Source organism: Micropterus salmoides, unplaced genomic scaffold, assembly GCF_014851395.1.
Source record: "Micropterus salmoides isolate LMB-PRFRI ecotype aquatic unplaced genomic scaffold, ASM1485139v1 Ms_hic_scaffold_10, whole genome shotgun sequence".
NCBI lineage: Eukaryota > Metazoa > Chordata > Actinopteri > Centrarchiformes > Centrarchidae > Micropterus > Micropterus salmoides.
The window spans coordinates 13,675,583-13,940,118 of NW_024040041.1; the positions used below are offsets into that span (position 1 = coordinate 13,675,583).

Below are 264,536 nucleotides of genomic sequence, written 5' to 3' on the forward strand. Positions count from 1 at the left end.
GGGACCTGACACAGGAAATGGTGGAGTACAAAATGGTTGTCCACCTGTTTGGTGCCACCTCATCCCCAAGCTGCGCCAACATTGCTCTACTGACAACAGCGGAAGTTAACAGAACAGGATCTTCACCTGAAGCTGTGGACACAGTTCTCAGGAATTTTTATGTAAATGACTGCTTAAAGGCAGTCAGTAATGAGTCTGAAGCCATCACCCTGAGTAGAGACCTCATGGCCTTGTGCGCCTCAGGTGGATTTCATCTGACTAAGTGGACAAGCAACAGCCGAGCTTTCTTAATGGCTGTTCCAGAAAGTGAGAGAGCTATGGAATTTAAGGTTTCGGACCTGGATTAAGATGCTCTTCCTGTTGAAAGAGCCCTTGGTGTGCTCTGGGACATAGAGTCTGACTGCTTCAAATTCAGAGTCAACGTCAGCAAGAAAGCAGCAACAAGAAGAGGAGTTTTGTCAGTCGTAAGCTCCATATACGACCCCCTTGGACTTCTCGCTCCAGTTGTGCTGCCAGCTAAGATCTTTTTGCAGCAACTATGCAAGGACAAGCTTACATGGGATGAGGTAATGCCTGACAAACTCGCACAATACTGGAATGCTTGGATAAGTCAGCTGCCTCAACTTTCAGACTTCCAAGTGAGAAGATGTATCAAGCCTGAAAGATTTGGATCTGTCGTGTCTACACAGTTACACCATTTTTTTAATGCCAGTAAGAAGGGCTATGGAACGGTGTCTTTCCTGAAGCTCACAAACAGTGACGGCCATGTGCATTGTGCTTTCATGATGGGAAAGGCACGGGTGGCTCCTCTAAAGCAAACCACTATTCCACGTTTGGAGCTAACGGCTGCTGTGGTATCCGTCAAAATAGACACACTTTTAAGGAAGGAGCTGCAGCTGGAGCTAAACGACTCTGTGTTCTGGACTGACAGTACTGCTGTATTGAAATACATTGGAAATAAGGCTCTACTTCTCAAAACCTTTGTTGCTAACAGAATTGCAATCATCACAGCATCAACGCAGATGGAACAATGGCGGCACATCAAAACAACAGAAAATCCAGCTGACTGTGCATCTTGTGGGCTCTCTGCAGAGCAGTTCACGGCCACTCACAACTGGATTAACGGACCTTCAGTGTTGAAAGATCCTGCCTATCAACAGCCCAGAGAAGCAGTAAGTGTGAAACTTTCTGAGGATGATGACGAGGCGAGAAAGGCTGTCATTGTGCACTACACAGACCTCACTGAAAGTACTGACATGATAGACAAATTAATGGGCTATTATTCCAACTGGCATCGCCAGGGTAGTGGACACTATATTGTACACTAAAGGACTGGTTCGTTGAGTGCTGGTTAAAACAAAATCCAGTACTTTGGAAAGGCCTGTTGCTAAACTTTGTCTCATATGTGAAACAGACACTTAATGTGTTGTGCTGAGATATAAGATGCTGGTGACATCTAAGTAAGTGGATCGCTGCTCCTCAGGAAAGTGTTGGGTCAGATGTACGACCAGGCTGGGCCAGTTAAGCCTGGTCCCCACCTTCACCAACTTAATAAACTTTGTCAAAAAATACTCCATTAGCTTTCTATTATAGTCAATAAATTTGCAAGCAAAAACTTCTTTGGAGACGGTCAAGAGTCGGTGCAAAAGAGTTTATTCCAAAATAGGACACATAAACCCGTACAACATCCCAGCAGGTCGGAGGATGAAGTCCATCCTATGGTCTGCAGACAGTCTTATATATATCTCTTCTGGGCTGGTTTGCCCCCTCCTTTCCTCATGATGAACTTCTTTTCCTCTGTTATTGTGTTGTTTTTACCAATTAACACTGTTCCCCAGCTGTCATTTATTACTGTATTGTAGACTTTCTACATCTTTATACTACTGTATAAGAAGTTCATCATTTACATTTCAACTTCAGTCTCACTGTGTTTTTTAAAGGTTACGCATGCTTAATTTGACACATAATTGTATTTTTTAACCAATTAATATAAGAATAACATAAGTAAAGTTGCATTTTTCATTAATGCTTGGTTTCTTACAGCATTCTTGATGTTATCCTGGCTGCTTTCTGCTTTCTGCTTATCATCTGTCTGTCGTGTTTTTGCCAAGCATCTGTCGGTTTTTTGGTCATCCTCTGTCGTGTTTTTGCAAAGCATGAATTCCTTCAGCAAGTTCACTCAAAGTTCACACAGGTCATAAGCAAATTCACTCAAAGCTCATACTGGCTATAATAACCAGAGGTTGGAAGTTGACAATCAAATCCCCTTAATCAGTAATTAAGCATATAGTCTTAATGTTAGCAGATTAACACCTCAGCAGTTCCTTGTGTAATCACAACAACAGTAGATAACAGTAGACCAAAGCATGCACTGTCACAGTGTCGGCAGATCTTGCACACCTGCAGCCTCTCCTGTGGTCATAATCTACAGTAGATAACAGTTGGACAAGGCAAACCACCTGCAGCCACTTCCTGCAGTCATTCCTCCCACTCAAGGATCTGTTTCTGTGTTCATGACTACAGTTCACTACTTATAAGTAAAAACTAAAGCATATCTATGTAAAAAGAAAATGATTAAGAATGATTATTGATTAATACTAGTAAAATGATTAAAAATGATGATATAAGAATGATTACTTAAAGTAACTGATTAAAGACAATAAAACTGATTAAAATGATTAACAATGATTAATATTGATCAATGATAATCAGTGATGACTGTTTCTTGACTGATGTCTAACTTTTTGTCTGCAATGCTCCCCCTCTCTGTGTCCTAGGCATGCCCTCTGCCGATCATGCTATTTTAACCAAAAACCTGACTTTGTGGAATAAGCTGGTGTCTCTTGTACTTTTTGCTATAGACAGGACCTTCTTACTGTATTGATGTATGTTTTGTAACAAAATTTTCACTAATTCTGCTTCTACATTTTCGTTTGCTGGTGTTTTTGATGATGCCTTGCTGTGCTCATTCTGCTCCCAGAGTGCACGTGCCTGCTTACACACACATGTGCTACTGTTACTGCCTCCGAGCAGCTAGACACAGAGAGGACCACACACTCTCAGAGCTATGGAGTTTCAGCATTGTGATCTTAACTTTACACTATAAAATAGCACTCTAAATGATGACAATAGCTATAGAGTTTTGACACTGTAATCTTAACTTTACACTCTAAAATAATACTTTAAATGATGCCAATGCAGACCACCTTCGCTCTAGTAATTAATGATAACAATTTAGGCTGTAATGTTCTAAAATAATTCTCAACAAAAGGACACTGTTAAGCTGTGTTTATCCTTTGGACATAGTAAAGGGGGAAATGTATGTGAACGCGTTAGTGACTTTGGTACTCTGTTACAGTTTTAAATGGCTCATTTTTTAAGTTGGAGTAATCATAAGTCATCTTGCCTTATAATTAGAAGCCGAAGTACACAAACAAACCACACAGTGCAAAGAATAGGGCAATAACACCTGCATGCCTAAGTGTGCTAATTGCATAAGGTGAAAAACTGAAAACCTGCCAAAGTCTTCTAAATGAAGCTACCCACTTTAATATTGTGAATATCCATCTATTGCACAAACTACTACTATTTACACATGAAAAAGGCACTCTTGGAGGAATGACTCCACAACATGACAGACAACCTTCAACAAACAGTAACTGAGATCCAAGTCAAATCCAGTTCCTCCCTGTGAGGAGGAGTCAATGCAAAACTCAGATTTCTTCCACCTCTACTTATCTGACTGCAGAGAGGATGACAGAGAACAGTGGACACACAGTTTAACATGATGGACTATAGGACAGGACTGCTGCTTTTAACTGTCTGCTGGGCAGGTGAAGATCTTCAGTGATCTTGAGTTGAGTTGTCTTTAAAACATTACCAACTCAATGAAAATTATTATTTTCTTGTCCTAACAGGTGTTGATGGTCAGACTCTGAAAGAATCTGAACCAGTGGTTAAAAGGCCTGGAGAATCCCACAGATTGACCTGTACAACTTCTGGGTTCGCACTCAGCAGCTGGGGCATGCACTGGATCAGACAGGCTCCTGGAAAAGGCCTGGAGTGGGTTGCTTATATCAGTAGCGGTGGTAGCACTTACTATTCTCAGTCAGTTCAAGGCCAGTTTACCATCTCCAAAGACAACAACAGACAGCAGGTGTATCTGCAGATGAACAGTCTGAAGACTGAAGATTCTGCTGTTTATTATTGTGCTCGAGAGCCACAGTGACTGGAGTTGGTTGAGCAGCTGTACAAAAACCTACAGGACTCATCTTTACCACAATCAACTCACATGACTAATGTCATTAATGTTAAAAGATACAATACACTTCATCAAAATGACTCCTCAGAGAAGACAGTGGCTGAACAATAAATTGTTTTTGCTAACTGTCTAACTTGTGATTTACAAGTGTTTTTACTCTTACTAGAGTCCAGCAGAGACTGTGGATTGAGAGAATAAATGGAGAATCAAACTGTTTTCAGCTCTACACTCACTTAACTACTCAAATTGTCTTGTGTTTTGTTTACTCTTCTTAATTGTGATTTAAAATTTGCACTTTCATGTACATTAATCTGACAGATAAACCGGCAGCCTTTTTCCTGTGCACTGCAGTTGTAAATTCTTTGCATATCGTCCCACAGGTTTCACTTCCTAAATAATTCATGTCCTTTTGAGGCTCCAGGTTTCTCTGTATGTCTGTGGCTTCAAACTGCCACAATTTATATTGTGAAACCTTTAAAAGTAAAAAAAGAAAGAACAATCCAGGCCCTCCACCAGCTGCAACAAACTCAAATATTCAAAGATTATCATTTTCAAAGAAAAGGACTGGAGTGGATTGCTCTTGTACACACATTTAGTTCTCCAATCTCTTACTCCCAGTCAGTCCAGGGTAGATTCACCATCTCCAGAGATGACTCCAGCAGTAAAATCTATCTACAGATGAACAATCTGAAGACCGAGGACACAGCAGTGTATTACTGTGCCAGAAGAGACATAGTGAGAGACAATAACAGGAGAGTCATACAAAAACTACTTCCTCTATTTACCACCACCACTGGGAACATTACATTCAGTCTGTATAACATTTGTTGGACTGCTGTTTTTTGTTAATGTGTTTTTATTCATCTACTTATAAAGGACATTAAAATCAATCAACTAGCACTCATCATATTGATCTTTAAACTGGTTTGCTTTTTTTTATTGCAGGACACGAGAGCGTTGATGACCGTCACACATCAACTTTTCAAATATAAATTTAAGTATTACTGTAACACACATTATACTAACTATATGATGTTGAACGCTAAAGTTCTTTTACAATACAAGTTCTTAAATACAATCACATTTATCAACTTCAGTCTGGCAGAAAGTCCTACAGTGCATGGGAGTTGGTTGAGCAGCTGTAGTCATCTTTCAGGCTGTTGTTGCCCAATCATGACTTTCCACCTTAGTATTCATATTACATACTTTATTCTATAAATGTTTTTTTTTTTTTATTTCATGTTTCTCTCTCCTCTGTATCTAAAAGGAGACACTTAGATCAGCTGTTCTCATTGATCTTAACTGACTGACACTTGAACCCTGGACTGAACTAAAGCTTAACACTCCTGCTGCTCATGTACACTGGATACTGTGATAGTTGATACTTTTCTACCCTAAACTAAACTCATGTGTTAACTTGACTTTAGTGTCTTTAGTGTTTGACTATAAGGTGTTTACCATCAGTGACTGCAGCTCCATCTGTCAGTATCAGTTCATCTCAGCAGACATCTTGATCTTGAGATGAACAGCAGGAAGCCTGAAGGAGCTGCTCCACTAGAGTCTGTAAACACTGAAACCATTAAATGTATTTTATGCAAAACTGCAGAAAACTTACATTTCTGTTGTAGTTACATGATCGGTGATGCTGTCACTGTATTTCTCTTATTGTTATTGCAATGCTGATTTTGTTTTCCATTATCCCTGACTCATTTTAATATTTAAATGAAGAATAGCAATAATAATCGATTCATTATTACAATTGCACAAAAATTTACATTAGTTGTTTCAATACAACATATTTAGGAGTTAATAGTTTACAGTAAAAGCAAAATTAACAGTTGTTTCATATCTGTAAATGCAGGGACATTGTCAAAATAGAGTGTGAGATGAAATTTAAACATCATATGCAAAGCAGAGGTGATTTCCAGGCATGTTTTCACTCTTCAGATATAATAACAGTCAACAGACTCTTCTATTGGCTCCAGTTAGACCAACATTGATGCTTCATATGTTTGATTCTATGCAAACTCAGTGACCTTCCTTGTTACTCAGCTATAAAAACTTCCCGTCAGGCTGTCAGTGGAGTTCACAGCACGTCACTTTCAACATAAACCATGTTTTCTGTAGCTCTGCTGCTGCTGTTGGCAGCTGGATGTAAGTCTGTCTGGATTTGTCAAAGTCAGCATTTCATCTTTTGCAGTATAACTTGATCATTTGTTACTAAACATTTTCTTTTTTAACAGGTGTGAAGTGTGAACAGTTGACACAGCCAGCCTCTGTGGCTGTGCAGCCAGGTCAACGTCTGACCATCACCTGTCAGGTCTCTTATTCTCTTAGCAGCTACTAGACAGCTTGGATCAGACAGCCTGCAGGGAAAGGACTGGAGTGGATTGGAAGCGGACCTGGATCCAGCACATCCTACAAAGATTCCCTAAAGAACAAGTTCAGTATCTCCTTAGACTCTTCCAGCAAAACAGTGACTCTAAGCGGACAGAATGTGCAGCCTGAAGACACTGCTGTGTATTACTGTGCCAGAGATCCACAGTGAGAGACAATAATGTGAGAGTCATACAAAAAGTACTTCCTCTTTTTACCACCACCACAATCAACATTTACTTGCCGTCTCAGTATTACTTGTTTTGTTTTCTTCACAATGCTGATTGAATAGTAAAGTTGCAACGTAAGAAAAAACTACAGTGTTATTTGCCCTTTGAAGCAATGTTTCAAACAATATTTATTATTATTATAACGGTTTCCATGTATCTTTATAATGACATTGACTGATATCACGCATGTGCTGAAAAAATGTACATTCTTTCGTTTAATTTAGAGATAAACTCCATATTTTTAAGAAAACAATTTTCCCACACAAACCAATGCACAATTAATTGTCTGGTCCCTTATATAATAATAATAATAATAATAATAATAATAATAATAATCCTTATTTGTAGAGCACTTTTCAAAAACAAGTTACAAAGTGATTTAACAAGTGTAAAGACGATAATACAAAAAACAATACAAGATAAAAGCATGAAAACATTGAAAAGACTAAAATACAGATAAATATAAAATTAGTAAAATACAATAAAATAAAAGGGATAAAATAAAGTCAAATAAGATCGGGAAAGGCTCTCCTATAAAATATGTTTTAAGAAGGGACTTAAAAGAGTTCACTGACTCAGCTGACCTGATTTCCTCGGGCAGGCTGTTCCAGAGCCTCGGGGCCCTGACAGCAAACGCTCTGTCTGCTTTAGTTTTCAGTCGAGACTCTGGAACAGACAACAGACCTCTGCCCGAGGATCTCAAGGTGCGTGCTGGTGCGTATGGGACTAAAAGGTCAGAAATATATAATATATAATATAACAAGGCGAGAGGCCATGAAGAGCTTTAAAAGTGATCAATAGAATTTTAAAGTCAATTCTAAAACATACTGGGAGCCAGTGTAATGAAGCTAAAATAGGAGTAATGTGGTCATATTTCTTTGTTCTTGTTAAAAGCCTGGCAGCTGAGTTCTGGACAGTCTGGAGTCGATCAATAGATTATTGGGTTAAACAGGTGAAAAGGCTGTTGCAATAATCCAGGCGTGATGAAATGAAGGCGTGTAAAATGGTCTCGGTGTCCTTAAAAGTTAACATAGATCGAATTTTTGCTATATTTCTAAGTTGATAAAAACATGATTGAACAAGCTTTGTGGTGTGCTGCTCAAAATTTTAATTACTATCAAACCAAACACCAAGGTTCTTTGCCACAGGCTTAATGTGATTTACTAGGGAACCAGCAGATGGCAGTATTTGATTTGCCATCTGCTGAGACCCGATGACCAGGAATTCTGTTTTGTCTGAGTTCAGCTGGAGGAAATTATTTGACATCCATTTTTTAACTTCACAAAGGCAGTTGTTAAGTGAACTCAGCATTCCAGGGTCTGTGGATCTGACGGGCAAGTATATTTGTGTGTCATGAGCATGAATATGAAAAGAAATGCCATGTTTATGGATAATATGTCCAAGGGGAAGCAGATACAAGGAAAACAAAATGGGTCCTTAGACCGACCCCTGAGGCACACCATATTTAACTGGACAGAACGACGAGACATAGTTGTTTACAGACACGCAAAACTTCCTATTTGACAGGTAGGATGAAAACCATTCTAGAGCAGTACCAGAGATCCCCCCCAGTGCCTCAGTCTGTCTAACATGATGTTGTGATCAATGGTGTCAAAAGCAGCGCTAAGGTCCAGGAGTACCAGGACTGAGCACATACCTTCATCAGCAGACATTAAAAGGTCATTGGTGACTTTAAGCAGGGCAGTCTCAGTGCTGTGGTACTTCCTAAAACCAGACTGAAACTTTTCAAATATTTTGTTATTTTCCAGTGAGCAGCTGTTTGGACACAATTCTTTCTAGAATCTTTGCAATAAAAGGCAGTTTTGAAATTGGTCTAAAATTTTGTGGGAGGGAGGGATCTAAACCAGGTTTCTTTAAAAGTGGGTTCACGCAAGCCGTTTTAAAATAATCAGGGACACAACCAGTAGATAGGGAGCTGTTGAAAACAGAAATCAAATGGGGCCCAATAGAATCTATTACTTTCAGTAAAAATTTTGTAGGTATTACATCAAGTGGGCTGGAGGACACTCTCATTTGTGTTACTGTTTTCAAAAGCTCAGACAAGTCGATGGGATAAAACTGGTTAAAACTCTCTTGTTGCTGGTGAGGAACCTCTGAGTAAGAGGCCACGGGGGTAATAGAGGCTCTGATTGACACCACCTTATTGGTAAAATAAGATAAAAACAATTCACAGTCATCATTACTTCCATCTGAGGCACAAGGAGGGCTTGGGTTTACCAGCTGATCCACAGTCTTAAACAGAAACCTGGGATTGTGTTTATGTGTAGTAATGAGTTCAGAAAAATAGTGTGTTCTCGCATCCTTAACCATGTTATTGTATTTAATTGATAAATCCTTCAGACTGAGGTAATGGACTTGGAGACTGGATTTTTTCCATCTGCGCTCTGCTTTCCTGCATTCCCTTTTTAGGCTGCGAATGCTGTCATTTATCCAGGGTTGCTTACTAGCTTTAGACGTAGGCCTAACCTTTAGAGGAGCAGTAATATTTAGTGACGACAAGCAGATATGATTGAAGTGATCGACCAGATTGTTGGTGTTGGAATCAGACAGGTGTTGGCTTTGGCTCTGAAAGAATGCGCAAAACTTTGAAACACTTTGTTCATTAAAGAAGCGAGAACACACGGAGCTTGGTGAGGCAGCATGAGTAACAGGCGAATCACAGCTAAAAACAATACATCTGTGGTCAGATATGGTCATGTCCACTAATTCCACAGAGGAAATGCTGACACCCAGGGTAAAAACCAAGTCCAGTGTATGACCACGGTTATGTGTTTGCCCTTTGACATGTTGTTTGAAGTTAAAAGAAGTGGCCATATTTAAAAAGTTAGTTGCATTAACATTGTTGGGGTCATCAACATGAATATTAAAATCGCCACAAAGAACAATTTTGTCATAATTTAAAACCAGAGTAGATAAAAATTCAGGAAGTTCTGATAAAAATCCTCCAGGTGGTTTTGGGGGGCGATAAATTATAACAAATATGACAGGTTGCAGCCCTCCAAGTTAAGAGTGAGAACTTCAAAGGAGTTAAATTCATCACAGCGTACTTGATGACATTTTAAATTTTTCCTATACACGCTCACTAACCCACCACCACGACCACTGACCCTTGGTTGACTAAAACAATCAAATTGAGGCGGACATAGTTCAGCTAGCTGGCTATAGTCATTCATTTGCAACCAGGATTCAGTTAAAAACATAAAATCTAGATTTGCAGACAAGATAAAATCATTTTAGATAAAAGTCTTACTTGAAAGTGATCTCACATGAGTTTGTTCTGGGTGCTGGAGTTGGTGCAGTTGTCCTAATCCTTAAGAGATTACTATTATTTCTGTGTGGGATGTGCACATTTCGGTTTACTGGTCTATGCGTGATGATGACAGGAATAGAAGTCTGTGGAACAGCGCTGGAGACCTTAACAAAAACCCCTCAGTGCCTGAACACTTGTAACATGAAGCCACCAGAGGAGGAACCCTCAGACCACTAATGACTTAAACACCAGTTCACTGTTAAAGAGGGAAACAGTCTAGAGTTTTATTATGCAATAAAAAATCTAATTATCCTAATTTAAATTGAATGCAACAGTTTTTTCATTCTAAATTCTGACATTGCAATCATTGATAAGAATTTTTTCCCACAATGAAGAATAAATGAATATTAAATCTTTCAATTAATGAAATAAAGTCAGCTGACAACCTAGCTTTAAATCCTCATCATCTAACAAGAAACAGATTTCCAGACAGTCAGTACAGTAGAATCAATACCGCATCAGTAACTGAAACAATAGTCTTTACCAATTATGGTGATGTTCAATACAGAAACAAATAAAACCAAATATTAATATATGATTTTTAAATTTGTTTCACTTTATGTAGTATAAAATTCAACTCGGGCTTAGTTTGAGATGAGAGAAGCAAATAACATAAGATTTCTCTCAAAGGTTTTCTTTTTAGTCCACTGTTATGTTTTATGTCATAATAATAATAATAAAAACGGAAAGTGGGTAGAACTTTGACATCCGACAATTTTAATGTGGCTGCAAAACCTATTATTAAAGGTTTGCTTTTCAGATGTGCATTTTTGCTTGTAGTTTGTTCTGTTCGGGATATTACTCATGAATAACATGAAGTCTAATTTCAAACAATAAAAATCAAAGCACAAAATTTAACTTCTCAGAACAATTCGGATTCAAATTCAGACGTATAAACAAAATTAATTTGGCTCAAGTCACAACAGTGAGAACAGGTGATGTCCAAGTCCAATCCAGCAGTATCTTCCCTGTGAGGAGGAGTCAATGGAATTATATCCAACTCTATTATTTTCAGTATCACCTTTTTTACAATACTGATTGTGATTAACTCTCGCTATTGAAAATTCTATAGACATAAATTCGATAGACATAAAAATGAAACAAATGCACAACAACCAAATACAAAAGCTACAGAACGGCTTATATGATGCAGGAGGGGGGTATACAGCACAGTGCGTATAATAAATTATTTATTCATGATCTTAGTGTGAACTTTATCTGTAAAGGGGGAGCTAAGGTTTCAAAATATACCCACATTGGGCTGCTCAGTAATCGTCTGTTTTATGTTTTATAATATGAAACTCTGAAACACATTTCCAAACGTGTTCCCAATTCATTCCAGAACTGTAACCTTATTCAGTCAACAGGACAAGAACACAGATTTACATTTATAATTGAAATCGAATGAAACACATTGTGTGTTTTTTAAGCCACATGCAACACTTTAAAAAAGAGCCAGCCAGTATGTCTGCAATGAAACAAAATAAGTCAAGTCAAGTCAATTCAAATTTATTTATAAAGCACATTTAAAATAAAATAAAGATAATCTTGACCTGGGTAAGCTATCAAATGTATGACAATCATTATCAACTGAGCTGCATCAGTCAACTAGCAGGCAGAGTGGAGAGAGAGAGTCTGATTCGGAGAGTCTGTGGCCGTCACCTTTGGCTTATTGGAACTCCAGCAATTGACCCTTTCATGACTTGGGGAAACCTGCATCACACTACCCATAAATTATTTCTTCACATCTACAATTCACATCTACTGAATTTATAAATCTTATATAAAAAATAAAAATACCAATGTTTTTATGCACTTGATTTTGGGGTTTTCTGTCACAATGTCCTTAAATTCTGAACCGTTAATCAACACTATTATAACATATAGAAATATTTGTTAAGGTTTTATTTGATTGTTTTTTCCCTAATAAAATGTAATTTTAATTACTAATTTGGGGGTATTGTAAAACAGATACACTGTTGTGACAGACATGATACAGACTGTGCCTAATAATAAAGCAACCAATTTAATAATGTGTTCATCAAAAATTAGATTAAACATTTATAAACATTTATTTTCCAGTTTCAGCAAACAGTAACTGAGATCCAAGTCAAATCCAGTTCCTCCCTGTGAGGAGGAGTCAATGCAAAACTCAGATGTCTTCCACCTCTACTTATCTGACTGCAGAGAGGATGACAGAGAACAGTGGACACACAGTTTAACATGATGGACTACAGGACAGGACTGCTGCTTTTAACTGTCTGCTGGACAGGTGAAGATCTTCACAGGTCTTGATTTAGCATACCTTTTTATAAGTAACCAGCTTATTTCACATGATGCCTTTTTCTCTTGACAGGTGTTGATGGTCAGACTCTGACAGAATCTGAACCAGTGGTTAAAAGGCCTGGAGAATCCCACAGATTGACCTGTACAGGCTCTGGATTCACATTCAGCAGCTCCAGCATGCACTGGGTCAGACAGGCTCCTGGAAAAGGACTGGAGTGGATTGCTTATATCTATGATGATGGTAGCAGCAAATCCTACTCTCAGTCAGTTCAAGGCCGGTTTACCATCTCCAGAGACAACAGCAGAAAGCAGGTGTATCTGCAGATGAACAGTCTGAAGACTGAAGATTCTGCTGTTTATTATTGTGCTCGAGACTCACAGTGACTGGAGTTGGTTGAGCAGCTGTACAAAAACCCACAGTACTCATCTTTGATCTGGTAGAGCCTAAGAGTTATTATTATTTTATAGTACTTAAATCATCTACTTTATGTTACATTACATGTTTTTTCAATTAATACGAAGTTGTGTAAACTGAGAAACCTTATTACATTACATATGGACATTAAACATATTAAAGAAAAACACAATAAAGATCACTTTTTTTATAACAGACAGCACAACACTTTGGTTGTTGAATCTACACTAACAAAAAGAAAGAAAAAACATTTCTATAAATGTCCACAAATTTAGATGCATTAATGTCTGTAAGTGCCCTAACACTTGTTACATGAAGCCACCAGAGGAGGAGCCCTCAGACCACTAATGACTTCAACACCAGCTCACTGTTAAAGAGAGAAACAGTCTTTAGAGTTTTATTATGCAATAAAAAAATCTAATTATCCTAATTTTTTCATTCTAAATTCTTACATTGCAATCACTGATAAGAATTTTTTCCCACAGTGAAGAATAAATGAATATTAAATCGTTCAATTAATGAAATAAAGTCAGCTGACAACCTAGCTTTAAATCCTCATCATCTAACAAGAAACAGATTTCCTGACAGTCAGTACAGTAGAATCAATACTGCATCAGTAACTGAAACAATAGTCTTTACCAATTATGGTGATGTTCAATACAGAAACAAATAAAACCAAATATTAATATATGTTTTTTAAATTTGTTTCACTTTATGTAGTATAAAATTCAACTCGGGCTTAGTTTGAGATGAGAGAAGCAAATAACATAAGATTTCTCTCAAAGGTTTTCTTTTTGCGTCATAATAATAATAATAAAAACGGAAAGTGGGTAGAAACTCTGACATCCGACAATTTTAATGTGGCTGCAAAACCTATTATTAAAGGTTTGCTTTTCAGATGTGTGTTTTTGCTTGTAATTTGTTCTGTTACTCATGAATAACCTGAAGTCTAATTTCAAACGATAAAAATCAAAGCACAAAATTATACTTCTCAGAACTATTAGGATTCAAATTCAGACGTATAAACCAAATTACTTTGGCTCAAATCACAACAGTGAGAACAGGTGATGTCCAAGTCCAAATCAGCAGTATCTTCCCTGTGAAGAGGAGTCAATGCAAAACTCAGATGTCTTCCACCTCTACTTATCTGACTGCAGAGAGGATGACAGAGAACAGTGGACACACAGTTTAAAGGTTCAGTGTGTAAGTTTTAGTGGCATCTAGTGGTGAGGGTTGTGAATGGCAAATAACGGCTCAGTCACCGCTCACCCCTCACTTTGCAAGCATGTAGGAGAATCTACGGTGGCGACACGCTCTGTTGGCTCTTGTGCTTAATAATACACGTGCTCTTCCATTTGTCCAAATTTTACTAATAAAACGAGACAACTTCTTCTTCTTCCTACTTCTTTTGAACATTTTGATAGATTAGCAGCTTCCATCCATTATTTCCATGATGTGAAACATGTTTTTGCTATTTCATACTGTAAGTATGAAACTTTTAACACTGTGTTGTGAGAATGAGAAAAATGTGAAGAAAAGGACACTGGAAGCAGCTGGTTCTGGTTCTTGGGGGGCCTTCATATCGATACTGTTTGACTGCCTGACACATATACAAGCCATGTAGTAACATGATTTGCCTGTGCTTTTACTCTGATGGCCTGTGTTTTAAGACTGATAATTGTTGACTGCTTAGCTCAGATTGCAAAAGTACAAAGTTAAAGTAAGAAAGATGTTTTGTTTGATTTACTGTTTTATATTTTTATGTGTCTCTGCAGTCTCTTGTGTGTTGACCTTTGCTCGGCCTTCAGAGAACTACGGTTGTACATGATCATATTTCAGATTAGACGCTGATGTCCAGTAAAGAGGAAGTAAAAGTCCGCTCTTGCTGGAAACTCGACCCTTTAGAGAAATAAAAAAGGTCTCCCTGACGACAGATGGGTGGACGCCTTACGAAAACCAGAAAGAGTTTTTCGTCTCATTTAGTTTTCTTTCCCCTCTTCTGGACTGGTTAGTTAGTATTTACTTACTTTAACATCCAATTAAGGAGTTCATTCCAGGTTATGTGTTCAGTGCCCTGCTCTCTGGAATCTAAAGCGAGAGGGGAATCGGGGTTTACTAGGGAATCAGTCAGGTCAGTACCTAGTATTTAAAACTAGCTTGTTATCAGAGGTCGTAAGTGGCATCTGAACTCATAATGCTCTAAGGGCGCCAGGAGATGGTGACCCGGGAGAAACTGTGAAGAAAGAAAAGTCCCATGTTAAGTTAATAATGTGATAAAGAAAACAAATGTATATTTTGTAAGAATGTTAAATATATATTTGACCTGTTTCTTATTTGTCGCACAACATGTTGTCAAAATTGACTGTGAATGCAAAATATCCTGTGTACAGGGTCACTGGAGCCAATCCCAGCTGCCAGGTCACCAGGCCAACGCAGGGCCACACATAGACAAACAACTCACACTCACACCTAAGGACAATTTTAGAGACAGCAATTAACCTAACCTGCATGTCTTTGGATGGTGGGAGGAAGCTGGAGCACCCGGAGAGAACCCAGGCGGACATGGAGAGAACATGCAAACTCCACACAGAAAGGCCGGGGCAACTGGGGTTTTGAACCCACAACCTTCTTGCTAACCACTGCGCAGCCCCAAAATATTTACATCATAGTCAATTTTTGTTTTAGTAATATGTTCACAGTATTAAAGTCATTTTGATACTGCGGTAGTTTTTCCCGCAGGGAAATCAGTTTGCTGTAAAAACATTCTGCATTTTCTACAGTATTAAGATTCTAATGTAAACATATGAAGAAAAGTTGTTGGTTTCTGTCATTTATGTTGTTTTGCCTGTAAAGTGCCCAGATGCAAGCTTCTTTGTTCAAACTAAACTGAAACGTATGTAAATATGTGCTCATACTGTTGGGAATTAGGGTTTTAATGGCATCAGTAGTTACATTAAAATAATAAAAATAATTATTGTAACTATTTAATAATTAATATATAATTTAACTTCTCGTAAATTCACATCAGGGCACCACTCTTATTACTGTACCAGAGATCCACAATAACACAAACCTTCAGTAGACCTGAACAAAAACCCTTCAGTGCCTGAACACACATGTCACTGGTGAAAAGAGAAATAGACATATTCAGCAATGAAAAAGTAAAAGGAATATAACAAGGTTTATTATAATAATAATAATAATAATAATAATAATAATAATAATACGCTCTTCATCTTACAAGAAATTAAACATAAATAATTCCTTCTTTATGTCACTTTTTGTAACAGTTTATTTTCATAAATCAAGATACAATACATTGATGAAAATGCATTAATATGTTCACTTACTCTGACTGGTGTTCAGTTTGACCTATTTGAATAAAGTGAACTGTGTGTTTGTCAAATGTTTCTCCAATGAAATATGAAAATCACTTCGTGGACCTGCATTTGTGTCATGGTAATTCAGTGAGGAGTATGTTTAAAGCTGTTTGCTGGAGTATCACTTAATGAAACAGCAAATGTAACTTTTGAAGACAGCTCATATTAAGCAAGTTTCAACTTTAGATTGCCTAAATCTAATTTGTTTGGCTGGTGTTTGCAACTCATACATTGTAGTTATTTAAAACCAACAAAACAAAATGACAACGCAAGCTGTCTTGCAGAGATGATGATAAACCTTTTCTTTATTGGAACATTACAGAACATAACAGAGTTCATGTGTCTGACTGGAAAATTTCTTTGTATTGGTTGTGTACTGAGGGGTTACAATTAATATTCTCAACAGTGTTCTTAATTTGTATAGGCTAATGATAGATTATTTTTCTTTTCCCCAGTATTCTGAAAATGGTTTGACTTATGAACTCTATGTGAGAAAATCAACAGCATAACACTTTGTTATGGTGTTATTTGCTGATTTTTCTTTTAAAACGTAATACATTGATAAACATTATCTAATGTATTTGTCAGCCTTTTTCACAAATTATATTAAAACATTAAACTCATGTACAGTAAACATTTATTCTCCATTTTCATCACAAAGTAAGAAAGGTTACAATATGGTAACCCTAGTTCTATTAACACAGGCAGAGCCCTCTTTGGGTACTGCCTCCTCCAATCACACACACTGAAATTTGTAGAGGAGGATCTGTTCACCGGTTGGCAAACAGATCTGCTGAACCACATCCGGGTGCACTCTCCACTCTCTCAGTTGGGGGCCAGCCCTCAACATGAGGTCTCAGACACCACCCTGTCTGTTGATGTACGTGCTGGAGGACCAGAAACACAACCTGGAGTGGTTTGTGGATTGGTGAGAGCCGAGGGGGCCACACACCACCGACTGCTCTCCCCCAGCAGGTCCCTCCCCATCCAGTCAGAGATGCATCCATGATGACTGACACATCTGAGGACACCCTGCCTAGCAGCACCTGCGCTGCCAGACGGTGAGGAGAGTCCCAGAATTGAATACTTGTTCCACACTGTCAATGTTTACAAGGTGTGCTCAACAAAAACATGAACATATAATTGTTTGTGTTGTATTAGTGTAAGCCGACTGTGTTTGTCTATTGTTGCGACTTAGATGAAGATCAGATCACATTTTGTGACCAATTTATGCAGAAATCCAGGTTCCAACGGGTTCACATACTGTTTACTACGAATATTTGTGACCCACAGTGTAATCTAGCTCCAGTTGTGTTCCACACCATTGTAGGAAGAGCAGGAAGAGAGTCTTAGCCATTTTGGGGACCCAAACCACTGTTTTGATCTGTGCTGTCTCAGCCTCAACACTGGTCGACAACCTACCAACGTGAACACGTCCACTATTGTTAACAAACACATGCACCAAACACACACACCCCACCTACATGCACACACACCTCTACATGCTTGCTGATTGTTGTATGTGTGCTTTTGCTTATCTGTGCCAAAGTTAAACACATTTAACTTTTTTCCTTTTGTTCCTTGTGGATATTGTTTGTGGTAATGCAATAACAGCTAATAACTACCGTAATAACCTGTTTGCTAACAACCTAGCCTGCCCCGACCAGATCCCAGCAGAGGGTTGACTGATGTCCCCACTTCCACCATATATCTCCATTTCAATTGCTTTCTTCCTGTGAGAAGGAGTCAATGCAAAACTCACCTGTCCTCCACCTCTTTATCTGACTGCAGAGAGGATGAAAAACCATTTACAAAAGTACACTATTTACACACCAACAAGGCCAAGGCCCCACAAGTCACAAAGGCCAAACCTGAGAGATAGAGGGGCTGCTAGGGTTAGTCCGCAAGATGTAAGACCGACTCAAGGAATACAGGAGGCCATTCAGGTCAGCCAGCAAGACGCTAAGCTGACCACGGAGACAACGGTGAAATGACCACACTGCCCCCAAGGCTTCAGTCATTCATTGACGAGACACACCGAGCACTGGCTCACTAAAGGAGGGGATGGCTGCCACATTCAGACGGTAGAACCCTGTAAATGTGAACTGAGATGACCACGTGGTTGCTGTACATATAGCCGCCCCCCACCACAAGGCCCACGAGGTAGCAATGCCACAGGTTGCGTGTGCCCTGCTTAGGTGACCACACTCAAAGCAACGCAGTATACACATTCAAATCTTCTCTCTCTTCCAGCACGGAAGTGGAGGGAGGAGGGGGTTATGAAACAGGTCTGATGAAGGCCCAAGAGCAGAACGAGGAAGGGAAACCCGCCAAGACCCTGAACACTCCCCTCTGTCTGTTCTATTTTCTGCCTTTCTTCACATTTGCGACAGAGGCTCCTCAGAAAGAGAGAGACGTGCTCACTTTGTCATAAAAAAGCAACAATGTGCTTCCCTAGTACATGTCTGCAATATAAAAACAAGCCATGCATGACTGAGGGTTTTCCCTGGAGAATACTGCACACACAATACACACTGGTCATGGCCATCTATGAATGGCAGAGAAATACCACAGCCCACACAGTTATAGCCAACTATCCATCACCTCTGCCTGCTCCACTTTCTTACTTTTGTCTTTTCTTTATTTGAGATGTGCGGCTGTGGTGTCCGAACAATAATGCTGCGATGATGTGTTGAGAAGAAATCCGCTTGACACTGTTCTTGATCATAAAAGTTTATTACATCAAGGAATTCAGCATCAATTACAAGCTCTGCAGCAGCTTGGAGAGTGACCCAGCCCGATGGCCACTCTGTCTCTCTGTACATCAAACATCGCTTCTATAGGGTGTGTTTAGGTGTATGTTAGATACCATATAAGGGTCCAGTCCCTTCATAAACACTAATCACTACTACCCCTATCACTGGGTCAGAGGTCAAATTCCATAGGAGGGTTCACTCTATACACACCCATCAATCATTACTCCCCCTTAAGAGTTCACTGAACCTCTGTCCAGCTGCTAGAGTGTTATTTTAAACTGTAATGGTCAAATGCACATATGTTATACACCACACGGCATTAGAGGACAGTGCCATCACACACACGCACTATTGTTTCCCTGTGCGCGTAAGCCAACAACGGCAGCAATACATCGAGGGAGTTCAGTATTGAGCCAGATAGATGCTTCGGTTTGGTAAGAAAACAGAAGTGTCTCTCTCGTCTGTTAGTCGACTTGACGTCTGTATGCCAGCAAGAACCCTGGCAGGCACGTCACCTTACAAGACCGCAAGCAATACGCCAGAAAGAGGAGACACCCAGCTCCACAACTGGGAGGCTGCTTTCCCGGTGGACACATCGTCACCGGGCTCAAGACAAAGTAGACAGAGAACTGTTTTTCAAACAATGGAAACAGCAATCCAACGAGGCTACGAAACACTACTACAAGTAAGATTTCATTTCTCTGTTTGCATGGATTCTGCTGTGAACCACACTTTTCATTTTGCAATACAGAATGTCTGCACAAGTACCCCAGCTCAGGTGGAGATCATGCGGGCAAAGGTGCTTTATAGGTAAACTATTAGGCATGGCTGGGCAAGCCAGTGTCTGAAAGAGGTTTTGCATGTACCTGACCTCGGGGGATCATCCCCTTACATATAAAATATGTAACGGTCTTGATACAATAGAGAACAGAGGTGATTTGATTAGTCTTTTCTGACATTAAAACTACTGATGATGGTTTGTTTGTCCAAATCAAACTCCAGTTCCTATTTTTCCTGGTCTAATGATGTAATTGATCCATGTAAAACTTGATATACATATTTTAAATGTACATCTTTAGTTGCTTGATTGTGATTTTTATGATCATATTAACACTCATGTCTATTCATACATTTTAGGCTAATAAAAGATCCATGTCTGATCTTCCTGTGAGACGAAGTCAGTGCAAAATTCAGATGTTTTCCACCTTTACTGCAGAGAAGATGACAGACAACAGTTGATACACAGTTTAACATGATGGACGAGAGGACACTATAGGACAGGGCTGCTGCTTTTAACTGTCTGCTGGGCAGGTGAAGCTCTTTACTGACCTAAAACTAACCTTTATTTGTGTCTGTCACGGCTGTCGCTGTCACCCTTGTGTTTCCCCTTTTGTCTGTCTCACCTCTACCAAGTAGGCTGTGTCCCTGGGGAATGAAGACCCGCCTACTTCCTGGTTTCTGGGGTGCTGACATCTGTACCGCCCATTGGTTCCCTGTTTTCCACTCAACCAATGGCTCGTCAACACGTTAATTACCTCCGGCTCATAAGGAGAGTCCACCTGTTGCTCCAGGCAGCTTGTCATCGCCTGTTGACTTGTGTGCCGCTGGTATTGACGGCATAGCCTGTCTGTTGTACTTTGTGTTTAGTGGAGCTATCCACCTTCCTTGCCTATTAGCTGTGCATTGTGTTTAGGTAAACATTTGCATACCTTTGTATGTTAGCTCCACATTTGAGTGCAGTGGAGAAATTCACTTATTGTTCTGTTTACTATTTTGTTAGTTTCACCAGGTGGAGTGGGTGCTGTGCTCTTTGTGTTTTTTTGTAGTAAGAATCAACCCTGTTTAAAACGATGGATAGGTACAGGCCTCCTTTTGAGGACCTTTTTATTTTAACTTGGTTTGTTATTTTCGCAGCACCCTCGTCCACCCTCCTTTTGTTTTTTTTGTTACCTGTCTACATCTCTTCTGTTACCAATAAACGTTACCTTGTTAAGATCTACCAGTTGTGCCTATATGTTTATGGCCCCCACACCCCTAGACCAACAGGGGGTCGTAACAGTGTCACCAGCTTATTTCACTTCATGTTTTTTTTTAAATGTCTTGACAGGTGTTGATGTTCATACTCTAAAATAATCTGAACCAGTGGTTAAAAGGCCTGTAGAATCCCACAGATTGACCTGTACAGCCTCTGGATTCACATTCAGCAGCTACTCTATGCAGTGGATCAGTCAGGATCCTGGAAAAAAACTGGAGTGGGTTGCCTTGGTTGATGATGGGAGTGGTTGCAGCAAAACGCACTCTCAGTCAGTTCAAGGCCGGTTTTCCATTTCCAGAGACAACAGCAGACCTGAATAGTATAGAGCAGACTAAACTGACCTCACAAAGACAAAACTAATCATAAAAGGGGAACATACTGTATATAATGACTGATCTGAATAATTTTGAAACTAAAGGCGTGACAAAAGGGTTTCAAATGGGGGACTCATTGAAGAAATTTAGGGGAACTCTAAAATATCATAATATTTGGTGATGCTGTTTTTTCTGTATAAATTTATATTTTCCTATATTTGAGGTTATATTTAGGTTCTTGAAATAAAAGGGTGATAGTACAGCAACATTACCATGTGTTTTTTTGCAAATAATAATTTCTATTAATTTGTGCTTAATAAAAGCAATGATGTCCACTTGTCCTGTAGGGGCACATTTTTTGCCTGTCCAGTGTGCACTGGCATTTTTATTGTTTCTCAGCAAAGGGCGATTAAAAACAATTGCAACAGTGAATAATTTTGTCCAGGCTCAATATTCTCTGTATGAATTTAAATGTATAGTAGGGTAGAGCAGAGGCTAAAGTACCATTTTTCAGAAAAACCTGATTTTAAAAGATTATGCTGTAGACAATGAAATATTTTTGCTGTGGTCACTAACTCACAGGTGTGATCTATCAATATCAGGTGGTATTTTGTACAAATGTGGAACGACTTCCGTATAATTTCACTTTAAACGTAAGTGACAGATTGTTACTTTCGACCCCATCAGTTGGGTCAAAAGTAATAAGCAGGAGAGTTGAAAGTAACAACTACATGTTTTGTGATTTCCTTGTTATGTATAAAACATTTCTTCAACAATATGAACAATATTAAAATGAATCTTCATAACATAATATAAATTCTCATAATAATGCAAATATAGTTGTGTTTCTATCCAGCCTAATACCTATATACCTATACCTAATTCCAAAATGTGCATGAAAACATCTGGCTGAATCAGACCTCTGTCTGTCTTTCTGACCCTCACTCTTGGCATAATCTGTTGGTATAATATAACATAAACATGTTTCAATACATGCTGAAACACAGAGGAAGTCAAAGTGAAACACTTGTGGTCACTGTAGTGGGACGAAAGTAACACTTGATACTTTCGGCTATCTGGATTTCTGGATTGTTCCTTTGTGTTTGGATTGCCTTGCCTTTCATTTGGACATCCTGTAAGTGACTGTGACAAACCTGCAAACATATCCAGCCATTTCGGGTCCACACCTCTGTTTAGCCGCCATTGCACTCAGCCTATTTGATAGTAGCCAGGTGCCCCCACCCCCAAAAATAGGGCTCCCAAGACAGCCACGGTGTAATTTGAACACTGTGTAACAAAGACAAACACCTCCAACTAGACTACAAATTAAACACAACAGAACATTCAATCTATCAATTTAAACAGGTTGTAAAAATCATATCATATCACATCTGGTTAGAACAAGAGCTACATTACTCACTGATTACAAACGAGGCCATGTTTTAAGAGGATGGACACAGGTTCAGACTTTGCTGGTAGTTATGAGAAACCATAATGCCAACGTTAGCTATATTCAAACTTGTTTGATAAAACCTTGTTTGTAAATGTGTCACATCTGAACTAAGATTAACATTTTGAAGGTTAAAATAAATGTGGGGACATATGGTACTCTGATATTTTTAATTTAATTTACTTGAATGTCTTTAATGTCGTTGCATTTTACATACAACACAATTTGTAATTCAGACATTTTATGTAAATGAAAGCATGCAAACAAACTGACTTTGAGGAATGACTCATGAACACTGATTCTCTAGTTTCTCCAAACAATGAACTAAAAGCCAAGTGCAAGCTAGTTCTATTTGCTCTGTGAGGAGGAGTCAATGCAAAACTCAGATGTCTTCCACCTCTACTTATCTGACTGCAGACAGGATGACAGAGAACAGTGGACACACAGTTTAACATGATGGACTATAGGACAGGACTGCTGCTTTTAACTGTCTGCTGGGCAGGTGAAGATCTTCATTGATCTTGATCTGAAATATTGTCATTTGTGCCACTTATTTTACACATGACATGCATATCTTTTTTGGTTTGACAGGTGTTGATGGTCAGACTCTGACAGAATCTGAACCAGTGGTTAAAAGGCCTGGAGAATCCCACAGATTGACATGTACAGGCTCTGGATTCACATTCAGCAGCTATGATATGCATTGGGTCAGACAGGCTCCTGGAAAAGGACTGGAGTGGATTGCCTGGATTGAAAGTGGTAGTGGTAGCAGCAAATCCTACTCGCAGTCAGTTCAAGGCCGGTTTACCATCTCCAGAGACAACAGCAGACAGCAGGTGTATCTGCAGATGAACAGTTTGAAGACTGAAGATTCTGCTGTTTATTATTGTGCTCGAGAGCCACAGTGACTGAAGTTGGTTGAGCAGCTGTACAAAAACCTACAGTACTTATCTTTTGTGCTGATGGAGCCCAAGAATTAATTTTTTCATAGTATTTATACACTCTATTTTTTGTTTTATTGTTGTTGTTGTATACGTTGCTTTATATACTATCATTATTATTATACTGATATTTTACATTACGTAAATACATATTTAAATAATACATTGTATAATTTCCTGAAAATTGCTCTTGATAAATATTATTACTGAATATTAAACATAAAAAACACAATAAAGTTATTTGCTAATTAAAAGACCAAAAAAACAACAACTAAACATTAAACATATAAAACTTCTTTATGAAACAAGAGCAGGACAAAAAATAAACCAGTACAAATACTACACATTTCAACAAATTAAGACACAATAGTGTAACTTATGTAGAATTTAAGTGAAAAATAATGTTGCAGTTTCTTTTATAAAATCACTAGAGGGCAGTAAGTGTCAAGTTTCTCTCTCCTCTGTTTCTAAAAGGAGACACTCAGATCTGCTGTTCTCATTGATCTTAACTGACTGACACTTGAACCCTGGACTGAACTAAAACTTAACACTCCTGCTGCTCATGTACACTGGATACTGTGATAGTTGATACTTTTCTACTCTAAACAAAAGTCATGTTAACTTGACTTCAGTGTGAATATTAAAGTTTGACTATAAGGTGTTTACCATCATCAGTGACCGCAGCTCCATCTGTCAGTGTCAGTTCATCTCAGCAGACATGAAGTAGATCTCAAGATAAACAGCAGGAAGCCTGAAGTAGCTGCTCCACTAGAGTCTGTAAACACTGAAACTGTTAAATGTATTTCATGCAAACCTGCAGCAAAATTAAGTGTTGATAGTTTTTTCATGTTATTGTAATGCTAATATTAATGAATGTTTTCCATTATCCATGACTCATGTCAATATTTATGTTAAAATAGTAAAAATGATCTTATCATTATTGCAATTACTTAAAAATGTACATAATGGTTTAATATAAAATAGTTATTAATACAATACATTAAAGCATTAATAGTTCAAGTAAAAGCAAATAGTTGTTTAATTTCTGTAAATGCAGGAACATTTTCCAAATGTTACAATAGAGTGTATGATAAAACTAAAACATCATAAGCAGAGGCTATTTCCAGGCATGTTTTCACTCTGCAGATATAATAACAGTCAACAGACTCTTCTATTGGCTCCAGTTAGACCAACATTGATGCTTCATTTGTTTGATTCTATGCAAACTCAGTGACCTTCCTTGTTACTCAGCTATAAAAACTTCCCATCAGGCTGTCAGTGGAGTTCACAGCACGTCACTTTCAACATAAACCATGTTTTCTGTAGCTCTGCTGCTGCTGTTGGCAGCTGGATGTGAGTCTCTCTGGATTTGTCAAAGTCAGCAGTTCTTCTTTTGCAGTATAACTATAATCATTTGTTATGTGATAGGCAGGCTTTTGGTCTAATAAGGCCACGGTCGGTTGCAGCCTCTCAGTGAAGCTCCACCCCCTTGTCTCTGTAGAAGCAGGCACACACCTGTGCCTCTTTAAGAGTGGATTTATAGAGAACATAGATGGCGACTTAAGTCGCACACACAGTGACTTCAGACTGGACTTGAGACTCGTCCTAAAAAGGCTTCAGACTCGACTCGGACTCCAGGGATGGGACTCGTGAACAATGTTTATTTTTAGGAAACGTCTGATGAGCTCTCCGTTATTCCCTCCCTCCATTACCTATAACCTGCCTACGTAACACGTATCATCTGCTGCCCGCGGCCGCACGTGAGAGAGGACAACAAACACCGGCAGCTACTCCGCCATTCATCGTACACTCAGCATTGGCCATCTAACGTTAGCTTGCTTCTTGCTTAAGCTACGACCTACGGGAGGTTTACTCCGACTGTCATTCTTTATGAAAAGATGAATGAGCGTTTGTGTACTTGCCAAACTTGCGGTGGTCGATAAACGTAATTATTTACGTCCTGCTGGCTGCCACCACCTTAATTATTGCCGTTGGCTAGAAAGAGGTTACAGGTTTATTGTTGACCTTGTAACTTTACAGTTTTATTTAGTTATAACTTACACTGGGTTTGAGAGTCAACAGGGTTTGTTGACTTACAGTAGTTTATAAGCTTATAATAAGTCATTAATTGTTGACACATTGTACATTAGGCTACATGGTTGTGCTCTGTAAAGTTAAAAACAGGTTACCGGTTTATTGTTTATGCAACGTCACAGTTTTATTTAGTCAACATTACACTGGGTTTAAGAGTCTAGGGAGTGTGTTGACTTGCAGTATTTAAGAAGCTGTCAATAATTGCATTGCACATTACATGGTTGTGTTCTGTAAATGGTTACAGGTTACAGTTACAGAATTCCATATAGCCATGCAGTTTTATTAGCAACCTGGATTGAACGCAGCAGGTGATACAGCATTCGTAATAACCACGAGAGACTTGAGACTTGACTTGGACTCGAGCTCAAAGACTTGTGAGCATCTCTGATACAGAACACTCAGGATCTCTCTGTAGGCATTGTGTTCCAGTGTGGCTAGAGAGCAGGTATGTCTTGCAGAAGTTATGAGTCAAGGCTGACAATGTTTTTAACTTTTGTGAACATGTTTTAAGTTGTTTTAATCACAGGTATTTTAAACCACCTGTCGTCCAGACCTCGTCAGCTGAATAGCCTGTTGTGCTAAAGTTCACCACAGAGAAGGCAGTGGTGGTTGTTGATAACCCTGAGGTAAAAAGATATTGTCTAGTAGAGCTATGCAAGTTTACTAGTTTGTGTGCCTTTTGATAACATGATTTACTTTGCAGTGGGCCTAAACATCTGATCCGTAAACGAGGTGGAGTCAGAGCTGGGTTGACTATTTACTGCATTGTTTGAGGTAAAGATCATCTGTCAGGTATTTAGCAGGTATGTTTTTGTAATTTTAGGGTTGTATAGCCACTGATGCTATTCGTGCTTGAATTTTTATGTCAATTCTTATTTTATTAGATTTGTTACAGGTGGATGGGCCCCTGTGAATGTATTTGCCAACTGCTAAGGTCTGCTAAGGGTGTGGCTGTCTTCCCTTTTTTGGCTGTGTGATTTCCCTCAGCTTGTTAGCCATTTCTTCCCCTTTTTAGTGTTCTGCCAGACGGACAGGGTGGTGGATTGTGGGAACCCCTTTCCCCTTCACTGCATGTGGTGGTGTGTATGACAGCTGTGTGTGCATGCTTAACTTAGTTTTATTGTGTGGCATTTGTGTGTATCTTGCTGTGTTTAGGTGGCTGCGCACCAGTGTGAGTGGTGGTGTCAAGGCACCTGGGTGGCCCACAGGTAACCCCCCTGCAGGTCTGGCTCCTGTAGAGGCTGAGGTGTTTTTAACCGTGTGCTTTTATTCCTTAACATTTCTGGCAGTATTGGCATCTACATCTTATCTGTTTTTATTGTTTGCGCTTGTGCAGCAAATAAAATTGCCCAAAGCCTGATTTTTTTAATTGTTTAAATAAATTTTCCTTCCAGTCGAAACCCATGTCTCTGAATTTTATTAATTGTGGGGAAACCCATGGCAACTGGTAATTAAATATTTGGGGATTTGAACCCCTCACTATTTGCCTCGGTTACAGTTAAAAAACATATTTACTTTCTTTTTAAAAGGTGTGAAGTGTGAACAGTTGACACAGCCAGCTTCTGTGACTGTGCAGCCAGGTCAACGTCTGACCATCACCTGTCAGGTCTCTTATTCTCTTAGCAACCATCACACAGCTTGGATCAGACAGCCTGCAGGGAAACGACTGGAGTGGATTGGAAGCTCACGTGTTGGATGCACTTCAAGCTACATAGATTCACTAAAGAACAAGTTCAGTATCAGCTCAGACTCTTCCAGAAACACAGTGACTCTAAACAGACAGAATGTGCAGCCTGAAGACACTGCTGTGTATTACTGTGCCAGAGAGCCACAATGACACAAACCATCAGGAGACCTGAACAAAACCCCTCAGTGCCTGAACACTTGTTGATGGGGGGGTGGTGATGGCTAAGTGGATAAGTCACATGCATTTGGTTTGAGCGACCCGGATTCAAATCCACTGTGAGACACCAATGTGTCCCTGAGCAAGACACTTAAAGGTTCAGTGTGTAATATTTCTGAGGATCTATTGACAGGAATGCAATATAATATCCATAACTATGTTTTCAGTGGTGTATAAAGACCTTCCATAATGAGCCATTATGTTTTTATTACCTTAGAATGAGCCATTTATATCTGTTATTTATATATTTCTACCATAGCCGACAACGGACAGCTCTACGGAGCGCGTTTCGTCATCACGGCGTTCTTCTTCTGCTTATATTATTCAGTGTAGTGTAGACGCCCATCACTACATTAAATGCATCTGTAGAATTCAATTCAATTGTATTTATATAGCGCCAAATCACAACAACAGTTATCTCACAGCGCTTTTCATAAAAGAGCAGGTCTAGACCGTACTCTGTGATGTTATTTACAGAAGCCCAACAGTTCCCACCAAGAGCAAGCACTAGGTGACAGAGGCAAGGAAAAACTTCCTTTTAAGAGGCAGAAACCTCGAGCAGAACCATGGCTCAGGGTGGGCGGCCATCTGCCTCGACCGGTTGGGGTGAAGGAGAGAGAGGGAGGGAGAGAGAGAGAGAGAGAGAGCAATATACACACAGAGGTACAGACAGTGAAGGTGATGTTGCTATAGACTAAATGAAAAATGGTACAGATATTTATAATAGTGTTAATGGTAACAGTCGTAATGTTAATGATTATAATAACAATAATAACAATAAGACTAGCAACAATAGTCGTTGTAGCAGAGGGTGTCGAGCAGGAACACGGGGGCAGCAGGTGACCCGCAGCCACAGATCCAGACTCCACAGCTCCAGAGCCTGAAACACCTGCAGGAAGTGATAGGAGGAGAGAGGAGAGGGACGAGAAAGGACAAGACTACCAGAAAGGGGAGAAGTTGTGTTAGTAACATGCAATAATGGGATGAGGTTGCATACAGAGGGAGAGAAAGTAGAGGAGAGAGGAGCTCAGTGCATCATGGGAAATCCCCCGGCAGTCTAGGCCTATAGCAGCATAACTAAGGGATGGTTCAGGACTCACCTGAGCCAGCCCTAACTATAAGCTTTATCAAAGAGGAAAGTCTTAAGCCTACTCTTAAATGTGGAGATGGTGTCTACTTCCTGAACCCAAACTGGAACCTGGTTCCACAGGAGAGGAGCTTGATAGCTGAATGCTATAATCAAATATTATAGCGTTCAGCTATCAAGCTTAATAATAATATTAACAACAATCAGCAGTCTCTGAGTAGTCTTCTAGTTTATTAGAAGTAAGAACTGAAGTGACATTTGGACAATGAACGAGCACACACGTGTTATTTAGCACGAGAGCCGACAGCCTGTGGATCTTTATACCATGAAGCCAGATGGAGTCAGGACAGATACAAACAGCTAACAGAAGAAATCACCGATGTTGTGGATTTTCCCAGATAGAAGGCTATAATGTGGAACAGATGTTTTCAAAGCAGTGCTGAAGCTGTCTGTTGTGGACAGGTAATTAACTTGTTTGTCAAACTTTAGATACAAATGAAAGCTGTTGTTTGATAACTATAGCTTGAAACTGGCCATAATCACAGAGAGCTGTCACATGTTTCCCCCGTCAGTGGTGTGAAATATGTAGCTGTATTAATTTCATGTCACCTTCTTATTCTCCAGCCTGTGGGTTGGCTTTGCTGGTTACCAGACAATCAGTAAATAAAACGTAACATTAGCTTAAAGCATGGAAGCATCAGCCAGCTAAACTTTTACTGCCCTGGTTGAAAAATCATGTAAGGTTAGTTGGATTGGTTTATTCTCCAGCGCTGTGCTTTGGATTTTGGTGTAAAATATGTAGTTGGATTGTAATTTCATGTAGTTCTTCTCCAGCCTCTGTTATGGCTTTGTTACGTGGACAGAAATGTGCCCTTACCTTCGTCAAACAGCTGATGAATATTGTTGCCAATAAAACGGTAACAGCAGGGAAGCTCACATCAGCAGCTTAACTTCACATTTTACTGCCCTGGTGGAAAACAGTAACTATTCAGTTCAAAAACACCAAAGTACGAGGAAGACAGAACAAACCAGACGTGAGTTTTTATTTTGCATCATAGAAACTAGCGGAAGGCACCAGGCAGGAGGGCATGAGACAGGAGGCTCCAGGCTGCAGCCATAAAGTCTTGGCAGAATTGCATAGTATCCCTTTAAGAGGGGGGTACTGTTATAAGAGTTGTTGTGGGTTATGTTTTAGTTATATTTTTCCCTGTGTTTCTGATTTTGCCATTGTTTCATGTGTCTTTCTGTTTGCCTCTGTTTCTTGTGTTCCTTGTCCTTAGTTATTTATGTCTTGTCCATCCTTTAGTATTGTCGCATGCTTTGCTTCCTGTTTTATTTTGTTATCATCAGTGTTTCTAATCTAGCTTTGTTCTTGTTTTGTTAGTTTATTTTAGTCTTGTTCATTCTATATTCAGTTTAAACCTACCTGTTTTTTGTACTTTTGCGTATGGATCTGTCTGCTTGTGTTTTTGGTTTATTCTGTATTCTGGTTGACTCTGTTTTGGTTTCATGGTCTGTCTGGTTTCTACGCCTTCCTGTTTCACTCTGCCCTGTTCACTCTGTCTGTCTGCGTGCCTAATTAGTTCCTCATGAGTCTCACCTGTGCACTCCCTCCCTGATCTTTTGCCTGTGCATTTAACACTAGAACCGCCAACAGGTCAAATTTACCCGCAGCTGTTTTTTGATTGTATGTATCTTTGTTTCAATATAATATTTAAGTCCCCCAGTCTCTGGCTTTTCCTAAAAGTGTGTTATGTACCCCCTGTTGTTAAGAAATGTCAAGATAAAGCCAGATTTTAAAAATGGGCATTTATACCTTTAAGCGCCAGCAGGTAAAATTGATAAAATACAGTAATTTTCATGCTGTTCATGTCGTGGGTTTAGATAAACATGCTATGTTGCTATTGGCAACCCCTTTCCCACTACAGGCATTACACTTGCTTTATTTAATTGTAATTTTGAAAATATTTTATGTTTTTAACACAAACACACACACACATACACACACACGCGCTTTCTGGTTTATTTATTTATTTTATTTTTAACATAGTTTTATTTTTTAACACACACACACATAATTACTGTGTAATTAACACGGTGTGTTCTGCGGTCCCTTCAAGACAGCGTGCGGCTCCCTCCAGTGCTTTTTGACCGGCTATAACTTTTCCAGTGCTGTGTAATTTTTAGTAAAAGTGATCATTATACATCTTTCCACTGGGTAAAAATTTACTATGAATTTTGGAGTTGATAATAATCATTTCTTTCGAATAAATAGCCTACTTTTATTTGGACTTTCAAACTTTTGTAGCTATATGTTATTCTCTGGATGCCCGATGGAGTCCGAAAAACAAGCAGAAAAGTAAGAACTAGCCGACATTGAGGCTATTATTATAACAACAGTCAGTCTTTTTTTGTAAATTGTATGCTGCATTTAAATTCAAGCTGTGTTTAGAATATAACTAGGTTATAACATCTATGACATCAAAAGAGCTGTGAACGTGCCCTTCACAGATGCGCAGCGCAAGCGATCATCCTGCACGGTGAAGACAATGAATAGAATGGAATAAACTTTCTGTCAATTCCTGAAATATGGGGATGGTGTTTATAGGAAATGCACAGCCAATGTGCTAAATCTTTCCCAAAGTGTGTTGGAGCAACATGTAGCAGAAATAATCACAAAATCACTGTATTTTTATAGCGGGTAGATTTTACCCGCTATGGTGTTATAGGTATACAATGAACCCTGGCGGTGAACCCTCAGTTCAGTTTTGTCTATGTGGCGTCCTTGTCGTTGGATGTTGAGTGTTCTGTTTGCTTTGTTCCCAGTTTTTGGATTACCCTGAGTTCCTTGGATTTACTCTTTGTTGGATTTACCTTTGTTCTGGATTCTGCTTTGTTTGGACCTTTTGCCCCGAGCTTCCATGTAAGCCTGTTTAGTTTACTTGAAAAACTTTATTTCGAACAGCATCCTCCTCTCGCCTTGCCGTTATCTGCATTTGGGTCCACACTCCTCAGTTCCCCTCCCTTCCCTCAGCCAAACATGACAATAATATTGCCTAAAGGAAGCATATATAAAGTGAACAGGATTGGTCCGAGCACACGGTGGTGCACCGTGTCTGTGTGGGTTTTCTACGGGTTCTCCGGTTTCCCCCACCATCAAAAACATGCTATGAAGGTTCTCCACTCAGTGGCTGGCAGTAGCCTACTGTAGCTGCCCACTGCTCCCTTCAGGGATGGGTTAAATGCAGAGGATGAATTTCGCTATGTGTATGTGACAATAAAGTACGTTCTTCTTCACATCCTTGTGGAACTCCATGACTGGCTTTTGCATGTATGGAGGATTCATTGTTAACATGTACAAACTGAAATCGATCTGATAAATAGGACTTAAACCAGCTTAGAGCGGTTCCTTTAATGCCAATGACATTTTCCAGTCTCTGTAATAGGATCTGATGGTCAATGGTATCAAATGCAGCACTAAGTCTAATAAAACCAGTACAGAGACAAGTCCTTTGTCTGATGCAATAAGGAGGTCGTTAGTCATTTTCACCAGTGCTGTCTCTGTGCTATGATGAGCTCTAAATCCTGACTGAAAATCCTCAAATAAACTATTGCTCTGTAGAAAGTCACACAGCTGTTTAGCAACTGCTTTCTCCAGGACCTTAGAGAGAAATGGAAGGTTAGATATAGGTCTATAGTTGACTAAAACATCCGGATCAAGTTTGGGCTTTTTCAGAAGAGGTTTAATTACAGCTACTTTAAAGTACTGTGGTACATAGCCTGTTGATAGAGATAGATTGATCATATCTAGTATAGAAGTGCTGACTAAGGGTAAAACATCTTTAAGCAACCTAGTCGGGATGGGGTCTAAGAGGCAGGTTGATGGTTTAGATGAAGAAATTATTGAAGTTAGTTGGTAAAGATTGAGGGAAGCAAAACAGTCTAAACATATATCTGGTTCTACAGCTGTTTCTAAGGTTCCTGAGTTTAGAGATAAGTCGGTGCCAGTTAAGGGCAGGTCTTAGTGAATTTTGTTTCTAATATTATATTGTATCATTAAAGAAGCTCATGAAGTTGTAACTATGGGAATACTTGGCTCAATAGAGCTGTGACTCTCTGTCAGCCTGGCTACAGTGCTGAAAAGAAACCTGGGGTTGTTCCTATTTTCCTCTATTAATGACGAGTAGTACGCTGCTCTGGCATTACGGAGGGCCTTCCTATAAGTTTTAAGACTATCTTGCCAAATTAAACGAGTTTTCCACTTTGGTGGAACGCCAATTCCTCTCAATTTTCCGCGATATTTGCTTTAATTTGCGAGTTTCAGTATTATACCATGGAGCTAACCGTCTTTGTTTTATTATTTGCTTTTTTAGAGGGGCTACAGAGTCGAGTGTCATTCGCAGTGAGCCTGCAGCACTATCAACAAGATGATCGATTTGGGAGGGACTGAAATTAGCATAAGAGTCCTCCGTTACTTTGTGACTTGATAGTGAATTTAGAGCTGATGGAATCGCATCCTTAAATTATGCTACAGCACTATCAGACAGACATCTTGTATTGAAATTTTTGCCTAATGACGTGTAGTTCAGCAATACAAACTCAAAAGTTAAACAGTGGTCAGATAAAGAGGGATTCTGTGGGAACACTATTAAATGTTCAATTTCAATACCGTATACCAGAAAAAGGTCAAGGGTGTGGTTATAACAGTCAGTTGGTTTGAATCTAATAGAGAGATTAACACAGGACTAAGGCTGTCATTCTCAACTTTCACATGAATATTAAAATCCCCTACAATAATAACTTTGTCCGTTTTAAGGACTAAAGTTGAGAAAAAATCTGCAAATTCAGATAAGAATTCAAAATACGGGCCAGGTGCTCGGTACACTATAACAAAAAGAATTGGTTGCAGACTTAGTAAAGAAGCAGCTAACTGGTTTGTCCACCTATTGTGTAAATTATACTGAAACATGAAACTCTTGCAGGAATCACTCATGTACAGTAAACACTGATTCTCCAGTTTCCCCAAACAGTAACTGAGATCCAAGTCAAATCCAGTTCCTCCCTGTGAGGAGGAGTCAATGCAAAACTCAGACGTCTTTCACCTCTACTTATCTGACTGCAGAGAGGATGTCAGAGAACAGTGGACACACAGTTTAACATGATGGACTATAGGACAGGACTGCTGCTTTTAACTGTCTGCTGGGCAGGTGAAGATTTTCACTGATCTTAATCAAATTATTTTTGTTGTCATCAGCTTATTTCACTTGATGATTTTTATCCTCTTGACAGGTGTTGATGGTCAGACTCTGACAGAATCTGAACCAGTGGTTAAAAGGCCTGGAGAATCCCACAGACTGACCTGTACAGCCTCTGGATTCACATTCAGCAGCTACAGCATGGGCTGGGTCAGGCAGACTCCTGGAAAAGGACTGGAGTGGGTTGCTTTTATCTATACTGATGGTAGCGGCACATTCTATTCTCAGTCAGTTCAAGGCCGATTTACCATCTCCAGAGACAACAGCAGACAGCAGCTGTATTTGCAGATGAACAGTCTGAAGACTGAAGATTCTGCTGTTTATTATTGTGCTCGAGAGTCACAGTGACTGGAGTTGGTTGAGCAGCTGTACAAAATCCTACAGCACTCATCTTTAAGCTAGTAGAGCCTAAGAATTACATTTTTTTTATAGTAGCTATATAAATCATATACTAAATGTTGTATTGTTGTTATCTTTATTTTTTTGTATTCCGTATTTTACTATTATTTTTTTTCAAATAATACAAAGTTGTGTAAACTGTTCCTGTGAAACATTATTAGTTAGCAAATAAAAAAAAACCCACAATAAAAATCACTTGTTCATAAAAGGCCAATGATAGCAAGTATAAACTAATACAAATACTAAACATTTCTACTAAGACACAATAATGTCTGTAAATTATGTGGAATCTAAAGTGAGTCATAATATGAGAGTGAAAATAACTTGTTGCAGTTTCTTTTATAAAATCACTAGAGGGCGTTCGGTGTCAAGTTTCTCTCTCCTCTGTTTCTAAAAGGAGACACTCAGATCTGCTGTTCTCATTGATCTTAACTGACTGACACTTGAACCCTGGACTGAACTAAAGCTTAACACTCCTGCTGCTCATGTACACTGGATACTGTACTGGATACTTTTCTACTCTAAACAAAAGTCACGTTAACTTGACTTCAGTGTGAATATGAAAGTTTGACTATAAGGTGTTTACCATCATCAGTGACCGCAGCCCCATCTGTCATCGTCAGTTCATCTCAGCAGACATGAAGAACAAAAGTCACGTTTACATTTACCTGACGCTTTTATCCAAAGCAAGTCGCACACCTCTGGAGCAACTACGGATTAAGTGTCTTGCTGAAGGACACAATGGAGGATGGAACCCATGTCTTTCACGCCAAAGGCTGGCGTCTTATCCATTGCACCATAATCACCCCATGCGTTAACTTGAATCCACACATTTTGAACAGGACAGTACAACAGCATATTCAAGTAAACAAAACAAACACAAACACATATCATGATATATGATTAAGACTGTTTTTTATTTCTGATGTAGTGATAATCACAAAAAGTAACTTACAAATATGTGAACTACTTTAGTTTTCATCTAAGATAAAATATTTAGTTTTTTGCATTAAGCAGCTTTTTGCCTCTGGAGGCGCCAAGTTTCTCTGTATGTCTGTGTCTTCAGACATCTGCAAACACTGAAAGCATTCATCATCATTATCATCAGGTCTTTTATGCAAACCTTCAAACCAGCAGCATCAGAAGTTTTTGACTATGTAAATGATCCTGGCTGCTCTCTCTGTATTTCTGTTTATAACAAATACAGTGAGTGAGCAAATAAATTGCTAAATAAATGCTGCAATTACAAAAACACTGGTCTCAGAGGTTTGAAGTTAATCATGAATGTGATGTAGGAGGTGCTGACAGTAAATAAATGATCTGAGGAAAACAGATTGCATCATGTTTAAAGTGTCTTTTAATAATCTATAAACATGCTAGACACACTGTGCAAAGCTGATAATGAATATGTTTTCCATTACCCATAATTCATGTGAATATTTACATTAACAAAAGCAATAATGAAATAATGTGCAATGAAATCAAAATATAATATTTAAAGCAGAGGTGATTTCCAGGCGTGTTTTCACTCTGCACATCATCATTATCACAATGCTGATTTTAATGAATTTAATGAAGTTTTGCATAATCCTTGGCTCTTGTTAATATTGACATTAAGAATAGTAATAATGATCCTAATAGTTGTTGCAATCATTTTCATAATGTTTTAATATTAAAATGATATCAATACAGACATTAAAAGTCAACAGTTGTTTTATTTCTGTTAATGCAGGAACATTTTCAAAATGTGTAGTGAAATTAAAACCTCATATGTAAAGCAGAGGTGATTTCCAGGCATATTTCCACTCTGCAGATATAATAACAGTCAACAGACTCTTCTATTGGCTCCAGTTAGACCAACATTGATGCTTCATGTGTTTGATTCTATGCAAACTCAGTGACCTTCCTTGTTACTCAGCTATAAAAACTTCCCATCAGGCTGTCAGTGGAGTTCACAGCACGTCACTTTCAACATAAACCATATTTTCTGTAGCTCTGCTGCTGCTGTTGGCAGCTGGATGTGAGTCTCTCTGGATTTGTCAAAGTCAGCAGTTCTTCTTTTGCAGTATAACTTGATCATTTGTTACAAAACATTTTCTTTTTTAACAGGTGTGAAGTGTGAACAGTTGACACAGCCAGCCTCTGTGACTGTGCAGCCAGGTCAACGTCTGACCATCACCTGTCAGGTCTCTTATTCTTTGGGCAGCTACTACACAGCTTGGATCAGACAGCCTGCAGGGAAAGAACTGGAGTGGATTGGAAGTGGAGCTGTTGGATACACCACATACTACAAAGATTCACTAAAGAACAAGTTCAGTATCTCCTTAGACTCTTCCAGCAACAGAGTGACTCTAAATGGACAGAATGTGCAGCCTGAAGACACAGCAGTGTATTACTGTGCCAGACTGACACAGTGAGAAACAATAACAGGAGAGTCATACAAAAACTACTTCCTCTATTTACCAGCACCACTGTGAATGTTTTCAGTATCACTTTTTAAAAAAACAATTGTGATTAACTCTCACTAATGAAAATTCTGTGTATAAGTTTATTTAAGGGTTTATATTTATAGACATTGGACATGAAAAAAAGGAAACAAAGAAACAACAACCACAAAACCAACAAAAGGTACAGAACAGTAGACATGATACAGGAGGGTGGTCTAAAGTACAGTGAACAAAATAATAAAAAATTAATTTCATTATCGTAGTGTGTCCCTATTCTGTATAGGGGAAACTAAGGTTTCAAAATAAACCCACACTGGGCTGCTGAGTCCTTGTCTGTAAAAATAAGAATCTTCCCCATGATTTCGATCCTTTCCAAAATGTAATGAGTTCTTCCTTGGCCCAGAAAACGGGCCAGAGATTTTTCTGTAATCCTGCTCAGTGCTGACAGACAAACATAACCTCCTTGATGATAGTAATTAAAATATTAGGCTCAATAATCTTGAGAGATATAGTGAGATGAATGCAACAAAATAAAGCCCGTTAGGAAAAGTTACAATATGAAAATAAGGTTTGACAGAGGACACTGTTCTGAAGTGAGGATGAAATACAGCAAAGCAAAATCACTCTGGTTCACTTCTTCTTGTGAGAAGGAGTCAATGCAAAACTCTGAACTCTTCCATCTCTACATGTGTTGCAGAGTGAAGGACAGAGACTAAATCACTAGTATACTAATATACACAGCACACCGACACCCTGTGGAAACACCCTGAAATGAAGATGATGTGACTACATTAACCAATGAGAAGTTTAAATGTGTGAAGGTACTGAGGGTCAAACACTGACTGAGTCTGAACCTGCGGTTTCAAGAAAAGACCTGGAGAATCCCACAGACTGACCTGCACCTATTCAGGGTTCGGTGGTGATTATATCAATGCTTGGATCAGACAGGCTGCTGGAAAGGGACTCGAATGGAGTTGCTTTTATCTATACTGATGGTAGCGGCACATTCTACTCTCAGTCAGTTCAAGGCCGGTTTACCATCTCCAGAGACAACAGCAGACAGCAGCTGTATCTGCAGATGAACAGTCTGAAGACTGAAGATTCTGCTGTTTATTATTGTGCTTGGTTGAGCCGCTGTACAAAATTCTACGGTACTCATCTTTACTATAATTATTTCAGATGACAAATGTCTTTACTTCAAGTAGTATTTGAAGAAAATGATACAATACAGGAACACTAAACACTTGTGAGAACCATTACTGTTTGATTTGGAAAATATTTCTAAACCAATATAATTTTTCTTGATGGGCACATTTTGCTTTTTCCATAACAGAGCTTAATTAAACAACTCCGCTGAGAAGACATTAGCTGAACAATAAACTGAATTTGTGTAGTCCAATGGTTTCAAATGTATAATGTAAGATTTAATTGTGATATAAAAGAGCACTTTCGCAAACATTGTTTTGACAGGTAAACCAGCAGATATTTTCCTCTGCATTACAGTAATTAGGTTTTTGCATATCGTCACACAGGTTTCACACATTAAAGCCATGAATACAAAATAAATGAATAAATGAAATTAAACTCTAACAGTGCCTGTACATGAGCCCCTCCCTCCCCGTGATATCCTGATGCAAATCTTCAGTCTGTGCAGTGTACTTCTGTCCTGCTGACTGCTCTTGTACTTTGTGTGGAGCATCAGAGGTCACATCTCCAGCCTCAGGATGATCAACACACTCACTCTTCTGCTGGTTGCTCTCTCTCTGCCCTGTGAGTTCTCCTGCTTCCTGCTGTTTTATCTTTTATCAGACAACATCGACTGATGGTCAGTCAGTGATCCCAGAAAACTTCCCAGATGACTGTCTCGCTTTCTTCTGTGGTTCCTCTCTCCTTTCATCTCATCAGGTTGTACAGGTCAGAGTATGGAGTCCATTCCTTCCAGTTCAGTAGTGAAAAAGCCTGGGGAGACTCTCAGTCTCTCCTGCAGAGGATCTGGCTTCACATTTAGTTGCTGTAGTATGCACTGGGTAAGACAACCTGCAGGAAAAGCACTGGAATGGATTGGACGTGTTTGGAGCGATGCAAGCAAAACACATTATGCCAGCAGTGTGTAAGGACGAATAGAAGTCACCAGAGATAACAGCAACAACATAGCTTATCTGAGACTGTCCAACTTAAAGCCAGAAGACGATGCTGTGTATTACTGTACCAAAGACACACAATGGTTAAAAAAAGCAGAGAGGCTTTACAAAAACTCCCCAGAACATTTGTTTACAAAGACCTGCAGGTGGCAGTCGAAGATATGAAGTCAGGTGACACTAAGAAGAGAATGACAGTGCCTCTAAAAACAGACACGTGCTCAACATGAAAGCAACATCTGCTGTTTTGGTTTCTGACTTCCTTTTCTGTATAGTTTCAATCAACATGTAATGGTTAATTATGTTCCCTGTATTGATTTTGAACAGCTGGTGTCACATACAGTCTATTTGGATTTATGCATGACAAATTGCAACTGAGCAGATAACATGAATAAATCTAAACTGGGTATAAATAAACAAAAGGCCAACATATTTCTAATAAAACATCATAATTATGTTCATAATGTAGGATGATGATATAAAACACATTTTTTTTATTTGATTTGATGTGTTTTTCAATCAATGCAAAAAACTCCTCTTTTCCATCTCTACATCTGTGAGTGAAAGACAGACACAGCTGGATTTTAGGATGATCAGGCTTGATTGTGTGGCTTACCCACGTATCTTTTTTACCCAGATACGAACAATGAAGGTCTCATGGTGTTTCTCTATTGCAGAAACCCTGATGTGACAATATTGTGAGTATATTATCTTATGAGCTATCTATATGTCTAAAGGTGCTGAGGGTTAAAAACTGACTGATTCTGAACAAGTGAAAAAGACCTGGAGAATCCCACAGACTGACCTGCACATATTTGACGCCCATTACTGGAATGCTTGGATAAAACAGACTGCTGGAAAAGGACAGGAGTGGGATACCACTATCTGATTGAAGCAGCATCTACTACTCACAGTCAGTCCAAGACTGGTTTACCATCTCCAGAGAAACAGCAGACAGCAGCTGCAGATCAGAAGACTGAAGATTCTGCTCTTTATTATTGTGCTTGAGAGCCACAGTGACACAAGAAGGACAAATACTCTACACAAACTCAAAACTTTTCTTTCTGCATTTCAAATAAGTCAAAATTATTTTCATCATGATTTGATTTAATTGAAAATAATTGAAAACATTAAGTATTATTTGGTTCCGAACATAAACGTGAACGTGTTTGTCTCACTTGTTTAACTTGTATTAGAAGAATAAAACAAGTAATGTAATCCAATGTTTGCAATAATACATACATGTTCTGTGTTAAAGCATATATTCATTATCTAATTCCATTGACCACTTGTGTCAGTCTCCTTCTCTGTGCAAAGTGAACTTCCTCTTCCAGATGTTTATGTATGGAAATAACTTGACTTGAATTTTTGTCAGTAAAATACATTTAGGCATTAATATTTTATATTGTGTCCTGAACAGATGACTTTGATTAAAACTTTATTTGTGTCATCAGCTTATTTCACTTGATGATTTTTATCCTCCTAACAGGTGTTGATGGTCAGACTGACAGAATCTGAACCAGTGGTTAAGGCCTGGAGAATCCCACAGATTGACCTGTACAGCCTCTGGATTCACATTCAGCAGCTACAGCATGCATTGGATCAGACAGGCTCCTGGAAAAGGACTGGAGTGGGTTGCTTATGTCAGATATGATAGTGCTCTGATCTACTACTCTCAGTGAGTTCAAGGCTGGTTTACCAGACAACAGCAGACAGCAGGTGTATCTGCAGATGAACAGTCTGAAGACTGAAGATTCTGCTGTTTATTACTGAGCTTGAGAACCACAGTGACTGGAGTTGGTTGAGCAGCTGTACAAAATCCTACAGTACTCATCTTTACTGTGACGATAGGTACTATAAAATGTTTTTTTCTAACATGGGGAACCCGAGTCCCTGACTACATGAACACTTTTTAGCCACATTCATGAATATATTAACTGGTCAATATGGAAGTGTAAAGTAATGTTGCATGTCTTACATAAAAACACTAGAGGGAAGTTATTCTCAAGTTTCTCTCTCCTTTGTCAATCCTCTCATTGATCGTAACTGACTGACACACAAACTCTGAACTGAACTAGTATTTTCTGGTGTTTGTGAGACATAAAAGCAGAATGAATAAGTGATACTGCACACCAGACTACAAAGCTGTACAAAAACTGAACAACACTCATCTCTGTATGAGAAGCACTGAAGCATGTCAGGGCTTTGAAAACACATTGAATGATGGCCAATTAACAATGAAAAAAACTTTATCAATTTATTTATTTGTCAGTGGGTTGGGACAGTATATCATGATGCACAGAAACACCTTCATTTATAAGAAGACAACCTTACTGTAATTACAACATTAATTCAACTGTAGTGAAAACTTTGTTTTAAAACACTATCATGCAATATTCAATTTCAGTTTTATATATACATATTCAGGGTTTTGCACCATTTTAAAAGTGGAATGTAATTCTTTTAAGACCTTTCAAGACCTCAACAAATATAAATGTAAGACCTCAAATCTTGAAACAAATTTTCCATATTTGGCATTTTTATTTTCACTAGAGGTAAATGACTTTGCATTTTTCCCGAATCGGAATCGTACTTTGGGTGATCTGAAAGTACATGTGTAAATGCACCCAAGACGCGATGAGGACAGATGTGATCCAATCAGCAAAAGATTTTACTTTATTTTTCTCATACATATTTGTTGTTTTGAATGTTCTATCTTTGATACCAGGCTGCATTTTGGCATAAAGTATTTGTCATGTTCTGACCATAAAGAAAAGTTTAAAAGCACAATTAACCATCTGGCTTCTTTAACTTGCACCCAGGAGCAAAAATCACCATCTAAAGTTATAATAAAAACAAAAACATTAAATAATTATTTTACTATTTTTGTCCATATCGCCGAGCCCTAACTCATGCACTGCTGTGTAAAACTAAATATAAACTACGATAATAACAGAAAAGAGTAATTACACATTATAAAGAAAGGTAACAAGAAAACGATGCCGGACCAAACTCAAGTTTCACTTTCACTTTCCGGCCGAGCTAATACACAGGCGCCCCGTTAAAGAGAGGTGATCCATGGAGGAAAACAAATCACGGTGAAAGACATACTTTAGAAAGTTATTTTAACCTGTAGTTATAGATTATTTTTTGGACCTGCGCAAATGAGAGGAGGACGTGATGTAGGCCACAGTTGTTTGAGCTAGACAAAACGATCGGATCTTCTTCCAACCACTTTAACTTGCGTCTGACAATCTTGCAGCCACAACTGACGATAATATGACACGCAGCCACACGTCAGCGTCTGGAGCTAACATAAACGTAACATTGTCAATTACTAAAAAAAAATCATAAAAATACAAGCTAATTAGGCGTTTTAGATGACTGTGCGTGATAATTTTCTCACCAGCCTTAAACGCACCATCGGCAAATTTAATACCTACAGCAAATTTAAGACAATTTAAGACATTAATTTCCCCGATTTCAATTTAAGAACTTTTAAGACTTTTTAAGGAGCCGCAATCCTGATATTGCAAAAACATTAACAACAGTGCAAGAGCTTTGCTAAATTAATCATCTTGGTCACATTTAACTCCATATAAGCTCTTAAAAAGTAAAATTTATTTATTTATTCATTTTAGAAATGTTTGTTCTTTAAATAAATACTGATTTCTCTAGTCTGGCCACTTGAGGAGACACACTGTTCACACCTTAAACTGATTTATATAAAATTTGAAATCATTCAACAGTATGCAAATAAAAGTTACTCATAAGGAAGTGAAGTGTGTGTGTGTGTCAGTGAGAGGACAGAAGAGCTCACATCAGTTCAGCTTCAGCATCAACATGTTCTCTGCAGCTCTGATACTGCTGCTGGCAGCTGGATCCTGTGAGGAGCTTTCAGTGGATTCACACTAATAAACACATTAGAAACACTGAATAGTCAGATGAATGATGGAGATAATGTTGATTTCTGTTTCCACAGGTGTGAACAGTATTGATCTCATCCAGCCAGACACAATGGTTGTGCAGCCTGGACAGTCTTTGACCATCACCTGTCAGGTCTCTGGTTATTCTTTGACTGATAGCAGCTATGCAACAGGTTGGATCAGACAGTGTGAAGGAAAACCATTGAACTGGATTTTTCACATGTGGGGAGGAGGTACCTTTAATCAAAATGATGCTCTGAAGAACAAGTTCAGCTACAGCAGAGACACTTCTGCTGGAACTGTGACTATAAGGGGAAATAATCTGCAGCCTGAGGACACATCTGTTTATTACTGTGTATGTTTCCCCACAGTTATACAAACCACCAACAGACCTGCACAAATACTCAGCAACCTGCAAGAGTCAACCGCTTACATGTTAACAATGAGAGATATAAACAAAGAAAATCATGGGCAGTTACTTCCTAATACTAGTTAACTTTCAAAATACTAAGTCTTAAAATATATTTAATACCATATAGTTGTTACGTTCTGTTTTCTTGTGTGTTGATGCTTAGAGGAGGTGAAAAAAAACACATTTCTTTTTTGTGAAAAATAATAAACAATAACAACAAGTTAACTTTCAAGTTTATCATCTAAATAAATAAACATGTTACCTCTCCAACCAATTGTGAATTTTTAAAATTACATTTTAAAGAGGACTCCAGTTGTGTTGTGGTACTGCAGAATCTCCCCACTACCTTGTGTTCTTTTGTTCCCCCCTTCCCTGTGTTTTCTGTCTGTCCTCCCTGTCTGTGTTTGTCTGGGCGTGGCTACACTCTCTGGCTCCAGCGGCGCACCTGGTCTTCATTCCACTAATCAAGCTCCTGCAGTATTTCAACCCCAGTCCTCCTCACATTCTTCGTCAGATCGTCAGTTAACCACATGTGGTACATGCGTCAAGGCCAACTATCTACTCCCGTAAGATTCCTTGTAATTTCTGTGTCTCCCTGGATTAACCTGTTTTTCTCTGTGCCCAGGATCACACTACCTCCGGGAAACCTGCTGGACGCCACACCCTGCTCTGCTCCTATCTTGCCTGGACTAACTCCCCTCCTCTGTGTTCTCCATTCTGCCCTGTTGGAACCTACCATCCAGTCTTCCGTTGCACTTTTCAATAAAACCCTTTGTTACCCTTTCAAACTGTTCCGAGTCTGCCTTTGAGTCCTTAAGTTCTTGTATTATGACAAGTTGACTATATGGTCAGAAAATGTTCTTGACTGGGGCGAATACCAAATCAGTTTGTGAGGGACTGAGCTGGCAGACATGAGTAGTCAGAGGTGGATTTTCACAAAGACAGTTTTATTTACCCAAAAATGAAAGAACAGCAAGACAATTCGCAACAAAGCTTCTGGGCCCATAAATGAGGTCAAATAAACAGAACTAAAGCCAGGGTATGATAACTTAAAGGTAGGCAATGCTGGAGAAACCAGCAAGAGACAGGTAGGTTTTGAAATCATTGTGCAATAAGTGCATGGGCAGACTGCAGGCAGTTGGGCTGGTAAGCAGGTAGGAAGGTGCTTATTACAGTTTAACAGCCCACATACCAGACTTTTTTCATTTTTGTGTCAGATTGTTTGATTTATTGATTACTGTCAAAATATAACAAAAGATGCTTCTGAAATAAATTGTCTACACTTCTTTAACATGACCTGAATACTACTGACCTCAAACAGACAAAGCTGACCATAAATTGGAACATACTGCATATAATGACTGGTCAGAATGGTTTTGAAACTAAAGGGGAAACAACAGACAAAATATGGGGAAGCTACAGGGAGCTGGGCTCCTCTGAAACAGACATGAGCTCTGCAGAAAGCCTCATTTAAGAAATTTAGGGGGAGCTCTAAAATATCATATTTGTTGCCCTGTTTTTTCTGCATAAATTTACATTTCCCTGTTTATTTGGATTTCTGAAATAACCATTAGGGTAACAGTATATCCATCATCTTTTGTTTTTATTCACTCATAACAATTTTGGATAATTTGTGTCTAATCAAGGTAATGTTGTCTACTCCTCCTATGGCCAATCACGTGTGGGGACACAAGATCATAATTTTCTTGTGATGTAACCAAAGCAAACCAGTGTCTATCCACTGTGCACTGGGATTTTTATTGTTTCTCTGCGGAGAGTGATAAAAACATTGCAAAAGTTAATACTTTTGTCCATAGGTGCAAATCCCGGGGGGGGGGGGACATGTCCCCACCTTAAAAACCATCAAATAATATAATGATATATACTTAGAATAGCTGTGTAAATAGAAAAACAATACAAACGCAAACAGGACAATTAAAGTGCTTTTTAAGTGTAGAAACATTTTGAGTCCCCCTCCCCCCACCGCTCGGAGAAAACCAGTTCAAATCTGTAGTTGTGGAGCTTCAGTAATGTGAAGCAGGCTGGCAGAGCTGTGTAATGCACTTTAAACATTGGATGAACTGATTATTTTGTCTTTAATACAGATGATGCTGCGTCATTAATAAATTAATCATTACAAAAAGTTATGATAACCGATTCTTTTTCCAAGAGCCCACTCTGTTATTATATCATTACCTAGCTTATTTGGTAGCTTGTTTAACAGCTTATTGGACTGGAACTCATCTTCTATAGCTAGAGATGCGCAGATTGAACAGCTGAGGACTGAAATACGCCGTTTATTTCCGCTTACTCGGCTCCGACCAGTGACCGGGCCGAGTACTGTCAAATATCCAATTTTCGGCTGGTCACATTGAATGTTACAAACATGCTGCGCTGTGTTTCACATGTGTGCACCAACAGTAACCTCATGTCACAGCTGCACACACAGGCTAAAACATGTCTTAGGTGTGTGGATCTTATTCATGAGAGTGAAGAAGACGCAGTGCTCACTACATCTACAGAGAAACACACAGAAAGAGACGCTGTGGATATTGTAGAGCAGGGAGCAGGTAAAGCAACAGTGAACACAGCTGTTGGTGACGATGTCATTCATACCACGGTTGTCTCTATCGGTAATTAACAACAAGCCTCCTCCATACGCGGCTCATCTGCTGCTGTGGAAACGGAATCGCGGGTGAAAAACCAAATGCGAGTTCTTTTTAATAAAACTGCTGACAAATACAGTCAGACAGACAGAGAGAGAAAGAGAGAGACAGGTAGGTGTGTGCTTCTGTGTTTGAGGGGAAAAGAAAGGTGAGCAGATTACTATAGTTTGTGATTAAACACAAATAAATTGGAGAATTAGGTAGAATTAAAATGGTGCAATGCAATTTATTTTATAATCAGTGTTTCATTATGACCATACAATTGAGACCAGTGAGAACAGCCAACATTTATACTGGTGCTGATGGGGGTCATAATAAAAATAGATTTTTCCAATCAATAGTTAGGCCTACAAAAATGTTTGTGTATGTTGTCAGTTATAGTTCTTAGAAAGAAAGAAAATCGTAATCAGCCAAAATTAGAATTGGCAGGTCAGACCTTTTTAATATAGGAGGGTGCATTCATGTATCTCACCCACCCAAAATAGGGCTCCCCGTCAAGCACCAATATTCACTTCAGTCAACTGACTTTGAGTCACTTCAGAATGACTCCTGAAGATTGATTCTCAAGTTTCTCCAAACAATGAACTAAAAGCAAAGTGCAATGTAGTTTTCTCCTCCCTGTGAGGAGGAGTCAATGCAAAGCTCAGATGTCTTTCACCTCTACTTATCTGATTGCTGGGCAGGTGAAGATATTCACTGATCTTAATCTGAAATGTCGGCATTTGTGCCACTGATGTAACATATGACATGCATATTTTTTTGTCTTGACAGGTGTTGATGGTCAGACTGACAGAATCTGAACCAGTGGTTAAAAGGCCTGGAGAATCCCACAGGTTGACCTGTAATCTCATCTATCTCCTTCTCATCAATCTTTATTCTGAAATTTTCATTGACCTTTCTTTTTATTGAAAATCTATTTGAAAAGCACATAGAAACTGTTTTATCATAGTTCAGGGTCAGACGATTATTTCGGAGCCACTGTGATACACCGTCCAGTTCTTTTGAAAGCATCTCAGCTGCAATCTGAGGGGTTTTTGCTGAGACATATATAATTGTGTCATCTGCATACATTTGGCATTTAACCCTTTTGCAACTGTCAGGTAGATCGTTTATATATAAACTAAAAAGTAAAGGGCCTAAAATTGAACCTTGTGGAAGTCCGATTCGACAAGTTTGGACAGATGACTGGGTGGAATTTATTCTAACACACTGCTGCCTGTGTTCGAGATATGATCTAAACCAAGTTATTGCATCATGTGACAAGTTACAAGTTTGCTATTTAAAAGAATTTCATGATTCACAGTATCAAAGGCTTTTTTCAAGCCAACTTTCAACTAGTTGATTTCTAGCCAAAGAAAGGCCTTGAGCTGGTGGAACAAGCAGGAAACACAAACAAAGCAGTAGTGTCCAAATACATCCGTTTTCTCTGTACCTTTTGGTTGATTCTCGTCTTTGATGCATGCATTTCTTTGAGTTGAGGCATTTTTGTTGAAAAGCATCGGCTAAAACTGTTACAATCTGATATAAAATGCTAAATAAAAGGATGGGTGTGGAGCCTAAAAAACCACACCTGTCCTCAGCGGCCATCTTGACATTGACATCAGACAGACTGGAGTGGATTGCACTTATAAAATATGACAGTGGTGAGATCTACTACTCTCAGTCAGTCAAAGTTTGGTTTACCATCTCCAGAGACAACAGCAGACAGCAGGTGTATCTGCAGATGAACAGTCTGAAGATAATTATCTTGAGATCTACTTCCTGTCTGCTGAAATAAACTGACACTGACAGATTGTTTTGCCATCCTTTGCTGTTTGTGAGGATGTGATTGTTATAGAAAGTACAAAAACCTGCAGTACTCATCCTATCATCCTATGATTGATCATAAAGAGTTCTACTTTCATTTCATTTCATCAACTTTTGTTGTTGTTAAGAAAATAATGAAAACTGGTCCTGAGAAAGATCATCATTAAGCAAAAACAATCAACACATTAATAAAAATTACTTTATAAAACAATCACATCCTCACAAACAGCAAAGGATGGCAAAACAATCTGTCAGTGTCAGTTCATCTCAGCAGACAGGAAGTAGATCTCAAGATAATTATCTGAATCATAACTGCATCAGTAATCATTAGCCAGCCTTATGGTGATATAGGCAATAATATTAATGTCATTTTAAGATGTTTCCTGTTGGTCTCAGAGTTTAGTTTTTGTGTCATGAGGGAGTTTTCTGACATAAAAAGCAACAATTTAAATTATGGCTATTATTCACTTGTTTGTTTTTGCCTGTAGATTGTACTGTTTGGGATTTCTCTTGTGAATAATTCTTATGCACAATATTATCTGACTTATAATCTAATTTTAAACGCCTAAAACTGAACACAAATTCATCTTCTGAAGACAATTCAAGACAAGTAAAAAATTGAGACGTCACAACAGGTGATGACTCAATGATATTCAATCCAGCTCTCTCCTCCCTGTGAGGAGGAGTCAATGCAAAACTCAGATGTCTTCCACCTCTACTTATCTGACTGCAGAGAGGATGACAGAGAACAGTGGACACACAGTTTAACATGATGGACTATAGGACAGGACTGCTGCTTTTAACTGTCTGCTGGGCAGGTGAAAATATCCACAGGTCTAAATTTTACATAGCTTTTATTTGTGTCATCAGCTTACTTCACTTGATGTGTTTTTCTCCTCTTGACAGGTGTTGATGGTCAGACTCTGACAGAATCTGAACCAGTGGTTAAAAGGCCTGGAGAATCCCACAGATTGACCTGTAAAGCCTCTGGATTCACATTCAGTGAACAGTATTTGGTTTGGATCAGACAGGCTTCTGGAAAAGGACTGGAGTGGATTGCTCATATCTATGCTGATGGTAGCAGCAAATTCTACTCTCAGTCAGTTCAAGGCCGATTTACCATCTCCAGAGACAACAGCAGACAGCAGCTGTATCTGCAGATGAACAGTCTGAAGACTGAAGATTCTGCTGTTTATTATTGTGCTCGAGAGTCACAGTGACTGGAGTTGGTTGAGCAGCTGTACAAAAACCTACAGCACTCATCTTTCAGGCTGTTAGAGCCCAAACATGAACACATTTTTTTTAGTATTCACAACACATACATACATACATATACACTCACCTAAAGGATTATTAGGAACACCATACTAATACTGTGTTTGACCCCTTTCGCCTTCAGAACTGCCTTAATTCTACGTGGCATTGATTCAACAAGGTGCTGAAAGCATTCTTTAGAAATGTTGGCCCATATTGATAAGATAGCATCTTGCAGTTGATGGAGATTTGTGGGATGCACATCCAGGGCACGAATCTCCCGTTCCACCACATCCCAAAGATGCTCTATTGGGTTGAGATCTGGTGACTGTGGGGGCCATTTTAGTACAATGAACTCAACACAGAAGGGCCAACTCCTCAGGTCAAGACTCTGCAGTCTACTTACATCTGAAGGACAGAGGACACTCGTTTGAGGACCACCAGGTGCACATTTTAGACAGAGAAGATGGATGGTTTGAAAGAGGTGTCAAGGAAGCATCTACACCAGGGTTGAGAAGCCGTCATTGAACAGGGGAGGGGGTCTACGCCACCACTTATCCCCCACTTACAATGCTGTCCTTTCATCACTTCCCAGGAAACTCAACAAACGTAACCTATTGGCCTCAGGTGAAGATACCAACGATGGTCGTTCAGTCTTGGCCACAGGTAGTCTTAACGACTGTAACGACAGTCGTCACAGCAACAAGGAACACTAACGAACCAGCGGTATCGATGACCCGGGCCAACGACCCCACTGAGGTTAAATAGCTGAGTTTCCCTGCCAGTCAGTCAGAACTGAAGAAGTCCTTTGGATGAGGGACGAAACGTCTTCCAGTATCTTCAACCAAGTCCAGTTGCCCTTGATTTTAACCTTCGTTGGATAACTATGACCTGGATGACTGAGAATCTTCATAGACGTTTTATTGAATATATTTTATTAGAAGTTAGATTAGATATTAGATTAGATATTTTTACAAAAACATTACACAAAGTCCTGTAGAGTGTTTCTGGGAAGTATTTGTACTAAACATTAAAGGAAAAAAAAAACTCATTAAAGATCACTTCTTTATAGAAGTTCCAATGACAGCAAAACAATCTGGTTGGTGAAATTAAACTGCTACAAATACTACCACTTTTATTTATTTTTTTATTTAAATTATTTGTAAATCATGTGGAATCTAAAATGAATCATAATGTGAGAGTGAAAAATAATGTTTCTTTTATAAAATCACTAGAGGGCAGTCAGTGTCAAGTTTCTCTCTCCTCTGTTTCTAAAAGGAGACACTCAGATCTGCTGTTCTCATTGATCTTAACTGACTGACACTTGAACCCTGGACTGAACTAAAGTTTAACACTCCTGCTGCTCATGTACACTGGATACTGTGATAGTTGATACTTTTCTACTCTAAACAAAAGTCATGTTAACTTGACTTCAGTGTGAATATGAAAGTTTGACTATAAGGTGTTTACCATCATCAGTAACTGCAGCTCCATCTGTCAGTGTCAGTTCATCTCGGCAGACAGGAAGTAGATCTCAAGATGAAGAACCCTGAAGGAGCTGCTCCACTAGAGTCTGTAAATGGGTTGACAAATACGGAGTAAAAAAAAAAAATTTTCTTCTACAACACAATTTTTGTGAAAAATCTGATTTTTAAGATAATATAAGGGGTCACTAATTTTGTTCATTCTTGCACATTCTTGCACCATTTGAATAAAAGTGAGTTAAACTTTGATGTCATCCTTTCAAAACTGTTGAAAGTTTTACAAATTTATGATGAGTGATCACTATGTCTCTCCTGCTAAAATACTGAACTGTTGTTATTAAAGATATTATGAGATAAACACACATTTTTGGTTCTTTTATGTGTGTCACACTATAGGACAATAATGGTAGTCATTGCATTAAAGTGGACATAAATGGTTGTTGTCATGTTGAATCAAACAATATCAATTTTAACCGTATTTTAAAAAACAAAACAAAAAATTTTTCATCGACATAATCAAAGTTGACTCCTTGATAGAGCAAACCCAGTGAAATTTTGTAATTGTAATGTAATTTTGATTAAAAAAAAAATCAAAATCAAAATATCAAGTAATTTTACCAAGTTGTTCAAAAACTAAATTATTTATTTTTTTTTTTTTAATTTCATTTCAATTTACTTTCTTCGTTGTTCTCTTAGGACCTACTCCTTTCTGCGTGGATCCCTGTAAATTTTCTCTCTATACTTCAGTGTCCTCTCTCTCTCCCAACCCTCATTTATTCCTATTTAAAAAAGAAAAAATGAAGTTTCACATTTCACATTACTTATTTTCATGACACTTTAAACCAGTACAAATTTTCTGCAAAAACAGCTGTGTTTTTTACTGTAATTTTTGCATTTAAAAACACAAAAAATTGACACAAAAGAATACAAAGGAGTTAAACAAATCTGAATTAATAACTTAAAATGCATTTTAAAGAGACTTTGTCCTCTTGTGTGACATCTTTGTCCTCTGACAGTTACAGGTGTGGCACCAGAGGATGAGGATGGATGTTTCAGCCTGTTTGTGCCAGTTAATGACCATGTTTTACCTAGCTAACCTGTCATTAGCAGTTAGCGGCACACGTTAGCTACATTTTCTATAATTATATACTTTAACATACAGTTTTGAATTAAAAATATAATTTAGGCCTGTCACACAGGACAAAAAAACGTAACACTTTTATAGCGGTTTGGAAAAAACTAAATATTTGAACTATTCTGAGACCAAAACTTACCATGTGCTCATCATGGGCTTCAGTACCATTAAAGTGAATGGGGTTTTTCAACTAAATAAGGTTGTCTGTTGAATTGGCCGATTAAATTAAGATATGGTGTCACACTACAGGACGTGGTTTTCAGTGACAAAATGTATCAAGCTCCTACGCTTAAATAAATAGAAATATATGGATAAAATACTAAATGATTGTCATTTACTAAAATAGACACTTGTAACATCATGCCTGAAGTATTTATCAACATTTTTATGCGTGTCATTTTATTTTATAAAAGTTGTAATTTCCGTAACCATGCTTGAGACAGTCACATCAAACGACAATTTGAGATTTGGCTCAAAAATGTAAGAAAACTAATAACAAAGCTGTTTCTACAACAACAGGTCCTTGTAAAACAAATAAAGGTTTAAGCATTTACTGCACTCTAAATCATGACAAAATAATCTTTATTCATTTTAATCTTCTGTGACAGTGAAATTGCCATGTCATGTCAACAACCAGAAACCATTAAATTTATTTTATGCAAGCACACTTACATAACTTTCATTTTATTTACATGATCCTGCTGCTGGCACTGGTTTTGTCTTTGCAATAAGTAGGCTACAGTAGTAATTAAATGAACAAATAAGTACATGTTGTAAATGTTTCAAAAAAGCTGTGCTCAGACAGTTGAAATTAATCATCAATGTGATGTAGAAGGTTCTGGTAATACATAATTTATCTCACAAAAAAACTTAAATTATATTTAAAGTGTTTTTTAATAATTAGATAATATGGCTTATGGGAAGTGTTAATGGTAGTTGGCATTATTGCAATGCTGATTTTAAAGGATTTAATGAAGTTTTGCATAATCCTTGACTCTTGTTAATATTCACATTAAGAATAGTAATAATGATCCTAATAGTTGTTGCAATCATTTTCATAATTTTTTTTAAATATTAAATTGATATCAATACAGACATTAAAAGTCAACAGTTGTTTAATTTCTGTTAATGCAGGAACATTTTCAAGATGTGTAGTGAATGAATTAAATTATCATATGTAAAGCAGAGGTGATTTCCAGGCATGTTTTCACTCTGCAGATATAATAACAGTCAACAGACTCTTCTATTGGCTCCAGTTAGACCAACATTGATGCTTCATGTGTTTGATTCTATGCAAACTCAGTGACCTTCCTTGTTACTCAGCTATAAAAACTTCCCATCAGGCTGTCAGTGGAGTTCACAGCACGTCACTTTCAACATAAACCATGTTTTCTGTAGCTCTGCTGCTGCTGTTGGCAGCTGGATGTGAGTCTCTCTGGATTTGTCAAAGTCAGCAGTTCTTCTTTTGCAGTATAACTTGATCATTTGTTACTAAACATTTTCTTTTTTTTAACAGGTGTGAAGTGTGAACAGTTGACACAGCCAGCCTCTGTGACTGTGCAGCCAGGTCAACGTCTGACCATCACCTGTCAGGTCTCTTATTCTGTTAGTGGCTACTACACAGCTTGGATCAGACAGCCTGCAGGGAAAGAACTGGAGTGGATTGGAATGGAATGTGTTGGATGTACTGCATACTACAAAGATTCACTAAAGAACAAGTTCAGTATCGACTTAGACTCTTCCAGCAACAGAGTGACTCTAAACGGACAGAATGTGCAGCCTGAAGACACTGCTGTGTATTACTGTGCCAGAAGAGACACAGTGAGAGACAATAACAGGAGAGTCATACAAAAAAATACTTCCTCCATTTACCACTACCACTGGCAATATTCAGTATTTGTTGTTTTTTCCACAATACTGATTGTTACTGTCAGTGATGGAAAGTCTGAGTAGTGACTTATTGAATATTGAAGTTCCAACCTAAACAAATAAAATTGTATTCTTTATTTTTAAGGACAAAAATACATTTTTGTTGTTTGTCCTTTAAAGCAATGTTTCATGCAATGCTGTATTAGTGTAGTGAAACGGTATCTTTGTAATGACATTGATTAATATCATGCATGTGATACAAAAATGTGCATTTCAGTAAAAATAAAAAAAAGTCTTCCAGATGATTTGCAGATTGAACACCAACATTTTTATGAGAACAATTTTCCTACACAAAACCCAGTCCACAATTAATTGCTCTTTGTCCGGTCCCTTATATACCTGATGACAGTGGTGGTTCTACACCAATAGTATTGATGGGGCCAGGCTGGGGCCAGATGTTTTGTCAGAGGGACACATTCAATAAGGGACAAAAGAGACAAAGGCAATGTTCAGGCTTTCAAAATGTCTTGTTTAGTACATAATGTAATGTTTTAGTATGTTTCAGTAACTTACAGTTATTTGTTTCAGTAACAGGATCTTTTCAGTAACTTGGTTATAGTTTTATTACATTACATTATTAAAAAAAACCCAACAACATTCCTGTTAACTTTAGCTGGAGTTACAGTACATTCTTTGATGCAACTCTACTTTGTAAGGCTTAATGAACAGGATAAGCTCTAGTGTACTAGACTTTCTCTGGATCCCAGTTTCTATTTTGTATCCCACTAAAACTTTTGCCAGGAAACAACAAATGTCTCCATATTCACCCCTTTTATTAGTCATGATGTGAAGTATACACACACAATTAAATACATGATGGTAGGCCATCATCTGTGCATTATGGACAGGCATACATATTTTGGCAGACTGCATGTCCATCCTGGTAGGACCAGTAGGCTGCTGTTGTTGCTTTTTGTGTATGAAAAGTGCTGTTTAAATGCAATGCATTATTAAATTGTTATGATAATAATTTACCCAAAGGCGTCACTTTGTGTTGAAAAGTGGTGGGGACATAAGGGCCCAGATTAGGGGTGCAAAGAGACACTTAGCCCGCGAGACATCACGATATGCAATACTAGGTTCACAATAACGAGACAAAAAGATCCTTAAACAGTGTTAAAGAGATCCTCAATGCTGAGTTAGTCTATATAAGATGGGGGTCTAGGGGGATCTAACCCAGGAGATTTTAATTCCTGCATTCTGGTGAAAGTTCCTTCACCAATTTATGATGAACCAATTTTTTATTTGTGTAAAAGGAAACACAAAATTCAGGTGGCACGTTACATTTCAAAATATAAAACTATAACAGAATCTAAGTCAGTGCAGCTGTCAGGCGTTCTGTGTTGCTTTCAGATCTGCTTTTTTCTTAATGTGCAAGTAAATTTCTAAAAGCATTCTCATTTGTTATTTACTGTAAGCTATATTTCAGAACGTTTTTTTAATAAATTATCCTTTAAAAAAGTGGTGGGGACATGTCCCCAGTGTCCCGAGTGTAAATGACACCTATGAATTTACCCTTTAGGGAGGGGGACTCTCAGGGGCGCTGCATTCAGTTTAATGTGCATTTTGAGTCAGGTAGATGTAACGTTGAGGAGAGCAATGTGTTAAACTGATTACGCTGATGTTGATTTTACAGTATCGATGGCGTAGATATTTGTAGGAGTAGCTTACTTGAAAAATGGGACAGACTCTCTAGATCTAGCTTCCAAACAGTAACATGGATGACTACGTGGTCAGTTATAACATCGTAAGACTATCGCAAAGTAAATGTTTGATTTACAGGGAAACTATATGCTTGTTTAGACATTCTCAATTCAGTGCAATGAATAATATGAAGTTCAATAACACGCAACGTTAGCCTATAAAAGCGTTCTTATAATCCGTGTGCTAGCTTGCTCTGCAAAAACCTCGTTGATAAAACAATACTAAAATGATGGATGAAACACTTCACGTTATATTTTTCATTTACTTTCATGAAGTAGAAAGTCTGCCTTCAACTTTGAATGCACGTGCGCTCCAGCGGCAAGGAGAACACTTTCTATCAGGGATAACTACCTTGACACGACGCTGGACAGTGGAGGTGTAACGTCCTAAGGATCCCACTAGTTGAGACACTTTTGTTCCGTCTTTCACATCAGTGCCATATCATCGCAAGGAAGATATATTACTATGATTATTGTAGACTTTTCGTTCAGAGGGGGGCCATAGGGGGTCCAAGGTCTGTGTTACAGAGGCACTGGCACCCTGTTGCCCCCCCCGAAACCGCCTCTCAGCATGTTACCAGTATGTATTGCACTGTATCAGAAGATACGGAAAATGTAATAACAAAGTCCAATTAGCAAAACCAGAAGGACCTCAGCAGCCTCGCAGTCCACAGTTGTCCATACTGTGACAAAGGGGGATGAGTTGAGCAGTTTGATGACCATACACAGGAATAAGCTCCCGTGCAGCTCAGTGAAACACTTGGTGTGAGTGGCATGAGTCTTTAGTTGAAGACACTTCTCTTGTCAATGTTAGTAAATATTTACTTGTTTGTTTGTTGTTTTTATGTAAATATTCAGCACAATTCCAAGCATCGACTAATTGTGACACACAGTTCATCTTTCCCTAATAGCCTGTCAGTGTCCTACTCTACACAAAGAGAACTTCCTCACAGTCTGCTATAAAGACTTGATATCATGCTGTCAGTTGCAGCAAAAGAAGAGAAGCTCCCATCAGATCACCTTCAATACCAACCATGTTCTCTGTAGCTCTGCTGCTGCTGGATCCTGTGAGTCTCACTGAGGCAGAGACACTGACAGTATGATCACAGCACACTGACTGTTCATGAAGCCACCAGAGGAGGAGCCCTCAGACCACTAATGACTTCAGCACCAGTTCACTGTTACAGAGAGAAACAGACATATTTAGCAATGAAAAGGTAAAAGGAACAAAATGTTTTGTGTACATTATAATAATATTAAATATACAGTGGAGGCATTTTCCAAAACAAATCTTCTGTCTGGCTGTCATTACTACTAATTAACAATATAATTTTTCTTGTGTAAGATTTTTCTCCATTGTAATATGAATATCACTTTGTGGACCTGCAGTCAGATCAAGATGGGTAAAAAGAAAACATAATGTCACATTTTTTTGCAAAGTCAAGATTTTGTCTCATAATAGTTGGTGAGTATGTTTAATATTGTTGTTTGTTGGAGGATCACTTGAGAAAACACAAAATTCCACTTTTGAGGGAAATTCATATTAAGCAAGGTTTAAATTTAGAGTTAATGCAAAACCTGTTTTCCACCTTCACTAATGTGACTGCAGGGAGGATGGAAAAGTTGTAATTTTCACTGAAGCTTTTGTTTTACATAATATGACAGAGTTCATGTGTCTGACTGGGAAATGTCTTGTAATATAATGAAAAGTTCTCTTATTTTTATTCTTGCTGGGGTATTCACTGATATATTTATGTTGTTGGTGTATCCGTCTGTTTTTAACCCACTGTCTCCCTCAGAGCTCTGCACTCCTCCTTTCCTAACAGATATTAGTCTTTTTGTATCAACACTGTATCTCCAAAATCTCTGACTGATGTCCTGAAAATGATTTTGCTTATGAACACTTCGTGAGAAAGTCTTCACATTCTTCACATGTTGTTGACTGTGCATAATAAACAACTTAAAAATGTGTTTATCAGTGTATTGTACAAATAAATACTGAAACATGAAACTCTTGTAGGAACCAGTCATACAGTAAACATTGATTCTGCAATTTCACCAAATAGTAACTGAGATCCAAGTCAAATCCAGTTCCTCCCTGTGAGGAGGAGTCAGTGCAAAACTCAGATGTCTTCCACTTTGCACACACCTTGCACTCAATAAAAATAAACATATCAAACATTAAAATGTTAGGTATCATGAACACATCTCTCTATTGTGTTACGTCCCGAGGTGTCTAGGGATATAGGGACATAAACATAAACCAGATGTTGTTGGTTTGAAAGGGTATTTATTTGAAATAATGCAAGTGGAGCACAAACAGTGGAAGGTAGAGAAGAACTTGGTGAGGGACTTAACTACAGCTTTGGCTGTAATATTACGAAGGGGAATTGCTTCGGGAAAACGAGTTGCCGCGCACATAATGGTGAGTATATATTGGTTTCCGCTCTTGGTGCGGGGTAACGGACCCACACAGTCTATTATCACTCGGTCGAATGGCTCTTCCATTACAGGAATAGGATGTAACGGGGCAGGAGGGACTGTTTGGTTTGGCTTTCCTGCTATCTGGCACACATGGCAACTACGGCAGAACTTTGCTACATCTGACTTTAACCCTGGCCAAAAGAAGTGCTTAAGAATGAGCTGATAAGTTTTCGTTACCCCCAAGTGTCCTGACCATTTGCTTTCGTGCGCAACTGATAACACATGCTGTCTATACAGAGAAGGCACGACTATCTGGTAAACAACATTCCAATCAGCATCAGTCTCTGGGAGAGGGGACCATCTGCGAACTAAGACGTCCTGGTCTAGCAGGAAAGCCACTTTTTCCACACTTGCGTTATCGTTGACACTTACCACACTTCTGAAACAACGCTGCAGTGTTGATCTCCTCTCTGGGCGTTCGCCAGGCGCCCTCGTGTAGCTGGAAGTGAATGTGAGACGGGAGGGTCCTGTGATTCAACCGCCTCAGGCGGGGGTTGCACGTCAGCCTGCTCCTTGGTTCCCACCACCTCAGTTTCACCTGAAAACATTGGCATGAGTACACTGTCGTTTAGGGAAACATCTGAACTGTCGCACTCATCCTGGAGCAACCGTGTGCGTGCACGAGTGAGCACACAAGCAGGAAACACTGAAGAAGACATATTGTCTGTGGGGAACTTGCCGCACAGAGGAGAATCCAGCACCTCCAACGTGGGCGTCACCTTCCCTCCCGCAATATCATTCCCCAGTAGAAGTACAATACTCTGAATGGGTAGAGCGTCACAAACAGCAACAGGAAAGAACCCTGTAACTAAGTCAGATTGAATGTGGATACGGTGCACCGGACGTGGAACATAACCCATCTCAATGCCGCGGAGCACTGAACCGAACCCACAAGCTGAACGTTCCGAAAAGGGCAATGCCGATGTCAAAATTACTGACTGGGAACACGCAGTATCCCTCAGTACCCGGACAGAGTGCTGGTCCACAGGCAGGCCAGTGAGTGAAATGCGTGCATCAAAAACAAACGGCTTAAAGCAGGCATCCAACTCATCGCATCTGTTACCCTCAATTCTTGTACTACGCTGAGTTTTAATTAGACCGACGCCTTTAGGCTGGGAAGGGCGTGAAGACTGTTCTTTGCGTTTCAAGGCTGGGCAGGTAGCAATAACATGACCGGCCAGATGACAGTAATAACATTTCCTTTCCTCCTTCTCCCCACCCTGTGTTTTGTGGACAGAGGGAGGTGAAACTGGTGCTCTACGTGGTCTGTCAGGGGAGTGAGCGTACACAGTTTTGTGTATTAGTACATATTCATCGGCCGTTGTTGCGGCAGCAGCTAGAGTTGTTACCTTCTGCTCATTTAGGTACACAACAATACGTTCTGGCAGGCTCTTTTTAAAATCCTCCACCAGTAACAACTCTCTCAGAGCACTGTAGTTATCAGCAGAACAGGCTGAAGTCCATTTATCAAATAACACACCCTTCTCTCTCGCAAACTCAGTGTAAGTCTGGTTCTGTGACTTCTTATAAATCCTAAATTTCTGCCGGTAGGCCTTAGGAACTCGTTCGTAAATACGAAGAATGGCAGGCTTAACCGACTCATAGTCTAAGCTCTCTTCCAAAGAGAGCGCTGCAATGGCTTCCTGGGCCTTGCCATGGAGCTTACACTGGAGCAGTAGTGGCCACACCTCTGTTGGCCACTGTAAGGCAACTGCAATGCGCTCAAATACACTAAAGTAAGAGTCAACCTCAGATTCCCGGAACAATGGCACTAGAGCAATATGCTTGCTAACATCAAAGGCCAGAGAAATTGGACTAGCAGAATTTAGGGTGGAGGAGGCGGATGATATACCTGGTGCAGCAGCAGGCGGTCTTTGCCCCGCCTGGGAGCTTTCAAGCTCGGGCTTCCGTAGCCTTACAGCCTTATCAGCCTCTACTTCCAGCTTTCTGATTTCAAGCTGAAGTTGCATGTGCTGCTGACGTTCCCTTTCTTGGGCCTCAAGCTGGAGACGGGCCAGGCGAACCTTTATACGGGCCCCATCTCTGGAACGAGCACTGCTCTCAGGGGAAGGGTCATAACGTGGCAGCGTGACTGGTGTCTTTAACCCTCCACCGACCTCGTCGTCCCATCTAGAGACTGGTTGTGGCTTAAGGGTCTGCACCCTCTCGGTCTCCGTGGAGCCAGCCACCGGAAGCGTTTCTAACTCTACTGCCACAGGTAATTCAAGCAGCCCTCTCTCCAACAATGTAGCCACAACTAATGGTTTCAGATCCCTTTTTAACATTGTTTTACTTACCGGAATCTGGAGGTGACTTGCTACTTTAACCAGGTCATCCTTCCTACAGGCGTGAACTTTGTCATGAGTCAGATTTACCAAAAATGACTCCACATCAAAACGCTCAGAAGCCATTGCATCTACACAATCAGCTGTACCAGCTTATCAATTAAGTGTGCTCCCTTACCCTATTCCAATAAATATCCTTTCCCCCGGAATCAATTATTTGAAGATCCCGGATGAGCCCCCACTTATGTTACGTCCCGAGGTGTCTAGGGATATAGGGACATAAACCAGATGTTGTTGGTTTGAAAGGGTATTTATTTGAAATAATGCAAGTGGAGCACAAACAGAGGATGGGCCAATGGGTGCTGTGGAAATCAACAAACAATTATAACAAAAGGAGATCCTCAAAAGGAGGATTACTGCTTACAGAGATACTAACAAAACAAGAATAAACCAAAAGTTCACTAACCTACGGCATTTGAAAAACACAACACAAAACGCACAGCACCCCTGAGCCTGATGAAAACTAACATAAAACAACTATGGTGTGTGCAAGAAAGGTGTCAGTGATAGCTAAGCTTAGCCCTGGCCCACTCTCTTACCTTCACCCAGTGAATCACACAAAGTCAAGACACAAAGTCTAGCACAGGTTACAAAACACTACTATAAGCTCTACAACAGGCATTCCCAAGGCAAGCAACTCAGGTCAAATTGCTGCCCCGAATGGCAGACCCGGCAGGCTTTTAAGCAGGTGGTGGTCGTCACGGTCTCCATCTGATTGGCCCGTAGAGCATGCCGCACCAATCGAGGGCATGGTAACTGGAAACCCAGGAAGTAGGCGGGACCTTCTCTCCTTGTGCAGCCAATCCTCCGCGTGGGCTTGCACAGCCTGCTCAGCATAAGAGATAGCCTACTTAAAAGCACAGGCAAATACAGGTGGGGCGGTGGCAGCCGTAACAATTGTTAATACAAACACCCATGATGTCTCTACTTTCTCACTGCTAATCCAAAATCCATGGTTATGTAAGAAAACATCTAGACAATATGGTCTAAAGTGTATCTTTTTTATTTAGCAAACTGTAGAATCCAAAATGATACTGCATTGACCAAGTGCATTGCAAGTGCCACAATCAGGACTATAAGAAGTTAACATCTTCTCCACAAAACAGCATAATTTCAACATTTCTGCAATTACTTTTCTTACACTACTTTTGTAGTTTACAATTTTGGTTTTATGTTTTAAGGACAACAGTAGTTTCAGTTTTTCTCTATCCACATTTAGCAGGATTTTCTGGATGAACTCAAAATTATAAATCAAACCTTTTGAGTACTCAGGCTGGAGGACATACAGCCATACAAATGCAGTACTACATCAGGCTAACAATCAGTCTAGTGAAAGACAAGCTGATCCTGGAGGAATACCTTGATTTCACAGAGATGGAATGGCACCATCTTTACCGTCAGCAGTGACTTGCGCTGTGGTAGGACCTTGGTCTGCACCCTCCTGGTAAATATGCCCCAAAATGTACAAATACAACTTTGATTAAATCACTCACACACACACACACACACACACACACACCTCAGTACCAGAAATGGCTATATTATTTAGCGTAACCAAAAAGTGTAAATAACTAAACATTAGAGCCATTTCAGCATACATGTTTTTAAGTTAGGTGGGAGCCAATTAGAGCACCCCGAGGAAACAAACATGAAGATGGGAAGAACATCTGCAAACTCCTCATAGAAGACCAGAGGTAGTTGACCAGGACCATCACAATCCAATTTAGATGACACTACAGTATCACTCAATCATGAGTGAATTCCATGACTAATCTACATGAGAAGTCAGTCTGATGTAACATTGTTTACTCTGATTTGGTTCTTAGACACAGAGTGTGTTGTTAGAGATTGACAAGCAGGCTCTGCATGCACAGCGAACCACTAATCAAAATATTGTTCTTGATCAGTTTATCAAACAACCAAAGCAGGCAGCGTTGAAATGTTGGTTTTGATAAATATTTCATTAAATGCTTAACCTACTATTGCTTGACCATGTTAAGTGTACATCAGCCCATCTTGCAGGTGTAGAACTGCTCTGTGTCGTCTCCTTGCAGCAGCGCTGGTAGACATCTGAGACATACAGTCTGCTCCACATTGATGTCTTGCGTTTGCTTTAGTGAAACATAAGAAAAAAGGCTAAAATACCAACAATATATATTTACACTTTGCTGCAGACTGTGCTCATTGTTTTCTCTATATTATAGGGATGTCCCAAATATACTGTATACTTTTGTCCGAGCAAGAGTTCTTTGCAAATGCAAGTCCAATCCAATACTTTTTTATTCAAATTTTAAATAATATATACCTGGCACACTGTTATAATGCAGCTTTAACCTAATACATTCAACAGACCTTATTTTACACAAGCATCTATACATCCCAAAACTGAAAATCCGTTCAGTAATTTAAGATATGAATGAATATTTATCATGAAAAAATGTGACTCTTGACTTTGAAATCAAGAAATATCAATCTGCTGAAGCTACTAGTTGAGTGTTCGGTATCCTGCTCTTTGCTAGAAAAAAAAGAGGAAGAAAAGAACAGGGAGACAACAGGTCTGTTGACAGTTAGTTACTATCCATGTTTTGTCAACACCAGGTGTCGGTCACTTGCACCAGTGTGTTGAAATAATTCTTCACATTCACACAATCTTAATTTTCACTCGCATTTACAAGCAAAATTGTTGCACTGTAGGCTGTTATAAAGTGGAGTAGCACTGTAACGCTAGCAGGCTGAGGTGGATAAAAACTAACATGAGTACAGTAAGAAAAGGTCAGATTTTTTGGGTTATTTCTGTCTATTCTGATTCAAATCTGCTCGAATGTGCCCCAGTACTGATCCTCAGGATCTGCTCAGGACATAAAATTTACCTGAGAATGCTTTTACAGTGGAGAAGAGATCTTCTGGGCACCAGTCCAATTCTCCTGGCATCTCTCTGGCGACAGCTAGCAAAAACACATTATGAAAAGTATAACAATTAACAATAAAATCAACCTAATTACATAGCTCTAAATATGTGCACTTTAAGTTACCTGATGTTACTGGAAAGGAGCTGGCCATCTTTTCTGAAAATGCAGCACAGAATGTTACTAATGTGCATTTTGAACCTCATCAGTTTCTGAGTGGAAACTCTACATAAGATCAGCCTTTATTTGTCTCACAGGTGTCTCACATACAGTCGTTGCAAGAGAGAAAACAATTCCCCACTCATCCTACCTTACCTATGAAATGAAGTTAAAAACACTCTCAAACACTCACTGGAAACAAATCTAAAATTTCAGATAAATAAATCATATTCCTGACATCAACATGAGTGAAGTTTGGAAAGAATGATAAAGTCAGTCTCTATCAGTCTCTCCTTCTCCTGCTGCTGCTGCTGGTAGACAGGAGCTGGTTCAGCCAGCAGCTGAGTTTATATGTGCAATATTTTAATGTACGGGGTAAACTAAGCTAAACTAAGCTAAAGTTACTAAAGACAGAAATCCTTAACTTCAGCTTGTTTGTAACAATTAGCTATTAGCCGAATCAGCGCTGTGCTTGTGTAAAACTACAACACAGCTGTGGTGGATGAGAAACTGAGCAGATTAAAATATCGGGCTCTACATGTTTATGCTAAACAGGTGTATTGATAAATGTTTTAATAACCTTCCAAACTGTCGTGATTTTATTTTTGTGTTGCTTTCTCTGTGCTGAAGTTATTTTAATAAACTTGATGGTTTTATCCAGTTTGTAATAAAATTTTTGACAAACTTCATTGTGTGTCTCTTAAAGCAAAGCCTATAGTTTTTCATTATATTCCACTTAAATCTGATGTTCATTAATAAATTTTTCTCATGGATAGTGGTTAGTAAATAATGATGCGTCTGCATCACTTTGTAGATACATTAATGTTTGTAAATTATGTGGAATAGTGAGTCATAATATGAGAGTGACAAACAATGTTGCAGATTCTTTCACAAAATCACTAGAGGGCAGTCAGTGTCAAGTTTCTAAAAGGAGACACTCAGATCTGCTGTTCTCATTGATCTTAACTGACACTTGAACTCTGGACTGAACTAAAGCTTAACATGTACACTGGATACTGTGATAGTTGATACTTTTCTACCCTAAACAAAAGTCATGTGTTAACTTGATTCAGCGCATTTTGAACTGAAAAGTATGGCAGCATATTTATTGTTGTATAAAAAAAAAATTTATACAACAAACAACATCCCGACAACAATTAACCACCTAGCATGATATCTGATTAAGACACAGATAAATGTAAAATGTAGTTATAATCACAGAAAGTAACATATAAATGCGTGAACTACTTTAGGTTTTTCTAATATAAAAAAATGTTTTTTGCATTTAGTCACACAGGTTTCAGTTCCTGAGCAGCTGTTTTCCTCCTGAAACGATGTCTTTGACATCTGCAAACGCTGAAATTATTCATCTTCGTCTTTTATGCAAACCTTCAAACCAGCAGCATCAGACTTAAGTTTTTATACCATCTACATGATCCCGGCTGCTGTCACTGTATTTGTATTTGCAACAATATTATTTTAATGAATATGTTTTCCATTATCCATGATTCATGTTAATATTTCCATTAAGAATAGTTATAATGAAATAATGTACAATGAAATTAAAACATCATATGTAAAGCAGAGGTGATTTCCAGGTATGTTTTCACTCTGCAGATATAATAACAGTCAACAGACTCTTCTATTGGCTCCAGTTAGACCAACATTGATGCTTCATGTGTTTGATTCTATGCAAACTCAGTGACCTTCCTTGTTACTCAGCTATAAAAACTTCCCATCAGGCTGTCAGTGGAGTTCACAGCACGTCTCTTTCAACATAAACCATGTTTTCTGTAGCTCTGCTGCTGCTGTTGGCAGCTGGATGTGAGTCTCTCTGGATTTGTCAAAGTCAGCAGTTCTTCTTTTGCAGTATAACTTGATCATTTGTTATGTGATAGGCAGGCTTTTGGTCTAATAAGGCCACGGTCGGTTGCAGCTTCTCAGTGAAGCTCCACCCCCTTGTCTCTGTAGAAGCAGGCACACACCTCAGCCTCTTTAAGAGTGGATTTAGATTTAGAGAACAGAGATGGCGACTTAAGTCGCACACACAGTGACTTCAGACTCGACTTGAGACTCGTCCTCAAAAGACTTCAGACTCGACTCGGACTCCAGGGTTGGGACTCGTGAACAATGTTTATTTTTAGGAAACGTCTGATGAGCTCTTCGTTATTCCCAGTTTTATTTAGTTATAACTTACACTGGGTTTGAGAGTCAACAGGGTTTGTTGACTTACAGTAGTTTATAAGCTTATAATAAGTCATTAATTGTTGACACATTGTACATTAGGCTACATAGTTGTGCTCTGTAAAGTTAAAAAACAGGTTACCGGTTTATTGTTTATGCAACGTCACAGTTTTATTTAGTCAACGTTACACTGGGTTTAAGAGTCTAGGGAGTGTGTTGACTTACAGTATTTAAGAAGCTGTCAATAATTGCATTGCACATTACATGGTTGTGTTCTGTAAATGGTTACAGGTTACAGTTACAGAATTCCATATAGCCATGCAGTTTTATTAGCAACCTGGATTGAACGCAGCAGGTGATACAGCATTCGTAATAACCACGAGAGACTTGAGACTTGACTTGGACTCGAGCTCAAAGACTTGTGAGCATCTCTGATACAGAACACTCAGGATCTCTCTGTAGGCATTGTGTTCCAGTGTGGCTAGAGAGCAGGTATGTCTTGCAGAAGTTATGAGTCAAGGCTGACAATGTTTTTAACTTTTGTGAACATGTTTTAATTTGTTTTAATCACAGGTATTTTAAGCCACCTGTCGTCCAGACCTCGTCAGCTGAATAGCCTGTTGTGCTAAAGTTCACCACAGAGAAGGCAGTGGTGGTTGTTGATAACCCTGAGGTAAAAAGATATTGTCTAGTAGAGCTATGCAAGTTTACTAGTTTGTGTGCCTTTTGATAACATGATTTACTTTGCAGTGGGCCTAAACGTCTGATCCATAAACGAGGTGGAGTCAGAGCTGGGTTGACTATTTACTGCATTGTTTGAGGTAAAGATCATCTGTCAGGTATTTAGCAGGTATGTTTTTGTAATTTTAGGGTGGTATAGCCACTGATGCTATTCGTGCTTGAATTTTTATGTCGATTCTTATTTTATTTGTTACAGGTGGATGGGCCCCTGTGAATGTGTTTGCCAACTGCTAAGGTCTGCTAAGGGTGTGGCTGTCTTCCCTTTTTTTGGCTGTGTGATTTCCCTCAGCTTGTTAGCCATTTCTTCCCCTTTTTAGTGTTCTGCCAGACGGACAGGGTGGTGGATTGTGGGAACCCCTTTCCCCTTCACTGCATGTGGTGGTGTGTATGACAGCTGTGTGCGCATGCTTAACTTAGTTTTATTGTGTGGCATTTGTGTGTATCTTGCTGTGTTTAGGTGGCTGCGCACCAGTGTGAGTGGTGGTGTCAAGGCACCTGGGTGGCCCACAGGTAACCCCCCTGCAGGTCTGGCTCCTGTAGATGCTGAGGTGTTTTTAACCGTGTGCTTTTATTCCTTAGCATTTCTGGCAGTATTGGCATCTACATCTTATCTGTTTTTATTGTTTGCGCTTGTGCAGCAAATAAAATTGCCCAAAGCCTCATTTTTTTTAATTGTTTAAATAAATCTTCCTTCCAGTCGAAACCCATGTCTCTGAATTTTATTAATTGTGGGGAAACCCATGGCAACTGGTAATTAAATATTTGGGGATTTGAACCCCTCACTATTTGCCTCGGTTACAGTTAAAAAACATATTTACTTTCTTTTTTAAAAGGTGTGAACAGTTGACACAGCCAGCTTCTGTGACTGTGCAGCCAGGTCAACGTCTGACCATCACCTGTCAGGTCTCTTATTCTCTTAGCAACCATCACACAGCTTGGATCAGACAGCCTGCAGGGAAACGACTGGAGTGGATTGGAAGCTCACGTGTTGGATACTCTTCAAGCTACATAGATTCCCTAAAGAACAAGTTCAGTATCTCCTTAGACTTTTCCAGCAACAGAGTGACTCTAAACGGACAGAATGTGCAGCCTGAAGACACTGCTGTGTATTACTGTGCCAGAGAGCCACAATGACACAAACCATCAGGAGACCTGAACAAAACCCCTCAGTGCCTGAACACTTGTTGATGGGGGGTGGTGATGGCGTAGTGGATAAGTCACATGCATTTGGTGTGAGAGACCCGGATTCAAATCCACTGTGAGACACCAATGTGTCCCTGAGCAAGACACTTAAAGGTTCAGTGTGTAATATTTCTGAGGATCTATTGACAGAAATACAATATAATATCCATAACTATGTTTTCAGTGGTGTATAAAGACCTTCCATAATGAGCCATTATGTTTTTATTACCTTAGAATGAGCCATTTATATCTGTTATATGTTATATATGTTTCTACCATAGCCGACAACGGACAGCTCTACAGAGCGCGTTTCGTCATCACGGCGTTCTTCTTCTGCTTGTATTATTCAGTGCAGTGTAGACGCCCATCACTACATTAAATGCATCTGTAGAAGAAGAGGGAATAATAATATTAACAACAATCAGCAGTCTCTGAGTAGTCTTCTAGTTTATGAGAAGCAAGAACTGAAGTGACATTTGGACAAATGAACGAGCACACACGTGTTATTTAGCACGAGAGCCGACAGCCTGTGGATCTTTATACCATGAAGCCAGATGGAGTCCGAACAGATACAATCAGCTAACAGCAGAAATCACCGATGTTGTGGATTTTCCCAGATAGAAGGCTATAATGTGGAACAGATGTTTTCAAAGCAGTGCTGAAGCTGTCTGTTGTGGACAGGTAATTAACTTAGGTTTGTCAAACTTTAGATACAAATGAAAGCTGTTGTTTGATAACTATAGCTTGAAACTGGCCGTAATCACAGAGAGCTGTCACGTGTTTCCCCCGTCAGTGGTGTGAAATATGTAGTTGTATTAATTTCATGTCACCCTCTTATTCTCCAGCCTGTGGGTTGGCTTTGCTGGTTACCAGACAATCAGTAAATAAAACGTAACGTTAGCTTAAAGCATGAAAGCATCAGCCAGCTAAACTTTTACTGCCCTGGTTGAAAAATCATGTAAGGTTAGTTGGATTGGTTTATTCTCCAGCGCTGTGCTTTGGATTGTGGTGTAAAATATGTAGTGTGAATAATTTCATGTAGTTACTCTCTCTCCAGTGCTTTGTTTTGGCTGTCCCTTAAGTTGGTGAGACAATCGGCTGATCACTAATTGGCAATAAAACGGCAGCTTCCAGCTGGAAGCTCAGATCAGACATCTAAACCTTTACTGCCCTGCTGGAAAAAAAATATTTTGTTGGATTAGTTTCATGTAGTTACTCTCTCTCCAACGCTCTGTTTTGGTTTTGTTAGTTGGTGAGACAATCAGCTGATCACTAATTGGCAATAAAACAGCAGCTTCCAGCATGGAAGCTCAGATCAGACAGCTAAACTTTTACTGCTCTGGTAGAAAAAATATGTAGTTGGATTGTAATTTCATGTAGTTCTTCTCCAGCCTCTGTTATGGCTTTGTTACATGGACAGAAATGTGCCCTTACCTTCGTCAAACAGCTGATGAATATTGTTGTTGTATAAAACGGTAACAGCAGGGAAGCTCACATCAGCAGCTTAACTTCACATTTTACTGCCCTGGTGGAAAACAGTAACTATTCAGTTAAAAAACACCACCAAGTACGAGGAAGACAGAACGAACCAGACGTGTGTTTTTATTTTGCATCATAGAAACTAGTGGAAGGCACCAGGCGGGAGGGCATGAGACGAGAGGCTCCAGGCTGCAGCCATAAAGTCTTGGCAGAATTGCATAGTATCCCTTTAAGAGGTGGGTACTGTTATAAGAGTTGTTGTGGGTTATGTTTGAGTTGTATTTTTCCCTGTGTTTCTGATTTTGCCATTGTTTCATGTGTCTTTCTATTTGCCTCTGTTTCTTGTGTTCCTTGTCCTTAGTTATTGATGTCTTGTCCATCCTTGAGTATTGTCGCATGCTTTGCTTCCTGTTTTATTTTGTTATCATCAGTGTTTCTCGTCTAGCTTTGTTCTTGTTCTGTTAGTTTATTTTAGTCTTGTTCATTCTATATTCAGTTTATAACCTACCTGTTTTTTGTACTTTTTCTTATGGATCTGTTTGCTTGTGTTTTTGGTTTATTCTGTATTCTGGTTGACTCTGTTTTGGTTTCATGGTCTGTCTGGTTTCTACGCCTTCCTTTTTCAATCTGCCCTGTTCACTCTGTCTGTCTGCGTGCCTAATTAGTTCCTCATGAGTCTCACCTGTGCACTCCCTCCCTGATCTTTTGCCTGTGCATTTAACACTAGAACCGCCAACGGGTCAAATTTACCCGCAGCTGTTTTTTGATTGTATGTATCTTTGTTTCGATATAATATTCAAGTCCCCCAGTCTCTGGCTTTTCCTGTGTGTTATGTAGCACCCCCTGTTGTTAAAAAATGTCAAGATAAAGCCAGATTTTAAAAATGGGCATTTATACCTTTAAGCGCCAGCAGGTAAAATTGATAAAATACAGTAATTTTCATGCTGTTCATGTCGTAGATTTAGATAAACATTCTATGTTGCTATTGGCAACCCCTTTCCCACTACAGGCATTACACTTGCTTTATTTAATTGTAATTTTGAATATTTTTATGTTTTTAACACAAACACACACACGCTTACTGTTTTATTTATTTATTTAAATTTTTATTATATTTAAAAAAAAAATTAACACACACATTGACATTGAGGCTATTATTATAGCTGCCTATAAAACACTACAACAGTCAGTCTTTTTTTGTAAATTGTATGCTGCATTTAAATTCAAGCTGTGTTTAGAATATAACTAGGTTATAACATCTATGACATCAAAAGAGCTGTGAACGTGCCCTTCACAGATGCGCAGCGCAAGCGATCAACCTGCACGGTGAAGACAATGAATAGAATGGAATAAACTTTTTGTCAATTCCTGAAATATGGGGATGGTGTTTATAGGAAATGCACAGCCAATGTGCTAAATCTTTCCCAAAGTGTGTTGGAGCAACATGTAGCAGAAATAATCACAAAATCACTGCATTTTTATAGCGGGTAGATTTTACCCGCTATGGTGTTATAGGTATACAATGAACCCTGGCGGTGAACCCTCAGTTCAGTTTTGTCTATGTGGCGTCCTTGTCGTTGGATGTTGAGTGTTCTGCTTGCTTTGTTCCCAGTTTTTGGATTACCCTGAATTCCTTGGATTTACTCTTTGTTGGATTTACCTTTGTTCTGCCAAGGCTTTCAAATGAGTTATAATTTAGTTTAGGTATAGAGCTGATTAGTAGGTTAGAGTCGAAGATAGCTGCAACTCCACCTCCTCGGCCTGTGCCTCGAGGAATGTGAGGATTAATATGACTGGGAGGGGTGGATTCATTTAGGCTAACATATTCTCCATCACCCAGCCAGGTTTCAGTAAGACAATATAAATCAATATCATAATCTGATATTAATTCATTTACTAGCATTAGTGTTGTCTATACTGTAGTTTGTGTCTGATTTTATTTTATTATAATTTTATTATTGTGTTATGGTATTTCTGTACGAGTAAGCACATCGTGAGCAATGTACAATCCTGAGTCGAATTCCTTATATGTGTACACATACCTGTCGATAAAGCGGATTCTGATTCTGATTTAGAAGAGAGAGATCTGATGTTTAAGAGTCCACATTTAATTCTCCGATTCTTTTGCACTTGTCAACATTAATCTTAGTGACCCCTGATTAGCGTAACCGTGAGTCATTACCGCCAACATGAATAACAATCTTTCTGTATTTACGTTTATCCTTAGCCAGCAGTTTCAAATAAGACTCATGTCGCCCGCTCTGGTCCCAGGGATGCACTTAACTATGGCTGCTGGCGTCACTAACTTCACGTTTCTCAAAATGGAGCTGCCAATGATCAGAGTTGGTTTCTCAGCGGGTGTGTTGCTGAGTGGGGAAAATCTGTTAGAAACGGGAACAGGTTGGTGGTGACCCGTGGGCTTTGAATGCTTACGACTATTCATTCTTCGGACAGTCACCCAGCCACCCCTTCCCGGCTGCTCGGGAGATGACGGGGGCGGCTACCACAGGCTAACTCAGGTTACATGTCCAACTGGATAATTTCTTTGTATTGCCTGGGTAATCATATTATCCATGTACTCAGGAGTTACAATTAATATTTAACAGTTTTCTTAATTTGTATAGGGTTGTAGGGGTTTTCTTTTCCCTAATGTCATGAAAAAGGTTTGACTTATGAACACTTTGTGAGAAAATTAACAGTATAACATGATGAACAACATTTTAGTGATATTTGCTGTTTTTCTTTTAAAATGTATTTGAGTGAAAAAACTGTTGCCATACAGACTTAATAAAAAAGCAACTAACTTATTGAATGTTTGTACACCTATTATTATAGTGAAACATGAAACTCTTGGAGGAATCACTCATGTACAGTAAACACTGATTCTCCAGTTTCATCAAACAGTAACTGAGATCCAAGTCAAATCCAGTTCCTCCCTGTGAGGAGGAGTCAATGCAAAATTCAGATGTCTTCCACCTCTACTTATCTGACTGCAGAGAGGATGACAGAGAACAGTGGACACACAGTTTAACATGATGGACTATAGGACAGGACTGCTGCTTTTAACTGTCTGCTGGGCAGGTGAAGATCTTCACTGATCTTGATCAAATTTTTTTTGTGTCATCAGCTTATTTCACTTGATGATTTTTTATCTTCTTGACAGGTGTTGATGGTCAGACTCTGACAGAATCTGAACCAGTGATTAAAAGGCCTGGAGAATCCCACAGATTGACCTGTACAGCCTCTGGATTCACATTCAGCAGCTACAGCATGCACTGGGTCAGACAGGCTCCTGGAAAAGGACTGGAGTGGGTTGCTTATGTCAGATATGACAGTGCTCTGATCTACTACTCTCAGTCAGTTCAAGGCCGGTTTACCATCTCCAGAGACAACAACAGACAGCAGGTGTATCTGCAGATGAACAGTCTGAAGACTGAAGATTCTGCTGTTTATTATTGTGCTCGACACTCACAGTGACTGGAGTTAGTTGAACAGCTGTACAAAAACCTACAGTACTCCTCTTTAAGCTAGTAGAGACTAAGAATTACATTTTTTATAGTATATAAATCATATTCTAAATGTTTTATTGTTATCATCTTTATTTTTTTGTATTTCGGATTTTATGATTTTTTTTTTTCAAAAAACACAAAGTTGTGTAAACTGTTCTTGTGAAAAATTATTAGTTAGCAAATAAAAAAAAAACACAATAAAAATCACTTGTTCATAAAAGGCCAATGATAGCAAGTATAAACTACTACAAATACTAAACATTTCTACTAAGACACAACAATGTCTGTAAATTATGTGGAATCTAAAGTGAGTCATAATATGAGAGTGAAAATAATTTGTTGCAGTTTCTTTTATAAAATCACTAGAGGGCGTTCGGTGTCAAGTTTCTCTCTCCTCTGTTTCTAAAAGGAGACACTCAGATCTGGTGTTCTCATTGATCTTAACTGACTGACACACACACACACACACACACACACATCATGATATATGATTAAGACTGTTTTTTTTTTTTTGATGTAATCAGCTACATATAAAAGTCAAATGTAGTAATAATCACAAAAAGTAACTTACAAATATGTGAACTACTTTAGTTTTCATCAAAGATAAAATATTTAGTTTTTTGCATTTAGTCAGTCAGGTTTCAGTCCCTAAGCAGCTTTTTGCCTCTGGAGGCGCCAAGTTTCTCTGTATGTCTGTGTCTTCAGACATCTGCAAACACTGAAAGCATTCATCATCATTATCATCAGGTCTTTTATGCAAACCTTCAAACCAGCAGCATCAGAAGTTTTTTTTACTAAGAAAATGATCCTGGCTGCTCTCTCTGTATTTCTGTTTGTAACAAATACAGTGAGTGAGCAAATAAATTACTAAATAAATGCTGCAATTACAAAACACTGGTCTCAGAGGTTTGAAGTTAATCATGAATGTGATGTAGGAGGTGCTGACAGTAAATAAATGATCTGAGGAAAACAGATTGCATCATGTTTAAAGTGTCTTTTAATAATCTATAAACATGCTAGACACACTGTGCAAAGCTGATAATGAATATGTTTTCCATTACCCATAATTCATGTGAATATTTACATTAACAAAAGCAATAATGAAATAATGTGCAATGAAATCAAAATATAATATTTAAAGCAGAGGTGATTTCCAGGCATGTTTTCACTCTGCAGATATAATAACAGTCAACAGACTCTTCTATTGGCTCCAGTTAGACCAACATTGATGTTTCATGTGTTTGATTCTATGCAAACTCAGTGACCTTCCTTGTTACTCAGCTATAAAAACTTCCCATCAGGCTGTCAGTGGAGTTCACAGCACGTCACTTTCAACATAAACCATGTTTTCTTTAGCTCTGCTGCTGCTGTTGGCAGCTGGATGTGAGTCTGTCTGGATTTGACAAAGTCAGCAGTTCTTCTTTTGCAGTATAACTTGATCATTTGTTACAAAACATTTTCTTTTTGAACAGGTGTGAAGTGTGAACAGTTGACACAGCCAGCCTCTGTGACTGTGCAGCCAGGTCAACGTCTGACCATCACCTGTCAGGTCTCTTATTCTCTTAGTGGCTACTGGACAGCTTGGATCAGACAGCCTGCAGGGAAAGGACTGGAGTGGATTGGAAGCGGAGCTGGATCCAGCACATCCTACAAAGATTCACTAAAGAACAAGTTCAGTATCTCCTTAGACTCTTCCAGCAACAGAGTGACTCTAAATTACTGTGCCAGAGAGCCACAATAACACAAACCATCAGCAGACCTTAACAAAAACCCCTCAGTGCCTGAACACTTGTAACATGAAGCCACCAGAGGAGGAGCCCTCAGACCACTAATGACTTCAACACCAGCTCACTGTTACAGAGGGAAAACAGTCTAGAGTTTTTATTATACAATAAAAAAATCTAATTATCCTAATTTCAATTGACTGCAACTGTTTTTTCATTCTAAATTCTGACATTGCAATCATTGATAAGTATGTTTTCCCACAATGAATATTAAATCTTTCAATTAATGAAATACAGCTGACAATCTAGCTTTAAATCCTCATCATCTAACAAGAAACAGATTTCCTGACAGTCAGTTTCTCTTCCATAAAATCTTTACTTACATAAAATAAAACTGATAATTGTCTGAATCAATACTACAACAGTAACTGACACAGTAGTCTTTACCACTTATGGTGATGTTCAATACAGAAACATATAAAACCAAACATTAATATTTTATAGTTTTTTAAACTGGTTTCAGTTTATGTAGTATAAAATTCAACTCGGGCTTAGTTTGAGATGAGAGAGGCAAACAACATAAGATTTCTCCCAAAGGTTTTCTTTTTAGTCCACTGTTATGTTTTGCGTCATAATAATAATAATAAAAGCGGAAAGTGGGTAGAACTTTGACATCCGACAATTTTAATGTGGCTGCAAAACCTATTATTAAAGGTTTGCTTTTCAGATGTGCATTTGTGCTTGTAGTTTGTTCTGTTCGGGATATTACTCATGAATAACCTGAAGTCTAATTTCAAACAATAAAAATCAAAGCACAAAATTTAATTTCTCAGAACAATTCAGATTCAGACGTATAAACCAAATTAATTTGGCTCAAGTCACAACAGTGAGAACAGGTGATGTCCAAGTCCAATCCAGCAGTATCTTCCCTGTGAAGAGAAGTCAGTGGAATTATATCCAACTCCATTATTTTCAGTATCACCTTTTTTACAATACTGATTGTGATTAACTCTCGCTATTGAAAATTCTATGCAGCATTTATTTATCAAAGTGTTTATATAAATACAAGATAGACATAAAAATGAAACAAATGCACAACAACCAAAAACAAAAGGTACAGAACGGCTTATATGATGCAGGAGGGGGGTATACAGCACAGTGCCTATAATAAATTATTTATTCATGATCATAGTGTGAACTTTATCTGTAAAGGGGGAGCTAAGGTTTCAAAATATACCCATATTGGGCTGCTCAGTAATCGTCTGTTTTATGTTTTATAATATGAAACTCTGAAACACATTTCCAAACGTGTTCCCAATTCATTCCAGAACTGTAACCTTATTCAGTCAACAGGACAAGAACACAGATTTACATTTATAATTGAAATCGAATGAAACACATTGTGTGTTTTTTAAGCCACATGCAACACTTTTTACAAAGAGCCAGCCAGGATGTCTGCAATGAAACAAAATAAGTCAAGTCAAGTCAATTCAAATTTATTTATAAAGCACATTTAAAATAAAATAAAGATAATCTTGACCTGGGTAAGCTATCAAATGTATGACAATCATTATCAACTGAGCTGCATCAGTCGACTAGCAGGCAGAGTGGAGAGAGAGAGTCTGATTCGGAGAGTCTGTGGCCGTCACCTTTGGCTTATTGTAACTCCAGCAATTGACCCTTTCATGACTTGGGGAAACCTGCATCACACTACCCATAAATTATTTCTTCACATCTACAATTCACATCTACTGAATTTATAAATCTTATATAAAATGTTTTTATGCACTTGATTTTGGGGTTTTCTGTCACAATGTCCTTAAATTCTGAACAGTTAATCAACACTATTATAACATACAGAAATATTTGTTAAGGTTTTATTTTATTGTTTTTTCCCTAATAAAATATAATTTTAATTACTAATTTGGGGGTATTGTAAAACAGATACATTGTTGTGACAGACATGATACAGACTGTGCCTAATAATAAAGCAACCAATAAATAATAATAATGTGTTCATCAAAATGAGATTAAACATTTATAAACATTTGTAAACATTTATTTTCCAGTTTCAGCAAACAGTAACTGAGATAAAAGCCAAATCCATCTCTTCCTTGTGAGGTGGAGTCAATGCAAAACTCAGATGTCTTCCACCTCTACTTATCTGCCTGCAGAGAGGATGACAGAGAACAGTGGACACACAGTTTAACATGATGGACTATAGGACAGGACTGCTGCTTTTTACTGTCTGCTGAGCAGGTGAACAAAATTAAGATGAAGAACATAATGTAATCTTTTGGTAAGGTCAAATTTTGTGCCATGAAAATTCATTTGTGAGTATGTTTAAAATTGTTACTTGTTGGATGATACTCTGATAAATCTGACCACATAATAAGACAGAAAATTCAACTTTTGAAGACAATTCATATCAAGCAAATTTTTTTATTGCCTAAATTACATTTATTTGGCTGGTGTTGCAACTCATACATTATTGTTTTTCAAGTCCAACAAACAAAAGGCCAAACTCTTAATGCAAAATCTAACTATCTTCAACCTTCACTAATCTGACTGCAGAGAGGAAAATAAACCTTTTATTTTTTACTGTAACTTTTGTTTTACACAACATAACAGTGTTTGTGTATCTGACTGAATTAATCACAAGGACATGGTTACAGTTTATAAAAAGAACATGCTAGCAAAGCCGCCCTCAACGTGTTGATGTAGTTTTGTTTTTTTTTTTAAAACAAACAAGTAGCAACACCTAATAATGCTCTATAGGAAAGCAGGAAATGCATATGCATGGAAATAGTGACTGTGACTAACTTTTGAAACTGAAGACAGTTAGCTGTGTGTAATAAAACTAAAACGTGGTACTGGAATATTCAGTGAAAAGACACAAATATTTCTTTATACCAGTTACAATATGTGTGGTCTGTTGTGAACGTGAAGATATCGGCCTGGGCTAACATTAGATTCCCAGGCTGAATTATTATCCCAGTACGGCCCTGTGGAACAGTAATATGCTTATTGATGTTGATTTGACATTTATGTTGATATTTTACAAGCATTAATATACTCACCAAACACTATCAGCTCTCTCCTCCCTGTGAGGAGGAGTCAGTGCAAAACTCAGATGTCTTCCACCTCTACTTATCTTACTGCAGAGAGGATGACAGAGAACAGTGGACACACAGTTTAACATGATGGACTATAGGACAGGACTGCTGCTTTTAACTGTCTGCTGGGCAGGTGAAGATCTTCACTGATCTTTATTTAATGTTTTCTTGTAATGTGTCAGTTTGTTGCATGTGATGGTTTTCCTTGCTGTATTAACAGGTGTTGATGGTCAGACTCTGACAGAATCTGAACCAGTGGTTAAAAGGCCTGGAGAATCCCACAGATTGACCTGTTCTGGATTCACATTCAGCAGCTACAACATGCACTGGGTCAGACAGGCTCCTGGAAAAGGCCTGGAATGGGTTGCTTATATCAGTAACGGTGGTGGCAGCATCTACTACTCTCAGTCAGTTCAAGACCAGTTTACCATCTCCAGAGACAACAGCAGACAGCAGCTGTATCTGCAGATGAACAGTCTGAAGACTGAAGATTCTGCTGAACCTCCACCTCTGCCTGCCACACCTGCCACACCTGCCAGCAATCAACCTCATCTCTGCCAGTACTTCAACCCTGGTTCTCCACACAATCTCTGCTTGATCGTTGTTGCTCCTAACCTGGTGCCACTTCTTCACTCAAGCCCGTGCATAACCTGCATCATCTTTGTTTCCCTGTTCTTGGTTTTCTCTGTGCCTAACCCAGTCTGTCTTCCCTCCAGGTTCACTCACCTCCACCCTTCGTTGTCAGCTGGGCTCGCCACCCTGCCCTCTCCTCTCGGACCCCCTCCGCAGCGTCTTCCAGGCTCTTCCCCAGCCCTACTTACTCCTCGGTCCCCCGCGCCCGTGTTCCCCCGGCATCCACCTCTCCCTCACCTACACTTCCTCGACACCTTTTTTCCCCTCAATAAATCCCCTTTCACCTGAGCGTTGCTTCTGGGTCGTCTCTGTCCAACACACCATAACAATAGGATTTAAATAATGATTGTGTTTAAACTGCAAAGAAATATTTATAAATATATAAAGAATCCTGAGAGTAACTACATTCATTTTAGCTGATGCTTTTATTCAAAGCAACTTACAATGGTGGATGTTTCACAGTGGGAATCGAACCCAGTTCTCCCACACCAAAGGCAAGCATCTTATCTATGCACCATCACAACCCAGTTGATGCAATTAAACAGCAATAAAGTTATTTGAAAAGCTCTAGTTAGACCAACATTGATGCTTCAGATATTTGATTCTATGCAAACTCAGTCACCTTGTTACTCAGCTATAAGGCTGTCAGTGGACTCCTGGAAATGGAGTGGATTGGTTTAATCTATGGTGACAGTACCGGGGGGGTTCCTCCCCAGGAGTTGGCCTTTGCCAAAACTATTCCTGATTCCTTTTCCCACAGAATGGCTGAGCCACTCCCTTCTCTCTTTAGCCGATGTGCAAATGTGATAAGCCAGAAATGCGAGAGGGGGGTACAAACAACTCCTGCCTTGAGCTAAAACAATGTTTCATTATAAAATGTTTTGTTCTGTTTAAATAGTAATCCCTGCTAAGTTAGTAGTGGCGTTTGCCTCTTAGGTTAGTAGTTATGTTACCATGTTGTTGTTGAAAAGAATCTAAATAAGTTAATTTTGCAGTGTTTTAATTTTCAACAAGGATCATTTTATTTTACATTTTATGTTGTAACCAATGCTTTGTTTCCAACACTTTATGACACTTACTTTAGAAATGATGACAAAGAAATGTCATCCTATACTTGATTAATTTTCCAGCTCGAATTTAATGATAAATAACTAAATTCCCCAGCTCCTGAGCAGAAGACTGTTATCTAGCTATCTTCATGTAACCAGAGCTCCCCCAAGTGGACAAAATAAGTATTACATGCCATCGTTCTGAAATGTCGATGTGATTCCTAGGAAATGCTAACCTAAGGTTGAACTACTGACAATTGTTTTCCTTTTATCAAATGCTTAAAACTAAGAACGGTATACCCGTTTGACAATTAAGGTTTGATTGTGGGAAGATATTTGATTACAATACGCGCAAATAGATTTTTGAATAGACATATTAAAAGTTTAAAGAAATGACAATTTCTCAGGAAACCGGAAACAAAGCCCTCCCTCAGGGGAACAAAAGACTGTCCCTCTGGGAACCACGCCCCAACCCACAAAAGCAGCGACACACGCTGTCTCCTGCTCTCTCTTGTTCTGGTTCTCTTCAACTGCACTTCGGCACGCGCCCAGCGTGCCCCGTCTCCCGGCAACGCCCTAAGAAGTTCAACCCGGCGCAGCGAAGCCACACACGTGAAGAGCTGCAACGTCAATTTTTCCCTTGTTTCCAGGAACTTACTTGCTTTTGTTTTGTTTTGTTTTGTTTGTTAAGTTATCAGACCGTTAAGTTACACAATTTTAATTCAAGAACGACCAAGTTCTTTTTAAGTTTTATTCGTTGAGCTAACTTACACTGATCCCTCCTCAGACCAAGCCACGTGGGCCCCCCAGTAGTAACAAAGGACGACCAAACCTCTGACCCGAGCCAGGGTTGAAAAGGCCCCCACTGCGAGTTTCTTCAATAAGCCGACAAAAGACGGACCTCCGGAGCAATTCCCTGGCAGAGAAAGCGACTGGCCGACGGCTTTAAGCCGTCCTAACCGAGAACGCACGGAACTTCGCCAGTGTGAGGCCGCCAACCAGCAACCCGGCTGGGAGAAATGACAAGCAGTAAGACCAAACCAAGGCATTCTGTGATTAGTGATGTCCAATAGTTCCCTTCGATATGAGACTGACTGATTGATTTAAGATAATTGAACAATTATTAACTAACTGATCACTAGTGAATAATTGTATAATTATTAAAACACTACCCAGAGGTCCGGAGACTCTGGGCGAATTAGATCTCCGGTGTTGCCCCGCAAAATGAGAGCTTTATGAATGAATATTCTCTGAACATTAAAATTCATAATTTTGTATTAATTCTCATAAATTTATTAAAAACACAAGTAGACATGCTACATACTACTCTCAGTCAGTTCAAGGCTGGTTTACTATCTTCAGAGACAACAGCAGACAGCAGGTGTATCTGCAGATGAACAGTCTGAAGACTGAAGATTGTGCTGTTTATCATTATGCTCATTTGGGCACCTGTACAAAATTCTACAGAACTCATCTTTACCATAATTATTTCAGATGATAAATGTTATTACTTCAAGCAGCATTTGAAGAAAATGATACAATACCATAACACCAAACATTTGTTACTGTTTGATTTGGAAAATATTCCTAAACAGAGATGTGAATGTAGAAATACTTTTTCTTGAAAGGCAAATCTTGCTTGTTCCATAACAGAGCTTCATTAAACAACTCCTCTGAGAAAACTAATGTAAGATTTAATTATGATATAAAAGCGCTTTCACATACATTTTTTGACAGGTAAACCAGCAGATATTTTCCTTTGCACTACAGTAATTAGTTTTTTGTATATCATCACACAGGTTTCACACATTAAAGCCGTGAATGCAAAATAAATGAATAACTTCCTGCTGTTTTATCTTTTGTCAGACAACATCGACTGATGGTCAGTCAGTGATCCCAGAAAACTTCCCAGATGACTGTCTCGCTTTCTTCTGTGGTTCCTCTCTCCTTTCATCTCATCAGGTTGTACAGGTCAGAGTTTGGAGTCCATTCCTTCCAGTTCAGTAGTGAAAAAGCCTGGGGAGACTCTCATCCTCTCCTGCAGAGGATCTGGCTTCACGTTTAACTGCTTTGTTATGAGCTGGATAAGACAACCTGCAGGAAAAGCACTGGAATTAATAGGTAGCGGCTTCTCCAATGCCAGCAGTGTGCAAGGACGAATAGAAGTCAGTAGAGATGATAGCAATGGCATGGTGCATCTGAGACTGTCCAACTTAAAGCCAGAGGACTCTGCTGTGTATTACTGCGCCAAAGACACACATAATAATAATAATAATAATAATCCTTATTTGTAGAGCACTTTTCAAAAACAAGTTACAAAGTGCTTTAACAAGTGTAAAGAATAATACAAAAAAAAAAAAAAAGATAAGAGCATGAAAATATAAAATTAGTAAAATACAATAAATAAAAGGGATAAAATAAAGTCAAATAAGATCGGGAAAAGCTCTCCTATAAAAGTATGTTTTAAGAAGGGACTTAAAAGAGTTCACTGACTCAGCCGACATACACACTTTTGTTTACAAATTTGTTTACAAAGACCTACAGGTGGCAGTAGAAGATATGAAGTCAGATGACACTAAGGAGAGTATGACAGTGATTAAAAAAAAAAAAACCAGTGTGTGAGAAATGTTGTGATTCCCTGTGAGGAGGAGTCCCTGATCTCTTCCATCTCCACGTATGCGTTGCAGCGTGCAGGACAGAGACTAAATCACTATCAAACACATTGCAGACTGGACAGAGACAAGATTATGCTGTTGATTATTGTTAATGAGCGTCAGTGACACAAATAATAGCAAGTTAAGTTAATATGTCAAACAAGTCAAAATATTCCATTTCAGAGAAATAAATAAGAGACTCTCCTCATAGGGACCTGCCAGGGCGGGCCCTCGAGGAGCGATATTAAATCCGAGAACCACACTCGTGCCGGCCAAAACAGGGCTACTAGTAGTAGACTGACGCCGTCCTGGCAGACCCGCTCCAGAAGCCCCGGGAGCAGAGCGACTGGGGGAAACGCATACAGACGCATCCTCGGCCACGTCTGCACCATGGCATCCAGCCCTCGCTGGGGGCGAGAGGGAGAACCACAGGGGACAGTGCGCCGTCTCTCGGGACGCAAACAAGTCCACGTTTATGGGGCCGAACTCTTTGCATAATAACTCCACCACCTCAGGGTGGAGTCTCCATTCCCCGGATCTCAGCCCCTGTCTCGACAGCAGGTCTTCTTCTTGATTCTGGGTCCCAGGGACGTACATCGCTCTGAGGGACAGCAGTCTCTGCTGGGACCACAGGAGGATCTGATGTGCCAGTTCGTACAACGGGCGCGAGCGCAGACCCCCCTGGTGATTCAAATAGGCAACCACTGCTGTATTGTCGATTCTGACAAGGATGTGGCGATCGCGGAGGGTGGGCAGAAAACTCCTCAGAGCTCTGAAAACCGCCAACATTTCCAGGCAATTTATGTGCCAAGAGAAATGATGCTCCTCCCAGGAGCCTCTCGCGAAGCGGCCGTCCATGACCGCGCCCCATCCCGTGAGTGAGGCGTCTGTTGAAATAATTGTTCGGCGACAGATCGCTCCCAACACGGGACCTTGGGACAGGAACCAAGATTTCCTCCATACAGACAGGGAATGAAGGCACCCGCTCGTAACCCGTATCAGACGGAGCGGATTTCCCCTCGGGGAGAATTCCTTGGATTTTAGCCACCACTGCAGGGCTCTCATGTGCAGTAGTCCGGAAGGTATTATACTGGATGCTGCTGCCAGGAGACCCAACACCCTCTGAAAGTGTTTTACAGTGATGGCGCGGCCTAACTGCACTCTGGTCACTGAGGACAAAATGGACTCAGGTGGGCCCGCATCGTTGTTGAGTCCCACACCACCCCTAGGAATGTAGTCCGTTGGGCGGGTGTCAGCACGCTCTTCTTCGCGTTGAGCCACAGCCCCAAACGCTGAAGATGGGCGAGGACCACATCTCGATGCCGAACTGCTAACTCTCGAGACTGGGTCAGGACGAGCCAGTCGTCGATGTAGTTTAGTATGCGGATGCCCTGGAGCCTCAATGGAGCCCGAGCTGCATCCATGCATTTGGTGAACGTGCGGGGAGATAGTGCTAGGCCGAACGGAAGAACCCGATACTGGTAAGCCATGCCCCCGAAGGCGAACCCCTACTCGAGGTCTCAGGACCTCTTCCCCCCGGGCTTGCCGAGACTGAATGACGGTCCTCAGATCTGTCTTCCCGGGGGGCTCGTTGTGTAGATCTGGAAAAAAATGGTAGCATGAGCATGCGACATCCCCAGGCATGAGACGCACATCTCATGGGTATCACCCTCCGTGATGAAACGCTCACATGGAAAGACACACTGTCGCTTCGACATGATCTTCTGCTTCGTCTCGACGTCAGGTAGGAAAATGGTGTTTCCAAACATAGCCAGAGTGTCCTGCTAAATAGAAAGAAGCTAATGTGTCCTATGTGCCGGCGTGCTTATATACCCCCTCCGGTTATGCCGTCACACACTACCGTTCTAGAAACACCAATAGGATTGGAGTAGTTTCATTCATAGTTCAGCCCTGCCACGCCCAGAGGCGTTCCCGTAGTGTCGTCACCGACGCAGTTCGAGTTCCCTCGAAGGGGAACAGCTGATGGAGCTACGCTAAATACTGAGGCCGAAGTTGTTGAAGATTTCATCAGTCAGGAACTTTTTCTCAGAGCCGAAGCGGAACAGCTGATTGCAGCAGGTAATAAAGCTTGTTAAACATCCCGTTCCTCTGACACTCATGTGGACACAGACGTCAGTGCTGCAGTTGATCTGCAGCACTGACGTCTGTGCCGTCTCTGTCGGCTAACCTTCCAAACTGTCGTAATTTTATTTTTGTGTTGCTTTCTCTGTGCTGAAGGTATTTTAAGAACTTGATGGCTTTATCCAGTTTGTTAAATTTGTCACAAACCTTATTATGTGTTTCTTCATTATACTTCCACTCAAGCAAAGCCTATAGTTTTTCATTATATTCCAATCAAATCTGATGTTCATTTATAAATTTTGCTCATGGGTAGTGGTTACTAAATAATGATGCGTGTGCATCACTTTGTATGGCGTACAGGCCTACAGCCTGTCAGCTGTAGGTGGAAACACACACAACAAATGGCTGAAGGAACCTTTTAGTTCCTTGAAAAGAGATCCGGGGACTTAAAAGTCCCCTGTACTTTTGGTGGAAACGCCACTAAGAGGGGGAAGGAAGGTACTACTTTAAGATAGGGGGTGGAAGGTTCCAAGTGGTGGTGGCCTTTTTAACAAAGATCACTGACATTACATTTATTTTTTACAGGCCTCTTAAGCAACTAGGGGTTAAGTGTCTTGATCAGGGACACATTGGTGGATGTATCACTGTGGGGAATTGAACCCAGGTCACTCGCACTAAAGGCATGTGTCTTCCACTGCACCATCACCACCCCTTGTTCATAAAAGGCCAAAGACAGCACAACACTATGGTTACTGAAATGAATCTACTACAAAAAACAAACACTTATACAAATTTAGATACCTTATTGTCTGTAAATTATGTGGAATCTAAAGTGAGTCATAATATGAGAGTGACAAATGTTGCAGTTTCTTTCAGAAAATCACTAGAGGGCAGTCAGTGTCAAGTTTCTAAAAGGAGACACTCAGATCTGCTGTTCTCACTGATCTTAACTGACACTTGAACTCTGGACTGAACTAAAGATTAACATGTACAATGGATACTGTGATAGTTGATACTTTTCTACCCTAAACAAAAGTCATGTGTTAACTTGATTCAGCACATTTTGAACTGAAAAGGACGCCAGCATATTTAAGTTGTTTTTTTTTATACAACAAACCTAATAAATCCCGACAACAATTAACCACATAGCATGATATTTGATATCATATATTTGATATATTTGTTATTTCTGACATAATCAGACACAGATGAATGTAAAATGTAGGTATAATCACATAAAGTAACATATAAATGCGTGAACTGCTTTAGTTTTTTCTAATATATAAAAAAAATGTTTTTTGCATTTAGTCACACACGTTTCAGTTCCTGAGCAGCTGTTTTCCTCTTGAAACGATGTCTTTGACATCTGCGAACTCTAAAATTATTCATCATCGTCTTATATGCGACTCTTCAAACGAGCAGCATCAGACTTACATTTTTATACCATCTACATGATCCCGGCTGCTGTCACTGTATTTGTGTTTACAGCAATATTATTTTAATTAAGTTTTCCATTATCCATGATTCATGTTAATATTTCCATTAAGAATGGTTATAATGAAATAATGTGCATTGAAATGAAAATATACGTAAAGCAGAGGTGATTTCCAGGCATGTTTTCACTCTGCAGATATAATAACAGTCAACAGACTCTTCTATTGGCTCCAGTTAGACCAACATTGATGCTTCCCGTGTTTGATTCTATGCAAACTCAGTGACTTCCTTGTTACTCAGCTATAAAAACTTCCCATCAGGCTGTCAGTGGAGTTCACAGCACGTCACTTTCAACATAAACCATGTTTTCTGTAGCTCTGCTGCTGCTGTTGGCAGCTGGATGTGAGTCTCTCTGGATTTGTCAAAGTCAGCAGTTCTTCTTTTGCAGTATAACTTGATCATTTGTTACAAAACATTTTCTTTTTTGAACAGGTGTGAAGTGTGAACAGTTGACACAGCCAGCCTCTGTGACTGTGCAGCCAGGTCAACGTCTGACCATCACCTGTCAGGTCTCTTATTCTCTTAGCAGCTACTACACAGCTTGGATCAGACAGCCTGCAGGGAAAGGACTGGAGTGGATTGGAAGTGGATGTGTTGGATGCACTTCAAGCTACAAAGATTCCCTAAAGAACAAGTTCAGTATCTCTTTAGACTCTTCCAGCAACACAGTGACTCTAAACGGACAGAATGTGCAGCCTGAAGACACTGCTGTGTATTACTGTGCCAGAGATCCACAATAACACAAACCATCAGCAGACCTGAACAAAAACCCCTCAGTGCCTGAACACTTGTAACATGAAGCCACCAGAGGAGGAGCCCTCAGACCACTAATGACTTCAACACCAGTTTACTGTTACAGAGAGAAACAGTCTTTAGAGTTTTATTATGCAATAAAAAATCTAATTATCCTAATTTTCTCATTCTAAATTCTGACATTGCAATCACTGATAAGTATTTTTTCCCACAATGAAGAATAAATGAATATTAAATCTTTCAATTAATGAAATACAGTCAGCTGACAACCTAGCTTTAAATCCTCATCATCTAACAAGAAACAGATTTCCAGACAGTCAGTTTCTCTTCCATAAAATCTTTACTTACATAAAATAAAACTCATAATTATCTGTATCAATACTGCATCAGTAATTGAAACAGTAGTCTTTACCAATTATGGTGATGTTCAATACAGAAACAAATATTAATTTATGTTTTTTAAATTTGTTTCACTTTATGTAGTATAAAATTCACCTTGGGCTCAGTTTGAGATGAAAGAAGCAAACAACATAAGATTTCTCCTAAAGGTTTTCTTTTTATTCCGCTGTTATGTTTTGTGTCACGATAATAAAAACGGAAAGTGGGTAGAACTTTGACATCCGACAATTTTAATGTGGCTGCAAAACCTATTTTTAAAGGTTTGCTTTTCAGATGTATATTTTTGCTTGTAGTTTGTTCTGTTCGGGATATTACTCATGAATAACCTGAAGTCTAATTTCAGACAATAAAAATCAAAGCACAAAATTTAACTTCTCAGAACAATTCGGATTTAAATTCAGACGTATAAACCAAATTAATTTGGCTCGAGTCACAATAGTAAGAACAGGTGATGTCCAAGTCCAATCCAGCAGTATCTTCCCTGTGAAGAGGAGACAATGCAAAACTCAGATGTCTTCCACCTCTACTTATCTGACTGCAGAGAGGATGACAGAGAACAGTGGACACACAGTTTAACATGATGGACTATAGGACAGGACTGCTGCTTTTAACTGTCTGCTGGGCAGGTGAAGATCTTCACTGATCTTAATTTAGCATATCTTTTATTTAGGTAACCAGCTAATTTCCTTTGGTGTTTCTTCTCCTCTTAACAGGTGTTGATGGTCAGACTCTGACAGAATCTTAACCAGTGGTTAAAAGGCCTGGAGAATCCCACAGATTGACCTGTACAGCCTCTGGATTCACATTCAGCAGCTACCATATGGCCTGGGTCAGACAGGCTCCTGGAAAAGGACTGGTGTGGGTAGCCTGGAATGATAATGGTGGAAGCACCAAATACTACTCTCAGTCAGTCCAAGGCCGGTTTACCATCTCCAGAGACAACAGCAGACAGCAGGTGTATCTGCAGATGAACAGTCTGAAGACAGAAGATTCTGCTGTTTATTATTGTGCTCGAGACTCACAGTGACTGGAGTTGGTTGAGCAGCTGTACAAAATCCTACAGTACTAGTCCTCACTTTGCTTATCGATCATGAGAAAGACTTTTATTATAATTTAATTCTGTCATCAGCTTTTGTTGTTGTTGTTGTTGTTAATAAAATAATGAAAATTGGCCCTGAGAAAGATCATCATTAAGCAAAAACGATAAACACATATCTAAAAATGTTACTTTACAAAACAGCCAAAGACAGCAAACACTGCTGAAATTTTTTATCCAGGTATGAATAAAATAAATACTACATGTACACATTTTATACACATTCATGTAAATATTTATTGACTTCTAAAGTCGGTCACAATTTGGGAGTGAAAAATAATGACAAAAACACTGTATGGCACAGGAACAATATGTCGAGTTTAAAGAAATATTTGTGTTGACATTATTGATTTGAAGTTTATGTTGATATGTTATGAAAATTACCATGCTGTACACCAAACACTAGAGATCCAAGTTGTTGACAGGTTTTGATGGTCAGACTCTGACAGAATCTGAACCAGCTGTTAAAAGGCCTGGAGAATCCCCCAGATTGACCTGTACAGCCTCTGGATTCACATTCAGCAGCTACAGCATGCATTGGGTCAGGCAGGCTCCTGGAAAAGGACTGGAGTTGGTTGGTTTGATCGATAGTGACGGTAGCAGCAAATACTACTCTCAGTCAGTTCAAGGCCGGTTTACCGTCTCCAGAGACAACAGCAGACAGCAGGTGTTTCTTCAGATGAACAGTCTGATGACTGTTATTTATTGTGCTCGGTTGATCCTACAGTACTCATTTTAAGTGTTTCAGTTGATAAATGTCATTACTTTAAGTAGTAGTTGAAGAAAATGATACAGTAGAGTAACAACAAACACTTTGCGAGAACCATTACTCTTTGATTTGGGAAATATTTCTAAACAGAGATGTGAATGTAGGAAAAAAAATTTAAACAACTCCTCTAAGAAGACATTAGCTGAATAATAAACTGCATTTGTGTAATCCAATGGTTTCAAATGTCTAATCTAAGATTTAAGTGTGATATAAAAGAGCACTCCTCCCACCATCCAAAGGTTAAACGGTGTCTCTAAAATTGTCCTTAGGTGTGAATGTGAGTGGTTGTTTGTGGCCCTGCGATGGACCGGCGACCTGTCCAATGTGTACCCCGCCTTTCGCCCGATGTCAGCTGGGATAGGCTCCAGCTCCCCCGCGACCCTGTATGCAGGATAAGTGGTTGACGATGGATGGATGGATAAAAGAGCACTTTCACATATGTTATTTGACAGGTCAACCAGCAGATATTTTCCTGTGCACTACAGTAATTAGTTGTTTTGCATATTGTCACACAGGTTTCAGTTCTTAAGTAGTTCATTTCCTCTTGAGGCTCCAAGTGTCTGTGGCTTTAGACAGCCACAATTTTAATACTGAAACATTTAAAAGCCTCACTTGTGTTTGCAGTAACAAAACATATACAAATCAGTAAATCAATTTATTAAAATGTCCGTTTTCTGATGTGATATTGTGTCCAACATTGATCAGTTACAGCTACATTAAAGCCATGAATAAATGAAAATAAATAAATGATTCAGTAAAATTAAACTCTAAAAGAGAGCCTGTGCATGAGCCCCTCCCTCCACATGATATCCTGATGCAAATCTTCAGTCTGTGCAGTGTACTTCTGTCCTGCTGACTGCTCTTGTACTTTGTGTGGAGCATCAGAGGTCACATCTCCAGCCTCAGGATGATCAACACACTCACTCTTCTGCTGGTTTCTCTCTCTCTGCCCTGTGAGTTCTCCTGCTGTTTTATCTTTTATCAGACAACATCGACTGATGGTCAGTCAGTGATCCCAGAAAACTTCCCAGATGACTGTCTCACTTTCTTCTGTGGTTCCTCTCTCCTTTCATCTCATCAGGTTGTACAGGTCAGAGTATGGAGTCCATTCCTTCCAGTTCAGTAGTGAAAAAGCCTGGGGAGACTCTCAGTCTCTCCTGCAGAGGATCTGGCTTCACATTTAGTTGCTGCAGTATGCACTGGGTAAGACAACCTGCAGGAAAAGTACTGGAATGGATTGGACGTGTTTACAGTGATGCGAGTGGAACAGATTATGCCAGCAGTGTGCAAGGACGAATAGAAGTCACCAGAGATAACAGCAACAACATGGCTTATCTGAGACTGTCCAACTTAAAGCCAGAAGACTCTGCTGTGTATTACTGTGCCAAAGACACACACTGGTTAAAAGAAGCAGAGAGGCTTTACAAAAACTCCTCAGAACATTTGTTTACAAAGACCTATAGGTGGGAGTAGAAGATATGAAGTCAGATGACACTAACTAAGGAGAGAATGACAGTGACTCTAAAAACATACACATGTGAAAGCAACAGCTGACGCTCTGGTTTTGGCTTCCTTTTTTTCTATGGTTTCGATCAACATGTGCAACCAGAATCTGAATGCATAATAATAAAATACCAGTAGTTGAGGATCTCAATGAAAGACACAGGATGACTGGCCTGACAGAGAAGGACTTTCTCTGAGAAGTCTCTGTTGCCGACTCTTCACAATAGCCGCTGCGATTATATCAAATTTAAGATGGTCATCAAAGGGAGTACCCAAGTATTTCTATTACCTGCTTGTCATTATGTATGTTGCTCTCTGAAGAAGTATCTCCGTTTTGCCTAAAGTCAATAATTAATTATCCATCACCACTTATCCTGCGTACAGGGTCACAGGGGGGCTGGAGCCAATCCCAGCTGACATTGGGCAGAAGGCAGAGTACACCCTGGACAGGTTGCCAATCCATCGCAGGGCCACACATAGACAAACAAGCAGTCACACTTACAGCTAAGGGCCACATAGACACGGGGAGAACATACAAACTCCACACAGAAAGGCCAGGGCAACCGGGGTTTGAACCCACAACCTTCTTGCTGTGAGGTGACGGTGCACTGCACCACTGCACTGCCTCAAAAATAATTTTGTTTAAAAAACATAGGTTAAGCCAACTGTATTCAAACAAGGCGATAAATTTGGAGAAGTGACAACAATGCAGTGTGATCAGAAACCCTAACCAAATAGTTGCTCCCCTGGGGGCTTCCTAATAAAGAGAAGGGGTGAAAGGATGCACCTGTGGAGATGACTATGGAAACTGAAGAACAACCATGTACAAAGACCCTCTGCTCTCGAACAGTTACAGTAAAACATCTAAAATCCATCAAACAAGTTGGTGAGGCAAGTTAAAATCACAAAGCAGCTTGTCTATTAAAAGATGCGGCTGCAGAAAATACAGAGAAAAAGTTGTGGTATTGACTGGTCTTGAAATAAAAAATATCCAATATGTTTGAGACTGTGACAAGACCGAGCAGAAATGCGGTTTCATTCTGAGACGAGATAGCGACCTTCAAAAAGTGGTCTCCATGATGTTAGCAACCATCACACAGGTTGGATCAGACAGCCTGCAGGGAAACGACTGGAGAGGATTGGAAGGGCACGTTTGGATGGACAACATATTACAAAGATTCACTAAAGAACAAGTTCAGTATCAACTTAGACTCTTCCAGCAACACAGTGACGCTAAACGGACAGAATGTGCAGCCTGAAGACACTGCTGTGTATTACTGTGCCAGAGATCCACAATAACACAAACCATCAGTAGACCTGAACAAAAATCCCTCAGTGCCTGAACACTTGTAACATGAAGCCATCAGAGGAGGAGCCCTCAGACCACTAATGACTTCAACACAAGTTCACTGTTATAGTGAGAAATAGTCTACAGATTTCATTAAATGTTCTTCATGTAATTTAACAGCAACTGTTTCATCACTTTAAATACTCTGACATTACAATCAATGATACATCATTGTATGTTTTCTCACAGTGAAGAATAAATTATACTATTATAAATTTTTTTTAGCAGTGAAAAGGTTAAATTAATATAACATGGTTCATTATAATTTACAATAATAATAATATTAAATACTTAGTGGAGCCTTTTTCTGAAAGGTTTTTTGTCAAAATTTAAAAAGACTCTTCGTCTAACAAGAAATTAAACATAGTGGATTTTTTTTGTATTGACTGAAAACCACTGCTGTTCATGGAACGCATATGCTGAGGGGTTTCATGTTTTTCCTGAAAATCTTATATAATAAAAAACAATCCCAAACGTTTTCTTCACTTAATTCTAACTGGGGTTTTCTTTCACATGATGTCCTTGACTGTTAAACACTTTGTGAAAAAATCAACAGTAGTGTAGTGTACCAACAGTGTGGATATCAAATAATTTGGAGACACAAAAATCCCTTCCCTCTCTCTCTCTGAGGAAAAGGGAGGGGGTAGGAAAGTTTTCCTCCCCTGGAGATTGGCCTTTTGACATGCAAAAACTAGAGACATCGCCTGGGGTTTGGTAAGGGTCTGCAGAGACTCAATCAGATGGCTGAAGAGACCCAAAGGAAAATGTGAAAGGGTCGCTGTCCCTAAGTGGTGTCTCTGAGCAGCCTGATCGTAAAACTGGCCACCTTTTGATGCCGCAGCCAGATAACGCGGTGCTTGACTGTTAAACTGACAAAAGGAACAATGAACAGAGATTAGCGTTCTCATGAACAGCCTATCAAAACCCTAAACTGCCCTCCACACACGTAACCATGGCAACTGTCCTTGCTCTTTGTTTAATTACCTCACATCACAGGATATTCTCCTTTCACGCCCAGGTGAGTAACTCCAGGACACCAGTGACAGCCCTGAACTTCTTGTGTAAACAAAGACTGCTGTCTCCTCAAAACTCAAAGCATTACCTTGTTTAATTAAATCTTTAAAGTTAGTTGACTGGGTCTCTCCACTACATTTGAGTATTTATGTTACCATGTTGTTGTTAATTGTTGATGAAAAGAATCTAAACAAGTTAATTTTTGCAGTGTTTTAATTTTCAGCAAGGTTAATGACATTCCTTCATTTTATGTGTAATTAATGCTTTGTTCACAATACTTTCTGATACTTCCTTTAGAAATGATGATAAAGAAATGTCCCCCTATACTCGATTAATTTCCAGCTCAAATTTAAGGTTAAAAATGACTAAATTCCCCAGCTCCTGAGAAGATTGTGTTAGGATTGATCAGAGCTATCCTCATGTAACCCGAGCTTCCCCTAGTGGACAAAATAAGTATTACATGCCATCGTCTGAAATGCCCTTAATATATAAATGTCTCTTGGTATTTATCATGTCTAATAATCTGATGCCATTCATGTGTCTTCCTTAGATTCTCTAAGAACAGTACAGCCGTGTGACAATTAAGATTTGTCGGAAGATATTTGATAACAATACGCGCAAATAGATTTTCTTTTCTTTTTATAGACATATTAAAAGTTAAGAAGACAGTCTTCTCAGCCGGAAACAAAGCCTGTCAAATCAACTGTTGAAGATCATTCAAATTAAGTCATTTTCAAATTTAGATTGCCTGAATCACATTTAGGTGTTGCAATTTCTATATTATTCTTTTTCATTTCAAACAAACAAAAGGCCAAACGCTGTCCTCTGACCTCTCCACAAAACCAACTTACTTCTTGTTTTTATTTTCTTTATTTTGTTTTGTTAAAAGTTATCAGTCCGTTAAGTTACACTAGTTAATTCAAGAACGACCAAGTTCTTTTTAAGCTTTATGCGTCGAGCTAAGCTCACGGAGGTCGGACGCAGCCACGTGTCCCACCAGCAGTAACAAAGGACACCTGAAAGGACAGCCTAATTGCCAGACCGAGGACGGGTTGGCTGTCCTCGGTCTTGAGGGTTTTTCTTCATTCCAAACACGGGGAACCCCGGAGAATTCCCTAGCAAAAAGCCAGGAATCGGGCAGCTAGTGTGGGACCCGTGCAACAGGCCAAGGCAGGCCGCCGACCCACCGTAAGGCAAAAGAAGGCATTCTGTGATCAGTGATGTCCCATAGTGTTAATAGATTATCTTTTTAACTCTTAAACCTCATAGCTTACTTTCATTAGTTCTCTTCCGCCGTATGAGTCAAATGCTCCCCACAATAGAACCCCTTCTCATTGTTTAGCCATTGTTTATTTCTTTGATGTATGTAACCGCATTTTTATATCACCTTAGTTAGTTAATAAATTCACTGTAATCGAGGAATTGTGTGTGTATTGCCTGTCTCAAAGTCCCTGCCAAGAGAATTTACCCCTTCGATATGAGACTGACTTATTGATTTAAGATAATTGAGCGATAATTAGCTAACTGATCACTAGTGAATAATTGTATAATTATTAAAATGCTACGGAGTCTCTGGGTTAATTACAACTCCGGTGGTGCCCCGAAACAAGAGATTTATGGATTAATATTTTCTGAATATTAAAATTTATAATTGGGTATTAATTCTCATAAATGTATTAGATTACATAGTCATGCTAGAGTAGAAATATTTGTAAAGGTTTTATTTGTTTGTGTTTTTCTATTAAAATGTAATTCACTATCAAGGACCACAATCAACAGATACGATTAAATGATTTATTGACAAACAGAAGATGTATGATGCTTGCAGTAGCTGAATAGACATTCGAAAGTGTTGTGGGGAAGCTACAATAGGGAAATCCGCAGTAGCGCCTGGGCTGATTTATGGAAAGCCGGGAGTGACGTCATTGATGTGAGGTCCTGCTCCTGAAACTCTGCTGGTACCCCCACTTAAAAATACTTATTTGGGGGTATTGTGAATTTGATAAACTGTTGTCACAGTCTTCACATGAAACAGACTGTGCTTAATTAGAAGCAATTTTAATACAACTTTATAATGTGTTTGTCAGCGAATGACTCATTAACAGTAAACATTTATTTTCCAGTTTCACCAAACTGTAACTGAGATCCAAGTCAAATCCAGTTCCTCCCTGTGAGGAGGAGTCAATGCAAAACTCAGATGTCTTCCACCTCTACTTATCTGACTGCAGAGAGGATGACAGAGAACAGTGGACAAACAGTTTAACATGATGGACTATAGGACAGGACTGCTGCTTTTAACTGTCTGCTGGGCAGGTGAAGATCTTCAGTGATCTTGATCAAATTTTATTTGTGTCATCAGCTTATTTCACTTGATGATTTTTTATCTTCTTGACAGGTGTTGATGGTCAGACTCTGACAGAATCTGAACCAGTGATTAAAAGGCCTGGAGAATCCCACAGATTGACCTGTACAGCCTCTGGATTCACATTCAGCAGCTATGAAATGGATTGGGTCAGACAGGCTCCTGGAAAAGGACTGGAGTGGGTTGCCTGGATTGATGATGGTAGTGGTAGCAGCAAATCCTACTCTCAGTCAGTTCAAGGCCGGTTTACCATCTCCAGAGACAACAGCAGACAGCAGGTGTATCTGCAGATGAACAGTTTGAAGACTGAAGATTCTGCTGTTTATTATTGTGCTCGAGACTCACAGTGACTGGAGTTGGTTGAGCAGCTGTACAAAAACCTACAGTACTTATCTTTTGTGCTGATGGAGCTCAAGAATTAATTTTTTTCATAGTATTTATACACTCTATTTTTTGTTTTATTGTTGTTGTTGTATACGTTGCTTTATATACTATCATTATTATTATACTGATATTTTACATTACGTAAATATATATTTAAATAATACATTGTATAATTTCCTGAAAATTGCTCTTGATGAATATTATTACAGAATATTAAACATAAAAAACACAATAAAGTCATTTGCTAATTAAAAGACCAAAACTAAACATTAAACATATAAAACTTCTTTATGAAACAGCAGCAGCACAAAAAATAAACCAGTACAAATACTACACATTTCAACAAATTAAGACACAATAGTGTAACTTATGTAGAATTTAAGTGAAAAATAATGTTGCAGTTTCTTTTATAAAATCACTAGAGGGCAGTCAGTGTCAAGTTTCTCTCTCCTCTGTTTCTAAAAGGAGACACTCAGATCTGGTGTTCTCATTGATCTTAACTGACTGACACTTGAACCCTGGACTGAACTAAAGCTTAACACTCCTGCTGCTCATGTACACTGGATACTGTGATAGTTGATACTTTTCTACTCTAAACAAAAGTCATGTTAACTTGACTTCAGTGTGAATATGAAAGTTTGACTATAAGGTGTTTACCATCATCAGTGACCGCAGCTCCATCTGTCAGTGTCAGTTCATCTCAGCAGACATGAAGTAGATCTCAAGATAAACAGCAGGAAGCCTGAAGTAGCTGCTCCACTAGAGTCTGTAAACACTGAAACTGTTAAATGTATTTCATGCAAACCTGCAGCAAAATTAAGTGTTGAAAGTTTTTTCATTCCAACTACTATTACTGTATTTTTCTTGTTATTGTAATGCTAATATTAATGAATGTTTTCCATTATCCATGACTCATGTCAATATTTATGTTAAATTAGTAAAAATGATCTTATCATTGTTGCAATTACCTAAAAATGTACATAATGGTTTAATATAAAATAGTTATTAATACAATACATTAAAGCATTAATAGTTTAGCCTCTCAGTGAAGCTCCACCCCCTTGTCTCTGTAGAAGCAGGCACACACCTGTGCCTCTTTAAGAGTGGATTTATAGAGAACAGAGATGGCGACTTAAGTCGCACACACAGTGACTTGAGACTCGACTTGAGACTCGTCCTCAAAAGACTTCAGACTCGACTCGGACTCCAGGATTGGGACTCGTGAACAATGTTTATTTTTAGGAAACGTCTGATGAGCTCTCTGTTATTCCCTCCCTCCATTACCTATAACCTGCCTACGTAACACGTATCATCTGCTGCCCGCGGCCGCACGTGAGAGAGGACAACAAACACCGGCAGCTACTCCGCCATTCATCGTACACTCAGCATTGGCCATCTAACGTTAGCTTGCTTCTTGCTTAAGCTACGACCTACGGGAGGTTTACTCCGACTGTCGTTCGTTATGAAAAGATGAATGAGCGTTTGTGTACTTGCCAAACTTGTGGTGGTCGATAAACGTAATTATTTACGTCCTGCTGGCTGCCATCACCTTAATTATTGCCGTTGGCTAGAAAGAGGTTACAGGTTTATTATTGACCTTGTAACTTTACAGTTTTATTTAGTTATAACTTACACTGGGTTTGAGAGTCAACAGGGTTTGTTGACTTATAGTTTATAAGCTTATAATAAGTCATTAATTGTTGACACATTGTACATTAGGCTACATGGTTGTGCTCTGTAAGTTAAAAACAGGTTACAGGTTTATTGTTTATGCAATGTCACAGTTTTATTTAGTCAACGTTACACTGGGTTTAAGAGTCTAGGGAGTGTGTTGACTTGCAGTATTTAAGAAGCTGTCAATAATTGCATTGCACATTACATGGTTGTGTTCTGTAAATGGTTACAGGTTACAGTTACAGAATTCCATATAGCCATGCAGTTTTATTAGCAACCTGGATTGAACGCAGCAGGTGATACAGCATTCGTAATAACCACGAGAGACTTGAGACTTGACTTGGACTCGAGCTCAAAGACTTGTGAGCATCTCTGATAGAGAACACTCAGGATCTCTCTGTAGGCATTGTGTTCCAGTGTGGCTAGAGAGCAGGTATGTCTTGCAGAAGTTATGAGTCAAGGCTGACAATGTTTTTAACTTTTGTGAACATGTTTTAATTTGTTTTAATCACAGGTATTTTAAGCCACCTGTCGTCCAGACCTCGTCAGCTGAATGGCCTGTTGTGCTAAAGTTCACCACAGAGAAGGCAGTGGTGGTTGTTGATAACCCTGAGGTAAAAAGATTGTCTAGTAGAGCTATGCAAGTTTACTAGTTTGTGTGCCTTTTGATAACATGATTTACTTTGCAGTGGGCCTAAACGTCTGATCTGTAAACGAGGTGGAGTCAGAGCTGGGTTGACTATTTACTGCATTGTTTGAGGTAAAGATCATCTGTCAGGTATTTAGCAGGTATGTTTTTGTAATTTTAGGGTTGTATAGCCACTGATGCTATTCGTGCTTGAATTTTTATGTCAATTCTTATTTTATTAGATTTGTTACAGGTGGATGGGCCCCTGTGAATGTGTTTGCCAACTAAGGTCTACTAAGGGTGTGGCTGTCTTCCCTTTTTTTGGCTGTGTGATTTCCCTCAGCTTGTTAGCCATTTCTTCCCCTTTTTAGTGTTCTGCCAGACGGACAGGGTGGTGGATTGTGGGAACCCCTTTCCCCTTCACTGCATGTGGTGGTGTGTATGACAGCTGTGTGCGCATGCTTAACTTAGTTTTATTGTGTGGCATTTGTGTGTATCTTGCTGTGTTTAGGTGGCTGCGCACCAGTGTGAGTGGTGGTGTCAAGGTACCTGGGTGGCCCACAGGTAACCCCCCTGCAGGTCTGGCTCCTGTAGATGCTGAGGTGTTTTTAACTGTGTGCTTTTATTCCTTAGCATTTCTGGCAGTATTGGCATCTACATCTTATCTGTTTTTATTGTTTGCGCTTGTGCAGCAAATAAAATTGCCCAAAGCCTGTTTTTTTTAATTGTTTAAATAAATCTTCCTTCCAGTCGAAACCCATGTCTCTGAATTTTATTAATTGTGGGGAAACCCATGGCAACTGGATTGCCATGGGTGGATTGGAAGCTCACGTGTTGGATGCACTTCAAGCTACATAGATTCACTAAAGAACAAGTTCAGTATCTCCTTAGACTTTTCCAGCAACAGAGTGACTCTAAACGGACAGAATGTGCAGCCTGAAGACACTGCTGTGTATTACTGTGCCAGAGAGCCACAATGACACAAACCATCAGGAGACCTGAACAAAACCCCTCAGTGCCTGAACACTTTGATGGGGGGGTGGTGATGGCTAAGTGGATAAGTCACATGCATTTGGTTTGAGCGACCCGGATTCAAATCCACTGTGAGACACCAATGTGTCCCTGAGCAAGACACTTAAAGGTTCAGTGTGTAATATTTCTGAGGATCTATTGACAGGAATGCAATATAATATCCATAACTATGTTTTCAGTGGTGTATAAAGACCTTCCATAATGAGCCATTATGTTTTTATTACCTTAGAATGAGCCATTTATATCTGTTATGTTATATATTTCTACCATAGACGACAACGGACAGCTCTACAGAGCGCGTTTCGTCACCACGGCGTTCTTCTTCTGCTTATATTATTCAGTGTAGTGTAGACGCCCATCACTACATTAAATGCATCTGTAGAATTCAATTCAATTTTATTTATATAGCGCCAAATCACAACAACAGTTATCTCACAGCGCTTTTCATAAAAGAGCAGGTCTAGACCGTACTCTGTGATGTTATTTACAGAAGCCCAACAGTTCCCACCAAGAGCAAGCACTAGGCGACAGAGGCAAGGAAAAACTTCCTTTTAAGAGGCAGAAACCTCGAGCAGAACCATGGCTCAGGGTGGGCGGCCATCTGCCTCGACCGGTTGGGGTGAGAGAGAGAGAGAGAGAAAGAGAGAGAGAGAGAGAGAGAGAGAGAGAGAGCAGGAGAGGAACAGAGAGGAAAAGAGAGGGATGTAAGGAGAGAGAGAGAGAGGGGAGGGAGGCAGCCTACACAATATACACACAGAGGTACAGACAGTGAAGGTGATGTTGCTATAGACTAAATGAAAAATGGTACAGATATTTATAATAGTGTTAATGGTAACAGTCGTAATGTTAATGATTATAATAACAATAATAACAATAAGACTAGCAACAATAGTCGTTGTAGCAGAGGGTGTCGAGCAGGAACACGGGGGCAGCAGGTGACCCGCAGCCACAGATCCAGACTCCACAGCTCCAGAGCCTGAAACACCTGCAGGAAGTGATAGGAGGAGAGAGGAGAGGGACGAGAAAGGACAAGACTACCAGAAAGGGGAGAAGTTGTGTTAGTAACATGCAATAATGGGATGAGGTTGCATACAGAGGGAGAGAAAGTAGAGGAGAGAGGAGCTCAGTGCATCATGGGAAATCCCCCGGCAGTCTAGGCCTATAGCAGCATAACTAAGGGATGGTTCAGGACTCACCTGAGCCAGCCCTAACTATAAGCTTTATCAAAGAGGAAAGTCTTAAGCCTACTCTTAAATGTGGAGATGGTGTCTACTTCCTGAACCCAAACTGGAACCTGGTTCCACAGGAGAGGAGCTTGATAGCTGAATGCTATAATCAAATATTATAGCGTTCAGCTATCAAGCTTAATAATAATATTAACAACAATCAGCAGTCTCTGAGTAGTCTTCTAGTTTATTAGAAGTAAGAACTGAAGTGACATTTGGACAATGAACGAGCACACACGTGTTATTTAGCACGAGAGCCGACAGCCTGTGGATCTTTATACCATGAAGCCAGATGGAGTCAGGACAGATACAAACAGCTAACAGAAGAAATCACCGATGTTGTGGATTTTCCCAGATAGAAGGCTATAATGTGGAACAGATGTTTTCAAAGCAGTGCTGAAGCTGTCTGTTGTGGACAGGTAATTAACTTAAGTTTGTCAAACCTTAGATACAAATGAAAGCTGTTGTTTGATAACTATAGCTTGAAACTGGCCATAATCACAGAGAGCTGTCACGTGTTTCCCCCGTCAGTGGTGTGAAATATGTAGCTGTATTAATTTCATGTCACCTTCTTATTCTCCAGCCTGTGGGTTGGCTTTGCTGGTTACCAGACAATCAGTAAATAAAACGTAACGTTAGCTTAAAGCATGGAAGCATCAGCCAGCTAAACTTTTACTGCCCTGGTTGAAAAATCATGTAAGGTTAGTTGGATTGGTTTATTCTCCAGCGCTGTGCTTTGGATTGTGGTGTAAAATATGTAGTGTGAATAATTTCATGTAGTTACTCTCTCTCCAGTGCTTTGTTTTGGCTGTCCCTTAAGTTGGTGAGACAATCGGCTGATCACTAATTGGCAATAAAACGGCAGCTTCCAGCTGGAAGCTCAGATCAGACATCTAAACCTTTACTGCCCTGCTGGAAAAAAAATATTTTGTTGGATTAGTTTCATGTAGTTACTCTCTCTCCAACACTCTGTTTTGGTTTTGTTAGTTGGTGAGACAATCAGCTGATCACTAATTGGCAATAAAACAGCAGCTTCCTGCTGGAAGCTCAGATCAGACAGCTAAACTTTTACTGCTCTGGTAGAAAAAATATGTAGTTGGATTGTAATTTCATGTAGTTCTTCTCCAGCCTCTGTTATGGCTTTGTTACGTGGACAGAAATGTGCCCTTACCTTCGTCAAACAGCTGATGAATATTGTTGTTGTATAAAACGGTAACAGCAGGGAAGCTCACATCAGCAGCTTAACTTCACATTTTACTGCCCTGGTGGAAAACAGTAACTATTCAATTCAAAAACACCAAAGTACGAGGAAGACAGAACGAACCAGACGTGAGTTTTTATTTTGCATCATAGAAACTAGCGGAAGGCACCAGGCGGGAGGGCATGAGACGAGAGGCTCCAGGCTGCAGCCATAAAGTCTTGGCAGAATTGCATAGTATACCTTTAAGAGGTGGGTACTGTTATAAGAGTTGTTGTGGGTTATGTTTTAGTTGTATTTGTCCCTGTGTTTCTGATTTTGCCATTGTTTCATGTGTCTTTCTGTTTGCCTCTGTTTCTTGTGTTCCTTGTCCTTAGTTATTGATGTCTTGTCCATCCTTGAGTATTGTCGCATGCTTTGCTTCCTGTTTTATTTTGTTATCATCAGCGTTTCTCGTCTAGCTTTGTTCTTGTTTTGTTAGTTTATTTTAGTCTTGTTCATTCTATATTCAGTTTATAACCTACCTGTTTTTTGTACTTTTGCTTATGGATCTGTCTGCTTGTGTTTTTGGTTTATTCTGTATTCTGGTTGACTCTGTTTTGGTTTCATGGTCTGTCTGGTTTCTACGCCTTCCTGTTTCACTCTGCCATGTTCACTCTGTCTGTCTGCGTGCCTAATTAGTTCCTCATGAGTCTCACCTGTGCACTCCCTCCCTGATCTTTTGCCTGTGCGTTTAACACTAGAACCGCCAACGGGTCAAATTTACCCGCAGCTGTTTTTTGATTGTATGTATCTTTGTTTCAATATAATATTCAAGTCCCCCAGTCTCTGGCTTTTCCTAAAAGTGTGTTATGTAGCACCCCCTGTTGTTAAGAAATGTCAAGATAAAGCCAGATTTAAAAAACGTGCATTTATACCTTTAAGCGCCAGCAGGTACAGTTTATAAAATACAGTAATTTTCATGCTGTTCATGTCGTGGGTTTAGATAAACATGCTATGTTGCTATTGGCAACCCCTTTCCCACTACAGGCATTACACTTGCTTTATTTAATTGTAATTTTGAATATATTTTATGTTTTTAACACACACACACACACACACATACACACACACACACGCTTACTGTTTTATTTATTTATTTAAATTTTTATTATATAAAAAAAATTAACACACACACTTACTGGTTTATTTATTTATTTTATTTTTAACATAGTTTATTTTTTTAACACACACACACATAATTACTGTTTTATTTATTTATTTTATTTGAATTTTTACGCTTTAATTACTTTACGCTTTAATTACTTGTTTAATGAAATGTATGGGGTTGATTGTTTTTACGTAGTTTGTATGATGCTTTGGCAATATTGTTGTTACACATTCATGCCAATAAAGCTAATTTGAATTTGAAAATCTGGGTTGATTCTGCATCTGACGGCCATTATCTGACAGTGATCCACTTGTATGAAGTAAACATGCATGGAAGCTGCTGCTTATAGCTTTTGTGTAGGCTACACGATCATCAAAACTAATGCTGCAGTGGTCTAGTTTTTTCCTGTGATAGAGGTGTGTTCTCCGGTCCCTTCAAGACAGCGTGCGGCTCCCTCCAGCTTTTTGACCGGCTATAACTTTTCCAGTGCTGTATATTGTTTAGTAAAAGTGATCATTATACATCTTTCCACTGGGTAAAAATTTACTAGGAATTTTGGAGTTTATAATAATCGTTTCTTTCGAATAAATAGCCTACTTTTATTTGGACTTTCAAACTTTTGTAGCTATGTGTTATTCTCTGGATGCCCGATGGAGTCCGAAAAAACAAGCAGAAAAGTAAGAACTATCTGACATTGAGGCTATTATTATAGCTGCCTATAAAACACTACAACAGTCAGTCTTTTTTTGTAAATTGTATGCTGCATTTAAATTCAAGCTGTGTTTAGAATATAACTAGGTTATAACATCTATGACATCAAAAGAGCTGTGAACGTGCCCTTCACAGATGCGCAGCGCAAGTGATCAACCTGCACGGTGAAGACAATGAATAGAATGGAATAAACTTTTTGTCAATTCCTGAAATATGGGGATGGTGTTTATAGGAAATGCACAGCCAATGTGCTAAATCTTTCCCAAAGTGTGTTGGAGCAACATGTAGCAGAAATAATCACAAAATCACTGTATTTTTATAGCGGGTAGATTTTACCCGCTATGGTGTTATAGGTATACAATGAACCCTGGCGGTGAACCCTCAGTTCAGTTTTGTCTATGTGGCGTCCTTGGACCTTGGATCCTTCCTTGGATTTACTCTTTGTTGGATTTACCTTTGTTCTGGATTCTGCTTTGTTTGGACCTTTTGCCCCGAGCTTCCATGTAAGCCTGTTTAGTTTACTTGAAAAACTTTATTTCGAACAGCATCCTCCTCTCGCCTTGCCGTTATCTGCATTTGGGTCCACACTCCTCAGTTCCCCTCCCTTCCCTCAGCCAAACATGACAATAATATTGCCTAAAGGAAGCATATATAAAGTAAACAGGATTGGTCCGAGCACACGGTGTTGCACCGTGTCTGTGTGGGTTTTCTACGGGTTCTCCGGTTTCCCCCACCATCAAAAACATGTTATGAAGGTTCTCCACTCAGTGGCTGGCAGTAGCCTACTGTAGCTGCCCACTGCTCCCTTCAGGGATGGGTTAAATGCAGAGGATGAATTTTGCTATGTGTATGTGACAATATAGTACGTTCTTCTTCTTCTTCTTCTTCTTCTTCTTCACATCCTTGTGGAACTCCATGACTGGCTTTTGCATGTATGGAGGATTCATTGTTAACATGTACAAACTGAAATCGATCTGATAAATAGGACTTAAACCAGCTTAGAGCGGTTCCTTTAATGCCAATTAAATGTCCCAGTCTCTGTAATAGGATCTGATGGTCAATGGTATCAAATGCAGCACTAAGATCTAAGAACCTTTGTCTGATGCAATTAGGAGGTCATTTCACTAGCAAGGACCATGCCACAACAATGTGTGATTTAGAGGTACATGCGAATATGGAATGCATGGACTATGGAGGATGGATTAATGCATTTAGAGGGGAAGGGTGATGGTGGTGATGTCGTCTGCTGAGAGGGTGTACAGGAGACTGGGCACGGAGCCTCAGTGTGGGGGTTCCGTCTCGGAAGGGTTTTTTCCCGAGCTTATTTCAAGCCCCCCGGACGGTACCTAGATGAGACATGAGAGAGCTGTGCCCTGATTGAACAGGAAGAAATGAGGGGATGAAGGGAGCAGGGAAGAGAGGACGGAGGGAACAGAAGATGAGCTGATGAATAGATGAAGGGAAAGGGAGGGTGGGTCGAGCGATCTGAAACAGCATGCTGTTGAGCGTGTGCTGTTGAAGGTGGGTCGTTGACTGTCTTGCATCGAGCGATCTGAAACAAGTGGGGCAGGCTGAGCGGTATATTTAGCCTGACAGATGATTGGAGGTGTGGTTGAGGCGTGGCCCCGCTCCCGAACCTAAGTTAACAAGTTAACTTCATTAGTAATTTTCACCAGTGCTGTCTCTGTGCTATGATGAGCTCTAAATCCTGACTGAAAATCCTCAAATAAACTATTGCTCTGTAGAAAGTCACACAGCTATTTAGCAACTGCTTTCTCCAGAACCTTAGAGAGAAATGAAAGGTTAGATATAGGTCTATAGTTGGCTAAAACATCCGGATCAAGTTTGGGCTTTTTCAGAAGAGGTTTAATTACTTTAAAGTACTGTGGTACATAGCCTGTTGATAGAGATAGATTGATCATATCTAGTATAGAAGTGCTGACTAAGGGTAAAACTTCTTTAAGCAACCTAGTTGGGATGGGGTCTAAGAGGCAGGTTGATGGTTTAGATGAAGAAATTATTGAAGTTAGTTGGTAAAGATTGAGGGAAGCAAAACAGTCTAAACATGTATCTGGTTCTACAGCTGTTTCTAAGGAGTTAAGAGATAAGTTGGTGCCAGTTGAGGGCAGGTCTTGGTGAATTTTGTTTCTAATAGCTAGAATTTTAACATTAAAGAAGCTCATGAAGTCGTAACTACTGAGAGCTATGGGAATACATGGCTCAATAGAGCTGTGACTCTCTGTCAGCCTGGCCACAGTGCTGAAAAGAAACCTGGGGTTGTTCCTATTTTCCTCTATTAATGACGAGTAGTACGCTGCTCTGGCATTACGGAGGGCCTTCCTATAAGTTTTAAGACTATCTTCCCAAATTAAACGAGTTTTCCAGTTTGATGGAACGCCAATTCCTTTCAAGTTTCCGCAATATTTGCTTTAATTTGGGAGTTTTAGTATTATACCATGGAGCTAACCATCTTTGTTTATATCTTCTTTTTTAAAGTGGCAGCAGAGTCGAGTGTCATTCGCAGCGAGCCTGCAGCACTATCAACAAGATGATCGATTTGGGAGGGACTGAAATTAGCATAGGAGTCCTCTGTTACTTTGTGACTTGATAGTGAATTTAGAGCTGATGGAATCGCATCCTTAAATTTAGCTACAGCACTATCAGACAGACATCTTGTATTGAAATTTTTTCCCAATGGCGTGTAGTTCAGCAATACAAACTCAAAAGTTATCAAACAGTGGTCAGATAAAGAGGGATTCTGTGGGAACACTATTAAATGGTCCATTTTAAATACCGTATACCAAAACAAGGTCGACGGTGTGGTTAAAACAGTGAGAGAAACCAATGGAATCTAACAGAGAGATAAACGCAGTACTCATTCTCAACGTCCACATGAATATTAAAATCTCCTACAATAATAACTTTGTCCGTTTTAAGGACTAAAGTTGACCAAAACTGCAAATTCAGATAAGAATTCAGAGTACGGGCCAGGTGCTCTGTAAACTATAACAAATAGAATTGGTTGTAGTGATTTCCAACTTGGGTGCGAAAGACTAAGAACAAGGCTTTCAAATGAGTTATAATTTAGTTTAGGTTTAGTAGGTTAGAGTCGAAGATAGCTGCAACTCCACCTCCTCGGCCTGTGCCTCGAGGAATGTGAGGATTAATATGACTGGGAGGGGTGGATTCATTTAGGCTAACATATTCTCCATCACCCAGCCAGGTTTCAGTAAGACAATATAAATCAATATCATAATCCGATATTAATTAATTTACTAGCATTAGTGTTGTCTATACTGTAGTTTGTGTCTGATTTTATTTATTATTATTTTATTATTGTGTTATGGTATTTCTGTACGAGTAAGCACATTGTGAGCAATGTACAATCCTGAGTCGAATTCCTTATATGTGTACACATACCTGTCGATAAAGCGGATTCTGATTCTGATTTAGAAGAGAGAGATCTGATGTTTAAGAGTCCACATTTAATTCTCCGATTCTTTTGCACTTGTCAACATTAATCTTAGTGACCCCTGATTGGCGTAACCGGGAGTCATTACCGCCGACATGAATAACAATCTTTCTGTATTTACGTTTATCCTTAGCCAGCAGTTTCAAATAAGACTCATGTCGCCCGCTCTGGTCCCAGGGATGCACTTAACTATGGCTGCTGGCGTCACTAACTTGCCAAGCTGCCAATGATCAGAGTTGGTTTCTCAGCGGGTGTGTCGCTGAGTGGGGAAAATCTGTTAGAAACGGGAACAGGTTGGTGGTGACCCGTGGGCTTTGAATGCTTACGACTATTCATTCTTCGGACAGTCACCCAGCCACCCCTTCCCGGCTGCTCGGGAGATGACGATAATTTCTTTGTATTGCCTGGGTAATCATGGTATCCATGTACTCAGGAGTTACAATTAATATTTAACAGTTTTCTTAATTTGTATAGGGTTGTAGGGGTTTTCTTTTCCCTAATGTCATGAAAAAGGTTTGACTTATGAACACTTTGTGAGAAAATTAACAGTATAACATGATGAACAACATTTTAGTGATATTTGCTGTTTTTTAAAAAAAATGTATTTGGGTGAAAAAACTGTTGCCATACAGACTTAATAAAAAAGCAACTAACTTATGTAATGTTTATCCACCTATTGTGTAAATTATAGTGAAACATGAAACTCTTGGAGGAATCACTCATGTACAGTAAACACTGATTCTCCAGTTTCACCAAACAGTAACTGAGATCCAAGTCAAATCCAGTTCCTCCCTTGTGAGGAGGAGTCAATGCAAAACTCAGATGTCTTCCACCTCTACTTATCTGACTGCAGAGAGGATGACAGAGAACAGTGGACACGCAGTTTAACATGATGGACTATAGGACAGGACTGCTGCTTTTAACTGTCTGCTGGGCAGGTGAAGATCTTCACTGATCTTAATGTGACATATTTTAATTTATCCTACTAATGTAATGCATTAAATGCATGTCTTTCTTCGATATGACAGGTGTTCATGGTCAGACTCTGACAGAATCTGAACTAGTGGTTAAAAGACGTGGAGAATCTCTCAGATTGACCTGTACAGCCTCTGGATTCACATTCAGTGACTACGAGATGAGCTGGATCAGACAGGCTCCTGGAAAAGGACTGGAGTGGATCACTTATATCAGTAGCGGTGATGGTAGCAGCAAACACTACTCTCAGTCAGTTCAAGGCCGGTTTACCATCTCCAAAGACAACAACAGACAGCAGCTGTAGTTTTTTTTTATAGTACTTAAATCATATACTTTATGTTGCATTACATGTTTTTGTAAACTGTTCCTGAGAAACCTTATTACATTACGTATGAACATATTAAAGAAAAACACAATAAAGATCACTTTTTTATAAAAGACAGCACAACACTATGGTTGTTGAAATTACACTAACAAAAAGAAAGACTAAACATTTCTATACATGTCTACAAATTTAGATGCATTAATGTCTGTAAATTGTGTGGAATCTAAAGTTAGTTATAATATGAGAGTGAAAATAATTTCGTGCAGCTTCATAAAATCACTAGAGGGCAGTCAGTGTCAAGTTTCTCTCTCCTCTGTTTCTAAAAGGAGACACCCAGATCTGGTGTTCTCATTGATCTTAACTGACCGACACTTGAACCCTGGACTGAACTAAAGCTTAACACTCCTGCTGCTCATGAACACTGGATACTGTGATAGTTGATGCTTTTCTATTCTAAACATAAGTCATGTGTTAACTTGATTCAGCACATTTTGAATATTAAAGTTTGACTGTAAGGTGTTTACCATCAGCAGTGACTGCAGCCCCATCTGTCAGTGTCAGTTCATCTCAGCAGAAAAGAAGTTGATCTCAAGATGAAGAACCCTGAAGGAGCTGCTCCACTAGAGTCTGTAAATGGGTAGTTGACAAATACGGAGTAAAAAAAACATTTTCATCTAAAACACAATATTTGTGTAAAATCAGATTTTTAAAATAATATAAGGGGTCACTAATTTTGTTCATTCTTTCCCTGTTTTTTATTTTTTTTATTTTTGCTGAACTGCACTGGAAATGTGTCCTAGTGTGACATAACAAAATTAAGAAAAAAAAGTCTTTAATAATATACAAACATGAAAGAGATTCATCTTAATTGTAAGACCCTTTTTTCATATACTGTTATTTATTGGCTATGAAATATAGAATAACACTATTTTTCCCCATGAATTGAACTTGGACTTGCACCGTTTGAATAAAAGTAAAAGTAAACTTTGATGTCATCCTTTCAAAACTGTTGAAAGTTTTACAAATTTATGATGAGTGATCACTATGTCTCTCCTGCTGAAATACTGAACTGTTTTTATTAAAGATATTTTGAGATAAACACACATTTTTGGTTCTTTTATGTGTGTCACACTATAGGACAATAATGGTAGTCATTGCATTAAAGAGGACATAAATGGTATTACATTAAAGCTGTTTTATTTAACTTTCAATATGTCATGTTGAATCAAACAATATCAATTTCAACCGTATTTTAAAAAACAAAACAAACAATTTTTCATCGACATAATCAAAGTTGACTCCTTGATAAAGCAAACCCAGTGAAATTTTGTAATTGTAATGTAATTTTGATAAAAAAAAACAATATCAATGTCACCCAAGTTGTTCAAAAACTAAATTATTTATTTATTTTTTTCTTTCTTCGTTGTTCTCTTAGGACCTACTCCTTTCTGTGTGGATCCCTGTTAATTTTCTCTCTATACTTCAGTGTCCTCTCTCTCTCCCAACCATTTATCTCCCTCATTTATTCCTATCTAAAAAAGAAAAAATGAAGTTTCACATTTCACATTACTTATTTTCATGACACTTTATACCAGTACAAATTTTCTGCAAAATAGCTGTGTTTTTTACTGTAATTTTTGCATTTAAAAACACAAAAAATTTATACAAAAGAATACAAAGGAGTTAAACAAATCTGAATTAATAATTTAAAATGCATTTTAAAGAGACTTTGTCCTCTTGTGTGACATCTTTGTCCTCTGACAGTTACAGGTGTGGCACCAGAGGATGAGGATGGATGTTTCAGCCTGTTTGTGCCAGTTAATGACCATGCTTTACCTAGCTAACCTGTCATTAGCAGTTAGCGGCACACGTTAGCTACATTTTCTATAATTATGTACTTTAACATACAGTTTTGAATTAAAAAATATAATTTAGGCCTGTCACACCAAAGTACAAAAAAACACAACACTTTTATAGCGGTTTGGAAAAAGCTAAATATTTGAACTATTCTGAGACCAAAACTTACCATGTGCACATCATGGGCTTCAGAACCATTAAAGTGAATGGGGTTTTTCAACTAAATAAGGTTGTCTGTTGAATTGGCCGATTAAATTAAGATATGGTGTCACACTACAGGACGTGGTTTTCAGTGACAAAATGTATCAAGCTCCTACGCTTTTAGAAATATATGGATAAAATACTAAATGATTGTCATTTACTAAAATAGACACTTGTAACATCATGCCTGAAGTATTTATCAACATTCATTCATCATTCAGTCATTTTATTTTATAAAAGTTGTAATTTCCGTAACCATGCTTGAGAAAGTCACATCAAACGACAATTTTGAGATTTGGCTCAAAAATGTAAGAAAACTAATAACAAAGCTGCTTTTACAACAACAGGTTAGGTAAAGGTTTAAGCATTTACTGCACTCTAAATCATGACAAAATAATCTTTATTTATTTTAATCTTCTGTGACAGTGAAATTGCCATGTCATGTCAACAACCAGAAACCATTAAATTTATTTTATGCAAGCACACTTACATAACTTTCATTTTATTTACATGATCCTGCTGCTGGCACTGGTTTTCTCTCTCGCAATAAGTAGGCTACAGTAGTAATTAAATGAACAAATAAGTACATGTTGTAAATGTTTCAAAAAAGCTGTGCTCAGACAGTTGAAATTAATCATCAATGTGATGTAGAAGGTTCTGGTAATACATAATATATCTCACAAAACAGCTTAAATTATATTTAAAGTGTTTTTTAATAATTAGATAATATGGCTTATGGGAAGTGTTAATGGTAGTTGGTCCTTCGGTGCACATCATCATTATCACAATGCTGATTTTAATGAATTTAATGAAGTTTTGCATAATCCTTGACTCTTGTTAATATTGACATTAAGAATAGTAATAATGATCCTAATAGTTGTTGCAATCATTTTCATAATGTTTTAATATTAAAATGATATCAATACAGACATTAAAAGTCAACAGTTGTTTAATTTCTGTTAATGCAGGAACATTTTGATGTGTAGTGAATGAATTAAATTATCATATGTAAAGCAGAGGTGATTTCCAGGCATGTTTTCACTCTGCAGATATAATAACAGTCAACAGACTCTTCTATTGGCTCCAGTTAGACCAACATTGATGCTTCATGTGTTTGATTCTATGCAAACTCAGTGACCTTCCTTGTTACTCAGCTATAAAAACTTCCCATCAGGCTGTCAGTGGAGTTCACAGCACGTCACTTTCAACATAAACCATGTTTTCTGTAGCTCTGCTGCTGCTGTTGGCAGCTGGATGTGAGTCTCTCTGGATTTGTCAAAGTCAGCAGTTCTTCTTTTGCAGTATAACTTGATCATTTGTTACTAAACATTTTCTTTTTTTAACAGGTGTGAAGTGTGAACAGTTGACACAGCCAGGTCAACGTCTGACCATCACCTGTTAGGTCTCTCATTCTGTTAGCAACTCACACACAGCCTGGATCAGACAGCCTTCAGGGAAGGGACTGGAGTGTATTGGAAGTGCACGTGTTGGATGGACAACATCCTACAAAGATTCCCTAAAGAACAAGTTCAGTATCTCCTTAGACTCTTCCAGCAACAGAGTGACTCTAAACGGACAGAATGTGCAGCCTGAAGACACTGCTGTGTATTACTGTGCCAGAGATCCACAATAACACAAACCATCAGCAGACCTGAACAAAAACCTCAGTGCCTGAACACTTGTAACATGAAGCCACCAGAGGAGGAGCCCTCAGACCACTAATGACTTCAATACCTGTTCACTGTTACAGAGAGAAACAGACAGTAGTAAATTAGTACTAAAAAGTATAACAAACATAGCATAGTTTAGCATAATAATAATAATAATAATAATGAGTGGAGGCATTTTCTAAAAAGTATCTTCTCTGTCTGACTCAATATTTAATGAATTAATGACATCATTATTTCAGTAGACAATTTGTTTAAAAAAGCTCTTCTTCTAACAAGAAATGAAACATAAACATTTACTTCTTATACCGCTTTTGTAACTTTTTATTAACATAAAATAAGACACATTACAGTGCATTAACTCTGACTAATGTTCAATTTGACCTATTCAATAAGATGGAAAAATATTCTAATAATCTTTGAATTATTCTTAATGTGTTAAAAGTGAACCGTGTGTGTGTCAGATATTTCTTTCAATAGAATGAAAATCACTTTGTGGAATTAAAATCAGATTAAGAGGGTTAGAAATAAAATATAATGTCACCTCATGTTTGTCGTGATGGAGTTTTGTGAGACAATTCATTAAGGAAGTTTCACATTTAGAATGCTTAAATCAAATTTATTTGGCTGGTGGCGTTGTAACTTCACTGTTAGAAATTTCTTGTAATTTTACAGGAAATTCCTGGCTAATAGTTGCCGTAAATTTACTGTAAACAGTATACAGGACTGTTATTGTAAAATAACTACAACAAAGTACTGTACTTCCTGTAATTTCACAGGATATAATACTGTAAATATTACAGCAAAATTTTATATTTACGGCAACTCAGTAGCCAGGAATTTCCTGTAATTTTAGGGATTTTCTGTAATTTCACAGGATATAATACTGTAAATATTACAGCAAAATTTTATATTTACGGCAACTCAGTAGCCAGGAATTTCCTGTAATTTCACAGGACAGAATATTGTAAATATTACAATTAAATGTTGTAACTTGGATAAATGTTCTCTTTCAGACTTCTGCAAAGAAAAACAAAAAACTTTTTTTTTTTTTTATATATATTTTATTTTCTCTTAAAAAACAGAGTGCACAATGCACAAAGTATTAGTGTACCAAACTGGTTGAACATGAGTTGTCAAACATACTAATGTCCCCAATGTCCCCTGCCCACTAATGTCCTCTAATTTCCCCTGCCCACCAATTCAAAATCCAGCAGTTTCCTCAAAAGTGTGCAAACTGGTGCATTCAGCCCTCGCCTTTTCTCTGCCTTGCTGCCCGTCTGGGGATTTATGCCGCAAAAGGCTCTGAAAACAGGGGGGAAAAACACACTTATCAGGTAACATTTAAGACAGATATGACATGGTCATAACCATGACATGAAACATTAAGGGATCTTTATGAATGACTGAGTGCTTGTGTGTGTGAGACTGAGAGTCACTGTAGGCTATATGAGTATGTGTGTGTCTGTGGCTTGGCACGATCGATGCAAGGGTCTGCGATGCGAGTGCACCGGTTGGAGTGGTGTGCATCGGATAGAAATTGGGCTGAAACCGTGATGCATCTCCCTTTAAAAGCTTTGCATCAGTAAAATCTGCTTTCCTATTTTATATAGGCCTGTATATTTTTTTAATATTATTTTCATTCAATTTACTTTCATATTTACCTCAGCCATTTCCCAAACGAGCAGACTATTAGATGTGGAGGGGTAGGTCTATTTTCAGGTCTAAATTCATGAGCATTGTTTACAAATAGAAAGATCTCTAAACTGTGATTTTAACACCCGAGCTACAGCGGGCCTCTACACGCGAGTATTACGCTGAATTCTACGCACTCGTGGATTCAACCGATGTCAGCGATTCTGGCTACACCAGGAACGTGGACAGCGCAGACCCAGCACACGCGTGCTTTAAAATAGGAATTGGTTCTATTTTTCCACGCACTCGCACATCACGCATCTGTGAGTGAGAGAAAACTTTCATCTTGTTGGATAGCTGCACATTGTTATAGCTAGCAAACACAAGTCCAACCCTACTCTGCTTCTGATTGGCTAAACACGTTTTTTGTGTGTGAGAGCTGCCATAGGTTTTGGGGAACTCAAATGATAAACCTTTACGAATATCTATCCTGCTGAAAATTTCATCACAACTGTGTCACGCCGGAGATCCGGCATGGTGCCGGAATACTTTAACCCCTGAGTATGTGCCTGTGAGAGATTGAGTGAGTGTCTGTGTGTGCGATCGTCAACCATCTCTCCCCATCCCCTCGCTCGTCCCCTTCTCACTAAATTGGATAGCATAATTAGATTTTTTCTTATAACTGCAAAGCAATGTGTAAAATCTGATCACTCAAAATGCGAAGTAATATGCTTTTGTATTTGTATTAAGTGACTTACTGACATCCCAAACTCTAACAAAAAATGTAAATTACAGAAAAGTTCCCTTCATATATCAAGTCATTGCTTATGGAGGTATATTTGAAGAAGAAATTTGAAGTCTCAGAGAGAAATGTTTTAAGAGTTGCAAACTTGTAGACTTTTTTGTCTCTCCCACAAACACAACAGTTACACCTTCTCAAATTCTTCATTGCAGGTTCACAAATCCTATTCTACAAATCACAAATTAAGAAACTCGTACGCTCACATTTTGTATACGAGTTTCTTAATTTTAATACGTGTTTCTTAATTTAAGTTTCTCGTTTTTATGACAATGCCATTTTTAAACTCACCTCTGAATGAATTCAAGTGTGCTTGCGGCTTCTGCTGGATATTGCAAGTTGAAGACATAGTAGGCAGCGAAGACTGCTGCCAATCCATGCAGGAGGTTGCTGTGGGGCCCCATCACACATGCTCCTTCCATGGACATAACCCACATATCTGCACCGCGCAGTATCTCTCCTGAAACCCATTAACAATATGATAACTAAAAGCTGCACAACACACTATTGCCACCTACATGAATTCATTAATGTTCAAGTGGAGAAAGACTCGCACACCTCCACTTGAACATTATCTCCTTTGACCCCCGCACCCTCCATCAACAACTCAAAGAAAGACATTTTTTAGGCGCAACAGTCCTCCCTCAACCACATGAATTCATTAAAGAATTAACTTCTACAAAATAAGGGAAGATTATACCTGGTACAACTAATCGAGGTGTGCTTGGCAGACTGACAGCTCTCTCAATATCAGCAGCCGTGGCAGAGGGCTGGAGAATAAAAACCATAAGTTAACCATGAGTACGTTGAGTAAACAACGACAAAGAAAACTTGCCCCAAGAGCTGTAATGTTCTACTCAACACCAAGGGGAAAATCAGCTTCAATTTATGGTGCCAAATCTAGAAACAACTGCACATGGCAAATATTTATTTTAAATATGGATGCCATGTCAATAAAACAGTAAATTAAAATTATTTTATGAACTATATGGCAGGAAGCAATGGCTAACCCATCAGAGTATAGCCTGGATCAGACCACGGACTCAGCCCACTTCGCTAAGTAGGCTCCGTCTCGGGTCTGCATTCCCCATTCCGAGCAACAAGTACAGCCAGACCGGAAGAATGTTAGCCCAATGACCGCTGGGGGTGGACGGGACTAAACGTGATGAACCAATCAGCCCAGGGCCCATTTTCAAGCAATATCTGCCTGTGCGCTGACTGCCTCGGAGAACGGAGAATATAGATTGAGGCAGTTTTAGTAAAAAACAGACGGTTTACTGGAATAACTGCTCTGAAACCAGTACAGTATTCTGCATGGAGAGCTTTTTTAGAAGGGGCGACGTTTTGGAAATGGGAAGTTTTCTTTTGAAAAGGTATCTAAAGCCCTCCAACTTTGTAAACGCTTTGAATGAGACGGGTGTCAGACTGAAGCGCTAGCTTTGGTCTGATACTCAGGCTGTTCAGAGTCTATATAATATTAGAATAACTTGTGCAAAGTGTCCATAGCAAAGGATGGGGCTGGTGACTGATTTCTGGTAATTAACAATTACAAAATAGCAGGACGGAGATGGGAGGGAGAGAGTGAGGGAATGGTTAATTTATGGATATGCACTGCAAGTTATACTCACATCAGCCGTAAGGAAGATACCATCCCCCTCCTTGAAGTGAGCAAGCAGGCACATAATGGTGCAGATAGCTTTGTTGCCACTCTCTTCATCGTAGGCTTCCAGAACCTTCCCCACTCCTGGTGTCTTCTGCTGTTGGAAGTACTCTATGATGTTCTGACTCCTGTTGTCTATGGCAGCTGGCAGCTTCTCCTGGATTGGAATTCCGGTCAGTTCACTGAAATGCGAGAACAGGCCCTTCAAGGAGAAGAGAAAGGGCCAGTCATCCTTAATTTTTGAGACGCTGTGTGGAGGGTCAGCATTGAGATCACAACGCTGGAGAATGTAGGTTCTCTGAAGCCATCTCTGAAGCGCTCCTCTCTCCATGCCTGACATTCCTTCCTAGGGGTCGGGGGAGTCAAAATTTGGATGCATCAATACTCAAAAATAAAATGTAGGTTTGTGTCTAAGGATGCCTAAATATAATTTCCACTATTCCTACCTGGGCATATAGCTGCTGCATCTGAGTCTTCATCTCTTGTAGGGTTTCATCAGTCTCCCCTGAGGGGAGTTCTTGAGGTGCCCATCGGACACATCCATATTGATCAACGGGACCTCTTCCATTTGTCCTCGCCTGCCGATTGCTGTGCTTATTCTTCCTTAACCGTGCCAATGTGTTGTTTCGGTTGACATGCTCGATTCTGGTTTTTACTTGCTGGACGAGCGATGCCCCAGCTGTATTTTCATCATCATCCACATCCCCAAAACATGTGGGGTACTTCTGTATTATATCGTTTACAACTTTCAAACAGATCCCTCTATTTGGATTTGCATTGTGCACCCTCATTTGATCGACAAGCTCTCTGACCATCGCTCTTCTGGCAGCAGGATTCGGTCTAGTAGAATTTGCAATGGCTGACTGAATCTCTGGCGTCATCTTCTCCCAGTTAACCTTCAAGGATGCAAACAGAAAATGGCAAAAAAAAGAGAGGATACAAGGATATAAGCTTTTACGGGTGCATTTATAGTCAATTTCAGCATCAGACTCAAATGAAGCCCAATCTTATAACATAATCTGAGAAACAACAAACATCGGCCATTGCCATCGGCCACATTGCTATTTTGAACATCGGCATCGGCCCAGAATTTTGCCATTGGTGCATCCCTATTGAGTAGAATAGAAATATATTTTAGAAATCGCCAAGACCCGCCTCACCTTAAAATGTACAGGCCATGGTGTGCGTGGTGAGGGCATTGGGTTGGACGTTCGGGGTGTCTCAGGTGAGGAGAGTTGTGGACTTCCCACGGGGGACAGGGGTGAGGAGAGTTGTGGACTTCCCACGGGGGACAGGGTTGAGGAGAGTTGTGGAGAGCCAGGAGGAGACAGGGCTGAGAAGGAACCTGAAAAAATATTTACCATTAGACCCCTATGATCCAGACATATTATGGTATATTTAAACACCAATCATATTTTCTATAAAATAAAACCATTAATTTTTCTTTTATTTCAAACTTTTTGTCGTGGTAGCCCCAAAAACAACTGTAGAAAGCCACCTGACAGCCAAGGTCATATCATGTCACGCTTCAAAAAAAATTTGATTGGTGACAAGGGTGGGAATTCCATTTGGCCATCGATGTTGCAACTTTTAGGGCACAAAACAAAAGTGGATTTCACAATCTGCCAAACACATCAGTTAATACATCACGCCACAATCATACCATATAAAAAAAACAAATCACATGCTGAGGGTGCTTGGAGTGAATTTACAAACGCACCCTAGGTTTACAAGTTCAACTGTGAACATTTCGATGTGTAGCCTAATATACTTAGAATTAACAGTAACAGTTAAATCATTAAATAGGACGAAGGGTAAAAGTGCCTTGCATCCCTCCATGCAGATGACCACCCCCATCCCAGAACCACCCATAGAACCCGAACCACCCAACCTACGGTTACCTTGAGATGAAAAGGCACGGAGAAGCTTTCTAGACTGGACCACACGGAGAAAGGGCAGAAGATTTTCTTCACTTAGAAGGCTCACATCCTCCTTGTTCTCCACACCAAGTTCTTCCAGGCCTGCCATCAAGGTAGTTAGTGTGTCTGCGGGGAGGTCCGGGAGTACTGCCAAGACAGCCCTCCTGAGCTCCTCTTGTGCTGCAGCCATGTCTCTGCAAAGGAGTGATGGAGACAGATCATTGTAATGTCACACATTGTGTAGGCAGGCAAAGGATAATAATCCAGTAGATCATCATGCCTCATGCAAACAAACTGCTCTTGAGGTGTCCCCAAAACACTATAGACCCCAATGTCCCTCAACTTAACAAAACAATATTTTTCTGAGACAAATGACACAGAGCCATGGTGCACAATGACCAGCTCTATCTTGCCAACCTCCAACTCTTCTTCAGTTTTCCCCAGCAAAATAAACATGCCCTTTTTGTATGATGTGCCCTTCACCGTCACTGTGTGAGATGCTACTGTATCTTTAGATTCAAAATGCAAACCAACAACAGCCTCTCTGATTTTGTCGCTGTAGTCATTTACATAGAATGTCATCTCTTTATCCAGTAACACACTCGGCTGAAACATTTTACCTGCACTCAAGTATGCCTGGAAGAGCTGGTGTCTCTCTGCGACTGTCTTGCAGATGTTCTTGAAATTATGTAACTTCCTAGCACATCTTTTGAAGAATGTGTGCTTACTCTCAAACCTGAGAGTCCAAAGGCGAATAAGGGGACCAAAGTGTGTAATGAGCTCTGGATAATGAAGTAAATAGTGATGTTTGGGCTTCAGGGGCTCATTGGGAAAGAGCTGCCTTCGAAAGTAGATATACTCCTCAATGAGTATTTTAAGGTAAGCAACCTGATCTGTAGTGATTGCTGGTGCACAAATGAGCTCTACAATTTCTCTGAGCTGCAGCACAAGTTGCCAGGCACCATTCTCACATGGATTCCTAATCCTATCTCCTATCAGGAGAGGGAGCAAACGCAGGAAGCACCAGTTCTGGACTGCATGTCCACCAAGTCTTCTGCTACCTGGTGAAACATCGGCTGGTTTGTCCTGGGCATCATTTCCCTGATAGTTGAACTGATCTTTGCACCTGTTCAGTTGTGTATAGTTGAAATGTTTCTCCTCAACTAGATGACCAATCAACAAACTAAGGTCACAGGAAACAATGCCTTCAAACAGGTCATGGCCAAGACATGGGGGTAATCCAGGCTGGCAAACATGAAAGAAGGACAGTTGGTTAAAAGGAGAGTTTGACTTGATACCACATTCAGAATTTGTACCAGTGTTTTCTAATTCTTGTAGATGATTCAGAAAAGACTGTTCTGTACGCTTGTTGCCACATAATAATGGAGAGCTCTCAAAAATTGATCTTTTTATATCACAATACCTGCAGAAATAATGGCTCACACTAAAGTTCTCAACAAATCCGCCAATACAGTGAGACCCTAAATTGTCACCAGAAATAGCACACAGTCGACCTCTGACAATTTGTCCATTATTTATCTCAATGCCAGTTTCCTCAAGAGCTTTCAGGTCTTTAATGAGGGGCTCAAATACCTTGTCCATCCCAAAATATTTGAAGTCCTGCTCCTTACACAAGAGAACAAGCTGCATTTGATCTATGGATGATCTGTTATGAGGCAAAATATCTGTTAAAGTGAGATAAACTGCTAGAATCTTGTGTTTCTTTTTAGAAGAACCAAGTGGATTAACCACTTCAAATGCATCCTGATAAAGTATAAGACCAAGAGAAGATGGCTCCGCTTTAAATAAAGGGTTGCACTGAGCTCCCTTCCCGTCATTTACATCTTGGAAAATACCCTCTGATGATGGTGTGGAATGTGTTGCTGCATACTGTTCCTGCATGGACTTGCTTTTAAAAAGTGCAGCCAATGTTTCTTTAATAGGCACATACTGGGCAAACGATTCCTTACCTTTCTCATTGATACCTAATAACTGAGGCACCGGCTCAACATAATTAAAATGTTTTTTAAAAGCCGTCTTTCTTTTCTGGTCTGTGCTCAAAGGCCCACTGTTACAGGCTGTGAGGAGATCATCTTTTCTCATTTCATCCATAATGTTACTAATTGTGGCCTCTGGGATTCCAAGGACAGTTAGTTTCTCACTCAAGGTATTAAGCAGATTTGTCAGACTGACATGATGGACATCTTGATATCCCTCAATAATAGTTTGTATTGTAGTAGCCGGCAATAGTAGTTTAGCCTGAAGTTTTAGATAGAAAAGTGTGATATTCTGAAGAAAGACAGATTCATCAACTGCAACAGGTACTTCTTGCTCATCATCAGAATAATTAACGTTAGATGGTTCACACTCACTCACTGATTCACTGGCAACAGGTCTTTCTACATTAGAGGGGTTTTCTACATGTTCAGCACTGTCATTGCGGTGCTTCTTAGAAAGATGGGATGCAAAACTCGACAAAACAGAGAACCTTCTATCACATCCTCTAAATGGGCATTCAACGTGTAACCCTTCACGCAAATGTGACCTCAAGTGACAAACTAGTAAAGATGATGTTTCACACCTTACTGCACAAAAGTCACATTGTATAGGAGTACATGGTCGCTGACTATTCCTCAAAGGCACATCTGCTTTGTGGTCTCTGTACATGTGAGCTTTAAGTACAGGAATTTTAACATACTGTCTGGAGCATTCAGGCACACCACACTGATATCTGTAATTAGCACTATTACTATGCAACTTAATGTGCTGAGTAAACTCACAAACTCTATTAAATTCCTTACCACATGTGCTAAACTTGCAAGTGAACATTTTGGAATTGTGTGAAGCTTGCTAGCAGCTAGCTAACTTTAGTTGGCTGTTGGTCGAGCTCACCCTCACAACACGTGGTGGTTGTCTGAAAATGTTCGGCAAAACGGACAAAAAAACCCCGATAGAAATATATACGATAATGTTATAAAATCTGTTCTTGATATGCTTTAACAGTTATAAGAAGATAGCAAACATAGAAGCTACCTTTTTACGGCTAACTCACTGACAGGAGGCAGACGTGACGTTCTTCTCAGAAGTCAAGAGCGCAATAAAAAACTTACAAACAGAAAAATTGCTCAAATACTGACGTTCGAATAACGTTATTCCCTCCAAAAAAAACACATATATTCGAACATCTGGTTGCGCATTTTGCACATTACGTCAATTACAGCAGAAATTAATACCAAGAGACATAACTACTTGTAACGTTATAGGTAGTTTATTTAGGATTAAACCTATTTGGCAGCGTCAATCGCCAAGACCGCAGAGCAGACCTCACTCTCACTTTCGTCTCGCAGGCGCTCTTTCTCTAAATGACAGCCCTAAATGACAGTCGCGCTAGCTAGCCGATCCATCCAAACAGTGAAAAAACCATGTTGACGTTACTTCAGGCAGATTAAAAATAGCATCAGTTTGTGATGAACAAGGTAGCTAACGTTAGCAACTACCAGTACATACCTGATTTCATGGGACTGATGGAGGAAGAAGCGCGTTAATAATGTTAGCTACCTTATCATAAAAGCACCTATTTCTGCCCATGCCCTAACGTTATTTCCAATTTAGCTAAACCACAAGGGGACAGCCGACTTTATGTTAGCAAATCAAAGCAGACGAAACCGTCACCATCCAATCAGATTATCAGAAATAATAACGTTATATGATATAAAAAAGGGTAACAGTAAGTTACATAACGTGAAGTTAACTTACCTGCGTCCCAGAATGTTTGCTTCTTTTTTTTCTTCTTGAACGATGTCCGTTCTCGAATGTCCGTTTAGAACTAACCGCCTAAAAATTCAAAATTCCGATCGCGGTGATTCCATGATGCAACGCGGTGCATGTAAAACCATTGTAAAACTCGGCGTGTACAGTGTAGTTACAATAATAATACAGGACTGTCCATTAATTTCCCATGATGCATTGCCACTTACAGTAAAAACACAAATACAATACATTGTTGTAAGATTTACTGTATAAATTACATCAATTGCTAACAGTGTTGTACAATATTGTTTTAAAGTCCATATGAGGGTTTGTAAGTACAGCGCTGGTGGCTCATCTTGAGAGAGAGAGCGAGGGGAGAGGGAGGGAGAGAGAGGGAAAGGGGTGTGTGAGTAGCCATTTCCTGTGAGCTAACTATTAAACATTAAACATTTTTAATTTTAAATTAAATTTAAAAAAGGAAAGTTTTTAATTCTGCTTTTTGTTTCATGAGAAATTCCACAAAAAGTATTGTTGTAGTTTTTACACTACTACACCACCATAGCCTACATTTTTCCTGTTGCGCACCCTCTAAAAGCAGCTCATGCACCCCAAGGATGTGTGCGAACCACACTTTGAGAACCGCTGTTCAGACGTGATACAAGATCACGTTTTTTTCTCTGAGTTTCTCAGCAGATGTAACTAGTGAGCCCTGCACTTCTTCACTCTAGTGAAAAACGTCCACACACCTACTAAGACGTGGGTGTGGCTGTGACATGATCTGTCTGTGCCGCTGTGCACACACGAGAAACACGGCGCAGCACAGCGTGTTTGTAACGTTCAATTTGATCAGCAGAAAATTGGATATTTGACACTGCTCAGCCCCAGTCGCTGGTCAGGGCCGATTAAACGAAAACCAGCCTATTTCAGTCATTTCAGCTGATCAGTCGACGCTATTACCAAGCTACCAAACAAGCTAAGTAATGTTATATTAACATAGTGGGCTTGTGGAAAAATAATCGGTTATAGTAATTTTTTGTCATGATTAATTTATTAATGACTCAATCCAATGTTTCAAGTGAATAAAATAGCCCTGCCAGCCTACTTAACATAACTGGAGGTCCACACTAGGCTACTAAGGATTTGAACTAGTGTTGTGTCGTTTAAAGAATGTTTCGTTCATTTGACCTAATCGTGTGACTCATTAGGAAGGAGTAGTCTGAGGGAGTGATTAGTTCATTTTCAGGCATGTGTGAATAGTCTTGGACTGCCATGGACTTAGGTTCACTCGTCACACAGCAGCTGCATGGGCTCCGTCAGCACAGGAAACAGAATTGATTAGTTCACGACTCAACTGTGGGTCCCTGGGTTTGAGTCGTTACATCATATATCTGTTTTGTTAATTATGTGACATTTAACGTTAATAAAGCATAATGTTTTTACAGGGCAGTGATGTTGTACTGTAGTTTTAACACAGACGTATCGTAACTTTAGTCCTGCTAGTGTTTACAGCTAACAGCTGATGAGAGCTGTTCTGGGTCCGCTCCACTTCAGCACCCTGACAGGGTTCTACCAGGCGCCGAATTACCTCTGAGGTCGTTTCCTCTCTAAAACAAACACACCCGGTCATTAAAACATTAAAACACAGCCACGTAGCAATGTTAGCGTTATCCCTGTGTTGTGTTTACAGCTAACAGCTGATCCGGGTCTGCCAGAGAACGTAACTTTTACTTTTTAGTTATCAACAGAGCCGTGGTGTTGTTTCACAGCTCTTGACAGGTGAACAAACAGCAGTGTTTAAGAGCGATGTGCTCATGTTTGTTTCTCTGTCTGCAGAATCCGGACCTGATGAGGCCCATTCTGCGTCCAGACCTACCAAACTTCTGCGTTTACATTTTATGTTTATTTCTTTGTTCCTCTCTCTGTGCTGGAGTTCTTTTAAGAACTTGGTGGCTTTATCCAGATTATTATTAAAGTTGTTAAATTTTAATAAGAGTGTGTTTTATTTATCTAGTGTGTCAAGCTTATTACTTCAAAATATTCCCCACAAATCTGGTGTTAATATACAGATTTTACTCATGGAAAGGGACGTTAGGCTACTTTATGAATGAGCACTTCAGAGATATAAAGATAGTAATTATAATTATATATACATATATATGGCTGGTCTGGTAGTATACTCAGGAAAGTTTGTGAAAATGGACAGATTTAGCCGGAGTAGTGGCTTAATTGAATATTGACAACATATTTCTGTGGTTTTTCCATGGTTTGAATTTGGTTGAGGCCCCATGGGGCTTTATAGAAGGATGATAGAGAATGATCAAGAGGTGAAATTGTGCATTATACTGTCAATTAATGCAAGCCAGGCAGCCTTTCGTGATTGAGAACTGTGCTGTTTTTTTTTTTTTAAATTACCCACTAGAGGGCTGCAGTGCTGCAATAACCAGCATAGTTAAAATGAAAGAAATGAACAAAATGAACAAAATTACACAAAATTTGTTCATTTTAATGAACGAGATTTGAGATTCAAGTGTGTCAAAATAGTTACTTTTTCCATCACTAATTCGAACTTGTTTACTCCCACCAGACTCCTGTGAGGTAAAGCAGGCAGTAGACCACTGTGAGGCAAGGGAGGGGAGATTTTTCAAAACTTAAAACGCACTTTTATTGCCCTGTTTGGGCTTGTATTGTTTTACTACTTACACAGTTATTCTAAGTATATATCATTATATTATTAAATGGTTTTTGGAGGGGGACAAACCTCAGATGGGGGATCCTGACCCCCCGACCCATGATTCACTCTGCTGAGAAGGTGATTGGTTGCCACATTCCATCCCTCCAAGACCTGCACCCCTCCAGGACTCTGAAGCAAGCAGAGCGATTGTGACATGTTCATGTGTACCAATGTAAGCACCAATACATACCAAGGCAAATTCCTCATATGTGAAAATGTACCTGGGAATAAACCTCATTCTAATTCTGATTCTGATACTGATTTGGTCCACTAATAAACTCGGCTAGATTTCTAGATATGAAAGCTACCCCATCCAAAATGGGATTAATGCCGTTTATCCTAATCAGATCAGGTCTTTCCAGAAAGACGTTTACTAAACGTGTCACACTGGGCAAGAGAGAGCAGAAGAGCGAGAGAAAGAAGCCATCGCTAGCTGCTAAGTTAAAGTAAGGTAGCTAACATTAGCAAAACTGAATAGCGTGTAAACAACTGTGAGAGAAAAAGGACAGATCTATGAATGCTTGAACAGAACTAGTGTAAGTAAATGTAAAGCGGATAATTAGCTGCTGTAATGAAGAACCTATCACGTTTAACTGGGTTGCACTTAGAGCAGCAAAATACGCTACCAACACACAAACTCCAAAAACGTAAATGAGTCAATACGCTTACCACAGAGCAGTCAATGATAAAAATAACATATTACTGTAGTGGGAGGGTACCTGATTTTCCAGCATTGTGACACCAGGCGTGTTTCATTCAACATTTCTTTATGTTCATTTTGGATCGCATTAGAAAAACAACTTAATTTTCCCAAAAAGTTTTTACGCTCGCTTGAGGTTTTTTTTGCCTTTGTCGAAAAAATTGTATGTGCTAAATGGGAGATGGAAACACTATTGACGCATAAGTTCTGACTTAAGTTTATACTGTCGGTGTCTTGCCAGATATTCCGATGATATGTGCAGACATGGCAGTTAGCAACTTGGCCCCTTGAAACACATTTATTCGCTCCAGCTGATGGAAACGCACTTACGTAAAACTTACGTAGCCCGGGCTTTTATTTGCTAAAATCACTGAATTGACCCTGCCTATATTTGGGACAGGCCTTTAATTCATTTTAACAAAGCAAACAGAATAATAGTTGTATAAAAATGATCAAATAATATCAATTACACGTAATTCATTTGATCTAGCTCCGACAGACGGCTTGTGCGCTTTTATTTTGAAGGCAGCAACTAACAAAACAACAACAGGGTGCAGAATGAGAGAAGTGCAGCATAAGTTAGCAGACAGAGAGCGATTGACTTCACATGACAGGATTCATAACTTGGATTAATTTTTCTGAAAAGCTGTTTTGATTATTTTGATCGGTTCTTTTGATCAAGTGTTTAAAGCGGGCGACCCCGCAGGGTTTAAGAGGTTTAATACATCCAAAGAACCAAAAACCAGACCAGGGGTTTAATGGAGGGAGGCATTTATTTGTCAAAATGTGTTGCCACACCAGGCCAGTAAAGGCGGCTATTTGGGACTCTGCTATTAATTAAAGTTTTACCGTATTTCACATTTGCTTTCTTTTTCTCTTTTTTACATTTCAAAAGAAAAAAAATAGATGGAAACATGGCTTCTGTCTCGTAGCGTCTCTGTTGGCCGATGCCCAGAATGCATGCTTGCTTGAGTTGGAGACTGTTTTTTATTTCTGACACAATCAGACACAGATAAAGGTAAAATTAATCACAAAAAATATCTTAAAATGCATGAACTACTTTACTTTTCATCTAAAATAAAATATTTAGCTTTTCGCCTTTAGTCACAGGTTTCAGTTCTTGAGCAGCTGTTTTCCTTTAGAGGCTACAAGTTTCTCTGTCTATCTGTGTCTTCAAAAATCTGCTGAAATCATTAAAAGTCTTTTTAAGTTTTACATGATCCTGGATGCCGTTAGGATGCCGTTACTCTACATCTGTTGGCATAAAGAAACTAATTGAAGTAATAACCAGGTTCTACGCCACCAGAACACAAGACTCTGGCGAGATTAAAGGAGGCGGACTCTGTGTTTATATCAATGACGCTTGGTCTTGAGACATAGTCAAAGTTAATGGACGGTCTTTCCCAGATATCAAGTTTATCCTTTTGTTAAAGAGGTGATATTATGCTTTTTGGCTTTTTCCCTCTCCTTTATTGAGTTATATATCTTTTTTGTGCATGTAACAGGTTTGCAAAGTCCAGCCCAAAGGGAACTCCCATCTCCCACAGAAAGCTCTGCTCTGAACCGCTTGAAAACAGCTCGTTTGTAGTCCAGCCCTTCACTTCCTTTACTTGTGATGTCACAATGAAAACGCGTCATAAAACTTGCCCAGTGGCTAGTGGTGTCAGGCACGCCCTCAAACCAAGCTAGTCTGGCTCAACTCACCTTTCTTTGGTTTTCCATTGTAGAAATGTTGTACCTGTACCTGCTTCAAGGTACTTTTTTTTTGTATCACCTCACCTCCGTCGAGGAGTTCAGGGATACTAAAATGTAACATGAAAACACAACAGACTGCTGATTGGTCAGAGAGAACATACACAGGCCAGCAATAGGAAGTTTTATATTTTACATCACTAAATCCACTTCTGAGAAGTTTTGAGGTGAGAAATCCGCTGTGTAGATTTCAAATATTGTCAGTTTTACGAGAAGTGATGGCAGAACAAAAATGTGCCTGAAGGAGCTTGTGAGGCCGGCCAGCCGCCTGCTCACAGAGCCCTCTGCTCCCGCCGTCACACAGACCGCTGCAGCACTGACAACGGCAGAGGAAAATACAGCTGGAAGGTTTTCATACCGCTTATCTGTCTTTACATTCTGAGTAATGTTGAAACGTTTTAACTTAAAAAAGAGAAAGCTGTGTGGATCGCTGGTGTGTGTGTCGCATTGAACATTATGTCGCGGCAGTTGTGTGTGGCGCCGTTATGACAACAAGCTACGTACTATCTCTGGGTACTATCTGCAATGGAAAACGGAGCAGGGCCAAGTAGAGTCGAGTCTATCGATTTGCGCTATGGTAGCATTTTTTGGCAAAGCAGCATAGATCGTCAGAACACCGGCAACAGTTCAACGTTTAGTCCTAAAAGACGATGCGACTCCGACTCTGTTTGGGCCTGGAAATTCACAATCACAACCAAATTATATTTAAAATAAACACATAAACAATAAACAAGTGCAGAGTTGTTGTAAACGTTGGCTAACACAGCTAAAGTTATAACTATAATGCTAATGTTACACCCGATGTAAAGGCTACTGAGCAAACGTTCAAATTGTTCAGACAATTTTTATGTAAAATTGAGTTGAAATATGATGATTTTTGTAGTGGTTTATGGTAAGATGTGGAACAATGATGTTGTGTGGTTGTGGACTTGTGAGTAACTTATACCATCTGCTAGGTTACGGTCGCAGTCTGAAGCGGCTTTGATTTGGATCACACTACCTTGTTTCTTACGACCCGCCCTTCTCTGCTTCTGATTGGCTAGTAGTCTTTACCTGGGAACTGCGTATGTGCAACTGCCAACAAAGATTTTGTACAAGTAGATGTATCACTCTGTAGCTCAAGAGCAGAGCGTACAACACACAGGGTGAAAAGAGGAGCTGCAGCAATGTGAAAATATGGTGTTTTTTGAAAATTAAACGATGTAAACCTGTTCTGGTACAACCCCTAATTAAGATTTTGAACCTGAAAATGAGCATAATACCACCTCTTTAAGATGCTGACCATATAATCAACACTACCTTGTCGCTCATCTCTATACTTTTCCCCAGAAACAAATTAAAACAATGTACCACATCATGATTTGCTTTCTGGGTGTAAATAAGTGTATATGTTATTTATTTTCATTTTTTTATTTTAATCTCCTCTAAATTTGAATGTTTTATCTACTGTATTTTCTATCAAGGAGTTGGGTAAAACGAACATTTCACTTATAACCCTGAGTTAATGACCTTGATTCCAAGATTCACTTATAATCAATTAAATTCAAAATGTTACTGAAAACAGTCAACAGAGTCTTCTATTGTGGTCAAGTGTTCAAACTTTGGTTGTCCCAGGCCTTTCTGTGTGAAGTTTGCATTGTCATGTTCATAAATCATAAGTACATTACCTTTCATTTGCCAAATAAATGTTCACATGACAATTCCAAGCCACGACTACCAGTGAGACAACAGCTGATCCTTCTTTTGAAGCCTGTCAGTGTCCTTCTCTATGCAAAGTGAATTTCCTCACAGTCTGCTATAAAGACTTATATATATCATGCTGTCACTTGCATCACCTGTCAGGTCTCTTATTCTGTCATCAGCTATCACACAGCTTGGATCAGACAGCCTGCAGGAAAGGACTGGAGTGGATTGGAATGAGAGATACTGGAGCTCCATACTACAAAGATTCACTAAAGAACAAGTTCAGTATCAACTTAGACTCTTCCAGCAACACTGTGACTCTAAACGGACAGAATGTGCAGCCTGAAGACACTGCTGTATATTACTGTGCCAGAGAGCCACAATAACACAAACCATCAGCAGAGATGAACAAAAACCCCTCAGTGCCTGAACACTTGTAACATGAAGCCACCAGAGGAGGAGCCCTCAGACCTCTAATGACTTCAACACCAGCTCACTGTTACAGTAAAGAGAGAAACACTTTATAGATTTTATAAAATGTTCTTCATGTAATTTAACAGCAGCTCTTTTCAATTTAAATACTCTGACATTAAAATCACTGATACATAATTTATTGTTTTCCAACAGTGAAGAATTTTAAATATTAAATCTTTAAAGTAATCAAATAATGTCAGTTGACAACTTAGCTTTAAATGGTCCATTACAAGAAACAGCTTTTCAGAAAGTCAGTTTCTCTTCATTTAATCTTTGCTAAAATAAAAAAAACTGATAATTAACTGAAACAGTTACATCTTTAGCAAACTTTATGGGTGAAACTTAAAAGTTATTATTATTAATGTCATTTTAAAAGTGGTTTCAGTTTCTGTGGTAAAAAAAACAAACACCTTATAGCTTAGTTTGAGATGAGGGAAGCAAACAACATGAAATGTCTCCTGAAGGTTCTCAGAGAAGTTTTATGTCATAAGTTGTTTTTTTTACAGGGGAATTGCAACAACTACAATTTAAATATGGCTGCAAAACCTATTTTTTCATGGAGATCAAAATACTAAATTCAACTTCTGAAGACAAAATTAAATTCAAAACAAATTGAGATGTATGAATCAAATTAATTTGGTTCGACTCAATCCAGCTCTCTCCTCCTTGTGAGGAGGAGTCAATGCAAAACTCAGATGTCTTCCACCTCTACTTATCTGACTGCAGAGAGGATGACAGAGAACAGTGGACACACAGTTTAACATGATGGACTATAGGACAGGACTGCTGCTTTTAACTGTCTGCTGGGCAGGTGAAGATCTTCAGTGATCTTAATTTGACGTATCTTTATTTGTGCTGCCACAATGTAAGGGATACATATCTTTTTTTGTCTTAACAGGTGTTGATGGTCAGACTCTGACAGAATCTGAACCAGTGATTAAAAGGCCTGGAGAATCCCACAGATTGACCTGTACAGCCTCTGGATTCACATTCAGCGGCTACAGGATGGCTTGGTTCAGACAGGCTCCTGGAAAAGGACTGGAGTGGGTTGCCTGGATTGATAGTGGTAGTGGTAGCAGCAAATCCTACTCTCAGTCAGTTCAAGGCCGGTTTACCATCTTCAGAGACAACAGCAGACAGCAGCTGTATCTGCAGATGAACAGTCTGAAGACTGAAGATTCTGCTGTTTATTATTGTGCTCGACAGCCACATAGACTGGAGTTGGTTGAGCAGCTATACAAAATCCTACAGTACTCATCTTTCAGGCTGTTAGAGCCCAAACATGACTTTTCTTCACATTCATATTACATTATTTGTTCTTTTGTTTGGATTTATTTTGTGTTTTTTGTTTTACATTATATATTTTACGTTACATATTTTTGTGAATGATACATTATACAACATCCTGAAGAGTGTTCTTGAGAAATATTTGTATGAAACATTAAACACATAAAAAAACACACAGTCACTTGTTCAAAAACTGCCAAAGACAACACAATAATCTGGTTGCTGAAGTTACAAATACGTACACGTCTACATATGTAGAATAATAATGTCTTCAAATTATGTGGAATCTAAAGTGAGTCATAATCCATCCATCCATCATCAACCGCTTATCCTGCATACAGGTTTGCGGGGGGCTGGAGCCAATCCCAGCTGACATCGGGGGAAAGGCGGGGTGCACCCTGGACAGGTCACCAGGCCATCGCAGGGCTGCGAGTCATAATATGAGAGTGAAAACAAACACATAAAATCACTAGAGGGCAGTCAGTGTCAAGTTTCTCTCTCCTCTGTTTCTAAAAGGAGACATTCAGATCTGGTGTTCTCATTGATCTTAACTGACTGACACTTGAACCCTGGACTGAACTAAAGCTTAACACTCCTGCTGCTCATGTCCACTGGATACTGTGATAGTTGATACTTTTCTACCCTAAACAAAAGTCAGGTGTTAACTTTGTTCAGCACATTTTGAACAGAAAAGAAAGACAGCATATTTAAGTGTTAACAAAAACTACAAAAAAACATCAACAGGTAACCACATAGCATGATATTTGATTTTTTTCTGACATAATCAGACACAGATAAAGGTAAAATTTAGTGAAAATCACAAAAGTAACTTATACATGTGTGAACTACTTTAGTTTTCACCTAATAATATTGAAAATATTTAGTTTTTGCATTTAGTCACTCAGGTTTCAGTTCCTGAGCAGCTTTTTAAAGGGCCATATGTCTTAAAGCCTTCATCATCATCATCAGGTCTTTTATGCAAACCTTCAAACCAGCAGCATCAGACTTAAGTTTTTCTTACTATGTAAATGATCCTGGCTGCTGCCTTATTTCTGTTTGCAGTGAATACAGTAAGTGAGCAAATAAATGAATAAATAAATGCTGCAATTACAAAACGTGTTCAGAGGTTTGAAGTTCATGATCATGAATGTGATGTAGGAGGTGCTGACAGTAAATAAACGATCTGAAGAAAACAAATCGCATCATGTTTAAAGTGTGTTTTAATAATCTATAAACATACTAGACACACTGTGCAAAGCTGATTTTATTGAATATGTTTTCCATTATCCATGATTCATATAAATATCCACTTACAAATAGTAACAATGAAATAATGTGTTATGAAATTAAAATATAATATTTAAAGCAGAGGTGATTTCCAGGCATGTTTTCACTCTGCAGATATAATAACAGTCAACAGACTCTTCTATTGGCTCCAGTTAGACCAACATTGATGCTTCATGTGTTTGATTCTATGCAAACTCAGTGACCTTCCTTGTTACTCAGCTATAAAAACTTCCCATCAGGCTGTCAGTGGAGTTCACAGCACGTCACTTTCAACATAAACCATGTTTTCTGTAGCTCTGCTGCTGCTGTTGGCAGCTGGATGTGAGTCTCTCTGGATTAGTCAAAGTCATCAGTTCTTCTTTTGCAGTATAACTTAATCATTTGTTACAAAACATTTTCTTTTTTTAACAGGTGTGAAGTGTGAACAGTTGACACAGCCAGCCTCTGTGACTGTGCAGCCAGGTCAACGTCTGACCATCACCTGTCAGGTCTCTTATTCTGTAAGCAGCTACTGGACAGCTTGGATCAGACAGCCTGCAGGGAAAGGACTGGAGTGGATTGGAATTGGACGTGTTGGACAGACCACATATTACAAAGATTCACTAAAGAACAAGTTCAGTATCTCCTTAGACTCTTCCAGCAACAGAGTGACTCTAAACGGACAGAATGTGCAGCCTGAAGACACTGCTGTGTATTACTGTGCCAGAGATCCACAGTGAGAGACAATAACAGGAGAGTCATACAAAAAGTACTTCCTCTATTTACCAGCACCACTGGTGACATCCACTTGTCTCAGTATTACTTGTTTTTTTTCTGTCAGAATACTGATTGATTGACAGATTGAATATTAATGTTGCAACCTAGACAAATAAATAAAGCATTTTTTTGTTTGTCCTTTGAAGCAATGTTTCATACAATGCTGTATTAGTGTGGTGAAACAGTTTCCTTGTGTCTTCATAAGGACATTTATTGATATCATGCATGTGATACCAAAATGTACATTTCAGTAAAATGTCAAGATACAATATTCCACATGATTTGCAGATTGAACACCAACATCTTTCTGAAAACAATTTTCCTACACAAAACCCAATCCACAATTAATCGTTCTTTTCCTGGTCCATTATGTACATGACAAACCCTCAGCATGTTACCAGTATGTATTGCACTGTGCTAGAAGTTAAGGAAAATGTAATAACAAAGTCCAATTACAAAAACCAGCAAGTCCCCAGTAGCCTCCCAGTCCACAGATGTCCATACTGTGACAAAGAGGGTATGAGTTCAACATTTTGATGACCATACACAGGAATAAGCTCACCTTCCAGATCAGATCACCTTCAATACCAACCATGTTCTCTGTAGCTCTGCTGCTGCTGCTGCTGCTGCTGGATCCTGTGAGTCTCACTGAGGCAGAGACACTGACAGTATGATCACAGCACACTGACTGTTCACTGTTATTACACTGATTCACTGAATTCATTCAACATGTTTTCCTCCACAGGTGTGAAGTGTGAACAGTTGACACAGCCAGCCTCTGTGACTGTGCAGCCAGGTCAACGTCTGACCATCACCTGTCAGGTCTCTTATTCACTTGGCAGCTACTGGACAGCTTGGATCAGACAGCCTGCAGGGAAAGGACTGGAGTGGATTGGAATGAGAGTTGGCTCCAGCACACATTACAAAGATTCACTAAAGAACAAGTTCAGTATCGACACAGACTCTTCCAGCAACACAGTGACTCTAAATTACTGTGCCAGAGAGCCACAACAACATAAACCATCAGTAGACCTTAACAAAAACCCCTCAGTGCCTGAACACTTGTAACATGAAGACACCAGAGGAGGAGCCCTCAGACCACTAATGACTTCAACACCAGCTCACTGTTACAGAGGGAAAACAGTCTAGAGTTTTATTATACGATAAAAAAATCTAATTATCCTAATTTCAATTGACTGCAACTGTTTTTTCATTCTAAATTCTGACATTGCAATCATTGATAAGTATGTTTTCCCACAATGAATATTAAATCTTTCAATTAATGAAATACAGTCAGCTGACAATCTAGCTTTAAATGCTCATCATCTAACAAGAAACAGATTTCCTGACAGTCAGTTTCTCTTCCATAAAATCTTTACTTACATAAAATAAAACTGATAATTGTCTGAATCAATACTGCATCAGTAACTGAAACAGTAGTCTTTACCACTTATGGTGATGTTCAATACAGAAACATATAAAACCAAACATTAATACATGTTTTTTAAACTGGTTTCAGTTTATGTAGTATAAAATTCAACTCGGGCTTAGTTTGAGATGAGAGAAGCAAACAACATAAGATTTCTCCCAATGGTTTTCTTTTTAGTCCACTGTTATGTTTTGCGTCATAATAATAATAATAAAAGCGGAAAGTGGGTAGAAACTCTGACATCCGACAATTTTAATGTGGCTGCAAAACCTATTATTAAAGGTTTGCTTTTCAGATGTGCATTTGTGCTTGTAGTTTGTTCTGTTCGGGATATTACTCATGAATAACCTGAAGTCTAATTTCAAACAATAAAAATCAAAGCACAAAATTTAACTTCTCAGAACAATTCGGAGTCACAACAGTGAGAACAGGTGATGTCCAAGTCCAATCCAGCAGTATCCCTGTGAAGAGGAGTCAATGGAATTATATCCAACTCTATTATTTTCAGTATCACTTTTTTACAATACTGATTGTGATTAACTCTCGCTATTGAAAATTCTATAGACATAAATTCGATAGACATAAAAATGAAACAAATGCACAACAACCAAAAACAAAAGGTACAGAACGGCTTATATGATGCAGGAGGGGGGTATACAGCACAGTGCGTATAATAAATTATTTATTCATGATGATAGTGTGAACTTTTTCTGTAAAGGGGGAGCTAAGGTTTCAAAATATACCCATATTGGGCTGCTCAGTAATTGTCTGTTTTAATTGCAAATATGAAACTCTGAAACACATTTCCAAACGTGTTCCCAATTCATTCCAGAACTGTAACCTTATTCAGTCAACAGGACAAGAACACAGATTTACATTTATAATTGAAATCGAATGAAACACATTGTGTGTTTTTTAAGCCACATGCAACACTTTAAAAAAGAGCCAGCCAGGATGTCTGCAATGAAACAAAATAAGTCAAGTCAAGTCAATTCAAATTTATTTATAAAGCACATTTAAAATAAAATAAAGATAATCTTGAACTGGGTAAGCTAACAAATGTATGACAATCATTATCAACTGAGCTGCATCAGTCGACTAGCAGGCAGAGTGGAGAGAGAGAGTCTGATTCGGAGAGTCTGTGGCCGTCACCTTTGGCTTATTGTAACTCCAGCAATTGACCCTTTCATGACTTGGGGAAACCTGCATCACACTACCCATAAATTATTTCTTCACATCTACAATTCACATCTACTGAATTTGTAAATCTTATATAAAAATAAAAATACCAATGTTTTTATGCACTTGATTTTGGGGTTTTCTGTCACAATGTCCTTAAATTCTGAACAGTTAATCAACACTATTATAACATATAGAAATATTTGTTAAGGTTTTATTTTATTGTTTTTTCCCTAATAAAATGTAATTTTAATTACTAATTTGGGGGTATTGTAAAACAGATACATTGTTGTGACAGACATGATACAGACTGTGCCTAATAATAAAGCAACCAACTTTAATAATGTGTTCATCAAAAATGAGATTAAACATTTATAAACATTTGTAAACATTTATTTTCCAGTTTCACCAAACAGTAACTGAGATAAAAGCCAAATCCATCTCTTCCTTGTGAGGTGGAGTCAATGCAAAACTCAGATGTCTTCCACCTCTACTTATCTGACTGCAGAGAGGATGACAGAGAACAGTGGACACACAGTTTAACATGATGGACTATAGGACAGGACTGCTGCTTTTAACTGTCTGCTGGGCAGGTGAAGATATTCACTGATCTTGAGTTAAATCTGTCTTCATAAATGTGCCATCTTACAGCAAGTGAATATGTTCTATTCTTTTGACAGGTGTTGATGGTCAGACTCTGACAGAATCTGAACCAGTGGTTAAAAGGCCTGGAGAATCCCACAGATTGACCTGTACAGCCTCTGGATTCACATTCAGCAGCTATGAAATGCACTGGGTCAGACAGGCTCCTGGAAAAGGACTGGAGTGGGTTGCTTATATCTATGATGATGGTAGCAGCAAATTCTACTCTCAGTCAGTTCAAGGCCGGTTTACCATCTCCAGAGATAACAGCAGACAGCAGCTGTATCTGCAGATGAACAGTCTGAAGACTGAAGATTCTGCTGTTTATTATTGTGCTCGAGACTCACAGTGACTGGAGTTGGTTGAGCAGCTGTACAAAAACCTACAGTACTCATCTTTGATCTGGTAGAGCCTAAGAGTTATTATTATTTTATAGTACTTAAATCATCTACTTTATGTTACATTACATGTTTTTTCAAATAATACGAAGTTGTGTAAACTGTTCCTGAGAAACCTTATTACATTACATATGGACATTAAACATATTAAAGAAAAACACAATAAAGATCACTTTTTTTTTATAACAGACAGCACAACACTATGGTTGTTGAATCTACACTAACAAAAAGAAAGAAAAACATTTCTATACATGTCCACAAATTTAGATGCATTAATGTCTGTAAGTGCCTGAACACTTGTTACATGAAGCCACCAGAGGAGGAGCCCTCAGACCACTAATGACTTCAACACCAGTTCACTGTTAATGAGAGAAACAGACATATTATCAGCCAAAAGGAGAAGGAATATAACATGGTTTAGTATAATGAACAATAATAAAGCACAGTTTTTTCTGCTCACAACTGTGTTTTAAAAAGTTCCTAACGGAACATGATGGAATAAAATGTAAAATCCAGCAAATACTACTCTCAGTCAGTTCAAGGCCGGTTTACCGTCTCCAGAGACAACAGCAGAGAGCAGGTGTTTCTTCAGATGAAAAGTCTGAAGACTGTTATTTATTGTGCTCGGTTGACAGTACTCATTTTTTTAAAGTGTTTCAGTTGATAAATGTCATTACTTTAAGTAGTAGTTGAAGAAAATGATACAGTAGAGTAACAACAAACACTTTGCGAGAACCTCTACTCTTTGATTTGGAAAATATTTCTAAACAGAGATGTGAATGTAGAAATTTTGCTTATTCCATAACAGAGCTTCATTAAACAACTCCTCTGAGAAGACATTAGCTGAATAATAAACTGCATTTGTGTAATCCAATGGTTTCAAATGTCTAATCTAAGATTTAAGTGTGATATAAAAGAGCACTCCTCCCACCATCCAAAGGTTAAACGGTGTCTCTGAAATTGTCCTTAGGTGTGAATGTGAGTGTGAGTGGTTGTTTGTGGCCCTGCGATGGACCCGCGACCTCCAAGGTGTACCCCGCCTTTCGCCCGATGTCAGCTGGGATTGGCTCCAGCTCCCCTGCGACCCTGTATGCAGGATAAGTGGTTGACGATGGATAAAAGAGCACTTTCATATACGTTATTTGACAGGTCAACCAGCAGATATTTTCCTATGAACTACAGTAATTAGTTGTTTTGCATATTGTCACACAGGTTTCAGTTCTTAAGTAGTTCATTTCCTCTTGAGGCTCCAAGTGTCTGTGGCTTTAGACAGCCACAATTTTAATACTGAAACATTTAAAAGCCTCACTTGTGTTTGCAGTAACAAAACATATATAAATCAGTAAATCAATTTATTAAAATGTCTGTTTTCTGATGTGATATTGTGTCCAACATGGATCAGTTACAGCTACATTAAAGCCATGAATAAATGAAAATAAATAAATGATTCAGTAAAATTAAACTCTAAAAGAGAGCCTGTGCATGAGCCCCTCCCTCCCCGTGATATCCTGATGCAAATCTTCAGTCTGTGCAGTGTACTTCTGTCCTGCTGACTGCTCTTGTACTTTGTGTGGAGCATCAGAGGTCACATCTCCAGCCTCAGGATGATCAACACACTCACTCTTCTGCTGGTTGCTCTCTCTCTGCCCTGTGAGTTCTCCTGCTTCCTGCTGTTTTATCTTTTATCAGACAACATCGACTGATGGTCAGTCAGTGATCCCAGAAAACTTCCCAGGTGACTGTCTCGCTTTCTTCTCTGGTTCCTCTCTCGTTTCATCTCATCAGGATGTACAGATCAGAGTTTGGAGTCCATTCCTTCCAGTTCAGTAGTGAAAAAGCCTGGGGAGACTCTGGTTTCACATTTACCTGCTGTGTTATGAGCTGGATAAGACAACCTGCAGGAAAAGCACTGGAATGGATTGGACGTGTTTACAGTGATGCGAGTGGAACAGATTATACCAGCAGTGTGCAAGGACGAATAGAAGTCACCAGAGATAACAGCAACAGCATAGCTTATCTGAGACTTACCAACTTAAAGCCAGAAGACTCTGCTGTGTATTGCTGTGCCAAAGACACACACTGGTTAAAGGAAGCAGAGAGGCTTTACAAAAACTCAGAACATTTGTTTACAAAGACCTACAGGTGGGAGTAGAAGATATGAAGTCAGATGACACTAACTAAGGAGAGAATGACAGTGACTCTAAAAACATACACATGTGAAAGCAACAGCTGTTGCTCTGGTTTTTCTATGGTTTCAATCAACATGTGCAACCAGAACCTGAATGCATAATAATAAAATACCAGTAGTTGAGGATCTCAATGAAAGACTGTTAAAATCGACACAGGATGACTGGCCTGACAGAGAAGGACTTTCTCTGAGAATTCTCTGTTGCCGACTCTTCACAATAGCCGCTGCGATTATATCAAATTTAAGATGGTCATCAAAGGGAGTGCCCACGTATTTCTATTACATGCTTGTCATTATGTATGATGCTCTCTAAAGAAGCATCTCTGTTTTGCCTAAAGTCAATAATAAATTATCCATCACCACTTATCCTGCGTACAGGGTCACAGGGGGGCTGGAGCCAATCCCAGCTGACATTGGGCAGAAGGCAGAGTACACCCTGGACAGGTTGCCAATCCATCGCAGGGTCACACATAGACAAACAAGCAGTCACACTTACACCTAAGGGCCACATAGACACGGGGAGAACATACAAACTCCACACAGAAAGGCCAGGGCAACCGGGGTTTGAACCCAAAACCTTCTTGCTGTGAGGCGACAGTGCACTGCAACACTGCACCACTGCACTGCCTCAAACCAAATCCTTCAATAATTTTGTTTAAAAAACATTTAGGTTAAGCAAACTGTATTCAAACAAGACAAAATCAGTCAGGGCCTTCCCATGTTCAGATACTGGACTTTGGAGAAGTGACAACAATGCAGTATGATCAGAAACCCTAACCAAATAGCTGCTCTCCTGGGGGCTTCCTAATAAAGAGAAGGGGTGAAAGGATGCACCTGTGGAGATGACTATGGAAACTGAAGAACAACCATGAACAAAGACCCTCTGCTCTCGAACATTTACAGTAAAACATCTAAAATCCATCAAACAAGTTGGTGAGGCAAGTTAAAATCACAAAGCAGCTTGTCTATTAAAAGATGCGGCTGCAGAAAATACATTGAATAAGTTGTGGTATTGACTGGTATTTGAAATAAAAAATATCCAATATGTTTGAGACTGTGACAAGACCGAGCAGAAATGCCGTTTGATTCTGAGATGAGATAGCGACCTTCAAAAAGTGGTCTCCATGATGTTAGCAACCATCACACAGGTTGGATCAGACAGCCTGCAGGGAAAGGACTGGAGTGGATTGGAAGGGCACGTTTGGATGGACAACATATTACAAAGATTCACTAAAGAACAAGTTCAGTATCGACTTAGACTCTTCCAGCAACACAGTGACGCTAAACGGACAGAATGTGCAGCCTGAAGACACTGCTGTGTGTTACTGTGCCAGAGATCCACAATAACACAAACCAGCAGTAGACCTGAACAAAAACCCCTCAGTGCCTGAACACTTGTAACATGAAGCCACCAGAGGAGGAGCCCTCAGACCACTAATGACTTCAACACAAGTTCATTGTTATAGTGAGAAATAGTCTACAGATTTCATTAAATGTTCTTCATGTAATTTAACAGCAACTGTTTCATCACTTTAAATACTCTGACATTACAATCAATGATACATCATTGTATGTTTTCTCACAGTGAAGAATAAATTATACTATTATAAATTTTTTTTAGCAGTGAAAAGGTTAAATTAATATAACATGGTTCATTATAATTTACAATAATAATAATATTAAATACTTAGTGGAGCCTTTTTCTGAAAGGTTTTTTGTCAAAATTTAAAAAGACTCTTCATCTAACAAGAAATTAAACATAGTGGATTTTTTTGTATTGACTGAAAACCACTGCTGTTCATGGAACGCATATGCTGAGGGGTTTCATGTTTTTCCTGAAAATCTTATATAATAAAAAAAAAATCCCAAAGGTTTTCTTCACTTAAATCTAACTGGGGTTTTCTTTCACATGATGTCCTTGACTTATGAACACTTTGTGAAAAACTCAACAGTAGTGTAGTGTACCAACAGTGTGGATTTGTGCATTTTTTATCAAATAATTTGGAGACTCAAAAATCCTTCCCTCTCTCTCTCTGAGGAAAAGGGAGGGGGTAGGAAAGTTTTCCTCCCCTGGAGATTGGCCTTTTGACATGCAAAAACTAGAGACATCGCCTGGGGTTTGGTAAGGGTCTGCAGAGACTCAATCAGACGGCTGAAGAGACCCAAAGGAAAAGGTGAAAGGGTCGCTGTCCCTAAGTGCTGTCTCTGAGCAGCCTGATCGTAAAACTGGCCACCTTTTGATGCCGCAGCCAGATAACGCGGTGCTTCACTGTTAAACTGACAAAAGGAACAATGAACAGAGATTAGCGTTCTCATGAACAGCCTATCAAAACTCTTCTTAAGAGAGGGCAGGAAACCCTAAACTGCTCTCCACACACGTAACCATGGCAACTAACCTTGCTCTTTGTTTAATTACCTCACATCACAGGATATTCTCCTTTCACGCCCAGGTGTGAGTAACTCCAGGACACCAGTGACAGCCCTGAACTTCTTGTGTAAACAAAGACTGCTGTCTCCTCAAAACTCAAAGCATTACCTTGTTTAATTAAATCTTTAAAGTTAGTTGACTGGGTCTCTCCACTACATTTGAGTATTTATGTTACCATGTTGTTGTTAATTGTTGATGAAAAGAATCTAAACAAGTTAATTTTTGCAGTGTTTTAATTTTCAGCAAGGTTAATGACATTCCTTCATTTTATGTGTAATTAATGCTTTGTTCACAATACTTTCTGATACTTCCTTTAGAAATGATGATAAAGAAATGTCCCCCTATACTCGATTAATTTCCAGCTCAAATTTAAGGTTAAAAATGACTAAATTCCCCAGCTCCTGAGAAGATTGTGTTAGGATTGATCAGAGCTATCCTCATGTAACCCGAGCTTCCCCTAGTGGACAAAATAAGTATTACATGCCATCGTCTGAAATGCCCTTAATGTATAAATGTCTCTTGGTATTTATCATTTCTAATAATCTGATGCCATTCATGTGTCTTCCTTAGATTCTCTAAGAACGGTACAGCTGTGTGACAATTAAGATTTGATTGTCGGAAGATATTTGATAACAATCTTTCTTTTCTTTTTATAGACATATTAAAAGTTAAGAAGACAGTCTTCTCAGCCGGAAACAAAGCCTGTCAAATCAACTGTTGAAGATCATTCAAATTAAGTCATTTTCAAATTTAGATTGCCTGAATCACATTTAGGTGTTGCAATTTCTATATTATTCTTTTTCATTTCAAACAAACAAAAGGCCAAACGCTGTCCTCTGACCTCTCCACAAAACCAACTTACTTCTTGTTTTTATTTTCTTTCTTTTTGTTTTGTTAAAAGATATCAGTCTGTTAAGTTACACTAGTTAATTCAAGAATGACCAAGTTCTTTTTAAGCTTTATGCGTCGAGCTAAGCTCACAGAGGTCGGACGCAGCCACGTGTCACAGTCTTCACATGAAACAGACTTAATTAGAAGCAACTAACTTTAATAATGTGCAGGGACGTGCACAGGGGGGTTGCTCTGGTTGCCCGGGCAACTGCCCGTTTGCCTTTCCTGACTCAAGTTGCCCTTCCGACTCGCCCTTCCGAGAAAAAAAAATAAAATAAAAAAATAATCGCGATCGCAAAGCCTCATTCACTTCCATTCGGGCACCGAAAGTGAAAGTCAGTAGGGGAAGGGCAAACTCTGTTTAAGTGGCTGCACTGCTGCAGCGCTGCCTGCACGTCAGTCGATTCTGTTCCCTACCGGAATTCCTGTTTCCTTCCTTTATGCAATCATACTACAACAAATCATGCGTAGTTTTGCCCAGTTACCATACGTGATACGTACCAACAGAAGTGAATACGAGCTAGAAGCGCAACTGAATGTACGGGAAGCCAAAAGGTTAAAAAAGGATTGTATTTTTTTCCGAAATCTAAGCGTTTTTTTATTTAATATTTTATTAGAAGCGAGTTTTCCCCATCTGTCAATTCAATCTAGATTATTTATTTTCAAATAAAAAAAAAAAGGAAAAAAAAATAAAAATAATAATGATTAAAAAAAACAATAAACAATAATATAAGGAACTCTTTTTCTCATATGTATTTTGGTGACATTTATATTGTTAATACATTTTGGATACTGTGTTTAGTGCCTTTTTTCAGGTCAGAGCAACTGCCCTTCAAAATTCCTGTGCACGTCCCTGATAATGTGTTTGTCAGCGAATGACTCATTAACAGTAAACATTTATTTTCCAGTTTCACCAAACAGCAACTGAGATCCAAGTCAAATCCAGTTCCTCCCTGTGAGGAGGAGTCAATGCAAAACTCAGATTTCTTCCACCTCTACTTATCTGACTGCAGAGAGGATGACAGAGAACAGTGGACACACAGTTTAACATGATGGACTATAGGACAGGACTGCTGCTTTTAACTGTCTGCTGGGCAGGTGAAGATATTCACAGGTGTTAAACTAATGTTTAGTGTTTTGTGTCACCAACTTATTTCACTTGATGTTTTTTATCCTCTTAACAGGTGTTGATGGTCAGATTCTGACAGAATCTGAACCAGTGATTAAAAGGCCTGGAGAATCCCACAGATTGACCTGTACAGCCTCTGGATTCACATTCAGCAGCTACAGCATGGCCTGGGTCAGACAGGCTCCTGGAAAAGGACTGGAGTGGATCGCTCTTATCAGTGGTGGTGATGGTAGCAGCAAATCCTACTCTCAGTCAGTTCAAGGCCGGTTTACCATCTCCAGAGACAACAGCAGACAACAGCTGTATCTGCAGATGAACAGTCTGAAGACTGAAGATTCTTCTGTTTATTATTGTGCTCGAGACTCACAGTGACTGGAGTTGGTTTAGCAGCTGTACAAAAACCTACAGGACTCATCTTTACCACAATCAACTCACATGACTAATGTCATTAATGTTAAAAGATATAATACACTTCATCAAAATGACTCCTCAGAGAAGACAGTGGCTGAACAATAAATTGTTTTTGCTAACTGTCTAACTTGTGATCTACAAGTGTTTTTACTCTAAGTTTGCAGGAGTTTGGAGTGGAGTTAAAATTACAGTATGCACAGAGTCCAGCAGAGACTGTGGATTGAGAGAATAAATGGAGAATCAAACTGTTTTCAGCTCTACACTCACTTAACTACTCAAATTGTCTAGTGTTTTGTTTACTCTTCTTAATTGTGATTTTGAATTTGCACTTTCATGTACATTAATCTGACAGATAAACCAGCAGCCTTTTTCCTGTGCACTGCAGTTGTAAGTTCCCCTTCGAGGGAACTCGAACTGCGTCGGTTACGACACTATGGGAACGCCTCTAGGCGAAGCAGGTCTGAACGTGAATGAAATCACTCCAATCCTATTGGCCTGTTGCTAGAACGGTAAGGTGTGACGGAATAACCGGAGGAGTATAAAGCACACCTGTACACACTCATCATTAGCTTTTTTTTATTCAGCAGGCGCTCTGTACGTTGTTCGAAGAAAGCTCCAGTCCTACAAGCAGTATGTCTTACCTGAAGAAGAAGTCTACCAGCATGTCCGGCAACCAGATGTACAGAAGGTGTGTTTTTTCTTGCCCTCGGTACATCACGGATGGAGATTCTCATGAGATGTGTCTCTCATGTTTGGGGATGGAGCACGCACGGGCAGCTCTCGAGGGGGCTGCCTGCGCCCGTTGCGAAGCCCTTTCCGTGCGGGTACTGAGGTACAGCATGGCTCTCTTTTCCGAGGATGGCCGGATGTGTTTTCCCCGTGGTGCGGGCCCTGCGGCCGCTGAGGCGGCCCGGCGGCTTCACTCATGGGTTCACAGCGTGATCTGTCGGAGGATTTCGGGACGGCTGAGGCTTTTTCCCGACCTTCATCCGCTGGCTCCGACGCTTCCTTTCCTCGTTCGGGAGCCCGTTCTCGGCTTCTCCCGCTCGCGGTTTTGGATCCGGAGGCGCTGCAGCAATCCGACTCCGAGGAGGCGGACGTGCTCAGCGCAGTCGACGATGACTTCCGGGTGTCGGGGCGGCGTCATCTGGCCGCGCCCGACTATGACGTGCTGCTGGAGGTGGTGACTAGAGCCGTGGCTAAGCTCAACATCAACTGGCCACGGGAGGAGCAGACACCACAGGCTAGTGGTAGCTTGATGAAAGGTTTCTTAAGCACCACACGCCACCTCCACGCCGGTCTCTGCCATTCTTTCCTGATTTACATGATGAACTGAGTAAATCATGGGGCAGACCCTTCTCTACATGGCTTTCCACACCCCGATCACTGAACTACAGTAATGTGATGGGGGTTAGGGACCGTGGTTATGGGAGGATGCCTCGGGTGGAGGATGAGCTTGCGAGCTATCTCTCCCCTCGACTTGCGTCCTCCCTGGAGAAGCCGGCGTTACCATCCAAACCATGTCGCACCACATCCACGCTTGTGGGGAAGGCGTACATGCCAGCGGGCCAGGCAGGTGCGAGCTTGCACACCACGGTGCTTCAAGCCTACCAAGCCAACCTGCTACAGGAGATGGTTCAGAGGGGGGGTCCCTCCGAGGAAGATCTGGCGGAGCTTCGCAGAACCACGAAGCGTTAGACGCAGTGCGAAGCGTTCCGCCAGTACCTCCCTCGCCGGTCTGGACCCAAGGCAGCTGAGGCTGCCAGGCGTAGGTCCCTTCCCTCTACAAGCTCCTACGGAGAGGAGGGAAGCAGAGTGTCGCTTCTCGGGGGCCCCCCGAGGAGCTGGGGCAGCGAGACGGCGCTCTCACCCTCAGCCGTCTGAGAGACGCGATCTGAGGACCGTCATCCAGTCCCGACGGAGCTCAGGGAAGACCGGGGTAGGGGAGTCTTTCTCCCCTCCCGCACCCCCCCCACCCCCCCCGGAGGCCGACCGAGGTCCCCTCCGCCGTGGCAACAGGTGATGTTATCCCGCCGTTTACACGTTCAGGACGCACCTGCCACCATCGAGTCCGCACCGTACTGCCTGCCCCGAGGGTCTGCAGACGGACGGCATCCCGACTCACTCACCGTGGATCTTCGGCGGCTCCCCCCTGCCGTTCTGGGGCTTCAGGGGTCCACCAGAAGATCACACGAGACACCGACCACCAGCCCCGAGGGGCTGGTTCCGTTGGCAGACTTTGCAGACGCTTGGCGGAGCCTGACGAACATTTCTCCGCGGGTCCTGCGCACTGCCATAGATGGGTATCGACTACAGTTCATAGCCCGCCCTCCAAATTCAACAGAAGAGAGGGGGTGGTTTGGACTGTGGTCCGCCCGGAGCAAGGTCCGGTGTTGGGACAGGAAGTTTGTACTCTGCTGAGGAAAGGGGCCGTGGAACGTGTCTCCCCCCCAGACAGAGACTTCATAGTCCCCAAGAAGGACGGAGGGCTGCGTGCCCTATTTTGGATCTGCGGGTTCTAACCGGTCTCTGAGGAGATTCAGGTTAAAGATGCTCATCATCCCCGCCACCGTGACGCACATCCAATCTGAGGATTGGTTCGTCACGATAGATCTAAAGGACGCCTATTTCTAGGTCTCCATCCGTCCTTCTCACAGGAAGTTCCTGAGGTTTGCCTTCGGGGGTGTGGCTTACCAGTATCGGGTTCTTCCATTCGGCCTGGCACTTCCCCTAGCACATTCACCAAGTGTATGGATGCAGCACTGGCCCCGCTGAGGCTCCGGGGCATCCGGATTTCAACTTCATCGACGACTGGCTCATCCTAGCCCAGTCTCGAGAGTTGGCGGTTCGGCATCGAGATGTCGTTCTGGCTCGTCTGCGGCGTTTAGGGCTGAGGCTCAACGCAAAGAAGAGCGTGCTGGCGCCCACCCAACGGGCTACGTTCCTAGGGGTTGCATGGGATTCGACAACGATGCGGGCACAATTGTCTCCGGCACGTGTCGACACCATATTGGCTGCCGTGAAAGGGGTGAAGTTAGGCCACGCCATCACTATGAAACACTTTCAACAAGTGTTGGGTCTCCTGGCGGCTGCGTCCAGCGTAATACCATCTGGACTGCTGCACATGAGACCCCTGCAGTGGTGGCTAAGGAACAAGGGTTTTTCCCCGAGGGGAATCCTCTCCGTCTGGTTTGGGTTACGCGCAAGTGTCTTCGTTCCCTATCAGTTTGGAAGGAAACTTGGTTCCTGTCCCAGGGGCCCGTGCTGGGAGGGTCTTGTCGCCGGCTGGTTATTTCGACAGACGCCTCCCTCACGGGCTGGGGCGCGGTCATGGATGGCCGCTTTGCAAGGGGATCCTGGCAGGTGCATCGATCCGAGTGGCATATCAACTGTCTCGAGATGTTGGCGGTGTTCCAGGCTCTAAGGAGTTTCCTGCCCGATCTCCAAGGCCACCACGTCCTGGTTCGTTCCGAGTAGAACAACACAGCGGTGGTGGCCTATCTGAATCACCAGGGCGGTCTGCACTCGCGCCCTCTGGACAGACTGGCGCGTCAGATCCTCCTGTGGTCCCAGCAGAGGTTACTATCGCTCAGGGCGATGTATTTCCTGGGGACACAGAATCAGGGAGCAGACCTGCTGTTGAGGCAGGGGCTGAGGCCCGGGGAATGGAGACTTCACCCCGAAGTGGTGGAGCTCTTGTGCGAAGAGTTCGGCCCCATAGACGTGGATCTGTTTGCGTCTCAAGAGACTACGCACTGCCCGCTATGGTTTCTCTCGTTCCTCCAGCCCCGTTGGGTCTGGACGCCATGGTACATTCGTGGCCGAGGCTACGTCTGTACGCTTTTCCCCAGTCGCTCTGCTCCCGGGGTTCTGGAGCGGGTCCGCCAGGACTATGTCGGCCTACTGCTCGTAGCCCCGTTCTGGCCAACCCGGGTGTGGTTCTCGGACATCATGTGCTCCTGGACGGCCCGCCGTGGCGGGTCCCTCTGAGGAGAGACCTGCTGTCCCAGGCGCAGGGCCGGGTTCTTCACCCTTGCCCCGCCATATGGCGACTATGGGTCTGGCCCCTGAGGGGGCACAGTACCTAGAGGCGGGTCTAACAGCCGGAGCAGTCAAGACCCTCCTGAGCTCCAGGGCCCCGTCCACACGGAGGATGTACGGCCTGAAGTGGAGTGTTTTCTCCACTTGGTGTAGGGAGCGGTCGGTGGACCCTGTTACCTGCCCGGTGGTTCAGGTACTTGAGTTCCTCCAGGACCGGTTCTCTGCTGGTCTTTCCCCTTCCACCCTCAAGGTGTACGTGGCAGCTATTTCATCTTTCCACACCCTCTGAGGGAGGGGTCCTTGGGGAAACTTCCCTTGGTTGTACTTTTCCTCCGTGGTGCCCGGAGGATGAGACCTGCGACTCGGTCCAAGGTTCCCCTTGGGATCTGGCGGTGGTTCTTGGGGCGTTGGCTGAGGCCCCCTTCGAACCCCTGGAGTCAGCTGAGGCTAAGCACTTGACCCTCAAGATGGCCTTTCTCCTTGCTATCACCTCTCTGAGGAGGGTGGGGGATCTCCAAGCGCTTTCGGTTTCCCGCAAAGCCTGGAGTTTGCCCCGGGGAATATTAGGGCTATCCTGCACCCTCGTCCAGGATACATCCCTAAAGTGCCTTCTTGTGCGGCAGGGTCCACAGTGCTGCAGGCATTTCATCCTCCACCTCATGTGATGGCGGAGGACGGGAGACTTCATCTGCCTGCCCTGTCAGAGCACTGAGTATTTACACTCTGAGGTACTCCCGTTGGAGGAAGGCTGACCAGCTGCTAGTGTGTTTTGGGTCTCCCAGGGCCGGGCTCCCTGCATCCAAACATACTATTAGCAACTGGATTGTTCAGACTATTTCCCTGGCCTATCAGGTGCGCGGTTTGCCTTCACCTGTGGCTGTGAGGGCTCATTCTACCAGAGGCAAGGCGGCCTCTCGAGCCCTCCTTTCCGGGGCCTCTTGCAGGATGTTGTTTAGCGGCTGGCTGGGCCATTCCGCACACATTCATTCGGTTTTACAGTCTTGACCTTCCTTCGGCACCTGGCACTCGTGCGCTCTCCTCTTAGTAGTGCCACTTTATTGCACACAGGGGCAGGCGGGGTTTCGGCACGGTTTAGTGGGTATCTCGTTCCCATAGTGTCGTAACCGACGCAGTTCGAGTTCCCTCGAAGGGGAACGTCTCGGGTTACGTATGTAACCCTGGTTCCCCGAGAAGGGGAACGAGAGACTGCGTCGGTCCGCCGCACCTCTCTCCCCGCCTGAAGCGCCTGCTTCATAGTTTAAGCTAATGATGAGTGTGTACAGGTGTGCTTTATACTCCTCCGGTTATTCCGTCACACCTTACCGTTCTAGCAACAGGCCAATAGGATTGGAGTGATTTCATTCACGTTCAGACCTGCTTCGCCTAGAGGCGTTCCCATAGTGTCGTAACCGACGCAGTCTCTCGTTCCCCTTCTCGGGGAACCAGGGTTACATACGTAACCCGAGACGTTCTTTGCATATCGTCCCACAGGTTTCACTTCCTAAATAATTCATTTCCTTTTGAGGCTCCAGGTTTCTCTGTATGTCTGTGGCTTCAAACTGCCACAATTTATATTCTGAAATCTTTAAAGTAAAAAAAAAAAGAAATAACAATCCAGGCCCTCAACCAGCTGCAACAAACTTTAATATTCACAGATTATCTTGCTTTCACTTCACTTGTGTTTGCAGCAACAGAATGAAAATAAAACCAAAAGTATGAATCAATTAATTTTACGATCAGATGTATTAGTTCATAATCCTAGGATTTCTGAATTAAACTTCATCAGAAATGAAGCCATTAAGTAAGTCATGAGTTGGTCAAATTTTAGAAGAACAAATCTTTTCAAATCAGAATCATGTGAATAATCGCATTTTCTAAATTGACTCAGCAGGTTATCGTAGTCAGGGAGGTTCAGATGTCTCAAATCACTATTTGCTAGTTGTCAGATTGTTTAAATGCTGTTTTATTTTGTGTCATGCTGTGTTCATACTGTTGAATTTGACTGTAAAAGCAGAATGTGATGTAGGAGGAGCTTACTGTAAACAAATTCTCACAGGGATCCAGTTTACATCATATTTAAAGGAGGTTCATAGATGTGAAAACAGAAGCACAGACTCACCTGCACAACATCTGGGTTTAGCTTTAGTAGCTCAGTTTGGAACTGGATCAGACAGGTTCCTGGAAAAGGACTGGAGTGGATTGCTCTTGTACACACATCTAGTTCTCCTATCTCTTACTCCCAGTCAGTCCAGGGTAGATTCACCATCTCCAGCAGTAAAGTCTATCTACAGATGAACAATCTGAAGACCGAGGACACAGCAGTGTATTACTGTGCCAGAAGAGACACAGTGAGAGACAATAACAGGAGAGTCATACAAAAACAACTTCTTCCATTTACCACCATCACTGGCAATATTCAGTATTATTTGTTGTTTTTTCCACAATACTGATTGTTACTCTCAGTGATGGAAAGTCTGAGTAGTGACTTATTGAATATTGAAGTTCCAACCTACACAAACAAATAAAATATTATTCTTTATTTTTAAGGAAAAAAATACAATTTTGTTGTTTGTCCTTTAAAGCAATGTTTCATGCAATGCTGTATTAGTGTAGTGAAACGTTATCTTTGTAATGATATTGATTAATATCATGCATGTGATAAAAAATGTACATTTCAGTAAAAATAAAATAAAGTCTTCCAGATGATTTGCAGATTGAACACCAAAATATTTATGAGAACAATTTTCCTACACAAAACCCAGTCCACAATTAATTGTTCTTTGTCCGGTCCCTTATATACATGACGACAGTGGTGGTTCTACACCAATAGTATTGATGGGGCCAGGCTGGGGCCAGATGTTTTGTCAGAGGGGCACATTCAATAAGGGACAAAAGAGACAAGGAAATGTTCAAGCTTTCAAAATGTCTTGTTTAGTATATAATGTAATGTTTTAGTATGTTTCAGTAACTTACAGTTATTTGTTTCAGTAACAGGATCTTTTCTGTGACTTAGTTATAGTTTTATTAAATTACATTATTCCAAAAAAAACCCAACAACATTCCTGTTAACTTTAGCTGGAGTTACAGTACATTCTTTGATGCAACTCTTCTTTGTAAGGCTTAATGAACAGGATAAGCTCTAGTGTACTGGACTTTCTCTGGATCCCAGTTTGTATTTTGTATCCCACTGTAACTTTTGCTAGGAAAATAGAAACTTGTTCATATTCACCCCTGTAATTAGTCATGATGTGAAGTATACACAAAATTAAATACATTATGGTAGGCCATCATCTGTGCATTATGGACGGGGATTTTGATCTTTAAACACTTTAATTCCTGCATTATGATGAAAATGTTTTTATTTATGTAAAAGGAAACACAAAATTCAGGTGGCACGTTTCCAAATATTAAATTATAACAGAATCTAAGTCAGTGCAGCTTTCAGGTGTTCTGTGTTGCTTTCAGATCTGCTACTTTTTCTTAATGTGCAAGTTATTTTCTAAAGGCATTCTCATTTGTTATTTACTGTAAGCTATATTTCATACGTTTTTTTTTAACAAATTATCCTTTAAAAAAGTGGTGGGGACATGTCCCCAGTGTCCCGAGTGTAAATGACACCTATGAATTTACCCTTTAGGGAGGGGGACTCTCAGGGGCGCTGCATTCAGTTTAATGTGCATTTTGAGTCAAGTAGATGTAACGTTGAGGAGAGCAATGTGTTAAACTGATTACGCTGATGTTGATTTTACAGTATCGATGGCGTAGATATTTGTATGAGCAGTTTACTTGAAAAATGGGACAGACTCTCTAGATCTAGCTTCCAAACAGTAACATGGATGACTACGTGGTCAGTTATAACATCATAAGACTATCGCAAAGTAAATGTTTGCTTTACAGGGAAACTATATGCTTGTTTAGACATTCTCAATTCAGTGCAATGAATAATATGAAGTTCAATAACATGTAATGTTAACGTTAGCCTATAAAAGCGTGTATAATGCGTGTGCTAGATTGCTCTGCAAAAACCTCGTTGATAAAACAATACTAAAACGATGAATGAAACACTTCACGTTATATTTTTCATTTACTTTCGTGAAGTCGAAAGTTCGCCTTCAACTTGCGCTCCAGCGGCAGGGAGAACACTTTCTATCAGGGATAACTACCTTGACACGACGCTGGACAGTGGAGGTGTAACGTCCTAAGGATCCCACTAGTTGAGACACTTTTGTTCTGCCTTTCACATCAGTGCCATATCATCGCAAGGAAGATATATTACTATGATTATTGTAGACTTTTCGTTCAGAGGGGGGCCATAGGGGGTCCAAGGTCTGTGTTACAGAGGCACTGGCACCCTGTTGGCTCCCCCCCAAAACCGTCACAGCATGACAAACCCTCAGCATGTTACCAGTATGTATTGCACTGTATCAGAAGATACGGAAAATTTAATAACAAAGTCCAATTAGCAAAACCAGAAGGACCTCAGCAGCCTCGCAGTCCACAGTTGTCCATACTGTGACAAAGGGGGATGAGTTGAGCAGCTTGATGACCATACACAGGAATAAGCTCCCGTGCAGCTCAGTGAAACACTTGGTGTGAGTGGCATGAGTCTTTAGTTGAAGACACTTCTCTTGTCAATGTTAGTAAATATTTACTTATTTGTTTGTTAGTTGTTTTTATGTAAATATTCAGCACAATTCCAAGCATCGACTAATTGTGACACACAGTTCATCTTTCCCTTATAGCCTGTCAGTGTCCTACTCTACACAAAGTGAACTTCCTCACAGTCTGCTATAAAGACTTGATATCATGCTGTCAGTTGCAGCAGAAGAAGAGAAGCTCCCATCAGATCACCTTCAATACCAACCATGTTCTCTGTAGCTCTGCTGCTGCTGCTGCTGCTGCTGGATCCCGTGAGTCTCACTGAGGCAGAGACACTGACAGTATGATCACAGCACACTGACACCAGAGGAGGAGCCCTCAGACCACTAATGACTTCAGCCCCAGTTCACTGTTACAGAGAGAAACAGACATATTTAGCAATGAAAAGGTAAAAGGAACATAAAATGTTTTGTGTACATTATAATAATATTAAATATACAGTGGAGGCATTTTCCAAAACAAATCTTCTCTGTCTGGCTGTCATTACTACTAATTAACAATAATATAATATTTCTTGTGTAAGATTTTTCTCCATTGTAATATGAATATCACTTTGTGGACCTGCAGTCAGATCAAGATGGGTAAAAAGAAAACATAATGTCACATTTTTTTTGCAAAGTCAAGATTTTGTCTCATAATAGTTGGTGAGTATGTTTAATATTGTTGTTTGTTGGAGGATCACTTGAGAAAACACAAAATTCCACTTTTGAGGGAAATTCATATTAAGCAAGGTTTAAATTTAGAGTTAATGCAAAACCTAGCTGTTTTCCACTTTCACTAATGTGACTGCAGGGAGGATGGAAAAGTTATAATTTTCACTGAAGCTTTTGTTTAACATAATATGACAGAGTTCATGTGTCTGACTGGGAAATGTCTTGTAATATAATGAAAAGTTTTCTAATTTTTATTCTTGCTGGGGTATTCACTGATATATTTATGTTGTTGGTGTATCCGTCTGTTTTTAACCCACTGTCTCTCTCAGAGCCCTGCACTCCTCCTTTCCGAACAGATATTAGTCTTTTTGTATCAACACTGTATCTCCAAAATCTCCGACTGATGTCCTGAAAATGATTTTACTTATGAACACTTTGTGAGAAAGTCTTCACATTCTTCACATGTTGTGCATAATAAACAACTTATAAATGTGTTTTTCAGTGTATTGCACAAAAATATACTGAAACATGAAACTCTTGTGGGAACCAGTCATACAGTAAACATTGATTCTCCAATTTCACCAGTTCCTCCCTGTGAGGAGGAGTCAGTGCAAAACTCAGATGTCTTCCACTTTGCACACACCTTGCACTCAATAAAAATAAACATATCAAACATTAAAATGTTGGGTATCATGAACACATCTCTCTATTGTTAATACAAACTCCCATGATGTCTCTACTTTCTCACTGCTAATCCAAAATCCATGGTTATGTAAGAAAACATCTGGACAATATGGTCTAAAGTGTATCTTTTTTATTTAGCAAACTGTAAAATCCAAAATGACACTGCATCGATGTGTGTAAGTGCCACAATCAGGACTATAAGAAGTTAACATCTTCTCCACAAAACAGCATAATTTCAACATTTCTGCAATTACTTTTCTTACACTACTTTTGTAGTTTACAGTTTTGGCTTTATGTTTTAAGGACAACAGTAGTTTCAGTTTCTATACACATTTAGCAGGATTTTCTATACACATTTAGCAGAATTATAAATCAAGCCTTTTGAGTACTCAGCCATACAAATGCAGTACTACATCAGGCTAACAATCAGTCCAGTGAAAGACAACCTGATCCTGGAGGAAGACCTTGATTTCACAGAGATGGAATGGCACCATCTTTACCGTCAGCAGTGACTTGCGCTGTGGTAGGACCTTGGTCTGCACCATCCTGGTAAATATGCCCAAAAATGTACAAATACAACTTTGATTAAATCACTCACACACACACACACACACACACACACACACACACACACACACACACACACACACACACACACACACACACACACACACATCATTACCAGAAATGGCTATATTATTTAGCGTTACCAAAAAGTGTAAATAACTAAACATTAGAGCCATTTCAGCATACATGTTCTTAAGTTAGGTGGGAGCCAATTAGAGCACCCCGAGGAAACAAACATGAAGATGGGAAGAACATTGTGCAAACTCCACATAGAAGACCAGAGGTAGTTGACCAGGACCATCACAATCCAATTTAGATGACACTACAGTATCACTCAATCATGACACAGTTGGAAGAAAATAAAATAGGTTTACAGTGTAATATTTACAAAATTTAAATAGTGTTCCCCACATATACTTGGGCCGCCCAGGAATATTGACAGCTGCTGAAGTAGATTTGGCAACCCATTTTAGCATTTTGCAGAGATAAACACAGAGAGATGTTAACTGGTATTATGTAACAAGACGCAGACACGGTGGAAATATGACAAGCAGGCTCTGCATGCACAGCGAACAACTAATCAAAATATTGTTCTTGATCAGTTTATCAAACAACCAAAACAGGCAGCGTCGTAATGTTGGTTTTGATAAATATTTAATTAAATGCTTAACCTACTATTGCTTGACCATGTTAAGTGTACATCAGCCCATCTTGCAGGTGTAGAACTGCTCTGTGTCGTCTCCTTGCAGCAGCGCTGGTAGACATCTGAGACATACAGTCTGCTCCACATTGATGTCTTGCGTTTGCTGTAGTGAAACATAAGAAAAAAGGCTAAAATACCAACAATATATATTTACACTTTGCTGCAGACTGTGCTCATTGTTTTTCCCTATAGACTAGGGATGTCCCAAATATACTGTATATTTTTGTCCAAGCTAGAGTTCTTTGCAAATGCAAGTCCAATCCAATATTTTTTATTCAAATTTTGAATAAATATATACCTGGCACACTGATATAATGCAGCTTTAGCCTAATACATTCAACAGACCTTATTTTACACAAGCATCTATACATCCCAAAACTGAAGATCTGGATTGAAAAATGCAAAATTTATAAACATTCAGTAATTTAAGATATGAATGAATATTTATCATGAAAAAATGTGACTCTTGACTTTGAAATCAAGAAATATCAATCTGCTGAAGCTACTAGTTGAGTGTTCGGTATCCTGCTCTTTGCTAGAAAAAAAGAGGAAGAAAAGAACAGGGAGACAACAGGTCTGTTGACAGTTAGTTACTATCCATGTTTTGTCAACACCAGGTGTCGGTCACTTGCACCAGTGTGTCGAAATAATTTTTCACATTCACACAATCTTCATTTTTTTTTCACTCAGCAGGCTGAGGTGGATAAAAAATAACATGAGTACAGTAAGAAAAGGTCAGATTTCTGGGTTATTTCTGTCTATTCTGATTAAAATCTGCTCGAATGTGCCCCAGTACTGATCCTCAGGATCTGCTCAGGACATAAAATTTACCTGAGAATGCTTTTACAGTGGAGAAGAGATCTTCTGGGCACCAGTCCAATTCTCCTGGCATCTCTCTGGCGACAGCTAGCAAAAACACATTATGAAAAGTATAACAATAAACAATCTAAATATGTGCACTTTATGTAAGTTAGCTGATGGTACTGGAAAGGAGCTGGCCATCTTTCCTGAAAATGCAGCACAGAATGTTAATAACGTGCATTTTGAACATCTTAACATCTGGTGCCATAACCTCATCAGTTTCTGAGTGGAAACTCTACATAAGATCAGCCTTTATTTGTCTCACAGGTGTCTCACATACAGTTGTTGCAAGAGAGAAAACAATTCCCCACTCATCCTACCTTACCTATAAAATGAAGTTAAAAACACTCTCAAACACTCACTGGAAACAAATCTAAAATTTCAGATAAATAAATCATATTCCTGACATCAACATGAGTGAAGTTTGGAAAGAATGATGAAGTCAGTCTCTATCAGTCTCTCCTTCTCCTGCTGCTGCTGCTGGTAGACAGGAGCTGGTTCAGCCAGCAGCTGAGTTTATATGTGCAGTATTTTAATGTACGGGGTAAACTAAGCTAAACAGTTACTAAAGACAGGAATCTTTAACTTTAGCTTGTTTGTAACAATTAGCTATTAGCCGAATCAGCGCTGTACTTGTGTAAAACCACAACACAGCTGTGGTGGATGAGAAACTGAGCAGATTAAAATATCGGGCTCTACATGTTTATGCTAAACAGGTGTATTGATAAATGTTTTAATAACCTTCCAAACTGTCGCGATTTTATGTTTGTGTTGCTTTCTCTGTGCTGAAGTTATTTTAATAAACTTGATGGTTTTATCCAGTTTGTTATTAAATTTGTAACAAACTTTATTGTGTCTCTTCAAGCAAAGCCTACAGCTTTTCATTATATTCCTTCTTATGGGATTAATATCCTGCCTTAATTCAAAACTGACAATAAAGTTCTGAAAGGTTGAAACTAAGTGTTTGAAAACTCAAAATCTTACAAAAAAAAGTTTTGCAAGATCGAAAACAACATGTAATTTGTTAAGCTATGAGGAGAGGAAAAGTCCGCTAGCCACTAGGCTAATTTATGCTGTGTAAAATGCAGGCTTAATTTACAGTAATCAATGGAGACTATCAACCAGACAAATCTCGACAGTTATTAAGCCAAAATGTTTGCTTTTGTTAAATGTGATTATTCTAATAAACCACGTTTATGTGTGGTAGTCATTTCAAAGTTGGCTTTACTGTAGTTAACCAGTAACAACTATTTGTGTTGTTGTCTTTTCTTTTATGGTCTAAAGCACTGAAGATGAGGGAGCATGCTGTGGTCATCACTCACAGGAGGACGAAAAGAAGCAGATATATATATTTATGGACAGCTTCATCTTGGAGTTCATTGTTGTTGTCTACAATGAATGAACAATGATCATTAACAGATGGGTTGTCATTCATCAGTTCATCCTCAAAGACACCTTTGGATGTAAAGGCAAGTACTTTAGCATTTATTGAAAACTAAACTTACTCACAATAATCTGATTTAGCTGTCAAATGTTTTTAGGTGCTGCAAACCCAAACTAAAGAACGATGGCACTGGGGCTGAAAATGTGCAATGAATAAAACTATTTACATTTTAACAAATACAACCGATTGATTCTTTTCTCTCCTTTTGGTTTGCAATATGCAAGTGTTAAACTTAAAAGGCTGGGTACCTACAAGCTTAGGTGTCATTGACATGTCCCCACCACATTTTGAAATGGCTGATTTTGTCCCCATCACTTTTTGAAAGCATTTCTTAAAAACATTCTGAAAAGTAGCACCAAGAAATGTTAACTAAGAAATGAAAATGCTTTGAGAAAGGTTTATTTGCAATAAGAAAACATGCAATATAGTTTTCCCTCGTAAAAAACAGACATTTCCACCATAAATTGGAGCAGAAAATGTTTCCAGAATGCAGGAAATTACGAGTTTAATGCTCAAAATCTTCTGGGGCAGTACTCAGACCTCCAGCACATATATTTCACCATCATAGTTTCATCTAAATAGTACTATATTTTTGTCTTGTTCTCGTTCATCGTCACATCTTATGTGTAAATGTATCATCACACCCCTAATCTGAGACCTTATGTGCCCACTTTACAACACAAAGTGACACCCTTGCTTACTAGTTACAGTGCTAGTAAACAGAGCTGAACAGTTTACAAGAAAGAATGACCTCCTTTAGCATCTATTAATTCATTAAGGTGTTTTTCTCAGTTGTGATGTGCTACCAAAATAATATACTAATGGACTGAATTCAATAAAAAACAAATGATTTGGTCGCCCCCTTCAGAAGGCCAGCCACATCTGTAATAATACATTGAGAAACAAGTCTATTATCATCCTGCACTGCAACAGCTCTTAAGGCAGGCTGGAGTGAAAACAAACTTACCTTTCTCAAGTTATACAGTAATGTAATAATGTGAAATATACTGTATATGAAGGTGGATCAAACACAGCTGACCTTGAATGTAAACAGGGTACAGAGGAGCCTAGAATTTATTTTCATTCTTAACACACAATAGATAAGCTTTGCAGGCTGTTGTAAAAAAAAAAATCTTGCATGTTCTCCACTTTATTATTTGTTATTCTGTAGCTACACAGTAATATTATGGGTGTGGGCTGTATTAAAAGTATCCACTGTTCTTCCATGCTCTAATAACACAGTAACAACGAACTATTTCTCCCATGCTTCCTCTGTATTTTCTAAACTATGTATTTTTCAGAGTTTCAAAACTTTTTTTCACACATTTGCACACCAGTTTTCAGATCACCATTTACAAGGTTTCAAACCAGGAAAACAAACTAATACACTGGGATTGAAGATTGCAAATCTTAGTTTTCGATCTTGCAAAACTTTTTTTTGTAAGATTTTGAGTTTTCAAATACTTAGTTCCAACCTTTCTGAACTTTATTTTCAGTTTTGAATCAAGGCAGGATAATAATCCCATAAAATCTGATGTTGTGGTTAGAAAATAATGATGCGTCTGCATCGCTTTGTAGATACATTAATGTTTGTAAATTATGTGGAATCTAAAGTGAGTCATAATATGAGAGTGACAAAAAATGTTGCAGATTTCTTTCACAAAATCACTAGAGGGCAGTCAGTGTCAAGTTTCTAAAAGGAGACACTCAGATCTGCTGTTCTCATTGATCTTAACTGACACTTGAACTCTGGACTGAACTAAAGCTTAACATGTACACTGGATACTGTGATAGTTGATACTTTTCTACCCTAAACAAAAGTCATGTGTTAACTTGATTCAGCGCATTTTGAACTGAAAAGTATGGCAGCATATTTAAGTTAATTATTTTATACAACAAACAACATCCCGACAACAATTAACCACCTAGCATGATATTTGATTAAGACAGAGATAAATGTAAAATGTAGTTATAATCACAGAAAGTAACATATAAATGTGTGAACTACTTTAGTTTTTTTCTAATATAAAAAAAATATTTTTTGCATTTAGTCACACAGGTTTCAGTTCCTGAGCAACTGTTTTCTTTGACATCTCCAAACACTGAAATTATTCATCATCGTCTTTTACGCAAACCTTCAAACCAGCAGCATCAGACTTAAGTCTTTATACCATCTACATGATCCCGGCTGCGTCACTGTATTTCTGTTTGCAGCAATATTATTTTAATGAATATGTTTTCCATTATCCATGATTCATGTTAATATTTCCATTAAGAATAGTTATAATGAAATAATGTACAATGAAATTAAAACATCATTTGTAAAGCAGAGGTGATTTCCAGGCATGTTTTCACTCTGCAGATATAATAACAGTCAACAGACTCTTCTATTGGCTCCAGTTAGACCAACATTGATGCTTCATGTGTTTGATTCTATGCAAACTCAGTGACCTTCCTTGTTACTCAGCTATAAAAACTTCCCATCAGGCTGTCAGTGGAGTTCACAGCACGTCACTTTCAACATAAACTATGTTTTCTGTAGCTCTGCTGCTGCTGTTGGCAGCTGGATGTGAGTCTCTCTGGATTTGTCAAAGTCAGCAGTTCTTCTTTTGCAGTATAACTTGATCATTTGTTACAAAACATTTTCTTTTTGAACAGGTGTGAAGTGTGAACAGTTGACACAGCCAGCCTCTGTGACTGTGCAGCCAGGTCAACGTCTGACCATCACCTGTCAGGTCTCTTATTCTGTTAGTGGCTACTGGACAGCTTGGATCAGACAGCCTGCAGGGAAAGGACTGGAGTGGATTGGAAGCGGAGCTGGATCCAGCACATCCTACAAAGATTCCCTAAAGAACAAGTTCAGTATCTCCTTAGACTCTTCCAGCAAAACAGTGACTCTAAACGGACAGAATATGCAGCCTGAAGACACTGCTGTGTATTACTGTGCCAGAGATCCACAGTGAGAGACAATAATGTGAGAGTCATACAAAAAGTACTTCCTTTTTTTACCACCACCACTATCGACATTTACTTGCCGTCTCAGTATTACTTGTTTTGTTATTTTCACAATGCTGATTGAATAGTAAAGTTGCAACATAAGAAAAAACTACAGTGTTGTTTGCCCTTTGAAGCAATGTTTCAAACAATACTTATTATTATAACGGTTTCCATGTATCTTTATAATGACATTGATTGATATCACGCATGTGCTGAAAAAATTTACATTATTTTGTTTAATTTAGAGATAAACTCTTCTACAAGATTTGCAGATTGAATACCAAATTTTTAAGAAAACAATTTTCCCACACAAACCAATGCGCAATTAATTGTCTGGTCCATTATATACCTTATAGCCTGTCAGTGTCCTTCTCTATGCAAAGTGAACTTCTTCACAGTCTGCTATAAAGACTTGATATCATGCTGTCAGTTGCAGCAGCAGAAGAGAAGCTCCCATCAGATCACCTTCAATACCAACCATGTTCTCTGTAGCTCTGCTGCTGCTGCTGGATCCTGTGAATCTCACTGAGGCAGAGACACTGACAGTATGATCACAGCACACTGACTGTTCACTGTTATTTTTCCTTTTTTTTTATTGCAAGACAAAATACACAATATAGACATGACAATACAATGGAAAGAAGAAGAGAGAGACAAATGAAAGAAAAACATCAACTAAACATATACATGACAACAATAACAACAGCAGAAACAAATTGACTTAATCTTGTGTGTGTGTGTGTGTGCGTGTTTGTGCTGTGTGTGTAAATACAAGCCTCCCATATTGTCAGGGAAGGGAGATGCCTACTGGATAGAAAATAGAGATAGGCTAGGAGGCTGGCGGGGGACTACAAGCGAAGAAGAAAAAAAAACAACTTTTTGTTATCATTACTATAATAGTGATAACAATAACAATAATAACAAACAAGTATGGGTTATTAATAATAATACAAACAAAAAGTCAAAATAGGATTGGAATACTGCTGCTGCCACCGTCCCCAACCGCTGCAAGTGACAATATACGTAGTATTTGAGTCATCTGCCCCTCGGCCTCAGGCCCTGTCAGTAAGGTAACGCGAGGGCGCCTCCCGGGGCAGCGGAACGGGACAGCAAGGGTTGGGCACGCCGGGTCAGCACACCTTTATGCTTAGAAAGTTTTCCTATTTTACTCTGTTTGTCTTTTAAAAGATTGTTGGTTTGTTTGTTTAATTTTGTCTGATGCTGGTCCTATTTTGGGTTGCTCCCAGACCCTTTAGGAGGGAGCCAGCCCAAAGTGACCATGTCCACTTTCTAAACTGCTCCCAGACAGTGAGGAGGGGGCCAGTTAAGTAGAGACTGTGCATTCATGTGCAAATTAAACATTTATTTGATGTGTAAAATATAGAATATTTGATGTGGAGAGTAAAGAATATGGGGACCCAGCCCTGACCAAATAGGCCTCTAGTAGATATTGTTCAAAACATGATTTGTGTCTATTACGGTTGGTTTGATTCGGCAAGAACCATGGAAACAGGATTGGATGAATTTAATGAATGCTGTCCAGGTAGAGTGTGAGTCTATCGTGATGTTTGTGGTGGGGTTAGATAAGTTTTCCATGGATATGTACTCTATCATTAAGTTTTTCCAATGTGTTATATGTATGGCGGTGATTTCCAGTTCAGAATGATGGTTTTCTTGGCGATAGTTAGAGCCACAAGGAGTAATCGATTGTTTTCCTTATTTTCCAGACTGATTGCTGATATATCACCTAGTAAGCAGAGGGGAGGTGACTGTTCACTGTTATTACACTGATTCAAAATTCAACATGTTTTTCTCCACAGCTGTGAAGTGTGAACAGTTGACACAGCCAGCCTCTGTGACTGTGCAGCCAGGTCAGCGTCTGACCATCACCTGTCAGGTCTCTTATTCTCTTGGCTACTACACAGCTTGGATCAGACAGCCTGCAGGGAAAGGACTGGAGTGGATTGGAATGAGAGTTGGCTCCAGCACACATTACAAAGATTCACTAAAGAACAAGTTCAGTATCTCCTTAGACTCTTCCAGCAACACAGTGACTCTAAACGGACAGAATGTGCAGCCTGAAGACACTGCTGTGTATTACTGTGCCAACACAAACCATTAGTAGACCTGAACAAAAACCTCAGCGCCTGAACACTTGTTACATGAAGCCACCAGAGGAGGAGCCCTCAAACCACTAATGACTTCAACACCATATCACTGTTACAGAGGGAAACAGTCTAGAGTTTTATTATACAATAAAAAAATCTAATTATCCTAATTTCAATTGACTGCAACTGTTTTTTTATTCTAAATTCTGACATTGCAATCACTGATAAGTGATACATATGTTTTCCCACAATGAAGAATAAATGAATATTAAATCTTTCAATTAATGAAATACAGTCAGCTGACAACCTAGCTTTAAATCCTCATCATCTAAAAAGAAACAGATTTTTTTGTCAGTTTCTCCTCCATAAAATCTTTACTTACATAAAATAAAACTCATAATTATCTGAATCAATACTACATCAGTAACTATAACAGTAGTCTTTACTTTACTGCAGATGTAAATTAGCCTAAGGCTAACTCTGGTGTAATGCATCAAATGTTTACATTTATGTTATTAATTGCACATGGTCCCTTCTAAATAAAAAAATCAATCAATCAATCAACCAATTATGGTGATGTTCAAAACAGAAACAAATAAAACCAAACATTAATACATGTTTTTTAAACTGGTTTCAGTGAAAAGTGGAAAGTGGGTAGAAACTCTGACATCCGACAATTTTAATGTGGCTGCAAAACCTATTATTAAAGGTTTGCTTTTCAGTTGTGTGTTTTTGCTTGTAATTTGTTCTGTTACTCATGAATAACCTGGAGTCTAATTTCAAACAAAAAAAATCAAAGCACAAAATTTTACTTCTCAGAACAATTAGGATTCAAATTCAGACGTTTAAACCAAATTAATTTGGCTCAAATCACAACAGTGAGAACAGGTGATGTCCAAGTCCAAATCAGCAGTATCTTCCCTGTGAAGAGGAGTCAATGCAAAACTCAGATGTCTTCCACCTCTACTTATCTGACTGCAGAGAGGATGACAGAGAACAGTGGACACACAGTTTAAAGGTTCAGTGTGCAAGTTTTAGTTGCATCTAGTGGTGAGGGTTGTGAATGGCAAATAACGGCTCAGTCACCGCTCACCCCTCACTTTGCAAGCATGTAGGAGAATCTACGGTGGCGACACGCTCTGTTGGCTCTTGTGCTTAATAATACACGTGGTCTTCCATTTGTCCAAATTTTACTAATAAAACGAGACAACTTCTTCTTCCTACTTCTTTTGAACATTTTGATAGATTAGCAGCTTCCATCCATTATTTCCATGATGTGAAACATGTTTTTGCTATTTCATACTGTAAGTATGAAACTTTTAACATTGTGTTGTGAGAATGAGAAAAATGTGAAGAAAAGGACACTGGAAGCAGCTGGTTCTGGTTCTTGGGGGGTCTTCATATCGATACTGTTTGACTGCCTGACACATATACAAGCCATGTAGTAACATGATTCGCCTGTGCTTTTACTCTGATGGCCTGTGTTTTAAGACTGATAATTGTTGACTGCTTAGCTCAGATTGCAAAAGTACAAAGTTAAAGTAAGAAAGATGTTTTGTTTGATTTACTGTTTTATATTTTTATGTGTCTCTGCAGTCTCTTGTGTGTTGACCTTTGCTCGGCCTTCAGAGAACTACGGTTGTACATGATCATATTTCAGATTAGACGCTGATGTCCAGTAAAGAGGAAGTAAAAGTCCGCTCTTGCTGGAAACTCGACCCTTTAGAGAACTAAAAAAGGTCTCCCTGACGACAGATGGGTGGACGCCTTACGAAAACCAGAAAGAGTTTTTCGTCTCATTTAGTTTTCTTTTCCCTCTTCTGGACTGGTTAGTTAGTGTTTACTTACTTTAACATCCAATTAAGGAGCTCATTCCAGGTTATGTGTTCAGTGCCCTGCTCTCTGGAATCTAAAGCGAGAGGGGAAGCGGGGTTTACTATGGAATCAGTCAGGTCAGTACCTAGTATTTAAAACTAGCTTGTTATCAGAGGTCGTAAGTGGCATCTGAATTCATAATGCTCTAAGGGTGCTAGGAGATGGTGACCCGGGAGAAACTGTGAAGAAAGAAAAGTCCCATGTTAAGTTAATATTGTGATAATGAAAACAAAAGCATATGTTGTCAAATATATATTTGACCTGTTTCTTATTTGTCGCACAACATGTTGTCAAAATTGACTGTGCATGCAAAATAAAATGCATTAATATGTTCACTTACTCTGACTGGTGTTCAGTTTGACCTATTTGAATAAAATGTAAAAACTAAATTACTATTTAATAATAATTGAATGATTGTTATTATGTAAAAAGTGAACTGTGTGTTTGTCAAATGTTTCTCCAATGAAATATGAAAATCACTTTGTGGACCTGCATTTGTGTCATGGTAATTCAGTGAGGAGTATGTTTAAAGCTGTTTGCTGGAGTATCACTTAATGAAACAGCAAATGTAACTTTTGAAGACAGCTCATATTAGGCAAGTTTCAACTTTAGATTGCCTAAATCTAATTTGTTTGGCTGGTGTTTGCAACTCATACATTGTAGTTATTTAAAACCAACAAAACAAAATGACAACGCAAGCTGTCTTGCAGAGATGATGATAAACCTTTTCTTTATTGGAACATTACAGAACATAACAGAGTTCATGCGTCTGACTGGAAAATTTCTTTGTATTGGTTGTGTACTGAGGGGTTACAATTAATATTCTCAACAGTGCTCTTAATTTGTATAGGCTAATGATAGATTATTTTTCTTTTCCCCAGTATTCTGAAAATGGTTTGACTTATGAACTCTCTGTGAAAAAATCAACAGCATAACACTTCGTTATGGTGTTATTTGCTGATTTTTCTTTTAAAACGTAATACATTGATAAACATTATCTAATGTATTTGTCAGCCTTTTTCACAAATTATATTAAAACATTAAACTCAGGTACAGTAAACATTTATTCTCCATTTTCATCACAAAGTAAGAAAGGTTACAATATGGTAACCCTAGTTCTATTAACACAGGCAGAGCCCTCTTTGGGTACTGCCTCCTCCAATCACACACGCAATTGCCCACTGAAATTTGTAGAGGTGGATCTGCTGAACCACATCCGGGTGCACTCTCCACTCTCTCAGTTGGGGGCCAGCCCTCAACATGAGGTCTCAGACACCACCCTGTCTGTTGATGTACGTGCTGGAGGACCAGAAACACAACCTGGAGTGGTTTGTGGATTGGTGAGAGCCGAGGGGGCCACACACCACCGACTGCTCTCCCCCAGCAGGTCCCTCCCCATCCAGTCAGAGATGCATCCATGATGACACATCTGAGGACACCCTGCCTAGCAGCACCTGCGCTGCCAGACGGTGAGGAGAGTCCCAGAATTGAATACTTGTTCCACACTGTCAGTGTTTACAAGGTGTGCTCAACAAAAACATGAACATATAATTGTTTGTGTTGTATTAGTGTAAGCAGACTGTGTTTGTCTATTGTTGCGACTTAGATGAAGATCAGATCACATTTTGTGACCAATTTATGCAGAAATCCAGGTTCCAACGGGTTCACATACTGTTTACTACGAATAATATTTGTGACCCACAGTGTAATCTAGCTCCAGTTGTGTTCCACACCATTGTAGGAAGAGCAGGAAGAGAGTCTTAGCCATTTTGGGGACCCAAACCACTGTTTTGATCTGTGCTGTCTCAGCCTCAACACTGGTCGACAACCTACCAACGTGAACACGTCCGCTATTGTTAACAAACACATGCACCAAACACACACACCCCACCTACATGCACACACACCTCTACATGCTTGCTGATTGTTGTATGTGTGCTTTTGCTTATCTGTGCCAAAGTTAAACACATTTAACTTTTTCCTTTTGTTCCTTGTGGATATTGTTTGTGGTAATGCAATAACAGCTAATAACTACCGTAATAACCTGTTTGCTAACAACCTAGCCTGCCCCGACCAGATCCCAGCAGAGGGTTGACTGATGTCCCCACTTCCACCATATATCTCCATTTCAATTGCTTTCTTCCTGTGAGAAGGAGTCAATGCAAAACTCACCTGTCCTCCACCTCTTTATCTGACTGCAGAGAGGATGAAAAACCATTTACAAAAGTACACTATTTACACACCAACAAGGCCAAGGCCCCACAAGTCACAAAGGCCAAACCTGAGAGATAGAGGGGCTGCTAGGGTTAGTGCGCAAGATGTAAGACCGACTCAAGGAATACAGGAGGCCATTCAGGTCAGCCAGCAAGACGCTAAGCTGACCACGGAGACAACGGTGAAATGACCACACTGCCCCCAAGGCTTCAGTCATTCATTGACGAGACACACCGAGCACTGGCTCACTAAAGGAGGGGATGGCTGCCACATTCAGACGGTAGAACCCTGTAAATGTGGACTGAGATGACCACGTGGTTGCTGTACATATAGCCGCCCCCCACCACAAGGCCCACGAGGTAGCAATGCCACAGGTTGCGTGTGCCCTGCTTAGGTGACCACACTCCAAGCAACGCAGTATACACATTCAAATCTTCTCTCTCTTCCAGCACGGAAGTGGAGGGAGGAGGGGGTTATGAAACAGGTCTGATGAAGGCCCAAGAGCAGAACGAGGAAGGGAAACCCGCCAAGACCCTGAACACTCCCCTCTGTCTGTTCTATTTTCTGCCTTTCTTCACATTTGCGACAGAGGCTCCTCAGAAAGAGAGAGACGTGCTCACTTTGTTTTAAAAAAGCAACAATGTGCTTCCCTAGTACACGTCTGCAATATAAAAACAATCCATGCATGACTGAGGGTTTTCCCTGGAGAATACTGCACACACAATACACACTGGTCATGGCCATCTATGAATGGCAGAGAAATACCACAGCCCACACAGTTATAGCCAACTATCCATCACCTCTGCCTGCTCCACTTTCTTACTTTTGTCTTTTCTTTATTTGAGATGTGCGGCATTAGAGGACAGTGCCATCACACACACGTACTATTGTTTCCCTGTGCGCGTAAGCCAACAACGCCAGCAATACATCAAGGGAGTTCAGTATTGAGCCAGATAGATGCTTCGGTTTGGTAAGAAAACAGAAGTGTCTCTCTCGTCTGTTAGTCGACTTGACGTCTGTATGCCAGCAAGAACCCTGGCAGGCACGTCACCTTACAAGACCGCAAGCAATACGCCGGAAAGAGGAGACACCCAGCTCCACAACTGGGAGGCTGCTTTCCCGGTGGACACATCGTCACCGGGCTCAAGACAAAGTAGACAGAGAACTGTTTTTCAAACAATGGAAACAGCAATCCAACGAGGCTACGAAACACTACAACAAGTAAGATTTCATTTCTCTGTTTGCATGGATTCTGCTGTGAACCACACTTTTCATTTTGCAAGTACCCCAGCTCAGGTGGAGATCATGCCGGCAAAGGTGCTTTATAGGTAAACTATTGGGCATGACTGGGCAAGCCAGTGTCTGAAAGAGGTTTTGCATGTACCTGACCTCGGGGGATCATCCCCTTACATATAAAATATGTAACGGTCTTGATACAATAGAGAACAGAGGTGATTTGATTAGTCTTTTCTGACATTAAAAACTACTGATGATGGTTTGTTTGTCCAAATCAAACTCCAGTTCCTATTTTTCCTGGTCTAATGATGTAAACCGTTGATCCATGTAAAACTTGATATACATATTTTAAATGTACATCTTTAGTTGCTTGATTGTGATTTTTATGATCATATTAACACTCATGTCTATTCATACATTTTAGGCTAATAAAAGATCCATATCTGATCTTCCTGTGAGACGAAGTCAGTGCAAAATTCAGATGTTTTCCACCTTTACTGCAGAGAAGATGACAGACAACAGTTGATACACAGTTTAACATGATGGACGAGAGGACACTATAGGACAGGGCTGCTGCTTTTAACTGTCTGCTGGGCAGGTGATGACCTAAAACTAACTTTTATTTGTGTCACCAGCTTATTTCACTTTGTTTTTTTTAAATGTCTTGACAGGTGTTGATGTTCATACTCTAAAATAATCTGAACCAGTGGTTAAAAGGCCTGTAGAATCCCACAGATTGACCTGTACAGCTTCTGCATTCACATTCAGCAGCTACTCTATGCATTGGATCAGTCAGGATCCTGGAAAAAAACTGGAGTGGGTTGCTTCGGTTGATGATGGGAGTGATTGCAGCAAAACGCACTCTCAGTCAGTTCAAGGCCGGTTTTCCATTTCCAGAGACAACAGCAGACCTGAATAGTATAGAGCAGACTAAACTGACCTCACAAAGACAAAACTAATCATAAAAGGGGAACATACTGTATATAATGACTGATCCGAATAATTTTGAAACTAAAGGCGTGACAAAAGGGTTTGAAATGGGGGACTCATTGAAGAAATTTAGGGGAACTCTAAAATATCATAAGATTTGGTGCTATTTTGGTAATATTTTCTGTATAAATTTATATTTTCCTATATTTGAGGTTATATTTAGGTTCTTGAAATAAAAGGGTGATAGTACAGCACCATTACACATTTTTTGCCTGTCCAGTGTGCACTGGCATTTTTATTGTTTCTCAGCAAAGGGTGATTAAAAACAATTGCAACAGTGAATAATTTTGTCCGGGCTCAATATTCTCTGTATGAATTTAAATGTATAGTAGGGTAGAGCAGAGGCGAAATTACCATTTTTCAGAAAAACCTGATTTTAAAAGATTATGTTGCAGACAATGAAATATTGTGGTCACTAACTCACAGGTGTGATCTATCAATATCAGGTGGTATTTTGTACAAATGTGGAACGACTTCCGTATAATTTCACTTTAAACGTAAGTGACACACGCAGGAGAGTTGAAACATGTTGACTACATGTTTTGTGTTTTCCTTGTTATTATATTATATATTATATTATTATATAAACGTGACTATGACTACTTATTAATATGTAACTGCAAATGTATTTTGTCCTTTATCTTTGCAAAAAATTTATGAATTACATTTTCTATCTATTTACAGTTTGTCAAATGTTCCAAGTAACCCAACCGTATACTTGCTCAAAATATTTTTTATTGGCAATGTCAATCCATTTTATAAAACATTTCTTCAACAATATGAACAATATTAAAATGAACATTCATAACATAATATAAATTCTCATAATAATGCAAATATAGTCATGTTTCTATCCAGCCTAATACCTATATACCTATACCTAATTCCAAAATGTGCATGAAAACATCTGGCTGAATCAACCTCTGTCTGTCTTTCTGACCCTCACTTTTGGCATAATCTGTTGGTATAATATAACATAAACATGTTTCTGCTGCAACACAGAGAAAGTCACCACATTAGCAGTGGGAAAAAGAAACACTTGTGGTCACTGTAGTGGGACGAAAGTAACACTTGATACTTTCGGCTATCTGGATTTCTGGATTGTTCCTTTGTGTTTGGATTGCCTTGCCTTTCATTTGGACATCCTGTAAGTGACTGTGACAAACCTGCAAACATATCCAGCCATTTCGGGTCCACACCTCTGTTTAGCCGCCATTGCACTCAGCCTATTTGATAGTAGCCAGGTGCCCCCACCCCCAAAAATAGGGCTCCCAAGACAGCCACGGTGTAATTTGAACGCTGTGTAACAAAGACAAACACCTCCAACTAGACTACAAATTAAACAAAACAGAACATTCAATCTATCAATTTAAACAGGTTGTAAAAATCATATCATATCACATCTGGTTAGAACAAGAGCTACATTACTCACTGATTACAAACGAGGCCATGTTTTAAGAGGATGGACACAGGTTCAGACTTTGCTGGTAGTTATGAGAAACCATAATGCCAACGTTAGCTATATTCAAACTTGTTTGATAAAACCTTGTTTGTAAATGTGTCACATCTGAACTAAGATTAACATTTTGAAGGTTTATTAAAATAAATGTGGGGACATATGGTACTCTGATATTTTTAATTTAATTTACTTGAATGTCTTTAATGTCGTTGCATTTTACGTACAACACAATTTGTAATTCAGACATTTTATGTAAATGAAAGCATGCAAACAAACTGACTTTGAGGAATGACTCATGAACACTGATTCTCTAGTTTCTCCAAACAATGAACTAAAAGCCAAGTGCAATCTAGTTCTCTTTGCTCTGTGAGGAGGAGTCAATGCAAAACTCAGATGTCTTCCACCTCTACTTATCTGACTGCAGAGAGGATGACAGAGAACAGTGGACACACAGTTTAACATGATGGACTATAGGACAGGACTGCTGCTTTTAACTGTCTGCTGGGCAGGTGAAGATATTCACTGATCTTGATCTGAAATATTGTCATTTGTGCCACCTATTTTACACATGACATGCATATCTTTTTTGGTTTGACAGGTGTTGATGGTCAGACTCTGACAGAATCTGAACCAGTGGTTAAAAGGCCTGGAGAATCCCACAGATTGACCTGTACAGCCTCTGGATTCACATTCAGCAGCTACCAAATGGCCTGGATCAGACAGGCTCCTGGAAAAGGACTGGAGTGGATTGCTTTTATCTATACTGATGGTAGCGGCACATTCTACTCGCAGTCAGTTCAAGGCCGGTTTACCATCTCCAGAGACAACAGCAGACAGCAGCTGTATCTGCAGATGAACAGTCTGAAGACTGAAGATTCTGCTGTTTATTATTGTGCTCGAGACTCACAGTGACTGGAGTTGGTTGAGCAGCTGTACAAAATCCTACAGTACTCATCTTTTGTGCTGATGGAGCCCAAGAATTAATTTTTTTCATAGTATTTATACACTCAAATTTTTTTTTTTTATTGTTGTTGTTGTATATGTTGCTTTATATACTATCATTATTATTATACTGATATTTTACATTACGTAAATACATATTTAAACATAAAAAACACAATAAAGTTATTTGCTACTTAAAAGACCAAAAAAACAACAACTAAACAATAAACATATAAAACTTCTTTATGAAACAGCAGCAGGACAAAAAATAAACCACTACAAATACTACACATCTCAACAAATTAAGACACAATACTGTAACTTATGTAGAATTTAAGTGAAAAATAATGTTGCAGTTTCTTTTATAAAATCACTAGAGGGCAGTCAGTGTCAAGTTGCTCTCTCCTCTGTTTCTAAAAGGAGACACTCAGATCTGCTGTTCTCATTGATCTTAACTGACTGACACTTGAACCCTGGACTGAACTAAAGCTTAACACTCCTGCTGCTCATGTACACTGGATACTGTGATAGTTGATACTTTTCTACTCTAAACAAAAGTCATGTTAACTTGACTTCAGTGTGAATATGAAAGTTTGACTATAAGGTGTTTACCATCATCAGTGACCGCAGCTCCATCTGTCAGTGTCAGTTCATCTCAGCAGACATGAAGTAGATCTCAAGATAAACAGCAGGAAGCCTGAAGTAGCTGCTCCACTAGAGTCTGTAAACACTGAAACTGTTAAATGTATTTCATGCAAACCTGCAGCAAAATTAAGTGTTGAAAGTTTTTTCATTCCAACTACTATTACTGTATTTTTCTTGTTATTGTAATGCTAATATTAATGAATGTTTTCCATTATCCATGACTCATGTCAATATTTATGTTAAATTAGTAAAAATGATCTTATCATTGTTGCAATTACTTAAAAATGTACATAATGGTTTAATATAAAATAGTTATTAATACAATACATTAAAGCATTAATAGTTCAAGTAAAAGCAAATAGTTGTTTAATTTCTGTAAATGCAGGAACATTTTCCAAATGTTACAATAGAGTGTATGATAAAACTAAAACATCATAAGCAGAGGCTATTTCCAGGCATGTTTTCACTCTGCAGATATAATAACAGTCAACAGACTCTTCTATTGGCTCCAGTTAGACCAACATTGATGCTTCATGTGTTTGATTCTATGCAAACTCAGTGACCTTCCTTGTTACTCAGCTATAAAAGCTTCCCATCAGGCTGTCAGTGGAGTTCACAGCACGTCACTTTCAACATAAACCATGTTTTCTGTAGCTCTGCTGCTGCTGTTGGCAGCTGGATGTGAGTCTCTCTGGATTTGTCAAAGTCAGCAGTTCTTCTTTTGCAGTATAACTTGATCATTTGTTACAAAACATTTTCTTTTTTGAACAGGTGTGAAGTGTGAACAGTTGACACAGCCAGCCTCTGTGACTGTGCAGCCAGGTCAACGTCTGACCATCACCTGTCAGGTCTCTTATTCTGTTAGCAGCTACTGGACAGCTTGGATCAGACAGCCTTCAGGGAAGGGACTGGAGTGGATTGGAAGTGCACGTGTTGGATACACTTCAAGCTACAAAGATTCCCTAAAGAACAAGTTCAGTATCTCCTTAGACTCTTCCAGCAACAGAGTGACTCTAAACGGACAGAATGTGCAGCCTGAAGACACTGCTGTGTATTACTGTGCCAGAGATCCACAATAACACAAACCATCAGCAGACCTGAACAAAAACCTCAGTGCCTGAACACTTGTAACATGAAGCCACCAGAGGAGGAGCCCTCAGACCACTAATGACTTCAATACCTGTTCATTGATACAGAGAGAAACAGACAGTAGTAAATTAGTACTAAAACGTATAACAAACATAGCATAGTTTAGCATAATAATAATAATAATAATAATAATAATGAGTGGAGGCATTTTCTAAAAAGTATCTAATTAATGACATCATTATTTCAGTGGACAATTTGTTTTAAAAAGCTCTTCATCTAACAAGAAATGAAACATAAACATTTACTTCTTATACCGCTTTTGCAACTTTTTATTAACATAAAATAAGACACATTACAGTGCATTAACTCTGACTAATGTTCAATTTGACCTATTCAATAAGATGGAAAAATATTCTAATAATCTTTGAATTATTCTTAATGTGTTAAAAGTGAACCGTGTGTGTCAGATATTTCTTTCAATAGAATGAAAATCAGATTAAGAGGGTTAGAAATAAAATATAATGTCACCTCATGTTTGTCGTGATGGAGTTGTGTGAGACAATTCATTAAGGAAGTTTCACATTTAGAATGCTTAAATCAAATTTATTTGGCTGGTGGTGTTGTAACTCGTACATTATTGTTTTAAAGTCCATATGAGGATTTGCTGGTGGCTCATCTTGAGAGAGAGAGCGAGAGGAGAGGGAGGGAGAGAGAGGGAAAGGGGTGTGTGAGTAGCCATTTCCTGTGAGCTAACTATTAAACATTAAACATTTTTAATTTTAAATTAAATTTAAAAAAGGAAAGTTTTTAATTCTGCTTTTTGTTTCATGAGAAATTCCACAAAAAGTATTGTTGTAGTTTTTACACTACTACACCACCATAGCCTACATTTTTCCTGTTGCGCACCCTCTAAAAGCAGTTTTTTTCTCTGAGTTTCTCAGCAGATGTAACTAGTGAGCCCTGCACTTCTTCACTCTAGTGAAAAACTTCCACACACCTACTAAGACGTGTGTGTGGCTGTAACATGATCTGTCTGTGCCGCTGTGCACACACGAGAAACACGGCGCAGCACAGCGTGTTTGTAACGTTCAATTTGATCAGCAGAAAATTGGATATTTGACACTGCTCAGGCCCAGTCGCTGGTCAGGGCCGATTAAACGAAAACCAGCCTATTTCAGTCATTTCAGCTGATCAATCAACGCTATTAAACAAGCTACCAAACAAGCTAAGTAATGTTATATTAACATAGTGGGCTTGTGGAAAAATAATCGGTTATAGTAATTTTTTGTCATGATTAATTTATTAATGACTCAGCATATATTAAAGAATCAGTTCATCCAATGTAATGTTTAAGTGAATAAAATAGCCCTGCCAGCCTACTTAACATAACTGGAGGTCCACACTAGGCTACTAAGGATTTGAACTGTGTTGTGTCGTTTAAAGAATGTTTCGTTCATTTGACCTAATCGTGTGACTCAGGAGGAACGAGTAGTCTGAGGGAGTGATTTGTTCATTTTCACGCATGTGTGAATTGGACTCTTACGTTCACTCGTCACACAGCAGCTGCATGGGCTCCGTCAGCACAGGAAACAGAATTGATTAGTTCACGACTCAACTGTGGGTCTCTGGGTTTGAGTCGTTTATTTGTCACATGACAGCTCGGCTACTGTGGAGCAGGAATTAACTAATTAACTTGTTCACCACTCACATGGGTCCTCCTCGGAGTCTGGCGTTCACTCGGCAGGCTGAGTTACTGCCAGCACCGGAGAATGAAAGAAAAGTCTGTAGTTAGGTAACATTTACTGGACTGACATCATATATCTGTTTTGTTAATTATGTGACATTTAACATTAATAAAGCATAATGTTTTTACAGTGCAGTGATGTTGATGAGGTCGTTTCCTCTCTAAAACAAACACACCCGGTCATTAAAACATTAAAACACAGCCACGTAGCAATGTTACGTGGCAAACTCATGTTTGTTTCTCTGTCTACAGAATCCGGACCTGATGAGGCCCATTCTGCGTCCAGACCTACCAAACTTCTGCGTTTATATTTTGTGTTTATTTCTATGTTCCTCTCTTTGTGCTGGAGTTCTTTTAAGAACTTGGTGGCTTTATCCAGATTATTATTAAAGTTGTTAAAGAGTGTGTTTTATTTATCTAGTGTGTCAAGCTTATTGCTTCAAAATATTCCCCACAAATCTGGTGTTAATATACAGATTTTACTCATGGAAAGGGACGTTAGGCTACTTTATGAATGAGCACTTCAGAGATATAAAGATAGTAATTATAATTATATATACATATATATGGCTGGTCTGGTAGTATACTCAGGAAAGATTGTGAAAATGGACAGATTTAGCCGGAGTAGTGGCTTAATTGAATATTGACAACATATTTCTGTGGTTTTTCCATGGTTTGAATTTGGTTGAGGCCACATGGGGCTTTATAGAAGGATGATAGAGAATGATCAAGAGGTGAATTTGTACATTATACTTTGTGCATTATACTGTCAATTAATGCAAGCCAGGCAGCCTTTCGTGTTTGAGAACTGTGCTGTTTTTTTTTTTTTAAATCACCCACTAGAGGGCTGCAGTGCCGCAATAACCAGCCTAGTTAAAATGAAAGAAATGAACAAAATTACACAAAATGAGTTCATTTTAATGAACGAGATTTGAGATTCAAGTGTGTCAAAAGAGTTACTTTTTCCATCACTAATTCGAACTTGTTTACTCCCACCAGACTCCTGTGAGGTAAAGCAGGCAGTAGACCACTGTGAGGCAAGGGAGGGGAGATTTTTCAAAACTTAAAATGCACTTTTATTGCCCTGTTTGGGCTTGTATTGTTTTACTACTTACACAGTTATTCTAAGTATATATCATTATATTATTAAATGGTTTTTGGAGGGGGACAAACCTCAGATGGGGGATCCTGACCCCCCGACCCATGATTCACTCTGCTGAGAAGGTGATTGGTTGCCACATTCCATCCCTCCAAGACCTGCACCCCTCCAGGACTCTGAAGCAAGCAGAGCGATTGTGACATGTTCATGTGTACCAATATAAGCACCAATACATACCAAGGCAAATTCCTCATATGTGAAAATGTACCTGGGAATAAACCTCATTCTAATTCTGATTCTGATACTGATTTGGTCCACTAATAAACTCGGCTAGATTTCTAGATATGAAAGCTACCCCATCCAAAATGGGATTAATGCCGTTTATCCTAATCAGATCAGGTCTTTCCCAGAAAGACGTTTACTAAATGTAGCACACTGGGAGAGAGCGCAGAAGAGCGAGAGAAAGAAGCCATCGCTAGATGCTAAGTTAAAGTACGGTAGCTAACATTAGCAAAACTGAATAGCGTGTAAACAAGAGAGAAAAAGGACAGATCTATGAATGCTTGAACAGAACTAGTGTAAGAGTAAATGTAAAGCGGAAAATTAGCTGCTGTAATGAAGAACCTACCAAGTTTAACTGGGTTGCACAGCAAAATACGCTACCAACACACGAACTCCAAAAACGTAAGTGAGTCAATAAGCTTACCACAGCACTTCAGCACATCCAGCCTAGCCAGACCATACCATCAGATGATGATGATACAAAAGGCTATTATCCAGGAAAATTCCCAAAACTTCTTTAGAATGTTATTTCTATTTTTATTTTATGTGCTTTATCTCCTGTCTAACGTTTCTCATCCCACTACTATTGTTTATAATTCACGTTAGATTGGGATTAACGTGTCTCAACACATTTCCCGATCAGTATGGCAACAATCTTATTCATAATTCAGAGCAGTCAATGATAAAAAAATATATTACTGTAACATTGCAGTGGGAGGGTACCTGATTTTCCAGCATTTTTTGTGACACCAGGTGTGTTTCATTCAACAGTTGTTTATGTGCATTTTGGATCGCATTAGAAAAACAACTTAATTTTCCAAAAAAGTTTTTACGCTCGCTTGAGGTGTTTTTTGGCTTTGTCGAAAAATATTTAATGCGCTAAATGGGAGATGGAAACACTATTGCTGCATAAGTTCTGACTTAAGTTTATACTGTCGGTGTCTTGCCAGATATTCCGATGACATGTGCAGAAATGGCAGGTAGCAACTTGGCCCCTTGAAACACATTTCTGAGGACCTCTCTCCATTTTTCTAAGATCAATGGCCATTGCTTCCATGCAACTGGTTTTGTGTATCTATTTTGAAACCCATATGTCTTGTTTATTACAGCCATGTGTAACGTCAACTACTGAAGTAACTACACCTGCCATAGCCTGGTCGCTCCAGCTGATGGAAACGCACTTACGTAAAACTTTGAATAATAGCCCGGGCTTTTATTTGCTAAAATCACAGAATTGACCCTGCCTATATTTGGGACAGGCGTCCATATGGGACAGGCCTTTAATTCATTTTGCACAAAGCAAACAGAATAATAGTTGTATAAAAATTATCAAATAATATCAATTACACGTAATTCATTTGATCTAGCTACGACAGACGGCTTGTACGCTTTTATTTTGAAGGCAGCAACTAACAAAACAACAACAGGGTGCAGAATGAGAGAAGTGCGGCAGAAGTTAGCAGACAGAGAGCGATTGACTTCACATGACAGGATTCATAACTTGGATTAATTTTTCTGTTTTGATTCTTTTGATCGGATCTTTTGATCAAGTGTTCAAACATCAGCAGCTAAAGCGGGCGACCCCGCAGGGTTTAAGAGGTTTAATACATCCAAAGAACCTCTATAAAAACCAGACCAGGGGTTTAATGGAGGGAGGCATTTATTTGTCAAAATATGTTCCCACACCAGGCCAGTAAAGGCGGCTATTTGGGACTCTGCTATTAATTAAAGTTTTACCGTATTTCACATTTGCTTTCTTTTTCTCTTTTTTACATTTCAAAAGAAAAAAACTAGATGGAAACATGGCTTCTGTCTCGTAGCGTCTCTGTTGGCCGATGCCCAGAATGCATGCTTGCTTGAGTTGGAGACTGTTTTTTATTTCTGACACAATCATACACAGATAAAGGTAAAATTAATCACAAAAAATATCTTAAAATGCATGAACTACTTTAGTTTTCATCTAAGATAAAATATTTAGCTTTTCGCATTTAGTCACAGGTTTCAGTTCTTGAGCAGCTGTTTTCCTTTAGAGGCTACAAGTTTCTCTGTCTATCTGTGTCTTCAAAAATCTGCTGAAATCATTAAAAGTCTTTTTAAGTTTTACATGATCCTGGATGCCTTTACTCTACATCTGTTGGCATAAAGAAAGTAATTGAAGTAATAACCAGGTTCTACGCCACCAGAACACAAGACTCTGGCAAGATTAAAGGAGGCGGACTCTGTGTTTATATCAATGACGCTTGGTCTTGAGACATAGTCAAAGTTAATGGACGGTCTTTCCCAGATATAAAGTTTATCCTTTTGTTAAAGAGGTGATATTATGCTTTTTGGCTTTTTCCCTCTCCTTTATTGAGTTATATATCTTTTTTGTGCATGTAACAGGTTTGCAAAGTCCAGCCCAAAGGGAACTCCCATCTCCCACAGAAATCTCTGCTCTGAACCGCTTGAAAACAGCTCGTTTGTAGTCCAGCCCTTCACTTCCTTTACTTGTGATGTCACAATGAAAACGCGTCATAAAACTTGCCAAGTGGCTAGTGGTGTCAGGCACGCCCTCAAACCAAGCTAGTCTGGCTCAACTCGCCTTTGTTTGGTTTTCCATTGTAGAAATGTTGCTGCTTCCAGGTACTTTTTTTTGTATCACCTCACCTCCGTCGAGGGTCCAAGCGAGCTGAGGGATACTAAAATGTAACATGAAAACACGACAAACTGCTGATTGGTCAGAGAGAACATACACAGGCCAGCAATAGGAAGTTTTATATTTTACAGTTTTCGTATGGAATTACATCACTAAATCCACTTCTGAGAAGTTTTGAGGTGAGAAATCCGCTGTGTAGATTTCAAATATTGACAGTTTTAGAAGAAGTGATGGCAGAACAAAAATGTGCCTGAAGGAGCTTGTGAGCCCTCTGCTCCCGCCGTCACACAGACCGCTGCAGCAACAACGGCAGAGGAAAACACAGCTGGAAGGTTTTCATACCGCTTATCTGTCTTTACATTCTGAGGAATGTTGAAACGTTTTAACTTAAAAAAGAGAAAGAAAGACTTTGGTTGTCCCAGGCCTTTCTGTGTGAAGTTTGCATTGTCATGTTCATAAATCATAAGTACATTACCTTTCATTTGCCAAATAAATGTTCACATGACAATTCCAAGCCACGACTACCGGTGAGACAACAGCTGATCCTTCTATAGATTTTATAAAATGTTCTTCTTGTAATTTAACAGCAGCTCTTTTCAATTTAAATACTCTGACATTAAAATCACTGATACATCATTTATTGTTTTCCAACAGTGAAGAATTTTAAATATTAAATCTTTAAAGTAATCAAATAAGGTCAGTTGACAACTTAGCTTTAAATGCTCATCAACAAGAAACAGCTTTTCAGAAAGTCAGTTTCTCTTCATTTAATCTTTACTAAAATAAAATAAAACTAATAATTATCTGAAAGAGTTACATCTTCAGCCAACTTTATGGTGAAACTTAAAAGTTATTATTATTAATGTCATTTTAAAAGTGGTTTCAGTTTCTGTGGTAAAAAAAACAAACACCTTATAGCTTAGTTTGAGATGAGGGAAGCAAACAACATGAAATGTCTCCTGAAGGTCTCAGAGAAGTTTTATGTCATAAGTTGTTTTTTTAAAGGGGAATTGCAATAACTACAATTTATTTATTTAATTTTTTCATGTAGATGGTTGATTTTTCAGTTTATTTAAACAACTAAAACTCAAAACACTCAATTCAACTTCTGAAGACATAATTAAATTCAAAACAAATTAAAAATTGAGATGTATGAATCAAATTAATTTGGTTCGACTCAATCCAGCTCTCTCCTCCTTGTGAGAGAGAGAGTCAATGCAAAACTCAGATGTCTTCCACCTCTACTTATCTGACTGCAGAGAGGATGACAGAGAACAGTGGACACACAGTTTAACATGATGGACTATAGGACAGGACTGCTGCTTTTAACTGTCTGCTGGGCAGGTGAAGATCTTCACTGATCTTAATTTGACGTATTTTTTTTTGTGCTGCCACAATGTAAGGGATACATATCTTTTTTTGTCTTAACAGGTGTTGATGGTCAGACTCTGAACTCACAGAATCTGAACCAGTGGTTAAAAGGCCTGGAGAATCCCACAGATTGACCTGTACAGCCTCTGGATTCACATTCAGCGGCTACAGCATGCATTGGGTCAGACAGGCTCCTGGAAAAGGACTGGAGTGGTTTGCCTGGATTGATGATGGTAGTGGTAGCGGCAAATCCTACTCTCAGTCAGTTCAAGGCCGGTTTACCATCTCCAGAGACAACAGCAGACAGCAGCTGTATCTGCAGATGAACAGTCTGAAGACTGAAGATTCTGCTGTTTATTATTGTGCTCGAGACTCACAGTGACTGGAGTTGGTTGAGCAGCTGTACAAAATCCTACAGGACTCATCTTTCAGGCTGTTAGAGCCCAAACATGACTTTTCTTCACATTCATATTACATTATTTGTTCTATTGTTTGTATTTATTTTGTGTTTATTATTTTACATTATATATTTTACGTTACATATTTTTGTGAATGATACATTATACAACATCCTGAAGAGTGTTCTTGAGAAATATTTGTATGAAACATTAAACACATAAAAAAAACACACAGTGAAGATCACTTGTTCAAAAACTGCCAAAGACAACACAATAATCTGGTTGCTGAAGTTACAAATACGTACACGTCTATATATGTAGACACAATAATGTCTTCAAATTATGTGGAATCTAAAGTGAGTCATAATCCATCCATCCATCATCAACCGCTTATCCTGCATACAGGTTCGCGGGGGGCTGGAGCCAATCCCAGCTGACATCGGGGGAAAGTCGGGGTATGAAAGTGAAAATAATTTGTTGCAGTTTCTCACATAAAATCACTAGAGGGCAGTCAGTGTCAAGTTTCTCTCTCCTTTGTTTCTAAAAGGAGACACTCAGATCTGGTGTTCTCATTGATCTTAACTGACTGACACTTGAACCCTGGACTGAACTAAAGTTTAACACTCCAGCTGCTCATGAACACTGGATACTGTGATAGTTGATACTTTTCTACCCTAAACAAAAGTCAGGTGTTAACTTTGTTCAGCACATTTTGAACAGAAAAGTAAGACAGCATATTTAAGTGTTAACAAAAACAACAAAAAAACATCAACAGGTAACCACATAGCATGATATTTGATTTTTTTCTGACATAATCAGACACAGATAAAGGTAAAATTTAGTGAAATCACAAAAGTAACTTATACATGTGTGAACTTCTTTAGTTTTCACCTAATAATATTGAAAATATTTAGTTTTTGCATTTAGTCACTCAGGTTTCAGTTCCTGAGCAGCTTTTTAAAGGGCCATATGTCTTAAAGCCTTCATCATCATCATCAGGTCTTTTATGCAAACCTTCAAACCAGCAGCATCAGACTTAAGTTTTTCTTACTATGTAAATGATCCTGGCTGCTGCCTTATTTCTGTTCGCAGTGAATACAGTAAGTGAGCAAATAAATAAATAAATAAATGCTGCAATTACAAAAAAAATGTGCTCAGAGTTTTGAAGTTCATGATCATGAATGTGATGTAGGAGGTGCTGACAGTAAATAAATAATCTGAAGAAAACAGATCGCATCATGTTTAAAGTGTGTTTTAATAATTTATTTAAACATGCTAAACACACTGTGCAAAGCTGATTTTATTGAATATGTTTTCCATTATCCATGATTCATGTAAATATCCACTTACAAATAGTAACAATAAAATAATGTGTTATGAAATTAATTAATTAATCTGCAGATATAATAACAGTCAACAGACTCTTCTATTGGCTCCAGTTAGACCAACATTGATGCTTCATGTGTTTGATTCTATGCAAACTCAGTGACCTTCCTTGTTACTCAGCTATAAAAACTTCCCATCAGGCTGTCAGTGGAGTTCACAGCACGTCACTTTCTACATAAACCATGTTTTCTGTAGCTCTGCTGCTGCTGTTGGCAGCTGGATGTGAGTCTGTCTGGATTTGTCAAAGTCAGCAGTTCTTCTTTTGCAGTATAACTTGATCATTTGTTACAAAACATTTTCTTTTTTTAACAGGTGTGAAGTGTGAACAGTTGACACAGCCAGCCTCTGTGACTGTGCAGCCAGGTCAACGTCTGACCATCACCTGTCAGGTCTCTTATTCTGTTAGTGGCTACTGGACAGCTTGGATCAGACAGCCTGCAGGGAAAGGACTGGAGTGGATTGGAATGAGAGTTGGCTCCAGCACACACCACAAAGATTCACTAAAGAACAAGTTCAGCATCGACTTAGACTCTTCCAGCAACACAGTGACTCTAAATTACTGTGCCAGATATCCACAATAACACAAAACATCAGTAGACCTGAACAAAAGTAGTATATTAATGGTCGCAACTTTGCGTGCTCCTGCGAACCCCCAGTAACAAGCTGTTTCAAATGCGCCAGCGATTATTTAGGCTACTCTTGTCGTTCTTCTGTGACTCTTAAGGACAGCAATTGCAATAACATGCCGTGTTGTCGGAGAGGAGAAAAAGAGCATTTATTTTATTGAAGTAACATGGTGACTTACATAGAAAGGAGAAAAAAAAACTACTTAAAACTGTCTCCTATTGTTAGGATAGTAGATTGGGTGACATCTATTTCAGTTTAAATCATATCCTAATGTTGGACGCACAGCTGTCGCAGATAGAGAATGCAAACTCAGGTTGCTTTTATGTTACTGTTTCTCCATTTTAGAAACCCCTGTGTTAATATTCTATGACGATTCAACTTTCTCAGTAACAAAGTGTTTCAAATGTGTGAGCGATTTTCTTATATAGGCTACTCTTTTCTTATTTATCGAGGATTTGCGCTCTTGTTTGACTCTTAACTTATAGACTGAGGCCTTGTAAATCTTAAGGACAATGATTGGAGCGGGTTGTTAGAGAGATTTTAGTCCTAAAGTTATCGTGGATGCTATACTGATATCTGCTGGATAAATGATTCCTGTTTTGATGTTTGTGTGTGTGTGACTCTGACATGCAGTAACTCATATGTGAAAAGTGGTGCTAGTGGATCCCTCCCATAGAGGAAGGATGTGGTGGTGAGAGGTGTCGTGGGTTTTATTTCTACAACCGTAGCTATGCTGTCTTGTAAATAATAAAGACAATTAAGCTTTTTCAGCAATTGAAGTAACCTACGGCCCTACCAGAGAGGAGAAACAAAAACACTTTTATTTTAGTCCTAAAGTTATTATGGATGCTAGGCATCCACTGGATACTTTTTCCTATTTAAGCAAATAGAATTGTGACTTCGTTTATAATCTAAAATTCAGTATTAAAGAGGTGGTATTATTCTCATTGTCAGGTTAAAAATCCTCTTTAGGGGTTGTACCAGAACAGGTTTACATGGTTTAATTTTCAAAAAACACCATATTTTTTGTCCTACTGCACATTGCTGCAGCTCCTCTTTTCACCCTGTGCTGAATGCTTCGTTTTAGCTATGGAGTGATACATCTTGTCTCTAAATGATCTTTGTTGGGAGCTGCACATTCGCAGTTCTTAGTTAAGGACTACTAGCCAATCAGAAGCAGAGAAGGGCGGGTCAGCGAAAAGACGGTCAACAGCTTCGATTCAGCTGTAGGCTCTGTTGCCGACCAGGTTGGCAATTTGGACTGGAGCAAGAGTTTCAGAGTGGCGAGTTATTAATCTGTAACAAAAGTATCTTTCATCCCTAAAGTTTTAACTGAGCTCTGTCTCTACATCACAGTAACAACTTCATGTCCATTGACTGCTTGGAGGGTAGCTAGTGTTTGGAAGGGAGAGGAGAGGTGTGTGCTGCAGCTCAGTGTTTTCCCCTGGTGTTTTTAAGGGCGTGTCAGAGTAGTCGCTCACCCAGCATTATAACATGTATTTTCATTGCGACGTCACAAGAAAGGGAAATAAAGGCTGGACTACAAACGAGCCATTTTAAGACAGTTCAGAGCAGAGTTTTCAGTGGGAGATGGGAACTCCCTTTGGGGTGGACTTTGGGCTTTTTCACTTTGCAAACCTAGTACATGCACAAAAAAACATATATAACTCAATAAATATAATAATAATAATAATAATAATAATAATCTTTATTTGTAGAGCACTTTTCAAAAAAAAGTTACAAAGTGCTTTAACAAGTGTAAAGGACAGGGAAAAAGCCAAAATACCACCTCTTTAATAGCTTACCTCAAAACAGTGTGCATGAGTGAAACTTAAAACCTGTGTCATCCTCATAACGCAAACAATGTCTTTAAACAATGCAGCAGTAGGTCTATTAAAAGATAAAACCTTTTATTTTTGTAAGGAATCCTATCTGTTTTACATATTTTGAGGGCCATCATGCTGAATAGACTTACTAAACTGCATAAACAACAGTTAAAGAAAAGGTGTAGGGATTATTGATACTGTACTAAAGCACATTTCTTTACCTGAGTCTTTTTAAGACATTGACCCCCAAGTTACATAAATATCCCTCAGAAAGAGATGGCATACTCCGGTTGCTTTTACTGTTTCTACAATTAGAATCCACTTTGTTAACAAAAGGAGATTAAGAAACTGCCCAAGTGGTGTCACCAATGTAAGGGAGGATCTTGGGGGAGTGTGGGACTGCGTTGGTGGGAAAGAATAGGACGGGATCACAGCCAGATAGCTGTCGGATTGACATGAAAGCGTGATTACGGATCTAGAACTGGTGAACGGTGAAAGCGTGCCGGAGTGCTTGTTTGCCTCAAGGCTTACCTGAGGTCCTCGGATGTGCCTCATCCTCGTCTCCTCTGCGGTGGGGGCTGCTGTCACCCCGCTGTCTGTGGCTGCCGGTGGCCAGAAGGGGACCTGACACAGGAAATGGTGGAGTACAAAATGGTTGTCCACCTGTTTGGTGCCACCTCATCCCCAAGCTGCGCCAACATTGCTCTACGGACAACAGTGGAAGTTAACAGAACAGGATCTTCACCTGAAGCTGTGGACACAGTTCTCAGGAATTTTTATGTAAATAACTGCTTAAAGGCAGTAAGTAATGAGTCTGAAACCATCACCCTGAGTAGAGACCTCATGGCCTTGTGCGCCTCAGGTGGATTTCATCTGACTAAGTGGACAAGCAACAGCCGAGCTTTCTTAATGGCTGTTCCAGAAAGTGAGAGAGCTATGGAATTTAAGGTTTCGGACCTGGATTAAGATGCTCTTCCTGTTGAAAGAGCCCTTGGTGTGCTCTGGGACATAGAGTCTGACTGCTTCCAATTCAGAGTCAACGTCAGCAAGAAAGCAGCAACAAGAAGAGGAGTTTTGTCAGTCGTAAGCTCCAAATACGACCCCCTTGGACTTCTCGCTTCAGTTGTGCTGCCAGCTAAGATCTTTTTGCAGCAACTATGCAAGGACAAGCTTACATGGGATGAGGTAATGCCTGACAAACTCGCACAATACTGGAATGCTTGGATAAGTCAGCTGCCTCAACTTTCAGACTTCCAAGTGAGAAGATGTATCAAGCCTGAAAGATTTGGATCTGTCGTGTCTACACAGTTACACCATTTTTCTGATGCCAGTGAGAAGGGCTATGGAACGGTGTCTTTCCTGAAGCTCACAAACAGTGACGGCCATGTGCATTGTGCTTTCATGATGGGAAAGGCACGGGTGGTCCTCTAAAGCAAACCACTATTCCACGTTTGGAGCTAACGGCTGCTGTGGTATCCGTCAAAATAGACACACTTTTAAGGAAGGAGCTGCAGCTGGAGCTAAACGACTCTGTGTTCTGGACTGACAGTACTGCTGTATTGAAATACATTGGAAATAAGGCTCTACTTCTCAAAACCTTTGTTGCTAACAGAATTGCAATCATCACAGCATCAACGCAGATGGAACAATGGCGGCACATCAAAACAACAGAAAATCCAGCTGACTGTGCATCTTGTGGGCTCTCTGCAGAGCAGTTCACGGCCACTCACAACTGGATTAACGGACCTTCAGTGTTGAAAGATCCTGCCTATCAACAGCCCAGAGAAGCAGTAAGTGTGAAACTTTCTGAGGATGATGACGAGGTGAGAAAGGCTGTAATTGTGCACTACACAGACGACACTGAAAGTACTGACATGACAGACAAATTAATGGGCTATTATTCCAGCTGGCATCGCCTCAAAAGAGCAGTGGCAAGGATGCTTAGACTCCAAGATGGTCTACTGCTTTTAAGCAAAAGGCGGCGAGAACTGGAAGCTGCAATCCGCCAATGTGATTCTGGCTCAAACAAGGTAGTGATCGATATGAACAAAGAAATGCAGCAGTTGAGAACAGCCTTTCACAAGGGGCCTCTGGATGTGGAGAACCTTAACCATGCAGAAATGGAGATCATTTGATATTGTCAAAACCACAAGTTCCAAGTAGAGATCTCACCCCTGGAAAAAGGGAAACCAGTGAAAAGAAATAGCCCTTGCTTCCCCCAGGACTGTTTAGCAAGGATGACAGTTATTCAAGTCGTAGATGGAAGCAAACTCAGTACCTAGCAGACCTGTTTTGGAAGAGGTGGGTACGTGAGTATTTGCCCAGCCTACAGCTACGGAAAAAATGGGATGAAGTCAAACAAAACCTAGTGCCAGGGGATGTTGTGATGATCCTGGACGACAATGCCCCCCGGAACTCTTGGCTGCTGGGTAGGGTAGTGGACACTATATTGGACACTAAAGGACTGGTTCGTTGAGTGCTGGTTAAAACAAAATCCAGTACTTTGGAAAGGCCTGTTGCTAAACTTTGTCTCATATGTGAAACAGACACATAATGTGTTGTGCTGAGATATAAGATGCTGGTGACATCTCAGTAAGTGGATCGCTGCTCCTCAGGAAAGTGTTGGGTCAGATGTACGACCAGGCTGGGCCAGTTAAGCCTGGTCCCCACCTTCACCAACTTAATAAACTTTGTCAAAAAATACTCCATTAGCTTTCTATTATAGTCAATAAATTTGCAAGCAAAAACTTCTTTGGAGACGGTCAAGAGTCGGTGCAAAAGAGTTTATTCCAAAATAGGACACATAAACCCGTACAACATCCCAGCAGGTCGGAGGATGAAGTCCATCCTATGGTCTGCAGACAGTCTTATATATATCTCTTCTGGGCTGGTTTGCCCCCTCCTTTCCTCATGATGAACTTCTTTTCCTCTGTTATTGTGTTGTTTTTACCAATTAACACTGTTCCCCAGCTGTCATTTATTACTGTATTGTAGACTTTCTACATCTTTATACTACTGTATAAGAAGTTCATCATTTACATTTCAACTTCAGTCTCACTGTGTTTTTTAAAGGTTACGCATGCTTAATTTGACACATAATTGTATTTTTTAACCAATTAATATAAGAATAACATAAGTAAAGTTGCATTTTTCATTAATGCTTGGTTTCTTACAGCATTCTTGATGTTATGCTGGCTGCTTTCTGCTTTCTGCTTATCATCTGTCTGTCGTGTTTTTGCCAAGCATCTGTCGGTTTTTTGGTCATCCTCTGTCGTGTTTTTGCAAAGCATGAATTCCTTCAGCAAGTTCACTCAAAGTTCACACAGGTCATAAGCAAATTCACTCAAAGCTCATACTGGCTATAATAACGAGAGGTTGGAAGTTGACAATCAAATCCCCTTAATCAGTAATTAAGCATATAGTCTTAATGTTAGCAGATTAACACCTCAGCAGTTCCTTGTGTAATCACAACAACAGTAGATAACAGTAGACCAAAGCATGCACTGTCACAGTGTCGGCAGATCTTGCACACCTGCAGCCTCTCCTATGGTCATAATCTACAGTAGATAACAGTTGGACAAGGCAAACCACCTGCAGCCACTTCCTGCAGTCATTCCTCCCACTCAAGGATCTGTTTCTGTGTTCATGACTACAGTTCACTACTTATAAGTAAAAACTAAAGCATATCTATGTAAAAAGAAAATGATTAAGAATGATTATTGATTAATACTAGTAAAATGATTAAAAATGATGATATAAGAATGATTACTTAAAGTAACTGATTAAAGACAATAAAACTGATTAAAATGAATAACAATGATTAATATTGATCAAGGATAATCACTGATGACTGTTTCTTGACTGATGTCTAACTTTTTGTCTGCAATGCTCCCCCTCTCTGTGTCCTAGGCATGCCCTCTGCCGATCATGCTATTTTAACCAAAAACCTGACTTTGTGGAATAAGCTGGTGTCTCTTGTACTTTTTGCTATAGACAGGACCTTCTTACTGTATTGATGTATGTTTTGTAACACAATTTTCACTAATTCTGCTTCTACATTTTCCTTTGCTGGTGCTTTGTATGATGCCTTGCTGTGCTCATTCTGCTCCCAGAGTGCACGTACCTGCTTACACACACATGTGCTACTGTTACTGCCTCCGGGCAGCTAGTCACAGAGAGGACCACACACTCTCAGAGCTATGGAGTTTCAGCGTTGTGATCTTAACTTTACACTATAAAATAGCACTCTAAATGATGACAATAGCTATAGAGTTTTGACACTGTAATCTTAACTTTACACTCTAAAATAATACTTTAAATGATGCCAATGCATACCACCTTCGCTCTAGTAATTAATGATAACAATTTAGGCTGTAATGTTCTAAAATAATTCTCAACAAAAGGACACTGTTAAGCTGTGTGTATCCTTTGGACATAGTAAAGGGGGAAATGTATGTGAACACATTAGTGACTTTGGTACTCTGTTACAGTTTTAAATGGCTCATTTTTTAAGTTGGAGTAATCATAAGTCATCTTGCCTTATAATTAGAAGCCGAAGTACACAAACAAACCACACAGTGCAAAGAATAGGGCAATAACACCTGCATGCCTAAGTGTGCTAATTGCACAAGGTGAAAAACTGAAAACCTGCCAAAGTCTTCTAAATGAAGCTACCCACTTTAATATTGTGAATATCCATCTATTGCACAAACTATATTTACACATGAAAAAGGGACTCTTGGAGGAATGACTCCACAACATGACAGACAACCTTCAACAAACAGTAACTGAGATCCAAGTCAAATCCAGTTCCTCTCTTGTGAGGAGGAGTCAATGCAAAACTCAAATGTCTTCCACCTCTACTTATCTGACTGCAGAGAGGATGACAGAGAACAGTGGACACACAGTTTAACATGATGGACTATAGGACAGGACTGCTGCTTTTAACTGTCTGCTGGGCAGGTGAAGATCTTTACTGATCTTAATGTGACATATTTTAATTTATCCTTCTAATGTAATGCATTAAATGCATGTCTTTCTTCGATATGACAGGTGTTCATGGTCAGACTCTGACAGAATCTGAACTAGTGGTTAAAAGACGTGGAGAATCTCTCAGATTGACCTGTACAGCCTCTGGATTCACATTCAGTGACTACGAGATGAGCTGGATCAGACAGGCTCCTGGAAAAGGACTGGAGTGGATCACTTATATCAGTAGCGGTGATGGTAGCAGCAAACACTACTCTCAGTCAGTTCAAGGCCGGTTTACCATCTCCAGAGACAACAGCAGACAGCAGGTGTATCTGCAGATGAACAGTCTGAAGACTGAAGATTCTGCCGTTTATTATTGTGCTTGAGACTCACAGTGACTGGAGTTGGTTGAGCAGCTATAAAAAAATCCCACAGTACACATCTTTGTTCTTTTAGAGCCTAAGAGGTTTTTTTTATAGTACTTAAATCATATACTTATGTTCCATTACATGTTTTTGTAAACTGTTCCTGAGAAACCTTATTACATTACATATGAACACATTAAAGAAAAACACAATAAAGATCACTTTTTTATAACAGACAGCACAACACTATGGTTGTTGAAATTACACTAACAAAAAGAAAGACTAAACATTTCTATACATGTCTACAAATTTAGATGCATTAATGTCTGTAAATTGTGTGGAATCTAAAGTGAGTTATAATATGAGAGTGAAAATAATTTCGTGCAGCTTCATAAAATCACTAGAGGGCAGTCAGTGTCAAGTTTCTCTCTCCTCTGTTTCTAAAAGGAGACACTCAGATCTGGTGTTCTCATTGATCTTAACTGACTGACACTTGAACCCTGGACTGAACTAAAGCTTAACACTCCAGCCGCTCATGTCCACTGGATACTGTGATAGTTGATACTTTTCTACCCTAAACAAAAGTCAGGTGTTAACTTTGTTCAGCACATTTTGAACAGAAAAGAAAGACAGCATATTTAAGTGTTAACAAAAACTACAGCTGACTGAAAGCACTCCTGCTGCTCATGTACTCTCGATACTGTGATGATTTTCAACATCAAACAAAGTCCTCTTTTAACTTGATTCCACACATTTTGAACAGAAAAGTATGGCAGCATATTGAAGTCATTTTTTTATACAACAAGCCACAAACAAATAACCACATAGCATGATATTTGATTAAGACTGTTTTACTATGTAAATGTTGCTGTCACTTTATTTCTGTTTGCATCAAATACAGTAAATAAAGGAATAAATAAATGCTGCAATTACAAAAACCTGTGCTCATAATTTTGAAGTTAATCATTAATATGATGTAGGAGGTGCTGACAGTAAATAAACGTTCTGAAGAAAACAGATTGCATCATATTTAAAGTGTGTTTTAATAATTTATAAACATGCTAATCATGATTAAATTTAAATGAATATGTTTTCCATTATCCATGATTCATGTTAATATTCACTTACAAATAGTAATAATGAAATATTAAAAACTGAATTGAAATTAAAACCTCATATGAAAGAAAACAGGGTTGGGGGGGGATGTGAGAACTGAGAAACAGGAGAGAAAGGGGTTAGACAGGCTTGGATTAAATGGGCACAGGTGGTCGAATTAGTGAGAGAGAGGCGTGGTCCTGTTCCTGAACTTTAGTTATAGAACTCCATTATTTTCAGTATCACCTTTTTTACAATACTGATTGTGATTAACTCTCACTAATTAAAATTCTGTGTAGCATTTATTTATTAAAGCGTTTATATAAATACAAGATAGACATAAAAAGGAAACAAACACACAACAACCAAAAACAAAATGTACAGAACGGCTTATATGATGCAGGAGAGGGGTATACAACACAGTGCCTATAATAATAATAAATTATTTATTTCATGATCATAGTGTGAACTTTATCAGTAAAGGGGGAGCTAAGGTTTCAAAATATACCAACATTGGGCTGCTCAGTAATCGTCTGTTTTAATTGCAAATATGAAACTGTGAAACACATTTTCATACGTGTTCCCAATTTATTCCAGAACTGTAACCTTATCAAATCAATCATTAAAGCCACATGCAACACCTTTTACAAAGAGCCAATTGGTCTGACTGTAATGAAGTCAAGCGGATTTCTTCTCAACACATCATCGCAGCATTATTGTTCGGACACCACAAAACACAATAAAGATAATCTTGACCTGGGCAACCTAACAAATGTATAACAATTCATTATTAACTCAGCTGCATCAGTCAGTCGACTGGCAGGCAGAGTGGAGAGAGAGAGTCTGATCTACTGGCTGTCACCTTTGGCTGTCAATCAATCCTATCATGACTTAAACCTGCGTCACACTACCGATAAATTATTTCTTCACATCTATTGAATTTATAAATCTTATATAAAAAAAAATACCAATGTTTTTATGCACTTCATTTTGGGGTTTTCTGTCACAAAAATCAACACTATTATAACATATAGAAATATTTGTTATGGTTTTATTTGTTTGTTTTCTCCCTATTAAAATGTAATTTAAAATTCTAATTTGGGGGTAACAGATACACTGTTGCGACACATATGATACAGACTGTGCCTAATAATGAAGCAACCAACTTTAACAATGAGTTTGTCAAAAAAGAAAGAGGGACTCTTTGACTTTTTAACAGTAAACATTTATTCTCCAGTTTCAACCTGTGAGGAGGAGTCAATGCAAAACTCAGATTTCTTCCACCTCTACTTATCTGACTGCAGAGAGGATGACAGAGAACAGTGGACACACAGTTTAACATGATGGACTATAAGACAGGACTGCTGCTTTTAACTGTCTGCTGGGCAGGTGAAGATTCTCACTGATCATGAGTTGAGTTATTATATTATTATTATATATATATATATTATTTTCTTGTCCTAACAGGTGTTGATGGTCAGACTCTGACAGAATCTGAACCAGTGGTTAAAAGGCCTGGAGAATCTCACAGATTGACCTGTACAACTTCTGGGTTCGCACTCAGCAGCTGGGGCATGCACTGGATCAGACAGGCTCCTGGAAAAGGCCTGGAGTGGGTTGCTTATATCAGTAGCGGTGGTAGCACTTACTATTCTCAGTCAGTTCAAGGCCAGTTTACCATCTCCAAAGACAACAACAGACAGCAGGTGTATCTGCAGATGAACAGTCTGAAGACTGAAGATTCTGCTGTTTATTATTGTGCTCGACACTCACAGTGACTGGAGTTGGTTGAGCAGCTGTACAAAAACCTACAGGACTCATCTTTACCACAATCAACTCACATGACTAATGTCATTAATGTTAAAAGATACAATACACTTAATCAAAATGACTCCTCAGAGAAGATAGTGGCTGAACAATAAAGTGTTTTTACTCTTACTAGAGTCCTGCAGAGTCTGTGGATTGAGAGAATAAATGGAGAATCAAACTGTTTTCAGCTCTACACTCACTTAACTACTCAAATTGTCTAGTGTTTTGTTTACTCTTCTTAATTGTGATTTAAAATTTGCACTTTCATGTACATTAATCTGACAGATAAACCGGCAGCCTTTTTCCTGTGCACTGCAGTTGTAAGTTCTTTGCATATGTCCTTTTGAGGCTCCAGGTTTCTCTGTATGTCTGTGGCTTCAAACTGCCACAATTTATATTCTGAAACCTTTAAAAGTAAAAAAAGAAATAACAATCCAGGCCCTCCACCAGCTGCAACAAACTCAAATATTCAAAGATTATCATTTTCAAAGAAAAGGACTGGAGTGGATTGCTCTTGTACACACATTTAGTTCTCCAATCTCTTACTCCCAGTCAGTCCAGGGTAGATTCACCATCTCCAGAGATGACTCCAGCAGTAAAGTCTATCTACAGATGAACAATCTGAAGACCGAGGACACAGCAGTGTATTACTGTGCCAGAAGAGACATAGTGAGAGACAATAACAGGAGAGTCATACAAAAACTACTTCCTCTATTTACCACCACCTCTGGGAAAATTACATTCAGTCTGTATAACATTTCTTGGACTGCTGTTTTTTGTTAATGTGTTTTTATTAATATACTTATAAAGGACATTAAAATCAATCAACTAGCACTCATCATATTGATCTTTAAACTGGTTTGCTTTTTTTATTGCAGGACACGAGAGCGTTGATGACCGTCACACATCAACTTTTCAAATATAAATTTAAGCATTACTATAACACACATTATACTAACTACATGATGTTGAACGCTAAAGTTCTTTTACAATACAAGTTCTTAAATACAATCACATTTATCAACTTCAGTCTGGCAGAAAGTCCCACAGTGCATTGGTTGAGCAGCTGTAGTCATCTTTCAGGCTGTTGTTGCCCAATCATGACTTTCCACCTTAGTATTCATATTACATACTTTATTCTATAAATGTGTTTTGTTTTTTTTCATGTTTCTCTCTCCTCTGTATCTAAAAGGAGACACTTAGATCTGCTGTTCTCATTGATCTTAACTGACTGACACTTGAACCCTGGACTGAACTAAAGCTTAACACTCCTGCTGCTCATGTACACTGGATACTGTGATAGTTGATACTTTTCTACCCTAAACTAAACTCATGTGTTAACTTGACTTTAGTGTCTTTAGTGTTTGACTATAAGGTGTTTACCATCAGTGACTGCAGCTCCATCTGTCAGTATCAGTTCATCTCAGCAGACATGAAGAAGATCTTGAGATGAACAGCAGGAAGCCTGAAGGAGCTGCTCCACTAGAGTCTGTAAACACTGAAACCATTAAATGTATTTTATGCAAACCTGCAGAAAACTTACATTTCTGTTGTAGTTACATGATCGGTGATGCTGTCACTGTATTTCTCTTATTGTTATTGCAATGCTGATTTTGTTTTCCATTATCGCTGACTCATTTTAATATTTAAATGAAGAATAGCAATAATAATCGTATCATTATTACAATTGCACAAAAATTTACATTAGTTGTTTCAATACAACATATTTAGGAGTTAATAGTTTACAGTAAAAGCAAAATTAACAGTTGTTTCATATCTGTAAATGCAAGGACATTGTCAAAATAGAGTGTGAGATGAACTTTAAACATCATATGCAAAGCAGAGGTGATTTCCAGGCATGTTTTCACTCTGCAGATATAATAACAGTCAACAGACTCTTCTATTGGCTCCAGTTAGACCAACATTGATGCTTCATGTGTTTGATTCTATGCAAACTCAGTGACCTTCCTTGTTACTCAGCTATAAAAACTTCCCATCAGGCTGTCAGTGGAGTTCACAGCACGTCACTTTCAACATAAACCATGTTTTCTTTAGCTCTGCTGCTGCTGTTGGCAGCTGGATGTGAGTCTGTCTGGATTTGACAAAGTCAGCAGTTCTTTTTTGCAGTATAACTTGATCATTTGTTACAAAACATTTTCTTTTTTAACAGGTGTGAAGTGTGAACAGTTGACACAGCCAGCCTCTGTGACTGTGCAGCCAGGTCAACGTCTGACCATCACCTGTCAGGTCTCTTATTCTCTTAGCAGCTACTGGACAGCTTGGATCAGACAGCCTGCAGGGAAAGGACTGGAGTGGATTGGAAGCGGAGCTGGATCCAGCACATCCTACAAAGATTCCCTAAAGAACAAGTTCAGTATCTCCTTAGACTCTTCCAGCAACAGAGTGACTCTAAACGGACAGAATGTGCAGCCTGAAGACACTGCTGTGTATTACTGTGCCAGAGATCCACAGTGAGAGACAATAATGTGAGAGTCATACAAAAAGTACTTCCTCTTTTTACCACCACCACAATCGACATTTACTTGCCGTCTCAGTATTACTTGTTTTGTTTTTTTCACAATGCTGATAGTAAAGTTGCAACGTAAGAAAAAACTACAGTGTTGTTTGCCCTTTGAAGCAATGTTTCAAACAATACTTATTATTATAACGGTTTCCATGTATCTTTATAATGACATCGATTGATATCACGCATGTGCTGAAAAAATGTACATTCTTTCGTTTAATTTAGAGATAAACTCTTCCACAAGATTTGCAGATTGAACACCATATTTTTAAGAAAACAATTTTCCCACACAAACCAATGCGCAATTAATTGTCTGGTCCCTTATATAATAATAATAATAATAATAATAATAATAATCCTTATTTGTAGAGCACTTTTCAAAAACAAGTTACAAAGTGCTTTAACAAGTGTAAAGACAATAATACAAAAACAATACAAGATAAAAGCAAGAAAACATTGAAAAGACTAAAATACAGATAAATATAAAATTAGTAAAATACAATAAAATAAAAGGGATAAAATAAAGTCAAATAAGATTGGGAAAGGCTCTCCTATAAAAGTATGTTTTAAGAAGGGACTTAAAAGAGTTCACTGACTCAGCTGACCTGGTTTCCTTGGGCAGGCTGTTCCAGAGCCACGGGGACCTGACAGCAAACGCTCTGTCCCCTTTAGTTTTCAGTCGAGACTCTGGAACAGACAACAGACCTCTGCCTGAGGATCTCAAGGTGCGTGCTGGTGTGTATGGGACTAAAAGTTCATAAATATAACAAGGCAAGAGGCCATGAAGAGCTTTAAAAGTGATCAATAGAATTTTAAAGTCTATTCTAAAATATACTGGGAACCAGTGTAATGAAGCTAAAATAGGAGTAATGTGGTCATATTTCTTTGTTCTGGTTAAAAGCCTGGCAGCTGAGTTCTGGACAGTCTGGAGTCGATCAGTAGATTTTTGGGTTAAACAGGTGAAAAGGCTGTTGCAATAATCCAGGCGTGATGATTGAACAAGCTTTGTGGTGTGCTGCTCGAAATTGAAATTACTATCAAACCAAACACCAAGGTTCTTTGCCACAGGCTTAATGTGATTTACTAGCGAACCAGCAGATGGCAATATTTGATTTGCCATCTGCTGAGACCCGATGACCAGGATTTCTGTTTTGTCTGAGTTCAGCTGGAGGAAATTATTTGACATCCATTTTTTAACTTCACAAAGGCAGTTGTTAAGTGAACTCAGCATTCCAGGGTCTGTGGATCTGACGGGCAAGTATATTTGTGTGTCATCAGCATAAATCTGAAAAGAAATGCCATGTTTATGGATAATATGTCCAAGGGGAAGCAGATACAAGGAAAACAAAATGGGTCCTAAGACCGACCCCTGAGGCACACCATATTTAACTGGGCAGAACGAGGAGACATAGTTGTTTACAGACACGCAAAACTTCCTATTTGACAGGTAGGATGAAAACCATTCTAGGGCAGTACCAGAGATCCCCACCCAGTGCCTCAGTCTGTCTAACATGATGTTGTGATCAATGGTGTCAAAAGCAGCGCTAAAGTCCAGGAGTACCAGGACTGAGCACATACCTTCATCAGCAGACATTAAAAGGTCATTGGTGACTTTAAGCAGGGCAGTCTCAGTGCTGTGGTACTTCCTAAAACCAGACTGAAACTTTAGTATATTATTGCTAGTTATTTTGTTATTTTCCAGTACAGTGAGCAGCTGTTTGGACACAATTCTTTCTAGAATCTTTGCAATAAAAGGCAGTTTTGAAATTGTTCTAAAATTATGTGGGAGGGAGGGATCTAAACCAGGTTTCTTTAAAAGTGGGTTCACGCAAGCCGTTTTAAAATAATCAGGGACACAACCAGTAGATAGGGAACTGTTGAAAACAGAGATCAAATGGGGGCCAACAGAATCTATTACTTTCAGTAAAAATTTTGTAGGTATTACATCAAGTGGGCTGGAGGACACTCTCATTTGTGTTACTGTTTTCAAAAGCTCAGACAAGTCGATGGGATAAAACTGGTTAAAACTCTTGTTGCTGGTGAGGAACCTCTGAGTAAGAGGCCACGGGGGTAATAGAGGCTCTGATTGACACCACCTTATTGGTAAAATAAGATAAAAACAATTCACAGTCATCATTACTTCCAGCTGAGGCAGGAAGTAACAATGGTGGGGTTGGGTTTACCAGCTGATCCACAGTCTTAAACAGAAACCTGGGATTGTGTTTATGTGTAGTAATGAGTTCAGAAAAATAGTGTGTTCTCGCATCCTTAACCAAGTTATTGTATTTAATTGATAAATCCTTCAGACTGAGGTAATGGACTTGGAGACTGGATTTTTTCCATCTGCGCTCTGCTTTCCTGCATTCCCTTTTTAGACTGCGAATGCTGTCATTTATCCAGGGTTGCTTACTAGCTTTAGACGTAGGCCTAACCTTTAGAGGAGCAGTAATATTTATGTGACGACAAGCAGATATGATTGAAGTGATCGACCAGATTGTTGGTGTTGGAATCAGACAGGTGTTGGCTTTGGCTCTGAAAGAATGCGCAAAACTTTGAAACACTTTGTTCATTAAAGAAGCGAGAACACACGGAGCTTGGTGAGGCAGCATGAGTAACAGGCGAATCGCAGCTAAAAACAATACATCTGTGGTCAGATATGGTCATGTCCACTAATTCCACAGAAGAAATGCTGACACCCAGGGTAAAAACCAAGTCCAGTGCATGACCATGGTTATGTGTTTGCCCTTTGACATGTTGTTTGAAGTTAAAAGAAGCGGCCATATTTAAAAAGTTAGTTGCATTAACATTGTTGGGGTCATCAACATGAATATTAAAATCGCCACAAAGAACAATTCTGTCATAATTTAAAACCAGAGTAGATAAAAATTCAGGAAGTTCTGATAAAAATCCTCCAGGTGGTTTTGGGGGGCGATAAATTATAACAAATATGACAGGTTGCAGCCCTCCAAGTTAAGAGTGAAAACTTCAAAGGAGTTAAATTCATCACAGCTTACTTGATGACATTTTAAATATTTCCTATACACGCTCACTAGCCCACCACCACGACCACTGACCCTTGGTTGACTAAAACAATCATATTGAGGCGGACACAGTTCAGCTAGCTGGCTATAGTCATTTATTTGCAACCAGGATTCAGTTAAAAACATAAAACCTAGATTTGCAGACAAGATAAAATCATTTAAGATAAACGTCTTACTTGAAAGTGATCTCACATTGAAGAGAGCCATTTTAAATGAGTTTGTTCTGGGTGCTGGAGTTGGTGCAGTTGTCCTAATCCTTAAGAGATTACTATTATTTCTGTGTGGGATGTGCACATTTCGGTTTACTGGTCTATGCGTGATGATGACAGGAATAGAAGTCTTTGGAACAGCGCTGGGAGAAGACAGTTTTACATGCCAGCAGGTGGAGACTGTCAGTGTCCTTCTCTATGCAAAGTGAACTTCCTCACAGTCTGCTATAAAGACTTGATGTCATGCTGTCAGTTGCAGCAGAAGAAGAGAAGCTCCCATCAGATCACCTTCAATACCAACCATGTTCTCTGTAGCTCTGCTGCTGCTGCTGCTGCTGGATCCTGTGAATCTCACTGAGGCAGGGACACTGACAGTATGATCACAGCACACTGACTGTTCACTGTTATTTTTCCTTTTTTTTATTGCAAGACAAAATACATAACATAGATATGACAATACAATGGTACATATAATTGCTATAATAGCAATAACAAAAACAATAATAACAAATAATTGCAGGTTATTAATAATAATACAAACAAAAAGTCAAAATAGAGTTGGAATACTGCTGCTGCCACCGTCCCCAGGTAAGGTAACGTGAGGGCACCGCCCGGGGCAGCGGAACAGGACAGCAAGGGTTGGGCACCTTTATGTTTAGAAAGTTTTCCTATTTTACTCTGTTTGTCTTTTAAAAGATTGTTTGTTTAATTTTGTCTGATGCTGGTCCTATTTTGGGTTGCTCCCGGACCCTTTAGGAGGGAGCCAGCCCAAAGAGACCATGTCCACTTTCTAAACTGCTCCCAGACCGTGAGGAGGGGGCCAGTTAAGTAGAGACTGTGCAATCATGTGCAAATTAAACATTTATTTGATGTGTAAAATATAGAATATTTGATGTGGAGAGTAAAGAATATGAGGATCGAGCCTTGACCAAATAGGCCTCTAGTAGATACTGTTCAAAACATGATTTGTGTCGATTACCATTGGTTTGATTCGGCAAGAACCATGGAATCAGGATTGGATGAATTTAATGAATGCTGTCCAGGTAGAGTGTGAGTCTATCGGGATGTTTGTGGTGGGTTTAGATAAGTTTTCCATGGATATGTACTCTATCATTAAGTTTTTCCAATGTGTTATATGTATGGCAGTGATTTCCAGTTCAGAAGGATGGTTTTCTTGCCGATAGATAGAGCCACAAGGAGTAATCGATTGTTTTCCTTATTTTCCAGACTGATTGCTGATATATCACCTAGTAAGCAGAGGGGAGGTGACTGTTCACTGTTATTACACTGATTCAAAATTCAACATGTTTTTCTCCACAGGTGTGAAGTGTGAACAGTTGACACAGCCAGCCTCTGTGACTGTGCAGCCAGGTCAATGTCTGACCATCACCTGTCAGGTCTCTTATTCTCTTGGCTACTACACAGCTTGGATCAGACAGCATGTAGGGAAAGGACTGGAGTGGATTGGAATGAGAGTTGGCTCCAGCACACATTACAAAGATTCACTAAAGAACAAGTTCAGTATCGACACAGACTCTTCCAGCAACACAGTGACTCTAAATTACTGTGCCAGAGAGCCACAACAACATAAACCATCAGTAGACCTGAACAAAAACCCCTCAGTGCCTGAACACTTGTAACATGAAGCCACCAGAGGAGGAGCCCTCAGACCACTAATGACTTCAACACCAGTTCACTGTTAATGAGAAAAACAGAAATATTATCAGCCAAAAAGGAGAAGGAATATAACATGGTTTAGTATAATGTACAATAATAATAATATAATAACATAATAAAGCACAGTTTTTTCAGCTCACAACTGTGTTTTAAAAAGTTCTTCACCTAACGGAACATGATGGAATAAAATGTAAAATCTGAACTACTATTTAATAATAATCAAATGATTCTTATTTTTTGGGAGTGCATTGTGTGTGTCAGATTTTTCTTCCCTGTAATATGAAAATCCCTTTGTGGACTTGAAACAAAATTAAGATGAAGAACATAATGTAATCTTTTGGTAAGGTCAAATTTTGTGCCATGAAAATTCATTTGTGAGTATGTTTAAAATTGTTACTTGTTGGATGATACTCTGATAAACCTGACCACATAATAAGACAGAAATTTCAACTTTTGAAAACAATTCATATTAAGCTAATTTTTTTATTGCTTAAATTATATTTATTTGGCTGGTGTTGCAACTCATACATTATTGTTTTTCAAGTCCAACAAAGAAAAGGCCAAACTCTTAATGCAAAACCTAACTATCTTCAACCTTCACTAATCTGACTGCAGAGAGGAAAATAAACCTTTTAATGTTTTACTGTAACTTTTGTTTTACTCAACATAACAGTGTTTGTGTATCTGACTGAATTAATCACAAGGACATGGTTACAGTTTATAAAAAGAACATGCTAGCAAAGCCGCCCTCAACGTGTAGATGTAGTTCCCCTTCGAGGGAACTCGAACTGCGTCGGTTACGACACTATGGGAACGGCTCTAGGCGAAGCAGGTCTGAACGTGAATGAAATCACTCCAATCCTATTGGCTTGTTGCTAGAACGGTACGGTGTGACGGAATAACCGGAGGAGTATAAAGCACACCTGTACACACTCATCATTAGCTTAAACTATGAAGCAGGCGCTTCAGGCGGGGAGAGAGGTGCGGCGGGCCGACGCAGTCTCTCGTTCCCCTTCTCGGGGAACCAGGGTTACATACGTAACCCGAGACGTTCCCCTTCGAGGGAACTCGAACTGCGTCGGTTACGACACTATGGGAACGAGATACCCACTAAACCGTGCCGAAAACCCCGCCTGCCCCTGTGTGCAATAAAGTGGCACGACTAAGAGGAGAGCGCACGAGTGCCAGGTGCCGAAGGAAGGTCAAGACTGTAAAACTGAATGAATGTGTGCGGAGTGGCCCAGCCAGCCGCTAAACAAACATCCTGCAAAGAGGCCCCGGAAAGGAGGGCTCGAGAGGCCGCCATGCCTCTGGTAGAATGAGTCCTCACAGCCACAGGTGAAGGCAAACCGCGCACCTGATAGGCCAGGGAATAGTCTGAACAATCCAGTTGCTAATAGTATGTTTGGATGCAGGGAGCCCGGCCCTGGGAGACCCAAAACACACTAGCAGCTGGTCAGCCTTCCTCCAACGGGAGGACCTCAGAGTGTAAATACTCAGTGCTCTGACAGGGCAGAGCAGATGAAGTCTCCCGTCCTCCGCCGTCACATGAGGTGGAGGATGAAATGCCTGCAGCACTGTGGACCCTGCCGCACAAGAAGGCACTTTAGGGATGTATCCTGAACGAGGGTGCAGGATAGCCCTAATATTCCCCGGGGCAAACTCCAGGCTTTGCGGGGAAACCGAAAGCGCTTGGAGATCCCCCACCCTCCTCAGAGAGGTGATAGCAAGGAGAAAGGCCATCTTGAGGGTCAAGTGCTTAGCCTCAGCTGACTCCAGGGGTTTGAAGGGGGCCTCAGCCACCGCCCCAAGAACCACTGCCAGATCCCAAGTGGGAACCTTGGACCGAGTCGCAGGTCTCATCCTCCGGGCACCACGGAGGAAACATGCAACCAAGGGAATTTTCCCCAAGGACCCCTCCTTCAGAGGGGTGTGGAAAATAGCTGCCACGTACACCTTGAGGGTGGAAGGGGAAAGACCAGCAGAGAACCGGTCCTGGAGGAACTCAAGTACCTGAACCACCGGGCAGGTAACAGGGTCCACCGACCGCTCCCTACACCAAGTGGAGAAAACACTCCACTTCAGGCCGTACATCCTCCGTGTGGACGGGGCCCTGGAGCTCAGGAGGGTCTCGACTGCTCCGGCTGTTAGACCCGCCTCTAGGTACTGTGCCCCCTCAGGGGCCAGACCCACAGTCACCATATGGCGGGGCAAGGGTGAAGAACCCGGCCCTGCGCCTGGGACAGCAGGTCTCTCCTCAGAGGGACCCGCCATGGCGGGCCGTCCAGGAGCGACATGATGTCCGAGAACCACACCCGGGTTGGCCAGAACGGGGCTACGAGCAGTAGGCCGACATAGTCCTGGCGGACCCGCTCCAGAACCCCGGGAGCAGAGCGACTGGGGGAAAAGCGTACAGACGTAGCCTCGGCCACGAATGTACCATGGCGTCCAGACCCAACGGGGCTGGAGGAACGAGAGAAACCATAGCGGGCAGTGCATAGTCTCTTGAGACGCAAACAGATCCACGTCTATGGGGCCGAACTCTTCGCACAAGAGCTCCACCACTTCGGGGTGAAGTCTCCATTCCCCGGGCCTCAGCCCCTGCCGCAACAGCAGGTCTGCTCCCTGATTCTGCGTCCCCAGGAGATACATCGCCCTGAGCGATAGTAACCTCTGTTGGGACCACAGGAGGATCTGACGCGCCAGTCTGTCCAGAGGGCGCGAGCGCAGACCGCCCTGGTGATTCAGATAGGCCACCACCGCTGTGTTATTCTCCTCGGAACGAACCAGGACGTGGTGGCCTTGGAGATCGGGCAGGAAACCCCTTAGAGCCTGGAACACCGCCAACATCTCGAGACAGTTGATATGCCACTCGGACTGATGCACCTGCCAGGATCCCCTTGCAAAGCGGCCGTCCCTCCCAGCCCGTGAGGGAGGCGTCTGTCGAAATAACCAGCCGGCGACAAGACCCTCCCAGCACGGGCCCCTGGGACAGGAACCAAGTTTCCTTCCAAACTGATAGGGAACGAAGACACTTGCGCGTAACCCAAACCAGACAGAGAGGATTCCCCTCGGGGAAAAACCCTTGTTCCTTAGCCACCACTGCAGGGGTCTCATGTGCAGCAGTCCAGATGGTATTACGCTGGACGCAGCCGCCAGGAGACCCAACACTCGTTGAAAGTGTTTCATAGTGATGGCGTGGCCTAACTTCACCCCTTTCACGGCAGCCAATATGGTGTCGACACGTGCCGGAGACAATTGTGCCCGCATCGTTGCCGAATCCCATACAACCCCTAGGAACGTAGTCCGTTGGGTGGGCGCCAGCACGCTCTTCTTTGCGTTGAGCCTCAGCCCTAAACGCCGCAGATGAGCCAGAATGACATCTCGATGCCGAACCGCCAACTCTCGAGACTGGGCTAGGATGAGCCAGTCGTCGATGAAGTTGAAATCCGGATGCCCCGGAGCCTCAGCGGGGCCAGTGCTGCATCCATACACTTGGTGAATGTGCTAGGGGAAGTGCCAGGCCGAATGGAAGAACCCGATACCGGTAAGCCACAACCCCGAAGGCAAACCTCAGGAACTTCCTGTGAGAAGGACGGATGGAGACCTGGAAATAGGCGTCCTTTAGATCTATCGTGACGAACCAATCCTCAGATTGGATGTGCGTCACGGTGGCGGGGATGATGGGCATCTTTAACCTGAATCTCCTCAGAGACCGGTTAGAACCCGCAGATCCAAAATAGGGCACGCAGCCCTCCGTCCTTCTTGGGGACTATGAAGTACCGGCTGTAAAACCGGCGTCTCTGTCTGGGGGGGAGACATGTTCCACGGCCCCTTTCCTCAGCAGAGTACAAACTTCCTATCCCAACACCGGACCTTGCTCCGGGCGGACCACAGTCCAAACCACCCCCTCTCTTCTGTTGAATTTGGAGGGCGGGTTTTGAACTGTAGTCGATACCCATCTATGGCAGTGCGCAGGACCCGCGGAGAAATGTTCGTCAGGCTCCGCCAAGCGTCTGCAAAGTCTGCCAACGGAACCAGCCCCTCGGGGCTGGTGGTCGGTGTCTCGTGTGATCTTCTGGTGGACCCCTGAAGCCCCAGAACGGCAGGGGGGAGCCGCCGAAGATCCACGGTGAGTGAGTCGAGATGCCGTCCGCCTGCAGACCCTCGGGGCAGGCAGTACGGCGCGGACTCGATGGTGGCAGGTGCGTCCTGAACGTGTAAACGGCGGGATAACATCACCTGTTGCCACGGCGGAGGGGACCTCGGTCGGCCTCCGGGGGGGGTGGGGGGGGGTGCGGGAGGGGAGAAAGACTCCCCTCCCCTGCCCCAGCTCCTCGGGGGGCCCCCGAGAAGCGACACTCTGCTTCCCTCCTCTCCGTAGGAGCTCGTAGAGGGAAGGGACCTACGCCTGGCAGCCTCAGCTGCCTTGGGTCCAGACCGGCGAGGGAGGTACTGGCGGAACGCTTCGCACTGCGTCTAACGCTTCGTGGTTCTGCGAAGCTCCTGCCAGATCTTCCTCGGAGGGACCCCCCCTCTGAACCATCTCCTGTAGCAGGTTGGCTTGGTAGGCTTGAAGCACCGTGGTGTGCAAGCTCGCACCTGCCTGGCCCGCTGCCATGTACGCCTTCCCCACAAGCGTGGATGTGGTGCGACATGGTTTGGATGGTAACGCCGGCTTCTCCAGGGAGGACGCAAGTCGAGGGGAGAGATAGCTCGCAAGCTCATCCTCCACCCGAGGCATCCTCCCATAACCACGGTCCCTAACCCCCATCACATTACTGTAGTTCAGTGATTGGGGTGTGGAAAGCCATGTAGAGAAGGGTCTGCCCCATGATTTACTCAGTTCATCATGTAAATCAGGAAAGAATGGCAGAGACCGGCGTGGAGGTGGCGTGTGGTGCTTAAGAAACCTTTCATCAAGCTACCACTAGCCTGTGGTGTCTGCTCCTCCTGTGGCCAGTTGATGTTGAGCTTAGCCACAGCTCTAGTCACCACCTCCAGCAGCACGTCATAGTCGGGCGCGGCCAGATGACGCCGCCCCAACACCCGGAAGTCATCGTCCACTGCGCTGAGCACGTCCGCCTCCTCGGAGTCGGATTGCTGCAGCATCTCCGGATCCAAACCGCAAGCGGGAGAAGCCGAGAACGGGCTCCCGAACGAGGAAAGGAAGCGTCGGAGCCAGCGGATGAAGGTCGGGAAAAAGCCTCAGCCGTCCCGAAATCCTCCGACAGATCACGCTGTGAACCCATGAGTGAAGCCGCCGGGCCGCCTCAGCGGCCGCAGGGCCCGCGCCTCGGGGAAAGCACATCCGGCCATCCTCGGAAAGAGAGCCATGCTGTACCTCAGTACCAACACGGAAAGGGCTTCGCAACGGGCGCAGGCAGCCCCCTCGAGAGCTGCCCGGGCGTGCTCCATCCCCAAACATGAGACACACATCTCATGAGAATCTCCATCCGTGATGTACCGAGGGCAAGAAAAAACACACCTTCTGTACATCTGGTTGCCGGACATGCTGGTAGACTTCTTCTTCAGGTAAGACACACTGCTTGTAGGACTGGAGCTTTCTTCAAACAACATACAGAGCGCATGCTGAATAAAAAAAAGCTAATGATGAGTGTGTACAGGTGTGCTTTATACTCCTCCGGTTATTCCGTCACACCGTACCGTTCTAGCAACAAGCCAATAGGATTGGAGTGATTTCATTCACGTTCAGACCTGCTTCGCCTAGAGGCGTTCCCATAGTGTCGTAACCGACGCAGTCTCTCGTTCCCCTTCTCGGAGAACCAGGGTTACATACGTAACCCGAGACGTTTTGTTTTTTTAAAAAAACAAACAAGTAGCAACACCTAATAATGCTCTATAGGAAAGCAGGAAATGCATATGCATGGAAATAGTGACTGTGACTAACTTTTGAAACTGAAGACAGTTAGCTGTGTGTAATAAAACTAAAACGTGGTACTGGAATATTCAGTGAAAAGACACAAATATTTCTTTAAAACAGTTACAATATGTGTGGTCTGTTGTGAATGTGAAGATATCGGCCTGGGCTAACATTAGATTCCCAGGCTGAATTATTATCCCAGTACGGCCCTGTGGAACAGTAATATGCTTATTGATGTTGATTTGACATTTATGTTGATATTTTACAAGCATTAATATACTCACCAAACACTATCAGCTCTCTCCTCCCTGTGAGGAGGAGTCAATGCAAAACTCAGATGTCTTCCACCTCTACTTATCTTACTGCAGAGAGGATGACAGAGAACAGTGGACACACAGTTTAACATGATGGACTATAGGACAGGACTGCTGGTTTTAACTGTCTGCTGGGCAGGTGAAGGTCTTCACTGATCTTTATTTAATGTTTTCTTGTAATGTGTCAGTTTGTTGCATGTGATGGTTTTCTTTGCTGTATTAACAGGTGTTGATGGTCAGACTCTGACAGAATCTGAACCAGTGGTTAAAAGGCCTGGAGAATCCCACAGATTGACCTGTACAGCCTCTGGATTCTCATTAAGCAGCTACCATATGGCCTGGGTCAGACAGGCTCCTGGAAAAGGACTGGAGTGGATAGCCTGGAATGATAATGGTGGTAGCACCAAATCCTACTCTCAGTCAGTCCAAGGCCGGTTTACCATCTCCAGAGACAACAGCAGACAGCAGCTGTATCTGCAGATGAACAGTCTGAAGACTGAAGATTCTGCTGTTTATTATTGTGCTCGAGACTCACAGTGACTGGAGTTGGTTGAGCAGCTGTACAAAATCCTACAGTACTCATCCTCACTGTGCTTATCGATCATGAGAAAGACTTTTATTATAATTTAATTCTGTCATCAGCTTTTGTTGTTGTGGTAATGAAAATTGGCCCTGAGAAAGATCATCATTAAGCATAAACGATAAACACATGTCTAAAAATGTTACTTTACAAAACAACCAATGACAGCAAACACTGCTGAATTTTTTTGTCCAGGTATGAATAAAATAAATACTACATGTACACATTTCAGCCACATTCATGTAAATATTTATTGACTTCTAAAGTCGGTCACAATTTGGGAGTGAAAAATAATGACAAAAACACTATATGGCACAGGAACAATATGTCGAGTTTAAAGAAATATTTGTGTTGACATTATTGGTTTGAAGTTTATGTTGATATGTTATGAAAATTACCATGCTGTACACCAAATACTAGAGATCCAAGTTGTTGACAGGTTTTGATGGTCAGACTCTGACAGAATCTTGACCTGTACAGCCTCTGGATTCACATTCAGCAGCTACAGCATGGGCTGGGTCAGACAGGCTCCTGGAAAAGGACTGGAGTGGGTTGGTTTGATCGATAGTGGCAGTAGCAGCAAATACTACTCTCAGTCAGTTCAAGGCTGGTTTACCGTCTCCAGAGACAACAGCAGAGAGCAGGTGTTTCTTCAGATGAACAGTCGGAAGACTGTTATTTATTGTGCTCGGTTGAGCAGCTGTACAAAATCCTACAGTACTCAAACACTTGTGTTAAAACAAGTGTTTCAGTTGATAAATGTCATTACTTTAAGTAGTAGTTGAAGAAAATGATACAGTAGAGTAACAACAAACACTTTGCGAGAACCATTACTCTTTGATTTGGAAAATATTTCTAAACAGAGATGTGAATGTAGAAAAATTAGCTGAATAATAAACTGCATTTGTGTTATCCAATGGTTTCAAATGTCTAATCTAAGATTTAAGTGTGATATAAAAGAGCACTCCTCCCACCGTCCAAAGGTTAAACGGTGTCTCTAAAATTGTCCTTAGGTGTGAATGTGAGTGTGAGTGGTTGTTTGTGGCCCTGCGATGGACCGGCGACCTGACCGAGGTGTACCCTGCCTTTCGCCCGATGTCAGCTGGGATTGGCTCCAGCTCCCCCGTGACCCTGTATGCAGGATAAGTGGTTGACAATGGATGGATGGATAAAAGAGCACTTTCATATATGTTATTTGACAGGTCAACCAGCAGATATTTTCCTGTGAACTACAGTAATTAGTTGTTTTGCATATTGTCACACAGGTTTCAGTTCTTAAGTAGTTCATTTCCTCTTGAGGCTCCAAGTGTCTGTGGCTTTAGACAGCCACAATTTTAATACTGAAACATTTAAAAGCCTCACTTGTGTTTGCAGTAACAAAACATATACAAATCAGTAAATCAATTTATTAAAATGTCTGTTTTCTGATGTGATATTGTGTCCAACATTGATCAGTTACAGCTACATTAAAGCCATGAATAAATGAAAATAAATAAATGATTCAGTAAAATTAAACTCTAAAAGAGAGCCTGTGCATGAGCCCCTCCCTCCCCGTGATATCCTGATGCAAATCTTCAGTCTGTGCAGTGTACTTCTGTCCTGCTGACTGCTCTTGTACTTTGTGTGGAGCATCAGAGGTCACATCTCCAGCCTCAGGATGATCAACACACTCACTCTTCTGCTGGTTGCTCTCTCTCTGCCCTGTGAGTTCTCCTGCTTCCTGCTGTTTTATCTTTTATCAGACAACATCGACTGATGGTCAGTCAGTGATCCCAGAAAACTTCCCAGGTGACTGTCACACTTTCTTCTGTGGTTCCTCTCTCCTTTCATCTCATCAGGGTGTACAGGTCAGAGTATGGAGTCCATTCTTTCCAGTTCAGTAGTGAAAAAGCCTGGGGAGACTCTGGTTTCACATTTAGTTGCTGTGTTATGAGCTGGATAAGACAACCTGCAGGAAAAGCACTGGAATGGATTGGACGTGTTTACAGCGATGCGAGTGGAACAGATTATGCCAGCAGTGTGCAAGGACGAATAGAAGTCACCAGAGATAACAGCAACAGCATAGCTTATCTGAGACTGTCCAACTTAAAGCCAGAAGACTCTGCTGTGTATTACTGTGCCAAAGACACACACTGGTTAAAGGAAGCAGAGAGGCTTTACAAAAACTCCTCAGAACATTTGTTTACAAAGACCTACAGGTGGGAGTAGAAGATATGAAGTCAGATGACACTAACTAAGGAGAGAATGACAGTGACTCTAAAAAGACACACATGTGAAAGCAACAGCTGACGCTGTGGTTTTGGCTTCCTTTTTTTCTATGGTTTCGATCAACATGTGCAACTGACAATTCTCTGTTACTGATGCTTCACAATAGCCGCTGCGATTATATCAAATTTAAGATGGTCATCAAAGGGAGTGCCTAAGTATTTCTATTACCTGCTTGTCATTATGTATGATGCTCTCTGAAGAAGCATCTCTGTTTTGCCTAAAGTCAATAATAAATTATCCATCACCACTTATCCTGCGTACAGGGTCACGGGGGGGCTGGAGCCTATCCCAGCTGACATTGGGCAGAAGGCAGAGTACACCCTGGACAGGTTGCTAATCCATCGCAGGGCCACACATAGACAAACAAGCAGTCACACTTACACCTAAGGGCCACACAGACACGGGGAGAACATGCAAACTCCACACAGAAAGGCCAGGACAACCGGGGTTTGAACCCACAACCTTCTTGCTGTGAGGCGACGGTGCACTGCACCACGGCACTGCCTCAAAAATCAATAATTTTGTTTAAAAAACATTTAGGTTAAGCAAACTGTATTCAAACAAGGCAATAAAATCAGTCAGGGCCTTCCCGTGTTCAGATACTGGACTTTGGAGAAGTGAGAACAATGCAGTGTGATCAGAAACCCTAACCAAATAGCTGCTCTCGTGGGGGCTTCCTAATAAAGAGAAGGGGTGAAAGGATGCACCTGTGGAGATGACTATGGAAAGTGAAGAACAACCATTTACAAAGACCCTCTGCTCTCGAACATTTACAGTAAAACATCTAAAATCCATCAAACAAGTTGGTGAGGCAAGTTAAAATCACAAAGCAGCTTGTCTATTAAAAGATGCGGCTGCAGAAAATACATTGAAAAAGTTGTGGTATTGAATGGTATTTGAAATAAAAAATATCCAATATGTTTGAGACTGTGACAAGACCGAGCAGAAATGCCGTTTGATTCTGAGACGAGATAGCGACCTTCAAAAAGTGGTCTCCATGATGTTAGCAACCATCACACAGGTTGGATCAGACAGCCTGCAGGGAAAGGACTGGAGTGGATTGGAAGGGCACGTTTGGATGGACAACATATTACAAAGATTCACTAAAGAACAAGTTCAGTATCGACTTAGACTCTTCCAGCAACACAGTGACGCTAAACGGACAGAATGTGCAGCCTGAAGACACTGCTGTCTATTACTGTGCCAGAGATCCACAATAACCCAAACCATCAGTAGACCTGAACAAAAACCCCTCAGTGCCTGAACACTTGTAACATGAAGCCACCAGAGGAGGAGCCCTCAGACCACTAATGACTTCAACACAAGTTCACTGTTATAGTGAGAAATAGTCTACAGATTTCATTAAATGTTCTTCATGTAATTTAACAGCAACTGTTTCATCACTTTAAATACTCTGACATTACAATCATTGTATGTTGTATGTAAATTATACTATTATACATTTTTTTTAGCAGTGAAAAGGTTAAATTAATATAACATGGTTTATTATAATTTACAATAATAATAATATTAAATACTTTGTGGAGCCTTTTTCTGAAAGGTTGTTTGTCAAAATTTAAAAAGACTTTATCTAACAAGAAATTAAACATAGTGGATTTTTTTGTATTGACTGAAAACCACTGCTGTTCATGGAACGCATATGCTGAGGGGTTTCATGTTTTTCCTGAAAATCTTATATAATAAAAAAAAAATACCAAAGGTTTTCTTTCACATGATGTCCTTGACTTATGAACACTTTGTGAAAAAATCAACAGTAGTGTAGTGTACCAACAGTGTGGATTTGTGCATTTTATATCAAGTAATTTGGAGACTCAAAAATCCCTTCCCTCTCTCTCTCTGAGGAAAAGGGAGGGGATAGGAAAGTTTTCCTCTCTTGGAGATTGGCCTTTTGACATGCAAAAACTAGAGACATCTCCTGGGGTTTGGTAAGGGTCTGCAGAGACTCAATCAGACGGCTGAAGAGACCCAAAGGAAAAGGTGAAAGGGTCGCTGTCCCTAAGTGCTGTCCCTGAACAGCCTGATCGTAAAACTGGCCACCTTTTGATGCCGCAGCCAGATAACGCGGTGCTTCACTGTTAAACTGACAAAAGGAACAATGAACAGAGATTAGCGTTCTCATGAACAGCCTATCAAAACTCTTCTTAAGAGAGGGCAGGAAACCCTAAACTGCTCTCCACACACGTAACCATGGCAACTAACCTTGCTCTTTGTTTAATTACCTCACATCACAGGATATTCTCCTTTCACGCCCAGGTGTGAGTAACTCCAGGACACCAGTGACAGCCCTGAACTTCTTGTGTAAACAAAGACTGCTGTCTCCTCAAAACTCAGCATTACCTTGTTTAATTAAATCTTTAAATTTAGTTGACTGGGTCTCTCCACTACATTTGAGTGTTTATGTTACCATGTTGTTGTTAATTGTTGATGAAAAGAATCTAAACAAGTTAATTTTTGCAGTGTTTTAATTTTCAGCAAGGTTAATGACATTCCTTCATTTTATGTGTAATTAATGCTTTGTTCACAATACTTTCTGATACTTCCTTTAGAAATGATGATAAAGAAATGTCCCCCTATACTCAATTAATTTCCAGCTCAAATTTAAGGTTAAAAATGACTAAATTCCCCAGCTCCTGAGAAGATTGTGTTAGGATTGATCAGAGCTATCCTCATGTAACCCGAGCTTCCCCTAGTGGACAAAATAAGTATTACATGCCATCGTCTGAAATGCCCTTAATGTATAAATGTCTCTTGGTATTTATCATGTCTAATAATCTGATGCCATTCATGTGTCTTCCTTAGATTCTCTAAGAACGGTACAGCCGTGTGACAATTAAGATTTGATTGTCGGAAGATATTTGATAACAATCTTTCTTTTCTTTTTATAGACATATTAAAAGTTAAGAAGACAGTCTTCTCAGCCGGAAACAAAGCCTGTCAAATCAACTGTTGAAGATCATTCAAATTAAGTCATTTTCAAATTTAGATTGCCTGAATCACATTTAGGTGTTGCAATTTCTATATTATTCTTTTTCATTTCAAACAAACAAAAGGCCAAACGCTGTCCTCTGACCTCTCCACAAAACCAACTTACTTCTTGTTTTTATTTTCTTTCTTTTTGTTTTGTTAAAAGTTATCAGTCCGTTAAGTTACACTAGTTAATTCAAGAACGACCAAGTTCTTTTTTAAGCTTTATGCGTCGAGCTAAGCTCACGGAGGTCGGACGCAGCCACCTGTCCCACCAGCAGTAACAAAGGACACCTGAAAGGACAGCCTAATTGCCAGACCGAGGACAGCCAACCCTTGAGGGTTTTTCTTCATTCCAAACACGGGGAACCCCGGAGAATTCCCTAGCAAAAAGCCAGGAATCGGGCAGCTAGCGTGGGACCCGTGCAACAGGCCAAGGCAGGCCGCCGACCCACCGTAAGGCAAAAGAAGGCATTCTGTGATCAGTGATGTCCCATAGTGTTAATAGATTATCTTTTTTACTCTTAAACCTCATAGCTTACTTTCATTAGTTCTCTTCCGCCGTATGAGTCAAATGCTCCCCACAATAGAACCCCTTCTCATTGTTTAGCCATTGTTTATTTCTTTGATGTATGTAACCGCATTTTTATATCACCTTAGTTAGTTAATAAATTCACTGTAATCGAGGAATTGTGTGTGTATTGCCTGTCTCAAAGTCCCTGCCAAGAGAATTTACCCCTTCGATATGAGACTGACTGATTGATTTAAGATAATTGAGCGATAATTAGCTAACTGATCACTAGTGAATAATTGTATAATTATTAAAATGCTACCCAGAGGTCCGGAGTCTCTGGGTTAATTACAACTCCGGTGGTGCCCTGAAACAAGAGATTTATGGATTAATATTTTCTGAATATTAAAATTTATAATTGGGTATTAATTCTCATAAATGTATTAGATTACATAGTCATGCTAGAGTAGAAATATTTGTTAAGGTTTTATTTGTTTGTGTTTTTCTATTAAAATGTAATTCACTATCAAGGACCACAATCAACAGATACGATTAAGTGATTTATTGACAGAAGATGTATGATGCTTGCAGTAGCTGAATAGACATTCGAAAGCGTTGTGGGGAAGCTACAATAGGGAAATCCGTAGTAGCGCCTGGGCTGATTTATGGAAAGCCAGGAGTGACGTCATTGATGTGTGGTCCTGCTCCTGAAACTCTGCTGGTAGCCCCACTTAAAAATACTTATTTGGGGGTATTGTAAATTTGATAAACTGTTGTCACAATCTTCACATGAAACAGACTGTGCTTAATTAGAAGCAACTAACTTTAATAATGTGTTTGTCAGCGACTCATTAACAGTAAACATTTATTTTCCAGTTTCACCAAACTGTAACTGAGATCCAAGTCAAATCCAGTTCCTCCCTGTGAGGAGGAGTCAATGCAAAACTCAGATGTCTTCCACCTCTACTTATCTGACTGCAGAGAGGATGACAGAGAACAGTGGACACACAGTTTAACATGATGGACTATAGGACAGGACTGCTGCTTTTAACTGTCTGCTGGGCAGGTGAAGATTTTCATTGATCATGAGTTGAGTTATCTTTAAAACATTACCAACTCAATGAAAATTATTATTTTCTTGTCCTAACAGGTGTTGATGGTCAGACTCTGACAGAATCTGAACCAGTGATTAAAAGGCCTGGAGAATCCCACAGATTGACCTGTACAGCCTCTGGATTCACATTCAGCAGCTATGATATGCATTTGGGTCAGACAGGCTCCTGGAAAAGGACTGGAGTGGGTTGCCTGGATATATCGTGATGGTAGCAGCATCTACTACTCTCAGTCAGTTCAAGGCCGGTTTACCATCTCCAGAGACAACAACAGACAGCAGGTGTATCTGCAGATGAACAGTCTGAAGACTGAAGATTCTTCTGTTTATTATTGTGCTCGAGAGCCACAGTGACTGGAGTTGGTTGAGCAGCTGTACAAAAACCTACAGGACTCATCTTTACCACAATCAACTCACATGACTAATGTCATTAATGTTAAAAGATACAATACACTTCATCAAAATGACTCCTCAGAAGACAGTGGCTGAACAATAAATTGTTTTTGCTAACTGTCTAACTTGTGATCTACAAGTGTTTTTACTCTAAGTTTGCAGGAGTTTGGAGTGGAGTTAAAATTACAGTATGCACAGAGTCCAGCAGAGACTGTGGATTGAGAGAATAAATGGAGAATCAAACTGTTTTCAGCTCTACACTACTTAACTACTCAAATTGTCTAGTGTTTTGTTTACTCTTCTTAATTGTGATTTTGAATTTGCACTTTATACATTAATCTGACAGATAAACCAGCAGCCTTTTTCCTGTGCACTGCAGTTGTAAGTTCTTTGCATATCGTCCCACAGGTTTCACTTCCTAAATAATTCATTTCCTTTTGAGGCTCCAGGTTTCTCTGTATGTCTGTGGCTTCAAACTGCCACAATTTATATTCTGAAATCTTTAAAGTAAAAAAAAAAGAAATAACAATCCAGGCCCTCAACCAGCTGCAACAAACTCAAATATTCACAGATTATCTTGCTTTCACTTCACTTGTGTTTGCAGCAACAGAATGAAAATAAAACCAAAAGTATGAATCAATTAATTTTACGATCAGATGTATTAGTTCATAATCCTAGGATTTCTGAATTAAACTTCATCAGAAATGAAGCCATTAAGTAAGTCATGAGTTTGTCAAATTTTAGGAGAACAAATCTTTTCAAATCAGAATCATGTGAATAATCAAATTTTCTAAATTGACTCAGCAGGTTATCGCAGTCAGGGAGGTTCAGATGTCTCAAATCACTATTTGCTAGTTGTCAGATTGTTTAAATGCTGATTTATTTTGTGTCATGCTGTGTTCATACTGTTGAATTTGACTGTAAAAGCAGAATGTGATGTAGGAGGAGCTTACTGTAAACAAATTCTCACAGGGATCCAGTTTACATCATATTTAAAGGAGGTTCATAGATTTGAAAACAGAAGCACAGACTCACCTGCACAACATCTGGGTTTAGCTTTAGTAGCTCAGTTTGGAACTGGATCAGACAGGTTCCTGGAAAAGGACTGGAGTGGATTGCTCTTGTACACACATTAGTTCTCCTATCTCTTACTCCCAGTCAGTCCAGGGTAGATTCACCATCTCCAGCAGTAAAGTCTATCTACAGATGAACAATCTGAAGACCGAGGACACAGCAGTGTATTACTGTGCCAGAAGAGACACAGTGAGAGACAATAACAGGAGAGTCATACAAAAACAACTTCTTCCATTTACCACCATCACTGGCAATATTCAGTATTATTTGTTTTTTTTTCCACAATACTGATTGTTACTCTCAGTGATGGAAAGTCTGAGTAGTGACTTATTGAATATTGAAGTTCCAATCTACACAAACAAATAAAATATTATTCTTTATTTTTAAGGAAAAAAATACAATTTTGTTGTTTGTCGTTTAAAGCAATGTTTCATGCAATGCTGTATTAGTGTAGTTAAACGGTATCTTTGTAATGATATTGATTAATATCATGCATGTGATAAAAAATGTACATTTCAGTAAAAATAAAATAAAGTCTTCCAGATGATTGCAGATTGAACACCAAAATATTTATGAGAATAATTTTCCTACACAAAACCCAGTCCACAATTAATTGTTCTTTGTCCGGTCCCTTATATACATGACGACAGTGGCGGTTCTACACCAATAGTATTGATGGGGCCAGGCTGGGGCCAGATGTTTTGTCAGAGGGGCACATTCAATAAGGGACAAAAGAGACAAGGAAATGTTCAAGCTTTCAAAATGTCTTGTTTAGTAATGTAATGTTTTAGTATATTTCAGTAACTTACAGTTATTTGTTTCAGTAACAGGATATTTTCAGTACTTAGTTATAGTTTTATTAAATTACATTATTCAAAAAAAAAACAACAACATTCCTGTTAACTTTAGCTGGAGTTACAGTACATTCTTTGATGCAACTCTTCTTTGTAAGGCTTAATGAACAGGATAAGCTCTAGTGTACTGGACTTTCTCTGGATCCCAGTTTGTATTTTGTATCCCACTGTAACTTTTGCTAGGGAAATAGAAACTTGTTCATATTCACCCCTGTTATTAGTCATGATGTGAAGTATACACAAAATTAAATACATGATGGTAGGCCATCATCTGTGCAATATGGACGGGGATTTTGATCTTTAAACACTTTAATTCCTGCATTATGATGAAAATGTTTTTATTTATGTAAAAGGAAACACAAAATTCAGGTGGCACGTTTCTAAATATTAAATCATAACAGAATCTAAGTCAGTGCAGCTTTCAGGTGTTCTGTGTTGCTTTCAGATCTGCTACTTTTTCTTAATGTGCAAGTTATTTTCTAAAGGCATTCTTATTTGTTATTTACTGTAAGCTATATTTCATACGTTTTTTTAACAAATTATCCTTTAAAAAAGTGGTGGGGACATGTCCCCAGTGTCCCGAGTGTAAATGACACCTATGAATTTACCCTTTAGGGAGGGGGACTCTCAGGGGCGCTGCATTCAGTTTAATGTGCATTTTGAGTCAAGTAGATGTAACGTTGAGGAGAGCAATGTGTTAAACTGATTACAATGATGTTGATTTTACAGTATCGATGGCGTAGATTTTTGTATGAGCAGTTTACTTGAAAAATGGGACAGACTCTCTAGATCTAGCTTCCAAACAGTAACATGGATGACTACGTGGTCAGTTATAACATCATAAGACTATCGCAAAGTAAATGTTTGCTTTACAGGGAAACTATATGCTTGTTTAGACATTCTCAATTCAGTGCAATGAATAATATGAAGTTCAATAACATGTAATGTTAACGTTAGCCTATAAAAGCGTGTATAATCCGTGTGCTAGCTTGCTCTGCAAAAACCTCGTTGATAAAACAATACTAAAATGATGGATGAAACACTTGACGTTATATTTTTCATTTACTTTCGTGAAGTCGAAAGTCTGCCTTCAACTTTGAATGCACGTGCGCTCCAGCGGCAGGGAGAACACTTTCTATCAGGGATAACTACCTTGACACGATGCTGGACAGTGGCGGTGTAACGTCCTAAGGATCCCACTAGTTGAGACACTTCCCTGCAAACACGTCTAATTGGGGCCCACATGGGCCTCACTTAGGCTGGTTGGGCTTCTGCTGGGCATGGGCTCAGAGTGGGCTTTGTTGTTGGGCCCCACATGGGCAGTAAATGGGCTAAACTAAGTGGGCTGGGCTCCACACCAAATTCAAAATTGATTATGTCAGACATGGATGCTATTTTATTTAAACAGCCACTAGGTCCAAATTGTATACAAATTGCATACGACTATTAAGCTATTTAGATTTTTGAAGCAATGTCAATTTAATAATGGTTTTTTAAGCACTATATGAATTTGAACAGACAAGTTTGCCACAGTTCCCCACAAAATGTTTTAAAACCGTTAGCAGTGCAGCGCACATCCGGAAAGCTCCACCCCCATCACCGAGCAAAATTTTGCCCAGCAACAATTTGGCGCCTTCGAGTCTGCTGTCCGTTGAGGAAGGACCCATAACGGTGTTGTGTGTGGACAAAGACAGGTAAGAATCTGCTTTAGTGTATAATAAACGGGATGAATTTACTGTATGACATGTTAACCAAGCTTTTTTGGAAAGTAACGTTACAGTTAAGACTAAGAGGCCATAACTTAGCTTTTAGCAAAGGTAAACCAGTTAACTTAACTTACGTGAGCCATGTAGCTTTGGTAATTAAACCTGGTTAAAGCGTGGCGTTGAACATGCGAGTTTAATTTATTAAGTTAAGCCAATATTATGCATATGTTGAGCTTATTTTGAGTGGCTGGCTTTAATATATTGTTAAGAAGGATTGGTTGTGGAGCTGTTAGCAAGGCATAGCAAGCTGTTAAACAATTTCTTCACTTTTACCAGCTGGTTGCATTTTAATGTTTGCACTTATTGAATTTACAGTTAAAAACACTGATGGAAGTCCATGTCAGCAATGTTTTATCGGTGGGGGTTATTCCCGCCAGGATTTGAATCCCATGGCCGCTGCAGCGTGCGAGCAGTCAGAGAAGTAGAGTTTTTAACTGCTGCACTACGGAACAAATTGCGACTTGGAAGGGGTTTCCATAGTAATAATAAGGGACTCATTTATATACATAAATTTATTTGTCTATTACATCAAGGCAACGTGTGAATTGTTTATTTTGGATTAATCGTCGGTGTTTTCCAAAGTTCCATATTTTCATGTACCTATTATAAAGCCTCATTTGATCGGTTAATGACTCCTGGGCGCATATAAGTTAAGAACGAGCAGAGAGAAATAGAGCCGGCCGGCCTCGAGCGCGCGCGCAACCACACCGTATTCAAACAACACTACCGAGGCGATCAGAGAGAGAGAGCCTCGTCCGGCCGTGCGCGCACGCTCTCGTCGTCTTCAAAGAGCGCTGTCTTGCAGTCTTTCCCTCGCGCATATTAAAAGAAATCAATAGGCCTATTTCACAAAAGTGGCCGTCGAGACTGGAAGTAGGGTAAACTCTTTTCCGGTGAAAGCGCTAGCAGTTGCAGTCGGAGGACAAATGCCGAGACTAAAACCGTTTCTCAGAGTGGAATTGTGTACAATGGTGTACATTTCAGGGTACCATTACCCGATGCTTTTATTTGTGATGCACCTGCTCGTGCTTTTCTTAAATGTTCCAAAGGCCATACAGGCTATTATGGGTGTGAGAGGTGCACTCAAAAAGGCCAGTACATTAATGGGAAGGTGGCCTATCCTGTAATATCAGCAGAGCTTAGGACAGATGAGCAATTTGGGAGGCAAGGCTATCAACACCACCAACTGTCAACCTCCCCCCTAAATGATCTGGGTATAGGTCTAGTTACCAGTTTTGTGTTAGATTATATGCACCTTGTGTGTTTGGGGGCAATGCGCAAGTTAATATTTCTTTGGCTAAAGGGGCCGCTAAAATGCAGGCAATCTATGAAGTTTTTTGTTGTAATGTCCGCATATATGGTTTCTATCAGGCAATATTTACCTAGCAATTTTACAAGGAAACCACGATCCTTGTTCGAATTCAGCACATGGAAAGCTACAGAGCTGCGGCAATTTTTACTTTACACTGGTCCTGTTGTTCTCCTCAATAATATACCCAGTATAATGTACAGAAACTTTTTACTTTTATCGGTATCTATGAGAATTCTTCTGAGTCCTGCCTTATGTTCTTCTGACAATTGTGACTATGCTGAGGAGATTTTGAAACTCTTTGTAACAGATTTTGCTGCAATTTATGGCACTGAATTTGTCAGCTATAACATACATTCCTTGAAGATGCATGGAAATTCGGCCCGTTGGATAGTGTTTCAGCTTTTCCCTTTGAGACATTTTTAGGTAAACTGAAAAAACTTGTCTGTCGGCCTCAAAACCCTGTCCAACAACTCGTCAGGCGAATCCATGAGAAGCAGAAAGTGGCAAGCCAAAAGACCACATCAGTGTGGTCATCATCCCACATGGGTGTGTTGACAGGGTTTTGTTCTGCCTTTCGCATCAGTGCCATATCATCGCAAGGAAGATATATTACTATGATTATTGTAGACTTTTCGTTCAGAGGGGGGGCCATAGGGGGTCCAAGGTCTGTGTTACAGAGGCACTGGCACCCTGTTGGCTCCCCCCCAAAACCACCACAGCATGACAAACCCTCAGCATGTTACCAGTATGTATTGCACTGTATCAGAAGTTACGGAAAATGTAATAACAAAGTCCAATCAGCAAAACCAGAAGGACCTCAGCAGCCTCACAGTCCACAGTTGTCCATACTGTGACAAAGGGGGATGAGTTGAGCAGTTTGATGACCATACACAGGAATAAGCTCCCGTGCAGCTCAGTGAAACACTTGGTGTGAGTGGCATGAGTCTTTAGTTAAAGACACTTCTCTTAGTAAATATTTACTTATTTGTTTGTTAGTTGTTTTTTTATGTAAATATTCAGCACAATTCCAAGCATTGACTAATTATGACAAACAGTTCATCTTTCCCTAATAGCCTGTCAGTGTCCTTCTCTACACAAAGTAAACTTCCTCACAGTCTGCTATAAAGACTTGATATCATGCTGTCAGTTGCAGCAGAAGAAGAGAAGCTCCCATCAGATCACCTTCAATACCAACCATGTTCTCTGTAGCTCTGCTGCTGCTGCTGGATCCTGTGAGTCTCACTGAGGCAGAGACACTGACAGTATGATCACAGCACACTGACTGTTCATGAAGCCACCAGAGGAGGAGCCCTCAGACCACTAATGACTTCAGCACCAGTTCACTGTTACAGAGAGAAACAGACATATTTAGCAATGAAAAGGTAAAAGGAACATAAAATGTTTTGTGTACATTATAATAATATTAAATATACAGTGGAGGCATTTTCCAAAACAAATCTTCTCTGTCTGGCTGTCATTACTACTAATTAACAATAATATAATTTTTCTTGTGTAAGATTTTTCTCCATTGTAATATGAATATCACTTTGTGGACCTGCAGTCAGATCAAGATGGGTAAAAATAAAACATAATGTCACATTTTTTTTTGCAAAGTCGAGATTTTGTCTCATAATATTTGGTGAGTATGTTTAATATTGTTGTTTGTTGGAGGATCACTTGAGAAAACACAAAATTCCACTTTTGAGGGAAATTCATATTAAGCAAGGTTTAAATTTAGGGTTTATGCAAAATCTAGCTGTTTTCCACCTTCACTAATGTGACTGCAGGGAGGGTGGAAAAGTTGTAATTTTCACTGAAGCTTTTGTTTAACATAATATGACAGAGTTCATGTGTCTGACTGGGAAATGTCTTGTAATATAATGAAAAGTTTTCTTATTTTTATTCTTGCTGGGGTATTCACTGATATATTTATGTTGTTGGTGTATTCGTCTGTTTTTAACCCATTGTCTCTCTCAGAGCCCTGCACTCCTCCTTTCCTAACAGATTTTAGTCTTTTTGTATCAACACTGTATCTCCAAAATCTCCGACTGATGTCCTGAAAATGATTTTACTTATGAACACTTTGTGAGAAAGTCTTCACATTCTTCACATGTTGTCGACTGTGCATAATAAACAACTTATAAATGTGTTTTTCAGTGTATTGCACAAAAATATACTGAAACATGAAACTCTTGTGGGAACCAGTCATACAGTAAACATTGATTCTCCAATTTCACCAGTTCCTCCCTGTGAGGAGGAGTCGGTGCAAAACTCAGATGTCTTCCACTTTGCACACACCTTGCACTCAATAAAAATAAACATATCAAACATTAAAATGTTGGGTATCATGAACACATCTCTCTATTGTTAATACAAACTCCCATGATGTCTCTACCTTCTCACTGCTAATCCAAAATCCATGGTTATGTAAGAAAACATCTAGACAATATGGTCTAAAGTGTATCTTTTTTATTTAGCAAACTGTAAAATCCAAAATGACACTGCATCGATGTGTGTAAGTGCCACAATCAGGACTATAAGAAGTTAACATCTTCTCCACAAAACAGCATTTCAACATTTCTGCAATTACTTTTCTTACACTACTTTTGTAGTTTACAGTTTTGGCTTTATGTTTTAAGGACAACAGTAGTTTCAGTTTTTCTCTATCCACATTTAGCAGGATTTTTTATACACATTTAGCAGAATTATAAATCAAGCCTTTTGAGTACTCAGCCATACAAATGCAGTACTACATCAGGCTAACAATCAGTCCAGTGAAAGACAAGCTGATCCTGGAGGAAGACCTTGATTTCACAGAGATGGAATGGCATCATCTTTACCGTCAGCAGTGACTTGCACTGTGGTAGGACCTTGGTCTGCACCATCCTGGTAAATATGCCCATAAATGTACAAATACAACTTTGATTAAATCACTCACACACACACACACACACACACACACACACACACACACACACACACACCTCAGTACCAGAAATGGCTATATTATTTAGCGTTACCAAAAAGTGTAAATAACTAAAGAGCCATTTCAGCATACATGTTCTTAAGTTAGGTAAACACTCTCAACCACTCACTGGAAACAAATCTAAAATTTCAGATAAATAAATCATATCCCTGACATCAACATGAGTGAAGTTTGGAAAGAATGATGAAGTCAGTCTCTATCAGTCTCTCCTTCTCCTGCTGCTGCTGCTGGTAGACAGGAGCTGGTTCAGCCAGCAGCTGAGTTTATACAGTATGTGTAATATTTTAATGTACGGGGTAAACTAAGCTAAACAGTTACTAAAGACAGAAATCTTTAACTTTAGCTTGTTTGTAACAATTAGCTATGAGCCGAATCAGCGCTGTGCTTGTGTGAAACTACAACACAGCTGTGGTGGATGAGAAACTGAGTAGATTAAAATATCGCGCACTACATGTTTATGCTTAACAGATGTATTGATAAATGTTTTAATAACCTTCCAAACTTTAATAAACTTGATGGTTTTATCCAGTTTGTTATTAAATTTGTAACAAACTTTATTGTGTCTCTTCAAGCAAAGCCTACAGTTTTTCGTTATATTCCTTCTTATAGGATTAATATCCTGCCTTAATTCAAAAATGACAATAAAGTTCTGAAAGGTTGAAACTAAGTGTTTGAAAACTCAAAATCTTACAAAAAAAAGTTTTGCAAGATCGAAAACAACATGTAATTTGTTAAGCTATGAGGAGAGGAAAAGTCCGCTAGCCACTAGGCTAATTTATGCTGTGTAAAATGCTGGCTTAATTTACAGTAATCAATGGAGACTATCAACCAGACAAATCTCGACAGTTATTAAGCCAAAATGTTTGCTTTTGTTAAATGTGATTATTCTATTAAACCACGTTTTATGTGTGGTAGTCATTTCAAAGTTGGCTTTACTGTAGTTAACCAGTAACAACTATATGTGTTGTTGTCTTTTCTTTTATGGCCTAAAGCACTGAAGATGAGGGAGCATGCTGTGGTCATCACTCACAGGAGGACGAAAAGAAGGAGGAGGAGGACGAAAAGAATCAGATATATATATTTATGGACAGCTTCATCTTGGAGTTCATTGTTGTTGTCTACAATGAATGAACAATGATCATTAACAGATGGGTTGTCATTCATCAGTTCATCCTCAAAGACACCTTTGGATGTAAAGGCAAGTACTTTAGCATTTCTTGAAAACTAAACTTACTCTCAATAATCTGATTCAGCTGTCAAATGTTTTTAGGTGCCGCAAACCCAAACTAAAGAACTATGGCACTGGGGCTGCAAATGTGCAATGAATAAAACTAATTACATTTCAACAAATACAACCGATTGATTCTTTTCTCTCCTTTTGGTTTGCAATATGCAAGTATTAAACTTAAAAGGCTGGGTACCTACAAGCTTAGGTGTCATTGACATGTCCCCACCACATTTTGAAATGGCTGATTTTGTCCCCATCACTTTTTGAAAGCATTTCTTAAAAACATTCTGAAAAGTAGCACCAAGAAATGTTAACTAAGAAATGAAAATGCTTTGAGAAAGGTTTATTTGCACAATAAGAAAACATGCAATATAGTTTTCCCTCATAAAAAACAGACATTTCCACCATAAATTGGAGCAGAAAATGTTTCCAGAATGCAGGAAATTACGAGTTTAATGCTCAAAATCTTCAGGGGGAGTACTCAGACCTCCAGCACATATATTTCACCATCATAGTTTCATCTAAATAGTACTATATTTTTGTCTTGTTCTCGTTCATCGTCACATCTTATGTGTAAATGTATCATCACACCCCTAATCTGAGACCTTATGTGCCCACTTTACAACACAAAGTGACACCCTTGCTTACTAGTTACAGTGCTAGTAAACAGAGCTGAACAGTTTACAAGAAAGAATGACCTCCTTTAGCATCTATTAATTCATTAAGGTGTTTTTCTCAGTTGTGATGTGCTACCAAAATAATATACTAATGGACTGAATTCAATAAAAAACAAATGATTTGGTCGCCCCCTTCAGAAGGCCAGCCACATCTGTAATAATACATTGAGAAACAAGTCTATTATCATCCTGCACTGCAACAGCTCTTAAGGCAGGCTGGAGTGAAAACAAACTTACCTTTCTCAAGTTATACAGTAATGTAATAATGTGAAATATACTGTATATGAAGGTGGCTCAAACACAGCTGACCTTGAATGTAAACAGGGTACAGAGGAGCCTAGAATTTATTTTCATTCCTAACACACAATAGAAAAGCTTTGCAGGCTGTTGTAAAAAAAAAAAATCTTGCATGTTCTCCACTTTATTATTTGTTATTCTGTAGCTACACAGTAATATTATGGGTGTGAGATGTATTAAAAGTATCCACTGTTCTTCCATGCTCTAATAACACAGTAACAACGAACTATTTCTCCCATGCTTCCTCTGTATTTTCTAAACTATGTAATTTTCAGAGTTTCAAAACTTTTTTTCACACATTTGCACACCAGTTTTCAGATCACCATTTACAAGGTTTCAAACCAGGAAAACAAACTAATACACTGGGAGAACAGTGACAAATTTGAAACTCTGAAAAATTGTTCTGAAGAAGGAAAACTCATAAACAACATAATGTTTGCAGAGATTTTTTAAATTTTTTTACATTTTGCAAGATTGCAAATCTTAGTTGTCGATCTTGCAAAACTTTTTTTTGTAAGATTTTGAGTTTTCAAATACTTAGTTTCAACCTTTCATAACTTTATTTTCAGTTTTGAATCAAGGCAGGATATTAATCCCATAAAATCTGATGTTCATTTATAAATTTTGCTCATGGATAGTGGTTAGAAAATAATGATGCGTCTGCATCGCTTTGTAGATACATTAATGTTTGTAAATTATGTGGAATCTAAAGTGAGTCATAATATGAGAGTGACAAAAAATGTTGCAGATTCTTTCACAAAATCACTAGAGGGCAGTCAGTGTCAAGTTTCTAAAAGGAGACACTCAGATCTGCTGTTCTCATTGATCTTAACTGACACTTGAACCCTGGACTGAACTAAAGTTTAACATGTACACTGGATACTGTGATAGTTGATACTTTTCTACCCTAAACAAAAGTCATGTGTTAACTTGATTCAGCGCATTTTGAACTGAAAAGTATGGCAGCATATTTAAGTTAATTATTTTATACAACAAACAACATCCCGACAACAATTAACCACCTAGCATGATATTTGATTAAGACACAGATAAATGTAAAATGTAGTTATAATCACAGAAAGTAACATATAAATGTGTGAACTACTTTAGTTTTTTTCTAATATAAAAAAAAAAAGTTTTTTTTAGTCACACAGCTTTCAGTTCCTGAGCAACTGTTTTCTTTGACATCTCCAAACACTGAAATTATTCATCATCGTCTTTTACGCAAACCTTCAAACCAGCAGCATCAGACTTAAGTCTTTATACCATCTACATGATCCCGGCTGCGTCACTGTATTTTTGTTTGCAGCAATATTATTTTAATGAATATGTTTTCCATTATCCATGATTCATGTTAATATTTCCATTAAGAATAGTTATAATGAAATAATGTACAATGAAATTAAAACATCTTACGTAAAACAGAGGTGATTTCCAGGCATGTTTTCACTCTGCAGATATAATAACAGTCAACAGACTCTTCTATTGGCTCCAGTTAGACCAACATTGATGCTTCATATGTTTGATTCTATGCAAACTCAGTGACCTTCCTTGTTACTCCGCTATAAAAACTTCCCATCAGGCTGTCAGTGGAGTTCACAGCACGTCACTTTCAACATAAACCATGTTTTCTGTAGCTCTGCTGCTGCTGTTGGCAGCTGGATGTGAGTCTCTCTGGATTTGTCAAAGTCAGCACTTCTTTTTGCAGTATAACTTGATCATTTGTTACGAAACATTGTCTTTTTTAACAGGTGTGAAGTGTGAACAGTTGACACAGCCAGCCTCTGTGACTGTGCAGCCAGGTCAACGTCTGACCATCACCTGTCAGGTCTCTTATTCTCTTAGTGGCTACTGGACAGCTTGGATCAGACAGCCTGCAGGGAAAGGACTGGAGTGGATTGGAAGCAGAGCTGGATCCACCACATCCTACAAAGATTCCCTAAAGAACAAGTTCAGTATCTCCTTAGACTCTTCCAGCAAAACAGTGACTCTAAACGGACAGAATGTGCAGCCTGAAGACACTGCTGTGTATTACTGTGCCAGAGATCCACAGTGAGAGACAATAATGTGAGAGTCATACAAAAAGTACTTCCTCTTTTTACCACCACCACTATCGACATTTACTTGCCGTCTCAGTATTACTTGTTTTGTTATTTTCACAATGCTGATTGAATAGTAAAGTTGCAACGTAAGAAAAAACTACAGTGTTGTTTGCCCTTTGAAGCAATGTTTCAAACAATACTTATTATTATAACGGTTTCCATGTATCTTTATAATGACATTGATTGATATCACGCATGTGCTGAAAAAATTTACATTATTTTGTTTAATTTAGAGATAAACTCTTCCACAAGATTTGCAGATTGAATACCAAATTTTTAAGAAAACAATTTTCCCCACACAAAAACCAATGCACAATTAATTGTCTGGTCCATTATATACCTTATAGCCTGTCAGTGTCTTTCTCTATGCAAAGTGAACTTCCTCACAGTCTGCTATAAAGACTTGATATCATGCTGTCAGTTGCAGCAGAAGAAGAGAAGCTCCCATCAGATCACCTTCAATACCAACCATGTTCTCTGTAGCTCTGCTGCTGCTGCTGGATCCTGTGAGTCTCACTGAGGCAGAGACACTGACAGTATGATCACAGCACACTGACTGTTCACTGTTATTTTTCCTTTTTTTTTATTGCAAGACAAAATACACAATATAGACATGACAATACAATGGAAAGAAGAAGAGAGAGACAAAGGAAAGAAAAACATCAACTAAACATATACATGACAACAATAACAACAGCAGAAACAAATTGACTTAATCTTGTGTGTGTGTGTGTGTGTGTGTGTGTGTGTTTGTACGTGTTTGTACGTGTGTTTGTACGTGTGTGTAAATACATGCCTCCCATATTGTCAGGGAAGGGAGATGCCTATTGGATAGAAAATAGAGATAGGCTAGGAGGCTGGCGGGGGACTACAAGCGAAGAAGAAAAAACAACAACTTTTTGTTATTATTGTCATTACTATAAGTACGGGTTATTAATAATAATAATTAATACAAACAAAAAGTCAAAATAGGATTGGAATACTGCTGCTGCCACCGTCCCCAACCGCTGCAAGTGACAATATACGTGTAAACCACACGCTGCTTCATACACAAGTGCCAGAACAAACTGGACCAGAGGCTACTATATTAGTATAGGAATATAAAGTTTATTTGTTACATCAAAACAAAAGAAAAACACAATTCAGGACTAGACTGCGTTACCAGGGAAACTGATGTAGAATTGAGCACCGACAAATTATAACCAAACTGATAAACAAATAAGGAAATAACCCACACACTCAAACCAATTAAACCAAATACTATGGAAAAACACTATCTGCATGCTACACACTAATTACACAAAACACCCATGCAAAATGGTTACTCTGTCTTTCAGTTTCCCCTTTTAACACAGCCAGAAACACAAAATATGGCCCATTCAAGGATCTAGTGTGAGCACAATAAAACTAACCGGTGGGAAAAAACAGTGGTTGGCTCTCCTAATAACTTCTATTTGAAACAAGACAAACAAAAACATAGTAAGATACAAAAACACTTTAAAAGAAACATTTCATGAAACATAAGCAAATGTAACAATTATCATACCTTGTTTGACTTAGAAACACATTCCCCTCCCGCCGTTGAAGGCATGCAGGTGACTGGGATCTATATTTTCAAATATTCCTGTTACATTCATATAAAAAAACACTAAAATCTTGTTTAAAACCATCTTACACATACCTGTGCTTTAGCTGATGTGTTTGGACAATCACTCCAAGCTTTGGACCCTCAACACCACGAAGTCTAATAAATAACAGGTTTTTTAACAATTCTTCAACTTCTCTTTAATAAAATAAACTACAAATTATTCTAAGATCTAGTTCTAGAAATGCATTATTAGCCTTAGATTTTTACACATTTTTTAAAGTAAAACCTATTTAAAAATAGAGCCTACCCAATCAAGAACCAAACAAAGGCTGGCCTCAGCTGCTCCCTCAGGTGTGTGACTGCAGAAAGAAAGGACCAGGTGATCTTCCCTTCCCTATTTATAGACTCTGCCCCTTTACCTGGGTCCTAGTGCTAAACCCCTGTTGCCTTCCCTATCACATACGTAGTACTAGAGTCATCTGCCCCTCGGCCTCAGGCCCTGTCAGTAAGGTAACGCGAGGGCGCCGCCCGGGGCAGCGGAACGGGACAGCAAGGGTTGGGCACGCTGGGTCAGCACACCTTTATGCTTAGAAAGTTTTCCTATTTTACTCTGTTTGTCTTTTAAAGGATTGTTGGTTTGTTTGTTTAATTTTGTCTGATGCTGGTCCTATTTTGGGTTGCTCCCAGACCCTTTAGGAGGGAGCCAGCCCAAAGTGACCATGTCCACTTTCTAAACTGCTCCCAGACCGTGAGGAGGGGGCCAGTTAAGTAGAGACTGTGCATTCATGTGCAAATTAAACATTTATTTGATGTGTAAAATATAGAATATTTGATGTGGAGAGCAAAGAATATGAGGACCGAGCCCTGACCAAATAGGCCTCTAGTAGATATTGTTCAAAACATGATTTGTGTCTATTACGGTTGGTTTGATTCGGCAAGAACCATGGAAACAGGATTGGATGAATTTAATGAATGATGTCCAGGTAGAGTGTGAGTCTATCGTGATGTTTGTGGTGGGGTTAGATAAGTTTTCCATGGATATGTACTCTATCATTAAGTTTTTCCAATGTGTTATATGTATGGCGGTGATTTCCAGTTCAGAATGATGGTTTTCTTGCCGATAGTTAGAGCCACAAGGAGTAATCGATTGTTTTCCTTATTTTCCAGACTGATTGCTGATATATCACCTAGTAAGCAGAGGGGAGGTGACTGTTCACTGTTATTACACTGATTCAAAATTCAACATGTTTTTCTCCACAGGTGTGAAGTGGGAACAGTTGACACAGCCAGCCTCTGTGACTGTGCAGCCAGGTCAACGTCTGACCATCACCTGTCAGGTCTCTTATTCTCTTGGCTACTACACAGCTTGGATCAGACAGCCTGCAGGGAAAGGACTGGAGTGGATTGGAAGCGGAGCTGGATCCAGCACATCCTACAAAGATTCCCTAAAGAACAAGTTCAGTATCGACTTAGACTCTTCCAGCAACACAGTGACTCTAAACGGACAGAATGTGCAGCCTGAAGACACTGCTGTGTATTACTGTGCCAACACAAACCATTAGTAGACCTGAACAAAAACCTCAGCGCCTGAACACTTGTTACATGAAGCCACCAGAGGAGGAGCCCTCAGACCACTAATGACTTCAACACCATATCACTGTTACAGAGGGAAACAGTCTAGAGTTTTATTATACAATAAAAAAATCTAATTATCCTAATTTCAATTGACTGCAACTGTTTTTTTATTCTAAATTCTGACATTGCAATCACTGATAAGTGATACATATGTTTTCCCCCAATGAAGAATAAATGAATATTAAATCTTTCAATTAATGAAATACAGTCAGCTGACAACCTAGCTTTAAATCCTTATCATCTAAAAAGAAACAGATTTTTTTGTCAGTTTCTCCTCCATAAAATCTTTACTTACATAAAATAAAACTCATAATTATCTGAATCAATACTACATCAGTAACTATAACAGTAGTCTTTACTTTACTGCAGATGTAAATTAGCCTAAGGCTAACTCTGGTGTAATGCATCAAATGTTTACATTTATGTTATTAATTGCACATGGTCCCTTCTAAATAAAAAAATCAATCAATCAATCAACCAATTATGGTGATGTTCAAAACAGAAACAAATAAAACCAAACATGTTTTTTAAACTGGTTTCAGTTGATGTAGTATAAAATTCAACTCGGGCTTAGTTTGAGATGAGAGAAGCAAATAACATAAGATTTCTCCCAATGGTTTTCTTTTTAGTCCACTGTTATGTTTTGCGTCATAGTAATAATAATAAAAGCGGAAACTGGGTAGAAACTCTGACATCCGACAATCTTAATGTGGCTGCAAAACCTATTATTAAAGGTTTGCTTTTCAGTTGTGTGTTTTTGCTTGTAGTTTGTTCTGTTACTCGTGAATAACCTGAAGTCTAATTTCAAACAAAAAAAATCAAAGCATAAAATTTAACTTCTCAGAACAATTAGGATTCAAATTCAGACGTATAAACCAAATTAATTTGGCTCAAATCACAACAGTGAGAACAGGTGATGTCCAAGTCCAAATCAGCAGTATCTTCCCTGTGAAGAGGAGTCAATGCAAAACTCAGATGTCTTCCACCTCTACTTATCTGACTGCAGAGAGGATGACAGAGAACAGTGAACTCACAGTTTAAAGGTTCAGTGTGTAAGTTTTAGTGGCATCTAGTGGTGAGGGTTGTGAATGGCAAATAACGGCTCAGTCACCGCTCACCCCTCACTTTGCAAGCATGTAGGAGAATCTATGGGTTTGACACGCTCTGTTGGCTCTTGTGCTTAATAATACACGTGCTCTTCCATTTGTCCAAATTTTACTAATAAAACGAGACAACTTCTTCTTCCTACTTCTTTTGAACATTTTGATAGATTAGCAGCTTCCATCCATTATTTCCATGATGTGAAACATGTTTTTGCTATTTCATACTGTAAGTACGAAACTTTTAACTCTGTGTTGTGAGAATGAGAAAAATGTGAAGAAAAGGACACTGGAAGCAGCTGGTTCTGGTTCTTGGGGGGCCTTCATATCGATACTGTTTGACTACCTGACACATATACAAACCATGTAGTAACATGATTCGCCTGTGCTTTTACTCTGATGGCCTGTGTTTTAAGACTGATAATTGTTGACTGCTTAGCTCAGATTGCAAAAGTACAAAGTTAAAGTAAGAAAGATGTTTTGTTTGATATACTGTTTTATATTTTTATGTGTCTCTGCAGTCTCTTGTGTGTTGACCTTTGCTCGGCCTTCAGAGAACTACGGTTGTACATGATCATATTTCAGATTAGACGCTGATGTCCAGTAAAGAGGAAGTAAAAGTCCGCTCTTGCTGGAAACTCGACCCTTTAGAGAAATAAAAAAGGTCTCCCTGACGACAGATGGGTGGACGCCTTACGAAAACCAGAAAGAGTTTTTCGTCTCATTTAGTTTTCTTTCCCCTCTTCTGGACTGGTTAGTTAGTATTTACTTACTTTAACATCCAATTAAGGAGCTCATTCCAGGTTATGTGTTCAGTGCCCTGCTCTCTGGAATCTAAAGCGAGAGGGGAAGCGGGGTTTACTATGGAATCAGTCAGGTCAGTACCTAGTATTTAAAACTAGCTTGTTATCAGAGGTGGTGGTATCTGAATTCATAATGCGCTAAGGGCGCCAGGAGATGGTGACCCGGGAGAAACTGTGAAGGAAGAAAAGTCCCATGTTAAGTTAATAATGTGATAAAGAAAACAAATGTATATTTTGTAAGAATGTCAAAAATGTATTTGACCTGTTTCTTATTTGTCGCACAACATGTTGTCAAAATTGACTGTGAATGCAAAATATCCTGTGTACAGGGTCGCTGGAGCCAATCCCAGCTGCCAGGTCACCAGGCCAACGCAGGGCCACACGTGACAAACAACCACTCACACTCACACCTAAGGACAATTTTAGAGACAGCAATTAACCTAACCTGCATGTCTTTGGATGGTGGGAAGAAGCTGGAGCACCCGGAGAGAACCCACGCGGACATGGAGAGAACATGCAAACTCCACACAGAAAGGCCGGGGCAACTGGGGTTTTGAACCCACAACCTTCTTGCTAACCACTGCACCACTGCGCAGCCCCAAAATATTTACATCATAGTCAATTTTTGTTTTAGTAATATGTTTACTTATAATGTATATTGTGTTCACAGTATTAAAGTCATTTTGATACTGCGGTAGTTTTTCCCGCAGGGAAATCAGTTTGCTGTAAAAACATTCTGCTTTTCTACAGTATTAAGATTCTAATGTAAACATATGGAGAAAAGTTGTTGGTTTCTGTCATTTATGTTGTTTTGCCTGTAAAGTGCCCAGATGCAAGCTTCTTTGTTCACACTAAACTGAAACCTATGTAAATATGTGCTCATACTGTTGGGAATTAGGGTTTTAATGGCATCAGTAGTTACATTAAAATAATAAAAATAATTATTGTAACTATTTAATAATTAATATAATTTAACTTCTCGTAAATTCACATCAGGGCACCACTCTTATTACTGTACCAGAGATCCACAATAACACAAACCTTCAGTAGACCTGAACAAAAACCCTTCAGTGCCTGAACACACATGTCACTGGTGAAAAGAGAAATAGACATATTCAGCAATGAAAAAGTAAAAGGAATATAACAAGGTTTATAATAATAATAATAATAATAATAATAATAATAATAAGCTCTTCATCTTACAAGAAATTAAACATAAATAATTCCTTCTTTATGTCACTTTTTGTAACAGTTTATTTTCATAAATCAAGATACAATACATTGATGAAAATGCATTAATATGTTCACTTACTCTGACTGGTGTTCAGTTTGACCTATTTGAATAAAGTGAACTGCGTGTTTGTCAAATGTTTCTCCAATGAAATATAAAAATCACTTCGTGGACCTGCATTTGTGTCATGGTAATTCAGTGAGGAGTATGTTTAAAGCTGTTTGCTGGAGAATCACTTAATAAAACAGCAAATGTAACTTTTGAAGACAGCTCATATTAGGCAAGTTTCAACTTTAGATTGCCTAAATCTAATTTGTTTGGCTGGTGTTTGCAACTCATACATTGTAGTTATTTAAAACCAACAAAACAAAATGACAACGCAAGCTGTCTTGCAGAGATGATGATAAACCTTTTCTTTATTGGAACATTACAGAACATAACAGAGTTCATGTGTCTGACTGGAAAATTTTTGATCTTTGATCAATCTTTGTATTGGTTGTGTACTGAGGGGTTACAATTAATATTCTCAACAGTGTTCTTAATTTGTATAGGCTAATGATAGATTATTTTTCTTTTCCCCAGTATTCTGAAAATGGTTTGACTTATGAACTCTATGTGAGAAAATCAACAGCATAACACTTTGTTATGGTGTTATTTGCTGATTTTTCTTTTAAAACGTAATACATTGATAAACATTATCTAATGTATTTGTCAGCCTTTTTCACAAATTATATTAAAACATTAAACTCATGTACAGTAAACATTTATTCTCCATTTTCATCACAAAGTAAGAAAGGTTACAATATGGTAACCCTAGTTCTATTAACACAGGCAGAGCCCTCTTTGGGTACTGCCTCCTCCAATCACACACACGCAATTGCCCACTGAAATTTGTAGAGGTGGATCTGCTGAACCACATCCGGGTGCACTCTCCACTCTCTCAGTTGGGGGCCAGCCCTCCACATGAGGTCTCAGACACCACCCTGTCTGTTGATGTACGTGCTGGAGGACCAGAAACACAACCTGGAGTGGTTTGTGGATTGGTGAGAGCCGAGGGGGCCACACACCACCGACTGCTCTCCCCCAGCAGGTCCCTCCCCATCCAGTCAGAGATGCATCCATGATGACTGACACATCTGAGGACACCCTGCCTAGCAGCACCTGCACTGCCAGACGGTGAGGAGAGTCCCAGAATTGAATACTTGTTCCACACTGTCAATGTTTACAAGGTGTGCTCAACAAAAACATGAACATATAATTGTTTGTGTTGTATTAGTGTAAGCAGACTGTGTTTGTCTATTGTTGCAACTTAGATGAAGATCAGATCACATTTTGTGACCAATTTATGCAGAAATCCAGGTTCCAACGGGTTCACATACTGTTTACTACGAATAATATTTGTGACCCACAGTGTAATCTAGCTCCAGTTGTGTTCCACACCATTGTAGGAAGAGCAGGAAGAGAGTCTAAGCCATTTTGGGGACCCAAACCACTGTTTTGATCTGTGCTGTCTCAGCCTCAATTTTGAAACACTGGTCGACAACCTACCAACGTGAACACGTCCACTATTGTTAACAAACACATGCACCAAACACACACACCCCACCTACATGCACACACACCTCTACATGCTTGCTGATTGTTGTATGTGTGCTTTTGCTTATCTGTGCCAAAGTTAAACACATTTAACTTTTTTCCTTTTGTAATGCAATAACAGCTAATAACTACCGTAATAACCTGTTTGCTAACAACCTAGCCTGCCCCGACCAGATCCCAGCAGAGGGTTGACTGATGCCCCCACTTCCACCATATATCTCCAGTTCAATTGCTTTCTTCCTGTGAGAAGGAGTCAATGCAAAACTCACCTGTCCTCCACCTCTTTATCTGACTGCAGAGAGGATGAAAAACCATTTACAAAAGTACACTATTTACACACCAACAAGGCCAAGGCCCCACAAGTCACAAAGGCCAAACCTGAGAGATAGAGGGGCTGCTAGGGTTAGTCCGCAAGATGTAAGACCGACTCAAGGAATACAGGAGGCCATTCAGGTCAGCCAGCAAGACGCTAAGCTGACCACGGAGACAACGGTGAAATGACCACACTGCCCCCAAGGCTTCAGTCATTCATTGACGAGACACACCGAGCACTGGCTCACTAAAGGAGGGGATGGCTGCCACATTCAGACGGTAGAACCCTGTAAATGTGGACTGAGATGACCACGTGGTTGCTGTACATATAGCCGCCCCCCACCACAAGGCCCACGAGGTAGCAATGCCACAGGTTGCGTGTGCCCTGCTTAGGTGACCACACTCAAAGCAACGCAGTATACACATTCAAATCTTCTCTCTCTTCCAGCACGGAAGTGGAGGGAGGAGGGGGTTATGAAATAGGTCTGATGAAGGCCCAAGAGCAGAACGAGGAAGGGAAACCCGCCAAGACCCTGAACACTCCCCTCTGTCTGTTCTATTTTCTGCCTTTCTTCACATTTGTGACAGAGGCTCCTCAGAAAGAGAGAGACGTGCTCACTTTGTTTTAAAAAAGCAACAATGTGCTTCCCTAGTACACGTCTGCAATATAAAAACAATCCATGCATGACTGAGGGTTTTCCCTGGAGAATACTGCACACACAATACACACTGGTCATGGCCATCTATGAATGGCAGAGAAATACCACAGCCCACACAGTTATAGCCAACTATCCATCACCTCTGCCTGCTCCACTTTCTTACTTTTGTCTTTTCTTTATTTGAGATGTGCGGCATTAGAGGACAGTGCCATCACACACACGTACTATTGTTTCCCTGTGCGCGTAAGCCAACAACGCCAGCAATACATCGAGGGAGTTCAGTTTTGAGCCAGATAGATGCTTTGGTTTGGTAAGAAAACATAAGTGTCTCTCTCGTCTGTTAGTCTACTTGACGTCTGTATGCCAGCAAGAACCCTGGCAGGCACGTCACCTTACAAGACCGCAAGCAATACGCCGGAAAGAGCAGACACCCAGCTCCACAACTGGGAGGCTGCTTTCCCGGTGGACACATCGTCACCGGGCTCAAGACAAAGTAGACAGAGAACTGTTTTTCAAACAATGGAAACAGCAATCCAACGAGGCTACGAAACACTACAACAAGTAAGATTTCATTTCTCTGTTTGCATGGATTCTGCTGTGAACCACACTTTTCATTTTGCAATACAGAATGTCTGCACAAGTACCCCAGCTCAGGTGGAGATCATGCCGGCAAAGGTGCTTTATAGGTAAACTATTGGGCATGGCTGGGCAAGCCAGTGTCTGAAAGAGGTTTTGCATGTACCTGACCTCGGGGGATCATCCCCTTACATATAAAATATGTAACGGTCTTGATACAATAGAGAACAGAGGTGATTTGATTAGTCTTTTCTGACATTAAAAACTACTGATGATGGTTTGTTTGTCCAAATCAAACTCCAGTTCCTATTTTTCCTGGTCTAATGATGTAATTGATCCATGTAAAACTTGATATACATATTTTAAATGTACATCTTTAGTTGCTTGATTGTGATTTTTATGATCATATTAACACTCATGTCTATTCATACATTTTAGTAAAAGATCCATATCTGATCTTCCTGTGAGACGAAGTCAGTGCAAAATTCTGATGTTTTCCACCTTTACTGCAGAGAAGATGACAACAAGACAACAGTTGATACACAGTTTAACATGATGGACGAGAGGACACTATAGGACAGGGCTGCTGCTTTTAACTGTCTGCTGGGCAGGTGAAGCTCTTTACTGACCTAAAACTAACCTTTATTTGTGTCACCAGCTTATTTCACTTCATGCATTTTTTTAAATGTCTTGACAGGTGTTGATGTTCATACTCTAAAATAATCTGAACCAGTGTTTAAAAGGCCTGTAGAATCCCACAGATTGACCTGTACAGCCTCTGGATTCACATTCAGCAGCAACTCTATGCAGTGGATCAGTCAGGATCCTGGAAAAAAACTGGAGTGGGTTGCCTTGGTTGATGATGGGAGTGGTTGCAGCAAAACGCACTCTCAGTCAGTTCAAGGCCGGTTTTCCATTTCCAGAGACAACAGCAGACCTGAATAGTATAGAGCAGACTAAACTGACCTCACAAAGACAAAACTAATCATAAAAGGGGAACATACTGTATATAATGACTGATCCGAATAATTTTGAAACTAAAGGCGTGACAAAAGGGTTTGAAATGGGGGACTCATTGAAGAAATTTAGGGGAACTCTAAAATATCATAATATTTGGTGCTATTTTAGTAATATTTTCTGTATAAATTTATATTTTCCTATATTTGAGGTTATATTTAGGTTCTTGAAATAAAAGGGTGATAGTACAGCACCATTACCATGTGTTTCTTTGCAAATAACAATTTCTAATAATTTGTGCTTAATAAACACAATGATGTCCACTTGTCCTGTAGGGGCACATTTTTTGCCTGTCCAGTGTGCACTGGCATTTTTATTGTTTCTCAGCAAAGGGCAATTAAAAACAATTGCAACAGTGAATAATTTTGTCCGGGCTCAATATTCTCTGTATGAATTTAAATGTATAGTAGGGTAGAGCAGAGGCTAAATTACCATTTTTCAGAAAAACCTGATTTTAAAAGATTATGTTGCAGACAATGAAATATTGTGGTCACTAACTCACAGGTGTGATCTATCAATATCAGGTGGTATTTTGTACAAATGTGGAACGACTTCCGTATAATTTCACTTTAAACGTAAGTGACACATTGTTACTTTCGACCCCATCAGTTGGGTCAAAAGTAATAAGCAGGAGAGTTGAAAGTAACAACTACATGTTTTGTGTTTTCCTTGTTATTATATTATTATTATATTATTATATAAACGTGACTATGACTACTTGTTAATATGTAACTGCAAATGTATTTTGTCCTTTATCTTTGCAAAAAATTTATGAATTACATTTTAATTTTATTTATTATCTATTTACAGTTTGTCAAATGTTCCAAGTAACCCAACCGTATATTTGCTCAAAATATTTTTTATTGGCAATGTCAATCCATTTTAAAAAACATTTCTTCAACAATATGAACAATATTAAAATTAATCTTCATAACATAATATAAATTCTCATAATAATGCAAATATAGTCGTGTTTCTATCCAGCCTAATACCTATATACCTATACCTAATTCCAAAATGTGCATGAAAACATCTGGCTGAATCAGACCTCTGTCTGTCTTTCTGACCCTCACTTTTGGCATAATCTGTTGGTATAATATAACATAAACATGTTTCAATACATGCTGAAACACAGAGAAAGTCACCACATTAGCAGTGGGGAAAAAAAAACACTTGTGGTCACTGTAGTGGGACGAAAGTAACACTTGATACTTTCGGCTATCTGGATTTCTGGATTGTTCCTTTGTGTTTGGATTGCCTTGCCTTTCATTTGGACATCCTGTAAGTGACTGTGACAAACCTGCAAACATATCCAGCCATTTCGGGTCCACACCTCTGTTTAGCCGCCATTGCACTCAGCCTATTTGATAGTAGCCAGGTGCCCCCACCCCCAAAAATAGGGCTCCCAAGACAGCCACGGTGTAATTTGAACACTGTGTAACAAAGACAAACACCTCCAACTAGACTACAAATTAAACACAACAGAACATTCAATCTATCAATTTAAACAGGTTGTAAAAATCATATCATATCACATCTGGTTAGAACAAGAGCTACATTACTCACTGATTACAAACGAGGCCATGTTTTAAGAGGATGGACACAGGTTCAGACTTTGCTGGTAGTTATGAGAAACCATAATGCCAACGTTAGCTATATTCAAACTTGTTTGATAAAACCTTGTTTGTAAATGTGTCACATCTGAACTAAGATTAACATTTTGAAGGTTTATTAAAATAAATGTGGGGACATATGGTACTCTGATATTTTGAATATAATTTACTTGAATGTCTTTAACGTCGTTGCATTTTACATACAACACAATTTGTAATTCAGACATTTTATGTAAATGAAAGCATGCAAACAAACTGACTTTGAGGAATGACTCATGAACACTGATTCTCTAGTTTCTCCAAACAATGAACTAAAAGCCAAGTGCAATCTAGTTCTCTTTGCTCTGTGAGGAGGAGTCAATGCAAAACTCAGATGTCTTCCTCCTCTACTTATCTGACTGCAGAGAGGATGACAGAGAACAGTGGACACACAGTTTAACATGATGGACTATAGGACAGGACTGCTGCTTTTAACTGTCTGCTGGGCAGGTGAAGATCTTCATTGATCTTGATCTGAAATATTGTCATTTGTGCCACTTATTTTACACATGACATGCATATCTTTTTTGTTTTGACAGGTGTTGATGGTCAGACTCTGACAGAATCTGAACCAGTGGTTAAAAGGCCTGGAGAATCCCACAGATTGACATGTACAGGCTCTGGATTCACATTCAGCAGCTATGATATGCATTGGGTCAGACAGGCTCCTGGAAAAGGACTGGAGTGGATTGCCTGGATTGAAAGTGGTAGTGGTAGCAGCAAATCCTACTCGCAGTCAGTTCAAGGCCGGTTTACCATCTCCAGAGACAACAGCAGACAGCAGGTGTATCTGCAGATGAACAGTTTGAAGACTGAAGATTCTGCTGTTTATTATTGTGCTCGAGAGCCACAGTGACTGAAGTTGGTTGAGCAGCTGTACAAAAACCTACAGTACTTATCTTTTGTGCTGATGGAGCCCAAGAATTAATTTTTTTCATAGTATTTATACACTCTATTTTTGTTTTATTGTTGTTGTTGTATACGTTGCTTTATATACTATCATTATTATTATACTGATATTTTACATTACGTAAATACATATTTAAATAATACATTGTATAATTTCCTGAAAATTGCTCTTGATAAATATTATTACTGAATATTAAACATAAAAAACACAATAAACAAAAACAACAACTAAACATTAAACATATAAAACTTCTTTATGAAACAAGAGCAGGACAAAAAATAAACCAGTACAAATACTACACATTTCAACAAATTAAGACACAATAGTGTAACTTATGTAGAATTTAAGTGAAAAATAATGTTGCAGTTTCTTTTCTAAAATCACTAGAGGGCAGTCAGTGTCAAGTTGCTCTCTCCTCTGTTTCTAAAAGGAGACACTCAGATCTGGTGTTCTCATTGATCTTAACTGACTGACACTTGAACCCTGGACTGAACTAAAGCTTAACACTCCTGCTGCTCATGTACACTGGATACTGTGATAGTTGATACTTTTCTACTCTAAACAAAAGTCATGTTAACTTGACTTCAGTGTGAATATGAAAGTTTGACTATAAGGTGTTTACCATCATCAGTAACTGCAGCTCCACCTGTCAGTGTCAGTTCATCTCAGCAGACATGAAGTAGATCTCAAGATAAACAGCAGGAAGCCTGAAGTAGCTGCTCTACTAGAGTCTGTAAACACTGAAACTGTTAAATGTATTTCATGCAAACCTGCAGCAAAATTAAGTGTTGATAGTTTTTTCATGTTATTGTAATGCTAATATTAATGAATGTTTTCCATTATCCATGACTCATGTCAATATTTATGTTAAAATAGTAGAAATGATCTTATCATTGTTGCAATTACTTAAAAATGTACATAATGGTTTAATATAAAATAGTTATTAATACAATACATTAAAGCATTAATAGTTCAAGTAAAAGCAAATAGTTGTTTAATTTCTGTAAATGCAGGAACATTTTCCAAATGTTATAATAGAGTGTATGATAAAATTAAAACATCATATGTAAAGCAGAGGCTATTTCCAGGCATGTTTTCACTCTGCAGATATAATAACAGTCAACAGACTCTTCTATTGGCTCCAGTTAGACCAACATTGATGCTTCATGTGTTTGATTCTGTGCAAACTCAGTGACCTTCCTTGTTACTCAGCTATAAAAACTTCCCATCGGGCTGTCAGTGGAGTTCACAGCACGTCACTTTCAACATAAACCATGTTTTCTGTAGCTCTGCTGCTGCTGTTGGCAGCTGGATGTGAGTCTCTCTGGATTTGTCAAAGTCAGCACTTCTTCTTTTGCAGTATAACTTGATCATTTGTTATGTGATAGGCAGGCTTTTGGTCTAATAAGGCCACGGTCGGTTGCAGCTTCTCAGTGAAGCTCCACCCCCTTGTCTCTGTAGAAGCAGGCACACACCTCAGCCTCTTTAAGAGTGGATTTATAGAGAACAGAGATGGCGACTTAAGTCGCACACACAGTGACTTCAGACTGGACTTGAGACTCGTCCTAAAAAGGCTTCAGACTCGACTCGGACTCGAGGGATGGGACTTGTGAACAATGTTTATTTTTAGGAAACGTCTGATGAGCTCTCCATTATTCCCTCCCTCCATTACCTATAACCTGCCTACGTAACACGTAGCATCTGCTGCCCGCGGCCGCACGTGAGAGAGGACAACAAACACTGACAGCTACTCCGCCATTCATCGTACACTCAGCATTGGCCATCTAACGTTAGCTTGCTTCTTGCTTCAGCTACGACCTACGGGAGGTTTACTCCGACTGTCATTCTTTATGAAAAGATGAATGAGCGTTTGTGTACTTGCCAAACTTGTGGTGGTCGATAAACGTAATTATTTACGTCCTGCTGGCTGCCATCACCTTAATTATTGCCGTTGGCTAGAAAGAGGTTACAGGTTTATTGTTGACCTTGTAACTTTACAGTTTTATTTAGTTATAACTTACACTGGGTTTGAGAGTCAACAGGGTTTGTTGACTTACAGTAGTTTATAAGCTTATAATAAGTCATTAATTGTTGACACATTGTACATTAGGCTACATGGTTGTGCTCTGTAAGTTAAAAACAGGTTACAGGTTTATTGTTTATGCAACGTCACAGTTTTATTTAGTCAACGTTACACTGGGTTTAAGAGTCTAGGGAGTGTGTTGACTTGCAGTATTTAAGAAGCTGTCAATAATTGCATTGCACATTACATGGTTGTGTTCTGTAAATGGTTACAGGTTACAGTTACAGAATTCCATATAGCCATGCAGTTTTATTAGCAACCTGGATTGAACGCAGCAGGTGATACAGCATTCGTAATAACCACGAGAGACTTGAGACTTGACTTGGACTCGAGCTCAAAGACTTGTGAGCATCTCTGATAGAGAACACTCAGGATCTCTCTGTAGGCATTGTGTTCCAGTGTGGCTAGAGAGCAGGTATGTCTTGCAGAAGTTATGAGTCAAGGCTGACAATGTTTTTAACTTTTGTGAACATGTTTTAATTTGTTTTAATCACAGGTATTTTAAGCCACCTGTCGTCCAGACCTCGTCAGCTGAATGGCCTGTTGTGCTAAAGTTCACCACAGAGAAGGCAGTGGTGGTTGTTGATAACCCTGAGGTAAAAAGATTGTCTAGTAGAGCTATGCAAGTTTACTAGTTTGTGTGCCTTTTGATAACATGATTTACTTTGCAGTGGGCCTAAACGTCTGATCTGTAAACGAGGTGGAGTCAGAGCTGGGTTGACTATTTACTGCATTGTTTGAGGTAAAGATCATCTGTCAGGTATTTAGCAGGTATGTTTTTGTAATTTTAGGGTTGTATAGCCACTGATGCTATTCGTGCTTGAATTTTTATGTCAATTCTTATTTTATTAGATTTGTTACAGGTGGATGGGCCCCTGTGAATGTGTTTGCCAACTAAGGTCTACTAAGGGTGTGGCTGTCTTCCCTTTTTTTGGCTGTGTGATTTCCCTCAGCTTGTTAGCCATTTCTTCCCCTTTTTAGTGTTCTGCCAGACGGACAGGGTGGTGGATTGTGGGAACCCCTTTCCCCTTCACTGCATGTGGTGGTGTGTATGACAGCTGTGTGCGCATGCTTAACTTAGTTTTATTGTGTGGCATTTGTGTGTATCTTGCTGTGTTTAGGTGGCTGCGCACCAGTGTGAGTGGTGGTGTCAAGGTACCTGGGTGGCCCACAGGTAACCCCCCTGCAGGTCTGGCTCCTGTAGATGCTGAGGTGTTTTTAACTGTGTGCTTTTATTCCTTAGCATTTCTGGCAGTATTGGCATCTACATCTTATCTGTTTTTATTGTTTGCGCTTGTGCAGCAAATAAAATTGCCCAAAGCCTGTTTTTTTTAATTGTTTAAATAAATCTTCCTTCCAGTCGAAACCCATGTCTCTGAATTTTATTAATTGTGGGGAAACCCATGGCAACTGGATTGCCATGGGTGGATTGGAAGCTCACGTGTTGGATGCACTTCAAGCTACATAGATTCACTAAAGAACAAGTTCAGTATCTCCTTAGACTTTTCCAGCAACAGAGTGACTCTAAACGGACAGAATGTGCAGCCTGAAGACACTGCTGTGTATTACTGTGCCAGAGAGCCACAATGACACAAACCATCAGGAGACCTGAACAAAACCCCTCAGTGCCTGAACACTTTGATGGGGGGTGGTGATGGCTAAGTGGATAAGTCACATGCATTTGGTTTGAGCGACCCGGATTCAAATCCACTGTGAGACACCAATGTGTCCCTGAGCAAGACACTTAAAGGTTCAGTGTGTAATAATTCTGAGGATCTATTGACAGGAATGCAATATAATATCCATAACTATGTTTTCAGTGGTGTATAAAGACCTTCCATAATGAGCCATTATGTTTTTATTACCTTAGAATGAGCCATTTATATCTGTTATGTTATATATATTTCTACCATAGACGACAACGGACAGCTCTACAGAGCGCGTTTCGTCACCACGGCGTTCTTCTTCTGCTTGTATTATTCAGTGTAGTGTAGACGCCCATCACTACATTAAATGCATCTGTAGAATTCAATTCAATTTTATTTATATAGCGCCAAATCACAACAACAGTTATCTCACAGCGCTTTTCATAAAAGAGCAGGTCTAGACCGTACTCTGTGATGTTATTTACAGAAGCCCAACAGTTCCCACCAAGAGCAAGCACTAGGCGACAGAGGCAAGGAAAAACTTCCTTTTAAGAGGCAGAAACCTCGAGCAGAACCATGGCTCAGGGTGGGCGGCCATCTGCCTCGACCGGTTGGGGTGAGAGAGAGAGAGACAGAGAAAGAGAGAGAGAGAGAGAGAGAGAGAGAGAGAGCAGGAGAGGAACAGAGAGGAAAAGAGAGGGATGTAAGGGAGAGAGAGAGAGAGGGGAGGGAGGCAGCCTACACAATATACACACAGAGGTACAGACAGTAAAGGTGATGTTGCTATAGACTAAATGAAAAATGGTACAGATATTTATAATAGTGTTAATGGTAACAGTCGTAATGTTAATGATTATAATAACAATAATAACAATAAGACTAGCAACAATAGTCGTTGTAGCAGAGGGTGTCGAGCAGGAACACGGGGGCAGCAGGTGACCCGCAGCCACAGATCCAGACTCCACAGCTCCAGAGCCTGAAACACCTGCAGGAAGTGATAGGAGGAGAGAGGAGAGGGACGAGAAAGCACAAGACTACCAGAAAGGGGAGAAGTTGTGTTAGTAACTTGCAATAATGGGATGAGGTTGCATACAGAGGGAGAGAAAGTAGAGGAGAGAGGAGCTCAGTGCATCATGGGAAATCCCCCGGCAGTCTAGGCCTATAGCAGCATAACTAAGGGATGGTTCAGGACTCACCTGAGCCAGCCCTAACTATAAGCTTTATCAAAGAGGAAAGTCTTAAGCCTACTCTTAAATGTGGAGATGGTGTCTGCCTCCTGAACCCAAACTGAAACCTGGTTCCACAGGAGAGGAGCTTGATAGCTGAATGCTATAATCAAATATTATAGCGTTCAGCTATCAAGCTTAATAATAATATTAACAACAATCAGCAGTCTCTGAGTAGTCTTCTAGTTTATTAGAAGTAAGAACTGAAGTGACATTTGGACAAATGAACGAGCACACACGTATTATTTAGCACGAGAGCCGACAGCCTGTGGATCTTTATACCATGAAGCCAGATGGAGTCTGAACAGATACAAACAGCTAACAGAAGAAATCACCGATGTTGTGGATTTTCCCAGATAGAAGGCTATAATGTGGAACAGATGTTTTCAAAGCAGTGCTGAAGCTGTCTGTTGTGGACAGGTAATTAACTTGTTTGTCAAACTTTAGATACAAATGAAAGCTGTTGTTTGATAACTATAGCTTGAAACTGGCCATAATCACAGAGAGCTGTCACATGTTTCCCCCGTCAGTGGTGTGAAATATGTAGCTGTATTAATTTCATGTCACCTTCTTATTCTCCAGCCTGTGGGTTGGCTTTGCTGGTTACCAGACAATCAGTAAATAAAACGTAACATTAGCTTAAAGCATGGAAGCATCAGCCAGCTAAACTTTTACTGCCCTGGTTGAAAAATCATGTAAGGTTAGTTGGATTGGTTTATTCTCCAGCGCTGTGCTTTGGATTTTGGTGTAAAATATGTAGTTGGATTGTAATTTCATGTAGTTCTTCTCCAGCCTCTGTTATGGCTTTGTTACGTGGACAGAAATGTGCCCTTACCTTCGTCAAACAGCTGATGAATATTGTTGCCAATAAAACGGTAACAGCAGGGAAGCTCACATCAGCAGCTTAACTTCACATTTTACTGCCCTGGTGGAAAACAGTAACTATTCAGTTCAAAAACACCAAAGTACGAGGAAGACAGAACGAACCAGACGTGAGTTTTTATTTTGCATCATAGAAACTAGCGGAAGGCACCAGGCAGGAGGGCATGAGACAGGAGGCTCCAGGCTGCAGCCATAAAGTCTTGGCAGAATTGCATAGTATCCCTTTAAGAGGTGGGTACTGTTATAAGAGTTGTTGTGGGTTATGTTTTAGTTGTATTTTTCCCTGTGTTTCTGATTTTGCCATTGCTTCATGTGTCTTTCTGTTTGCCTCTGTTTCTTGTGTTCCTTGTCCTTAGTTATTGATGTCTTGTCCATCCTTGAGTATTGTCGCATGCTTTGCTTCCTGTTTTATTTTGTTATCATCAGTGTTTCTCGTCTAGCTTTGTTCTTGTTTTGTTAGTTTATTTTAGTCTTGTTCATTCTATATTCAGTTTATAACCTACCTGTTTTTTGTACTTTTGCTTATGGATCTGTCTGCTTGTGTTTTTGGTTTATTCTGTATTCTGGTTGACTCTGTTTTGGTTTCAAGGTCTGTCTGGTTTCTACGCCTTCCTGTTTCACTCTGCCCTGTTCACTCTGTCTGTCTGCGTGCCTAATTAGTTCCTCATGAGTCTCACCTGTGCACTCCCTCCCTGATCTTTTGCCTGTGCATTTAACACTAGAACCGCCAACAGGTCAAATTTACCCGCAGCTGTTTTTTGATTGTATGTATCTTTGTTTCAATATAATATTCAAGTCCCCCAGTCTCTGGCTTTTCCTAAAAGTGTGTTATGTAGCACCCCCTGTTGTTAAGAAATGTCAAGATAAAGCCAGATTTTAAAAATGGGCATTTATACCTTTAAGCGCCAGCAGGTAAAATTGATAAAATACAGTAATTTTCATGCTGTTCATGTCGTGGGTTTAGATAAACATGCTATGTTGCTATTGGCAACCCCTTTCCCACTACAGGCATTACACTTGCTTTATTTAATTGTAATTTTGAAAATATTTTATGTTTTTAACACAAACACACACACACATACACACACACACACACGCGCTTTCTGGTTTATTTATTTATTTTATTTTTAACATAGTTTTATTTTTTTAACACACACACACACATAATTACTGTGTAATTAACACGGTGTGTTCTGCGGTCCCTTCAAGACAGCGTGCGGCTCCCTCCTGTGCTTTTTGACCGGCTATAACTTTTCCAGTGCTGTGTAATTTTTAGTAAAAGTGATCATTATACATCTTTCCACTGGGTAAAAATTTACTATGAATTTTGGAGTTGATAATAATCTTTTCTTTCGAATAAATAGCCTACTTTTATTTGGACTTTCAAACTTTTGTAGCTATGTGTTATTCTCTGGATGCCCGATGGAGTCCGAAAAACAAGCAGAAAAGTAAGAACTAGCCGACATTGAGGCTATTATTATAGCCGCCTATAAAACACTACAACAGTCAGTCTTTTTTTGTAAATTGTATGCTGCATTTAAATTCAAGCTGTGTTTAGAATATAACTAGGTTATAACATCTATGACATCAAAAGAGCCGCCACGTGTGAACGTGCCCTTCACAGATGCGCAGCGCAAGCGATCATCCTGCACGGTGAAGACAATGAATAGAATGGAATAAACTTTCTGTCAATTCCTGAAATATGGGGATGGTGTTTATAGGAAATGCACAGCCAATGTGCTAAATCTTTCCCAAAGTGTGTTGGAGCAACATGTAGCAGAAATAATCACAAAATCACTGTATTTTTATAGCAGGTAGATTTTACCCGCTATGGTGTTATAGGTATACAATGAACCCTGGCGGTGAACCCTCAGTTCAGTTTTGTCTATGTGGCGTTCTTGTCGTTGGATGTTGAGTGTTCTGTTTGCTTTGTTCCCAGTTTTTGGATTACCCTGAGTTCCTTGGATTTACTCTTTGTTGGATTTACCTTTGTTCTGGATTCTGCTGTGTTTGGACCTTTTGCCCCGAGCTTCCATGTAAGCCTGTTTAGTTTACTTGAAAAACTTTATTTCGAACAGCATCCTCCTCTCGCCTTGCCGTTATCTGCATTTGGGTCCACACTCCTCAGTTCCCCTCCCTTCCCTCAGCCAAACATGACAATAATATTGCCTAAAGGAAGCATATATAAAGTGAACAGGATTGGTCCGAGCACACGGTGGTGCACCGTGTCTGTGTGGGTTTTCTACGGGTTCTCCGGTTTCCCCCACCATCAAAAACATGTTATGAAGGTTCTCCACTCAGTGGCTGGCAGTAGCCTACTGTAGCTGCCCACTGCTCCCTTCAGGGATGGGTTAAATGCAGAGGATGAATTTTGCCAATGTGTATGTGACAATAAAGTATGTTCTTCTTCACATCCTTGTGGAACTCCATGACTGGCTTTTGCATGTATGGAGGATTCATTGTTAACATGTACAAACTGAAATCGATCTGATAAATAGGACTTAAACCAGCTTAGAGCAGTTCCTTTAATGCCAATGACATTTTCCAGTCTCTGTAATAGGATCTGATGGTCAATGGTATCAAATGCAGCGCTAAGTCTAATAAAACCAGTACAGAGACAAGTCCTTTGTCTGATGCAATAAGGAGGTCGTTAGTCATTTTCACCAGTGCTGTCTCTGTGCTATGATGAGCTCTAAATCCTGACTGAAAATCCTCAAATAAACTATTGCTCTGTAGAAAGTCACACAGCTGTTTAGCAACTGCTTTCTCCAGAACCTTAGAGAGAAATGGAAGGTTAGATATAGATCTGTAGTTGGCTAAAACATCCAGATCAAATTTGGGCTTTTTCAGAAGAGGTTTAATTAAAGCTACTTTAAAGTACTGTGGTACATAGCCTGTTGATAGAGATAGATTGATCATATCTAGTATAGAAGTGCTGACTAAGGGTAAAACATCTTTAAGCAACCTAGTCGGGATGGGGTCTAAGAGGCAGGTTGATGGTTTAGATGAAGAAATTATTGAAGTTAGTTGGTAAAGATTGAGGGAAGCAAAACAGTCTAAACATGTATCTGGTTCTACAGCTGTTTCTAAGGTTCCTGAGTTTAGAGATAAGTCGGTGCCAGTTAAGGGCAGGTCTTGGTGAATTTTGTTTCTAATATTATATTGTATCATTAAAGAAGCTCATGAAGTTGTAACTATGGGAATACTTGGCTCAATAGAGCTGTGACTCTCTGTCAGCCTGGCTACAGTGCTGAAAGAAACCTGGGGTTGTTCCTATTTTCCTCTATTAATGACGAGTAGTATGCTGCTCTGGCATTACGGAGGGCCTTCCTATAAGTTTTAAGACTATCTTGCCAAATTAAACGAGAATTTTCCACTTTGGTGGAACACCAATTCCTCTCAATTTTCCGTGATATTTGCTTTAATTTGCGAGTTTCAGTATTATACCATGGAGCTAACCGTCTTTGTTTTATTATTTGCTTTTTTAGAGGGGCTACAGAGTCGAGTGCCATTCGCAGTGAGCCTGCAGCACTATCAACAAGATGATCGATTTGGGAGGGACTGAAATTAGCATAAGAGTCCTCCGTTACTTTGTGACTAGATAGTGAATTTAGAGCTGATGGAATCGCATCCTTAAATTATGCTACAGCACTATCAGACAGACATCTTGTATTGAAATTTTTGCCTAATGGCGTGTAGTTCAGCAATACAAACTCAAAAGTTAAACAGTGGTCAGATAAAGAGGGATTCTGTGGGAACACTATTAAATGTTCAATTTCAATACCGTATACCAGAAAAAGGTCAAGGGTGTGGTTATAACAATCAGTCGGTTTGAATCTAATAGAGAGATTAACACAGGACTAAGGCTGTCATTCTCAACTTTCACATGAATATTAAAATCCCCTACAATAATAACTTTGTCCGTTTTAAGGACTAAAGTTGAGAAAAAATCTGCAAATTCAGATAAGAATTCAAAATACGGGCCAGGTGCTCGGTACACTATAACAAAAAGAATTGGTTGCAGACTTAATAAAGAAGCAGCTAACTTGTTTGTCCACCTATTGTGTAAATTATACTGAAACATGAAACTCTTGCAGGAATCACTCATGTACAGTAAACACTGATTCTCCAGTTTCCCCAAACAGTAGCTGAGATCCAAGTCAAATCCAGTTTCTCCCTGTGAGGAGGAGTCAATGCAAAACTCAGATGTCTTCCACCTCTACTTATCTGACTGCAGAGAGGATGACAGAGAACAGTGGACACACAGTTTAACATGATGGACTATAGGACAGGACTGCTGCTTTTAACTGTCTGCTGGGCAGGTGAAGATCTTCACTGATCTTAATCAAATTATTTTTGTTGTCATCAGCTTATTTCACTTGATGATTTTTATCCTCTTAACAGGTGTTGATGGTCAGACTCTGACAGAATCTGAACCAGTGGTTCAAAGACCTGGAGAATCTCACAGATTGACCTGTACAGCCTCTGGATTCACATTCAGCAGCTATAGCATGGGCTGGGTCAGGCAGACTCCTGGAAAAGGACTGGAGTGGGTTGCTTTTATCTATACTGATGGTAGCGGCACATTCTACTCTCAGTCAGTTCAAGGCCGGTTTACCATCTCCAGAGACAACAGCAGACAGCAGGTGTATCTGCAGATGAACAGTCTGAAGACTGAAGATTCTGCTGTTTATTATTGTGCTCGGTTGAGCCGCTGTACAAAATTCTACAGTACTCATCTTTACCATAATTATTTCAGAAGACAAATGTCTTTACTTCAAGTAGTATTTGAAGAAAATGATACAATACAGGAACACTAAACACGTGTGAGAACCATTACTGTTTGATTTAGAAAATATTTCTAAACCGAGATGTGAATGTAGAAATAATTTTTCTTGATTTCAAATTTTGCTTTTTCCATAACAGAGCTTAATTAAACAACTCCGCTGAGAAGACATAAAGCTGAACAATAAACTGAATTTGTGTAGTCCAATGGTTTCAAATGTATAATGTAAGATTTAATTGTGATATAAAAGAGCACTTTCGCAAACATTGTTTTGACAGGTAAACCAGCAGATATTTCCCTCTGCATTACAGTAATTAGGTTTTTGCATATCGTCACACAGGTTTCACACATTAAAGCCATGAATACAAAATAAATGAATAAATGAAATTAAACTCTAACAGAGCCTGTACATGAGCCCCTCCCTCCCCGTGATATCTTGATGCAAATCTTCAGTCTGTGCAGTGTACTTCTGTCCTGCTGACTGCTCTTGTACTTTGTGTGGAGCATCAGAGGTCACATCTCCAGCCTCAGGATGATCAACACACTCACTCTCCTGCTGGTTGCTCTCTCTCTGCCCTGTGAGTTCTCCTGCTTCCTGCTGTTTTATCTTTTATCAGACAACATCGACTGATGGTCAGTCAGTGATCCCAGAAAACTTCCCAGATGACTGTCTCACTTTCTTCTGTGGTTCCTCTCTCCTTTCATCTCATCAGGTTGTACAGGTCAGAGTATGGAGTCCATTCCTTCCAGTTCAGTAGTGAAAAAGCCTGGGGAGACTCTCAGTCTCTCCTGCAAAGGATCTGGCTTCACATTTAGTTGCTGTAGTATGCACTGGGTAAGACAACCTGCAGGAAAAGCACTGGAATGGATTGGACGTGTTTGGAGCGATGCAAGCAAAACACATTATGCCAGCAGTGTGCAAGGACGAATAGAAGTCACCAGAGATAACAGCAACAGCATAGCTTATCTGAGACTGTCTAATTTAAAGCCAGAGGACTCTGCTGTGTATTACTGCGCCAAACACGCACAGCAGTTAAAGGAAGCAGAGAGGCTTTACAAAAACTCCCCAGAACATTTGTTTACAAAGACCTGCAGGTGGCAGTAGAAGATATGAAGTCAGGTGACACTAAGAAGAGAATGACAGTGCCTCTAAAAACAGACACGTGCTCAACATGAAAGCAACATCTGCTGTTTTGGTTTCTGACTTCCTTTTCTGTATAGTTTCAATCAACATGTAATGGTTAATTATGTTCCCTGTATTGATTTTGAACAGCTGGTGTCACATACAGTCTATTTGGATTTATGCATGACAAATTGCAACTGAGCAGATAACATGAATAAATCTAAACTGGGTATAAATAAACAAAAGGCCAACATATTTCTAATAAAACATCATAATTATGTTCATAATGTAGGATGATGATATAAAACACATTTTTTTTTATTTGATTTGATGTGTTTTTCAATCAATGCAAAAAACTCCTCTTTTCCATCTCTACATCTGTGAGTGAAAGACAGACACAGCTGGATTTTAGGATGATCAGGCTTGATTGTGTGGCTTACCCACGTATCTTTTTTTACCCAGATACGAACAATAAATGTCTCATGGTGTTTCTCTATTGCAGAAACCCTGATGTGACAATATTGTGAGTATATTATCTTATGAGCTATTTATATGTCTAAAGGTGCTGAGGGTTAAAAACTGACTGATTCTGAACAAGTGAAAAAGACCTGGAGAATCCCACAGACTGACCTGCACATATTCAGGGTTTGACGCCCATTACTGGAATGCTTGGATAAAACAGGCTGCTGGAAAAGGACAGGAGTGGGATACCACTATCTGATTGAAGCAGCATCTACTACTCACAGTCAGTCCAAGACTGGTTTACCATCTCCAGAGAAACAGCAGACAGCAGCTGCAGATCAGAAGACTGAAGATTCTGCTCTTTATTATTGTGCTTGAGAGCCACAGTGACACAAGAAGGACAAATACTCTACACAAACTCAAAACTTTTCTTTCTGCATTTCAAATTAGTCAAAATTATTTTCATCATGATTTGATTTAATTGAAAATAATTGAGAACATTAAGTACTATTTGGTTCCGCACATAAACGTGAACGTGTTTGTCTCACTTGTTTAACTTGTATTAGAAGAATAAAACAAGTAATGTAATCCAATGTTTGCAATAATACATACATGTTCTGTGTTAAAGCATATATTCATTATCTAATTCCATTGACCACTTGTGTCAGTCTCCTTCTCTGTGCAAAGTGAACTTCCACTTCCAGATGTTTATGTATGGAAATAACTTGACTTGAATTTTTGTCAGTAAAATACATTTAGGCATTAATATTTTATATTGTGTCCTGAACAGATGACTTTGATTAAAACTTTATTTGTGTCATCAGCTTATTTCACTTGATGATTTTTTATCCTCCTAACAGGTGTTGATGGTCAGACTGACAAAGGCCTGGAGAATCCCACAGATTGACCTGTACAGCCTCTGGATTCACATTCAGCAGCTACAGCATGCATTGGATCAGACAGGCTCCTGGAAAAGGACCAGAGTGGGTTGCTTATGTCAGATATGATAGTGCTCTGATCTACTACTCTCAGTCAGTTCAAGGCTGGTTTACCAGACAACAGCAGACAGCAGATGTATCTGCAGATGAACAGTCTGAAGACTGAAGATTCTGCTGTTTATTATTGTGCTCGAGACTCACAGTGACTGGAGTTGGTTGAGCAGCTGTACAAAAACCTACAGCACTCATCTTTCAGGCTGTTAGAGCTATTTCATGATTCACAGTATCAAAGGCTTTTTTCAAGCCAACTTTCAACTAGTTGATTTCTAGCCAAAGAAAGGCCTTGAGCTGGTGGAACAAGCAGGAAACACAAACAAAGCAGTAGTGTCCAAATACATCGGTTTTCTCTGTACCTTTTGGTTGATTCTCGTCTTTGATGCATGCATTTCTTTGAGTTGAGGCATTTTTGTTGAAAAGCATCGGCTAAAACTGTTACAATCTGATATAAAATGTTAAATAAAAGGATGGGTGTGGAGCCTAAAAAACCACACCTGTCCTCAGCGGCCATCTTGACATTGACATCAGAAAGACTGGAGTGGATTGCACTTATAAAATATGACAGTGGTGAGATCTACTACTCTCAGTCAGTCAAAGTTCGGTTTACCATCTCCAGAGACAACAGCAGACAGCAGGTGTATCTGCAGATGAACAGTCTGAAGATAATTATCTTGAGATCTACTTCCTGTCTGCTGAAATGTACTGACACTGACAGATTGTTTTGCCATCCTTTGCTGTTTGTGAGGATGTGATTGTTATAGAAAGTACAAAAACCTGCAGTACTCATCCTATCATCCTATGATTGATCATAAAGAGTTCTACTTTCATTTCATTTCATCAACTTTTGTTGTTGTTAAGAAAATAATGAAAACTGGTCCTGAGAAAGATCATCATCAAGCAAAAACAATCAACACATTAATAAAAATTACTTTAAAAAACAATCACATCCTCACAAACAGCAAAGGATGGCAAAACAATCTGTCAGTGTCAGTTCATCTCAGCAGACAGGAAGTAGATCTCAAGATAATTATCTGAATCATAACTGCATCAGTAATCAGTGCCAGCCTTATGGTGATGTTCACTTGTGAAACAAAAATAGGCAATAATATTAATGTCATTTTAAGATGTTTCCTGTTGGTCTCAGAGTTTAGTTTTTGTGTCATGAGGGAGTTTTATGACATAAAAAGCAACAATTTAAATTATGGCTATTATTCACTTGTTTGTTTTTGCCTGTAGATTGTACTGTTTGGGATTTCTCTTGTGAATAATTCTTATGCACAATATTATCTGACTTATAATCTAATTTTAAACGCCTAAAACTGAACACAAATTCATCTTCTGAAGACAATTCAAGACAAGTAAAAAATTGAGACGTCACAACAGGTGATGACTCAATGATGATTCAATCCAGCTCTCTCCTCCCTGTGAGGAGGAGTCAATGCAAAACTCAGATGTCTTCCACCTCTACTTATCTGACTGCAGAGAGGATGACAGAGAACAGTGGACACACAGTTTAACATGATGGACTATAGGACAGGACTGCTGCTTTTAACTGTCTGCTGGGCAGGTGAAAATATCCACAGGTCTAAATTTTACATAGCTTTTTTTTGTGTCATCAGCTTACTTCACTTGATGTGTTTTTCTCCTCTTGACAGGTGTTGATGGTCAGACTCTGACAGAATCTGAACCAGTGGTTAAAAGGCCTGGAGAATCCCACAGATCGACCTGTAAAGCCTCTGGATTCACATTCAGTGAACAGTATTTGGTTTGGATCAGACAGGCTTCTGGAAAAGGACTGGAGTGGATTGCTCATATCTATGCTGATGGTAGCAGCAAATTCTACTCTCAGTCAGTTCAAGGCCGATTTACCATCTCCAGAGACAACAGCAGACAGCAGGTGTATCTGCAGATGAACAGTCTGAAGACTGAAGATTCTGCTGTTTATTATTGTGCTCGAGAGTCACAGTGACTGGAGTTGGTTGAGCAGCTGTACAAAAACCTACAGCACTCATCTTTCAGGCTGTTAGAGCCCAAACATGAACACATTTTTTTTAGTATTCACAACACATACATACATACATATACACTCACCTAAAGGATTATTAGGAACACCATACTAATACTGTGTTTGACCCCTTTCGCCTTCAGAACTGCCTTAATTCTACGTGGCATTGATTCAACAAGGTGCTGAAAGCATTCTTTAGAAATGTTGGCCCATATTGATAGGATAGCATCTTGCAGTTGATGGAGATTTGTGGGATGCACATCCAGGGCACGAATCTCCCGTTCCACCACATCCCAAAGATGCTCTATTGGGTTGAGATCTGGTGACTGTGGGGGCCATTTTAGTACAATGAACTCAACACAGAAGGGCCAACTCCTCAGGTCAAGACTCTGCAGTCTACTTACATCTGAAGGACAGAGGACACTCGTTTGAGGACCACCAGGTGCACATTTTAGACAGAGAAGATGGATGGTTTGAAAGAAGTGTCAAGGAAGCATCTACACCAGGGTTGAGAAGCCGTCATTGAACAGGGGAGGGGGTCTACGCCACCACTTATCCCCCACTTACAATGCTGTCCTTTCATCACTTCCCAGGAAACTCAACAAACGTAACCTATTGGCCTCAGGTGAAGATACCAACGATGGTCGTTCAGTCTTGGCCACAGGTAGTCTTAACGACTGTAACGACTGTCGTCACAGCAACAAGGAACACTAACGAACCAGCGGTATCGATGACCCGGGCCAACGACCCCACTGAGGTTAAATAGCTGAGTTTCCCTGCCAGTCAGTCAGAACTGAAGAAGTCCTTTGGATGAGGGACGAAACGTCTTCCAGTATCTTCAACCAAGTCCAGTTGCCCTTGATTTTAACCTTCGTTGGATAACTATGACCTGGATGACTGAGAATCTTCATAGACATTTTATTGAATATATTTTATTAGAAGTTAGATTAGATATTAGATTAGATATTTTTACAAAAACATTACACAAAGTCCTGTAGAGTGTTTCTGGGAAGTATTTGTACTAAACATTAAAGGAAAAAAAAAACTCATTAAAGATCACTTCTTTATAGAAGTTCCAATGACAGCAAAACAATCTGGTTGGTGAAATTAAACTGCTACAAATACTACCACTTTTATTTATTTTTTTATTTAAATTATTTGTAAATCATGTGGAATCTAAAATGAATCATAATGTGAGAGTGAAAAATAATGTTTCTTTTCTAAAATCACTAGAGGGCAGTCAGTGTCAAGTTTCTCTCTCCTCTGTTTCTAAAAGGAGACACTCAGATCTGCTGTTCTCATTGATCTTAACTGACTGACACTTGAACCCTGGACTGAACTAAAGTTTAACACTCCTGCTGCTCATGAACACTGGATACTGTGATAGTTGATACTTTTCTACTCTAAACAAAAGTCATGTTAACTTGACTTCAGTGTGAATATGAAAGTTTGACTATAAGGTGTTTACCATCATCAGTGACTGCAGCGCCATCTGTCAGTGTCAGTTCATCTCGGCAGACAGGAAGTAGATCTCAAGATGAAGAACCCTGAAGGAGCTGCTCCACTAGAGTCTGTAAATGTGTTGACAAATACGGAGTAAAAAAAAAAAAATTTTCTTCTACAACACAATTTTTGTGAAAAATCAGATTTTTTAAATAATATAAGGGGTCACTAATTTTGTTCATTCTTTCTCGTTTTTTTACATTTTTTATTTTCGCTGAAGTGCACTGGAAATGTGTCCTAGTGTGACATAACAAAATTAAGAAAGAAAGTCTTTAATAATATACAAACATGAAAGAGATTCATCTTAATTGTAAGACCCATTTTTTCATATACTGTTATTTATTGGATATGAAATTTAGAATAACACTATTTTTCCCCATGAATTGAACTTGGACTTGCACCGTTTGAATAAAAGTGAGTTAAACTTTGATGTCATCCTTTCAAAACTGTTGAAAGTTTTACAAATTTATGATGAGTGATCACTATGTCTCTCCTGCTAAAATACTGAACTGTTGTTGTTAAAGATATTATGAGATAAACACACATTTTTGGTTCTTTTATGTGTGTCACACTATAGGACAATAATGGTAGTCATTGCATTAAAGTGGACATAAATGGTTGTTGTCATGTTGAATCAAACAATATCAATTTTAACCGTATTTTAAAAAACAAAACAAAAAATTTTTCATCGACATAATCAAAGTTGACTCCTTGATAGAGCAAACCCAGTGAAATTTTGTAATTGTAATGTAATTTTGATTAAAAAAAAATCAAAATCAAATATCAATGTCACCCAAGTTGTTCAAAAACTAAATTATTTTTTTATTTTTTTTAAATTTCATTTAAATTTACTTTCTTCGTTGTTCTCTTAGGACCTACTCCTTTCTGTGTGGATCCCTGTAAATTTTCTCTCTATACTTCAGTGTCCTCTCTCTCTCCCAACCCTCATTTATTCCTATTTAAAAAGAAAAAATGAAGTTTCACATTTCACATTACTTATTTTCATGACACTTTAAACCAGTACAAATTTTCTGCAAAAACAGCTGTGTTTTTTACTGTAATTTTTGCATTTAAAAACACAAAAAAGTTATACAAAAGAATACAAAGGAGTTAAACAAATCTGAATTAATAACTTAAAATGCATTTTAAAGAGACTTTGTCCTCTTGTGTGACATCTTTGTCCTCTGACAGTTACAGGTGTGGCACCAGAGGATGAGGATGGATGTTTCAGCCTGTTTGTGCCAGTTAATGACCATGTTTTACCTAGCTAACCTGTCATTAGCAGTTAGCGGCACACGTTAGCTACATTTTCTATAATTATATACTTTAACATACAGTTTTGAATTAAAAAATATAATTTAGGCCTGTCACACAGGACAAAAAAACGTAACACTTTTATAGCGGTTTGGAAAAAACTAAATATTTGAACTATTCTGAGACCAAAACTTACCATGTGCACATCATGGGCTTCACAGGGGGCTTCAGTACCATTAAAGTGAATGGGGTTTTCAAATAAATAAGGTTGTCTGTTGAATTGGCCGATTAAATTAAGATATGGTGTCACACTACAGGACGTGGTTTTCAGTGACAAAATGTATCAAGCTCCTACGCTTTTAGAAATATATGGATAAAATACTAAATGATTGTCATTTACTAAAATAGACACTTGTAACATCATGCCTGAAGTATTTATCAACATTTTTATGCGTGTCATTTTATTTTATAAAAGTTGTAATTTCCGTAACCATGCTTGAGTCACATCAAACAACAATTTTGAGATTTGGCTCAAAAATGTAAGAAAACTAATAACAAAGCTGTTTCTACAACAACAGGTCCTTGTAAAACAAATAAAGGTTTAAGCATTTACTGCACTCTAAATCATGACAAAATAATCTTTATTCATTTTAATCTTCTGTGACAGTGAAATTGCCATGTCATGTCAACAACCAGAAACCATTAAATTTATTTTATGCAAGCAAACTTACATAACTTTCATTTTATTTACATGATCCTGCTGCTGGCACTGGTTTTGTCTTTGCAATAAGTAGGCTACAGTAGTAATTAAATGAACAAATAATAAATGTTGTAAATGTTTCAAAAAAGCTGTGCTCAGACAGTTGAAATTAATCATCAATGTGATGTAGAAGGTTCTGGTAATACATAATTTATCTCACAAAAAAGCTTAAATTATATTTAAAGTGTTTTTTAATAATTAGATAATATGGCTTATGGGAAGTGTTAATGGTAGTTGGCATTATTGCAATGCTGATTTTAAAGGATTTAATGAAGTTTTGCATAATCCTTGACTCTTGTTAATATTCACATTAAGAATAGTAATAATGATCCTAATAGTTGTTGCAATCATTTTCATAATTTTTTAAAATATTAAATTGATATCAATACAGACATTAAAAGTCAACAGTTGTTTAATTTCTGTTAATGCAGGAACATTTTCAAGATGTGTAGTGAATGAATTAAATTATCATATGTAAAGCAGAGGTGATTTCCAGGCATGTTTTCACTCTGCAGATATAATAACAGTCAACAGACTCTTCTATTGGCTCCAGTTAGACCAACATTGATGCTTCATGTGTTTGATTCTATGCAAACTCAGTGACCTTCCTTGTTACTCAGCTATAAAAACTTCCCATCAGGCTGTCAGTGGAGTTCACAGCACGTCACTTTCAACATAAACCATGTTTTCTGTAGCTCTGCTGCTGCTGTTGGCAGCTGGATGTGAGTCTCTCTGGATTTATCAAAGTCAGCAGTTCTTCTTTTGTAGTATAACTTGATCATTTCTTACTAAACATTTTCTTTTTTAACAGGTATGAAGTGTGAACAGTTGACACAGCCAGCCTCTGTGACTGTGCAGCCAGGTCAACGTCTGACCATCACCTGTCAGGTCTCTTATTCTGTTGGCAGCTACTACACAGCTTGGATCAGACAGCCTGCAGGGAAAGAACTGGAGTGGATTGGAATGGAATGTGTTGGATGTACTGCATACTACAAAGATTCACTAAAGAACAAGTTCAGTATCGACTTAGACTCTTCCAGCAACAGAGTGACTCTAAACGGACAGAATGTGCAGCCTGAAGACACTGCTGTGTATTACTGTGCCAGAAGAGACACAGTGAGAGACAATAACAGGAGAGTCATACAAAAACAACTTCTTCCATTTACCACCATCACTGGCAATATTCAGAATTATTTGTTGTTTTTTCCATAATACTGATTGTTACTGTCAGTGATGGAAAGTCTAAGTAGTGACTTATTGAATATTGAAGTTCCAACCTACACAAACAAATAAAATATTATTCTTTATTTTTAAGGACAAAAATACATTTTTGTTGTTTGTCCTTTAAAGCAATGTTTCATGCAATGCTGTATTAGTGTAGTGAAACGGTATCTTTGTAATGACATTGATTGATATCATGCATGTGATACAAAAATGTGCATTTCAGTAAAAATAAAAAAAAGTCTTCCAGATGATTTGCAGATTGAACACCAACATTTTTATGAGAACAATTTTCCTACACAAAACCCAGTCCACAATTAATTGCTCTTTGTCCGGTCCCTTATATACATGACGACAGTGGCGGTTCTACACCAATAGTATTGATGGGGCCAGGCTGGGGCCAGATGTTTTGTCAGAGGGGCACATTCAATAAGGGACAAAAGAGACAAGGAAATGTTCAAGCTTTCAAAATGTCTTGTTTAGTACATAATGTAATGTTTTAGTATGTTTCAGTAACTTACAGTTATTTGTTTCAGTAACAGGATCTTTTCAGTAACTTGGTTATAGTTTTATTACATTACATTATTAAAAAAAAAAACAACAACATTCCTGTTAACTTTAGCTGGAGTTACAGTACATTCTTTGATGCAACTCTACTTTGTAAAATTCTTTGATGCAACTCTACTTTGTAAGGCTTAATGAACAGGATAAGCTCTAGTGTACTAGACTTTCTCTGGATCCCAGTTTCTATTTTGTATCACACTAAAACTTTTGCCAGGAAACAACAAATGTCTCCATATTCACCCCTTTTATTAGTCATGATGTGAAGTATACACAAAATTAAATACATGATGGTAGGCCATCATCTGTGCAATATGGACGGGCATACATATTTTGGCAGACTGCATGTCCATCCTGGTAGGACCAGTAGGCTGCTGTTGTTGCTTTTTGTGTATGAAAAGTGCTGTTTAAATGCAATGCATTATTAAATTGTTATGATAATAATTTACCCAAAGGCGTCACTTTGTGTTGAAAAGTGGTGGGGACATAAGGGCCCAGATTAGGGGTGCAAAGAGACACATCACGATATGCAATACTGGGTTCACAATAACGAGACAAAAAGATCCTTAAACAGTGTTAAAGAGATCCTCAATGCTGAGTTAGCCTATATAAGATGGGGGTCTAGGGGGATCTAACCCAGGAGATTTTAATTCCTGCATTCTGGTGAAAGTTCCTTCACCAATTTATGATGAACCAATTTTTTATTTGTGTAAAAGGAAACACAAAATTCAGGTGGCACGTTACATTTCAAAATATAAAACTATAACAGAATCTAAGTCAGTGCAGCTTTCAGGCGTTCTGTGTTGCTTTCAGATCTGCTTCTTTTTCTTAATGTGCAAGTAAATTTCTAAAAGCATTCTCATTTGTTATTTACTGTAAGCTATATTTCAGAACGCTTTTTTTAACAAATTATCCTTTAAAAAAGTGGTGGGGACATGTCCCCAGTGTCCCGAGTGTAAATGACACCTATGAATTTACCCTTTAGGGAGGGGGACTCTCAGGGGCGCTGCATTCAGTTTAATGTGCATTTTGAGTCAAATAGATGTAACGTTGAGGAGAGCAATGTGTTAAACTGATTACGCTGATGTTGATTTTACAGTATCGATGGCGTAGATATTTGTAGGAGTAGCTTACTTGAAAAATGGGACAGACTCTCTAGATCTAGCTTCCAAACAGTAACATGGATGACTACGTGGTCAGTTATAACATCATAAGACTATCGCAAAGTAAATGTTTGATTTACAGGGAAACTATATGCTTGTTTAGACATTCTCAATTCAGTGCAATGAATAATATGAAGTTCAATAACACGTAACGTTAACGTTAGCCTATAAAAGCGTTCTTATAATGCGTGTGCTAGCTTGCTCTGCAAAAACCTCGTTGATAAAACAATACTAATATGATGGATGAAACACTTCACGTTATATTTTTCATTTACTTTCGTGAAGTAGAAAGTTCGCCTTCAACTTTGAATGCACGTGCGCTCCAGCGGCAGGGAGAACACTTTCTAACAGGAACTACCTTTACACGACGCTGGACAGTGGCGGTGTAACGTCCTAAGGATCCCACTAGTTGAGACACTTTTGTTCTGCCATTCGCATCAGTGCCATATCATCGCAAGGAAGATATATATATTTCTATGATTATTGTAGACTTTTTGTTCAGAGGGGGGCCATAGGGGGTCCAAGGTCTGTGTTACAGAGGCACTGGCACCCTGTTGCCCCCCCCGAAACCGCCTCTCAGCATGTTACCAGTATGTATTGCTCTGTATCAGAAGATACGGAAAATGTAATAACAAAGTCCAATTAGCAAAACCAGAAGGACCTCAGCAGCTTCGCAGTCCACAGTTGTCCATACTGTGACAAAGGGGGATGAGTTGAGCAGTTTGATGACCATACACAGGAATAAGCTCCCGTGCAGCTCAGTGAAACACTTGGTGTGAGTGGCATGAGTCTTTAGTTGAAGACACTTCTCTTGTTTTTTATGTAAATATTCAGCACAATTCCAAGCACCTACCAATTGTGACACACAGTTCATCTTTCCCTAATAGCTTGTTAGTGTCCTTCTCTACACAAAGTGAACTTCCTCACAGTCTGCTATAAAGACTTGATATCATGCTGTCAGTTGCAGCAGAAGAAGAGAAGCACCCATCAGATCACCTTCAATACCAACCATGTTCTCTGTAGCTCTGCTGCTGCTGGATCCTGTGAGTCTCACTGAGGCAGAGACACTGACAGTATGATCACAGCACACTGACTGTTCATGAAGCCACCAGAGGAGGAACCCTCAGACCACTAATGACTTCAGCACCAGCTCACTGTTACAGAGAGAAACAGACATATTTAGCAATGAAAAGGTAAAAGGAACATAAAATGTTTTGTGTACATTATAATAATATTAAATATACAGTGGAGGCATTTTCCAAAACAAATCTTCTCTGTCTGGCTGTCATTACTACTAATTAACAATAATATAATTTTTCTTGTGTAAGATTTTTCTCCATTGTAATATGAATATCACTTTGTGGACCTGCAGTCAGATCAAGATGGGTAAAAAGAAAACATAATGTCACATTTTTTTGCAAAGTCAAGATTTTGTCTCATAATAGTTGGTGAGTATGTTTAATATTGTTGTTTGTTGGAGGATCACTTGAGAAAACACAAAATTCCACTTTTGAGGGAAATTCCTATTAAGCAAGGTTTAAATTTAGAGTTAATGCAAAACCTAGCTGTTTTCCACCTTCACTAATGTGACTGCAGGGAGGATGGAAAAGTTGTAATTTTCACTGAAGCTTTTGTTTTACATAATATGACAAAGTTCATGTGTCTGACTGGGAAATGTCTTGTAATATAATGAAAAGTTTTCTTGCTGGGGTATTCACTGATATATTTATGTTGTTGGTGTATCCGTCTGTTTTTAACCCACTGTCTCTCTCAGAGCCCTGCACTCCTCCTTTCCTAACAGATTTTAGTCTTTTTGTATCAACACTGTATCTCCAAAATCTCCGACTGATGTCCTGAAAATGATTTTACTTATGAACACTTTGTGAGAAAGTCTTCACATTCTTCACATGTTGTTGACTGTGCATAATAAACAACTTAAAAATGTGTTTATCAGTGTATTGTACAAATAAATACTGAAACATGAAACTCTTGTAGGAACCAGTCATACAGTAAACATTGATTCTGCAATTTCACCAAATAGTAACTGAGATCCAAGTCAAATTCAGTTCCTCCCTGTGAGGAGGAGTCAGTGCAAAACTCAGATGTCTTCCACTTTGCACACACCTTGCACTCAATAAAAATAAACATATCAAACATTAAAATGTTGGGTATCATGAACACATCTCTCTATTGTTAATACAAACTCCCATGATGTCTCTACTTTCTCACTGCTAATCCAAAATCCATGGTTATGTAAGAAAACATCTAGACAATATGGTCTAAAGTGTATCTTTTTTATTTAGCAAACTGTAGAATCCAAAATGACACTACTTTGACCAAGTGCATTGCAAGTGCCACAATCAGGACTATAAGAAGTTAACATCTTCTCCACAAAACAGCATAATTTCAACAGTTCTGCAATTACTTTTCTTACACTACTTTTGTAGTTTACAATTTTGGTTTTATGTTTTAAGGACAACAGTAGTTTCAGTTTTTCTCTATTTACATTTAGCAGGATTTTCTGGATGAACTCAAAATTATAAATCAAACCTTTTGAGTACTCAGGCTGGAGGACATACAGCCATACAAATGCAGTACTACATCAGGCTAACAATCAGTCTAGTGAAAGACAAGCTGATCCTGGAGGAAGACCTTGATTTCACAGAGATGGAATGGCACCATCTTTACCGTCAGCAGTGACTTGCGCTGTGGTAGGACCTTGGTCTGCACCCTCCTGGTAAATATGCCCAAAAATGTACAAATACAACTTTGATTAAATCACTCACACACACACACACACACACACACACACACACACACACACACACACACACACACACACACACACACACACACACACACACACACACACACACACACACACACACACACCTCAGTACCAGAAATGGCTATATTATTTAGCGTTACCAAAAAGTGTAAATATCTAAACATCAGAGCCATTTCAGCATACATGTTTTTAAGTTAGGTGGGAGCCAATTAGAGCACCCAGAGGAAACAAACATGAAGATGGGAAGAACATCTGCAAACTCCTCATAGAAGACCAGAGGTAGTTGACCAGGACCATCACAATCCAATTTAGATGACACTACAGTATCACTCAATCATGAGTGAATTCCATGACTAATCTACATGAGAAGTCAGTCTGATGTAACATTGTTTACTCTGATTTGGTTCTTAGACACAGAGTGTGTTGTTAGAGATTGACAAGCAGGCTCTGCATGCACAGCGAACCACTAATCAAAATATTGTTCTTGATCAGTTTATCAAACAACCAAAGCAGGCAGCGTTGAAATGTTGGTTTTGATAAATATTTCATTAAATGCTTAACCTACTATTGCTTGACCATGTTAAGTGTACATCAGCCCACCTTGCAGGTGTAGAACTGCTCTGTGTCGTCTTCTTGCGGCAGCGCTGGTAGACATCTGAGACATACAGTCTGCTCCACATTGATGTCTTGCGTTTGCTGTAGTGAAACATAAGAAAAAAGGCTAAAATACCAACAATATATATTTACACTTTGCTGCAGACTGTGCTCATTGTTTTTCTCTATATTATAGGGATGTCCCAAATATACTGTATACTTTTGTCCGAGCAAGAGTTCTTTGCAAATGCAAGTCCAATCCAATACTTTTTTATTCAAATTTTAAATAAATATATACCTGGCACACTGATATAATGCAGCTTTAACCTAATACATTCAACAGACTTTATTTTACACAAGCATCTATACATCCCAAAACTGAAGATCCGTTCAGTAATTTAAGATATGAATGAATATTTATCATGAAAAAATGTGACTCTTGACTTTGAAATCAAGAAATATCAATCTGCTGAAGCTACTAGTTGAGTGTTCGGTATCCTGCTCTTTGCTAGAAAAAAAAGAGGAAGAAAAGAACAGGGAGACAACAGGTCTGTTGACAGTTAGTTACTATCCATGTTTTGTCAACACCAGGTGTCGGTCACTTGCACCAATGTGTCGAAATAATTTTTCACATTCACACAATCTTAATTTTCACTCGCATTTACAAGCAAAATTGTTGCACTGTAAGCTGTTATAAAGTGGAGTAGCACTGTAACGCTAGCAGGCTGAGGTGGATAAAAACTAACATGAGTACAGTAAGAAAAGGTCAGATTTTTTGGGTTATTTCTGTCTATTCTGATTAAAATCTGCTCGAATGTGCCCCAGTACTGATCCTCAGGATCTGCTCAGGACATAAAATTTACCTGAGAATGCTTTTACAGTGGAGAAGAGATCTTCTGGGCACCAGTCCAATTCTCCTGGCATCTCTCTGGCCACAACTAGCAAAAACACATTATGAAAAGTATAACAATTAACAATAAAATCAACCTAATTACATAGCTCTAAATATGTGCACTTTAAGTTACCTGGAAAGGAGCTGGCCATCTTTTCTGAAAATGCAGCACAGAATGTTACTAATGTGCATTTTGAACCTCATCAGTTTCTGAGTGGAAACTCTACATAAGATCAGCCTTTATTTGTCTCACAGGTGTCTCACATACAGTCGTTGCAAGAGAGAGAACAATTCCCCACTCATCCTACCTTACCTATGAAATGAAGTTAAAAACACTCAAACACTCACTGGAAACAAATCTAAAATTTCAGATAAATAAATCATATCCCTGACATCAACAAGAGTGAAGTTTGGAAAGAATGATAAAGTCAGTCTCTATCAGTCTCTCCTTCTCCTGCTGCTGCTGCTGGTAGACAGGAGCTGGTTCAGCCAGCAGCTGAGTTTATATGTGCAATATTTTAATGTACGGGGTAAACTAAGCTAAACTAAGCTAAAGTTACTAAAGACAGAAATCCTTAACTTCAGCTTGTTTGTAACAATTAGCTATTAGCCGAATCAGCGCTGTGCTTGTGTAAAACTACAACACAGCTGTGGTGGATGAGAAACTGAGCAGATTAAAATATCGGGCTCTACATGTTTATGCTAAACAGGTGTATTGATAAATGTTTTAATAACCTTCCAAACTGTCGCGATTTTATTTTTGTGTTGCTTTCTCTGTGCTGGAGTTATTTTAATAAACTTGATGGTTTTATCCAGTTTGTAATTAAATTTTTGACAAACTTCATATTATAATATATGAATAATATTATATTCCACTCAAATCTGATGTTCATTAATAAATTTTGCTCATGGATAGTGG

General features: G+C 39.5%; 1 protein-coding gene, 3 long non-coding RNA genes, 1 pseudogene and 10 gene segments (V, D, J or C); 14 read left to right on the top strand and 1 right to left on the bottom strand.

The window, feature by feature from the left end:
- Window positions 1–3,779: 3,779 nt before the first annotated feature.
- LOC119886899 lies at window positions 3,780–5,168 on the top strand. The segment is given in 2 exon segments: window positions 3,780–3,833; window positions 3,918–5,168. Coding segments are annotated over 2 exon segments (360 nt in total).
- Window positions 5,169–6,281: 1,113 nt separating this feature from the next.
- LOC119886912 lies at window positions 6,282–6,952 on the top strand (annotated as a pseudogene).
- A 16,335-nt stretch (window positions 6,953–23,287) lies between these two features.
- On the top strand, window positions 23,288–23,781 carry LOC119886919. The segment is given in 2 exon segments: window positions 23,288–23,336; window positions 23,426–23,781. Coding segments are annotated over 2 exon segments (366 nt in total).
- Window positions 23,782–24,970: 1,189 nt separating this feature from the next.
- Window positions 24,971–36,930, top strand: LOC119917504. The segment is given in 2 exon segments: window positions 24,971–25,128; window positions 36,623–36,930. Coding segments are annotated over 2 exon segments (348 nt in total).
- On the top strand, window positions 26,579–27,264 carry LOC119886934. The gene is made up of 2 exons (XR_005441571.1): window positions 26,579–26,643; window positions 27,025–27,264. It is a non-coding gene; the product is annotated as an uncharacterized LOC119886934 (long non-coding RNA).
- Window positions 36,931–53,162: 16,232 nt separating the features above from the next.
- On the top strand, window positions 53,163–67,207 carry LOC119886939. Its single transcript, XR_005441572.1, has 3 exons — window positions 53,163–53,206; window positions 53,298–53,304; window positions 67,066–67,207. It is a non-coding gene; the product is annotated as an uncharacterized LOC119886939 (long non-coding RNA).
- Window positions 67,208–73,547: 6,340 nt separating this feature from the next.
- On the top strand, window positions 73,548–170,986 carry LOC119886972. Its single transcript, XR_005441578.1, has 3 exons — window positions 73,548–73,785; window positions 160,456–160,506; window positions 170,927–170,986. It is a non-coding gene; the product is annotated as an uncharacterized LOC119886972 (long non-coding RNA).
- Window positions 85,388–85,990, top strand: LOC119886957. The segment is given in 2 exon segments: window positions 85,388–85,496; window positions 85,587–85,990. Coding segments are annotated over 2 exon segments (348 nt in total).
- Window positions 111,967–120,039, bottom strand: LOC119886946. 3 transcript variants are annotated; one of them, XM_038697945.1, is made up of 8 exons: window positions 119,945–120,039; window positions 116,894–117,105; window positions 116,153–116,337; window positions 115,439–115,888; window positions 114,961–115,338; window positions 114,033–114,102; window positions 113,624–113,792; window positions 111,967–112,203 (listed from the first exon to the last, which is right to left on the bottom strand). In XM_038697945.1, exons 2-8 carry the CDS (start codon window positions 117,099–117,101, stop codon window positions 112,080–112,082), a joined length of 1,584 nt encoding a protein of 527 aa, XP_038553873.1. In that variant the 5' UTR covers window positions 117,102–117,105; window positions 119,945–120,039; the 3' UTR covers window positions 111,967–112,079. The 3 variants fall into 3 exon arrangements, 2 of the variants coding, with proteins under 2 accessions (XP_038553873.1, XP_038553884.1); XM_038697956.1 differs by lacking the exon at window positions 119,945–120,039 and having other exon boundaries at window positions 116,153–116,235; window positions 116,272–116,337; window positions 116,894–119,909; XR_005441575.1 differs by lacking the exons at window positions 114,033–114,102; window positions 119,945–120,039 and having other exon boundaries at window positions 112,076–112,203; window positions 116,894–119,914.
- Window positions 158,168–158,628, top strand: LOC119886964. The segment is given in 2 exon segments: window positions 158,168–158,207; window positions 158,297–158,628. Coding segments are annotated over 2 exon segments (345 nt in total).
- Window positions 170,987–192,840: 21,854 nt separating the features above from the next.
- LOC119886986 lies at window positions 192,841–193,348 on the top strand. The segment is given in 2 exon segments: window positions 192,841–192,883; window positions 192,972–193,348. Coding segments are annotated over 2 exon segments (345 nt in total).
- An 11,187-nt stretch (window positions 193,349–204,535) lies between these two features.
- Window positions 204,536–205,354, top strand: LOC119886979. The segment is given in 2 exon segments: window positions 204,536–204,589; window positions 204,677–205,354. Coding segments are annotated over 2 exon segments (363 nt in total).
- An 18,698-nt stretch (window positions 205,355–224,052) lies between these two features.
- Window positions 224,053–224,691, top strand: LOC119887002. The segment is given in 2 exon segments: window positions 224,053–224,156; window positions 224,244–224,691. Coding segments are annotated over 2 exon segments (345 nt in total).
- A 12,473-nt stretch (window positions 224,692–237,164) lies between these two features.
- Window positions 237,165–237,710, top strand: LOC119887029. The segment is given in 2 exon segments: window positions 237,165–237,213; window positions 237,303–237,710. Coding segments are annotated over 2 exon segments (366 nt in total).
- A 1,143-nt stretch (window positions 237,711–238,853) lies between these two features.
- Window positions 238,854–262,043, top strand: LOC119917515. The segment is given in 3 exon segments: window positions 238,854–238,987; window positions 257,210–257,514; window positions 261,909–262,043. Coding segments are annotated over 3 exon segments (480 nt in total).
- The last annotated feature ends 2,493 nt before the right edge of the window (window positions 262,044–264,536 follow it).

Coding starts and splice junctions, on each gene's coding strand:
- LOC119886946 (XM_038697945.1), bottom strand. CDS start 117,101: ATGGCTGCAGCACAAGAGGAGCTCAGGAGGGCTGTCTTGGCAGTACTC. Junction 116,338..116,893: donor CCGTGCCTTTTCATCTCAAG/GTAACCGTAGGT, acceptor ATATTTTTTCAG/GTTCCTTCTCAGCCCTGTCT. Junction 114,103..114,960: donor GTATCTTCCTTACGGCTGAT/GTGAGTATAACT, acceptor TTTATTCTCCAG/CCCTCTGCCACGGCTGCTGA.